General features: G+C 38.0%; 2 protein-coding genes across 3 annotated transcripts; one reads left to right on the top strand and one right to left on the bottom strand.

Moving 5' to 3' along the window:
* Positions 1-95,934: 95,934 nt before the first annotated feature.
* On the top strand, positions 95,935-167,888 carry LOC119533833 (phosphofructokinase, platelet). 2 transcript variants are annotated; one of them, XM_037835664.1, is made up of 22 exons: positions 95,935-96,588; positions 110,462-110,535; positions 120,023-120,100; positions 122,437-122,626; positions 124,034-124,199; positions 125,429-125,473; positions 125,703-125,811; positions 134,101-134,196; positions 135,707-135,799; positions 136,913-137,038; positions 138,776-138,840; positions 139,410-139,479; positions 139,838-139,984; positions 142,704-142,774; positions 147,688-147,775; positions 148,506-148,658; positions 159,020-159,184; positions 159,704-159,765; positions 160,234-160,345; positions 161,417-161,516; positions 166,939-167,041; positions 167,424-167,888. In XM_037835664.1, the coding sequence occupies exons 1-22, from the start codon at positions 96,483-96,485 to the stop codon at positions 167,578-167,580; spliced, it is 2,376 nt and encodes a 791-aa protein (XP_037691592.1). In that variant the 5' UTR covers positions 95,935-96,482; the 3' UTR covers positions 167,581-167,888. The 2 variants fall into 2 exon arrangements, with proteins under 2 accessions (XP_037691592.1, XP_037691594.1); XM_037835666.1 differs by lacking the exon at positions 95,935-96,588 and adding an exon at positions 119,634-119,693 and having other exon boundaries at positions 110,471-110,535.
* A 13,865-nt stretch (positions 167,889-181,753) lies between these two features.
* Positions 181,754-232,695, bottom strand: PITRM1 (pitrilysin metallopeptidase 1). Its single transcript, XM_037835663.1, has 27 exons — positions 232,606-232,695; positions 230,042-230,144; positions 222,262-222,368; positions 221,754-221,905; positions 221,022-221,136; positions 220,846-220,942; positions 219,450-219,610; positions 209,987-210,113; positions 209,622-209,710; positions 208,598-208,726; positions 205,507-205,620; positions 205,207-205,303; positions 204,481-204,615; positions 202,993-203,131; positions 195,174-195,290; positions 192,866-192,998; positions 191,328-191,448; positions 191,127-191,203; positions 190,621-190,786; positions 190,156-190,256; positions 188,605-188,725; positions 187,480-187,551; positions 186,842-186,954; positions 184,691-184,816; positions 183,467-183,612; positions 182,580-182,682; positions 181,754-182,442 (listed from the first exon to the last, which is right to left on the bottom strand). Exons 1-27 carry the CDS (start codon positions 232,641-232,643, stop codon positions 182,349-182,351), a joined length of 3,093 nt encoding a protein of 1,030 aa, XP_037691591.1. The 5' UTR covers positions 232,644-232,695; the 3' UTR covers positions 181,754-182,348.
* Positions 232,696-288,358: the final 55,663 nt, after the last annotated feature.

Genomic DNA, 288,358 nt, shown 5'->3' with positions numbered 1-288,358 from the left:
ATTGCTTTTTAGTCCGAAAGGTGCATGTGGAATGAGAATTGTTAAGAGATATTGACACCAATCCCAACCTCTTGGGGATTTGGGTCACAGATTGTTATTCATTTGGCAATGACTTGTGAAGTTGCTTGAGTCAGAGAAGAATTTTTCTTCTTTGTGATTCATCCCATGTGTTTCCAACCACTGAGTGCGACTCCTGAAGTGTTTTTAGCTTTAGAGTCTCTGCAGTGGAGGAAAATGACTTATGCACATGCCCCGATGCCTAGCTATCAGGCCTTCTGTTGGGCAAACAAGGCTCAACAAAAGGCTCCAGAGCAGAGGTTGTAGAGCAAAGCACTTAGGCTGTGCCATGGCTCAGCCCACTGGATGGGATGGATTCAGGAAAGGATCGTTTGAATTTTGTTAATAGGAAACAAGCTATATGAAATTAGCCTGTTCTAAAGGAACGTTTCGAGTTGCCCTGGCTCAAGAGATCACCACAAACCACAGCCATTAAAATAATGATGAACACACTTCGGTAGGAGGAGGCACTCAGATTGCACAAGCAACTTGGCTAAAATTCTGTCACGCATTTAAGTCTGAGTCTGCTCTACGAAATCCAGGACTCTTGGTTCCAGCTTGACTGATTTCCCCTTTCAGTCCATCATCTTGGACAATAATACATTAATTAAAACAATAACAAGACGCCACTATTAATTGAGTTCATTTTATGTGCATTATACACACATTATTTCATTCACCCTTCCCAAGAACTCTGTGAGGTAGGAATTCTTTTCACCAATTTATAGATGAGAAAATTGAGGCACAGAAAATTTAGTTAACCAACTCCTAAACACAGAACCTGACTTGAGTAAACTAATTCAGACTCAATTAATTTAGTATCACATTCATTGGAAGACGAGTTCAGTGAAATTATTGGGCTCATATTGAGTTAAACATTTTGCCATTCTTAATTGTGCCATCTTCATCCATCCCTTTTTCTGTTGTCTGAGTTATAGAACCCCCTCTTTATGGATTGAATTATGTCCTCCAGAAAGATATTTTGAAGTCCTAATCCCCAGTTGCTCAGAATATGACCTTATTTGGAAATAAGGTCATTACAGATGGAGTTAGGTGAGTTAAAATGAAATCATCCTCGAGTAGGGTGGAACCTTAATCCAATATGACTGATGTCTTTAAAAGGGGAAATTCAGACACAGACAGAGGCAGACACTGAATCATGCCACAAGCCAAAGAACACCACGGATTGCCAGCGAGCCACTGCCAGAACCCTGCAGACTTCAGGGGAAATGTGGCCCTGCTGACACCTCGATTTCAAACTTCTAGCCTCTAACTGCGAGACAATAATTTTTATTGTATAAAGCCCCACAATTCATGGTACGTTTTTATGACAGTCCTAGGAAACTAAGACACCCTCTAATAGTTGTCTTATGATAATCTTCATCATCACTGCTCCTAATAAATATTGAACAACTACTATGTTCCAGACATTGTGACATTTCCCATAAAATAGCTCATTTTATCCCTTTCATTAACACTGTAAGCTAAGCCTTATCCCCAGTTTTGCAGATGAGAAAATGGAAGCTTAGAAAAGTTAAGTCAGCTGCTTAAGCAAATGCTTTTAACTATAGAAGCAATTTTGTATAGTGGCTAAGAGCCTGAAATAAAACACTGACTTTAACCTTCCTAAATATGCAAACTTAAACAAGTTACTTAACTTCTCCAGGCCTCAGTTTCCTCATATGTTAAATGGGTAGAATAACAGTGCCTACCTCAAAAGCTTGTGTGGTTTACATGAGTTGCTATTTATCAAGACTAAGAACAGGAATTGTCACATAGTAAGCTGTGTACTGACTGTGTGAGTATTAGCTGTTATTATTATAATACATCATCTCAAGTTCTATCAATTCTTATGTCTTAGTTTCCCAACTGCTGAAACAAATACCATATGATGCACTGGCCTCAACCACAGGAATGTATCGGATCACTGTTTTGAAGCTAGGAGAAGTCCGAAATTGAGGTTCAGCAGGTGATACTTTCTCCCTGAAGCCTGCAGAGTCCTGGAGCTGGCTGCTGGGGATCCTTGGTCTTGGGCTTTTCTGTCACGTGGCAACACACGTGGCAATGTATTCTCCTTTCTCCTGACTTCTGGCTTCTTTCCCTGGCTTTTTTCTCTCTATATCTGAATCTCATTCTGCTTATACAGGACTCCAGTAATCCAGATTCAAGTCCAACCTGATTCCATTGGGCCATGCTTTAACTGAAGTAACAGCTTCAAGTGATCCCAATTACAGTGTGTCTGTACCTATCAGAATGCAGATCAAGACCAAAAACAGGTCCAAACTGGGGTGCACAATTCAATCTGCCACATCCTAGTTCTCCCCAGACCCTCCCTAAATGAGTCCCAGTCCTACTCCACCCCACCTGCATGCAGTAAGGTTGGCATGCTCCGTTCTGCCACCTGCTTGCTTTCCTTTGGCCTCTGGCTCTCCCGCACCTGCCTTGGTGTATGACATTTAAAGAACTGTGAGTGTTGGAAAATTGAGATACTGTTTAAATGTCCACCTTGTCTGTTTTTCCCTCTGACTGGTTTCACAGCTAAGATTTGATCTGCACTGTGCTCACCACCCTGTAAAAATGAGTCACATTGCATTAATAAACTTATAATCAAGAGTAACAATTCAAAATAAATTGTTATAAGAGTAAAATCTCTATGTTATCCCTTCCTTATTGCTAGGGCCTTAAATTGTACCAAAAGTCAAAACAAAAGGGAAGCACATTATTACAGATTTTTACAGGAATCTTTGCCAAGATGAAACATGCTTTTTAAATATTGACAGAAAGCTGGTTTAAATTTTTAAATACTTTTAGCATTCTTTGAAAGGGAATTGAAATATGGGAAAGAGGAGACTTAAGAGGAGAAAGGTCATTTGATCTTGTAACATAGGAAAAAATACTCCCAGATACTCTCATGTGTGTCTTCATCGTTCAGTCTTAAAATTGATTTGTGATAACTGGCTTGCTCTTTGGGAATGTAGACCATTCTTGAAAACCTTTTTTCCTACTACTTCACAGCCATAGTGCTGCTTTTCTTACTATTTTCTCTGGAGGTTCTTACTCTCATGTGGTTTTATTTTCTCTTTTGTCAAACATGATTTTTTATCTCCTTCTTTGAATCTCATCTGCATTTTCAAGGGTAAAGCCCTGTGTTGCAGAAAGACATATGGTTAGTTAAATGGGAATTAAGTTTTTTGATTTATAGGAAAATCCTGAATACAGTTAACACTTCCATTTCTGTAACAGTGATTGACCAGTATACAAACAGGGAAGTTCCCCTGCTGTCCTCATAATTCTGTGTTCATTTGTTCCCCATATTTGATTCTACTCGTCCCATCCTTTCCATTTCCAGATTATTATTTGAAGATTATTGGCAGAAGTGCACAAATAGATTGAAAATTATGGCTCTTTCTCTTTGATGAAGCCAATGCTTTAAAGAGGAACATGGGAAGTACTGAGAAGGGAGGAGGGTTCTCTTTTCTTTTTAATTTTCATTTTTAATTTTTTTTTGTTTGATTGCTTTGGGTTTTGGGTTTTGTTTTGTTTTGTTTAAGGTTTGGCTTCCCTGATTCAGTCTGACTGCAGGAGAAGCATTCATTTAAACAGGGACATTGACGTATGCTGCAGGCTCTCCTATCTTCCTTGTGTACAGATTTCCACAGACCAAGTGTCAGCAAAATCCAATAGAACATTTCCTTTAGGGTGCGCTCAGATGGCATTCCTCTTTTCTTTATTTGATTTGTTGGGCTTTTGGTCCATATGTCTTTCACCCTTCAGTGTTCCTACCAAGCTTTCTACTGTGGCAGCTTTATTTGTTTTTTACCTCAGGAGGTTTAGCTGTGCTCTCTTTTTTGTCTCAAAACAGTCTAATCGGCAGGAGCATAGAGGCATTATTCCCAGAAATGTTTATATTCCCTCCCCTCTGTGAAAAGTCATCCTACAGAACATGTTCTGCCAGCTCCTCTTCTTCCTCTTAGTGTCCATTAGCATTTCCTTCTTGTTGGCCTTCACTTGCTTATTTAACACCAATATTCCAGCCTGACAGTAATTCCCTTGGAGGAAAGTTAGTCCAAACCCTCTCTAGACTCCTAAATGAGGTGCAGGAAATGTAGGGCAAAGGTGAGAACTGCTTAGGTAAATGCTCCTTCTTTCAGGCTCTGTCTCATCCAATCTTGTTTCAACTACAACTTAGAGGTTAATAACTAATTCTTAAATCTGTATTTCTATCCCAGATCTTTTTCCTAAATCTCTGACTTGTACATCCAGTGTCTTAGAGTGTCTCCACAGGAACTTCAACTCACCATGTCACAAACTGTAAACATCATCCTCCCCAATAAACCACCCACTTTCATGCTCCCTGGCTCAGTAAGCAGTGCCCTCCGGGAGCCCAAGTCAAAACCTTGCAGTCATTCTTGATTTCTCCATTTCCCTCTCAGTTGCACATTTAATCAAATCACCAATCTGGTTTTTTCCTCTACCATGTACATATCTCACAGCCCTGTCCTTCTTCTTTACCCCCATTACCATTACCATTATTCAAGTCAGAAATTCAGCAATATCGTCTTAATGGTTTCCCCCAATATTCATCTTGTTCCATTCCATTCCAGTTTCAACAATGCATTTTTACATAATCTTTCTAAAATGCAAGTTCCCACATGCAACTGCAATGGGAATAAAATTTTGAAAACATCAGGATGGTGATTTTCATTTCCCACCCCCAAAACTACATTCTCCTTCAGCTCCTCCACCTTTTAAGACCAAAGCATGAAACTTATTGTTCAAGGAAGGAGTCTACATAAAAAACAAGATCTAGAATGGAAAATATGGAGCGTAGAGAATCTCCACTGAGCATAAGTAAGATATTTTAATTTGCTAAAGCTGACAAAATGCAATATACCAGAAATGGGTTGGCTTTTACAATGGGGATTTATTAACTTACAAGCTTACAGTTCTTAGGCTGTGAAAACATCCAAATCAAGGCATCAGTGGGAAGACACCTGGACTCTGGAGACAGGCTGCTGACATCCAGGGCACCTCTGTCACATGGGAAGGCACATGGCTGGTCTCTCCTTTCTCTCCCGGGTTTTGTTCTTCTGGCTTCAGTGGCTTCCTCTCTGAGCTCCTCATGTTTCTCTCTTTCAGCGTCTGTTTCGCTTAGCTTCTGTGTGTCCTTCTCTCTAAACTTCTCTCCAAACTTCTCTGGGCTTTTTGCTGCTTTTCATCCTCTTTTAAAGGATTCCAATAAGAGGATCAAGACCCACCTTGAATGGGATGAGTCACATAATGCAAAGGACCCACCCACGATAGGTCTACACCCACAGGAATGAATTAAAAGAACATAGTCTTTTCTGTTAAAACCATCACATAGGAAATAGAGAACCCTTTATTTTCTAAGATGAGGACCTGAAAGAGGAGTTCAGAAGACAAGAGATAGAGTTCTTGGCTTTCCTGTTTTCCCAATTTGGAGTCAAACCTTGAGGGAAGAAAGTGGAAGAGAAATCCACATTAGTGTAGGGGGTAGCTGAAAGCATGGAGACATTTTTACCACTTCCCATTTCAAACTCTGGAGATTGTCCCATACAGGATACCCTCAGGAGGAGAGAAATGGTGTTTGGGGATTATGCAGGAGAGAAAGGAGTGCAGATTTTCTAACCTTAACACCAGTGTCTTATGAAAGTGATCTAGATATCGAGAAAGTAGTAAGCATTAAAGCACAATGGACCCACCATAGGAAAGCTGTGGCAAGAGTCAAGTTGACTCCATATTAAATGTTGCAGAATAGATAGCCTAAGCTAAGAACCAATGGAGGATGTTGGAGAATGAATCATGTACCTCATTAATACATGTTCAAGTCTTGATCTGCATTCCTGTGGGTGTGAACCCACATAGTACTTTGGAAGATGTTATTTTTAGTTAAGGTGTAGCCGACTGAATCAGAGTAGGTCTTAATCCATATTACTGGAGGCCTTATGAAGAATAGAAACAGGAAGCCGTAAGTCAAAGAAGGCTATGGGAAGAAACCAGAAGTCAGGGGAAACTGGAAGAACAGACAAAAGGAGAGGACATCTCCATGTGATGGGAGTCAGAGATACAAGCCAGGGAATCCCAAGGATTACCAGAAGTGAGCAACAGAATGCTCCAGACTCTGGGAGGAAGCAAGCCTTGCCAATGTCTTGATTTTGGGCTTCTTCTAGCCTCAAAACCATAAACCAATAAATTCCTTTTGTTGAACAAAAACAAATCTGTGTTATTTATGATAGCAGCTCTAACAAAGGGACATCTTTGTGCAGGCCAGCCAGACTCCAAGGACAGGACAAGGATCTCCATTTGGTTACACCATCTTTGCTCATCACCATGAAACTATGTCAGATTTGTCCTCCATCCAGATGACATTTTGGACAAGGGTACTGTTACCTCACATGATGCACACAGAAGCCAATGCCATGACATCAGGATTTTGAGGAAAGAAAGAGCTTTAATGCAAAATTGAGTAGCATGAACACAGGAGCCACCACTCTGATCTGGATCCAACTCGGGGGAGTTGGAAGTGCTTAGAGTTTCTGTTAGACGAAACAAAGGGTGGTGCGGTTAGAGATATTGGCACATTGTGATTGGTTAGTAAACATTCAAATTGAAGATTATAAGTGGGATATTGCCATTGGCCATGTATACATTCAAATTAGGGATTATAAATTGGCCTGTCAAGCCTTTGAACTAATTGGGATAGACATTATCTGGCTGTAAAGGAGGAGCATGGGAAGCATCTGGCTATAGCACAGTTGTCAGTCATTTGATTAATACAGATAACTGTAGTAATGGAAGGAAATAACAAGTAAGGGAAGTAAGTTACAGCATGGTTTTCAGTTACAAATAACAATCATAATAACGAGTAAAAGAATAGAAATAAACTAAACAAACTAGCTATAAGTGAGGGCAAAGAAGATATTTGGTTACAGCAATGTTATAAATCCTTCAGTTAACATAGGTTAACAAACACAGTGACAAGTAAATGAAACAAGCTTAAAATAACAACTACAATTACAAGTAAAAACCACTGTAATCAGCGGTTACAGGAATAGGAATAAACCTCCAAGAAAAAAGAAAGACCACATTGAAACACATGTAGTTCAACTATAATGAAAAACAATGGATTGAGAAATTCATGATTGTTTCTACTTCTAAGTAGAAGGGGGGGAAGGGAATGAGATTGAAAAAGGGCACATAGAATATTTCGAAGATAAAAGTAGTATTCTATTTTTAAAATCCTGTTGGTGTAAATACAAGAGTTTATGGCACATTTATAACATTTTCCATCTTTTCTATTTAATTACAATGCTATTTTAAGAATTCTTCTAAGGCATCCTATGCCAAAAGAATAAAATCCAAATATCTTAACATGATTTTCAATGGTCTCCATGATCTGGTCACTCTAATCTCACCTCTGTTTGCTATTTCAACTTTAATCCCACTGCTCTGCATGCTAAAACTAGACCATAAGAAATTTATGTTATTTTCATGTTATTTCTCAATTGTAGGAATTCTTATATTCTGATTCCTCCTTATCAGTTACCTAATGCTGTTTAACAACTTGCCCCATGATTCAGCAAGTTAAAAGAGCAAATGTTATTATCTCATACTTTCTGTGGAATCTGGAAGCAGCTACCTGGGTGGTTCTGGTTCAAGATCTCTTGTGAGTTATAGCCATACTGCCATCCACATGAAGGCTCAACTGAAGGAGGTCCCACTTCCAAGCTCCCTCACGTGGCTGATCTTAGTTCCTCGCTAGCTAATGGCAGAAGACTTCAGCTCTGGACTCTCCAGTTGGACCTCTCCGTAGGACTACTTGAGATGGCAGGTGACATTCTCCAGAGTGAAGAATCCAAGAGAGAGAGAACTCAAGATGGAAACCACAATGTCTTTATAACTTAATCCCAGAACCAACAAATCATCCCTCCTGCCATATGCCATTGATCACACACGCTAGCCTTCATGGAATGTGGGAGGGAATTCCACAGGAGTGTGATTGTCAAGAAGCAGAGTTAGGCTTCTTACTACACCCTCCACCTAGAATATACTCCCTCCAATCTCAGTCCCCTTTTACCTGGCTAAATTCTACACACCCTTCCAGTTCCAAATTTAATAGCGTTTCCTTTTGAAAGCCATTCCTGACTGCCCCACCTGCTATACATTCCCATAGCACTGCCTACACTATGAAAACATCTGTTTACTTGTCTATTTCCCTCTGTGAGGAAAAGTGTTGGGTCTGCACTATTATATCAATAATGCATGACTGAGATCATCAGATATTAAAATCCTTCATTCTTCCAATCCTGAAGTTGATACTGAGCAACTACGGTTATCCGGAATTCCTGTGTTCTGTGGTTGCAAGCAACAGTAACCTACTACCTGAGGCAGAAAAGAGTGGAAAGGAGGAACTGCTGATGTAACATACTGTCAAAGGATAAGACCAAAGCACAATATCTGAGACATCAAGAGATAAAAAGATCTGAGATAGAAAGATAATTTTGAATTTGTTATCGTCAGAGTAAAGTTGAGGCATTCTGTTTAGTCTCAGTCTCCCTGAATAGAGCAGTGTTAATCTTATATAAGATTTGGGGGCAGTACGGAGTTCAAGAATTGGTGGACTCACAGGCATAAGGGGTTGACATCATCTGTAGAAGCTGGTTGTTCAGGTGAAGCTGCTGTTGATTGGTTGTTACCCAGGAGTATTGAAGCGAGTCTACTGAGAGAAAGAAGAAAAAAAGGGGGACAGAATGCTAACATATTGAACACTAGGTCCCGCCATACTGCCATCAGTAGCATGCTGGACTCCTCCAGTTGTGTGAGCCAAAAATATAAACAACAACAATAACAAAACTCCTGTTGATCTAGTTTAAAGTGTGCCTCTATAAATTTTCAACAAACAGCCGTTATGAACACAGTAGCAAAGCCTTCTTTATCTTTCCTAACTTCCTTCATCAGTGTATTTCTAATGATGACAGGCTAGGTTACATTTTACATCATCAAGAAATAATCAATTATGTGTATACTTAAGTTAATTCAAAACAAAATTTCTTATTGTGATGCTTTAAAATAAAATACTTATGAAGATTTCAATAGATTATGTAGAACCACTAGTATTTACTAAAAATATCTTTACATATTAATTGGTTTCTCTACCCTGAATAGTAAATATGCAACATAAACAACAGACTGTGTAACGTTATAAGTCAAAAGCTTTGCAATTTCAAGTCATTAAGAAAATACATAAACTTATAATTAACACTTAAAAAAATAGAGTATCATTTTTATTTGGAATTCCATTACCAAATTGGCCAGTCGAAAATATGTGCACATGTGCAATAGAGAAAGACAGAGGCAGACAAAGAGCTCAACAGACAGAGAGAGAGAGAGAGAAGATATGTGTTTTAATTTTCTGAATTACAATGAACATGAGATATTTGTCACAAAGAAAACATAATGTATACCGAGCAATAATATCAAACATAAAAACGAATGGACCAATAATGCTTTTTTAATCAGCATATCCACATACAACTTGTCCAAAACAAATCTCTGTTCAGAAGATAATTCCTTTTTTTTTATTTTTCTAAGGACTCAAAGAATGTTGTTAGATATTCTTTTCCACTGGCTTGCTGATTTCCCAGAAGAAATCAGAAACAATCTAAAGAGTGTAATCTCATTCTAGAAATTACATTTAAGAAAACACCACGGTTTATTTTGGATCACCAGTCCTCTGCCCTGACAGGGCAAGCTGTTTCCATATAAAATATGCTTTCTGCTGCTTTCTGAAATATATGTGGGCTCTGGTTCAAAAGCAATGCCTTGTGGCATAATAAGGGATTATTTCCTATGTTATTCAGGCTTGCTTTGCAGAATTGAAGGGACCATTAATAAATTTTCCATTTGCATTTGAGGCTCTTCGTGATTCCATTGCTCTCTAGCTTGTCAAAACTGCTATAGATACAGTGTATTGTTATGATGCTGGTAGCACAAAACATATCTATTACTGAACTGAAACAGGTCTCCCCTTCCTAAAATATACTGCCACCCATTCGAAGCTCTTAAGAGTCTATTTTGATTGATTTAGTATTTTATCATTTGCAAAAGATATACTTCTCTTTATGTTGTGAATTTTCTTATTAAACCTCTTGAGTGGGTTTTTTTTTAATTGAGATATAGTCACATACCATACAATCATCCATGGTGTACAATCAACTGTTCACAGTGCCATCATATAGTTGTGCATTTATCACCCCAATTAATTTTTGAACATTTTCCTTACATAAGAAAGAATAAAAATACAAATAAAAAATAAAAGCAAAAAAGAACACCCAAATCATCCCCCCATCCCACCCTATCTTTCTCCAGTCCCTGTCCCCATTTTTCTACTCATACATCCATACGCTGAACAAAAGGAGTGAGATCCACAAGGTTTTCACAGTCACACTGTCACCCCATGCAAGCTACATAGTTATACAATTGTTGCAGTTTGATAGTTTCAGGTATTTACTTCTAGTTACTCCGATACACTAAAACCTAAAAAGGGATATCTTTATAGAATGTAAGAATACCCACTAGAGTGAACTCTCGAATCCATTTGAAACCTCTCAGCCACTGCAACTTTATTTTGTTTCATTTCGTTTCGCCCTTTTGGTCAAGAAAATGTTCTCAATCCCACAATGCCAGGTCCAGGCTCATCCCTGGGAGTCATATCCTGTGTTGCCAGGGAGATTTACACCCCTGGGAGTCAGATCCCCCATAGGGGGGAGGTCAGCGAGTTCACCTGCCAAGTTGGCTTAGCTAGAGAGAGAGAGAGAGAGAGGGCCACATCTGAGCAACAAAGAGGCACTCAGGGGGAGGCTCTTAGGCACAGTTATATGCAGGTTTAATCTCTCCTCTGTAGTAACAAGCGTCATAAGAGCAAGCCCCAAGATAGAGGGCTCGGCATACCAAACCGACAGTCCTCAATATTTGCAAGAACATCAGCAACAACCCAGGTGGGGAAATCCAACATTTCTGCACTTTCCCTCAGCTCCCCTATGAGGCCCTGCATTTATATTTTATTCTCTGCCCAAATTACTCCGGGATGTATTCACTGTTTCACACTAACCTGTACAAACCTATTAGATCTCATTTTCTATTCAGATTTTCATGTAATTATGGTTTTCGAATAAACTGACCATACACGTTAAATTATTTAGTGTACTAAAAAAAATATAGATCCTGCACCAAACAAATATCTCCTATCTTGGTCTCACATGGAAACTGAAGCCTCAATACACAGTGAGTATCATCCTTTACTCTTTGGCCCGATTTGCCCTAGTCCTAACCAGATCTGCATCATTCATATCTCTAATTGAAGTCTGGACTCTTTCAGCTTTTTTAACAGTTACTGTATGTGACAATACTGACATTCATATCGGTCGAGCTCTAACTCTGAGTTTCAGGTGTTCTTGAGTGGGTTTTATGCCATAGTTAAAAAGTAGACCTTCTACGTGTTTCCTAAAAATAAAAATAGTGGTATGGAATATTTTTCTAGAGGCTTTTGTTTCATATACTTATAAGTTAAATATTTTCCTCTTTTCTGATTTGTCTCGGAGCTATGGAAGCACTTAGAACAGTGGTAGGTACTTGTTGATCACTTATTCTTTTTTTTTTTTTTTTAACAGTTATGATTTTTATTTCTTTCTTTGAATTTTGTTGTATCCTAGTTTTTGTTTAATAAACAATGTTTAATGTGATTGGAAAAGCCATATGGACCACACTCCCCTTTGTCCAGTGTATGGATGGATGGGTAGAAAATTGGTGGCAAAAAAAAGGCATCCAGTGTTCTTTTTTACTTTAATTGTTCTTTTCCACTTTAATTGTTATTCTTATTATTTTTGTGTAGGTGGTAATGAAAATGTTCAAAATTTAATTTTGGTGATGAATGCACAACTATATAATGGTACTGTGAACAATTGAATGTACACTTTGTATGATTGCATGGTATGTGGCTATATCTCAATAAAAATGAATTAAAAAATAAAAAAATAAACAATATTTATTCCCATGATAGTGCCATAGTTTTAAGTATAAAAAAATTAATTGTGAAAATATGCTATTCTCTCCCTAGTGGTTAACAATCTGGACTTTCTACCACAGAGTAATAGTAAAGTATTTCTCAAGAAATACCTTTTCTGTTACCCAGTCAAAAAATTAGAACATCACAAAGGAATACCAAAAATCTTGCTTAAAATTATGTGGCGTCTAAGGGGAAGGCAACACTCTGTTACAAACCTAACATGGATGCATTGGCCCTGGAATTTTTATCCTTGGAATCATGCCAAGCAATCTTCCTGGAAATTGGCCCCCAGATGATCAAATGTTGCATTATCAGCAATTCTCAATATAAGAAGTACTGTGGCATTTTCGAGGTGAAAGACAAGGGATATTCTGCTTTTCTTGTGTTGACAGGAGCTCCTTGGAAAACTTGTGGGATGAAATTTCCAGGTGAACTTCCATTAGACCAGGACCTGGACACTGAAGAAATGCTGCTGGCATCTGAGACAACCCTGTCACATGGGCAGGCAAATGGCAAGCATCTGCTGGTCCTTCTTTCCAGTAGTGGAGGTTCCTCCTTTCAGGTTCTGGCTTCGGTGGCTTCTTTAGCTTCTGTCGATCACTTATTCTTTAAATTCAGTTATTTAAAGAAATGTTACACAAACACCAAAAGGTAAATATATAAAACCAATGCTATAAAGACAATACTATTTAACCAGTATGAAAAGTTTTTATTATACTTTCTCAGTCCTATTTCCTTTTTCTTCATACACATTTACAATACAATGGATTATCTAGTGTCTTAAACCAACAAAGATGAGAAGAAACATCATTAGTAAAGAGGCTTTCCTAATATGGAAGCTTTTCTATTTCCTAACAGGTTATTTTCTGAAAGTCTCTTCAAAGGGCAATTCATTTGTAATCCTAAAGTGATAATAAGTAATTTAAGAGGGCAATCCCTAACACACTGACACTTAACAGGAATGTGAGATGGTTCAAAGTTTTATTAGTTGTTTAATTTTTGCTAATTTATTTTATCAGGTCCTGTCATCTATTTTAAGGCAATATCTCCCTACCTGCATGCCTCAAGACCATCTCCACAAGTGTCTCAAGGAACTCCTAAATAGCCAAGGAAGGGTTATTAACAGTATTCAGAGCCACTTTAATATGCATATTAAATAATCTTATTGTGTTTTTAAATTTTTGAATTAGTTGCTGACATTTGAGAAACAAGATACTTCATGTTTAAAAAAAGCATTATTTCCAATTGCTTGAGAAAAAATGGAAGATCTGTAAGAACTAAGGCTACTTTCCTGCATAACAACAAACTGCTAGTATCTGCCCCTTCCAATCAATGTGCTCTGTACAGCTGGCTAGAGTACCCAGCCTCCGTCTCACATCTAATGGTAATATGTAGCCATCCTCCCTCATTACATTACCTGCTGGTCCACATTTTGGCTGGAAATCCCTGCTTTGCATTTATGGACAAACTCACAATCTTCTTTTCATGGTTAATTTCATGTGTCAACTTGGCTAGGTTATGGGGTTCAGTTGTTTGGTCAAACAAGCACTGGTCTGATTGTTATTGTGAAGGTATTCCATAGATGGAGTTGCATCTACAGACAGTTAATTGCATCTATAAATAATTTGTTGCATCTACAACTGATTGCATCTACAATCAACAAAGGAGATTGCCTTCAAAGTGGGGAGTCTCCTCATCCAATCAGTTAGAGGCCTTAAAAGCCAGAACTGAGGATTTCAGAGATCAGAAAGAAGAATTTTTGCTTTAACTTCAATCAGCCAGCTTCCCCTGGGGTCTTGCCAAACTTCAGAATCACCTTCAATGGAGTTTTCCTGTTTGCAGCCTGCTACCCTATGACATTTGGACTTGCCAGCCCTCAGAGTATGTGAGCCAATCCTGCAAACAAACAAACAAACAAATCCTGTTGGTTCTGTTTCTCTGGAGAGCCTGACTAATATGCTTTTGAATCAACTTTGGCAAACCTTCCTTCTCTTCTAATAGTCTCACAGTGCTGATCCTGATCCTTCTTTTGTCAATTTTGTCAATCACTCTTTCCTTGCTTGTTGTCCATGGACCAAGCACTTTTCAGGGTCTGCATGATTTGCTCTTTATCCCTTAAAATTAGTTCTTCTTTTGACTATTCATCCCAGAAGCTCACATGTACCAACTGGTGGTTTTCCTTCCACTTAAAAAAATTATCTCTACCTTTATTTTCACATCTTTCTTCTAAACAATTGTCTTTCAGCCCCTTAATAAACATATTGTAGTTAATAATTCCCGAAATACCTCATAAAGAAATAAAATGACCATATGCTACCAGTAACAGCATTTGGTGATTTGGGGAGTTGAAGTGATTTTGTTCTGGATCAAGCATTGTTTGCATCTATAAAACTCATAAATTGGAAATCCACAGGTTGAAGAATGCATGATGTGTATCCTAATCACTTCTAACTTAGTGTAATCATTGGCATTAACCATGGGAATGTAGTAAGATTTATGATGATCTGGAAGATTTCGGTGACTGGAAGAAAGAAGTCAAGGCACTTTAGGAAGTTAAATTAAAGTAACAAATTTTAGATTACCTTTGGGAGAAATTTTACTTAGGAAGTTCTCCTTCTTGCAAAATGTCAAGTCTTGAAATTTCCAAAGGCATCATCCTGTGTGGAAAGACCACTCCACTGGGACCCAAGAACCCTCCACCCTAGATCTGCTCCCACCTGTCTCCCTGTATAATCCGCAGCAAATACCCCCAAATCTCCATTTTCCCAAGCTATCAAATTAAGGAAATGAACAATATCTATAATTATCTACCCATCTATGTTTCTATGACTGAAGTATAGCAATATCTGAAAGCTCTTTTGCTATGTGTATGAGAAAATATATGCTGCATTGATCTAACGTCAATTAAATATTTAAAAATGAAATGAAAGCATAAAGGTAATTTAAAATTGCTTTTGACATTAGGTTGCTTTTGAAGCTCTCCAGTGATGGGGGGTGGAAGCAGGATTGGGTGGAACTGAGAAGAGAAATTCTCCCTCCCAGACAAGCCTCTCTTCTTACTGACTCTCCACCATCTTTTTCGCTGTATCCTTCTTCATATTTTTGGAGAGTGCACCTTAGGCTTCACTGACTTCCAGAACATTCTCTCTCACATTCCCTCAGCCTCCCGCAAACACTTATTTGACCTAAAGCCCATTCCCTCAGGGCAGCATAACACATGCTGACTAATTAATCCTCAAGGATTACATGAAGAGAAATGAGAATAAAAGCAAGGAAAAATTGTAGCGATTATTTGGAGTGGGAAGAGTCATGTGAAAAAGGGATTTTCTGCCCTTTTCCATGGAAATCTGTATGCTACTATTCATTCTTTCCATAAAACTTCCCCTCTTGTTCAAAAACATTTTTATCTTTTCCACTTCCTTTTCATTTTGGGAACGATACTCACTTTTAGGATAGCATCTAGTTCATAACCTAGTCAAGGAAGCATTAGCATAGGGTTAAGACTACAAATTCTGGAATCAGACTGACTGGGGTTGGAACACCAACTTCCACCCTTACATGTCTGGGAGACCATGGCAGAATTATTTTATCTCTCTTTGCTTTGGTATCCTCAACTGTGAGATGGTAATGATAATAGTTTCCTTCTTGTAAGGTTAATGTAAGGAGTAAATGCATACATTAGAAAACTAATGTTACATTTTTCTGGTAATTGATGAGTTAACTTATTTAACTTCAGAAGGCACTGGACATGCTGCCAATAGTGGGTTTCAGACACGTGGTGGACACTTAGCAACAAAGAGATTTTTATGATGTCTTTGAGCCAGAGTCCTTGGCCCATTCTTTCTAAGCACAGAGTATGTCCAGATAACAGTTCTTTCCAGATTCAAAGAGCATCATCTCCCTGCATCCCATATCCAACAAAAAGCCAAATCCGAAATCTTGAACCCACTGCCATTAAAACTAGTGTTCCTGAGTACAAAAAGAATGCAACATTACTTAAAGCAAAATCCGTCCAGATTTGCAGTTGGATCAATGTGTGGTATATAGTCAGTAAAATCAGGCCAGTGAGCAAAGGCACAAGGCAGCTGGGAGGATGGACAGGGATCACTGCTTAGAAAAATCATGGGGAAGTAGGCTTCCACTGCATACCACAAGCCATTTATTTTTATCTTTATGTATTAAATGAGCCTTTATATTGTGTTCCCAATGTGCCAGGTGTTGTTTTACCCTCTACAAATACAAACATTTAATGCTCATAACAACGCTCTGAAGTAAGCCCTATTTTTATCCTCCTTTTATAGATGGGGAACTATGTTCTATTTACCTGAGATCAGGGGTGCAGGACCACGAAGATGATTTACCATTTATCCTCCATTGGCTTATGAACCAACTGCACACCCTTCTCTTTCATTCCTGTCCTCACTTGCAAATGCTATTGAAAATCTTCCAGCACTTACTTTTTAGCCCCCTGCAGTCCTCTGGCTTTTCTTTCTTTGTTCACATTCCTTCCATTTCATGGTTGAAATGTCCACTCTCTGGTGTTGTAGGATTTATCCTTCTCTGGGAAAACAAGCTTCTCTACACATGAGAGGAGGTCCCTGGGACTCACCTCCATGCTAAGGCAATTCAATCCAGAGTCAGCAATCAGTGTCTAACTTGCTGTTGGGGACTGAATCATGTACTCCACAAAAGACAAGTTCATGTCTTTATCTGCAATTCTGTAGATATGAAACCATTTGTGAATATATTATTAGTAAGGTGAGGCCAAGCTGAATCAGGGCAGGCCCTCATCTGATAGGGCGGAAGTCCTTACAAGTAAAGAAATTGAACATGTAAGTAGAAGTCAGTGGAAACCAGAGGAGCAATCACAGAAGAAAGAGAAAAAGATTGTCATGTGACAGAGGATTGCCAGACTCCCAGAAGATAGCGAGTCATCCCAATACCTTGATGTGGGGGCTTCCAGCCTCCAAAACCATGAGACAATGACTTCCTGTTATTTACACCAACCCACCACTGTGTGGTGTTTGTCATAGCAGCCCTGGCAAACTAAGACACTTGCTGTCTATAAGAGAGGCAAAGATGATACAACTAAATATCACCTGGTTCAGCTCTTTTAAACACCTGGGTTTGTGTCCCAAATGTGCCATTAAGTTATTTGGGACAGTCTTTCTGATGGATGCTCACAGGGCAACTTTATAGAAATTAGAACAAAACTGTCCCTCCCGCGGTGCAGTCACAGCCCTGAGCCAGTGTGCACAGCTTGGCAATTTGCAATCGGGAGCCCCTGAGCAGTCAGCAGTGACCTCCACAGCCATGTGCAGCCTGCCCATGGCTCGCTTTCCCCAGCGGTCAATTTAGTGGGTCATATGGGCTCATCTTCCGCTTGCCTCCAGCTCCTGAAGTCCAGGATTCTTCCTAGTCCCAAACTCTTGTTGTTATAGATTTTTCTGATCCTATCTCTGTTTTATATTCAGCTCATTTTTTATGAGCACTCCCTTTTCAGAGCATAAGCTTGAGCCTGTGAAGGATGTATGACTACTTACTGCTCAAATTAAAGTGGGCTGTCCCACCTTGGCTATATTTCCCTCTTGGTTGAACACATTCTTTCTAGATATCCCTTGTCATCAAAATTAAGGGAACAACTTCCTCCTTTTGCTCCAACAAAACTCCCTTTTCTAATAGCCCTGGTTTGTGGATAATAGTACACATCTAATTATAAGTGTTAGAGCAAGTTAATAATGAGGTGAAATTAAGTAGCTCTTCCAAGCAGTTTGCTCAGGAAATGTGAACAACATATGATTTTAAAACCATGATGTTATTGCCATTTTTATTTCTGTTGTTTTGTGGCTAGTGGAACCCAGTCCCGTTTCTTTGCAGTCAAGCCCTACAATTCTGTAATTCTTCCATCTTTGAACCTCTCTCATTATTCCTGATTTTCTCACATTGAAAATTCCTAGTTCCTATTCAGTCCATTTCACCAAATAAAAACTCTAGAAAATTAATGGACTCTGAAGGGTGTGCTACTTCTGTAGGACACATCAAAGTGTCTGATGTATGAACTGGAAATGCCTCTGCCTAGGATGCTTTAATTGCACACTATATAATAATCAGTGTAACAGCATAATCACCTTCTCGTAGTATTTGTTCCAGTGGCTGTGTTGCCTCCTGGTTCCTTTGGAGGAAAAAGCATGGGAACTTTATATGGAAACTATTGTATTTTGAAAATCTGAATGTCTCCGTTAAATCCAGTCAGAATGCCCCAATATGAAAATGAGATAGCATAGGAATGAAAAAAATCTCCCTATGTTTCCCATGTTCTATGGTATATTAACTAATTCTGCCAGTGAGGGATGAAACTATTTGACTGACCAACTGAAAATCTTCAAGTATGGTCAGATATTTCTATGACAACATCTTTGTTGCCAAATATACATGAAGTAATGAGGGAATAAAATTTTGCAAATGGTATATCTTACCCCATCCATATCTAGGAGGAAAAACTCACTCATATCTCACTCATGTTTGTGGAAATAATACTCTATTTCACATTCATGAATGGAGGAAGTAAAATATGGCAGTTAAAAGCATTGATTTCGGAGATGCACAGACCTAAGTATTTTTCCCAGCTTTCCCAGATGAGCTGGGTAGCCTCAGACAGGTGACTTCACATCCCCAAACTTGTTTATCCACCTTTAAAATGGGGAGAATCATGTGTTCCTGCTAGGCCACAATGAGGTTTATAAAATGCTTTATGCTATGCCTGGAATGTTGCTATGTTTCCAAATTGCCTTAATGTGCATTATTTAGTTCATATCACAACTCAGAGATAAATATAGCAGCGATTATTGTTGTTTTATAGATGAAAGCACAGAAGCACCCAATAAAGAAAAGCCCCAAAGTGACACAGCAAATAAATGAGCCTATTCTAGAACTCATATCTCCTGACTGTTAGTACAAATCTCTTTTCTCTACACTATGATGCATATTATGTGAAAGCCACCAACACATTTCCCCTTATAGAAAAAAAGTAAATTTTTTGCACAAAATGAAAAATCTTTATTAACTATTAACAAGGAGGAATGGAGAGAGTCCCTGCCTGTTGGCAGTTTACAATTTACTAAAGAGCTTAGTACAAGAACATAAATAGCTAGGATCCAAAGGAGAAGAACATGGCTAGGGCCACCAACGAGATGTGAAGTGCCCAAAGGAGCACAAAGAAATGAGACTTTGCATCTGTTTCAGTCATCAGGAAAGAAGACTTAGAAGGCATGGCCTTCGAAATGGTCCTCAAAGGAAAGTTTAAGAGTGAAGGGACAGCGTTCCATGTCAAGGTAAGCACCTCTGCATGGTCAGAGAGGTAGGAAAGGAATAAGGTATTTTCAAATATACCAATGAATCACATTTGACTGAAGAATAAAGTAGCAGGAATTGAAGTAGTAGAAGATAATTGGGGAGACAGAACAAGGTCATTTGAAGAGAGCCTTGATTCCACAAGTATCTGATAAGCACATATTTGCTAGGCACTGTACAAGTCTCTGGGACACCCACAGAATTAACACATCAATATCTGTCCCTGCAGAACTGAGAGTCTGGTGGCAGAATGAACATATTCATTATGGCAGCATAATGCGTTCAGAGTGCTAATTCAACACGCATAGAAGCTCAGGCGGGGTTGAGGAAGGATTCACAAAGAGATGTATTTGAGTTGGCCTTAAAGAATCAACAGGATTTTACTCGGTGGGGAAGACCAGGATTTCTGGACACAGGATGTTCTGAGAGCACGTGAGAAAAGGATCCTTCATTTGACATCTATTATGTGCCTCACACTCTGCTAGGTCCTTATGAGTCACATCATTTAATCTTCTGAAAAATACAAAAAGAGGATTATTTTTAAACAGATAATTCAACTCAGTCTCAGATTGGTTAAGTAATTTGCCAAGATTACACTGACAGGAAAGAACAAAGGCAGGATTCTGTTCCACCTGACCTAAGTCTCCCCATCTGCAAAATAGGATTGAGTATTTTTACTTTCCTCATATGGTTTTCATAAGGTTTGAGTAAGTCAGTACATGTAAAGTGCTTAGAATAGTTCCTGGCACATGGTTAAGAGCTATATGTGTCTGATAAGTAATTTAAAAAAACTCAAACTGACCCCAAACCACATGCTCTCTCTGCCATACTACGCTGTGAAAAAGTCCAGAGTTGTGAAATATCTTAACATGCTCACAGAACATGGGTTACCTGCTAGGATAAGGAAACCAAGTAGGGAAGATAAATTTTGTAATTCATTGTGGAAAGGCAATCACATGCCTTCCACTGGATAGAGAAAGAGGTTAAAGAAAGGTGCAAGTCTTTAAATTCTCATGCAACAAGAAGAACTGTGTATAGCTGCAGAGAGCAACTGAATCAGTTTTCTCTTTCTGAAGCCCCGGCAGTGGTATACGGCGGTAAACAAATGATCATTTTAAAAGACTTTGTATTTAAATTGTAATTCTTTAGTGTTTACATTTGCTTTCCTGGAAAAAAGAAAGGCTGCATTCTTCAAGCTCACTTAACATGGAGAAATAAACCATTGTCCCTCCAAAGATATTTGTGCTTCTGTTTGGTGTCTGCCTGGAGGTAGGCTGTAAGCCTCTCAAAGCTGCCAATATTTTTCCCCCATTATTCATTTGCATTTTCATTATTAGCACTTCACACAGAGCACAGCTTGAGGGGTCAGAGGCTGCGTGAGTGCCAGCCACTCTGCTAAGGACACTGGGGACTAATAAGCAAGAGCTCCTGCTACGGGTTACAAAGCATTATGCTTCCCTCTGGTGGCTTCTCAATTTCATGCAAGGCTGATGTGAAGCTGGTGCGGGATGAAATATTGTAAGAAAACCCATTCAAAGTTGTATTATTTCTGAAACACATTCGACAACAAGAAATCCAATAGACTGCATAATTCTGTATGATCCATAGCTTTTGCTTCTGAAGTGACTTGAAATAAAATGATTTAGGAAAGGCAATTGCTTTCTTTTTAAAGCTTTCTGCCATCGAGGAAGAAAGGGCAGTGTTTGCCTTCTTTCAGGTAGACATGGATGATGTCAATCAGATTGTAACCACTGATGCTACAAATGTCTCATTTATGTTGAATCGATGTGGTCCTGGAGGGTATGAAGTTGAAATTGTATTGTTAGCCAATGTGTATCTAGTGTGTGCCATATGCCAGCACTGCTTTAAACCCTTATGTCTGTTACTTCATTTAATGCTTTAAAAAGTTCTACAGGGTAGATAGTATTATTATCCCCATTTTGCAGACAGGTTAAGTAATGCTCTGTGTTATATAGCTAGCAGGTGGCAGTGCCAGAATTCAAGCCCAGGAAGTGGTCTCCAGGGTTTCTGCTCTTAACCACCTCACTGTGTTGCCTTGCAAGGTGGCAAGGAAGAATATAGAGGTGAATAAGGCAGGGCAATCAAAGATTCCACATTTCCATGTAGGAGAGCTTGTTTTATTTGAGTTTATATCTGTTACCAGATCTTACAATAGCCATAATAAACTCTTACACAAAGGCTCTTCAGAACCCAGGTTAATGCATGCAAAGCTACTTTAGAACTTTCTAGTTAATTAAAAATGTGTGCTCAATCCAGAGAGCAAAGTGCTGTGTGATATACCATGATGATTTTCAAAGCACAAATGGTCTAAACATTAATTGAACTGCACCTCTAATTTTATCCTTCTGGCTGATGTATTTAGCCCCTCTTCAGAGCTTATTCACCATCAAGCTGAAGGGGGAGGAAATACCTAACAGCAACTATTTACCGATGTTTCCAGTACCTGCCTATCCTTAAATACCTTAGTAGTTTGTGGACTTGTCTACCTTAGCAGCAACCCCAAGATTTGAGCTGCAGAATTGTAAACATACTAACAATATGCTTTATTATTATTTTCTTTTTGCTTTAAAAAACAAACAAAAAGCAAAAATAAAACAAAACAGAAAATTGAGCATTGGTTTTCAAAGTATCATCCAAGGACCAGAAGCAGTAGCAGAACCAGGGAACTCATTAGAAATGTAAATTCTTGGGCCTCACTCCAAGAATGAGAAGCCCTCAGGGTGGGGGCCAGCGATCCATGTTTGAACAAGCCTTAGGAGTGATTCAGATGCAGCTAAAGCCTGAGAAGTGCTATCCTGGAGATCAGATGGGATAGCTTGAAGCTGCATGTACCCCAGAAAAGTTATCCATTCCTGTAGGTGTGGACCCATTGTAAGTAAGATCTTTTGATGGATAGGATCCTCATTTAAGATGTGACTCACTTCAATCAGGGTGTGTCTTAATCCTCTTACTGGAGTCCTTCATAGGCAGATGAAATCCAGAGAAAGATGCAGAGAGAAAGACACAGAAGCTGAGAGAGAAAACCACAGAAACAGAGTGGGAGCCACTGAAGCCAGAAGCTGGAAGCAAGGAAACCTGGAAGAGAAGGGAGAGATCAGCAGACACCACCTCATGCCTTGCCATGTGACAGAGGAGTCCAGCATTGCCAGTGGCCTGTCTTCAGGAAGAAGGTGTCACCTTGATGATGCCCGGATTTGGACATTTTCATGGCCTCAAAACTGTAGGTTTGTAAACTTAAAAAATTCCCATTGTTAAAAGCCAGCCCATTTCTGGTAAATTGCATTTCAGCAGCCTAACAGACTAAAACCTCAGAGTACTGGAAGAAGCAGGCAAGTGAGACCTCTCAGTGGTGATGAGCAATTAGCAGCAACTCTGGGAGATGATAAAGACCCTGAAAAGAGCTGGGATGCTGAGTTAGAAGCTCTAGTCTTGGATCTGAGACAATGCTCAAAACTGAAGAAAAGCTTGGCAGGATCTCTAAACAGGCAGAAGTGAGAGACCCACCCACCCCCACCCCCAGCTGAACCCTCACTGCAACAGTGACACTGCTAGACATTATCCCTTTGAAACTCCATTTTCTTAAAGTTTTCTCTTCATATTCTCCTCATCAATCACTTTCTGCCTCTTTTAGCTCAGTAATGGAGCATTACTCTTAAAATTATCCTTTTATTCCATTTTCCTCTCTAGTTACTCTCCCTTCAAAATTTCATCCATCTCATTATATCAATTATCATCTAAAATGAGAAGTATAAGGACTTTAAACCTTAGCCTAATTCTCCAGCTCTCCCTTAAGATGCAATGCAACCTGACTTTCCTGCTGGCATTTTCACTTTAATTCATTAAATATTTTTGAGCATTGTGGCAGTGGCAGCTAGTTATTCCCAAATGCCTGTTTTTTTGATCCTTCTTTATAAATAGAATCATGATTTTTAGTTTGGTACCTTGCTACTCAGAATAAAAATTGCATTTTGCAGCCTCCTTCACAGGTTGGTGAGGCAAAGCAACTAAGTCTAAGTCAATGGGAGTCAAGTGAGCAGATGACTCAAGTGACAAGTTTCCTAGAACCTTTTTAAAAAGAGAGCCTATATACCCCTGCTCCATTTTCTTCAGCCTTTTCTCCTTCTTGTTGGCTGGAATGCAGATGTGAAAGCTAGATCTGCAGCAACCATCTTTGGACCCACGAGGTAACCATAGGAATGGAGGTTGAATACAGTAGAGCAGTAAGAGAGCAGGAGGCTGGGGCTACAGTACTCCTGGTTTGACTAACTCTAAAATTTGGGTTTTTTTGTTTGTTTTTTATAGACAAACCTAAAAGTAACTGATGGAATTTTTGGGTGTGTACAGGAAATATAATAATCAACAGGGTGGACACGGATCCTTCATTGAATTTATTGCCCAGCATGGATGATAAACAGTCAACATTACCAGTGTGAGGACTTTTACCAAAGAAGAAACAACATGCTGAGGATGTTGTGCCTGCAATTTGGGATAGAATAAATGAATAAAGTCTAATTTCATCATCCCCACATCTTGATGTGGAGTAAGGGAGATAAGACATAACACAAAAGTGTAAGTGAACCAATAACCTTGTAGTAACAGCCCAAGGCTTTGAAGAAATTGCCAATTCCAGGTTTAGATGAGGACAAGAAGGTGAGCCTGAATTTCTTGTCATCCATGACAGTGACAAGCTGTCAAAGATCACCAGGATCAAGTCAAAATGATGAAAAGGCCAATGTGGACAGATATGGGACAGTTTGAGCTTCAAAAATAAAAAAAGATCATTTCAAGTAATTGAAACCCATCAACTATGTTATACCATGGGTACATAGGATGTTAAATATAAAGTGATTGATCATCTTTGGAGGGTAATAGAGAACAAATCCATTACCTTAAAAACTAATAAATATAGGGAAAGAATCAAGCATTTATTGTATCAGTTGTACCCAATAGATAATAAAACAATAAATAAGGGAAATCACCTCTTTTTAAAATTATTCCAATTAATAAATAAGAAGGAAATGGTAAAACCCCTCAATGAATTGATTAATCCGGGGCTAGGCATTGAGCATCAATAGCTACTAACATCAATAAAAGAGAGTTAACCAAGCATTTTTGACTTTTGATGAAAGAACACAACACGGCCTATAGTCTTAACAAAGTGATTGAACCTGATTCTAATTCAGTTTCTGGATCTATCTGCCAATTTGCTGGAAATACCATGGACAAAGTAACACATTGAACTGCACCATGAGTAAGCAATCAGCAAAATCCAGATTGTGAGAAACTCCATAGCTCCAACAGTCCTAATTCTTCAACAATTTATAAGGAAAAGAAAGGGGTAGGGAGGAAACCTATAGATTAAGTAGAAACTTAAAGATACAGCAAGACTTCCAAAAAAGGTGAAGGGAAGCAAGTCTAAATTATAGCATCTAGAGATGCACATTTGGATGATTTCATTATTAAAGTAAACACACGCACAAGAAGTTGATTACTCTACATCAGGAGAGTGGTTATCTGTGGGGAAAAGAGGGAGCTGTGATTGAGACATGAATAGCAAAATTCTATTCCTTGACCTGGTTCTTAGATATAAGATTGCTTGCCTTAGAATAATTCATTAGCCCACACATTTGTTTTCTCTGATTTTCTGTAGTAATGCTTTATAATAAAATTATTTTTTTAGATATGGCAAGATCTATTCTGTCCAAAGCTCTCTGATTCATTGCATATCCCCCTAAAGTATACAACCTATCTGTACCTCAACATTTTCAGTTTGACTTTTCTTTTCCAAGGTGAGATATAACAATATTTTGTGGGCAATATCCATACCTGGGCTGGCATTTGCTTTCTTTTCCTCATAAAACGGGAACCATAAACAGCACTTGGTCTTAGACAAAATGTTTTCTGTTGTTTTATGAGTCATCATATTCAATCTTTGCTCTCTTTCACCTAAGAATTTTCTGTTTTTCTCATGGGGAGGAAGAAGTCTAGCTACAACAGTTGAAAGTTTATTTTGTAAGACCAATTAAGAGCAGATATCATTCCTTAACATAACTGGATTCTTGTATCTGCAATTTATGAGACTGCCTGCCATAGATTAGCCAGCCTCCCTGTTCCCAACCTTAGCCTTATTCAGTTTGTCACTTCATCCCTAAGTCTCCCTGTTCTGGTTTGCTAATGCTGCTGGAATGCAAAACACCAGAAATGGATCAGCTTTTATAAAGGAGGTTTATTTGGTTACAAAGTTACAGTCTTAAGGCCATAAAGTGTCCAAGGTAACACATCAGCAACTGGGTACCTTCACTGGAGGATGGCCAGTGTTGTCTGGAAAACCTCTGTTAGCTGGGAAGGCACGTGGCTGGCATCTGCTCCAAAGTTCTGGTTTCAAAATGGCTCTCTCCTAGGACATTCATCTCTAGGCTGCAGTTCCTCAAAAATGTCACTCTTAGTTGCTCTTGGGGTGTTTGTCCTCTCTTAGCTTCTCTGGAGCAAGAGTCTGCTTTCAATGGCCGTCTTCAACTCTCTGATCTGCAGCTACTCTCTCAGCTTCTGTGCATACTTCAAAGTGTCCCTCTTGGCTGTAGCAAGCTCACTCCTTCTGTCTGAGCTTATACAGTGTTCTAGTAAACTAATCAAGGCCCATGCTGAATGGGCAGAGCCACACTTCCATGGAAACTATCCAATCTGAGTTATCACCCACAGTTGAGTGGGGTGCAATTTCCATGGAAACAACCTAATCCAAACATTCCAACTTAATCCCCACTAATATGTCTGCCCCGATAAGATTGCATCAAAGAACATGGGTTTTTCTGGGGGACATAATATATACAAACTGGTACACTCCCCAACACCAGTCCTCAAAGTACCCATGTTCTCATTAAATTGTTGCCCTGGATTTGTGCTACTATTTCTTGTCTGGGTCTCCTTTCAAGCCCATATCCCCACACTGACACAGTCATCCTAATCACACTCTCACAAAAGAAATTTCAGTCCAATAAACCTGCCTCAGATCATAAATGCATGGAGAATGGAAAGAAGGAAACTGTAGTTGGTAGATGAACACAGTTTCTTTAACTTTTTTAATAAAATGGTACCACTATTTTGGGTAATGTTGCATGATGATTCCATGGCATATATCATCAGTGAAAGCTCATAGAATGCTAAAAAAAATTAATTGATAAACTAACATACAGTTTGGACTATAAGAGAGCTACAGTTAAAGTCATTTTTGTGAAGTACTTAACATTTTCATCTAAACCACTATGCCCAGTAATAATTATGCCTAGCAACAAAGCCAGACTAAGTCATTGCCAAATTTGACTACAACTGTAAACTCTGTGTTTATTACACAAAGAAACATGGGTATTTGCTGAAAACATTTTTTAAAAATAGAAGGAAATTTGCCTTCAAGTATTATAAGATGCAAAGGTAATTTTCTATATATGGCAAGTGGAGAAATTGAGGGACAGAGAGGCTTGAGTGACTTCCCAAAGTTCATGCAGGTCCTTGCCTTACAAATAGAACATTCACTCGGAGGTGAAGAACACATTAAAATAAAGTGAAATTGTATTTGCCAGCTTCTCATAGTTCATTCACATTCTGTTCTCTCAGTGGAACATTATGCTTCTGCAAGTTATAACCTGCGATGTTCCAATTTCTCTTTTGTTTCTCTGGTTCCATGATTTCATTTCCAATTCTCCCTGGCTCTATGAGAACTAAATTCTTTCCTTTTCCTGATTTTACTTTTTCCTCCTTAGGTGTAATGTTTCATTTCCCTAATGACACTTTGTGCTTTCTTATACTTTTTGCCCAAATGCTTTTGTCTTACAATCCACATTTGTTTTTTCGCTTCTGGGCAGAACATTTTTCATACCCCTATATACAATACCACACCTAGATGAAGATGCTCTATAAATACAAATTTGTTGTGCTTCCCTAACAAAATTATAAGTTTATATTTAAGTGGGGATTAAGAAAAGGACAAATCAAGCTCTGTATTAAATAGTTTCTTTAATGGCAGTGTGTCTTAGATTGCCAGAGCTGCTTTGACAAATACCACACAATGGGTTGGCCTGACAACAGGAATTTATTGGTTCACAGTTGGGAAAGCTAGAAATCCAAAAGCAGGATAGTGGCAGAGCTTGCTTTCTCCCTGAAGTCTGTTTTGTTCTGGTCCTGGCTTGCTGCAATCCTTGAGGTTCCTTGGATTGCATCTCGGCCTCCCATTACATGGTGGTCTCTGCTCCTTGTGTCTACCTTCTGGTTTTCTGCTGTCAGCATCTGACACCCTGTGGCTTTCTTTGACCCTGGATTCTGGTTTCTGCCCTGTATAAGGCCACCAGTAACATAGATTAAGACCCACCCTGATTCAATTGGCCACACCTTAACTAAAAATAACATCTTCAAAAAGCTATATTTACAAATTATTTCACACCCACAGGAATGTAGATTAAGAACATGCCTTTCGTTGGGGTGCATATGAAAACTACCACAGTCAACCCTCTAGACCATCAAAGGCATATTCTTCCCACATGCAAAATACAGTCATCCCATCACAATATCTCCAAAGCTGTAAGTCATTTCAGTACAAACTAGTAGTCCAAACTCTCATCAAAATCAGTTGTGGATATGGTCCATCTTGGGGCAAAATTCCTCTATGTATGGATCCTGAAACCTAGAAAACAAGTTATCTGCTTTTAAAATACAGTAGTGGAGGCGGGGCAAGATGGCAGACTGGTGAGCTGTATGTTTTAGTTACTCCTCCAGGAAAGTAGGTAAAAAGCCAGGAACTGCGTGGACTGGACACCACAGAGCAATCTGTCTTTGGGCATACTTCATACAACACTCATGAAAACGTGGAACTGCTGAGATCAGCGAAATCTGTAAGTTTTTGCGGCGAGGGGACCCGCGCCCCTCCCTGCCAGGCTCAGTCCTGGGGGAGGAGGGGCTGTCAGCTCCAGGAAGGAGAAGGGAGAATTGCAGTGGCTGCTCTCATCGGAAACTCATTCTACTGATTCAAACTCCAACCATAGATAGACTGAGGCCAGACACCAGAGACTCTGAGAGCAGCCAGCCCAGCAGAGAGGAGACGGGCATAGAAGGAAAACAACACGAGAAGCTCCAAAGTAAAAGCAGAGGATTTTTGGAGTTCTGGTGAACACAGAAAGGGGAAGGGCGGAGATCAGGCCTTGAGGCGCATATGCAAATCCCGAAGCAAGGCTGATCTCTCTGCCCAGGGCACCTTTCCTTAATGGCCCTGGTTGCTTTGTCTATTAGCATTTCAATAACCCATTAGATCTCTGAGGAGGGCCGTTTTTTGTTTTTTTTTTTTTTTTTAAATCCTTTTTGCTTTTTCTAAAACAATTACTCTAAGAAGCTCAATACAGAAAGCTTCAAAGACTTGCAATTTGGGCACGTCAAGTCAAGAGTCAAGAGCAGAAATAAGAGAGCTCTGAGACAAAAGGCAATAATCCAGTGGCTGAGAAAATTCACTAAACAACACAACTTCCCAAGAAAAGGGGGGTGTCCGCTCACAGCCACCATCCTGGTGGACAGGAAACACTCCTGCCCATCGCCAGCCCCATAGCCCAGAGCTGCCCCAGACAACCCAGTGTGACGGAAGTGCTTCAAATAACAGGCACACACCACAAAACTGGGCGTGGACATTAGCCTTCCCTGCAACCTCAGCTGAATGTCCCAGAGCTGGGAAGGGGGAGCAGTGTGAATTAACAGAGCCCCATTCAGCCATCATTTGAGCAGACTGGGAGCCTCCCAACACAGCCCAGCAGCCCAGAACTGCCCTGGGGGGACGGCACTCACCTGTGACATAGCACAGTCATCCCTCAACAGAGGACCCGGGGTGCACAGCCTGGAAGAGGGGCCCACTTGCAAGTCTCAGGAGCCATACGCCAATACCAAAGACTTGTGGGTCAGTGGCAGAGACAAACTGTGGCAGGACTGAACTGAAGGATTAGACTATTGCAGTAGCTTTAAAAACTCTAGGATCATCAGGGAGATTTGATTGTTAGGGCCACCCCCCCTCCCCGACTGCCCAGAAACACGCCCCACATACAGGGCAGGCAACACCAACTACACACGCAAGCTTGGGACACCAATTGGGCCCCACAAGACTCACTCCCCCACTCACCAAAAAGGCTAAGCAGGGGAGATCTGGCTTGTGGAGAACAGGTGGCTCGTGGACGCCACCTGCTGGTTATTTAGAGAAAGTGTACTCCACGAAGCTGTAGATCTGATAAATTAGAGATAAGGACTTCAACTGGTCTACAAACCCTAAAAGAACCCTATCAAGGACAGCAAATGCCACGAGGCCAAAAACAACAGAAAATTATAAAGCATATGAAAAAACCAGACGATATGGATAACCCAAGCCCAAGCACCCAAATCAAAAGACCAGAAGAGACACACCTAGAGCAGCTACTCAAAGAACTAAAGATGAACAATGAGACCCTAGTACGGGATATGAAGGAAATCAAGAAGACCCTAGAAGAGCATAAAGAAGACATTGCAAGACTAAATAAAAAAATGGATGATCTTATGGAAATTAAAGAAACTGTTGACCAAATTAAAAAGATTCTGGACACTCATAGTACAAGACTAGAGGAAGTTGAACAACGAATCAGTGACCTGGAAGATGACAGAATGGAAAATGAAAGCATAAAAGAAAGAATGGGGAAAAAAATTGAAAAACTCGAAATGGACCTCAGGGATATGATAGATAATATGAAGCGTCCGAATATAAGACTCATTGGTGTCCCAGAAGGGGAAGAAAAGGGTAAAGGTCTAGGAAGAGTATTCAAAGAAATTGTTGGGGAAAACTTCCCAAATCTTCTAAACAACATAAATACACAAATCATAAATGCTCAGCGAACTCCAAATAGAATAAATCCAAAAAAACCCACTCCGAGACATATACTGATCACACTGTCAAACATAGAAGAGAAGGAGCAAGTTCTGAAAGCAGCAAGAGAAAAGCAATTCACCACATACAAAGGAAACAGCATAAGACTAAGTAGTGACTACTCAGCAGCCACCATGGAGGCGAGAAGGCAATGGCACGATATATTTAAAATTCTGAGAGAGAGGAATTTCCAGCCAAGAATACTTTATCCAGCAAAGCTCTCCTTCAAATTTGAGGGAGAGCTTAAATTTTTCACAGACAAAGAAATGCTGAGAGAATTTGCTAACAAGAGACCTGCCCTACTGGAGATACTAAAGGGAGCCCTACAGACAGAGAAACAAAGACAGGACAGAGAGACTTGGAGAAAGGTTCAGTACTAAAGAGATTCGGTATGGGTACAATAAAGGATATTAATAGAGAGAGGGAAAAATATGGCAAACATAATCCAAAGGATAAGATGGCCGATTCAAGAAATGCCTTCACGGTTTTAACGTTGAATGTAAATGGATTAAACTCCCCAATTAAAAGATATAGATTCGCAGAATGGATCAAAAAAAATGAACCATCAATATGTTGCATACAAGAGACTCATCTTAGACACAGGGACACAAAGAAACTGAAAGTGAAAGGATGGAAAAAAATGTTTCATGCAAGCTACAGCCAAAAGAAAGCAGGTGTAGCAATATTAATCTCTGATAAAATAGACTTCAAATGCAGGGATGTTTTGAGAGACAAAGAAGGCCACTACATACTAATAAAAGGGGCAATTCAGCAAGAAGAAATAACAATCGTAAATGTCTATGCACCCAATCAAGGTGCCACAAAATACATGAGAGAAACATTGGCAAAACTAAAGGAAGCAATTGATGTTTCCACAATAATTGTGGGAGACTTCAACACATCACTCTCTCCTATAGATAGATCAACCAGACAGAAGACCAATAAGGAAATTGAAAACCTAAACAATCTGATAAATGAATTAGATTTAACAGACATCTACAGGACATTACATCCCAAATCACCAGGATACACATACTTTTCTAGTGCTCACGGAACTTTCTCCAGAATAGATCATATGCTGGGACATAAAACAAGCCTCAATAAATTTAAAAAGATTGAAATTATTCAAAGCACATTCTCTGACCACAATGGAATACAATTAGAAGTCAATAACCATCAGAGACTTAGAAAATTCACAAATACCTGGAGGTTAAACAACACACTCCTAAACAATCAGTGGGTTAAAGAAGAAATAGCAAGAGAAATTGCTAAATATATAGAGACGAATGAAAATGAGAACACAACATACCAAAACCTATGGGATGCAGCAAAAGCAGTGCTAAGGGGGAAATTTATAGCACTAAACGCATATATTAAAAAGGAAGAAAGAGCCAAAATCAAAGAACTAATGGATCAACTGAAGAAGCTAGAAAATGAACAGCAAACCAATCCTAAACCAAGTACAAGAAAAGAAATAACAAGGATTAAAGCAGAAATAAATGACATAGAGAACAAAAAAACAATAGAAAGGATAAATATCACCAAAAGTTGCTTCTTTGAGAAGATCAACAAGATTGACAAGCCCCTAGCTAGACTGACAAAATCAAAAAGAGAGAAGACCCATATAAACAAAATAATGAATGAAAAAGGTGACATAACTGCAGATCCTGAAGAAATTAAAAAAATTATAAGAGGACATTATGAACAACTGTATGGCAACAAACTGGATAATGTAGAAGAAATGGACAATTTCCTGGAAACATATGAACAACCTAGACTGACCAGAGAAGAAATAGAAGACCTCAACCAACCCATCACAAGCAAAGAGATCCAATCAGTCATCAAAAATCTTCCCACAAATAAATGCCCAGGGCCAGATGGCTTCACAGGGGAATTCTACCAAACTTTCCAGAAAGAACTGACACCAATCTTACTCAAACTCTTTCAAAACATTGAAAAAAATGGAACACTACCTAACTCATTTTATGAAGCTAACATCAATCTAATACCAAAACCAGGCAAAGATGCTACAAAAAAGGAAAACTACCGGCCAATCTCCCTAATGAATATAGATGCAAAAATCCTCAACAAAATACTTGCAAATCGAATCCAAAGACACATTAAAAAAATCATACACCATGACCAAGTGGGGTTCATTCCAGGCATGCAAGGATGGTTCAACATCAGAAAAACAATCAATGTATTACAACACATTAAAAACTCGAAAGGGAAAAATCAATTGATCATCTCAATAGATGCTGAAAAAGCATTTGACAAAATCCAACATCCCTTTTTGATAAAAACACTTCAAAAGGTAGGAATTGAAGGAAACTTCCTCAACATGATAAAGAGCATATATGAAAAACCCACAGCCAGCATAGTACTCAATGGTGAGAGACTGAAAGCCTTCCCTCTAAGATCAGGAACAAGACAAGGATGCCCGCTGTCACCACTGTTATTCAACATTGTGCTGGAAGTGCTAGCCAGGGCAATCCGGCAAGACAAAGAAATAAAAGGCATCCAAATTGGAAAAGAAGAAGTAAAACTGTCATTGTTTGCAGATGATATGATCTTATATCTAGAAAACCCTGAGAAATCGACGATACACCTACTAGAGCTAATAAACAAATTTAGCAAAGTAGCGGGATACAAGATTAATGCACGTAAGTCAGTAATGTTTCTATATGCTAGAAATGAACAAACTGAAGAGACACTCAAGAAAAAGATACCATTTTCAATAGCAACTAAAAAAATCAAGTACCTAGGAATAAACTTAACCAAAGATGTAAAAGACCTATACAAAGAAAACTACATAACTCTACTAAAAGAAATAGAAGGGGACCTTAAAAGATGGAAAAATATTCCATGTTCATGGATAGGAAGGCTAAATGTCATTAAGATGTCAATTCTACCCAAACTCATCTACAGATTCAATGCAATCCCAATCAAAATTCCAACAACCTACTTTGCAGACTTGGAAAAGCTAGTTATCAAATTTATTTGGAAAGGGAAGATGCCTCGAATTGCTAAAGACACTCTAAAAAAGAAAAACGAAGTGGGAGGACTTACACTCCCTGACTTTGAAGCTTATTATAAAGCCACAGTTGCCAAGACAGCATGGTACTGGCACAAAGATAGACATATAGATCAATGGAATCGAATTGAGAATTCAGAGATAGACCCTCAGATCTATGGCCGACTGATCTTTGATAAGGCCCCCAAAGTCACCGAACTGAGCCATAATGGTCTTTTCAACAAATGGGGCTGGGAGAGTTGGATATCCATATCCAAAAGAATGAAAGAGGACCCCTACCTCACCCCCTACACAAAAATTAACTCAAAATGGACCAAAGATCTCAATATAAAAGAAAGTACCATAAAACTCCTAGAAGATAATGTAGGAAAACATCTTCAAGACCTTGTATTAGGAGGCCACTTCCTAGACTTTACACCCAAAGCACAAGCAACAAAAGAGAAAATAGATAAATGGGAACTCCTCAAGCTTAGAAGTTTCTGCACCTCAAAGGAATTTCTCAAAAAGGTAAAGAGGCAGCCAACTCAATGGGAAAAAATTTTTGGAAACCATGTATCTGACAAAAGACTGATATCTTGCATATACAAAGAAATCCTACAACTCAATGACAATAGTACAGACAGCCCAATTATAAAATGGGCAAAAGATATGAAAAGACAGTTCTCTGAAGAGGAAATACAAATGACCAAGAAACACATGAAAAAATGTTCAGCTTCACTAGCTATTAGAGAGATGCAAATTAAGACCACAATGAGATACCATCTAACACCGGTTAGAATGGCTGCCATTAAACAAACAGGAAACTACAAATGCTGGAGGGGATGTGGAGAAATTGGAACTCTTATTCATTGTTGGTGGGACTGTATAATGGTTCAGCCACTCTGGAAGTCAGTCTGGCAGTTCCTTAGAAAACTAGATATAGAGCTACCATTCGATCCAGCGATTGCACTCCTCGGTATATACCCGGAAGATCGGAAAGCAGTGACACGAACAGATATCTGCACGCCAATGTTCATAGCAGCATTATTCACAATTGCCAAGAGATGGAAACAACCCAAATGTCCTTCAACAGATGAGTGGATAAATAAAATGTGGTATATACACACGATGGAATACTACGCGGCAGTAAGAAGGAACGATCTGGTGAAACATATGACAACATGGATGAACCTTGAAGACATAATGCTGAGCGAAATAAGCCAGGCACAAAAAGAGAAATATTATATGCTACCACTAATGTGAACTTTGAAAAATGTAAAACAAATGGTTTATAATGTAGAATGTAGGGGAACTAGCAGTAGAGAGCAATTAAGGAAGGGGGAACAATAATCCAGGAAGAACAGATAAGCTATTTAACGTTCTGGGGATGCCCAGAAATGACTATGGTCTGTTAATTTCTGATGGTTGTAGTAGGAACAAGTTCACTGAAATGTTGCTATATTATGTAACTTTCTTGGGGTAAAGTAGGAACATGTTGGAAGTTAAGCAGTTATCTTAGGTTAGTTGTCTTTTTCTTACTCCCTTGCTATGGTCTCTTTGAAATGCTCTTTTATTGTATGTTTGTTTTCTTTTTAACTTTTTTTTTCATACAGGTGATTTGAAAAAAGAAGGGAAATTTAAAAAAAAAAAAAAAAAAAAAAAAAAAAAAAAAATAAAAAACAAAAAAAAGGTAAAAAAAAAAAAAAAAAAAAAGATGTAGTGCCCCCTTGAGGAGCCTGTGGAGAATGCAGGGGTATTCGCCTACCCCACCTCCATGGTTGCTAACATGACCACAGACATAGGGGACTGGTGGTTTGATGGGTTGAGCCCTCTACCATAAGTTTTACCCTTGGGAAGACGGTTGCTGCAAAGGAGAGGCTAGGCCTCCCTGTATTTGTGCCTAAGAGTCTCCTCCTGAATGCCTCTTTGTTGCTCAGATGTGGCCCTCTCTCTCTGGCTAAGCCAACTTGAAAGGTGAAATCACTGCCCTCCCCCCTACGTGGGATCAGACACCCAGGGAGGTGAATCTCCCTGGCAGCGTGGAGTATGACTCCCGGGGAGGAGTGTAGACCTGGCACCGTGGGACGGAGAACATCTTCTTGACCAAAAGGGGGATGTGAAAGGAGATGGGGTAGGCTTCAGTGGCAGAGAGATTCCAGGGGGAGCCGAGGGGTCACTCTGGTGGGCACTCTTATGCACACTTTAGACAACCCTTTTTAGGTTCTAAAGAATTGGGGTAGCTGGTGGTGGATACCTGAAACTATCAAACTACAACCCAGAACCCATGAATCTCGAAGACAGTTGTATAAAAATGTAGCTTATGAGGGGTGACAATGGGATTGGGAAAGCCATAAGGACCAAACACCACTTTGTCTAGTTTATGGATGGATGTGTAGAAAAGTAGGGGAAGGAAACAAACAGACAAAGGTACCCAGTGTTCTTTTTTACTTCAATTGCTCTTTTTCACTCTAATTATTATTCTTGTTATTTTTGTGTGTGTGCTAATGAAGGTGTCAGGGATTGATTTAGGTGATGAATGTACAACTATGTAACGGTACTGTAAACAATCGAAAGTACAATTTGTTTTGTATGACTGCGTGGTATGTGAATATATCTCAATAAAATGATGATTAAAAAAAAAAAAAAAAAAAAAATACAGTAGTGAGACAGGCATATGATAGGTGTTCCCATTCCACAAGGGAGAAATCAGGGGGGAAAAAAACAGGGACCATGGTTCCCACACAAATTTAAAACTCAGCAGGGCAAACTCCATTAGTTTTCAAGGTCTGAGAGTCACCTGTGGATTGATGCTTTGTCCTCTGGGTCTGCTGCTGTCCCACCCTTTCCAGGTACTAGGGCAGGGGCCATGTCCCCCTGAACACTAAGACTTGGACCACCACCTCTCCAAACACTGGGTTGTTAACTGAACTTCCCTCTAACATTGAAGCAGGAAGCATGTCTCCAAGTGCCAGGGCAGAAGGCCAAATCCTTCTGTTCTGGTTTGCTAGAGCTGCCATTATGCAAAATACCAGAAATGGATTGGCTTTTATGAAGGCGATTTATTAGGTTACAAATTTACAGTTCTAAGGCCATAAATGTGTCCAAACTAAGGCATCAACAAGAGGAACCTTCACTGAAGAATGGCCAGTGGCATCTGGAAAACCTCTGTCAGCAGGGAAGGTACATGGGTGGCATCTGCTGGTCCTTTGCTCCCAGGTGTGTTTCAAAATGGCTTTCTCCAAAATGTCTCTGAGCTTCTGTCTCTCTTAGCTCCTCTCTCTCAGCTCCTGTGTGTCCTTGCTTCTTTCTCCCAGGGCATTTCTCTCTAAGCATCTGGGAGTCCTCTCTTAGCTTCTCTGGGGCAAACTCTGGGCTTCATCTCTTAGCTTAGCATCTCCAAACATCCTCTGTCTGTATCTCCAAGCATCTCCAAGTGTCAGCATCAGTGCCTTTGTTGGTTCCTGAGTTCTCTTAAGTACTCCAGTACTTAATCAAGACCCACCCTGAATGGGCAGGGTCCACACCTCCATGTAAATAACCCAATCAAAGGTTCCACCCTAATCAACAGACTAATATTGCATTAAAGAACATGGCTTTTGTGGGGGACATAATAGATTCAAACCAGCACACCCTCCAAGCACCAGAAATCTGCCCTACAAAAAGGCTTACATGGAAGCTATGCTCTCTTGGGCCAAGGAGATCTCCTGGGTCCAGACCTCTGCTTCCATGGTTCTGCCTTTGAAGTCATTTTTCCTTCATTCCATCCTGTCTCTGACCCCTCTGATAAAGACCGACAATGCATCTGCTCATACAAAATTCCCAAACAACTTGTTGGGTTTCTGTGTAGTTCAAGAAGGTCCAAACCACCAGACAAAATGATTTTCCACAGATCCTTCCTAGACAAATAATATTTCCAATCTTGACTTCCTCTGAGATGGCTGTCTGGACACAAGTCTTGTGCTTAATCTCTTCAGCAAACAGCTATTACTTCATTGTGCTTTATTCTCTGGGAATTCACTGCTTGGGAGCTTGGGGGGGGGGCGTGCCTCTTGTAGAGCCAGTTCTGGTCCTATTCTCAGGGCATGGTGTCTGGATGAGCTGAGAACTTTCCAAACCATCAGTTGCTAGTTCCCTTGTGCTTAACAGCTCAGTCCTCGGTTTATCCCTTTCCTCTCCATTTTACTATAAGCAGCAAGGAGAAACCTGGCTGTGGCCTCCACCTATTGTTTAAAAATCCAGCAAGTTCTGCTTTCTATCTGACATGAGAACAAAATTTTACCAGGTTCTTTACTACTTTTTAAAAGGATTGTCTTTCCTCCAGTTTCTAATAACACATTCATTATTTCTTTATGAGGTCCCCCAGAAGCTTCTTTCACATCCATATCTCTACCAACATTCTGAGCATGATAAATTAAGTACTGTCTAAGATGAAAGAAATTTTCTCTACAGCTCTCACTTATTTCTGAACCCTCACCAGAAATGCTTTTAATTTCCAAGTCTCTACCTACAGTCTCTTTAAAGCTATCTAGGCTTTTTCTACCAAGCACCACAAAATTCTTCCAGTCTCTACCCATTACCCAATCCAAAGCCACATCTACATTTTTAGGTATTTGTAATAGCAGCAGTCCACTTCTTAGCACCAAAAACTGTCTTATTTTGCCATTCTGCTATGGCAAATACCACACAATAGGTTGTCCTAACAGGAATTTATTGGATCACAGTTCAGAAGGCCAAAAGTCCAAGAACGAAGTAATGTCAGGGCCTGCTTTCTCTGTGACGTCTGTAGCCGCCATGCTTGGGCTTCCTTGGCTTGCATCTCTGTTTCCCATCATGTGGCAACCTCTCACTCCTTGTGACTATACACAAACAGACACACATTTACCTATCAATATGAATTAACCTTAAAAACCTTCAGAGAAAATATGTTGAACTGTAATCCAGTAGACTTGGTTCTTGATGATGATTGTGTAACTATATAGCTTTTATCATGTGACCGTGTGATTGTGAAAAACTTGTGACTGATGCCCCCTTTATCTTGTGGTTGGGCAGATGAATAATAAAATTAAGACAAAGAATATATAAATAATAGGGGAAGGGATAAGGGGTATGGGATGTTTTGGGTGTTCTTTTTTACTTTTTACTTTTTCTTTATTTTGGAGTAAGAAAATGTTCTAAAATCGATTGTGGTAATGAATGCACAACCATATGATGAAACTGTGAGCTAGATTATATACTTTGGATGGATTACATGATGTGTGAATATATCTCAATAAAATTGCATTTTTTTTTTAAAGCAATAGTTAAATAAACCTTCAGAGAAACCCAGAAGTGATCCTAGGGAACAGATCCTTAGGATTGGTCCTTGCAAAAGATTACTCACCAAACAAATGACAACAAGGACTCAACTGAGGGAGGCATAGTGGTAACCCTGGTTTCCCTAGCATTGCAGTTAAAGAGAATCCCACCTGTGTTGGATTGGGAAGAGATATAGGCAGAAGGAATGTACTAGCTTATGCAATATCTCTAGGGTTTGACAGATGTGGGGGCCTTGGTAACAATGATTACAGGAAAGATTCAGAGTAATTGATCTCTTGCCTAGAGAAGCTGTGTTGCATCTCTTTTGCTCTCTCTTTCCCCCATGGTCCAATATTCCTATCACCCTCATAGATGATAAGGAAAAGAGGAAGCCAATCTCAAGTTCATGTGTTTTCTTTTTACAGTACTTCCTCTACATTCTTATTTTCCTCTTTTCTTCCATCCTACCCCAGTTTACAAACTTTCTGTCTTTTCCATTACCTAGAGTTCCCATTGATTAGGCTTCTAACAGTCATATGGCCCTCATCACACCTTAAAGTGAAGCCATGGGGAGAACATTTACATGGGCTCAGCATAGCCAGATCTCCATAGTTCTACTCCCTTTCCCAATGCAGCCTATTATTCCTTTCCCCATCTGATTTTTTGTGGCTTGGGTCCACTTTCTGCTGCTTTGTTCCCCCTCTTCTCTTCTTTCTCCATCTCTCAGTCTTCTTTCCTTAACTACTTAAGACATCTCCTGCATCTCTCCCCCAGTGGCCATACCAACCGATTAGCTCTATTTGAATGAAGGGGAAGCTGATTCATACAACAATTTTATCAAGATCACAGCAGAGTTATTATCATCGTCCATATACACAGGAGAAAATAAGACATTAGAAGACACATAGAGAGTTGGTGGGAGTGCTGAATATCTAAAATGCTCTCTTATTTAAAAAATCCACAAAACTCTCACCAATAGGACAAAAAGATTTGCTAGACAGGTGTGGATTTCAACTAATCAACTGCATTTTAAATCAAATTAATTGGTAATTGACATTAGAATATAGATACAGCTTACAAATTTGGATAAATCCTCTACTCATGCTTATTTAAATGAAAAGAAGAGGGTTGATTTTTCTTTAGACATGACAGTAAAGCCAATTTATCATTAATTTTAAATCAAATGTTAAAGCCTTATTAGTTCAATATTATACGAAACTGGTCATTGTTGCCATCAATCTAATGTAAAAGCAGCATGCCTTAGCAAACCTGGATTCTATGTAAATTGCAGGAATATATTCAGAGACATTTATGGGAAGCTGCCATAATAAAGAAAGTTATTCTATCACTAAATGAAACCACATAAGCATAGAACTCTTCAATAATTTTAATAATCGTTAAAGAATACTAGTGTTTGGTCCAGCCCACTAGATATAAAAAGTGATTTCCTTTCCTAACAAGAGGACTGCTCTCCCTGTATTGACTCTTGGAAAACAGAAGTGAAAGCTTTATCCAAAGCAATGCACTTCTGAGAACAAGAGATAGTGTTCTTTTGTGGTATATACCCCTCTTAAGAATTCCACTTATTGTAATAACCATTAAAATCATAAATACACATTCTTATAATCCTAATTTTGTCACAAATTTTCACATTCAACATTGTTTCATTATAACCCAATATCACTTCTGGAGTTTTCTTATTCTTTTTCTCAGCAGGAATGAATAGATCCAGATCTATTGCCTGTCCTTTCCTTCTCTCTACCCAAATCCTAACCCACCTCAAGATCCATTTTCTCCACCAAATCTTCCCCGATCTGTGTTCACTCACAGCCCACCTTCACTACTGAATTCCTACCGTGTAATCACCTGTATTTCACAATATTAGCAATCGTCCATGTATTAATTCCTGTGCTTTCATGGGTCTTTTTCTTGCCTCTCCCAGCGATTCTAGATTCCCTGAAGCTAAGAACTGTCTCAAGACCATACCACAATTTTAACCATTTAGTAGATTTTCAAACAAAAGTATAGGTTGAAGTTAGAAATATTGTGATACAAATCTTTTATTTATCATTTATTGACCAAAATATTAATCCTTCTTCCATTTTCAATAAATTTTAACAAGGGATATGGCTTTCAAAGAGGAGAAGCTGAGGGGTAGACAGGCATAGTATGAAATATTATTATAAAAAGTGGAAAGGAAGATTCTATATCATCCGAATGATTATGTATAATATTTGCTTTTGATCTGCACCTTGCAGACAAAATATCTGATTAAGGATTGGACTTTTCACTTTTGAAGTAGCCTTATAAACAGTAATGGTGTGGTAGTTACTTATCTGCAACTTATATTTTGGATTCTTCTGGTCAAATGAAATGTAATTTTTTCTATTTCCTAAATAGTAGCTTTTTAGCTACTATGCTTGTTAGTATAGTTTTGTCATCAAGTAACAAAATTTCTGGGAAAATATTGGCTTAATCAATAAGGATGCAATTATTTCATATAACAAGATGTTCAGAAGCAAAGTGGTGCCAGAGTGGTTTAACTCAGTACTTTCCATAATTTCAATGTCCTGGATCAGTTCCTCTCAGAGTTTCTTGGCTTTTGGCTTATGATCATAAAATGGCTAACATAGCTCCAAACATCACATCCTCAAACAATATTTCCAAAGCAGGAAACGAGGCCAACATATCTCAAATGTTCCCTTTTTCCACGTAGGAAAACTTTTCCCAGCAGACTTCCCTCGGAGTTGGGTGTGTGCCCATCCCTAAAACAAAAGCTAACACAGGGAAACATACATAATATGATTGTCTTAGACTAATCATAATTCCATCCTTGGATCTGAGGAAGGGGCCCATTATCTTCAAGAACATTGATACTTCCTCATCATACTTGAGCAAGACCAAGCTTTAACAGAAAAAAAAAGGAGTTGCTGGGGGAGATTGATTTTGAACATGCAGCCAGCAATCCTGCTACAGATATCTTTAATCCAGCAGAAGTATCTATTACCTTTGCTGTAATCCACTTACAAGTGAAACATGCTAAGTGCCAAAAGCATCTAATCATCCACAGCTGAAAAGTGGCTAGAGAGGAGACAGTTCTATCATGAAGTAGAAACCGAGCTTTTGGCAACAGAGGTCCTGAAACTCATTAGCCTATGCACTGTTTATTTATTTTAAATCCTTCTCAAAACAATCCTCAAAACCGAGAAGCTGAACTTTCTCCTCTCCTAGTTGAGGATTCACACTGAGTGAACAACCCTCTGACTGTAGAAGAAGCCTGCGACTTATTTAACTTTGAAGAGTAGATTCAAATTTCAAAGAAATTTATGAACTCTTTAGGATTAAAGGGGCTCATGTGCACATTTTCAAGAATTAATAAACAGTTGTCTGCTTCAGTAATAAATTTCACAGTAATAGCAAGAACTACTCATCAGTCAACTATATTTCAATCATAGAGCCATGATTCAAATTTGACTCTATTACAAATCCCTATTTCTTAATTCACACAATGAAATTTGAAGTTTCCAGGGCAATTTACTTTAAATTATATAAAGTTCTTGGAGAATAACAGTTCTCATTGGTGTCCCTTCGAACTAAACAAAAGAGCCCACAACTTTTGCTTTCTGGTTCTCAGAGTTACGGTAAAAACCTTGTGGTTAAAGCCATAAAGAATGGGATGAAAGTGAAACAAGTTACAAAACTGTTCTACATCACATACATGGCCCTTCACTCTGAGAGAGATCCTGAATCCCTGATAATGTTCTCTATGAACATCTAAGTTCTTTAAGAAGAGAAAATTTCTGTTCTGAGTTTCTCCACCAATGTAATGTCATACTAGTTTACAGTCCAAGCTTACTGTATTAGTCAGGGTTCTCTAGGGAAACAGAATCAACAGGAGATATCTGTAAATATGAGATTTTGTAAAAGTATCTCACACAACTGTGGGGATGCATGAGTCCAAATTCCACAGGGCAGGCTGGAAGCTGGCAACTCTGATGAAGGTCTTCAATGAATACCCCAGGAGAGGCTGGCTGGCCGAAGTAGAGATGGAAATTCTCTCTTCTGACTGTTGAATTTATCACCTCTCATTTTAAATCTTAATTTATTGGATTAAATGTCTCTCATTTCAGAAGACACTCCCCTTAGTTGATTATAGATGTAATCAGCCATAGAAGCAATCAACTTAATGATGATTTAAGTCCATGAAATGTCCTTGCAGTAAGTTAGGCCAATGCTTGCTTGACTAGACAACTGGGCACTATCACCTGGCCAAGTTGACACAGGAACATAACCATCACATCTACTTTAGTCACCATTGTAATCCCAATGTATAATCCCAAAGTTTCATAAGAATTCAATAAACATTTGAAAGAATGTATTTAATATGTCTTCAACACTAACCCACTCAGAAATGACTTCAAAAAGGCATTCAATAATCCATTCACCAAATACGATTTCACACTACCAAGGGCCAAGTACTGGGCATACAAGAGTAAATAAGATAGTGATAGTACTTTCCTGCCTTCACGGATCTTATCCTCTAGGAACATTTAGGGGTAATGCAGAGTCTAAAATTCATTGCTTAAGTCCCTGAGACCTAATAGTGCTAGCTTCCTAAACTTTTAAGTTTCCTGAAACTATGACCAAGCAACACAATTATTTTTCAGTGACCACTAACTCAACTTCAATCTATGATTTGAAATTTCCTGGAAAGTGTTTCAGATAAATATTTCTCATAATAGCAGAAATGATTATCTACCAAATTAGCAAGTTGTCTTGTGCAATTTATGCAAATTGCCACTTGCTTTCAGGAACTTAAAGTATGATGTTGGCTTAATCTAAAAAATCACTTACTAACCCACACAAGACTGAGACTGAAAGAACCAATGTAGTCTCTTTACATATATTAAGATTCTATTATAACATTCCAAGTACTCACTTACAAATGAAATTCCAAGTTTCATTAAAAAAAATCCCTCCACAAAATCTTAAATGTGAATTATGAATGCTTGTATTTATTCAGTGACAAGTATGTAATCTTGAGCAAGTTCACTTTTCACACGTTTTTAAATTCAGTTTTATTGAGATATAGTCATATACTGTACATTCATCCATGGTGTACAATCAACTGTTCACAGTACCATCACATAGTTGTGCATTCATCACCCCAATCTATTCTTGAACAGTTTCCTTATACCAGAAAGAATCAGAACAAGAATAAAAAACAAAAATAAAAAAAAAAAACACCCAAATCACACCCCCCATCCCACCCCACCTTTCATTTAGTTTTTGTCCCCATTTATCTACTCATCCATCCATACACTGGACAAAGAGAGTGAGATCTACAAGGTTTTCACAATCACACTGTCACCCCTTGTAAGCTACATTGTCATACAATTATCTTCAAGAGTCAAGGCTACTGGGTTGGAGTTTGGTAGTTTCAGGTACTTACTTCTAGTTTTTCTAATACATTAAAACCTAAAAATTGTTATCTATATAGTGCATAAGAATGTCCACCAGAGTGACTTCTCAACTCCATTTGAATTCTCTCAGCCACTGAAGCTTGATTTCGTTTCATTTCGCATCCCCCTTTTGGTCAAGAAGATGTTCTCAATCCCACGATGCCAGGTCCAGATTCATCCCTGGGAGTCATATCCTAAGCTCCAGGGAGATTTACACCTTTGGGAGTCCAGTCCCATGTAGGGGAGAGGTCAGTGAGATCACCTGCCAAGGTGGCTTAGTTAGAGAGAGAGGGCCACATGTCAGCAACAAAGAGGCACACAGGGGGAGACTCAGGCAAAATTATAAGCAGGGTTAGCCTCTCCTTGCAGCAACAAGCTACATAGGGGCAAGCCCAAGACAGAGGGCTCAGCATGTCAAGCGGTCAGTCCCCAGTGTTTGTGAGAACATCAGCAACAATCCAGGTGAGGAAGTCCAACACCTCTGCATCCTCCCCCAGCTCCTCAGGGGGCCCCGAATATATATTTTTATTCTCCACCCAAATTACTTTGGGATGTGCTGCTATTTCTAACCTATATAGACCTACCATATCTCATTTCTTATTCAAAGTTCCGTGTTATTGTGGTGTTTGAACAAACTGACTATAGAAGATATATTGTTTAGAAAATATAGATCCTACACCAAATAAACATTTCTTCCCTTGGTCTCACATGGAAGTTGAAATTTTAACACACAGTCAGTTTCAACCTTTACCCTTTGGCCTGATTTGCCTTAGTCTTAACCAGATCTGCTTCATTCATATCTCTCATTGAAGTCTGGGCTCTTTTTCAGCTTTTTTCTTTTTTTAAACAGTTGCTGTATGCATTAATACTGACATTCATATCTGCTGAGGTCTAGCTCTGAGTTTCAGGTGTCACACAGATACCCAGTGTTCCAGAGACCAATCAGTTTATATACCAAGGGATCAACATCTCAGAGTTTGGAGATAGCCATTACAATTCAGGAATAAATTTTACTGTTGTAAGAGCTTACAATCCAGGGACCATTACAATAATCATTTCCCTGTTAGGCTGTGCTCTAAGACTCAATTCTGAGTTTACACATTGTAGTTAGTCCATATTGGTGAGGCAATATAGTGTTTGCCTTTGTTTCTGGCATACTTCACTCAAAATTCTATCTACAGTCTCATTCACCTCCTTGCATTTTCACACTTTTAAAGGAAGTTTCTGTATAAAAAATTCCTGAATAAAGACTCACAACACCATGTTTTCTCATTTCCTGTCTTTTATTCATGCTCTTTCATTCTCTTTCACTTACCAACTTTTAGTCCTTTTTTAAGATTCCACTTTGGTATCATGTCCTTCTTTTGCCCTCTTTCCTTTTCCTACCCCCATCAAGGCTTGGGTTCCATGGCTCTGTCTTTCCTGGTACTCAGTTCATCTCCCCCCTCATTTCTCTTCTACTGACCTTATATGTTGAATTGTGGTTATTGTTTTATGTCTGTCTCTTCTACAGGTGAATTTTGAGAAAGTAAGAATCAAATACTCATCTTTATATCTATGCTGCCAGGACAAGTCCTAAAACAGAACAGTCAATAATAAACTACGCTTGTTTAGGAATGAATAATATATGAAGGAATTTCAAGGATATCAAGTAGTTTTCAGAAGTAAGGTTTTACTTTTGCTTAAGCAGATATGCTGTGCATGCACACACACACACGCATTCAAGCGTGCACACCCACATCCTACCCGATTACAGGGTTATGAGCATTTCTTGGTATGAATTGTAAAATCCTTTTATGAAATTATAGTAAAATTGCATGGTAGATTTGTTTCCTTCAATATCCTTATGAGCAAAATTAAAAGTTATCAATCTCTTTCACTCTTTTATTCCTCAAAATGGTGAAAATTTTACTGGTCCATGAAATTCCAAAGTCAATAAATCCACTATTCTGGTGGAGTCTAGAGAGAACATTTAAAGTTTTGTTTTCCATGCTTAGTTATTTATGAACCTCATTCCAAAAACACATATTAAATTTGTGCAATGTGCCAGACACTATTCAAGGCGCTCATTAAAAACCAGTGGGAAAATAAATAAATATCCAGTGCTACTGGATGATTAAGTGCAGCAGGTAAAAAACGATCAAATTAATAACAAACTATGTCAAATGGTGATAAGGGCTGTCAGTAAAGAATAAAAGAGGTAATGGTGATGAGGGTATTTTACATAGGGAGTTCAGAGAGCATTTCTGATAACACTTAGGGAATTATCATTTAAAAGCTATAATAGATGTAAACATACCTACACTTATGCTTAAAATTGGGGGATAGGAAATCAGATGCAATACTAAAAGGTCCAGTTAAAATAAGTGCCAGTATAACTCAAAGAAAAGTGAAAGACTGCCAATTTTAGTTAATTTTGATTGGTATATGCAAATACTTCAATTTAAATATACTAATCAGCTACCTAAGAAAACCAACACATTTAGTGATCTAGCAATCACTATACTACAAACCAACTTCTAAGCCACATTTTTAGGGAAATCACAGACACCTGTTAAGCAGCCATGGCCCAGACCTCACCTACCCCCACCTCCTTCTCTGGGAAAGTCACAAACACATGCCCAGTGGCCATCCTCTTGCATTCCACTACCCCCACATCCTTTTCTATTGTGTGCCATTCCACAACCTGGGGGAGATGTTAAGTCTTATGAAAAGGCCCAGCTAGATCTTAAACCTGAAAACTGGGCAAACAGGCCCAGAAGTTTATCAGAACAGGAATTCTCAGTGACAGAGCCCCCTACTCTAAGGTAGGTGAAATCCACACTCTAACAGTATACACTGGTCTCTCTTCTCCAAGGCAAAGTGGGATGTGTGGAGCTGCCATCTACCAACCCTTTCCCAGAGCATTTTCCAACCACCCTGGGTGTTCTAGTTTGCTAATGCTGCCAGAATGCAAAATACCAGAGATGGATCGGCTTTTATAAAGGGGGTTTATTTGGTTACAAAGTTACAGTCTTAAGGCCATAAAGTGTCCAAGGCAAGTCATCAACAATTGGGTACCTTCATTGGAGGATGGCCAATGGTGTCCAGAAAACCTTTGTTAGCTGGGAAAGCACATGGCTGGCGTCTGCTCCAAGTTCTGGTTTCAAAATGGCTTTCTCCCAGGACGCTCCTCTCTAGGCTGCAGTTCCTCAAAAGTGTCACTCTTAGTTGCACTTGGGGTATTTGTCCTCTCTTAGCTTCTCCAGAGCAAGAGTCTGCTTTCAACGGCCATCTTCAAACTCTCGCTCATCTGCAGCTCCTGTGCTTTCTTCAAAGTGTCCCTCTTGGCTGCAGCTCCTCTTCAAAATGTCACTCACAGCTGCACTGAGTTCCCTCTGCCCGTCAGCTCATTTACATTTATATGGCTCCACTGATCAAGGCCCACCCTGAATGGGTGGAGCAACACCTCCATGGAAATTACTCATCAGAGTCATCACCCACAGCTGGGTGGGGCGCATTCCAGAGAAACACTCAAAGAATTACAATCTAATCAACACTGATAACGTCTGCCCACACAAGATTACATCAAAGATAATGGCATTTGGGGGACATAATACATTCAAACCGGCACACCCTGGAAAACTGGCCATGATGCGACTTCTTCCCCTGCTCTTTTGGACCCTTTGTGCTCCATATAGGAGATTTGCCCTATATGGACTCTTTTTTCTGTACAATTTCTGCTGTGTCCTGAACCTGTGTTTCCATGATGTACCCTTGTAGCAACTTGCTCCACACATGTCAGTTCTTCACCTGTGGGATAGACTACTACTGGCATGTTTAAGGAAAAGATAAGGGTTTTCTAGAGAGCATTTTCTTTTTCTCCTCAGAAAATACAGAATTTCCCCATCTTATTCCTGATTACCACTTAGATCTACACCCCTCCTTCAAAGAGAAAACAGAACTGACCCATGTATTTTACACATGCCATGGAGATATATTTTGGAGAAAAATATAATGTGCCATCTCCTCATATTCTTATGCATGTAACATTTCCATATGGTTTTGGACTTTTCATCCAGTAATTGGTATAAATTTTAAATTAAATGGTACACATATTGGGATTGTCAGAATTTAAAGGTTAATGCCTTAAAAAATTTGCTTGATCGTGCTCAACTGAGTACCAGCTCATAGTCTGTTCACTAATTGATTGTCCTTACAAAATATTACTTCCACAAATACAATATTATATTTAATATAAATAAATCATGAATATAAAGGCTTAAAATAAAATAATTTAGCCATGTATCCTTATAAATATTTATGCTCCCCTAAAATATATTCATGCAAATAATTGTGTCAATTTCTGTTAGAATACAATATCAAACATGCCATGCAAACTGAGAATAATTTTTGTAGACTGCACTTAGCAGTGTCCTAGCATCAAATACCTTAAATTTAATGTTTTATATGTTAACAGAATGCTACAGATAGTTGAATGCTGTCTATGAAAACAATAGGTGGTTTTAGACTTGGATTTGAAATAAGAAACAGTAATTGTGCTTTCTCTACCATCTAGAACAAAAGACATACTTTGACTGTAAAGAAAATAATCAACAAATTACCCATACGCCATACAACAGATTCAAGGAATGATAAGTAGAGATTTGTTTAATTCCATTTTTAAAAAATAGACCTTGATTGCTTTTAGTTCAATAGACCATCATCTGACTACAGTGAAATTTAAAGTAAGTTAAAAACTATCTCAAATATCCATTTGTGCCAGTTTGAGTGTATTGTGTCCCCCAAATGCCATTGTCTTTGTGGTCTTGTGTGGGGCAGACCTTTTTGGTGCTGGTTGGATTTGCTTGGAATGTGCCCCACCCAGCTGTGGGAGATGATTCTGATGAGATGTTCCCATGGAGGCGTGGCCCCACCCATTCGGGGTGGGCCTTGATCGGTGGAGCTATATAAATGAGCTGATTCAAAGAGAAAAAAGAGAGTGCAGCTGGGAGTGATGTTTTGAAGAGAAGCAAGCTTGCTAGAAAGGAACGTCCTGGGAGAAAGCCGTTTTGAGGCCGGAGCTTTGGAGCAGACGCCAGCTGCCTTCCTAGCTAACAGAGGTTTTCCGGACACCACTGGCCATCCTCCGGTGAAGGTACCCGATTGCTGAGGTGTTACCTTGGATGCTTTGTGGCCTTAAGACTGTAATTGTTTAGTGAAATAAACTCCCGTTTTATAAAAGCCTATCCATCTCTGGTGTTTTGCATTCTCCAGCATTAGCAAACTAAGACACCATTCATTAAAAATGACTGGGTAAAAGGTCATAAAAGAAATAAAAGGTTTGCACCTTCTTTAAACTCTTTTGTATATTATAGCTAGAGAAAGACGGTGAGACTCTTTCCATTTGGGAAATTGTCAAGCTCTCCCAGAGACCCAGAGACCCTTTTCTTGGTAGACAGTCTCTGAAACTTGATTCCTTGTGAAGGCATGTGTGAGTAGGGATGAAATTCTCAAGTGTTATTGTATTACGTGAAGAACTCATAAATAGGTTTGGGGATGCTCATTCAAAGGAAACTATTTCTCTAGGAATGCAAGATTATTCAGTATTTTGTTTCTAGAACCTAACATTGTTGGTAATCTTTCTTGAAACCTATTTTTTAAAATACCAGAAATAATTTTAATAAAAGAACAGAGAGGGAGGCTTTGTTGATGCTGCTAAATTTTCATAGGCTCCACATTGCAATTGCGTTACATTTAAATGGCTAAAACTCTAAACTGTTAGAAAGCCATCTGTATATTTCCCATTCGGCCAGATGTTTAAGGTTTACTAGGCTTTACCCTTATGTTAAAATATCAAATAATACTAGTGAATGAGAATTACCCATAATTCCAGTATTTTTAATAAATTAAAACCTAAGGGGTTGTTTTCAGCTGTGATATCACTATGCAATTCTTTACAAATATAAAAAAAAATGCTTCTTAGCTTAAAATGCCATCTATCGCTTCCCTTCCTTTATAGGCTTAATCATCAATACTAAATTCCAGAAAGAAATGGGAACACTTATCTTGCTGTCATTTACAATGACAATTTGAATTGCTGAATGCTTACCTAAATGGAATGTGATTTATACCTGAAAGCTAGTGACACAACTGAATAACCATTAAGCATCTAAAGCACTATGCTAAGTGACTATAAAAGATCAAGTCTATGACAGCCCCAACATTGAAAAGAAACTTAGAAACTAGTTTCAAACATGATATATGCCTATTAAATAGTAAGATATAGTATCCAAAAAGCAACACAAATGCTAATTTAATTCAGGAAAAGAAAAGATCATGCCAAATTGGAATAGCAAGTGAAAGCTTCACACATAAGAATTTTGCATTCTGAATCTGATCAATGCTAGAAAAGAAGAGATTAAAGTGCATTTGGGGGAGGAAAAGGAAATGTATTTTGGGGAGGTAGAGGGAAAAGATTCACTCACCATACTTCTTGCCCTAACCACACAGTGGAAGTGCCTGACACATAGAGTTGTTGCAATCTATATTTTATTGAGGCAGTTAGGATTTGAAAATCAAACACCTCATAGCTCAATTATTAGTATGCAAGGGAGATAAATTCCAAAAATAAAAATAAAAATAAAACGCTTGAATTTGGCCATTCTTTTTCATCATTTTAAACCTTACTATTATCATTTAATGAATTGTTATTAATAGCTACTACCAAAGTGCCTGTACAAAGACCAGGGACCACACTTGATATTTAATTCATTTTTTTCTAATTATCTTAATAGCCCTACAGGTTGGCCTATTTTTTTAATTTCATAAATAAAAAGACAACCAAAGGAAATTAGATATATTACTGAAGTTTACCTAGCTGGTAAGTGGCTGAGCTACATTTAAACCAGAGTCTGACTCCAAAGTCTAAGGTCTTTACCTGGAAAATTATTTTCTATTATATTTAAAAATATAAAATTGATTACATTTCAGGTCTCCAAGAAATAACAGCAGAGTGGGTGGGTAAGAGCCGAGCCCAGCCCATGGACCCAGACAGCTTGGATTTGCCACTTCCTGGTTGTGCAATTGTGAACAAGTCACCAAAGTGTCACTCAACTTCCTTATCTAGTAAATGGGAAAACTAATGGACTTTCATCACAGTGTTAGCAGAAGAATTATGTGGGTTGAAAAATTTTAAAGATCTTATAAAAGTGCCTGGCACACAGCACAACCCTTACCGAGAAACTATTTAATAACATAGGATCTCAATACAGAATACCACCCTCAAAGCTAGGTCCTAATACTGAGATATATTACCTGCCAGTACTAAGCTACTTTAATATATAATCCCCAAACTGACCGATATTGTTTTGAATTGCATCCTATTAGGGTCTGCATAGCATTTGTTGGAAGTAGTTTGTAAACATACCAAAGTGGGAGAGAGAATAGTTTGTGAAAGTAAGCTCATGAACTTGTTTTCATCTTTACATTGTTTTTACCTAGATAAAACCCCATCATAAGAGCATCCTTGGATCTCTTGTGAAAAGACACTTTAAGGGTATACATTTATTTTCTTCATCAAGTGACAATGACAATTTTTTAATAAAGAATCTCAATTATTTAAGGGTTAAATATACAAGATACCCTAATTTGACATAAGTGGAAGCTAAAAGATAGTTAAGAGTTATAGTTGGAAGTTCCTTTTTAAGACTGTATGATTTTAAAATAGCATTGTTACAAAAGAATTTGAGGAACCTGAAAGACACAAATGTGTCAAAATGATCCTGTTAGTCAGGAAAAATAGTGAAGATGAATACTTTACAATTGTTTCAGTTCAACACTGAATTACATTTTCTTACTATTATTTTAAAAAAAAACAAAACTCTGAAGCCAAGAACATGAGGTTTGAAGATATTGACATTCTCAACTTCCCCTTATAAAAAATTAAATAATGCAAAATGAATAAAGAGCGAAATTCCTAGTGGTCTTAATGGTAACATTGAATTCTGATCATTCCTTTAGCGATTACAGTGTTTGTTTCTAAGATTTGGGGTTTTTTCTTTTACATTTTTTTTTCTTTTTTTGGTTTTAACTCAAGTCATTGTTTTAGAAATCTTTTGTAGTCTTTCCCCTTCCCCCACCTTAAAATTTAATGTGCCAAATATTACTAAGAAACAGAAACTTCATGTTCAAAAGGAACGGTCAGCTCCAAAGGACATTCTTCACAATTCAATATCATCTTAAAGAGTTTGTTCAAATGGCTCAGAGTAATAATTAATTCATATCTCTCTAAAACAAATATTGCTTTCATCAGATCTGGAGGAACATTTAGGACCTTATGAAAAATAAGGTAGTGCGTTATGTACCACAACACCTTCACTCAGAAATCATTTCATAAAGACCAAACTCTTTAAGGGGGATCTTTCACCTGATATTTTATATTTCTGGTACCAGATTCTTCATTTTTGGACATCTACCTCATTGAAATTTTTACAATTATTTAAAATATTTGGAACTTCATGAAAATGAAAAAATGACAAATTATTTATAGCACTCAATAGAATATGACCTATAAAGGTATTTAGTGGATCAGACACTGTTCACTTCTCAATAAAGGACCAGTGATAACCTTTACGTAATAGTATTTCATGAACATTCTTTACTGGTCCAGACTACATCTTTATCTGGGTCCCACTTAATTCTGAGGCATTGTCTATACTGAGATGTCTACATCTCCTTTCAAGGTTTTTAATTCCAAAGTTCAGTCTTTTGCTTATAAGCATGTTCCAAGTAGAGCCTGTACGTTTAGTTAATTTATCCTAATCTGTGATTCTCTTTAATAAGTTCTAGAAAAATTTGAACATTCCTTATAGAGGAGCTATGCAGAGAAATGTATTCTCTCTGTGTTCCCTTTAGGGGATTTGTTTGCTTCTCTCTACCATGGCAGTGAGGGTGGGGTTTTAGGTTCACATTTAGCAGGAAATTACTTCTAACCTAGAAGAGGAACTGAAAATAAATCTTTCATTTGACTAGTGCCACGTCAGGTCCTATGTACCATATCTTTATTAGACGCACACACATACACACACACAGGTTCTACACAGGGACATCACTAACCATTTCAAGCTCAATACCATGTGGATGAAACATGATTATAAAACATCTAAAACTTCATGACTATATTTACATATTGGTAAACCAGATGTGTAATGGGAACCATTCCGTAGAGGCCTTTATGTGACATTATTACTTTAGCATTATAAAATTTCAACTTACAGCCTGATGGATAGCTACTTTTTTTTTTTTTTGTTTTTAACAGTGCACAACCTGTGATTGGGAAGTAGCCCACTTCACAACCAGAGAGGCTTTTCAGCAAATTTAAAATTTCCATTTATTATAATAAATTAATGGCCATTTATGTTAGTTCCTTTTAAAGGAAAATATTTTGTATGGCTATATTATCTTGTAAACAGTTAAGCAATAATAATAAGCCATTTTTTTTCTCAAAGCAAATACATTGCAACATAAGATATAGAGTTACATGGTTTTCAGCCTTAAAAATCTGTGTTTGACTTTAATAATATATAGTGTATCTATATTTTCACATGATACAAAATGTAATGCACACATTATCCTAGTCTAATTTGCACATATTTCCCTTATGGAAAAAAGAATACTTGTTGGAGAGAGAGGAACATATGAGCAGATACCCATAAGGAACTTCATAATTTCAGAGCCTCCAGGAATAAGTCTTCAAGCAGGAAGACGAAAATAAAATACTAGTGAAAGATGAATGCAAATGGTACAGAATTCCATAGCTAAGAAGATACAGGAGGAGAAAAACAGAAAAAAAGCAAATCAGAAAAATGAAAGTATTTCTTATAATTTGAAAGTCTAGAATCTTTTAGACTCTAAAACATTTACCTCAATTCATAATTAAGGTCAATACATCAGAAGCCGCAAATATCAAATGCTGAGAAATTTAAAAATTACATTTTCCATAACCAATTCACAAAAATAAAACAAGCATAGATAGGTCATGAATACAGGATTAGTAACCATATGTCTTCTGTTCAAAGAGAGCTAAATCTGAAATTATTGTTTATTTTTGAAGTTTTATTTATGAAAATTTAAATGCTGGGGAAAATTTTTTCTAGAATTGTCAGCTTATATCATCTGGCCTGGTATCTAGGGTCCAGGATAAAGCCTTTTGATGTGGGTTATAAGGTATCTCTCAGCTGGGGCTACATCTCACAAGCAGTGGCAATTTTTTCTTTCTGGTTGATATATAAAATAGTGGCATGTTATACAGTAGATGTGATTTAAGAGTCAATAAAATGTATTTTTACTGGTGTAACCCATACATGAACAAAGCCAATTGAGAAGAATGTGCTAAGTAAACTGAAACTGCAGCCAAATTTCCTCCAAAAGCTTTTATTGACTTAAGTTCAAACCATAGAATGACCCAGATAGATGAGAACAAACTGGAGGACTCACACAACCTTATTTCAAAACTTACTACTTTTGCTGTAACAATTAAAAAAAAAAAAAAAACCCACAAGAGAATGTGGTATTGGGAAGACTAGATACATAGATCAATGGTAGAGTACAGAAACTAACCTATACATACATGGCCAATTGATTTTTGACAGAGGTTCAAAAGCAATTTAATGGAAAAAGCCTAATTCTTACAAACAAATGGTGTTGAAGCAATGCAGCAAAGGTATGACATATGAAAAAAATAAGATGAAACTCAACACAGATCTCACACCATATAAAAAAATAATTCAAATAGATCATAGATCCAATAGTAAAATGTAAAACTGAAAAAAATGTCTAGAAGGAAACAGGAAAAAAATCTTTGTGAAATTGGTTGAGGCAAAAATATTGTAAATATAACACCAAAAACACAATCCAAAGATTGGGAGAAATTACTTGTAAAACATATATCTGACAAAGGACATGTATCTAGAATTTATAAAGAATTCTTATAACTCAATAATAAGAAAGTAATCAGTCCACTTAGAAAATGAGTAAAATATTTGAACAGACTCTTCACCAATAATGATGCAGATGGCAAATAAGGATGTGAAAAGTTACTGAACATAATGAGATGTGACTGCACATAACTAGGGGAGATAAAATAAAAAATGAAAACCAAACTGACCATACCAAGTATTGGTGAGAATGTAGAACAACTGAAACTCTCATACACTGTTGGTGGAAATGTAAAATGGTACAAACACTTTAGAAAACAACTTGGCAGTTTCTAAACATTTAAACATTCACCTACCGTACAACCCAGCCATTCCACTCCTAGTTACCCAAACCAAAAAAAATGATAGCACATTCCTACACACAGACTTGTACACTAATGTCCATCACAACTTATTTAAAATAACTAAAACCTAGAAACAATTTAAATACCCATCAGCAAGTGATTGGATAAACAAATTGTGGTATATTCATCCATGCAACGGAATACTACTCAGCAATAAAAAAGAACAAACTACTGATACGTACTACAATAAGGTTGAATCTCAAAATCATGATGGTGAAAAACAGACCAAAAAAAAAAAAAAGAGTACATAGTATATGATTCCATTTATATAATATTCTAGAAAATGCAAACAAATCTGTAGTGACAAAAAGATCAGTAGTTGTCTGGGGGTGGTGGGCTGGGGTTAAAGGAAAGAGAGCCCTGGGGGAAAGATTTTTGGGTGATAGATGGGTTCATAATCTGGCCTGTGGTGTTTTTCATCAGTGTCTACATATGTCGTAACTCATCTATCTTAATAAAGCTGTAAGAAAGAAAAAAGGAAGAGTGCCAACAAAACTGCAAAAAGTAAAACATTTTTTTCTATTTTGGCCTCAAAAACATAGAATAAGACTTTGGGATTTTATATTCATTCTAAAATACCAAGCTCAGAGGTGCTTCTTAAAATCTTGGTGCCCTAAAGAAGGATTAATTCCTAGAACTGGTTCAACTGTAACAAAAGTACCACACTAATGCAAAATATTAATAGGGAGAACTGTGTTGTAAGAAGGGGTTATATGGGGACTGTATACTTTCTGCATGATTTTTCTGTAAAGCTACAACTGCACTAATAAGAAGAAATTCTCAGAATTGGTTACAACTTGCTTTAAATCCCTACCGTGTATGAGAACGCACATTGTTCTGAAAGGGATAAAAAGTCAAGTTACTTATTGAATGGATATGTCTAAATACTTGGAGGTATGGAAAAGAAAATCACTGGGAAAATGTCAAAATATACTCGTTTGGGGAATTATTTATTCTCTTCTAATTATTTAATCAGGGAATCAGCATGTCGGTCAGGAAAGGTGCTTGTCTCTGCCATCTATGACATGTTTGGTAGGGACTGTGGAGCCACCGTGTGGTGAGCAAGAGAAGCACAGATATCAAAATATCTGCTAAGAGAAAGAAAAGAATAAAGATATTAAGGGTTATCGATGATGACATTGACGATGATGATATCTAAAGAAGATTATGGATCTTCCTTAAAATTTGGTTCAATTCTTAATCAATTACACAGAAGTGATTACAGTGCTTCCTAAATTGGCATATGCATAAGAATCACCTGAAGAATCTTAAAATGAAACTTGTGTTTTATTAGGTCTCAGGCAGAGCCTTAGATTCTGTATCTCAAACCCTCTCCCAAGCGATGCTGATACGTGGGTCCACAGACCATACTTGGAGTAGGAAAGTGTGAGTAAATGGACTGTGATGAGACACTGAAACAAATTCCACAGGGTTAGTTTTTAAAACGTTGATCTAAAACTAAAGAATAATAAAAGGTTGCATTGTATTATGCACACACACACACACCCGTTTTTCTGATTGCAATGAAAAATGTTTTCTTTGTCAAGCATGAAGACTTGAAGCTTAGTGAGGTGCTAAATTGTAGAGACTTTAATGTTCCTAGCTAATACCAGATAGGTCACAAGAAACAAAAGGTTATCAACATCCTTAAAATTAATGAAATCCCAAGTCAAAATTTCACTTCCTCAATATCTATTCATGGTAATTCTTGTTTCATTTTTTAAATTGGAAATTGTTTTCCAGATATATTTTTCTTTCTGAATTCCAAATTAGCTAGCTAGCTAGGGAATACAGCATAAAGAACGTATCTAGATTTCTCTTTAGTTCCCACATTATAAAAATTAAAATGTATACACAGTTCATTTAACATTTGTGGAAGATGTTTCATACTTGAGACAGTACGTGGGGAATGTGGCCCCTACTTGAGCATTATGCAGACAATTGTTAGTCCCTGTCCTCAGGAGGCTTGTAATTGTTGGAGGATAAATTCCATTTGAAATGCATGCCTTGTGTAGGAATTTAGCATTTTCCCTACAAATACAGATGGCATGCCCATCCTGCTCTTTGTCATAGAAAGTGGGACCTGAGAGATGAACATGGTCCCAATTGTAAAGAAATAACAAGGAGGCATCCTAGCAAAAATGAAAGAAAGAAAAAAAGAAGGGAGGGGAGAGAGAAGAGAAGGAAGAAGGGAGGATGAAGGATGAAACAGAGCTATCATTTCCTAAATCAGTAAGGCAGTTGCAAACTATTTTTAACAGCTTTGTTGAAATATAATTCAGTCAAACTATTTTTGCATACCATGAATTATACACAGACACACACACACACACACAAGTGAATCTTATTAGACTCACATACATGTGAAATGAAAGTTTCACAAAGCAATGGTTTCTCTTACTATATGTGATGCATTTGGGTCTTTTCTATTCTATTTCATTGCATTAAACAAAAAATGCTGGTCAACATCTACTAAATTGATTTCACCACCCAGTAAAACAAGGTTCTTACAGGTCATAGCTAACCTGACAGTCCCCTGAGTGCTTGCTTGTGAGAAGACGGAGGATAGTTTCAGCTCTTTGCAACTAAAGGCAGAGAGGCCAATGGCTATTTTAAGTGCTCTTCTCTCTCTCTCCCCCACCCTTTTCTTTGGAAGCTGCCAAATCAAGCCGAGACAGACCCTGAATGAGTCCCAGGGGTTAGAGGGATAGCTCTGGGTCAGCTCATCAGCACAGAGCCACCTTCCAATTCCATCTTTGGCCATAAAAGGAAGTTCAAGGCCAGACCCAGTTCGACTATGAAACTGACCAAACAGGGAGGAATCGGAGACTGAGAAGCTGGGCTCTCACTTCCAGCCAACATACTATTTGTGTTTAAAGCATATCCTTTGTGTTAAAAGTCACAGGTCTCCATTTAATGAACACTAAATGTTTGCATTCCTTTAAAAAAGAGGAAAGAATAAATCATAAAAGAATAGCAGAATCTAACCTCTTAGCACAGAAAAAGTTAAGAGCAGAGGTCTGCTCTGACTTCTCTGGGAGCTGCCAAGTGGGACATGACAAGTTCGACCTTTGCAGCAACTCACTGCCTGTTTGGAGAAGCAACATCTCCCCAGTGCAAGTAAGATCTCTCTTATTCATTAACTTGAACCCTTCAGTGGCTCCCTGCTGTTCTCACCATGAAGTCTAAGCTGTACACGTGTAAGGCCTTTGTGATCTGGCACCTGCCTAGCTGTGCATCATGCTCTCTTATCACCTGGCTGTCCCCGTCTCCCTTCTCAGGCCGTACACCCCTACCCATTCTGTCCATTACCCACCATCACTTCCATATAAAACCTTTCCTACTCCCCAGACACCCCATGCTCTCTCTAGGCCTCTGCCAAGAATATGCCCCTTCTTCCCTGTCCTCAGGCCACAGTTTAAACATCATCATTCCAAGAGGCCTCCTTTAATCCCATAGGACTCAATTTGACACCTCATACGTACTACCATAGGACCCAGTCACTCTTTTTACAAATTTTACCAGTATTCTCTATTCTGTTCTGTTCTGTTCTGTTCCGTTCCATTCTTTCCCCTGTGATTTGGTTTACTGGGCTGCTCAAGCAAATACCATGAAATGGTTCAGCTTACTCAATGAAAATTTATTCATGCATGGTTTGAGGCTGGGAAAAAGTCCAAATCAAGGCATTATCAAGGTGATGCTTTCTCCCCAAAGGCTGTGGCATTCTGGGGCTGGCTGCTGGTGATCATTGCTCCTTAGCTTGTCACATGGCAAGACACGTGGCAGCATATCCTGGTCTCTCCCTCCCCTTCCTGGTTCTGTTGATGTTCAGCTTCTTGCTTCTGTGGTTTTCTTTCTGTCTGGATTTCCTCTGCTTATAAAGGACTGCAGTAATAGGATTAAGACCCATCCTGACTTAGGTGGGTGGCCTCACCTTAACAAAAGTAACCTCATCAAAGAGTCCTACTTATAATGGGTCCCCACCCACAGGAATGGATTAGATTTATGAGCATATTTTTCTAGGGTACATACAGTTTTAAACCACCACAGTCCACCCTCTGGACCCCCAAAAGACATATTCTTTTTATACGCAAAATACATTCATTCCATCACAATATCCCAACTGTGGGTAATACCTTTGATTAGATTATTTCCATGGAGGTGTGCCCCACCCATTCAGCAAGGGTCTTGATTTAATCATTGGCATCTGTATATAAAAGCTCAGACAGGAGGAGCTCCTGTTGCAGCTTAGAGAGACATTTTGAAGACAGCCATTGAAAGCAGACTTTTGATGATGCTTTGGAGACATTAGCCCAGAGTTTGCCCAAGAAGATAAACCTAGAGACATTTTGGAAGATGCCATTTTGAAACACAACCTGGGAGCAAACAGATGCCAGTTACATGCCTTCCGAGCTAACAGAGGTTTTCCGGACACCAATGGCCTTTCTCTGGTGAAGGGACACTCATGTTTATGCCTTGGTTTGGACACTTTTATGGCTGTAGAACTGTAAATTTGTAACCAAATAAAACTCCTTTGTAAAAGCCAATCCATTGCTGGTATTTTGCATTAGTGGCAGCATTAGCAAACTGGAACAGGGGTCACAGTTCCTAAACATTTCCAAAACCCAGCAGAAGAAGCTCCATTATACTTGACGGTCTGAGAGTCATCTATAGAATGATGTTTTGTCCTCTGAGCCTACTGAAGTGGCAGCCCCACCCCTTCCAAGTGCTTGCACAATGGCCATGCTATCCCCAAACATTGATGTGAAGGGCCCACACTTTCTGAGTACTGGGGTGGCAGCCAGACTTTCCACAATCCCCAGGGCACAGGCCCCACCCTTTCCAAGCATCAAGGTGGTAGCACTCTTCCTGAACAATGGAGCAGAAGGACTTCCGTCTCGAGGGCTGGGGCAGACTTACCCTTTCCAGATGTGTGGGTGGGTCCACTCTCTTGGACCAAAAATCTTTCATCCAGACCTCAGTTTCCATGGTTCTGCCCTTGAAGGATTTTTCAATTTATCCCTTCTTTGTCCCTTTTAGCCCAGACTGGCAGTTCCATTCATACAAATCCCCCCAAAAAAAAAAGTCTTGGTTTTGCATGTAGTTCATAGGGATCCAATCCATCTGACAGAAGGGCTTTCCACAGATCCTTCCTGGATAACTGTATTTAAAATCCTGACTTCCGTGGAAATTTCTGACCTAGTCCCATGACCAGTAAACACTCACATGGAGACCTGCGCTACATAGGCTCAGAAGTTTCCAAACCATCGATTTCTGGTATCTTTGAACCCAAGAGTTCAGTTCTCAGCTCATCCCTTTTCTTTCTCATTCACTATAAGCTGCAAGGAGAAATCAGGCTGCACTTTCTACATTTAGCTTGGAAATCTCTTCAGCTAAATATCTAAGTTCATTGATTTCAAGTTTTGCTTTCCATCCAACATCAGAACTCAAATTCATCAAGTTCTCTACCACTTTAAAACAATGATTGCCTTTCCTCCAGTTTCCAATAACATGTTCATCATTTCTTTCTAAGATCTCACTGGAAGAACCTCTAGTACCATATTCTACCAACAGTCTCTTCAAAGCAATCTAGGTGCCTCACAATTATTCCAACCTCTACCCATTACCTAGTTCCAAAGCTATTTCCACATTTTTGGTATTTGCAATACCCCACTCTCCTGGTATCATATTTTTTTTTTTAGTTTTCTGGGCTGCTCAAACAAATACCATGAAATGAGTCATGTTAAACAATAGGAATTTATTGGTTCCCCATTTAAGGCTGGGGAAAAGTCCAAATGAAGACATCCTCAAGGCGATGCTTCCTTCCCGAAGACCTGCTGCTGGCAACTCTTTGCTCCTCTGCCACATTGCAAGGTGCATGACACCATCTCCTGGTCTCACCCTTTTCTGGGTTCCAGTGATGTTCAGCATTTGGCTTTCTCTCTGTGTCTGTATTTCACTCCCTTTATAAAGGACTCCAATAACAGGATTAAGACCCATCCTGAATGAAGTGAGCCACACCCTTACTGAAGTAACCTCATTAAAGTTCCTAATTACAATGAGTTCCCACCCACAGGAATGGATTAGATTTAAGAACATATTTTTCTGGGGTACATACAGCTCCAAACCACCAAGCGCTAAGCACCTGAAGGCAAGACGATTTAGACTGCTGTGGTCCCAGTGTTGACACCTAGTAGCCACTTACGCAAGAGAGATGTCATATATCAAAATACTTAACAGGAAAATTCATGAAGCAGTGGCCACAGCCAGGGAAAGGAATCCAGACACAAAGCTGACTCCTTCAAGCATGTCACTTGTCAGCCTCTATCCCAGAAAGCAGGCTAACAGCTTTGCCTTCATGTTATATATTTAATTTTGAAATCTAGGAATACAGTTGAAATTTATTTAATCTCATATTAGTGTATGTGTACATACATACTAAACCCCAACTGTTCTAGTTTGTTAATGCTGCCTTTTTGCAAAACATCAGAAACGGATTGGCTTTTATAAAAGGGGTTTATTTGGTTACACAGTTACAGTCTTAAGGCCATAAAGTGTCCAAGGTAACACATCAACAACCAGGTACCTTCACTGGAGGATGGCCAATGGCATCTGGAAAACCTCTGTTAGCTGGGAAGGCACGTGGCTGGCATCTGCTCCAAGTTCTGGTTTCAAAATGGCTTTCTCCAAGAACGTTCCTCTCTAGGCCACAGCTCCTCTTCAAGATGTCACTCTCAGTTGCTCTTCGGGCATTTGTCCTCTCTTAGCTTCTCCAGACCAAGAGTTTGCTTTCAACAGTCATCTTCAAACTGTCTCTTATCTGCAGCTCCTGTGCTTTCTTCAAAGTGTCCCTCTTGGCTCACTCCTTCTGTCTGAGCTTTTATAGTGTTCTAGTAAACTAATCAAGGCCCATGCTGAATGGGTGGGGCCACACCTCCATGGAGATTATCCAATGAAAGATCTCACCCCCAGTTGAGTGATCACATCTCCATGGAAACATCCAATCAAACGTCTCCAACCCAATCAACACCAATACATTTCCTGCCCATACAAGTCTGCATCAAAGATGATGGCATTTTGGGGGACATAATACGTCCAAACCAGCACATCTTCTATAGAGCTTGAGCTGAGCCTTCTGCTTTTTAAACAACTGAATCACAAGAGAGTTTGTAAACAAGGATATGAGCTCCAAAATAAGGTGGCTATCAAGACCCATGGATAACTGAGACAAACAGTTATGACAAGAATGAGAAGAATCAGAAAAATAATTAACTTTGAATGAGAATTACAGGAATTTGTAAACGCTATCTGGAATTGGCCATGTTCAGGAAGTATTTCCAGAACTACATTTCAATAGAAAGATATTTGAGCCCCATTGCTAATGTAATTGATGTATTTTCTGGAATGTTGACAGAACATAACTAACAAGATATGAAAACCAACTCTAATCCAAGGAGTGTTAAACAGAGAATAAAAAGAACAGCCAGAGGAGGCGGGGCAAGATGGCAGACTGGTGAGCTGTATGTTTTAGTTACTCCTCCAGGAAAGTAGGTAAAAAGCCAGGAACTGCGTGGACTGGACACCACAGAGCAATCTGTCTTTGGGCATACTTCATACAACACTCATGAAAACGTGGAACTGCTGAGATCACCGAAATCTGTAAGTTTTTGCGGCGAGGGGACCCGCGCCCCTCCCTGCCAGGCTCAGTCCCGGGGGAGGAGGGGCTGTCAGCTCCAGGAAGGAGAAGGGAGAATTGCAGTGGCTGCTCTCATCGGAAACTCATTCTACTGATTCAAACTCCAACCATAGATAGACTGAGGCCAGACACCAGAGACTCTGAGAGCAGCCAGCCCAGCAGAGAGGAGACGGGCATAGAAGGAAAACAACACGAGAAGCTCCAAAGTAAAAGCAGAGGATTTTTGGAGTTCTGGTGAACACAGAAAGGGGAAGGGCGGAGATCAGGCCTTGAGGCGCATATGCAAATCCCGAAGCAAGGCTGATCTCTCTGCCCAGGGCACCTTTCCTTAATGGCCCTGGTTGCTTTGTCTATTAGCATTTCAATAACCCATTAGATCTCTGAGGAGGGCCGTTTTTTTTTTTTTTTTTTTTTTTTTTTTTTAAATCCTTTTTGCTTTTTCTAAAACAATTACTCTAAGAAGCTCAATACAGAAAGCTTCAAAGAATTGAAATTTGGGCACGTCAAGTCAAGAGCAGAAATAAGAGAGCTCTGAGACAAAAGGCAATAATCCAGTGGCTGAGAAAATTCACTAAACAACACAACTTCCCAAGAAAAGGGGGGTGTCCGCTCACAGCCACCATCCTGGTGGACAGGAAACACTCCTGCCCATCGCCAGCCCCATAGCCCAGAGCTGCCCCAGACAACCCAGTGTGACGGAAGTGCTTCAAATAACAGGCACACACCACAAAACTGGGCGTGGACATTAGCCTTCCCTGCAACCTCAGCTGAATGTCCCAGAGCTGGGAAGGGGGAGCAGTGTGAATTAACAGAGCCCCATTCAGCCATCATTTGAGCAGACTGGGAGCCTCCCAACACAGCCCAGCAGCCCAGAACTGCCCTGGGGGGACGGCACTCACCTGTGACATAGCACAGTCATCCCTCAACAGAGGACCCGGGGTGCACAGCCTGGAAGAGGGGCCCACTTGCAAGTCTCAGGAGCCATACGCCAATACCAAAGACTTGTGGGTCAGTGGCAGAGACAAACTGTGGCAGGACTGAACTGAAGGATTAGACTATTGCAGTAGCTTTAAAACTCTAGGATCATCAGGGAGATTTGATTGTTAGGGCCACCCCCCCTCCCCGACTGCCCAGAAACACGCCCCACATACAGGGCAGGCAACACCAACTACACACGCAAGCTTGGGACACCAATTGGGCCCCACAAGACTCACTCCCCCACTCACCAAAAAGGCTAAGCAGGGGAGATCTGGCTTGTGGAGAACAGGTGGCTCGTGGACGCCACCTGCTGGTTAGTTAGAGAAAGTGTACTCCACGAAGCTGTAGATCTGATAAATTAGAGATAAGGACTTCAACTGGTCTACAAACCCTAAAAGAACCCTATCAAGGACAGCAAATGCCACGAGGCCAAAAACAACAGAAAATTATAAAGCATATGAAAAAACCAGACGATATGGATAACCCAAGCCCAAGCACCCAAATCAAAAGACCAGAAGAGACACACCTAGAGCAGCTACTCAAAGAACTAAAGATGAACAATGAGACCCTAGTACGGGATATGAAGGAAATCAAGAAGACCCTAGAAGAGCATAAAGAAGACATTGCAAGACTAAATAAAAAAATGGATGATCTTATGGAAATTAAAGAAACTGTTGACCAAATTAAAAAGATTCTGGACACTCATAGTACAAGACTAGAGGAAGTTGAACAACGAATCAGTGACCTGGAAGATGACAGAATGGAAAATGAAAGCATAAAAGAAAGAATGGGGAAAAAAATTGAAAAACTCGAAATGGACCTCAGGGATATGATAGATAATATGAAGCGTCCGAATATAAGACTCATTGGTGTCCCAGAAGGGGAAGAAAAGGGTAAAGGTCTAGGAAGAGTATTCAAAGAAATTGTTGGGGAAAACTTCCCAAATCTTCTAAACAACATAAATACACAAATCATAAATGCTCAGCGAACTCCAAATAGAATAAATCCAAAAAAACCCACTCCGAGACATATACTGATCACACTGTCAAACATAGAAGAGAAGGAGCAAGTTCTGAAAGCAGCAAGAGAAAAGCAATTCACCACATACAAAGGAAACAGCATAAGACTAAGTAGTGACTACTCAGCAGCCACCATGGAGGCGAGAAGGCAATGGCACGATATATTTAAAATTCTGAGAGAGAGGAATTTCCAGCCAAGAATACTTTATCCAGCAAAGCTCTCCTTCAAATTTGAGGGAGAGCTTAAATTTTTCACAGACAAAGAAATGCTGAGAGAATTTGCTAACAAGAGACCTGCCCTACTGGAGATACTAAAGGGAGCCCTACAGACAGAGAAACAAAGACAGGACAGAGAGACTTGGAGAAAGGTTCAGTACTAAAGAGATTCGGTATGGGTACAATAAAGGATATTAATAGAGAGAGGGAAAAATATGGCAAACATAATCCAAAGGATAAGATGGCCGATTCAAGAAATGCCTTCACGGTTTTAACGTTGAATGTAAATGGATTAAACTCCCCAATTAAAAGATATAGATTCGCAGAATGGATCAAAAAAAATGAACCATCAATATGTTGCATACAAGAGACTCATCTTAGACACAGGGACACAAAGAAACTGAAAGTGAAAGGATGGAAAAAAATATTTCATGCAAGCTACAGCCAAAAGAAAGCAGGTGTAGCAATATTAATCTCAGATAAAATAGACTTCAAATGCAGGGATGTTTTGAGAGACAAAGAAGGCCACTACATACTAATAAAAGGGGCAATTCAGCAAGAAGAAATAACAATCGTAAATGTCTATGCACCCAATCAAGGTGCCACAAAATACATGAGAGAAACATTGGCAAAACTAAAGGAAGCAATTGATGTTTCCACAATAATTGTGGGAGACTTCAACACATCACTCTCTCCTATAGATAGATCAACCAGACAGAAGACCAATAAGGAAATTGAAAACCTAAACAATCTGATAAATGAATTAGATTTAACAGACATCTACAGGACATTACATCCCAAATCACCAGGATACACATACTTTTCTAGTGCTCACGGAACTTTCTCCACAATAGATCATATGCTGGGACATAAAACAAGCCTCAATAAATTTAAAAAGATTGAAATCATTCAAAGCACATTCTCTGACCACAATGGAATACAATTAGAAGTCAATAACCATCAGAGACTTAGAAAATTCACAAATACCTGGAGGTTAAACAACACACTCCTAAACAATCAGTGGGTTAAAGAAGAAATAGCAAGAGAAATTGCTAAATATATAGAGACGAATGAAAATGAGAACACAACATACCAAAACCTATGGGATGCAGCAAAAGCAGTGCTAAGGGGGAAATTTATAGCACTAAACGCATATATTAAAAGGAAGAAAGAGCCAAAATCAAAGAACTAATGGATCAACTGAAGAAGCTAGAAAATGAACAGCAAACCAATCCTAAACCAAGTAGAAGAAAAGAAATAACAAGGATTAAAGCAGAAATAAATGACATAGAGAACAAAAAAACAATAGAAAGGATAAATATCACCAAAAGTTGGTTCTTTGAGAAGATCAACAAGATTGACAAGCCCCTAGCTAGACTGACAAAATCAAAAAGAGAGAAGACCCATATAAACAAAATAATGAATGAAAAAGGTGACATAACTGCAGATCCTGAAGAAATTAAAAAAATTATAAGAGGATATTATGAACAACTGTATGGCAACAAACTGGATAATGTAGAAGAAATGGACAATTTCCTGGAAACATATGAACAACCTAGACTGACCAGAGAAGAAATAGAAGACCTCAACCAACCCATCACAAGCAAAGAGATCCAATCAGTCATCAAAAATCTTCCCACAAATAAATGCCCAGGGCCAGATGGCTTCACAGGGGAATTCTACCAAACTTTCCAGAAAGAACTGACACCAATCTTACTCAAACTCTTTCAAAACATTGAAAAAAATGGAACACTACCTAACTCATTTTATGAAGCTAACATCAATCTAATACCAAAACCAGGCAAAGATGCTACAAAAAAGGAAAACTACCGGCCAATCTCCCTAATGAATATAGATGCAAAAATCCTCAACAAAATACTTGCAAATCGAATCCAAAGACACATTAAAAAAATCATACACCATGACCAAGTGGGGTTCATTCCAGGCATGCAAGGATGGTTCAACATCAGAAAAACAATCAATGTATTACAACACATTAAAAACTCGAAAGGGAAAAATCAATTGATCATCTCAATAGATGCTGAAAAAGCATTTGACAAAATCCAACATCCCTTTTTGATAAAAACACTTCAAAAGGTAGGAATTGAAGGAAACTTCCTCAACATGATAAAGAGCATATATGAAAAACCCACAGCCAGCATAGTACTCAATGGTGAGAGACTGAAAGCCTTCCCTCTAAGATCAGGAACAAGACAAGGATGCCCGCTGTCACCACTGTTATTCAACATTGTGCTGGAAGTGCTAGCCAGGGCAATCCGGCAAGACAAAGAAATAAAAGGCATCCAAATTGGAAAAGAAGAAGTAAAACTGTCATTGTTTGCAGATGATATGATCTTATATCTAGAAAACCCTGAGAAATCGACGATACACCTACTAGAGCTAATAAACAAATTTAGCAAAGTAGCGGGATACAAGATTAATGCACATAAGTCAGTAATGTTTCTATATGCTAGAAATAAACAAACTGAAGAGACACTCAAGAAAAAGATACCATTTTCAATAGCAACTAAAAAAATCAAGTACCTAGGAATCAACTTAACCAAAGATGTAAAAGACCTATACAAAGAAAACTACATAACTCTACTAAAAGAAATAGAAGGGGACCTTAAAAGATGGAAAAATATTCCATGTTCATGGATAGGAAGGCTAAATGTCATTAAGATGTCAATTCTACCCAAACTCATCTACAGATTCAATGCAATCCCAATCAAAATTCCAACAACCTACTTTGCAGACTTGGAAAAGCTAGTTATCAAATTTATTTGGAAAGGGAAGATGCCTCGAATTGCTAAAGACACTCTAAAAAAGAAAAACGAAGTGGGAGGACTTACACTCCCTGACTTTGAAGATTATTATAAAGCCACAGTTGCCAAGACAGCATGGTACTGGCACAAAGATAGACATATAGATCAATGGAATCGAATTGAGAATTCAGAGATAGACCCTCAGATCTATGGCCGACTGATCTTTGATAAGGCCCCCAAAGTCACCGAACTGAGCCATAATGGTCTTTTCAACAAATGGGGCTGGGAGAGTTGGATATCCATATCCAAAAGAATGAAAGAGGACCCCTACCTCACCCCCTACACAAAAATTAACTCAAAATGGACCAAAGATCTCAATATAAAAGAAAGTACCATAAAACTCCTAGAAGATAATGTAGGAAAACATCTTCAAGACCTTGTATTAGGAGGCCACTTCCTAGACTTTACACCCAAAGCACAAGCAACAAAAGAGAAAATAGATAAATGGGAACTCCTCAAGCTTAGAAGTTTCTGCACCTCAAAGGAATTTCTCAAAAAGGTAAAGAGGCAGCCAACTCAATGGGAAAAAATTTTTGGAAACCATGTATCTGACAAAAGACTGATATCTTGCATATACAAAGAAATCCTACAACTCAACGACAATAGTACAGACAGCCCAATTATAAAATGGGCAAAAGATATGAAAAGACAGTTCTCTGAAGAGGAAATACAAATGACCAAGAAACACATGAAAAAATGTTCAGCTTCACTAGCTATTAGAGAGATGCAAATTAAGACCACAATGAGATACCATCTAACACCGGTTAGAATGGCTGCCATTAAACAAACAGGAAACTACAAATGCTGGAGGGGATGTGGAGAAATTGGAACTCTTATTCATTGTTGGTGGGACTGTATAATGGTTCAGCCACTCTGGAAGTCAGTCTGGCAGTTCCTTAGAAAACTAGATATAGAGCTACCATTCGATCCAGCGATTGCACTCCTCGGTATATACCCGGAAGATCGGAAAGCAGTGACACGAACAGATATCTGCACGCCAATGTTCATAGCAGCATTATTCACAATTGCCAAGAGATGGAAACAACCCAAATGTCCTTCAACAGATGAGTGGATAAATAAAATGTGGTATATACACACGATGGAATACTACGCGGCAGTAAGAAGGAACGATCTGGTGAAACATATGACAACATGGATGAACCTTGAAGACATAATGCTGAGCGAAATAAGCCAGGCACAAAAAGAGAAATATTATATGCTACCACTAATGTGAACTTTGAAAAATGTAAAACAAATGGTTTCTAATGTAGAATGTAGGGGAACTAGCAGTAGAGAGCAATTAAGGAAGGGGGAACAATAATCCAGGAAGAACAGATAAGCTATTTAACGTTCTGGGGATGCCCAGAAATGACTATGGTCTGTTAATTTCTGATGGTTGTAGTAGGAACAAGTTCACTGAAATGTTGCTATATTATGTAACTTTCTTGGGGTAAAGTAGGAACATGTTGGAAGTTAAGCAGTTATCTTAGGTTAGTTGTCTTTTTCTTACTCCCTTGCTATGGTCTCTTTGAAATGCTCTTTTATTGTATGTTTGTTTTCTTTTTAACTTTTTTTTTCATACAGGTGATTTGAAAAAAGAAGGGAAAGTTAAAAAAAAAAAAAAAAAAAAAAGAAAAAAAAAAAAAAGAAAAAAGACAAACAAGGGGAAAAAAAAAAAAAAAAAAGATGTAGTGCCCCCTTGAGGAGCCTGTGGAGAATGCAGGGGTATTCGCCTACCCCACCTCCATGGTTGCTAACATGACCACAGACATAGGGGACTGGTGGTTTGATGGGTTGAGCCCTCTACCATAAGTTTTACCCTTGGGAAGACGGTTGCTGCAAAGGAGAGGCTAGGCCTCCCTGTATTTGTGCCTAAGAGTCTCCTCCTGAATGCCTCTTTGTTGCTCAGATGTGGCCCTCTCTCTCTGGCTAAGCCAACTTGAAAGGTGAAATCACTGCCCTCCCCCCTACGTGGGATCAGACACCCAGGGAAGTGAATCTCCCTGGCAACGTGGAATATGACTCCCAGGGAGGAATGTAGACCTGGCACCGTGGGACGGAGAACATCTTCTTGACCAAAAGGGGGATGTGAAAGGAAATGAAATAAGCTTCAGTGGCAGAGAGATTCCAAAAGGAGCCGAGAGGTCACTCTGGTGGGCACTCTTATGCACACTTTAGACAACCCTTTTTAGGTTCTAAAGAATTGGGGTAGCTGGTGGTGGATACCTGAAACTATCAAACTACAACCCAGAACCCATGAATCTCGAAGACAGTTGTATAAAAATGTAGCTTATGAGGGGTGACAATGGGATTGGGAAAGCCATAAGGACCAAACACCACTTTGTCTAGTTTATGGATGGATGTGTAGAAAAGTAGGGGAGGGAAACAGACAGACAAAGGTACCCAGTGTTCTTTTTTACTTCAATTGGTCTTTTTCACTCTAATTATTATTCTTGTTATTTTTGTGTGTGTGCTAATGAAGGTGTCAGGGATTGATTTAGGTGATGAATGTACAACTATGTAATGGTACTGTAAACAATCGAAAGTACAATTTGTTTTGTATGACTGCGTGGTATGTGAATATATCTCAATAAAATGATGATTTAAAAAAAAAAAAAAAAAATGCAAACATGAAAAAAAAAAAAAAAAAAAAAAGAACAGCCAGAGAATGGTCATATTCTAGAAAAAGAGCTGCAGTTTCAGAAAATCAGTGTCTCTCTATCAGTGTCCTCTATCTCTGTGTCTCTCTGTGAGTCACCATCCCTCTCTGTCTGTCTGTCTGTCTCTCTGTCTCTCTCGCTAACACCTTGGTAGAAAACCCAACAAAGACTATCAGTCCATATATGTACCAAACTGCCCACTGATCTGCACACTGGTTTCTGATAGTTCTACCCACCTAGGAAAGCCCACACTGCTGCTAAGAGGTCCTGTTGTGTGTCAAACCAGTACTCTGTATTTATAAATTAACTTCCTATGGATTTTATTTCTATGAATCAATCACTATAAAGAAAAATGTTTTTAATCTTAAAATCCTATTAGCCAAAATGTTGGCCCTTACAGAGAATCTTAGGATTTCCTTTTTTTTTGGGGGGGGGGGGAGGGGGGTGTGGAGGGTGGGGGGAGGGGTGTCCAGAAAGCTCAAAGCCAAATATAACACTCAAGGAGAGAAGTCATACTGACTGTAAGCATACTTGTATATTTGTTTCATCATCTAAAATTTCTACTTACCTTTGATTCACCTTACTTTATATGTGACCTCATTTTCTTTGTTGCCTGACAGAAAAGAAAAAAAATCTGAGAGTAAGACTGAAAAAGAAAGTTTCAGAACCCTCAACTAAGGTTAAATCTTGGAGCAAAAACAGAAGACACAGTGGCCAAGAAACTCAGAATAACGGAATCTTCTGAGTCACATACGCCTTCCCCTATTGGAGAGGAAACAAAGTTTTCTTATTTGTAGCCCTATTGACGAGTGAGCTTTTATAGCAAATGTGTTTTAGCCAAGGAAAGAGCAAGGTCAAATGAGGAAATGACATAAAACAGTGTTTATTCCATGCCCAGCCTCTTGGACTGGATTTGAGGCCCTTGGTTAGAGGAGTGAGGGCCAAAATCCAGCAGAAGCTCTTCACTGGAGAATCTGACAGCACGTTTGTACCAGCAGAGCCACTGCAGAGCACACCAGCCCCAGGAATGGGGGGCCCTCTCTCCCAGTCTCTGCAAGAGAATTTCTCTCCTTAATTTGTCTGACTATTGCTGGCATATTAGAGTTGTTGATTATTTTGAATATTGGCACTTAACTGAATTCACATTAATTCTAACAGTTCAGCAAATTATGTTAATATTTCTAAGTAAGCAATTACACTGTCTCCAGAATAATTTTGTCTTCCTTGCTAGTAATAATACTTCTTCAGTCTGTTTTCTGCCCTTCTTATTGGGTATAAGGTCAGCTCTTTTAATGTCAGAGGTGAGAATGGATGCTAGAAGAAGAATATACCAGTAAGAAACTATTACTTCTCCATAATCATAAAGTAAAATATAGATTCAAATAGTAAGACAACAGCAAGAAGATGTATAAGACAGATATTATAAGTAAAGCATTGGCAATAGCTTCCATTTTACACAGCAACAAAGATAAGATATACCAAAAATCTTTTCCAACAAAAATAGCTAAAATGTTGGATAAAACATTTTTAAAAATCTTTCTAAATGTACTATTAGACTGGCATTAAAAAGCAGAAATCTGCAAAATACAATAAAATAAATTGAAAAAGGATGGAACCAAAGCCAATTTTCTTTATGCTGAAAATTTGCTCTATTTTGTCAGCTGCATGAACATGGGACATTGGAAATACAACATATTGCCTATGCAAAATAAGAAGTCATAAACCAGAGAATTTAAAGGGCTGCATCTTCAGGTAAAAATGGGAGTAGGGGAGATCATCATACAGAAGGGAACAGTAAGGAAAAATACATATCCTGACACTGCAGCTGGTAGAAGGGAGAAATCATCAGGTCTTGAGAATTCACAACAAATAGTTCTCACAGCATTCTGAAGTTCAAATTCATGCTAACAGTGTAGTTCAAAAAGACCTTGCGCACCTGATTAAAATTGAAGTGGTATCAGGATGGTGATAACTTCACCTCTATCTCATTCAATCATAAATCCTCTCTGAAATAATGCAAACCAGTCCTCAAAAATCCCCCTATATAAAATTCTAATGGAACATAAGTACATGTTCAAAAAGCCACAGAACACAAGAAAGCAAAGTGCCATGGGTGAATCCAGCACCAAAAATAATCAGAAAATTGGCAAAAATAAAAAAGGTGGACAATATCAACCGTGGCAAAGATATGAAGCAACAAAATTTTTATCCATTGCTGTTACCACTGTAAAAACGAAATTGCATTTCATAGTAAGCTAAACATGTACAGGTCCTATAACCCAGCACTTACATTCTTAGGTATGCATTCATCCTAGTTTTCTGGCTGCTATGACAAACACCTCACAATGGTTTGGCTTTAGCAACAGGAATTCATTGTCTCATTGTTTCTGAAGCTAGAAGGCTTATTTCCTCCTGGGGTCTGTAGCATTCAGGCTGGCCAGCAACCCTTGGGGGTCCTTGGCTTTCTTGCTATGTGGCAATGTCCTCTCCTTTCTCTTCCGGATTCTGTGTCCTTCCAGCTACAGGCTCTTCCCTGAGCCTTTCTCTCTCTGAGGCCTCCAATAATAGGATTAAGACCCATCCTGATCCAGTTGGCTACACGTTAACTAAAAATGCATCTTCAAAAGGCCCAATTTACAATGGGTCCACACCTACAGGAATGGGATTAAGATTAAGAACATGCCTTTTTGGGGGGTACATAATTCAACCTACCACAATTCCCTAGAAAAAACTCTTGTACTCTTGTTTCAAGGGAAATGTAGAAGAATGTTCAAACAGTGGCCTCACTAATAGTAATAATCCAAAAAGTCATCCAAATACACACTGCTAAAAGGATAATTATGAATATATTCGTAACGAGGAATATTATATAGCAAAGAAAATGAATAATGACAGCTGTAAGCATCAACAATGAAAAATTACATTGAACAAAAGAAGTCAGCAAAGAATGCATAAATATTTCCTATACAGTTCAAAAAACAGGACAAAATATTACATTGCTTGAGAATACATACATAAACAGTATGTATACATAAAAGGTATAAAGGAAAACAAGAGAAAAATTGACACAGAAATTCCACCACTTAGTTCCAGGGAGACCAAAGTAATCAGTAAGGGCCTATTGTTCCCTTTTAAGATACTTGCCATATTTTGCTTCTTATGCTATATGATTTATAATTGTTATTAAACCATACATTTAAGCTTTATAAATTCTTTTTATTTTATAGTGCATTTCACAAATAAAAATAAAATGATAAATAATAAAATTAAAAATGAAAGAAGCAATTATATTTGATGAAATCAATGGGCGATTAAAAAATGCTCCAGAGTTTTCAAACATAAAGCAGGGGGGTCTAGACCACATTGGCCCTTATATTTATTTAAAATAAATGCCAAATTATATTTCATTGTATTCATCAGAAAAATAGGCATGTAGAAAGAAAGCAGAGTTCAGTTTTTAAAATAGTACTAAATGTGGATATAAACAATATTAGCAGAGAGTAAAACATGAATATATAACTTCAGACTTAGAAACTATGATTTGTTAACATTCATGAAATACTTTTCCAGTTTAAAAAGCAAGACTATCGATATAGATGTGGAGGGAGAGATAGAGATAAAAGATTTATTCACATTTGCGCATCAACAATGTGAGTGGATGCCTACATCTAAATGTGTCATTCATTCTATTGCAATCCCCACCCCAGCAAACCAATTTACATTTCATGAGCACTGCATGCTATTTTGCACTTCTTTGGCAGAGGTGTTTATGTGTCTTGCCACCTGGTGAACTTCTACTCTGCTACAAATATTGTTCATGTGGGGAAGTGCCTTCATCCCTTTCAGGGTTGGGGGTAGGGGCAAGGGGGAAGGAAGTGGGGTGAGGGTGGATGTTCATAGTCAACGCAGTCCCCCAGAGGAGAGGGCCTCAAATACATTTCACTTGTCATGTCGACAGGTTAACCTTTAAGCTGACCAAAACAATAAAAGCTCACTATTTTCAGTTGCCTTCAGTGTTCATGAAATCCTTTACAGAAGATGTCAGGGCTATGGAAAGTTCTTGACAATGTACAGAGGCATCTAGCTTTGATCACTCCTATCTTCATATTAAAACAGACATGACACACTCTCCCCAAAAATACATACATACATACATACATACATACATACATACATACATACCCTGATTCTAATAAGGAAAACTGAATAACTTCTTCCTCACTTACCCACTTATTTGCTTGAGAGAGATGGGAGGGGGACTTTTTTCATTCTTGTGATAAGTGAAGGGGTCATATTAGGCATTGCATTAGGATCCTTCCAATTAATAATGACCTTTGAGAGTGTAAGATTACATCAAGGAATGTTTAAAAGCACCAAATCCAGATTTCCTTTGCCCTACTTTGGTACACATGAAAAAGAAGGGAGAAGATTCCCTAATGAAGGCAGTGATTACTTTGCTACTGTCCAAATGTCTTTAAGTGTTGCAGTAGTGGACTCCTGTGTGCCCCAGGAAGCTCTCTACTCTCTTAACCTCAGTTTCTTTACATACTTCCAAAGAATCTGAGGTGTCATGGAATCTGAGAGTTGGGAAATTACAAGACATATGATATAATCCCATGACAACATGTAGAACTTAATGTCCTTAAACTACCCAGGATAGAGAACATTGTCACTCATGAGACAAGTCATGCATTTGTTGACTCCTAGGAATCTCAGAAAATGTTTCCTTCTTATCTGAGGACCCAACATTCTGAGGAGGAATCTCTATCTCCCATCAGCAACCATGCATTGCTCCTTTTACCTTTCTCTAGAGAAATGGTTGTCAAACATTTTAACCACACATGCCCATCATAAGAAAAAAAATTTGAGCCCCCATAAATATATGTACAATTATTTGTTAATAAATTTACATGAACTAGTGTACTAACCTATTTTGAACATTGTGAAAGAAACATGACTATGGAAATTAAGGTTCGAGATAAAACGTATAAATATAACTTTAAGTACTTTCTTTCCTCACTTTGGAGATCACTGCTCTATGTCTATAAAGAGTAAGAAAAGAGTAAGGAAATCCCACCAACTGTCATGCCTGCTCCTGGTAAGGTACACAATCTGATATCCATGAACTCCTGAAATTGTGGTAAAATTGTATTGTGTGTTTTTCTAAGGAGCAGGTCCGTAGCTCTCAAGGAGGAGGTCCTTAGCTTTCACGGAATTTCCAAACGATACTCTGACTCAAAAAACTATAGCTATAGATACTAGGACTTCACCTCACTGGGCATGGTTTAGAACAAACTTTCCCTTTCCTCAGTCTTCAGCTATAAAGCGACCTGTCTTCCAAAGGGGCACATTTTTCAGATGTGAACTGACCACTGCAAAAATAACATGGGATGCTGTGATGGTTAGTTTCATGTGTCAGCTTGGTCAGGTGATGGTGCCCAGTTGTCCGGTCAAGCAAGCCCTGGCCTATCTGTTGCTGCAAGGACATTCTGTGGACTTAAATCATCAGTACATTGATTGCAACTGTGGCAAATTACATCTGCAGTTGGACAAAGGGAGTATCTTCCATAGTGATAGACATTTAATCTAGGCTTTTAAAGGGGAGGTGATAGCTTCAGCCGTCAGAAGAGAGAACTTTCATCTCTACTTCAGCCAGCCGACCTCTCCTGGGGAATTCATCGAAGACCTTCATCAGAGCACCAGCTTGCAGCCTGCCCTGTGGAATTTGGACCCATGCATCCCCACAGTTGTGTGAAACACTTTTATAAAATTCCATACTATTGACAGATAACTCCTGTTGGTTCTGCCTCCCTAGAGAACCCTAATATAGATGCTAACCTCCATAACATAGCCTTCAAAGGCAATGCTTCCAATTGCCAAATGAAAACACTTTGTAATGATAAAGCACAAATATTTAATCCAGTCTTCTGAGTTAGATAAGCTGGATATTAATAATTTCTTTTACACAGATGAGAAAATTAAAAGACATAAAATCTATCAGTTTATTTAGTGTCAGACAGCCAGATTCAACCTTAGGTCTTGATACCAAAATCCTAGGCCTTTTCCACTTCCCATAGGTCATGTATTTCAGTTTGCTAAAGCTGCTGGAATACAATATACCAGAAATAATTGGCTTTTACAATGGGGATTTATTGACTTACAATTCACAGTTCTTAGACCATGAAAATGTCCAAATAAGGCATCAACAGGATGATACCTGGACTCTGAAGACAGGCCGCTGGCATCCAGGACCCCTCTGTCACATGGGAAGGCACATGGCTGGTGTCTGCTGGTCCTTTGCTCCCGGGTTTCATTGTCTTCAGCTCTTGTTCCAGTGGCTTCCTCTGTGGTCCTCTCTTAGCTCCTCCAGGACTTTGCTCTCTCAGCTACCTCCAGACTTCTCTGGGTGTTTCTCTCTCTAAACTCTCTCAGCTTTTTCTGCCTTTTATCCTCTCATAAAGGTTCCAGTAGAGAATTAAGACCCTCCTTGAATTGGGTGGATCACATCTCAAGTTGAAATGACCTAATCAAAGTCCCGCCCACAATAGGTCTGTACCCACAGGAATGGATTAAAAGAACACAGCATTTTCTGGAGTATATAACAGCTTCAAACCAGCACATCACATAATTAATTTTTTTGTGCCATAAAAAAAAGAAGATTGCACTTTTCACAACTAACAATCTACCAAATCAGAAATAAACAAGAACAGGAGAAATGAAAATCAAAATGGGCATCACTTAGTGTTGAGAGAATACTAGGATACTGTTCCTAACATGCTCAAATATCTGCTACTAAAGGCAAACTGAAGAAGCAACTACATACTTTGTCTCCAGTTGTCTACTATTTAACAAGCACATCCGCCAAGAAGAGATTAGAATTCCAGTTTGTGGTAAAGACCCTAAAATTGGAAGAGGGGCCAGGAGTGGCAAGGGTCATCTCTGGAGCAGGAAAGTGAAATGTTCTGGTTAAAAGCAAAAGCAGGTAAAGCCACTCGTTTGGGGAAAACACCTCAGAAGGGCTATCTGTCATCAGAGGGAGCCAGTCAGAGCCTGGAAGCAGAGTGTATCTGTTGACAAGATAAAAATTCCCAGGCAGTAAATGTGATGGGCACTGTGAAATAAGTAGATAAAAAATGGTAAGAAGTTTTCATTGAAACAGCCACAGAAGATTTTAGTTGAGAAGAATTCCATTTCAAGGTAGAAGGCAGGACTGAACCATGAGAAAGGCTGTTTCTGTGCATTTTAAGGATTGAATCGACATCTTCAGATAAGTCTGTTTGTATTCCATTTCTCCCCCCACATCATGTTGAGAACATCTTGAAATGGGCAGTGGTAGATTTCAGTTTCAATCTTCCATAAATAATTCCAAATGGCAATAAGGGATGTAGATGGAATAAGTAATAAAATTCTAGGCCTGAACAGTAATTTTCTCATTGAAGTGTGTCAAAAAGCCATCTTTCTACTGCAAGGACCAATCCACAACTATTACAGGACATGGCTTTGGCCATTCCCTGCCCCCTCAGCCTAAATGTCCTCCTAACCAATGACAAGGATGAATTATGTAGGCCTAAAAGTCCCTTTGAGCTCTCTGTGACTCTCTTGGAGGACACGTTTAGACAAGAGATTAGAACAAGTGTCTTATAATAAAAGTAGAAGGTATGTATCGGTTAAGATGAAGTTCAGCTGCATATAACAGGAAAGTCAAGATAATGGTGGCACAAACATACAAAGGTCTATTCTTTTACATAAGAGAAGTTTGAAGATGTGCAATCCTTACTGGTGTACTGGATCCACAAAGTTATCTGTCAAGCTTTTTTTACCTTTCTGTTCCCCTGTCTTTATTACCTTCTAGATCACCTCATGTTACAAGACAGTTACTTTTGTTCCTGCAATCATATCTATATTTTAAGCAGCAGAAAGGGGGAAAAGGGAGCCATGCCTAGTTGTCTGATTCCTTTTTTTAATACAATTTTATTGATGTATTTACACAACATACAATCATTCAAAGTACACAATCAGTTGCTCACAGCACTGTCATATAGTTGTGCATTCATTCATCACCACAACCAATCCCCGAACATTCTCATCACTCCAAAAAATAAAATGAGAATTAAAATAAAAAAATACATCCAAAACATCCCTCCCCCTCATTGTTCATCCACTTCTTTTTTAAATACAGCTTTATTGAGATATATTCACACACCCTACAGTCATCTGCCTGATTCCTTTTATTTTTATTTTTTTTTAAATCATCATTTTATTGAGATATATTCACATACCACGCAGTCATACAAAACAAGTTGTACTTTCGATTGTTTACAGTACCATTACATAGTTGTACATTCATCACCTAAATCAATCCCTGACACCTTCATTAGCACACACACAAAAATAACAAGAATAATAATTAGAGTGAAAAAGAGCAATTGAAGTAAAAAAGAACACTGGGTACCTTTGTTTGTTTCCTTCCCCTATTTTTCTACTCATCCATCCATAAACTAGACAAAGTGGAGTTTGGTCCTTATGGCTTTCCCAATCCCATTGTCACCCCTCATAAGCTACATTTTTATACAACTGTCTTCGAGATTCATGGGTTCTGGGTTGTAGTTTGATAGCTTCAGGTATCCACCACCAGCTACCCCAATTCTTTAGAACCTAAAAAGGGTTGTCTAAAGTGTGCGTAAGAGTGCCCACCAGAGTGATCTCTCGGCTCGTTTTGGAATCTCTCTGCCACTGAAGCTTATTTCATTTCCTTTCACATCCCCCTTTTGGTCAAGAAGATGTTCTCCGTCCCACGATGCCGGGTCTACATTCCTCCCCGGGAGTCATATTCCACGTTGCCAGGGAGATTCACTCCCCTGGGTGTCTGATCCCACGTAGGGGGGAGGGCAGTGATTTCACCTTTCAAGTTGGCTTAGCCAGAGAGAGAGGGCCACATCTGAGCAACAAAGAGGCATTCAGGAGGAGACTCTTAGGCACAAATATAGGGAGGCCTAGCCTCTCCTTTGCAGCAACCGTCTTCCCAAGGGTAAAACTTATGGTAGAGGGCTCAACCCATCAAACCACCAGTCCCCTATGTCTGTGGTCATGTTAGCAACCATGGAGGTGGGGTAGGCGAATACCCCTGCATTCTCCACAGGCTCCTCAAGGGGGCACTACATCTTTTTTTTTTTTTCCTTGTTTTTCTTTTCTTTTTTTTTTTTTAACTTTCTCTTCTTTTTTAAATCAACTGTATGAAAAAAAAGTTAAAAAGAAAACAAACATACAATAAAAGAACATTTCAAAGAGACCATAACAAGGGAGTAAGAAAAAGACAACTAACCTAAGATAACTGCTTAACTTCCAACATGTTCCTACTTTACCCCAAGAAAGTTACATAATATAGCAACATTTCTGTGAACTTGTTCTTACTATATCCATCAGAAATTAACAGACCATAGTCATTTCTGGGCATCCCCAGAACGTTAAATAGCTTATCTGTTCCTCTTGGATTATTGTTCCCCCTTCCTTAATTGCTCTCTACTGCCAGTTCCCCTACATTCTACATTATAAACCATTTGTTTTACATTTTTCAAAGTTCACATTAGTGGTAGCATATAATATTTCTCTTTTTGTGCTTGGCTTATTTCGCTCAGCATTATGTCTTCAAGGTTCATCCATGTTGTCATATGTTTCACCAGATCGTTCCTTCTTACTGCCGTGTAGTATTCCATCGTGTGTATATACCACATTTTATTTATCCACTCATCTGTTGAAGGACATTTGGGTTGTTTCCATCTCTTGGCAATTGTGAATAATGCTGCTATGAACATTGGCGTGCAGTTATCTGTTGGTGTCACTGCTTTCCGATCTTCCGGGTATATACCGAGAAGTGCAATCGCTGGATCGAATGGTAGCTCTATATCTAGTTTTCTAAGGAACTGCCAGACTGACTTCCAGAGTGGCTGAACCATTATACAGTCCCACCAACAATGAATAAGAGTTCCAATTTCTCCACATCCCCTCCAGCATTTGTAGTTTCCTGTTTGTTTAATGGCAGCCATTCTAACCGGTGTTAGGTGGTATCTCATTGTGGTCTTAATTTGCATCTCTCTAATAGCTAGTGAAGCTGAACATTTTTTCATGTGTTTCTTGGCCATTTGTATTTCCTCTTCAGAGAACTGTCTTTTCATATCTTTTGCCCATTTTATAATTGGGCTGTCTGTACTATTGTCATTGAGTTGTAGGATTTCTTTGTATATGCAAGATATCAGTCTTTTGTCAGATACATGGTTTCCAAAAATTTTTTCCCATTGAGTTGGCTGCCTCTTTACCTTTTTGAGAAATTCCTTTGAGGTGCAGAAACTTCTAAGCTTGAGGAGTTCCCATTTATCTATTTTCTCTTTTGTTGCTTGTGCTTTGGGTGTAAAGTCTAGGAAGTGGCCGCCTAATACAAGGTCTTGAAGATGTTTTCCTACATTATCTTCTAGGAGTTTTATGGTACTTTCTTTTATATTGAGATCTTTGGTCCATTTTGAGTTAATTTTTGTGTAGGGGGTGAGGTAGGGGTCCTCTTTCATTCTTTTGGATATGGATATCCAACTCTCCCAGTCCCATTTGTTGAAAAGACCATTATGGCTCAGTTCAGTGACTTTGGGGGCCTTATCAAAGATCACTCGGCCATAGATCTGAGGGTCTATCTCTGAATTCTCAATTCGATTCCATTGATCTATATGTCTATCTTTGTGCCAGTACCATGCTGTTTTGGCAACTGTGGCTTTATAATAAGCTTCAAAGTCAGGGAGTATAAGTCCTCCCACTTCGTTTTTCTTTTTTAGAGTGTCTTTAGCAATTCAAGGCATCTTCCCTTTCCAAATAAATTTGATAACTAGCTTTTCCAAGTCTGCAAAGTAGGTTGTTGGAATTTTGATTGGGATTGCATTGAATCTGTAGATGAGTTTGGGTAGAATTGACATCTTAATGACATTTAGCCTTCCTATCCATGAACATGGAATATTTTTCCATCTTTTAAGGTCCCCTTCTATTTCTTTTAGTAGAGTTATGTAGTTTTCTTTGTATAGGTCTTTTACATCTTTGGTTAAGTTGATTCCTAGGTACTTGATTTTTTTAGCTGCTATTGAAAATGGTATCTTTTTCTTGAGTGTCTCTTCAGTTTGTTCATTTCTAGCATATAGAAACATTACTGACTTATGTGCATTTATCTTGTATCCCGCTACTTTGCTAAATTTGTTTATTAGCTCTAGTAGGTGTATCGTTGATTTCTCAGGGTTTTCTAGATATAAGATCATATCGTCTGCAAACAATGACAGTTTTACTTCTTCTTTTCCAATTTCGATGCCTTTTATTTGTTTGTCTTGCCAGATTGCCCTGGCTAGCACTTCCAGCACAATGTTGAATAACAGTGGTGACAGCGGGCATCCTTTTCTTGTTCCTGATCTTAGAGGGAAGGCTTTCAGTCTCTCACCATTGAGTACTATGCTGGCTGTGGGTTTTTCATATATGCTCTTTATCATGTTGAGGAAGTTTCCTTCAATTCCTACCTTTTGAAGTGTTTTTATCAAAAAGGGATGTTGGATTTTGTCAAATGCTTTTTCAGCATCTATTGAGATGATCAATTGATTTTTCCCTTTTGACTTGTTAATGTGTTGTAATACATTGATTGTTTTTCTTATGTTGAACCATCCTTGCATGCCTGGAATGAACCCCACTTGGTCATGGTGTATGATTTTTTTAATGTGTCTTTGGATTCGATTTGCAAGTATTTTGTTGAGGATTTTTGCATCTATATTCATTAGGGAGATTGGCCGGTAGTTTTCCTTTTTTGTAGCATCTTTGCCTGGTTTTGGTATTAGGTTGATGTTAGCTTCATAAAATGAGTTAGGTAGTGTTCCATTTTTTTCAATGTTTTGAAAGAGTTTGAGTAAGATTGGTGTCAGTTCTTTCTGGAAAGTTTGGTAGAATTCCCCTGTGAAGCCATCTGGCCCTGGGCATTTATTTGTGGGAAGATGTTTGATGACTGATTGGATCTCTTTGCTTGTGATGGGCTGGTTGAGGTCTTCTGTTTCTTCTCTGGTCAGTCTAGGTTGTTGATATGTTTCCAGGAAATTGTCCATTTCTTCTACATTATCCAGTTTGTTGCCATACAGTTGTTCATAATATCCTCTTATAATTTTTTTAATTTCTTCAGGATCTGCAGTTATGTCACCTTTTTCATTCATTATTTTGTTTATATGGGTCTTCTCTCTTTTTGATTTTGTCAGTCTAGCTAGGGGCTTGTCAATCTTGTTGATCGTCTCAAAGAACCAACTTTTGGTGATATTTATCCTCTCTATTGTTTTTTTGTTCTCTATGTCATTTATTTCGGCTTTAATCCTTGTTATTTCTTTTCTTGTACTTGGTTTAGGATTGGTTTGCTGTTCATTTTCTAGCTTCTTCAGTTGATCCATTAGTTCTTTGATTTTGGCTCTTTCTTCCTTTTTAATATATGCGTTTAGTGCTATAAATTTCCCCCTTAGCACTGCTTTTGCTGCATCCCATAGGTTTTGGTATGTTGTGTTCTCATTTTCATTCGTCTCTATATATTTAGCAATTTCTCCTGCTATTTCTTCTTTAACCCACTGATTGTTTAGGAGTGTGTTGTTTAACCTCCAGGTATTTGTGAATTTTCTAAGTCTCTGATGGTTATTGACTTCTAATTGTATTCCATTGTGGTCAGAGAATGTGCTTTGAATAATTTCAATCTTTTTAAATTTATTGAGGCTTGTTTTATGTCCCAGCATATGATCTATTCTGGAGAAAGTTCCATGAGCACTAGAAAAGTATGTGTATCCTGGTGATTTGGGATGTAATGTCTTGTATATGTCTGTTAAATCTAATTCATTTATCAGATTGTTTAGGTTTTCAATTTCCTTATTGGTCTTCTGTCTGGTTAATCTATCTATAGGAGAGAGTGATGTGTTGAAGTCTCCCACAATTATTGTGGAAACATCAATTGCTTCCTTTAGTTTTGCCAGTGTTTCTCTCATGTATTTTGTGGCACCTTGATTGGGTGCATAGACATTTACGATTGTTATTTCTTCTTGCTGAATTGCCCCTTTTATTAGTATGTAGTGGCCTTCTTTGTCTCTCAAAACATCCCTGCATTTGAAGTCTATTTTATCTGAGATTAATATTGCTACACCTGCTTTCTTTTGGCTGTAGCTTGCATGAAACATTTTTTTCCATCCTTTCACTTTCAGTTTCTTTGTGTCCCTGTGTCTAAGATGAGTCTCTTGTATGCAACATATTGATGGTTCATTTTTTTTGATCCATTCTGCGAATCTATATCTTTTAATTGGGGAGTTTAATCCATTTACATTCAACGTTAAAACCGTGAAGGCATTTCTTGAATCGGCCATCTTATCCTTTGGTTTATGTTTGCCATATTTTTCCCTCTCTCTATTAATATCCTTTATTGTACCCATACCGAATCTCTTTAGTACTGAACCTTTCTCCAAGTCTCTCTGTCCTGTCTTTGTTTCTCTGTCTGTAGGGCTCCCTTTAGTATCTCCAGTAGGGCAGGTCTCTTGTTAGCAAATTCTCTCAGCATTTGTTTGTCTGTGAAAAATTTAAGCTCTCCCTCAAATTTGAAGGAGAGCTTTGCTGGATAAAGTATTCTTGGCTGGAAATTTTTCTCACTCAGAATTTTAAATATATCGTGCCACTGCCTTCTTGCCTCCATGGTGGCTGCTGAGTAGTCACTACTTAGTCTTATGCTATTTCCTTTGTATGTGGTGAATTGCTTTTCTCTTGCTGCTTTCAGAACTTGCTCCTTCTCTTCTGTGTTTGACAGTGTGATCAGTATATGTCTCGGAGTGGGTTTATTTGGATTTATTCTATTTGGAGTTCGCTGAGCATTTATGATTTGTGTATTTATGTTGTTTTGAAGATTTGGGAAGTTTTCCCCAATAATTTCTTTGAATACTCTTCCTAGACCTTTACCCTTTTCTTCCCCTTCTGGGACACCAATGAGTCTTATATTTGGACGTTTCATATTATCTATCATATCCCTGAGGTCCATTTCGATTTTTTCAATTTTTTTCCCCATTCTTTCTTTTATGCTTTCATTTTCCATTCTGTCATCTTCCAGGTCACTGATTCGTTGTTCAACTTCCTCTAGTCTTGTGCTATGAGTGTCCAGAATCTTTTTAATTTGGTCAACAGTTTCTTTAATTTCCATAAGATCATCCAGTTTTTTATTTAGTCTTGCAATGTCTTCTTTATGCTCTTCTAGAGTCTTCTTGATTTCCTTTATATCCCGTACTATGGTCTCATTGTTCATCTTTAGTTCTTTGAGTAGCTGCTGTAGGTGCTGTGTCTCTTCTGGTCTTTTGATTTGGGTGCTTGGGCTTGGGTTATCCATATCGTCTGTTTTTTTCATATGCTTTATAATTTTCTGTTGTTTTTGGCCTCGTGGCATTTGCTGAACTTGATAGGGTTCTTTTAGGGTTTGTAGACCTATTGAAGTCCTTATCTCTAATTTATCAGATCTACAGCTTCGTGGAGTACACTTTCTCTAACTAACCAGCAGGTGGTGTCCACGAACCACCTGTTCTCCACAAGCCAGTTCTCCCCTGCTTAGCCTTTTTGGTGAGTGGGGGAGTGAGTCTTGTGGGGCCCAATTGGTGTACCAAGCTTGCGTGTGTAGTTGGTGTTGCCTGCCCTGTATGTGGGGCGTGTTTCTGGGCAGTCGGGGAGGGGGGGTGGCCCTAACAATCAAATCTCCCTGATGATCCTAGAGTTTTAAAGCTGGTGCAATAGTCTAATCCTTCAGTTCAGTCCTGCCACAGTTTGTCTCTGCCACTGACCCACAAGTCTTTGGTATTGGCGTATGGCTCCTGAGACTTGCAAGTGGGCCCCTCTTCCAGGCCGTGCACCCCGGGTCCTCTGTTGAGGGATGACTGTGCTATGTCACAGGTGAGTGCCGTCCCCCCAGGGCAGTTCTGGGCTGCTGGGCTGTTTAGGGAGGCTCCCAGTCTGCTCAAATGATGGCTGAATGGGGCTTTGTTAATTCACACTGCTCCACCTTCCCAGCTCTGGGACAATCAGCTGAGGTTGCAGGGAAGGCTAATGTCCACGCCCAGTTTTGTGGTGTGTGCCTGTTATTTGAAGCACTTCTGTCACACTGGGTTGTCTGGGGCAGCTCTGGGCTATGGGGCTGGCGATGGGCAGGAGTGTTTCCTGTCCACCAGGATGGTGGCTGTGAGCGGACACCCCCCTTTTCTTGGGAAGTTATGGTGTTTAGTGAATTTTCTCAGCCACTGGATTATTGCCTTTTGTCTCAGAGCTCTCTTAGTTCTGCTCTTGACTTGACGTGCCCAAATTGCAATTCTTTGAAGCTTTCTGTATTGGGCTTCTTAGAGTAATTGTTTTAGAAAAAGAAAAAAGGATTTAAAAAAAAAAAAAAAAAAAAGAGGGCCCTCCTCAGAGATCTAATGGGTTATTGAAATGCTAATAGACAAAGCAACCAGGGCCATTAAGGAAAGGTCCACAGGGCAGAGAGATCAGCTTTTCTTCGGGATTTGCATATGCGCCTCAAGGCCTGAGCTCCGCCCTTCCCCTTTCTTTGTTCACCAGAACTCCAAAAATCCTCTGCTTTTATTTTGGAGTTTTTCGTGTTATTTTTTTTTTTTTTTTTCTATGTCTGTCTCATCTCTGCTGGGCTGGCAGCTCTCAGATTCTCTGGTGTCTGGTCTCAGTCTATCTATGGTTGGAGTATGGATCAGTAGAATGAGTTTCCGAGAAGGGCTACCACTGCAGTTCTCCCTTCTCCTTCCCGGAGCTGGCAGCCCCTCCTCCCACGGGACTGAGCCTGGCAGGGAGGGGCGCGGGTCCCCTGGCCGCAAAAACTTACAGATTTCGCTGATCTCAGCAGTTCGACATCTTCATGAGTGTTGTATGAAGCATGCCCAAAGACAGATTGCTCTGTGGTGTCCAGTCCACGCAGTTCCTGGCTTTTTACCTACTTTCCTGGAGGAGTAACTAAAACTTACAGCTCACCCGTCTGCCATCTTGCCCCGCCTCCTCCTGCCTGATTCCTTTTAAAGGAAACTTTCTGGAAGTCTTCCTCAACAACTTCACTTTTATCTTATGGACCAAATTAGTCACACAGCCACACCTATCTGCAAAGAAGGCTGGAATATGTTGTCTTTTTGCAGGGCTGATTTGGATAGTAGGGACTAGGGATATGGATGTTGAACTGTCTGTCTCTGCCACAGATGGCATTTTAGTTGAGCTTGAAGAATGAATGGAAAATGCAGGCCCAACATGGCAAATAACATTAGCAAGCCTCAGAGGTAGAAAAGCATGGTGAGAATTTAAGGAATATTAAGTTTTCTCCCTTGCCATTGCAAATTCTTCTCATCCCAAATTCCAGTGCATGTGAATTATTTCCATATTTTTTTTTCCGAATATGGAAGATTTATATTTCAATTAAATATAATCACAGGACATTTTTCTTCCTTATGGATCATTTGAAAAAGAGGTAATTTGGGGTTGGGAAGAGAAATATAAGACCAAGTAGGAGGTAGAGCAAATTTTCAAGTTCATACAACACAACACTGGAAGTTAAGAAAAAGGTTTCCTTGGTGTTGAAACAGTCCTTTTGTGCCTTTCATAAAGTTGAAAAACTGTGATACTTCAGCATGACTGCTTTTCCAGGAAATTATTGTGAACTGAGCTAAATCTTTAGAACCCTGATGCTGGGAAAGAGCTATCTTCTGCGGGGGACTAATAAAGGTTTCCTAAGTGTTTTTTTCATCTAGAAATCTCTGGGACCTAAGAAGCAGGAGTCAACAACCCTGGGTAATAAAAATTAAAATTGGATCAAACATTTGGATGGAAGGAAAAACTTTGAAATTCATGCCACAAAGCAAAACAAAATATAAGCTTCTCATTGCAGCTGTGAGTGAAAGGGATCTTAAAACCTTTATAATTAGCAAGACATGGTAAACAGAAATCAATTACACAGTATTCATTACTAGTAATATAACATGCACAGAATATATTTGATATTCTCTTTATCTATAGTCCACTATATTATTTTGCATTCTATTTTTGCTTGTCATAGTGCAGGTAAAAGTCCAACAAAAATGCAACGAAAGAGAAATTTTCAGGGAGGAGAGATTAGGAAACAGTTTTGCGTAGTTTAGAAAAATTGAGAACCAAGTAGAAGTGATTATTTTTAAAAGCATTTTAAAAATATTCGTTGGTTATTTAGAAAGTCAATTGGGAGCTTTTCAGGGAAAAGTTTAGAAAAGTTGTAGGAGAGAAAGCAGATTTTAGGGGAGTAAGTAAGAGTGAAAGGAAAATGTATAAAAAGAAGAATTGATGGTTTTAAAAATTCGGTGTGGTAATTGGAAGCAGAGAAATGGGATAGTACTTGAGTGAGGAGTAAAAGAACAAACTTAAAGAATCTTATAATCTTGCTTTCTTTCTCACTCTCTCTTAGAACAGGGAAACCAGAACTGGTTTGTAGGTTCTAAGAGGAATATTTAAGCAATGGGTTCTCTGAGAAGCAGATTCCAAGATGGGATGAAACATGCAAAGATTTTATTAGGGGAAACGCCCCTGAGAGTAAAGGGGAGCAAGCCTGGGCAGGCTGGGAGAGACCTCAGACCATAAGGTAAATGTGACCCCAAGTGAGACAGTATGAGGAGAAGGTTGGATGGAAGGTGTGGAAGTTTCCACAAGTTCATAAGAAGGCTCTCCAGCCAAAGACACCCATCAGGAGTCTTGTTTCTCCAGGACTTAGTGTCCATGCTGCACTCCACTATTGGCTGAGAGCAACCTACAAGCACCCTCACCTGCATGCAAAAAGATGAATGGCCTTTGGTTGATTACATTCTGTTTTTGTTTCCTAGACTGCTTAAAGAAGATACCATGAAACAGGTTGGCTTAAACAATGGGAATACTAGCTGACAATTTGAGGCTGAGAAAATTTCTGAGTCAAGGCATCATCAAGGCAATGCTTTCTCCCTGAAGATTGTGGCATTCTGGGGCTGACTGCCAGTGATCCTTGGCTCCTCTGCTATCTGGCAAGGGACATGGCCACACGTTCTGGTCTCTTCCTTCTGTTCTGGGTTCTATTTCAGCTTCTTGCTGTCTGTAGCATTTTCTTTCCATCTCTCTCTATCTCTTTCTGTATCTCTATCTCTCTATATATCTATCTCTATCTCTCTCTCTCTCCCCATGCCATTTATAAAGGATTCTAGTAATAGCATTAACACTCATCCTGACTGAGGTAGGTCACACCTTAACTGAAGTTGCCTCATCAAAAGATCCTACTTACAATGAGTTCATACCCACAAGAACAGATCTGATTTAAGGACATGTTTTTCTGGGGTACATATAGCCTCAAACCACCACCACTCCCTCCAGGTAGAGGTCTACCAGGCACATGGCCATTCTCATGGCTGCCACAAGAGGGAAATTGAAGGTGTGTTCAGGAGACAAGATTACTGATGCATCACTGTTCTAGAAAATCAGAAAAAGGACCAATGAAGAGTACAGTGAAGAGATCAGGTTAGGTATGAAGATATCTTTAAAAGGAAGGTAAGAGTGGGAGAGCAAACTACAGAGTATTTTAAAGGAAAGAGAAAAGTCATTTGGGTACCTCCTGGGTGGTGATCTTGACTAAGTTAACAAGGGGATTTTCTTGGTTATCTGCTGAGAATAGGGGATAAGAGTATTGTTGGGGTTTTAAGGAAACACAATTGCCAGTGATTGGAAGACAAGGCAAGGGGGGTGTGCCGGTTTAAAGCTGTTATGGACCCCAGAAGAGCCATGATCTTTTAATTCAATCTTTTGGGGTGAGACCTTTTGTTTAGATATTTTATGGAGATGTGACCCTTCCCAGTCAGGGTGGGTCTTAAATAGATAGCTGGAGTCCTTTAAAATTGCTCACAGAGAGAAGGAGCTCAGAGAAGCTGAGACATTGTTGAGAGAAGCTACGATATGTAATCCAGAGTTTGCCCCTGTGTTAGGGGCAAACATAGACCCAGATGCTTGGAAATGCAGACAGAAAGATATTTGGGGATCCTAAGCTAAGAGATGAAGCCCAGCATTTGCCCCAGAGAAGCTAAGAGAGGGCTTCAAGATGCTTAGATAGTAACACCCCAGGAGAACCAAGCAGAGAGCCGAGAGAAGCTAAGAGAGACAGAAGTCCAGAGACATTTTGGAGAGAGCCATTTTGAAACACATCCCAAGAGCAAAGGACCAGCAGATGCCAGCCACATGTCTTCCCAGCTAACAGAGGTATTCCGGACACCATCAGCCGTTCTACAGTGAGGTATCCTCTTGTTGATGCCTTAGTTTGGATGCTTTTATGGCCTTAGAACTGTGAATTTGTAACCTCATAAATCCCCTTTATAAAAGCCAATCCTTTTTTGGTATCTCGCATCACGGCAGCTTTAGCAAACCAGAACAGGGGAATAATTACCAAGGAGATGAAGAAACTTGTGCAATTAGAGTGTGAATTTATGACAGACTCAGTGAATAAGTCAGTCTCAGAGAAGATAATGGAAGCCTAATTTCCAGGACAGTTCTAAAAATTAAGTAAAGAAGTCCAGGTTACATTGGAAGGCAAAAGCTTACCTGGCTGTAGAAAAAGTTAAGGGATCCATTTGCATCAGTTCCTCAAATTACAATAGCCCTGAACTCTCATAGCTCAATTGCCGGAACTCAGCTTCCATTCTGAGGCCCCTTCCCCATCTAGTGCATATCAGTGGGTCACCAGGGCTGAGGGTGGTTTCAGTCATTCTCCCCCACCAGTTCACAGCATGGCAACCGGCCATCGCACTCCACTCCAGTGACCGCCTCTTTCCTTCAGTACTGCCGCTCTCCGCAGGTCCTTTGCTGCTACAAGACTGGCTTAGCTTCACCACTCTTCCCCAAGCACGGAAGCGCTCCTGTTAATACTGAATTCCCTGTGGCAGAACTGAAACTAGGTTGTACCTTTTCAGAAAGATATCCTAGATGTGAAAAAGTTCCTAGATGTGAGGTTTCTCTCAAACCTCAAAACAAGATGAGAGCAGAGGCATCTGCAAGGAGATGTTTCCAGCCACACTCCTGCCCTTGCTCCATGTGGTAACAGACAGCCTTTCCCGCTTCGCCCTCACTGGGAGAGCTCCTTACAGGTCTGCTCTCCTCAGAATCGAGCCCTGACTGCCATGGGGAACACGTACGGGAAGGACTTCCCACCAAACTACAGTGTAAAGCCTCCCAGGAGGCATCATCTCCAGCCTGAGTAGGAAGTGGAAATATTTCCTTCTCTGGGAATTAATTTCCTCCATTCCTTACTTGACCAATTCCCCAGGGAAGATGTGTGAATACTGATTTACATTTCCTTCATTTGCTTCATCTGTGACATTCCTTTATTTTCCCTCGCTTTCGAACTATTTCGAAAGCAGGATAGACCTGACGGTGAACATGTACTTTTAAGGCAATGTTTTTATCTACCTCATGCCCTTCCTGGTAACAACTCTTTTGCTTTTTATTTTTAATAGTAGTTATATTAGAAGTCTTTCAGTAACGTGTCACGGAAATCCAAATGAAACTTGCCTAAACAAAAGAGGAATTTATTGGCTTTTGTAATGCGGTAATCTCAGAGGAAAGAATTCTGCAGCAGAGGCTCAAAATATATCACCGGGTGCACTCTCTCTCTCCAGCTCTCACTCTCTTTTGCTTCATTATTCAAACAGGCTCTCTCCACCTGATGGATGAATGACCCAGAATCATGCTTCCCATTAGCTCAGGCAGAAAAGGCTCAGGGAAGTGGGGGCCTGGTTGGCCTGCCTTCATCTTACGACCTGACAAAGGAAACGCATCAGTTCTCTAATTGACCTGGCCAGGATCAGCTGCCAGGGAAGAGTGGCGCCCTGTGATTGGCAATCCCATCCGGACCACAGGCAACGAGGGAGGAGCAGTTCACCCAAGGGACAGTCAATTAGAGTAATTTAAGTGACAAAAAATGATCAGCACTTGGTCTATTGTAGTAGTATCTTAGAATTACTTAGAATTAAATGGATTCCATTTCTCCTCCCTTTCCTTGAGAGAACCACTCATTTATTCTTTCATTCATTTAACAAATATTCTGTGCTTAATATGTACTAGGCACTGTTCTAGGCATCGGGGATGCAGCCTGTGGCTAAACAGACCAAGATCCCTGAGTCTAGTCGGGGAAATTGTCAATAAACTAAATAATTAAGTAAAATGCATTATATGATAATAAGTTCTTTGGAGAAAAACCAGGGCAGAGGGTAGGAATATGTCTTAAAGTTGCAATTTTTAATAGGTTTATCTGGGAAGGCCTCATACTGAAGGTGATTTTCAATTAAAGAACTGAAGAAGGTTTGGGGTTGGGGTGGGTACATGTGAATATCATAGAGAAAAGTGTTTGGGGCAGAGGACACAGCAAGTTCTAAGGCCCTAAGAGTATATTGTGTCTGGACATAAGGAAGGGCAAGGAAGCCAGTGAGATCAGGGAAGAGTGAGCTGGGAGCAGTATGAGACAATGCAATGGGTGCTGAGGACCAGGTTATATAGGGCCCTGTAAGCCCTCGTGGTGATGGGGCTTTTACTCTGAGTGAAGTGGGAAGTTATTGGAGGGTTTTGAACAGAAGGTGAGACAGTTCTGGGTTATATTTTAATAGGATCCCTCTGTCTTCTTTATTGGGAATACACATAGATGAGGTGGAGAGAAGCAGGAAACCGGTTAGGAAGTCATTAGTATAATCCAGGTGAAAGAGAAGGTGCTTGGCCAGGCTGGTATACTGAATGTCATCAAAGTGGTCCAGAAAGCAGTGCCAGTAGGATTTCCTGATAGGTTTAGAGGTCAGCAATCAAGAATGAATCCAAGGTTTTGGTCTGAGCAGCTGAAAGGATAGAATTGCAAGCTAAGATGAAGATGACAGAAGAGGGGATGAGTGGGTGTGTTGTGGGTCAGGAGGAGACCTGAACTCAGCTTGGGTTATCATAAATTTCAGGTTCCTATTAGACCTCCACATGGTGAGGACATTGAGAATGTAAAGAGCCTTTCACCCTGATGGCTAAGAGGAGTTTGTCCATCAAGAATGCTCTAACCCACACGCGGCCAAGGAAAGCTTCCAGTGAGCCATACCACCCCCCTTCCCCCTTGGCTGTATCTAATCCTCCAGGTGAGTGAGTATTCTTTTAAGAATCTGGGAGATAAGGCCAGGAACAGAACTATTTTCGGGATATATCAGTGGCTCCATATTCCCTGCAGAAGTAAAGATGAAGGGCATTAGTCTACCACATCTGTTTCTAGTTCCCCTTGTACTAGGCAGCTTTCTAAAATGATTCCCAATGGTCCCTGCTTCCTAGTCCCTTATGTAATTCTCTACTCCTAATGGCTGGACCTAATGACCCACTTCTAACTAACAGAATCAGGCAAAAGTGATGGAATGTCTCTTCTGACATTAGGTTACAAAAGACGGTGAATTCTTCTCCTGGAATTCTTTCTCTCCCTGGCTCTTACCACATCTTTGCTCTGATGGAGAGGCCCACCTTGCAAGGACTGAGGGAAGCCTCTGGCCAAAAATCAGGAAAAGACTGCGACCCTCAGTCCAATAGCCCCAAGGAACTGAATTCTGCCAGCAACCATGTCGGGAGCTCAGGAGCAGATCCTTCCCCTTCTGCGATATGAAATGTCAGACGCTGTGGCAATACCTTGTTGCAGCCTTGTGAGAGATGGGGAAACAGAGGACCCAGGTACACCATGCTTGAATTCCTAGCCCATAAAGCCTATGATATAATAAATTTCTGTTGGTATAAACCACTAAGTTTTGGGGTAATTTCTTAGACAGAAGTAGAGAACTAGTACATGTGATGTTCTTCTGGATGTAAGCTATATAGTAATTATGGCATGCAATTTTCCACTCTTGAATTTAAGAATTATTTTCTAAGGCCAGAGTTAAAAAATAAACAAAAAAACTCCAGTTGAATGACTATTAAAATGCATGCCTTGCAAAAGGAGAGAGAGAGAGAGAGAGAGAGAGAGAGAGAGAGAGAGAGAGGGAGAGAGAGAGAGAGAGAACCTATGTCTTTCCATGTTAGTTGTAGCTTTATTAATACTCTGATAAACAGGGTAATGGGCCAGAGCACATAGGAGAATTTGGGGAAGAATGATCAATTAAATATCTGAAATACAACTCTTCATATACGGACTTAAGCTTTTATAAAAGGACATAGTATTAGAGATCAGACAACTCCAGATTTTCTTGTTTAACTTTTTTTTATTACAAAACCAATATGCCCTCATTGAAAGTAAGAAGACAACACTTTTTAACTAAGCAAAGAAGGGGAATAAAATTCTCTAAATTCGCGCACGCGCGCGCGCACACACACACACACACACACACAGGCTTACACCACTTCTAAGCCTGCTTTTTTTCACATATAAAAATATCCTGGACATATTTCCATGTCAATGGATATTAATCTTCATAATCTTAACAGTAATTGAAGATTATTCTATTGTATGTATTTATCATCAACTGTTATCATGTTTGGACTGTGAGGATGTATCTATCATTTTCTAAATTATAGACAATTTGATAGCACACAACCAATCTCTAGCTTTAAATGACAAAAGTATAAATTTTATAAGATAAAGGGCATTTTGATAAGGTAAAATTCAGTGTGCACCGATTTTTTAAAGTGAAAGTTGCTCTAGAAAGGGATGAAGGTATACCGCTCTGATGCTAATCGCAGGATACCGGAGCATGGGCTACAAAGACCTCTGCAGGCAAAGATCATGAGAGCCTGGCTTCAGCCATCCTGAGGCGAGGACAGTAAAGCCCAGCAGCTGAACCATCTTTAGAACCACTCAGAGTTCTATTCATCATTACTCAACTTACTCCAGCTTCAATCCTTTAAAGCAGTGGCGCTTAAAACTTGGCACTCATCAGAAAAACCTAGCTTGTTAAAAATACATATCCCTTGGATGCACACCCAGAAATTCAACTGCAGTGGTTTTGGGTGGAGCCTAGAAAAAAGCCCAAGTGATTCTGATGATCATCCAGATTGAGGAATAGATACACTAAATCCTGCAGAGGGGAGAGATCAGACCATCCAATGGTTACCTTGTCTATGACAAACATTATTTTTTTCTCTTTTATTTTTCACTGCTCTGGGTTTTAGAGAGATGAGCTGGAGGATGAGAGGTGGAGCTTTCATGAGGCAAGCACAAGCCCCAAACAGATTTTGTGAACTTCCATATTTTGTCTAGGGTTGGCCCTAAAGTAAACAGCTCATTCGTGCTGCTATTGCAGATTTCTCTCGCTTCATAGAACAAGCCTGCTCTTAGTCTCCTTTTTCATCTTTTATGCAGTCAACAAACATTTATTGAGTACATATCAGGCGCTGTGTCATCGATCCCTACTGGGGGGTGGGGGTGGGAATTTGTGAGAATCGTTTCTCTGGCTCACCACTGAAAAACAGCTGTGACCAGTTTGCCTCACTAGACTATGTTCTTTGAGCAGAGGAATACATCTCTATACTCATAGCACGTTAACTAGCACACAGACTAAGCTTATTAAAATTAAGCTAAGCTTGTTAATCAATCACCCAACATATTGGATATGAATATTTCAGCATTTGGAGTTTTCCTGTAGAGCTGTCAGAGAATACAGGATTAACAAGGGTTTCTTTAGGTAAATCACTAATGTCTTATCTTGCAGGCCAAGACTCTCTTACAGGAGCCCCCACCCCTTCTCACCCCTATATCCCCGCCCCATTGGGATTCTCCAGCCTTTGTAGGGCACCAGCTTAGACCTGGGCGTGAAGATGTCTCTAAGGATCGCTCCCCGTTGTCAACCCACGTTCAATTTCCTTCTCTTCAACAAGTGCGGAGCTGTGACAGCCAATGATGCGCCACAGCCCCAGTGGCGACAGGGGAAATGAAAGCTTCCTCATCGCCGAGCGAGCAACGCCCACGTTTTCCCTCCGACTTGAGAAGCGGCTCCCAGTTCCTTGCTCCGCGACCTCAGGCCGGGAGGTGAAATCTGGGGAAGCCAAGAGGAAGACACTAGGGAGCCCCACGGCCCGCGAACCTCCACCTTCCAGTTAGGGGTCCTGCAGGAAACGGGGCGCACGCCTCAGTTTGCCGTTGGGTTTCCTCCCAACCGTCGGAAGGGGCGCGAGCTCGCGGCAAGCCGTGGGGACCCGGAGCAGGACGTCCGCGGTGGTCGTCGAGCCCCTGCACGCCCCCACCTGCGGTCCCGTCCCGAACCTGCGGCGCGCCCGCCCTCCTCAGCCCGCCCCCGAGGGCAGGATTGGCCCAGACCCTCCCCGCGTCGCGATCGTTTGTGCGCGCCGCCGCCCATTGGCGCTCAGGGCCGAGCCCGGGAGGAGGCGGGCGGCCGCTTGGATCTAAAGGCGGCTGCAAAAGCTGCAGTGAGAGTTGGGACCTCGGCGGTTCCCGGAATAGGTGCCGGCGCCGCGTCCCGGCGGGATCGAGCTGCTGCGCCTCCTCTAGTGAGCCGGAGGTCTCTCGGCGCCCGCCACCCTCACCATGGAGCCCCCATCCACACCCCAGGGGTCCTTAAAGAAGTTCCTGGAACCTCGCTCCGGGGCCGGCAAAGCCATCGGAGTTCTGACCAGCGGCGGGGATGCCCAAGGTGAACAAATAAGTAAACGTCCCCTTCCCCCCCCCCGCCCCCCGCGTGAGGATGGAACCCAGGAAATGAGAGGCCGGAGATGAGGGCAGGGCGGGGAGGCTATAGCCAGAGCCGGGGAGGGGATGCAGCCCGGAGGGCGGAGGCTCTGGGAGGGGCGGCCCCGAGCTGGAGCCAAGGGCTGGGATGGGGGGGGGGGAGCGCCAGGGAAACAGCTCCCAACACCGACGACTAACGGTGATACCTATTGGGTGGACAGGAGCTGGCGGTGAAGCCTCAGGAGTCGCTGAGGCGGGTGGGGTAGGGGAGAGGCACTATGGAAGAACCAGTTATTTCTTTCTAGGGAGAATCAATTTTCCACCTTCACTTCTTAAAAATTGAGATAGGCGGTTGGGTCGCCTGAACTGCCCTCGGAGGTCATTCTACACCTGAATCCTATAACGAGAGCCAGGTAGTCCCTCCGCAATTTATATACAGCTCTTTGACGACCGCGGCAACTTCCGATGCCGCAACTTCCACCATCAGCTCTGTCTTTGCATCCTTCCGCACCTCCCCCCTACCCCGAAATGTAATAGAAAAGAAAGAGAGAAAGAGAGAGAGAGAGAGAGAAAATGATTTGCTCCCCAGCGGCTTCTCCTGCGGATTCGCATCCTCTCCGCGCGGGGAGGGGAGTGGACTGTCGTGCTGCATTGCAGGGGCCGCGGCGAGGGCTGGCTCTCCCGGGGGCGCGGTGGGGTCTGCACCCGGGTGTTACCCCCGGCGGCCTGAGATCACTTAGCGTTTCCACTGGGAGACTTTCTAAAAGGCTTTTCCCCGCCATCTCCTTCTCCTTCCGCCTCGTGACAAAACTGAAAAATTAAAATGAATCACCAGGCCCTCTCTTTCCCAGCCTCCCCTGGATAGGAAGGACTTCCCAGCCGCGGAGGCAGGAAACTAGGGAACTCCCGGGACGTCATCAGCGCTCGGGGTGCGGGCTTGGGCCGTGCTCAACGCGCCCCTTTCCCTGATTTCCGGAGGAATCGCCAAGTCCCCCGGCCAGCGGACCCATGGAACAAGAATATTTAACATTTTAAAAGGAGGGGTGACACAGCTGCGCCCACGGTTTTAGAACCCCGCTGTCGGACATGGAAGGACCCTCGGGTCCCACCCGCTCGTTTTGCACTTGGGGAAACTGAGATTCCCGGAGGATGTGATTTCCTGGTCCAGGGTGAGCCTCTAGTTAATGGCAGAGCCAACAACTGCAAAAAACCCAAGTCTACCATGCAGTTCACTCGTTCTCTTGCGGTCACTCCTTGCCCTAAAGATTGCTCAGGCTACAGAAGGATTCCCCGAGCAATTTTTTTTTTTCCTTCCTTGCCCCAGACGAATTGAGAAGGCTCTGATGGTCACATTTTTTGAGGCCATACACCGTGGAGGGATGTTCAGGAGATGGACTGTTCTTTTCCCATTCCAACCTCTCCTCAGTGCCCTTGCCTTTTCCCCATCCTTGCCCCGTGACCTTCCCTTTGCCCTTGAGAAAGGGCCGCGGCCCGCAGGCTGCATGCCTCGCGGTGGCGACAGGTTCTGGGTGCTGCGAGCCGCCGGCTCCTCCCCCGGCTGCGCGGTGTGCCTACGTGATGCCGGGCCAGTCGTCGCGGTGCCGCCTCCTCGTCCTCGTCCTCCACTCCCCACGCCCCGCTCCGCCCCGCCCCGCCACCCAGCGGTGATAGCGGTGATAGCGGTGATAGCGGGGTTCTCCCGCTTGTTCCCGGGGCCGGGGCTGACTCCAGGCACGCTGGGGAGGGTACGCCGTTTGGGCTCGCTCCCAAGTCCTCGCAGCATCCTCAAAAGAGAGCGCCAGAGGCCGGGGCCGAGAGTGGGAAGCTGTCTCTCGGGTGGTCCAGAGCAAGACGCCTTCATTCTATTAAAGGCTGCAATCCCTGAGCCAGTAATCTCCCCCCATCTAACACAGTTCCATCCAAGTGAAGCAGTGCTGGTCTCCTGTAGTATTCTAGTACTCTTCAGTGTAAACATTCCTGGTAGAGGGCTGGTTTCTTAGGGAAAGAAAATGCTGTGATAAAACGAAGGCCAGAGTTGGGAAAATAAGAGAGAAATAGGAGACATCTCATTATGCAAGTTATTTAGACAAAGGTCTTCGGATGTCTATGCGTGGGTGGGGTTGGGGTAGAATCGGGGGTTGGGACTGAAGGGTCACTCCTCTGTCAAAAGCTTATGCCTCCAAAGACATTGAGCTAGGACAAATTTGGAAGCTCCTTGAATGAATCTTTTCTTGGGTCCTCAAAGAGAGTAACATGTTGGCACAGGGAGAGGAATTGATCTCAAGCCACCAGGGTTTCAAATTCCAGGTTTCAAGGTTATTTTAGAGTTAAAGTCTATTGGGAAAAATATATATTTATGGGTCATATTTTTAAAATCTTTGTCTAAAAGTTTGGTAAAATACCTAGTAGTTCACGTACAGTCCTGGGAGATACGGTTTAATGGACGGAATCATCGTTTTCTTTTTTACTTATTCTGGTTCTGCCACTTGTGGGGGAGTTAAAACATACAGGTCAGTAAGTCAGAAAAGAATACATTGAAAACCAAAATTCTATCAGAATGTGGCTAGGCTGGTGCAGCCTCAAGGTAATGGGAGAGGACTGCTCTGAACAACAGGTGGCATCCAAAACCATATTCGTTTCCTAAGACTTGAAAGGGAAGTTTATTATCTCACAGTTCTGGAGCCTGGAAGTCTGAAAGCAAGGTGTTGGGAGGGCCATGCTCCCTTTGAAACGTGTTAGGAAGAGCTCTTCCTTGCCTCTTCCTAGTTTCTAGCTGGCAAATCCTTGGCATTCCTTGGCTTGCAGCTGCAGCACTTCCGTCTCTGCCTCTGTCATCACCTGGCAGTCCCTGTGCCTAGTTCTCTTAGTTGTCACATCTGGGCCATTCTCCTTCAGATAGGGCCAGGCCCATTGACTCTTTTTTTTCTTTTCTTTCTTTCTTTTTTTTTTTTAAGACTATGTGTCTTAGTTAGTGTTCTCTAGAGAAACAGAATCAACAGGAGATACCTATGAATATAAGATTTTATAAAAGTGTCTCACACGCAGCTATGGGTATGCAAATTCCGTAAAGCAGGCAGCAAACTGGCAGTTCCGATGAAGGTGTTTGATGAACTCTTCAGGAAATGCTTCGCTGGTTAGCCGAAGAAGTGAAGGTCCTCTATCTGCCTCACTTAAAAGTCTTCAACTGATTGTATTAAATCTAGCTGATTGAATTCTCTCGTTGTGGAAGATACGCCCCTCTTTGATATAATCAGTCACAGCTTCAGCCAATTGACTGATGATTTAATAAACCAGCCTTCTGGTTCATTAACCAGCCGCAAATGTCCTTGCAGGAACGGTTAGGCCAGTGCTTGCTTGACCAGACACCTGGGCACCATCACCTGGCCAAGTTGACACGTGAACCTAACCATCACGTTATGTAAACAGCCATTTCCTACTATGATATTATCTTGGACCTGTTTGTGTGGATACATTTCCTTCTGAGAAAATTCCCTTAAGATGTGTTCAGAGACTCTAGTTTTATGAGCAAAAGATGTACAGACATTTAGAATAGGTTATTCCTAGAGGTGTCTATTTTGACCCCCTTCTTTTACCATTTTCTCTTGATTCTAAATTATAGCATTACCTGATTTTCCCTGGGATAGAAGAATTTTGCTTGTGGCTAAAAGGAGAACCTAGTCAAGTCTCAATTTCAGGATAAATTTCTAATCCTAAATTAGAAACAATGAAGTTTCTAATTGTGAAATTATGGTAAAACTCCATGTGAAGATGAATTAGATGAATAGCTACTATCTACTGGGTACTAGGAGCTTTACCAGTTTTACGCTAGGCTTAGTTGCATTTCTCCAAGATGTGTATTTTTGTCTCCATTTTGGAGGTAGGGAAAAAGGTCCCATAAAGAGACAACTTAGTTCAGATCACGCAGCAAATGCATGGTAATGCCAGATTCCTTTCACAAAAATAGCAGGTGACTACAAGTTCTAGCTGTCGTCCTCCTTTCATGAGGTCATTTAGGTGAATTAAACCTTTACTAATTGACAGTACCCTTATTTTTTATACTCAGAGCAATATTTCTGAAGTATTAATGCCTCAAAATCAGAACTTTAGAAACAGTCAGAAATGAGACTTCCATCTTCCACAGGTGCCAAGTTAATTCTTCCATTCAAAAATATTTGTTGAACTACAGTCAGTGTCTTGCATTGGGTTCCTCGAGACCCCTCAAATGCAAAGAGAAATAGAGAACAATGGACCTCTTTCCTCAACCCACAGCTATTGGAGTCACTTACTATCCTGGAACTCTGTACAAAGTTATTTAATGGTACTTTTTGGTTAAAATTTTAATAATTTAGCAAAAATTTAGCATGGGAGACAGTGTTTAGAATTATAGCATTGACCCTGTGCACATTATGAAATCTAATTGCATCATTTTTTACAAATGCAAATATATGTGTGTGACATTCAGATGACCCATAAAAACTAGACATTTTGCCATCTTTCAGAAAAAATGTTTTTCCCACTCTTGATAAAAAAAAAAAGGAAAAGCTTTTGTTCCTGTACTCAAATCTTTTATCAGGGAGAATTATGGCTGCTTAAATTAGCTCTGTCAATGTGATAGGCAATAACACAGCAATTAAAATGATAAATTTGAAGATAAGGTACCAGCTTGTTAAGGGCAAAAATCAGGTCACAAAATTGTACATCTACTACAATTGCAATTATATTACAATGTGTATTGAATAAAGATCAGATGGCTATATGTTAAGAAAAGTTGTTACTTTTTGAGTCACCTTTTCCAAAAAAGCTTTGTATAGTGTTATATATTTTTTAAATCAAAAAATAATCTGCCTGGAGACTCCAATTTGTCCTCTCACCACCCTTAATTCTGTATTTCTTTATCACTGTATACTTAGTTTGTTCAGAATTACAGTAATTGTACCTGTCAGGATATAAGAAGCAACACAGCATCTGGCAAGAGCAGTGCACTGAGAATTAAAAGACTCATTTGGTTCTTGGTCCTTTGACAGGGTCAAAGATTTTTCATTTGCAAAATGAGGGGATCGGAGTTCATCAATCTCTGGCTTTTCTCCCCCTGTCCCTTCTTCCCTGCTTCTCCAGTCCCCCAACCCTCTTCTTCAGTGAAATTCTTCAGACTGAAATGGAATGTGTAAAAGAGATAAAAGCTGGTTTGCCCTGGGTCTCTCTAGAAGCCCCTCCCCCTAAGGGGCTCATTAGCCACTGAGTGTCTGTATGTGCATTTGCATCACTCGAGGTTCTGGTTTTGCCGATTCTGATTGTGTTGGTCTACAGTGAAGCCTGAGATTCTGCTCTTCTGCTTAACACACTCAGAGTACGCTGGTGCTGCTGGTACTTCTGGCACCAAATTTTGAGACACAAGCACAAGAGAATAATTTGAAAACCCAGGCAGGTCAGCTCCTCCCAGGTTTCTTCAAGACCTAGACCATCTCAGAAGTTTCACATGGATGTTTTCTGAACTTGACTGGGATTTTTGACTTAGAAGATTGATTAATGTAGGACCCCTTTATCTATCTATCTATCTATCTAGATCTAAAGGAGTATATATGAAAATGGTCTGATCAGAGTTTTCTTTAAAGAAGAAAAGGATTAAAAAGTGGTATATATTACCTTCATGCAGTTACTCCTTATATTTTTAGCTCTGTTTTATATTATTAGATATTATTTAATTATTCTACAGATTCTACAGATTAAAGAATCACCTATGTATCAAGTAATGCTTTAGGCAGAATAATAAAGCCCCTTCTCTCATGAAGCTCACAATATTGTGCTTTGGTAGAGGGAGGAGGACAAATAAACGTATATTATGTCAGGGGCTGATGAATGCCAAGAAGAAAGCCTTCAGGGGAAAAGAGTTTCTGTTTTATATAGCTGCTCAGGAAAGCCGCTGGTTAGGGACCTTTGACCTGACATCTGAGGGATGTGACACAGTGAGCCAGCAGGAAACAAAGCATAAAGGCCGGTGAGTAGGAACCTGTTTGGCTTCTAAGAGGAACTTCATTCAAGAAGTGTGGTGTGAATGGAAAGGGGTGAGGGACGGGTGAAAGTGGTGGGAAGTGAGAGGGAGGGGGGGGGGGGATTGTAGAGATTGTAAGGACTATGGATTTTACTTTCTGTGCCCTGGGAACCAACCTGGGGGTTATTGGTTACCTCTGATAAGAGTACTTTTGTGGAGTGGTGCAAAGAGAAGTTTGAGTAAGGTTCAAGAGAGAAAGAGGGGAGGAGGTGGAAACCTTGAGTTTATCTTAAGCAGGAGAGAGTTGGGCCATAGATGGAGGGGCTGTGTGTGTGTGTGTGTGTGTGTGTGTGTGTGTGTGTGTGTGTGTGTGTGTAGAGCTGGGGTAGATGACAGCACGGACATGTGCCCATAGAAACATCCATGGAGAGGAAATCAGTGATGCAGGGAGAATGGGCACTCGCAGAATTGAGGGACTTGATTAGAGCAGGGGTGGGATTATTCTATAAGTAGAGGATTTTGCCTGAGATTGGAGTTCTTCTTTTGCCACAGGCAGAAAGGCAGAGTATGCAAGTATTCAAAAATATTTTATTTAACCCAATATTTCATTACATGAACAATGTAAGTATTATTAAAGGGTTATTTACCCTCTCTCTTTTCCCCCCATACTAAGTCTTTGAAATCTAATGTGCATCTTATACAGAGCATTTCAATTTGGATAAGACCCTACGCTAGTGGCTCCCCTGATGGACAATGCATTTCTAGAGCAATGTATGGTACGAAACTGCTTCTACTTAACAGACCAGTATGTGAATGTTTATGTTAAAGTTTTGTATGGGGTGCATGGGACCACTAACAGTGGCATGCTGCTAGTCAAGATTTGCAATAGGCTTTCAAACACGTACAGTTCAGGCATGTTCCACCTTAGGGCCCTTTGCTTGGCTTTAGCTGCTTTCTTTGCCTGGAGTCTGCTTTTCCAAATGTCTACTTGGCTAATTTCCCTCACCTTCAATTCTTTTCTCACCTATCACTTTTCAAAAAGGCCTACTCTCAGCTCCGGATTTGTGATTCCCTCTCTGTACCATCTGCATATACAACCTCTCATTTTTTTCTGTAGCACTTATCATCATCTACTATTGGATATAATTTCCTTATTTTTTGCTATTTATCTATTGAACGCTACCAGGGCCAGGGTCTTTGTCCATTTTGTCAATGATGTATCCCAACAGCACCTGGTAAAGTATAAGCCCATAATTCATATGTATTCAATGAATGAATGAATGAAGAGCCCCTTACAGATTTATCTCAAGTTTGACACCAACCTTAACAAGAGACAACAGTATTTAGGATAGTGCGAGGCAAAGAGAAGCTCCCAGCTGGATTACTTTGATTCATAGGGATAACTTTGATTGACAAGATTTTCCTTAGAATTTTTTTCTCCATATCTAAATTGTTAAAGAGAAAGCTTTTCCACTATCAAAACTTTTCTATCATCTTAAATACAAACTCTGTACAATTTAAGCATTAACTTCCTATTCTTTTCCCCCACCCTTTTTCCTGGTAACCTATATTCTAGATATCAGTGAGATCTTACAATATTTTTCCTTTTGTGTCTAGCTTATTTCCTTTTTATAGCTGAATGATATTCCATTTTCTTTATCCATTCATCAGTTGATGGACACTTGGGTTGCTTCCATCTTTTGGCAATTGTGAATAATGCCACTATGAACATCGGTGTGCAAATATCTGTTCAAATCCCTGCTGTCAGTTCTTTTGGTATATACCCAGAAGTGGCATTGCCAGGCCATATGTTATACTTAACTCTCTGAGGAATCACCAAACTCTTTTCCACAGCAACTGCACCATTTTACATTCCCGAAAATGAGGGAGTGTCCTTATTTTCGTACATCCTCTCCAACACTTGTTTTTTTTGATAATAGCCATTCTAGTGGGTATGAAATGATATCTCATTGTAGTTTTGATTAGCAATTCCCTAATAGCTAATGATGTTGAACATTTTTTTAATGCTTTTGGACATTTATGTATTGTCTTTGGAGAAATGTATATTTAAGTCTTTTGCCCAGTTTCTACATGTTTTTTGTTTGTTTTAATGCAATTTTATTGAGATATATTCACATACCAGATAATCATCCAAAGTGTACAATCAGTGGTTCGAAGTATCATCATATAGTTGTGATTTTATCACCACTATCAATTTTTGAACATTTTCATTACTCCAAAAAATAAATAAATAAATAAGAACAAAAATAAAAATTAAAAAAGAACACCGAAACATCCCATACTCCTTATCCCTCCCTATTATTTATTTATTTTTTGTCTTGTTTTTCTTACTCCTGTGTCCATCCACTGGATAAAGGGGTGTCAGTTGCAAGGTTTTCCCAATTACACAGTCACACCCTAAGAGCTATATAGTTACACAGTCATCTTCAGGAATCAAAGCTACTGGATTACAGTTCAACAGTTTCAGGTATTTCCTTCTAGCTATTCCAATATACTAAAAACTACAAAGGGATGTCTATATAACTCATAAGAATAACCCCCAGAATGACCTCTCAACTCTATTTGAAATCTCTCAGCCACTGAAACTCTATTTTGTTTCATTTCTCTTCCACCTTTTGGTCCAGGATGGCTTTCTCAGTCCCATGATGCCAGGTCCAGGCTCATCCCTGGGAGTCATGTCCCACATTGCCAGGGAGACTTACACCCCTGGGAGTCATGTCCACATAATGAGGAGTTTTTCCCAGTTTTAAATTGGGTGGATTGTCTTTTTGTTTTTGAATTGAAGGATTTCTTCATATATTCTGGATTATTAAACCCTTATTTGATATGTAGTTTCCAAATATTTTCTTCCACTGTGTATGTTGTTTTACTTTCTTGATAAAATCCTCTGCACAAAAATTTAAAATCTTGATGAGGTCCCATTTATCTATTTTTGTTTCGTTGCTCATTCTTTGGGTGTAAAGTCTAAGAAACCATTGCCTAACACAAGGTACAGAAAATGCTTCCCTACGTTTTCTTCTAGGAGTATTATAGTTCTGGTTCTTATATTTAGGTTTTTGAACCATTTCAAATTGACTTTTGTGTATGGTGTGAGGTAGGGGCCAACCTTCATTCTTTTGCATATGAAATCCAGTTTTCCCCAGAACCATTTGTTCAAGGGACTGTTCTTTCCCAGTTGGGTGGTCTTCAAATCCCTGTCAAAAATCAGCCATAAGTGGAATCTCAATTTGATTCCATTCTTCTATATGTCTTTCCTTGTGCCAGTACCATGCTGTTTTGATTACTGTAGCTTTTTAATAAATTTTAAAATTGGGAAGTGTGAGTCCTCCAACTTCATTTTTCATTTGCAAGAAAGCTTTGGGTATTTGGAGGCCCCTTAACCTTCCATATAAATTTGATAAGTGGCTTTACCATTTCTGCAGACAGTGTTGGAATTTTGTTTGGGATTGCACTGAATCTGTAAATTGCTCTGGGTAGAATTGATATCTTAACAGTATTTAGTCTTCTGATCCATGAACATGGAATGCCCTTTCATTTATTTAGGTCTTCTTTGATTTGTTTTAGCAATGTTTTATAGCTTTCTGTGTACAAGTCCTTTATATCCTCAGTTAGATTTTTTTCCCAGAAATTTGATTCTATTAGTTGCTATTGTAAATGGAATGTTTTTTCTTGATTTCTTTAGATTGTTCATTACTAGTATATAGAAACACTAGTGAATTTTGGGTGTTTATCTTGTACTCCACCAACTTTGATGAATTCAGTTATTAGTTCTAGTAGTTTTGTTGTGGATTTTTCAGGATTTTCTCTGTGTGAGATCATGTTATTGGCAAATAGGGGAAGTTTACTACTTCTCTTCCAATTTGGAAAGTATGATAGAACTGAATTTCATTTTCTAACATATTCCAGCATTTTTGCTATAGTACAAATATGAAAACCGTATGAATTAAGGCAGAAAAGAGAGGAGTCGGACTTTTTTTTCAAAAAGAATTTAAATATTGAAATTAGTAAGTGAATTGCTATGAATACTGGAAAATATTCAGAAGACTTGGGAGAACACTATTAAAAATGATTAAGTTGGGGGATATATTATGCTTTCCAGGTACCATAGGAGATAAAAAGTTGAATCAAAATTATTTTACTAGAATCAGTGTATCCCTTGTTTCTTACACATTACTCCCAATTAAAATTTTATCAGAACAGAATCTCAGGAAGCATTTGGAAACTTGGAAAGTCCATCTCAAAGTAGCCAATAAATAAGGATTTACGGTATCTTTTCTTGCAGGGCCCTGCTATGGGCACAAAAGACCTCCTGACCTCAAGAAATAAGTTCATCTTTGTGACTCTCTTCACTGCATTATGATTTAGCAAGGACCTATTTTAGAATATATAATGTCAAGAAAGTAATTTAGTAATGTATGCTTGTTATTACACCTGAAGTAATTATCACATATTCCCCACAAAATTGCTTCATATATTTTTCAAAGGTTTATTTTCATTTCACATAACAATATTGTACATTCCCTGAGGACTGGGGTTTAGATTTTTCCAAATTTCAAATTCAAGGAAGATACCCCAAATTTTCCAAATTATGAATAATTTGGAATTACTTTCCAAATATTAAGACTCTTGCTTGTTAACAGGGTTGCAAGTTCCCATGGAAATAATTATGAAAGTTGTCTGGATTCCCAGTTCAGGCTACGAAAAAAAAACAAAAACAAAAACAAAAAAAAACCCCACCCCAACAACTTAACCTGACTATCCCTGTACTATTACTAAGAACATAGCTTGAGTACTGAGTGAAAGGCCCTGACCTACCATTCATTCCAAATGGATAGGTGGTTGAGCCCAAGGAGAGTCCTGAGCAAAATAATAAAACAGGCAGTGTTCAACCATTTGACTGTAAAACTTCAAGTTGAAAGGACCCATGTCTTAATCCTAGTCACTTGGCTTTTGTCTTCCAATGTCCTTCTTCCTTTTACCAAATATTCTTTGGACTGGTCTCTCTCAGAAAGCTTCAACCTGTGGGACCAGAATGAGGCAGCAGTTCTCTGTCGTGGCCGTACACTCAAGTCACATGGAGAGCTTTAGAGACAAAAAAAGAGGCTCCACTCCCAAGCAAATAAGAAGTGGGGGCCCAGTGGGCCTTTTATTGTTTAAAGTTTCTTGTGGTGATTTTAACACACTTAATAAGTTAAAAAAAAGTAAGTACTTAAGGCTAGGTTTCTATTCCAGCTCCACCATGTATTAATTTTGTTACCTTTGGCTAATCAGCTTATCCTCTCAGAATCTCAACTTTCTCCTCTCTCCAGGCTGAAATTACTACCTCCACAACCTTCCTGCGAGAATTCTCTGGGAGCTCAGGGCACCGTGGCTAGTATGCTATAAGTTCCCTCTGGTCTAGACCCCAATCAGAATGCTGTTAGCTCGTCAGCTACTGGTGCAGGGACTGAGAGCAACCTGGTTTAACCTTGTTACACTAACTTGCAAGTGAATAACAACCCTTTAATGCTGAGAGTGTGGTCCCCCATTGCCTGGGAACTTAGAAAGGCAAACCCGCAACCACACCCCAGCCCTACTGAATGAGAAGTTCTTGGGGAGAGCCCAGCAATCTGCCTTTTAATCAGACTCCCCAGGTGAAGGATACAGGTAACGGGAGAACTACTGCTTTAGAGTAATAATGCTGTTTTCCCCAGAGAATACTGGGTAACCCAGAAGAAGCATTGGTATAATTCAGGCCGTGAGGCTGGTGTAAAGATGTTCAGACATTGTGGGGCAGAGATCAGAGCTGGGGTATGTTTCCATTCTGCATAGGAACCTTCTGTGGGTCACCTCCTGTACCATGTCCTGCTTTTCACAGATTTTCCTTCCACTGTTTCTTATCCACTTACATTTTCTAAAGTTAGTATATATATGCATATGTTAATGTAATATATATTATGCCTTTATGAATGACCCCAAGGAAATGAGGTCTTCAGAAAGGAGGATGGGCAGCAAGGCGGAGCAAATTATGGTAAGTCAGGTATTAATTGTGCTTCTTTTTCACTTGGTGCCTATATTGCTTAAATATTTAGTGGTTAATTTATCAGGTATACTGACCATAGAATAAAGTCCTGGAATCATAGACTCTGTTAAGAGGGATTTTTAAAAAGCCTTCATTCATTCAGTTAAGACAAAAGTCAGTGCATGCATTCATTGAGCTGAAATGTTAGGAGAGCAAAGTTAAGTAAGACTTGTTCTCTGCTCTCAGATGTACAAAATGATTGGAGAGATGTAAGTGTAAGCAAAAAGGTGCAATAAAATCTCACAGGTGTGAGCACAATAAGGAAATTCTCTCCTGCCAGGAGGAAGGAGGAATGAGGCATCAGAAAATCTTCATGGAGAGTTCAGGAGCTGAGTAGCCAAGGTTAAGAAAGGGCATTCCTGTGGAGGAGCAGAGATCTGACGATATGAGTCCAGAGCAGCCCTTTGGGGGAACTGCAGGAAGTTCCAGCCAGACAGAGGGTGAGGGTCAAAGACGGGAGCATTCAAAAATGGGGCTGGGCTGGCAGGAAAAGACCTGAGCCATGGGGAAATCTGTTGTCTACTGAAAACTGTGATCAGGAGAGTGAAACTGTCATATTTGTCTTTTAGAAAGAGAAGGTGGATGTTAATAGAGAAACACCCCAAACATATTGTTGAGTGTAAAAATAAAAAGCAAATGTGAAACTACACATAGGACAAAAACAATACTAACCATAATAATACCGAATTTTCAACAGATACTTCCATGGCTCTTTCTGGAAAGGGAGAGGGTTGATCAGAAAGAAGGAAATGGGGTGTTATTAACTTCATCAGTATTTTTTTTAATAAGAGTGTGATTAATAATTTGTATAATAACAAAAGAGAAAAGGTTAATTGAACCATTCTGGCCATGGGGTGGATGTCTTCAAGACAACGGGATTCAGGGGAAAGTTAGGACAAGATTTCAGTTTTATGGGCAAGAGATATCTGGGGTATTAACAGTGTCTGGAGCGAGTGACAGAAAAGAAAGTTGTGCTATTTCTTTCACATAAAAAAAGTAGGAAAGAATGATCAGGGTAAAATCATTTATTACATCTGGAATTGGTGAGTTTGTTCTTGTGAGATGGCCACTAACTAATCAGCAAGTCATTACAATCTTTATGTAAATAACCAAGTGTGACTGTCTTTAAATTCTCTTAAGTCCTCTGGGAAAGTATGAAAAATGTCCTAGATTTAATTCGATTAGGTATCATTATAGTTTGCTGATAGTTTAATCTTCTATTAAATTTTTCTTCTAATAAAATTCCATGATTTTTTTGTATTTAAGGCCTTTGTCTAAATATATATTTTCTTTGCCCATGGTTGATGATGATGAAATATTCTGTTTGTTTTTTTACTCAGACCATTTGTCCTTTTCAGTATTATTTTCTTTGAATTTAGTAAATGTAAATAAATACTTAACTTCTATGTTGTTTTGCAATCGGATGTAGTTGCCTGCAAATTCGTATCAAATTGAGGTTACTGAGTATGTGTGCAGTTAGCTATTCTAAACTAAAAGTGGTACAGGCACTTCTACAATGATGTTTAGTGATTGATGAGCCCTCGAAACGCCAGACGCTGTGCTTTATAACTGTTGTTTTTCTTAACCCTTACACTAATCCTGGAGGTATGTTTTAGGCTCATCTGTCATTTTAGGAAATTGAGGCTTAAGAGAGGTTATGCAGTTTACTGAAGGACATGGTTATTTAACAGCAGAGCTGGTATTGCATCCTCCTTCAATTTAAACCCAAAGCCACTTGACTAACGGTTATTCCTGTTTCTTTCTCAGGTATGAATGCTGCTGTTCGCGCTGTAGTGCGCATGGGAATATACGTGGGAGCCAAAGTGTATTTTATCTATGAGGTCAGTTTTTGTTTTGCATTCATTCTTTCTCTGTCCCTCAGGAGTGAGTTCCTTGCTTCGCAGCCTGCACAGTGCTTTCACTACTGCCTTCTTTGCAGTAGCCTGCGAGGTGGATGCGTGATGCTAGACAAACTCAGATAGCTGAGCAGGAGAATCTGGGTCCTGCAGCCCAGGTTGTTTCACTCGACCAGATGAGCCTGGTTCTGGGGGAGTTTTACGCTGGAGTTTACAATCACTGGTCTAGACAATCACCTTTGGAGATTTATCTTAGGAAATGAAAGGTGTAGCGCAAAAATCCACTTTGATATCAATTTACCAGTTTTGATTTATAGGATTAAAGATCTCAAATAGGTTGCTCTTATTCCTGTAGAAGTGATATATTCATTTAAAATGCGGAATGAATTTGAATAAGTATTAAGGTAAATGGAGGGGAAACCGAGCTTATTTGAGCTCCACAACATTAATGTAAAACCCAAACCACCTCTCTAATACCTGTTTATGTGTTAAAGAGTTTGAAATAAAACAGCAGGGATGGCTCATTTTCTCCTATATTGTAGGCCCTTCCAATTTAGCAGTAAGTAGATTTGGGGGAAGGGTATCAGTATAGTTTGGACCACATCATTTATTTCAAAAACTATTAGGAAAATATAACTTATGTAATTTTTAAGTTTATAAAGCATAATAAAGCTTTAAAAATGGAAAGAAGAGAATATATTTCTAAAATCACTAATTCTTACAAAATCATTCTTAGTTTTTTAGTCTAATTCTTCTCAGTATAATATATGTAAAAGCCAATAAGGACATATGTACATAATCAAAATTATGGCAAAATAGATTTTACAGCTATATTTTTACCTGCCATTACATTATGAATATTTTCTGATTGCTACAGACTCCACAACTATGAACTTTGACGTCTATATGCTACTCCATCCAAATGAAGTCTCATCATTTACTTGACCATTTATTTACTCGACCATTCCCATAATCATTGGGCTATTACAGTGTTCAGCTATCGTAACATTGCAAGATCTATATTAATATTTCAAGCGTAGTTGATATTTTGCATCATTTCCTGGATCCCAAGTTTGGCATTACTGAGCTAAAAGGGTTGATCATCATAATGAATCTTGATGTATCTTGCCAAAGTGCTTTCTGAAAACATGTTCCAACTCCCGATCCCCCCAGCAGTTTGCAGAAGAAGCAGTGTCTCCAAATCCCCATCCATCATATGGGGGGCTGCGTTTATCTGACTACTGAGAGTTGAGCATATTCCCATGTTTCGTTTAAGTCATTTCCCCCTTGGTGAAATGGCTGTTTTTATTCATTGCTCATTCATCTTTATAACCATTTGCTGGAAAGATTTTTCTCCCCATGTTGGTTTCCTTTTTAAAATTGCAGTTATATGGCTTTTGTTTATATTTATCTAGTTTGGGTAATTTAAAAATGTTGTCTAACCAAGGCGTTTCCAGATTCTTATTTTGTCATTTTACCCTTGGCTCTTTTTTTTAAATCAAATTGCCCTTGAAGGTTTCTGTCCTTGGATCCTAGCCATCTGGGCCGATTGTCCTCTGTTCATTGACATGGAATGAGTACATTAGACTCAGTGATACACTTCACAATTTTTTGTTACCTCTTCCCCATCCTATTGACATTTTGAGTTTGCATACAGTTATCCAAAATATTCTCTCTCCTGGAATTACTTGCAGTGTTTTTCTGTATTGCTGAAGCATACTTGTTTTAGTTCCCTTCGCCTTTTTTTTTTGGGGGGGGGGGTGTGGGTGGGGGATGGGTGTGTGGTATACATGTGCCTTAGAACTTATGAGATAATGTCATTCCCTCACGTGATAGTGGATCCTAATAAGTGAACATGATTTTAAAGGTTTTTTTTTTAGGTTGGTGTACCCTCAGATAAGGTTTTTCTGTATAATTAATAAAGTGTTTTCAAATTCACTGAGGACTAATTTACTTAGACTTCTTGTTTCCAGATTGTTCCCCCAGGAATAGTGCCTTTTCATTTTAAGAGCTAACTGCAGTTCTTTTTATCCCTGATAACCAATATACTGTATACTGATTTGAAGTTGCTTCACAAGCAGTAACGTACTTGATCTTCACAATGCTGTGGAGGGTGGGGAGTGAAGGGAAGGAAGTTATTACAGTTATTTCATGGTTAAAGACACTGACTCATTGTAGCCAGCATACCTTCTCTATGGCACAAAGCTACTTATAATCTTTATCCTGCTTGGAGTGACTAGCTACATTTCACTGCAGAAATAGATTTGGTTATGGTGGGCGGCCTCAGACTCCACTAACAGTATTATTAAATAAAGTGTGCTATCACTGCCATATTGCTCCCCCCCCCCCCCCACAAAACTTTCTGAATTCTGGCATAGCTCTCCCTTGTAGGCATATTTTGGTAAGTGATTGTGGACCCATAGTGAGCACTCAAGTGACTAAGGATAAATAAGTGAAGCTTTCTGGTCCCATTTCCTCATCTGTATAATGAAAGTAATATTTGCCTATCTTGTCATTAGTGAAGGCACTTTGACAAGTTTGAACTCTCTCATAGTGCAAGGGAGCAGCACTCTTCTCTTGTTTGGTTTTCGGTGATACAGCAGTGTATGTGCCTCTTGACTACATTGTTTTCTGGCTCTGCTTAATTCATTTACTTATAGATGTTCTCAAAATTTATGGAAAATTAAATTTATCCTTTATTTTGTATGCTTTGGCATTATGCTTTTCTAGGCTAGGCTTTCTTAACCTCAGCACTATTGACATTTTGGGTGTATAATTCTTTGTTTGGGGAGTGGACTGTTGTACCCCCCCCCCACCCCCAGTCATGACAATCAGAAATGTTTCTAGACATGGGCAAATACTTCCTGGGGGGCAACATCACCCCAGTTGAAAACCACTATTCTGGACCCATTGGGCTTCAAATTTAGAAGACTTTTGTGTTTTTTGTTTGTTTGTTTTTAAGCAGCATTCAGTAATTTATTCAATATATGTGCTCATTTAGAGCACATATTGCTCTAATATATGTGCACATATATTGCACATATATAAGCTCATTTCTAGGCTTACCTGGAGATCTCCAGATCACCAACAGACCAAACCAGTTAAATACATTAGTATTAGTATTAGTTATTTAAATAAAGATTTTCTTTCTTTAGTAGAAAGTGTGTGAACAGTGTCTTAATCTGAAAACACTGGTATTTCTGCTGAAGGTCTGGCACTTTATTTGACTGTGCTATTCTGTCTGGCTTCTACTTGTTCTCATAAATCTAGGACAGACCCATGTGTGGTACATGCTGAGCCCTTAAGCTAAACTGTGAAGCAGAAGTGATGAAGGTTTGCAGGTTAACCCATTCTTTTCCACCTCGAGAATAAATGGTTGATTCGTGGGTTTTTTTGTTGTTGTTTTTTGTTGTTTTTGTTTTGTTTTGTTTTGCAAGGGTTTTGCCATTAAATCTATAAATGCCTCTAGATTTTTGGAGATGGTAATAGCAAGTATACCAAATGCGTTAAAAAAATAAATAAATAAAATAAAAGGTCCATGACCCAGATAGACTTCCCCTGGTATTTAGGTGGATTAAAAAAAAGTAGGATGGGGAGTGTCCTTAAGTTACCTTGATGCTGCCATCTACATATGTTTGTTTAATATCCTGTTAGTTGAAAGTTAAAAAAAAAACAAAAAAATACAAAAAACAAAAACTTTATTTCTATTATAGTTCTTTAAATATGACCTAAAGTTAAAAGTCTCATCACTGAAACTCTCTTAGCTGTTTGGGTACTGCTCCTGGGCAGTAATTTGTAAATCTTACCATAGCTCATTACTGTCATGTTGCACACATTGAGGAAAGGTTAGGGATACTTCTGATCACTTTCAGCAGCTAAACTTTATTATTAAAATGACACATTCTAAATGTGTTAGATAAGTTATGACTTCTTATAATAAACGAATACGGGTTAGTAGAACAAAATCAACAGTGACTACTCTTGTTTTTATAGCTTTTTTGCAGTGGTACCAGGTCAGCTTTCCTATTGCGTTGAGATACTTCCTGCTCTCTCCTGTCTGTCCCTGCTCTCCCTGGAGCTTTCTGTCAGCTTTCTTACTGCAACTTCAGGTTCAGAACTGTAGTTATAAGTAAAAATAAACCTTAGCTTTATTTGTTTCCAGCCCTGAGCATTAAATTTGACCCTATACACTAAACAAGTTTAATTTATCACTTAATAGCTTGGTGTCTTTTTTTCCCTTTTTCTATGAAACCCTCCATTTGCCATCAGTCACATTGTTTTTCTTCTCTGAAGTAATGAGCCATCTGCTTTCACAATTTTTATAAAGTGAAGGATGTTATGCTTGTGACTACATATAGCTTTTCTAATTGAAGGCAATTGGGGCCTTTCTACTCAGAAATGTCAGAGCTCCCCTCGCTATCCTGGAATTCTCTCTCTGACTCATATGATGTTTGAGGAAGGAAGTAGCTAACCTCTCTGGGCATTTTGTAATCTAGATAATGCCTGTATTCTGGGAATGCTGTAGACATTGTTGTCATTATTTGACAGACAAAGAGCAGGTTATAGTATCAGTGTTGCCTTTTTGGGAGGCATGTCTAAGTTTTGTTTCCCCTTTTCTCACCCCTCCTATCACTGGCTCTAGTCTCTCCTTAACCCCAACTTGTAAATTTCCCCAAGCAAGGTTTTCAATATCACATTGGTTTGTATCTCTTTAGGTTTTAAACATGACTATTTCTATGTTTTAATTTCTTTAAAGTCAAAACTACTTATCTAGTAAATGTCTGTCTAAGAATAGTAAGAGTGATGCTACAATGTATAGTTAAATATATTACTACACCGTTTTTCACGTTCACTACCAAATTCTGTCGGTCTGGCTCTTTTAGTAGCAAGCACGGACATCTAAGTTGGGTGACTTACTTAATGTCATTCACAAAAGGCAAGTGACTGAGGTCTTTCCCTGAGATCCCTGCCTCTTCATTGGAAAGTTGACCTGGAGACATCAGGATAATAAAAAGTAATTAGAGTAATGAGCCTCACCTTTATTGAAGGCTTATAATATGCCAGGCACACATGCTAAATTCTGTATCTGTGATCTATGATTTAATCTTCACATCCACTAACATCATGCTGGTCACTTCATATGAACTATTTATAGCTCATATTTTAGTTTTCAAATTGCATGAAGTTATAATTTCCCTTCCTTCACCTTTTTGTCTATTCCTCTGTTATCACAAGGAAGACTAAATAAGTCTCAATGGCAGACTTTTCAGTGAGATAACTGCCTATACTATAGACGTTTGGAACCTGTATCTGACTGTAGAGAAAGGTTTACTTATTCCTGCTTGTGGAATTTGGTTTTATATTTCACCTGGAATTGTGTATGGTTTCCTTTGGTTTAAAGAAATTTAATGATGCTAGAGGACTAAATAATCATGTTTCTGTGTTATTGGTTTTTCCAAACCACCATATGTAGCATTATATAGCGAGTTGTCTTGTCCTAACCTATTTTAGACATTTAAAGTTGACTGATTCTCACCAAGGACAAACTCTAAGGCTAATATGTAGGAATCGTCCATGAAGTCATTAAATCCGTGAGCTCATTGGAATTGGGTGACTCTTAGTTCTCTAGATTAGAACATTCCTTTAGAACGCGGTAGAAATGTACAGAGATCTGAGGGTGTACTGGGGAGGGGAAAAGTGTAACCTGAGGTTCTGCATATTAATTTCCTTTGCAAAAAAATTTATAATTCTTAAACTTTGAAAACCATCGATACAGAGAATCTTCTACCTGCCCCTTTCTCATGAATGCCTGGTTTTGAACGATGGCATTTACTAAATCTAAAACTTGAAAGCAACCCAGAAATGTAACATCTTGACCTCTCTTAAGTACAGTCTCTTGAGATCTATAAATGAAATTCTTTAATTCACTGAAAAAAAACTAGAAAAATCATATTTGTCTAGGAAACAGAAAATGTGTCTCTAGATACAGCATCTGTTTTTTAATGCATTAGCTACATCAATAGGAAATAGGTGACAACAATTATTTAGAAAACATGTTTCTAAATATGACAATTATTTAGAAAACATATTTTAAGTATGGAAGTAAGTCTTCCAGTGTATTGTTTTCACATGGTAGTTGCAATGTTTGTCTTCTGGACAGTTAATTTTTGACTGAAGAATTCAGGAAATCAGATTGGAAAAAAGCATTAGCAAGGTAAGAAGGTACATGGACCACATCCAACGTAAGCATTCCAAAAGAAAAGGCCTATTTTCCTATAACACAGGAACATGATTTCCCTCTGGGTGTTTAATTAAAAAAATACATATTCGCCTGAATGTCTCATGAGAAAAGCTGCCCACAGAGGCACTGATCCTTACTCTATTTAGAAAGTATTTAACAAATGCTGGAAAATGCCAGTCACAATGTCTCCTAAGCAATCATTTAAGAGGCTGTTCATGCTTATTTTGACATTGCTCAAAACAGTTTCAAATAAGTTAAAATGACTTCAGGGCCTATGGTACATCTTAGATATGCAAAAATTGCTGTTTGATGGAATATATGACACAGCCAGCTAAGAGTCTCTTTTTTATCCTTGGAATTAGGATGAACAAGACAGCTAACCTTATTTTGGGTCCAAAACTAAGGGTGGCTTTAAAGGTTTTATGGTTTGTTTTGTTCTCTTACATGAGTCATAACATTGCCTCTGAAGGCAATTTCCGAAAGGGTATGTTAGAAAACGTTTTGGGCTGTGGCTATTATATAAGTATTCAGCCTTCCGACAAGAAGACTCCATTAAAAAAAAATTCATCTGATTGTATAAATTATAATGTGTTTGGGTAAAATTAGTCTTCCTAATTGAGTAACATTTTCCTTGTTAGCAAAAGACAGCTTGACACTGCAGTTAGTAGTTATTTTTTAAATGTTGTCTGGGTTTAATGACTTTGCAAATTGGAGAATGAGTCATTTCCTAGCATCTTAGTACGTTTGTGCAATTAAAAACAGAGCTTTGAATGCAATAAGGATAAAATCATCCTTTTTTTGTTTTCTACTTGCTTTCTTTACCATATGTGTTTATGCTACACAAATATTTAATTTTGGAAAACATTTTCCTCTTCAAAATATGTGTTATGGCTTATAAAACAGTTTTCCATGTTCTATATGCAGAGGAATTTGTAAAAAAAAAAAAAAGTGTTTTTATTAAATCAGTTCTTAGAAATAATGAAAGGAAAGGCAATTTTCTATTCCCTGTATGGTCTATTAAGTAGTAAAATTTTATGTGGTGGTTGACCAAGGAGCAGTTTCTATGTTAGCAAATGTTCTAGGAATAATCAAAAAGTTGATACTGTCATGTATGCATAGCTGAATCTTAGTCCTGAGACTCTCTAAGGATCCTTTAGCAGCATCAGTTTCATCCTCTTGAACAATGAAGTGGGGGGAACTTGCACCTCCCCCCTTAATCTCTTTATTTACATAACAATTGAATAGTCAGAAATTATTGTAGTGGGTTATCTGTGCAGGGGGGTTAGTATGGCCTCTTTTTCTGTTTTGTCAAAGCCTTATGGTTAGAGCAACTGTACATCCTGATTTGCCTGGGACACTATTGGTTCATGCCTACTGTGCTGGCCTAATTAATAATATTTTTTCTCATTCTCGGAAGTGTGCAAATTTGGACAATAAAGCATTGTGACCCAAGGTAGGGTCTATTTCAGCACAGTGGCATAGGTTCTGAAATTTGCATCCAGGCCACACATCTGCTCCCTTGCTGTTTCCTTTCTTCCAAGCTTTAGAGGGTATCCTGGACAGTTTACCACACCCAGGAATCCAGGATTGCCATAACGCAGCTCGCTCAGTATCGTCCACACGTCTTAAGAATGGCACGTTGTGTTGTGCATCCAAAGTGAAGTGTAGTTCTTAACAGAAACTTGGGAGTTTGGAAGTAACTGAGATAATTAAAAATGCAGCCCTAAGGCTAGGTTTTCTATCTATATACTTATTTTTAATATTCTGTTGAAATAAGATTCCTCAGAGTCGCTGGGAATGAGGAGAGGGCAAGGCTTTGAGTTTGGTGCTGAAGCAGCAGGATACTATATGTTTGTGCCATCTCTACTTGTGCACACAGTTTACACACCAGGCAACAATATAAATAGTGCCCCTGATACACAGGGCCCTTTCCAGAGGGAAGTCTGGATGGAGTCACGTCCTTGTTTGTCATCCCTCCTACAGCAACAGCTGCACCCAGTTCTATATTTAAATGAATTCACTTAAAAATGTACAACCTGTCAGGTTTTGGGAATGAAATAAAAAGATAAAAGGGAACCTTAAAGAGAGACTGAGGTATGTTTAAGAAGAAATTCCATTGCATTGCCTTGAAGATAGTGGGCCAGTTACAGCAGGCCTTACACCAGTCCATTTTAAGGGCTGAAAGAAACTTGCATAAATATGTTGGCCTGGGGACTTGGGATCCCCAGATAAAGTTCAGAGAAACTAGTGGCAACATTAAAACTAACCCCTTCTTTACTTGTCTTTGTTCTATCCATTCTGGGCTATTTTTTCCTTTCCCATTTGTCATATGTATAACTTTAGAGTATACACACACAAAAAAAATACATAAATACATACACACATGTGTATGCATGAGGTGCCATACTCAATAGGCTGTTTTATCTTCAAAAACCTTTATTCTTTTCTTCTCAGATGTCACTAGATAAAGAATATGAAGCTATAATTATACTGTGTTACAATAAGCTTTTCTAAATGTTTAATAATAAACATAAGTGACTATTCGTTTTAAGGATAAGTGCCCTTTGAAGTGAATCACATACATAAAGATGCAAATGGCACAATTGTGTATTTTTTTATCTTGTACATTCTGTGAGAAAAAATTAAGGGTTGAAAATTCAATATCCTTGGGCTTCTAGGTAAAGTGTTATTGATATCCTAATTGACTGAAAGTCTTATCTCAGAATAGTAAAATTTCACTAATTAGAAAGCCAGGTCAACTGAATTATCAGCAAGTTATTCAGCTATGCTTTTTAAAAGTATATGCTTATATATATTGAAAGCTTTTATATATGCTTCCCAGATAAAGACCCTGACGACAGTGCTGTCATGAATGCAGTATAATTGACAACACTACCTGCATGTGAGTTCCTACTGCTTTACAACCAATTGAGGATAAATATATCCCTTTTCAATCTTGCAAAAACCATCAGGCAATAAGCAAACCATTTTATTACCTGTGGTACTCTTTGCACTAGCCTGGAATGAAATCCCCATTATTGGAGAATAAATTTAAGAGGTTTTTACCACAATTTATTGCTTTCAACTAGCAGCTTCATTGCACTTTATCTTCTAACTTCTGGACTCCTAAGAACTTAAATTCATTGTAATTTGTATTTCCGTCTTATATAATTTAAGTAATAATGTTAAAATTTAACCCTTTTAAAAAAGAAATTCCTTTTCTTCTACCAGGGTTACCAAGGGATGGTAGATGGCGGTTCCAATATTGTTGAAGCCTCGTGGGAAAGTGTCTCAAGCATTCTACAAGTGGTATGTGATTTGTTTCTATGTTATTTATTTCTCTAGGTAAGTAAATGACTCTGCTAATTTGAAACCTCTAATACTTATGCTTTAGTAATACTTAAAGCAGATTAATGGGCTAACGCATTATTGTTACTTGCTTGGAAAAGAAACACCTTAATTTGTCATTTAATTAAAAAAAAAAAAACAGCTTTACATGATGTCAACTCTAGAATCATCCTTGCAATAAAATTTATATGTTGTAGCTGGTGTTAATTTTGGTACTTCCAGCAGAATTTTGTGTTTTTTTTTCCACCAGATCAATGTTGAAGCTACATTGTTTTGTTGGTGCTGTGTGTTCAGTTGCAAATCTATGCCCTTTGGGTTTCCTGTGTGTCACTTAGCATTACCTATAACAAAATCTGGGACTGATGCACGCTGACAGCCTCTGAGGACTGTGGATTTAAGGGGAATACAGCATCCCCGTTCTGGTTTGGGTCAGACTGGGCTATTTCTTGGTGTGCACAAAAATGAGACAATTATCACTTCAGGCAAAACAGTTCCTTACTTTGCATTTAAAAGAAGCCCTCCCAGCATATTTTATGCTTAATCCTGGAATTTAGTGAAGTTTAGGGAAAACTCCAAATCAGCTGAGAAATAGAGATTATGTGGAAAGAGTGAGTTTCATAAAAGCTCTTTATGTGTGGTTCAATCTTTTGAAAAGAATGTTTTAATCTGACTTATTTTGAGTGCCTTTTAATAGAAAGAAATGGCAACACTTGCTCTGAATATGCTAGTGGGGTGTACTTTTTAATGCTCGTCACATTGAATTAAATTTTGCCCCAAATAGTAACAACTTTAAATCTGTATTTGGATCTCTTTTGATATGTTTTTCCTGTACCTTTCATCATTCCTGGAAAGCGGTGAAGGAAATCATGACAACTATCAGTAATTAGGTGAACAATATTTGCAGTCAGGATGGTACTAAATTCCAAAGAGTCAATCTGCATGTTAAAATAGTATCTATTCTGGTTTTGTACTTGTGATAGGAAATATACATCTGGTTGAAGTGTGTGTGTGTGTGTGTAAGTGTGTAAATGCAAGGTGCCTACTTCTTTGCAACGTCATTATTCATGGCTTCAATCCTGAGACTGTCCCCGTTATCTATTCCAGTTTGGTATTTATGGATTGCTGACTTAACTTCCGCTTGTTGTAAATCACGTGATCTTCCAGTGACTCTTTCTCACATCAAAGTTCAGAGGAAAAGCTTCTCTCTCCTTTGTACCCTGCATTCTCCAACCTAGCTTCCCCTTTGCTCTGCCAGGTTAGAATATCTGTCACAGTCATGCTCACTAGTGAAAAGAGTGCTGAGGAGATTTCAATTTAGCTGTAACTGGTTTCTATAATACTTTGACCCATGAAATGGTGGTAATTTTTATGTAAAACACATGTCCTTTTCTGGTGTGAAATAAGCATTCATAAATAGATATTAGTTATGCACATGGACTATTTGTATGTAGCTAAACAAATGCTATCACAGGGCTCTTTAGCACAACCTCTCACCACAGAGGTCTGTCTTCAACACAGAAATAACACCATTGATGAGGACCTTGCTTTATGAAATAAGCATGGACTTGAAGGCTTGAGTATGAATTGAAGTTTTACAAATGCACAATTTATTTAAAGGAATCCTTTTTTTTCTATATAAAACTAAGAATCATTAGTTTCTTTGAAAAATATTGTGTCAGAAATTATTTCTTTCTGCTCCAAGTTTAGCTGATCAAATTTAAGTTTTCTTTTTAAAAGGGTAGCATGGGGAAGATGTAGTACAAGAAGAAATCCTTTTGACTCCCAGATTATTATTCATATTGCCTGGAAATACAGTAAGCTCAGGCTAATAAAAGAAAAGCCTTGGTTACATGCGATGATTTGCTGGGCAAGTTGCTTCTCTAGCAAATCACGATGACCAATGATGGGTTGGGTCTTTGTCTTCAAGGCTTAACTGGTCCAGTTCACTCATTCTTGATCAAGTTTCTCCACAGACTTTCTGAATAATTTGTAATTTTGCAGACTCTTTTGTACTCTGTATATCTAGTAATGGCTGCAATTTTTTGTTTGTCTGTTTATATGTCCTGTTTGGCTACCACTGTGCATGATGTATGTGTTTTTTATCTATAGAATTCCCATATGGGACTACATTTGGGAAAAGCACACACTTTCATAGTTGGCCAATCAAAAGATTAAAATGAAGAAAACCTAATTTTGAAAGTCCTGGGTTTATAGTTCAGCATATGCATGTGCTAAGGTATCTAGCTTTCTGTCTAGTTGAAAGGTGATAAATAAACACAATTTTATTTCTTTTCTAGGGAGGGACAATTATTGGCAGTGCACGTTGCCAAGCGTTTCGCACTCGGGAAGGTCGCTTAAAAGCTGCTCATAACTTGGTCCAGCTCGGAATTACAAATCTGTGTGTGATTGGTGGGGATGGAAGTTTAACAGGGGCCAATATCTTCCGGAAAGAATGGAGTGGACTACTAGAAGAGTTGGCTGAAAATGGTACATTTCTGCTTTATAAAGCTGATGTTGTTCTAATAGATTTTGTGTTTTCTCCCAATTTTAGTTCCTATTAGTTCCTTGCCTTCAAGAGAGCTTTTGAGTTCATACATTTTTCTCTTTCAAATATAATAGAAGTATTTGTTGCTGTTGTTGCAGATTTCACCACCTCAAGACTTACATTTGTGCCCCAAATAATATCTATTTCTTCTTACTATATGCCAGTCATTGTTTTAATCCCTTACATAGGGAATTTTATGTAATCCTCACAACAGCTATTTGAATGGGTTTTTTTATATATATATATATATCCCCATTTCACAGATGAGGAGTCAAAGGCAGTAGCTGAAGCCACACAGCTGTAAGTGTGGGGTCAGGAGTCATGCAAGCAGCATACACGACTCTGCACTTGTAGCCATTATACTATATACTATATATTATACTCCAGCTGCACAATGTCTTTTCAGTCTTAAGTTGTTGCAAGAATTTACTTTAGATGACAGTTTTCTGTTGTTCTCCATCATACTTTATCACCTTTGAAACTTTTTAGAGAAGGATTTCTGAGACTTGTAAACATACTGTAGTTTTTATCTTAAAAAAAAATAGTAATTCAAACAATATAAATATGACCAGGGGAAGTACATCACTTGAACTACTAGCAACTTTATGAAAGGCTTAACCTTGAGGTAGAGCACTTGTCCCCTGATTTTGTAAACAATACTCAGAGAATGGAGACTGGCTATCAAATGGAAACCAACACGGGCCTACCAGGATTTTATTGTCCAACTTGTTCTGGTCTAACACAGGTTCATTGTGACACAGAGAGGAACGGTTATCCTATGTTACAGGCCTAAGCTTGCCTCCCCTCCGCTTTGACCATTCCCATTTCATTTATGTCAACCTGCCCCACCCAGGTCTGAAGTTTAGGTGAATGCTAACTTGATACCTATCAATTAACTAGCTTTTCCCATGATTCTATAAGAAATTAAATAAGATTATATAATATTCTTAAGTATTTGATTCTGTAGTTGTGACATTATCTTTATTCAGAAACATGTCATTCTCTGAAACCATTGCAGGCTAAAATTCAGATTTTATCCACAGACTACAACATGTGGATCCCTTTCTTTATTCCTTTTTTTTTTTCCTTCCTCTCTCTCTCTCTCTCTTTCTCTTGAAAATTAAGTGCTCTTGTCTGTGTCAAATAACAGCTCACATTGTGTAACTACTTCACTTTTGGTTTTCATTTCTTAAATATGCAGAATTATGTTGTATATCACTGCAAGAAAACAATAGAGAATTTAGAATAATTGTTTACACTTGGCCATTTTGTTTCAAATTTAATGGTGCACCTATAGAATTGGTGGCTGTTACTGGTTATAAAGGGTTTTGCTTTGTTTTTTAATGCAGGCAAGATTGATGCAGACGCCGTGAAGGAGTATTCTTACCTCAATGTTGTGGGGATGGTTGGCTCCATAGACAACGACTTCTGTGGGACAGACATGACGATCGGCACTGACTCTGCTTTGCACAGAATTATTGAAGTTGTTGATGCCATCATGACTACTGCCCAGAGGTAAAAGAACTTCAGAAACTCAGTGGGAAGTAGACATTTGGGCCAGTGAGGTACTAAGGCTTAGACATTAGTACTGGCCCATCTTCAAAGAGTCTAGAATGTTCCACAGATGGGCATTCTGGTACAAATCTTGTGATTTGTATGTTAGAAACTAGTGCAAAAAAATTGTGTCAGGCTTTTTTCATTTTTAATTATAAAAAAAGTTTTTTTCTGATTATAATGGGAAAATGTGTTTATTGGAGGTAATTTAGAAAATAAAAGAACAAAGCAATTGTTACTCAAAGTCTTCCCCAAAAGCCTTCTGAAGGAATAACAAAAATAAAGCTGTATGTAGATTTTGCCGTACTACTGGTGAGAGATGTGTGTAAGCATTTCTCTTATTGTTATAATTCTAGCCTATAGATTGACAAAAATATAGATAAAGCAATAAAATTTTAACAGAGGTGATATGGATTCATGACAAAATCATTACTATTAACTCTTTATATAGCACTCTAGAGTTTTTAAAACACTTTTATAAAACTCTGCAAAGTAGTAAATAGAACAGATATATCCTATTTTATGGATGAATAACTTGAGAAATGGAAAATTAAAAGCAAGGATCCAGATATTAAGGCCTCCTGATTTCTGGTTTTGTGTTTTTCCCCCTTTCTATAATGCTGCCTCATTGGGCTGTCTCAGTCCAATGCAGACGAACTTCTGCAGCTCCCCAAAATGCCTTTGGAAAACCATGTGATCTCTTCAGTGTTCAAAGGATTATTTATAGTAATTAGATTTTTCTTTTCCAAGGAAAGACCAGAGTTGTTAGACAGTAACTGGACTGACTTTCTGAAGTCATATCAGATGTTTGCTGTTGGATATATCCAGCCCATTGTAATTGACATGAGAAGTAGCTGACCTTGCCCAGTCTAGTCATTTCCTTAGAAAAAGCATAGAAAAATGTCCTAGAATTATTTATTGTGTCTTAGGGTAAGAATAAATATATATTATAAAATATCTAACTAGAAAGCACACTTACTGTTGAGGATCATTTGCTCACAATGGTTTGAAACAGCTTTCGTATAGCATTTGCTTTTGTATAAAATGGATCATTTAGGGGAAGTTCAGCAACCTGCCATAATTATGAAATAGAGTATCTGTCTAACTTGGCTGTAAAAGTGCTTTTCTCTTTGCTTTTTATGTTCATCACAATGTTAGTAAATGTATGCTGCCTTTTGTCTGTTTTCCAGCCACCAGAGGACATTTGTTCTTGAGGTTATGGGGAGACACTGTGGGTATGTATTTGTAGAGACTGTGCAGATGGAAAGTGACCTTAGCTGTCATCTCCTTCAGAGCCCTCCACTTTCAAATTCTGAATGAACACGTGGAAAGTTCACGGAGGAGCCAGGACTTGAACCTAAGTTTCCTGATGCATAATCCATTGTTACAGCTGCTGAAGTGTATTATTGAGCTTTAGGTGCCCAATGCCTCAGTTTATTGATACTCATTGTTATTTCCAAACAGGTATTTAGCCCTGGTTAGTGCCTTGGCCTGTGGGGCAGATTGGGTGTTTCTTCCTGAATATCCACCCAAAGAAGGTTGGGAGGAAGAGATGTGCCTTAAACTGTCAGAGGTAATTCATTCATCTTTTATTTCCATTTACCGTACATTGTGTTACAATATTGCTTTAATCATGATTTTTCATGGATTTTAGAATCTTAAGTTTGGACAGAGTTTTAAACAAGTGAAACCCTTCTGATTCTAAAATTATTTCAAGCTTGCAAAGACTAATGGAATAGAGAAACAGCTAAGACCTTTTTTTTTTTTTTTTTTCATTTGAAGTAGCAGTCATAGATTTGAGTGGTTATCATGTGATCATAGCTATTAAAAGAAATCAGATTTTGAGAGAAAATCAGTTTGAACAGATTTGTTTTCTTGACTCTTCAATCTCAATACTGCCCCCCCCCCCCAAAAAAAAAACACTTAGTGACTGTTCTGGTTTGCCAATGCTGCTATTATGCAAAACACCAGAAATGGATTGGCTTTTAAAAAAGGGGTTTATTTGGTTACACAGTTACAGTCTTAAGGCCATAAAGTGTCCAAGGTAATGCATCAACAATCGTGTACCTTCACTGGAAGATGGCCAATGGCATCCGGAAAACCTCTGTTAGCTGGGAAGGCACGTGGCTAGTGTCTGCTCCGGAGTTCTGGTTTCAAAATGGCTTTCTCCCAGGACATTCCTCTCTAGACTGCAGCTCCTCAAAAATGTCACTCTCAGTAGCTCTTGGGGCATTTTTCCTCTCTTATCTTCTCCAGAGCAGAAGTCTGCTTTCAAAGGCTGTCTCCAAAATGTCTGTGTAAGCTGCAGCTCCTCTCTCAGCTCCTGTGCATTCTTCAAAGTGTCCCTCTTGGCTGTAGCAAGCTCGCTCCTTCTGTCTGAGCTTATACAGTGCTCTAGGAAACTAATGAAGGCCCATGCTGAATGGGCAGGACCACACCTCCATGGAAATCATCCAATCAGAGTTATCACCTACAGTTGGGTGGGTCACATCTCCATGGAAATTCTCAAAGAATTACACTCTAATCAACACTAAAACAGCTGCCCACACAAGATTGCATCAAAGATAATGGCGTTCTGGGGGACCTAATACATCTAAACCAGCACAGTGACAAACATTGTAACATTTCTTTCAACTGTGTGACCTGTACTATTGGGCTTGCTTTCATGTTTGACCATTTGTTAATTCCTTTGAACCAGGACTTTTCCTTACTTCCATCTATTGTTTGTTGTATGTATGTATTTCATTCTGTGGGTAATTAGTGTAAGGCAAATTTAGTCTATGAAAGCTTATAATTAAGGCATAAGAAAATCTTATTTAAAACAAATAGTTAGCTTTCAGGACAAAAATCACAGTGTGTGGATTAATTTTTTTCCCCTTATTTCTATAACTGTTTTATCATTAATCTACAGGTAAATTATATAGGCATTATGGCATACAACTAATTTTAGTTTTATTCAGCAAATGTCCGAGCACTGTGCGTGACAAATGCCACATGTGCAATAAGACATGGTCATTGCTGTCAAGGTAATAGAGTAGAAGAAAAGAATTCAAAAAATTTATCAAATAAGCTTTGCTAACTTAAAAGCCTATTGATCAAAGCCCTACTTTATGCAGGGAAAAATCATCCATCGTTTTGAAGTTCAAACTGTTAGTTGAAAAATGTCAATAATTATGACAGAGGAGTAAAGTGCAAATATTATCATTGTTTTTTTCCCATTTTACCCATGGAGACATAGGCAACATTCCCAGCTACCCAGTTGGTATAGGGTTATAGATAGCAGATTCCATGAGACCATGGATTGGTACTTTTTCATGATTCCAAGGAATATCCATTTGATTAATATTCCACAGGACATTATCAAATCTGCCCTTTCCTTCAAGGAGCCATGATCTAACCCCTGGCCATCCTTCCACGTCCTTGTCTGTTATTTGCGTGGTCTACCATGATGGTTGTCGTAGGTCCAGGGGCAGCCACGCAGTAATGATAAAGCCAGCCCTCACTCCACGAAAGCATGTAACTGGGTGGAAAGAAAACTCTGTAGTAAGGTTATGGAATTTGGACATCCATTCAGCTTTTTAGGTACTGATTTTAGATTGGTAGATTATTTCTTTAACTGTATTGCTTTATCTACAAATCTCCTTGGGTTTTAGACTTTATAACTTCAGTATCAGATATGGCAAGGAATAAGAAAATATTAGCCCACCCCCACTTAAATGTTGGCAAAATTAGGGCTGATGATTAAAACTAACCTGTGTGTGGAAATGTTTGATATTCTTTATATCTATATTCTTGATTTACTGATCATTAATATAACACTACCAGAATTTTTCTAAATTTCATGCTGGTTAAACTGGCTTAGGAAATGAGGCCCCAGAGCATCCCTAAACCATATGTATTTGTACCACCTGAGACTGAGAACAACCTGCCTTAGGTGAGCTCGCTCTGGCTTCTCCTAGCGGTGTAGCTTTACTCACTATTAACCCTGAGATTCACTGGTCCAGCACTACCTATAAAAATTTCTATGAGGTTCTTTAATTTGGGACTTAATAAAATTATAAACACATTCATTGAGAATGACTAAATCCTCATCGTGGAAAGGTTGCTATGTTCATTTTAGTGTATAGTTAAGAGATTCTTGTAAACACATGTGCAACAGTGTAGTTATAGCAACCCCAAGTACTTGAACAGTGTGAGAATCTGGCTCTTAAGGTTCAGGTATAGCTCCCTAAAAAACTTTGTTCTAGGCTCTGTATTCTTTCCCACTTTCTTGTTTGTGTCCTATATTCCATACCTGTGTGTAATATGATGATAGTAGAGTCAGTTGGGGCTAATAATAATGGCAGAGAATTGTTCACCAACATGTATTAGTGGGTTGTTGGGGGCCTTTAGTGGGGGATGTGGTCTGAAGCTAGTTTGAAAACATAGTTTGCTGTTAGAGACTCAACTGGGAAAGTGCGTCCCCTGCACTCAATTCTGTCCTGTGGCCACTGTCAAACACCACAAAAGCACACCTCCACCTGCGGCTGATTGAGGGATTAAGGTATGTTTTTGTTTTGTTTGTTTTTTTTTAAGCAATTTTACTGAAATATATTCACATACCATGCAATCATTCAAATTATACAACAGTTGTTCACAGTATCATCATATATTGTATATTCATTACCACAATCGATTTTTGAACATTTTCATTACACCAAAAAATAAGAATAAAAATAAAAGTTAAAAAGAAACACACCCAAATATCCCATACCCATACTCCTTCACCCCACCTCCCATTATTCATTTACTTTTTGTCCCCATTTTTCTACTCATTTGTCCATACACTGGAAAAAGGGAGTGTGAGCCACAAGATTTTCATAATCTCACAGTCATACCATATAAGCTATATAGTTATATGATTGTCTTCAAGAATCAAGGATACTGGATTGCAGTTCAACAGTTTCAGATATTTCCTTCCAGCTATTCTAATAAACTAAAAACTAAAAAGGGATATCTATAAGAGTTACCTACAGAATCACCTCTCAACTCCATTTGAAATCTCCCAGCTACTGAAACTTCATTTTCTTACATTTCTCTTCCCGCTTTGGGACAAAAACACTTTCTCAGTCCCACAATACCAGGGCCAGGCTCATTCCTGGGAGTCATGTCCCATGTTGCCAAGGATATTTACACCCCTGGGAGTCATGTCACACATAGCGGGGAGGGAAGTGAGTTCACCTGCCAAGTTGACTTAAGGCTATTAAGGTTCAGGTATGGCTCCCTAGAAAGCTCTCTTCTGGGCTTTGTATTCTTTCCCACTTTCTGAGCAATAAGAGGTTCTCTGAGGGTGACTCAGGCACAATTATAAGTAGGCTTAGCCTCTCCTTTATAGTAACAAGCTTCATAAAGGCAAGCCCCAAGATCGAGGGCTTGGCCTACTAAACTGGTAGTCCCCAATGCTTACGAGAATATCAGGAATACCCCAGCTGGGAAGTTTAATTTTGCCACATTTTCCCCTAATCCCTCAAGGGGGTGTTGCATATATTTTTTATTCTCTGCCCAAATCACTCTGAGATGTATTGGAGCTTCATTCTAACCCCTACCAACCAACCAATCTCATTCCCTGTTTAAGGTTCCATATAATTATGGTGTTTGTGTAAACTGACCATACAAGTTAAATTGTATAGTATGCTACAGAAAATACAGATTTTGCACCAAATAAACATCTCTTCCTTGGTCCCACACAAAAGCCAAAGTTTTAAAACACAGGTAATATCGTTGTCTACCCTTTAGTCTGATCTACCCCAGTCTCAACCAAGTCCATTTTGTTTATGTCTCCATTCAAAGTCTGATCTCCTTTTCAGCCTCTTTAACAGTTTCTGCATGGGGCAGTGCCGACATTCAAAGCTGCCAACCTCTGGCTCTGAGGCTCAGGTGACACACAGACCCCCCAAAGCTCCAGGGACTGACCAGGTCACACACAAACAGCTCAGCATCTCAGAATTTAGAAATAACTGTTATAACTCATGAACAGATGTGACTGCTGTAAGAACTTACAATCTAGGAACCTTTACAATAAGCCTTCCCCTGATAACCCATGCTCCCAGATTAAATTCTCAAGAGTTCGCACATTATCGTTAGTCCATATTAGTGAGGCATTATAATGTTTGTCTTTTCATTTCTGATGTATTTCACTCAACATACTGTCCTCAAGTTCCATTCATCTAGTTGTATACCTCAACTTCATTCCTTCTTGCTGCCATTTAATATTCCATTATATGTATACACCACATTCACCATTTGGTTTATCAATCGATGTACTCTTAGGCCACCTCCATCCATTGCAAATTGAGAATACTGCCGCCACAGACACCAGTGTGCAAATGTCTACTCATGTCCCTGCTCTCAGTTCCTCCTAGTATACAGCCGATAACAGGGTTTCAGGACCATAATGGCAACCCCATACTTAGCTTCCTGTGGAGCCAACACATTGCCCTCCAGATGGGCTGCACCATTCTACTTCCCCCATCAACAGTGAATAGGTACTTCCCTTTCTCCACATTTTCTCTAGCACTCGTATCCCTTTGTTTAGTTTATAAACAGTTTTATTCATACCCCATGCAATCCATCTTAAGGAAATAATCAATGATTCCTGGTATAATCACATAGTTATGCATTAACTACCATGATCTGTATGAGGACATTTCCATTTCTTCCACAATGAAAGAGGAAGGGGAGAAAAATAATTAAGAAGAAAAAAAGAAAGAAGAAAAAAATAAAATTCAGTGAAAAGGTCATACAACACCACCACCACCAAGAATCCTGTACCACTCCCTTATATCCCCCTTGTATAGACTTTAGCATATTCCCTTTGTTACAATTAATGGAAGCATATTATCATGTTACTGTTAACTATAGACTCTAGTTTGCATTGATTGTAATTTCCCCCCATACCATCCAGTTTTTAACTCCTTGCAATATTGACATTCATTTGTTCTCCCTCATGTTAAAACATTCTTGTTAGTACACCTAATCACCATCATTGACCACTCTATATTTCACTAAATTATGCAATCCCAGTCTTTATCTTCTCTGTTTTCTTTCTGGTATCATACATGCCCCTAGCCTTCCTCTGTCACCCATACTCACACTCATTTGTTCAGAGTACTTACAATATTGTGTTGCCATCACACAATATTGTGCCATCTATTTCTGGATCTATACAGTCAATCCTGTTGAATATTCTGTACTCCTTCAGCATCAGATGCCTGATCTCTACGCTTTATCTCCTGATAACCTGTGTTCTCAACTTAAACTTTCAAGATTCGCTCATTAATGTTAGTTCATATTAGTGAGACCATACAGTATTTGTCCTTTTGTTTCTGGCTAATTTCACTTAATGTAATGTCTGCTGTCTACCATTTTGTCTTTTGGATTTTATATGTTGTATCTTATTTTATTTTTATTTTTTCTCTGTCTCTTTTTACCCTTACTGATAGTCTTCATTTCTACACTCTTCTCCAAACCTCTCTTTCCTGTCTTTTCCTATTTGCTGTAGTGCTCCCTTTAGTATTTCCTATAGAGCAGATATCTTGTTCACAAACTCTCTCAGTGACTGTTTGTCTGAGAATATTTTAAACTCCCCCTTATTTTTGAAAGACAGTTTTGCCAGATATAGAATTCTTGGTTGGCAGTTTTACTCTTTCAGTATCTTAAATATATTATACCACTGCCTTCTCAGCTCCATGCTTTCTACTGAGAAATCTGCACATAGTCTTATCGAGCTTCCCTTGTATGTGATGGATCGCTTTTCTCTTGTTTCTTTCAGAATTCCTTCTTTGTGTTTGACATTTGTAATCTGATTATTAAATGTCTTGGCATAGGTCTATTTGGATCTATTCTGTTTGGGGTACACTGTGTTTCTTGGATCTGTAATTTTACGTCTTTCAAAAGAGATGGGAAACTTTCAGTGGTCATTTCCTCCATTTTTGTTTCTGCCCCTTTTCTCTTCTCCTGGGACACCCATGACACATATATTCATGTGCTTCATGTTGTCATTCAGTTCCCTGAGACAGGGCTCATATTTCTCCATTCGTTTCCCTATTTGCTGTTTTGTGTGTAGGATTTCAGATATCCTGTCCTCCAGTTCATGAATCTTTTCTTCTTCCTCTTCAAATCTCCTGCTGTATGTCTCCATTGTGTTTTTCTTCTCTTCTGTTGTGCCTTTCATTCCTGTAAGTTCTGCCATTTGTTTTTTCAAGCTTCTGAATTCTTCCTTATGGTCACCCAGTGTCTTCTTTATATCCTTCATCTCTTTTGCCACATTTTCCTTCACCTCATTGATTTGATTCAGAAGATTTGCTTGAACATCTAATTTGTTGTTTTGGCTCCTGTATCTCATTTGAAGTGTAAGTTTGTTCCTTTGACTGGGCCATATCTTTGTTTTTCCTAGTATGATTTTTCATTTTCAGTTGTCTAAGCATCTGGTTTCCTTGATTACCTCAATCAGATTTTCCCAGACCAGACAGGCCCAGGTCTCAGGAGGAAGGTGTATTCAGTTTCAGGTTTCCCTGAGAGTGAGACCCAGAAGGTTGTCAGACTTTCCTGTGAGGCCTCTAGAGTCTATGCTTTTCCTATCCTGCCCAGCAGGTGGTGCTTGTCAACCTGCAGCTCCTTGCTGTTGTAAAGAGCCCCTTTCTCAGCCAGGGGCCGAGGGTTTCAGAAACCAAACTTAAGTTGTTTCTGGTTTATTTTTTGCCCTGGCCCTGGGATCTGAATTCTCTATGGGAGGGCAGCCACTTGAGCTGGGCCCCACCCCCATTTTCTTAGGGAAGATACACCCTTTGGGGAATTATCTCCTACACTTGAATTCCTCTTTTGTCTTTCTGACTCTCTTAACTCCACCCTTGCCTTGATCAATGCTGACAATTGAAAATGCCTGAAGCTTTCTCAAATGAGCTACTTAGAATGGGAGAAAAAAAAGGAAAAAGAAAGAAAGCCCCTTTTCAGAGCCAGTCCCCAGCCCCCCAGTTTTGCCGGGCAACCAGTGTTGGTACCTGGTTGTCTGCACCCCTATTCTTGGAACACAGCTATTTTCCAGTATTCTGAGCACAGCTGTCTCCAACAGCCTCTGTTTTTATTTGTTTATTATGATTTTTTCTGTCAGCCCTGCCTCTTCTCTTCTGATAGAGACCTCAGGGTTCCTTTCCTGCTTGCTCAGGGTTTATCTGTGCTTTTAGCTTGTATTCAGTTGTCCAAATTTGTTAATTAAAACTGCAGTTGGAGCTTGGTTGAGTTACTTTCCCTCTCTCCTAGTAGCCTGCTTCTTTTGTCCACAGGGAAGTGTTCCAACTCAGCCTGCCATGCCAGTGGGGGAGGGGTGCAAGCTCCACAGTTTGGGGAGCTTTACTTACAGTCCTATGCTGCGATCTCAGCCTTTCCACCCACTCCAGGCTGATGTACAATGTGTGCCAGTCACAGATGTCCCCCAACAGTTTTTCCAGGCTATTTACTAGTCGCTCTAGAGGACTAACTAAATTCCACACCTCTCTATGCCACCATCTTTGAGGGATTAAGTTTTGATCTGCTGTTTGTAATATCATGTAAGCTACGAATTATCCAAAGACCTTCGCCAGTTGCTCTGCAGCAGTGACACTCATGCCCTCCTTGCACTCATCCTTCTCCCCTCATCCATCTAGTTACCCCAAAGTACATTCATATTCTTATGAATCACTTCTTGTGAAGTTCAGTAAAGAATTCTCTTTGCAAAGTTCCAAAATAATTCTCATTTGGCTAATGCAATTTGGGACAAACAACCATAGTTTTGTTGTTGTTAAGAATGGTTTAGGTATTTGAGGATTTTATTTTCCTGTTTCCTTAGAACCGTGCCCGAAAGAAAAGGCTGAATATTATTATTGTGGCTGAAGGAGCAATTGATACCCAAAATAGACCTATTACTTCTGAGGAAGTCAAGGAAGTAAGTTCATACAGTTTATTACTCTTACTGTTACCCACCTGGAAGTTTGAGTTTAGAACATTGCATTATTATTTTTAAATATTAAATATTAATAAATATTAAATATTAATTAATATTAATAAATATTAAATATTAAATGGATATTAAATTTATTTTAAAATATTTCCATAATGAATCATAACTTTAATGGAATGAGAAACATACAACTCCAGACTTCTGCAGGGCAGGGCTTTTTGCCTTTAGTTGGTAGTTTTCCTAAAGGGTATGTGAGCTACGTCTTTCCACCACCACCCAAAATAGAGGAAATATGGTAGAATAGCCAGTTGTGTTCTTTGTAATAGAAAGTTCTAGCTCTTAAACATCTACGCTCTGAGAAAGAGTAGGATGAACCGCTTGGCTGCTGGATCCCAGGTTTCTCCATTTGTGGCAGTTGAAAACGATGACACCCTCCCTATTTTCCTTTATTTTGTCCTGGAGCCTTAGCTGAGCATAATCTTATCCACAAAGAAAGCCATTTTGTTGAAACTGAATCATTGCATTACTCACAGTCCTAAAAGGGGAACAGGCAATAGTAGTCTGTTGCTATAGGGCTCGTTCAGACGATGCACACTTGTCTTGACAGAACTCTTAACATTTTCTGGCCAAATCACTGTAATTACAGATAACTCAATACATTGAGGGACTAGACACTTGGGGAGCAGAACAGACTTTGGTTGAAGCTGCAAGTCGGGGCAGAGGCAGTCATTGCTTTGGCTGTGAAAGTTGGTTTCTTTATTTTGTTTAAGTATGCCAACAAAATAAGAAAAAAAAATCTATCTTATTCCAATAGCAGCTGTGCACATGAATATGGAAACATTGAAAGACATCTGTGAAAGGTATCTGCTAATATTACAGAAAGTAATCAGTAAAATCAAAGGAAAAGTTTCCTTTCGCATGTCACTGAAGTTGAGATTAAATCATAGAATATTAGAGCAAGAAAGGACCATAGAATTCATCGCATCTGATCCCATTGATTTGGTAGAGGAGTAAATTTGAGTTCTAGAGAAGTCACCTGGCTGGGGCTAACATGGGCCCAGAAATGATGCAGAACATCTTGATTTTATTGTTTTGTGCTACTCAAATCACACCTCTACAAATTTAAGGTGATTTAAGAGACTTTTTCATTTTAATAAAATATTAATGCTAGAAACACAAGCTATATAAATCGTTATTTTACATTTTTATAAAATGTTAATACTATAAATGCAAGCTATATAAATCTTCTTTTTTTCTTTTACTCATGTTCTTATGTCTGTTTGCTAGGTGGGACATGAAGAATTCATTTGTTAATAAAAGCATTATTTAAAACAGAAATTTCAGGAAGCAAATTTTAGAAATTATAATTTCTTCCATTTAGATCTGAAGAAAGTCTAGAAAATCCTGTTTTCAATACTCAGCACTTGTCAACATATATAATTTGAAATGCCTCCATTAGGGTTCTACATTTCCTAAGACAGATACTTTTCCATAGCTTGTAGTTAAGCAGCTGGGATATGACACTCGTGTGACGATACTGGGACATGTGCAGAGAGGAGGAACCCCTTCAGCTTTCGACAGGATTTTGGTGAGTGAATGTGTAAATCATCAAACATTTTCACTATGTCTCTATGAAAGAAGCATTTCTGGAAATTCAAAGAAACCAATCGACTACAAACACTGACCAGTATTTAATAAGCTATTGAGTAAAAAGTATCTATTTCTACAATTTCCAGGTACATCCCTGGAAATACTAATGGCCCATGTTTGTGTTTTAAATATCCTTTTGAGACCTGCTAGCATAGAACTATTTCTAGGCCTAAAATCACTCACACACTAGTAGACGCCACATAATGTGAAAAGTTCACATGACTACCATTGAGGATGATGGGGACTCCAGGATGAACAAAATCCAGAAAATGGAAAGGCAGTGTTCAAAGTGTTGGTTTCTAAAACCATACACAAAGGGAGAGCAGAAACCCAGAGTCCAAATCCTCAGGTTTTAAAAAATATTTCCTACTCTCCATATATCTCTCATCTTTTTCTCTAGACGCCATTTGGGCAGTTTTGTTGGAATTGTCACCTCTTTGTTAAAGAGAGGTGTGTTCCTGTTTGGAATGATGGAAATGTTTTGGTTATGGATGGTGATGATGGCAGCACAAAATGGTGAATGCAATTAACAGCATTGAAATATATACCTAAAGACAATTGAAAGGGGAAATGTTAGATTGTTTATATGGTAACAGAATAAAAAATTTTTTTTTAAATTAATGGAAATACACTCCACAAACAATGAACCCTAAGTTAAACCATGGACTCTCATTAATAGTATAATTATAAAAATGTACTATCATCAATTGCAACAAATGTAACAAATGTTCTACACCAATGCAAGATGTTGGTGGTGGGATGGTGTATAGGAATCCTGTATTTTATGCATGATTGTTCTATGAACCCACAACTTCTCTAGACTCTATGCAAATGAATAGAAAGTAAATTGCAACTAGAAGCATTTAGAACACCTTTGGAGCCCTACTGGACAAAGTGGTACAAAGGCTTATTCCTAGGATGCGTCTGTCCGTGTGGACACACCGGAGGTGCTCTCCTGTACCCACGGTGGTGCCTTCTGCTGCGATGGTAGAGAGTTCTGCCTTCATGAGAATGTTGTGCTGTCCTTGGTACTCATGAATTTCACTTCCAGGCCAGTCGCATGGGGGTGGAGGCTGTCATCGCCCTCCTGGAAGCCACCCCAGAGACCCCTGCTTGTGTTGTTTCCTTGAGCGGGAATCATGCTATGCGCCTGCCCCTGATGGAGTGCGTGCAGATGGTGAGTTCTGGAATGGAGCCGGTTGGCAGCTCCCACTCATTAACTGCAGTCAGGGAGCTGCGGGTGACGAGGTTTTTTTTTTTTTGTAAAACCTAGCCCATTTTAATTGTCACTTTTGTTTTTTCCTAAGCTACCATCTGTGTGACTTAATCATAACCTTCCCTAAAAATGTGTCTTGTCTGTCAAAAAATAAGAGTATTCTAAGAACCTCTGAGGATTTATATTATCAAGTCAAAGAAGAGCTAAGTGGTTCCTGTGTACTAAATGCTGTGGGGAACCAAAATATAAGAAAATATAAGAAAATTGTTGTCATAGAATTCTACAGGGGGTAAGCTGTGACTTTGTTAAATTTCCCCAAATTTTAGCCACTCACTTCCTGACCTTTATAATACACCCCAAGGACATTTAAATCTGTGATGGGTCAGTGAAATGGCCAATTCAGCTGATATTCTGAGATGTGCCCACTTCTTTTAGGCTATGAGAATGGCATGCAAATAGACTTAGAGAAAATGATTTCTAATTTTCCAATTATCTGTTCATTAGGTAGCTGTGGATTTGCATAATATATTTTGCATTTGTTTAGCATCTTATAATTCTCAGAGTTTTTTCATGACTCATTTTGTTTGGTCTTCCCACTGACTCTGAGATATATGGATTTTATACCATCTACAAAGAAGTAATTAAAACAAGGAGCTGGTTGAAAGTAAGCTTAGGAACATAATTCCCAAAAGCCTATGGAAGTGAATAAAGCATTTGTGTGGGTGGGTGTTGTTTGTATGTGAGTGTATGAGAGAAGTGGTGGGCTTAAAAGGATGAAATCTCAGAACTATGGTGCAGTACGTTTAATTTTTAGCATAGTTTTTGACCTATTATCTCTGTTAGTTTAGAAGCAAAAATGTGTTAGCTGTAAGTTGACTTGTCCTTGAGGAGGTCATCTAGAGATCTTGTTACTAAAGGCCGTAGTGAACCATTCATCAAGGACCACATTCTATTTGTCAGGTGTTGTCGTAAGAATGTTACATTTTTAATAACCATACCCAACATGAGAAATAGCGAGTGTTTTTTCTCATTTTCCAGTTGAGGAAATTTAGGTTCAGAAAGGTAAATAACTTGCCCAAGATCATACCTGGGAATAGACCCAAGGCAGATTCTAATTCTGGTGTGTTGTGCCCACATCCCAGCCCTTTGCCCCTGCCGATGCCAACCTGCCTCGCCTCCCAGAGCCTGCTCCGTCCAGGGCACCCAGCCAGGCAGCGGCTGCACTCGGGGCTTTGCTCCTGGCGAGGGTTTTTTTTTTTTTTTAATATTCCTCACTGGAATCAAATTGAGAATTCTTTGAAACCCTTGTCTGAGAAATCTGTTTACTTCCGGCTTTGTTCTCGTGGAGTGGAATCCTTAAGATTGCAAGACATGCTTAGCAATGCTTAACGTTTCCATTAGCATCAGGAGCCAGCTCATCCTTTTATATTAAAGCAAGTTTGAACTGGGGTGGGTGCTGGCAGCTTCTGCCTCACATCGGAGCAGCGAGATGCCTGTCGCCAACCACCTGGATCTGGGCAGAGCTGGCGACTGTTGGCCTAGACACTGCAATATTTAGGCCTGCTGAGGTCACTTTCTGAAGGGAACCAGCAATTGCAAAATGAAGTTGGTTCTGCCCCCCTCCACCACTGCCACCTTGTCATCCATGGGATGCACTAAACCTTAACGCTTTCTTTTTTTCATTATTTCTTTTTAAAGACCCAGGAGGTACAAAAGGCAATGGATGAAAGAAGGTTTCAAGCGGCTGTACAGCTTCGAGGAAGGTGAGTTGTTTTGAAGAAAAAGTCTGTTTTACTAGGAACATAGGTTACTCAGGCCTGGCCATTTAGAATGTACTTAAAAGTTGTGCTTATTCTATTCCAATATAAAAATTCAAAAAGTAAAACAGTAAGGAAGCTACTGTTTTTTGCAAACTGAAGGCCTAAATAGGTAGAGAATAATAGTTTTTTTAGTTGTTTTTCTCTTTTGGGGGGGCAGGGTTGTTCAGAACTTAATGAGATTAAGATATAAGACCATGTTGTTAGCACTTGGCAAAAGAAACACAAGAACCACACTGTTGTTTTCCCTTAGTCTGTCTCTGAACTAGATAGAAATATATAGCACTGAGGGTCCCTGTGGAGTGTCCTTGCAGAATACGCAGGAGTATTGTGTCCTCCATTTTCCTGTGACAGCCAATATATAAAACAAGCATTTGTGGCATATCTGCTTCTAATAAAATTGTTGTTTCTCGTGGCACCTTCTCCCCAGGGGAGTTCCTTGTTCTGTCCACTATTCTGAACTTCCATCCAAAAACAAAACAAAACAAAAACAAAAAAAAATCCTTTCATTTTAGGAACTTTGAGAGCAACCTGAACACCTACAAGCAGCTCTCCAGCAAGCTTCCCGATGACCAGATCGTAAAGGTGAGCGAGTGGTCAGCGCGGTGCAGCCGGGCTGCTTCCCCCGGGGCGCCCTCCGGGACGCTTCCATTCTCGCTCTTGCACGGCAGGCTCCTCTGCTCTCGCGTAGCTAACTCCGTCCCATAGTTTACATTTCCACTTAAATGACAACCCTTGAAAGGTTTTCCCTGACCTCCCTATCTGAACTCTTTCATCAGAGCTTTTCTCCTAATGTGAAATAACTTATTTTCAATTCTTTAATTTTCCATAATTTGCATTCCTGAGGACCAGTGTAGCCCCAGCGCTGGCTTCTGTGGAGCACCTGCCTGCTGTGAAGCACGTGGGTGTTTGGTGCAGTGACTCGCCTTCTCTTTCTTTGCAGAGCAACTGCAATGTGGCGATTATAAACGTGGGCGCCCCGGCGGCTGGAATGAACGCCGCCGTGCGCTCGGCGGTCCGGGTGGGGATATCCAACGGCCACAAAATGTTTGCGGTCTACGATAGCTTTGAGGGATTTTCTCAAGGCCATGTGAGTATCACATGAGACATGCCCGTGGTCTGGGTAAGTCTGTAGGCTGGCACCCTCATAAAATGAGGAAGTGACTCTTAACACCGTCTAGTTCTTCCACGATTCTGGGACATCATGAGGATGACTCCTTTTTAAGGGATAACTTTTGCATTAGAATCTTGACATAGGTTGTGTGCCAGGTCCTCAAATTAAACTCAGAGGGTAACGTCTTTTGGAGTGTTCTTGGAAGGCCGTACCGAATGGCAGAATCCCTGGAGTCTGAGGACCTGGGTTAGGATCCCAGACTGCTAATTGCCTGTGTGCCCTTGGGCAACTCATCCAACCTCTTCCTCTATTATATGAAATGAAAAAAAAAATTATGAGATTTTCATAGCAAGGCTGTTGTAAAGTTAGACGGCACTCCACAGGTACAGTGCCTAGTGTCAAAAATGCAGCAAGCACTCACTAAAATTTTCTTCATAAAAATAGTTAGCATTTCTTGAGTGCTTATTTAGTATGCATCATTCTATGGGATTTGCATATATTGACCCATTTAAATCTCACAATAAATCCAAGATATTATCCCCATTGTTCCAAATGAGGAAACTGGGGTGCAGGGACTTTAATTAACTTGACCAAGGATTAACTTGACCCAAGGTCACATGATCTAGGATTTTAAACACAATGGTCAGGCTACAAATTTTATATTCTTAACTAAGTGCTATACTAGTTGATATTATTTATTCACTCAATTATTTAGCAAATATTTGAGATCTCACTCTATGGAATTAAATTTGTGAGCCAAGAAGACAAAAATCTTTGACTCTGTGGAGCTTACATTTTAGAGAGAGAGATGATAATAAATAAAAGTAAAGCAGGTAAAATACATTGCTTGCTATAGATAGTGATAAATGCTAGAAAGACAAAGGAAGAGGGATAGGAAACGCCATAAGGGGTTTGCTTTAAGATTCTGAAGACATATACTATTGAGAAGGTGAATCATTTAAGATCTTACAGGTAATTGTAAGGAATTTGCTTTTTTTTCTGAGTCAGGAGGGTTTTGAGCAGGGGCATGGCAATACTGACATATTTTTGTAGGATTGCTCTGGTGTCAATAAAAGGCAGAAGCAGGATGCAGGGGGACTATTTGGGAGGATTTTTGCAATAATCTAGGTTAATCTAATTAATGGTGACATGGTCCCTGCTGGTAGCAGTGGAGATGGTGAGAAGTAACCAAAAAAGTCTGGATGTATTTGAAGGTAGAGCCACAATGACTTACTAACTAAATATGTGTAGATTTGAGAAAAGGAGTCAGGAACTACTCCATTTCTAACCTGAGCAAACGGAAAGGGCCGAGTTGCTGTTTATTGGGATGGGGAATATCTGAGAGCTGCTGGCTTGGGAGGAAGTTTCAGGAGCTTAGATTCAGAGGTGTTAAGTTTAAGACATCTATTAGACTTTCAAGTGGAGGTGTTAAGCAGTGGGATATTTTATTCTGTTCTTCAAGAGGTGTGGGCTAAATATGGAGATTTGGGAGGCGTCAGCATATTGGTATTTAAAGCTATGAAATGAGATGAGATCACCAAGGTGTGGTGAGTGTTGGTAGAAAAGAGAGGTGGCCCAAGGACTGAGCCCTGGGGCCTTCGGTAGGAAGACATAGAGGGAGAAGAGATGTTATTGCAGGAGGCTGAGACGGAGTGGACAGAGAGGTGACATTCCTGAGAACACCTGGGGAAACACTGGTCCAAGACCCCTCACTTTCAGTACTGACCAACTGAGGCTCAGCAAGGGGTAGAACCAAGGAGACCGGCCCAATTCTCTCATGAATGAATATTGCTTTCCCCAGTCTTCCTTGTTTGGGCTTTAAAAGATTAATTGGTATTAAACTATTCTTTGCTGGGTTTAAAGAAATATTAGTTTCAAAACTGATTTTATAAGGCTACAGCTTTCAACTTTGATATTTTCCAGGTATATTATTTTGGATTACTAAAACATATTTGCTTGGATGATGTCCTCCTTTTGATATGGGATGATATGTGTATTTAGATATTTTAGACATAGTTAATTCACCTGGAGATCTCATCACAGAATAGTAGTGACTCTAACATGTTAGTTAGCTTACCCAAGGTTACATGATTAGAAGTTGGTAGAGCTGGAGTTCGAGACTAGGGCTTCCAGATTGTGTGTCCCATGCTGTCTGATGCTCAGTCAGGAATTATGATTCCTACCATGTGCTAACAGTTACATACTTATCAGGCTTCATAGCTCAAGTAATATTGTTTTTATATGGTTATGTTTAATTTGGCCAGCCATTCATCTTTTTTTTTTTTTTTTTTTGGTTTTCAAGGAAAGGGGTTTTCTTTGAATCTTATATTAATTTTGAAAAGCTATCATTTTAATTTTCTTTTATTTTCCAGTGGCAGAATTTTGCCAAACAAATTATCCATTTAATATGTATGACTGGGGAGGTAATACCCAATCTCAGAATAAAATGCAAGGGTCTTCCTCTAGGCAATGAGAAGTGAGTTCCACTGGGTGTTCTTAATTAGTTGCTTAACCTTAAAAGTCAGTTTTTTGCTTTGACTCCTGCAGCACTGCTATGAAAACAGATTTATAACCCTTCACAAATCTTTACAGGAATGCACCCTATTTAAGGTACAGAAATCTGAGCTATTTAAAAAGCTTTCTAATTTCCTTTTCTTTTTTACTTTAGCTGTTTCTTTATGTGTTTGCACATTAGATTAAAGAAATCAGCTGGGGAGATGTTGGAGGCTGGACTGGCCAAGGAGGATCGATTCTTGGGACAAAACGGTAATTTCCAGATCGTGACTCTCTGAACTGATCTTAAGGAAGAAGGAAAAGGCATATTCTGTAAATGAATAGCTGAGTGTAGATGCTTTTAACTTCCAGTAAATGAATTTGTAGAGGAAGAGACTCAGGATCATTTATTCACCACCTCCCCCCACCCCACCCCCCACCTACCAGGGAGTTTCTGGTCAAGTTTGAGGGAGTGGAAGCTGATATGTCACATTTAAAGGTTCTCTGGCGATCAGCATAAAGGCTTCAAAAGAGATAACTTGTGAAATATTTTCTCCAGTGATTTCTTATTTCTATTTATTTGAAGATCAAAATGGTCAGGAAAAAAAAAATCTCTATCCAGACAATAAAAATAGGTGATATCATTGAGCTGTAGTAACCATGCTACTTAAAAAAATAATTAAAGCTTCACTGATATTTAGTTATTGTTGGCAGGAGCAGCAGAACTGAGTAGCACTGTTACTGGAGGCTATGATGGTTTTGCAGCCGTAGGAGTTACCTGGGTAATTCTAGTATAAAAATACATTTTTCTCAATTATAGTAAACTTGAGTTTTCCAGCAGAGTTGGAAATAGGATTTAATATTAAATCTAAATGGGGTATTCTTTTAATAGTTGATTATTTCAGGGATAAAAGTATTACTATCAGCCACTATTATATATTGCATTTTAATATGAAGGGAAATCATTTTTATGTAAATCTAATAAATGTTTGATTCCATGTAAAGCTTACTGCACTGAGGAAATGGGCTCAAATCTTGGTTCTACTTTGAAACCAAATCTCTTCCAAATGCTTGCAGAAAATTCTGAGAGCTTTGTTGAGTCCTCCAAAGCTGCTTGCTGCTGAGTCTCACCAAACATGTTTGGTGAAGCTATATTTAAAGGTAAACTTATCTATTCAGTATGTTTCCTGGACCCTCTTAGACTGATTGTGAAATCCCAAGTATAGTTTTTGCTTTATTAGTAGATGTGCGGCCATGCTCTTAAATTAGCTGGAGGCAATTAGGTTGCAGCTCTGGGACATTCTGAAATACTTTAAAAGCTTTAAATCAGAAGATTGGGAGGAATATTGTAACTTGCTTTGTTTACTTGTTGGCTGTAATTTGCTATGCCTGAATTTTTTGGTCCTACAACTTCTTATGTAATTCTAACAAAACTATAAACACTTTCTTTCCTCCAATCAGCATGAAGGAATGATTGGGGCAGTAGTTAGATGAGGAGTTAGGACAGGGCATTGCCAAAAATCCTTTATCTGGTATTCTACTTGTTAACCATGTCATCTGAAATAGGTGATGAAATGGGAGAAGAGTAGCAAGTATGAGTGGATGTGATTTAAACTGAGCTTGAATTGAATAATGTATAAGATATGTGAAGACTGTGAATTTCCATTTAAGTTATTTTTACAAATAACTAGAAGCTCATATGGTTAATTTTTTAAGGCAGTGGAAATGTTTTTAGGTCAAACTACTAGGGAGTTGAAATTTTTCTTCTAGTTTTTTTTTTTTTTTTTTAAATTAGCCTACTTGTTCTAGTTTGCTAATGCTGCCAGAATGCAAAACACCAGAGATGGATTGGCTTTTATAAAAGGGGGTTTATTTGGCTACACAGTCAACAGTCTTAAGGCCATAAAGTGTCCAAGGTAACACATCAGTAATCGGGTACCTTCACTGGAGGATGGCCAGTGGTGTCCGGAAAACCTCTGTTAGCTGGGAAGGCATGTGGCTGGCGTCTGCTCCAAAGTTCTGCTTTCAAAATGGCTTTCTCCCAGGCCATTCCTCTCTAGCAAGCTTGCTCCTCTTCAAAAGTCACTCACAGCTGTACTGAGTTCCTTCTGTTATGTCAGCTTGTTTATATGGCTCCACTGATGAACTTAAACCCACTCTGGATGGGTGGAGCAACACCTCCATGGAAGTTATCCCATCAGAGTCATCACCCACAGCTGGGTGGGGCGCATTCCATAGAAGCACTCAAAGAATTACAATCTGATCAACCCTGATAATGTCTGCCCATACAAGATTACATCAAAGATAATGGCGTTTGGGGGACATGATACATTCAAACTGTCACATTCCACCCCCTGGACCCCAAAATGACATTATCTTTCCATATACAAAATACATTTCATCCCACAACAATATCACAGAAACTTATATCATTTCAGTAACAAAAGTTAAGTACAAGATCCCATCAAAATCAATTACAGACGTGGTAGGTCCCAAGGCATAATTCTCCTTTAGCTTTGGATCTGTGAACTCTGAACAAGTTATATGTTTCCAATATACAAAGGAGGGACATTCATAGGATAAACATTCCCATTGCCATAAGGAGAAAGAGTAAGGAAAACAGGGTTAACAGGACCAAAACAGTTCCTAAAACCCGCAGGACAAACTCCATTAGATTTCAAAGTCTGAGAGTCATTTACAGAACGACGTTGCATCCTTGGGGCTTGAGAGAGTGGGAGTCTAACCCTTCCTAAGGGCCTTTGCGGCAGCCCTTTGCTCTCCAAACACTTGGGTGAGTGCTCCAACATATCCACACACTGGGGAGACCACCTTCTCGGCCCCACCCTCCTCAAACATCGGGGCAGCTCCCAGATTCCCTTCCATCTCCGGGGCACACGCTCAACCCCTTCAGAACAGTGTGGTGGCAGCCAGGCTCTCCCCAATTCCCTGGGAATGTGCTCCACCCTCTTTGGGGCTTGGGGAGGCAAAACTCTTCCAGAGCATCGAAGTGGAAAGCCCGCCCTCGACCTCCAGGGCAAACTCACCCTTTCCATGCGTGTGGGCTGCTCCACTCTCCCAGCCCGAGACCTCCTGACTCCAGACCTCAACCTCCATGGCTCTGTCTTTGAAGAAATTTTTCCTTCAGTTTGTTCCTTGTCTGTCTCCTCCAGTCCAGACTGGCTACGGCTCTGTCTGTAAAGATCTCACAAAAATTCTGTTGGCTTCGCATGAAGCATGCAGTGGTCAAAGCCATCAGACAATAGGACTTTCCACGAATCCTTTCTGGATAATTCCATCTCCAATCTTGGCTTGTACTGAAATGGAGGCTGGGTTCCATGTTTGGTTACATCCTCACATTGGGCTGTAGCTTCTGGGATTCCACCCCCTGGAAGCTCGTAATTTCCCAAGCCATCAGCTTCTGGTTTCTTTGAACCCAAGAGTTCAGTTCTAAGTTTATCTCTCTCTGCTCGCATTTTACTATAAGCTGCAAGAAGCAGCCAGGGTACATCCTCCACATGTAGTCTGGAGATCTCCTCAGCTAAGTATTCCAGGTTGTCACTTTAAAATTCTTCCTTCCATCTGACATCGGGACTCAATTTTGCCAAATTCTGTGCCACTTTAAAACAAGGATCGCCGTTCTTCCAGTTTGCAACAACACATTCATCATTTCTGCTCACGTCCTCATCAGAAGTATCTTTAGAGTCCATATTTCCATAAACAGTCTCTTTAAAGCAGTTTTGGCCTTTTCTATCAAGCTCCTCACAATTCTTCCAGAGTCTTCCCCTTATCCATTTGAAAAGCCGTTCCAACATGTTTGGTATTTGCAAACTCAGCAGCAAAAGCACCCCACTTCCCTGTTACCAAAATCTGTTGTAGTTTGCTAATGCTGCCAGAATGCAAAACACCAGAGATAGATTGGCTTTTATAAAAGGGGGGTTTATTTGGCTATGCAGTTAACAGTCTTAAGGCCATAAAGTGTCCAAGGTAACACATCAGCAATCGGGTACCTTCACTGGAGGATGGCCAGTGGTGTCCGGAAAACCTCTGTTAGCTGGGAAGGCACGTGGCTGGCATCTGCTCCAAAGTTCTGCTTTCAAAATGGCTTTCTCCCAGGCCATTCCTCTCTAGCAAGCTTGCTCCTCTTCAAAAGTCACTCACAGCTGTACTGAGTTCCTTCTGTTATGTCAGCTCATTTATATGGCTCCACTGATGAACTTAAACCCACTCTGGATGGGTGGAGCAACACCTCCATGGAAGTTATCCCATCAGAGTCATCACCCACAGCTGGGTGGGGCGCATTCCATAGAAGCACTCAAAGAATTACAATCTGATCAACCCTGATAACGTCTGCCCATACAAGATTACATCAAAGATAATGGTGTTTGAGGGACATAATACATTCAAACTCGCACACTACTTATTCTTTTTTTTTTTTTTTAATTAAATTCAGTTTTATTCAAATACATTCACACACCATACAATCATCCATGGTATACAATCCACTGTCCACAGTATGATAACATAGTTATGCATTCATCACCACAGTCTATCTCTTAACATTTTCCTTACATCAGAAAGAACCAGAACAGGAATAAAAAATGAAAGTGAAAAAAGAACACCCAGATCATCCCCCCACCCCACCCCATTTGTCCTTTAGTTTTTATCCCCATTTTTCTACTTATCCATACACTAGATAAAGGGGGTGTGATCCACAAGGTCTTCACAATCACACTGTCACCCCTTGTAATCTACATTATTATATAATTGTCTTCAGGAGTCCAGACTGCTGGGTTGGAGTTTGGTAGTTTCAGGTATTTACTTCTAGCTGTTCCGATATATTAAAACCTAAGATGTGTTATCTATATAGTGCATAAGAATGTCCACCAGAGTGACCTCTCAACTCCATTTGAAATCTAGTTTTCTTTTGAAAATACACTCTTCTGATATTTATTTCTGGCCTCTACTGCCTGTGTAACTATTTCCCAACATCATTACTGCCATCTGCACAATACTGTGGGGTGGCACGATGTCAAAGGCACAGATAATTCCTCTGCTCTGTAGTTCAATCACGAGATGGAGGGGAGACCCAAGTAAAGTTGCTTCTGTCAGGTTTGTTCACATGATGTCATCAGATTTGTGGAGCTTGTCAGTACCTGACCTCATCTCTTCTTGTAACTATTTTTTAGTGCACTACCTGGGAAGTATCTAGAGAAGATTGCTGAGCAGATGCGTATTCACAGTATCAACGCCCTGTTGATTATTGGCGGATTTGAGGTACATCACTGTTCCTCTGTTAACCTGCTAGCTAGTTAGTTTTGTAGGTATAGGTAATAACCCTGTGTTGGCTTCAAACAAGCTTGGTGCTTGTTTGCTTTTCTCTATGTGGGATTATAGATCTCCAGGCCCAGTTGGCCCTAAAGAATTGTGAGTGCAGCAGAATAAGAGTGGCAAGACCAGGTGTTTATCAGGATGCAGTAAAGCCACCCAATCAGGAAGTCAGAACTTGAAACCGTAACTCTGATTCATCTACTCAATGAGTTCTGATGTATTTCAAGTCTATAGAAATAATTCTATCTCTTGAATTTGAAGTCCATTGACTGTTTCAAGAGGAAGCCAGATTTTCATTAAATCATATACAACTATAATCTTTAATTTGCTCTATTCAATGAAGATCAGTCCTGCGATAACCTTCACATTTATTTTAAAGAAAATGTAAGAACCTTAAATAATCAGACTTAGCAATAAGAGATTTAGTATTGCTTGTAAATAGTAATGTCCTGTGTTATCCTTTGTGCTTAAAAATTTGCTTACTTTTGTCTGTGGTCTTAATGCGTTTTTATGTTGATTTTTTTAGTGGTTCCAGGGTATCCCAATATGTACTTGTGTGCTGTGGTAGCAGTGGCTCTCCCTGTGGCTCTCCCATGCGTTTTTCTTCCAGCAATGTCCCTTTGTCCCCCCTCCTCTTTCTGCCTCTCCCCCACAATTGCACACACTTGTCCGACAGGCCTACCTGGGACTGCTAGAACTGTCTGCTGCCCGAGAGAAGCATGAGGAGTTCTGTGTTCCCATGGTTATGGTTCCTGCTACTGTCTCCAACAATGTACCCGGTTCAGATTTCAGCATTGGTGCAGACACTGCTCTGAACACTATCACCGATGTAAGTCTGTGTGTGCCCAGCAAAGCAGACACCGGCTGCTGCTAACCCTGAGGATGGCTGTGCTGCTCTTTTATTTGCCAGTGAACTAGAAAGGGCCTTTTAGTGGTTGGTACACAAATTTCATGAATGAGGTTTTCTATTTGTTTTTTAAGAGAAAAAAATTATATATATATATATATATATATATAATATATATATATATATATATTTTTTTTTTTTTTTAAATTGCTTTGTTTATCAAATTAAAAAAACATTTCCAAACAAAATAAAGCAAAGCAATGGGAAAAACAAATACCCTGAAATAATTTCATTCCTTCCAATATACTCCTACCATAGCAAAAGAAAATTAATGAACCATAGTCACACCTGAGCATTCCAATATCAAGATCACCTTCAGTATCTTGTTTTTTTTAGAATGTTTTTAGCAATTCAACACAAAGAAATAATGTTCTTTTTTAGAATGTTTTTAACAATTCAAGGAGTCTTTCACTTCCAAATAAATTTGATAATCTGTATTTTAATGTCCCTTAGGCTCAGAAAATCTTTGCTCCAGTGCCCCCCCCTTTTTTTTTTACCACCTCTTTTCCAATGTCCCTGTGAGAAGGATGCTAAGAGTCACCATGACAGTGAGCATTTGTAGTTCAAGTAATAATAGGATCACAGTATTTTGTGATTGGGGTAATATTCTTTTTTTTTTTTTTTTTCCTCCGAGCTGCATTTGCTTCAAGACTAGCATCTTATTGTGGCAAATGCTGGGCCCAAGATGCGGTCTTAATATATGAGGCTAGAACTTGAGCTAATATTTTGTAATTTGATTCATTGACTTGAATCTGCCATTTGCATTTTTATGTTGTGGTTGTGGCCACAGCAACGTAATTTTACCCTTTGTATATTGGGAATGTTAAATTACACCTAAAACAATACTGATGCTATTTTAGCTTTTTTTGCTGAAAGGTCAAAATACACATAGAAACAAATTTTTATTATCTTCTTTGTAACTCACATTTGGTAATTCATATAGAAATATCAAAATTAATATCTAACACAAAGCGCATTTCTTTTTTTTTTTTAATTTGGTATCTGAAATTTTTCAGTAATTCTCAAGTTCTTGTGAATGGTTTTCAAGATACTTTTTATGAAGCCTTTGATATCAAACTTATTTCTAGTACTGGTAAATAAAAAATTAAAGCTTTTAAAATAAAATTCAAATGGTAAGTAATGCTTAATGCTTGTTTCTTGCTTTTCTGAACTTACTAAACTTTCCTGCAGTTTCTTTACTAATGAAACCTGTCTGGTGTTTCATATATTTGGTGGCACTGGAAGCTGTATTTGTTTACAATCACTAACCTCTTACTTAGTAGTTGCTTGTGCTTTCTTGATGAGTGTTGTTACTGCTTTTCACTGCTATGGCATTAATTCGGGCTTTTGATTGATTTGCAAATTGTGAATTTAAAGATAACTGTCTATGACATAACAAATTTCATCCTTTATTTTAATTGTTCTTTTATCTACATTAGCTAAACTTGAGCTGGCAGTATAAACAATTGGAACTTTTATTTTTTTCTCTAATGACATCCCATCACAGGGGGATGGGTGGAGGATTACAATATTGTTCATTTGCAGTTAATGAGAACTTTTGCAGATCCAGGCAAAGGTTGGTGGTGACTTAATCTCCTTGTGATATTTTGATAGGTACTTTCAGGCATGAAGAAAAGATTTGCCCACTTTATAACTTCCAAGCACCTCTGCTATAAAGAATGTTTTTTTTTCAGATTATAGATGTGTAATGCATGTGTACTGGAGAAAATTTGAAAACCAAAATATGTAGGAAGGAAGAAAACCAAATATTATCAATCCCACTTCCCCTTTACTTTCTTAGGAAGATTTTGTGGTTTATTATATGATTTTTAAAATTCAGTTTTTTATTACTTTGAGTTTCTCAAAGCTAGGTTAACCAATTATAACATTTGAGAAAGAAAAAGAGCAAGTAGGTATTGTATCACTCATGATTCTTCAGGCACAAATCTTACAGGGTAAGTAATATGTGTATGCGTTCTTAATTATCCTATTCTTTTTACAAGGATCTAAGGAATTTGATTGTCTTGGTGGTGACATAGTTCTAGTCTTATTGGAATGTCAAAAAATAAAATGCCTTTGGTAACTGAACTCATGTGGGTTGAGATAATTTAAATGGGAATTGTGATGGCCAGTACTGGATTCATTCACTAAGCAGATGTGGAATGAGAAAATAGATGAGTCCTTTTGTGTATTTTTCCAGTACAGGGACCTAAAATATGGCTGTGGTGTGTGGAAATCACTCCGTGTTTTCCCGAGATATATTCCTTAGAGCCTAAATGAAGTTGAATCCTTCTTGGTAGGTTTGGATTTGGGTCTGAACTGGGTTAGGCTGGCCTCAGGGAGTAGCATTAGCTCCAGGCAATGTGCTGAGAGGGAGGGGATTCTAGGAACATAAAAGTGAACCTTTCTCTCCCAGGGCCACTCCAGGTTCTTGGCAGCATGACACCAGGTTGTTCTGTGTTCATAGGTAAAAGAAGCCTCGACAGGGATTGTAGACAAATGAGGATTTTAATATCAGTTCATCTACCTTATTTAAGAGCTTTAAAACAGATGTCTCAAACAGGTCAGCCTATAGGGCACAGGTCAAAGGATCTTGGATCCAAGTGCTCTGTTTGTGATACGGTTACCTGCTTGGTCCATAAAAGCAGTTAGGGTTACAATCCCTGGACATTTCCAGTCCATTTTCTAGTCCTCACTGGTTCTTTTTGTTCAAACAGGTCAGTGGAGAGATTTTGCCCCCAGAGGGTATTTGCAATGTCTGGAAACATTTTTATTATCACAACAGGTGGCGGTGCCCCTGGCATCTCGTGGGTAGAGGCTGGGGATGCTGCTAAACATCTACAGTGCACAACAGCCCCTTGCAACAAAAAACAACCTGGCCCAAAATGTCAACAGTGCTGAATTTTTAGAAATCATACAATCATTTTATATAATTAAGCTTTTATGTTCTTTGAATATTTAATCACTGTCCTCATAAATTAGTCCCTCCTTGCCAGCATTTATACTCAGCTCACAGAAGTATCACTCAAAATATTTTTTGTGGAAGATGACTTTCTCAATATATGCATAATCATGGTTAACCGATCTTCTGAGTCAGAGCAAAATTTAATAAAACACCTCAGAACAGGTGTTTAGAAAATTCTCACAATATGGCTGTGAGACTTCTTAAATGAACTACCTTTCATTCCTCAAGAAAAAAAAAAATGGCTTTAGGTTTTAATGAATTGGAATAGTAGTAGTAAATACCTGAAACTATCAAACTACAACCCAGTAGCCCTGAATCTTGAAGACAATTGTATAACAATGTAGCTTATAAGGGGTGACAATGTGATTGTGAAAAACGTGTGGTTCATACTCCCTTTATCCAGTGTATGGATGGATGAGTAGAAAAATGGGGACAAAAACTAAAGGAAAAATAGGGTGGGAGGGGGGCAATGATTTGGGTGTTCTTTTTTTACTCTTATTTTTTTAATTCTTATTTTCACTTTTCCTAGTACAAAGAAAATGTTAAAAAAATAGATTGGGGTGATGAAAGAACAACTATATGATGGTAACGTGATCAACTGATGGTGTATTTTGGGTGACTGTATGGTGTGCGAATAAATCTTAATAAAAAAATTGGCACTTTAGTTTGTTCTAGTCAAAACCAGCTAAAATGTACTAAGTTAGATGCTGCAGTTGAGTGGCCATAAGAGTGTTAATAACCCTAAGTTAGGTTCATAAAAAAATTGAAAACCATAATCATTCCCTAAAATTCCATCCCTTCTCTTTTCTCTGTGTGGATAATGAAAATTTGCCAGGGTAGCTTAATGATGTTTAAAAGTATCGACCACTGGAGCCTAAAACAGGAGGACTAAGAGTCACTTTCCCGCAGGACCTAGAGACAAGACTTTTCTTTGTCCTCCAAGTTCTATACTTTTCTGAGAAGGGTATCCCCTAACCCTGAAGTTTCTATCACTCTTGGAGATTGAAGGAGGGAAAAAAAGAGGTGCGATGGAGAGGGAAAGCTAGCAACCATTTACAGCAGAAGAAACATCATTAGAGATTTCAAAATGGCATTAGAGAGCCCACCACTCCCTGGCCCCACGTTCACCCCTTCCATCTATTGCACGGGTTCCCCCTTGGCCTGCATGGGGCGCGCCAGTCTCTGGAGGTTAGCCAGCGCCTCCCTTTGCCGTCCAAAAAGAGCCTTCTCAACAAAGCAGCCTGTTTCCATACAAACTATTCTTGATTTATTCCAGAGCTGGAGTGTCCCACAATAAAATAAGCGAAAATCACTTTTTTAAAAAAGCAGTTAGGAAGCCATCCAACAGCAGTGCCAATGGATCCAAATCACACGTAGTGCCAGTGTGCGAGCCCAAATGGAAGTGATTCTGCAGTAAATTGGTGTGGTGCATGGAGTTGTGGGATGACCTGCCCCACTCAAAGCCTGGCATGAGGCCACATGTGCCCAGCTCTCGATGGCAGTGGTGATGCTCTCGTTTTTGGGGGTGATGGTGATGGATGTGTTGGGGAAGGACACACTACATATACTTAATCCCATAGATGCCCAATAGTGAATGACTAACCTCATGTTTCTACTGACCTTCATCCAGGTGAACTAACCTACTGCAGGTCCACAATCCCTTGTCCAAAATCCTTGGGGCCACACGTGTTTTAGAACTCAGAATGCTTGGGGTTGCAGAAAGGTTCCACAGAGCGGATGCCATATATCATATAACCCTTCCAGTGAGGTGTGGATCAGAATCCTTAATCCAGACATGAATATTTCTGCAGCAAAATGGGTGGATATTCACATTAAGTGGGATAAACAAAGACCATAAGTAGATCAATCTTGCCACCAAATGTTTTATAAGGAATCTTACCCTGTTAGAAGTTTTTTGGATTTAGGAATTGTGGGTAAGTGGACCTGGACCTGTAGTATACACCTGCTTTGGTTAACACTCTCAGGCAGATATCAGCTCTTTCCAAGTGCAAAGGAACAGCTTACCTTTTTGACATCAGCACAAAACAGTTTCACTTTGGAATTCCCAAAGCAATTAATTGGGTTCTTGCTAATCTATCCTGATTTTTTCTAAGAATTGCAAAGGGACATGCAAAGAAAACTTCCTAGAGAAGGGAAACAGATTCTCATAAAAGAGAGCAAATTGTTAAAGAGATCCTGGAGAGATGCAACCAATGCCAAAATTTTCCCGAGCAAACTGTCCTGGTAATTGCATGTCTTCAGTCTGGTATCTGTCTCCCAGCGGCAGATGATCCCTCCATGGCATCTTTGAGGTCGGTCATTTGAAATAGCTCTTACAGACGTTTGCTGTGGAACTCCAGCTTACCTTTAGAAAGGTACAAGATTGGCATTGTATTTAAACTTTTTAGTCCAATTGGCTTGCACCGCTTAAGGCTAAGATGCCCCCAAACAACAAAAAAAGACATTAAAAAAAAAAACCAAAAAAAAACCTTAGCTGTTTCATCTAAGGCTTAACCACATTGATGCCACCGGTTTTTCCTCTCCCTGCTCTCTGCTCTGCTGCCTGCCTGCTTTGCACTTCAGTCTCTCTCTGCTGCTTATTAACTTTCTCCTGTTCAGATGAGGGTTGCACCAATGTGACTCCAGTGCATTGTTGAAGCTTTCCCTGCTCCCTATACCTGAATGTTAATCGGAAATTTCCTTTTGCTATATTGACTCGCATGAAACAGAGAGCTTGCCACTGGAAAGTCAAGCCCCTCCCTCTCACATTCCTGGAACCACAGCCCAGATGCCCAGTGACTAATAGGTGAAATGCCAGGTATGCTTTGCTAATGACACATGTACTGCTGCCTTAGGCTTTTGAGGGTGCTCACGTGCTAGCTGAGGCAAGAAACAGCCATGAGGAGTTTTGCATTCCTATTTGCGCCCTGCCTGCTACCATTAGCAACAATGTCCCAGGCTCAGAAATAAGTATTGGTTGTGATACTGGCCTGAATGTACTTGCACAGGTAAGAGAACAATGTTTCCACTTGTTTTTCTGTTTTAACAATTTGTTTCTTCTGCCCTAAGAAGAATGCCAATCAGGTTGAGCTCTTAGGGTCTTTGCCCTCTGCCCCCATCTACAGAAATTAAAAAATGAAACCCCAATCAGTCTTCCATAATGTAGAAGCCAAATTTATTCTTACCTTTTTTTTTTTTCCTATCAGCTTGACTTTATATCACACTCTGAAAAAATAGTTTCCCCTAGCTTCTCTATTTAGGGAGAGCCTGTCTTTATTGACTAAAAACAAGGTGTTATAAGTGGTCCTTTGGATAATATTTCAATACTGCCTAAACAAAAAGCATAAGATGTTTCTCAGGTAAGCAGGTTGAATCATTTCTGATGAGGCCACTTCTCTTGCCTAATGTTGAAAGATGGCTACGTGATCTGTTAGAAAAAGATCATAAAGTGAGTCAGACAGTAGGCAGAGAAGGGTTTTAGACAATAGGTAAGCATAAACATTCCAAGAGAGCGCAGTATTGATCTGGACACAGGTATTTACCATATCCTACTTTGTGAAATGAAAAGCACTTTATGAGCTGAAAGAATACTCTTATTGGGAGGGCAGTTTTATCAACACCACATTTCGCTGAGTGTGACTGAGATAAACCTCTTGATTCAGCAGGTACTGGAGGTGGTGTTGACACACATATTCCAATAGGTGGTGACGAAAGCTTCTAATTGAGCCCTCCCTACCCCAGTTTTCTGGAAACAATGCCAGGGCCCCCTAGTCCTGAATATGCCAGCTGGTCTGTATGGTCCCCAAGTTGTACCTTTGAAACTGTGGTAGCTTCAAAGGTTTTTTGCCATGAGGAGTTGTCCTCACCCAAGAGGAAAAAGAAAGTGGAGCACTGTCAATGAGTCACTGTCTTGGCTTCTCCCAGATGGGCAGCTACAGGTCTGTTCTTTTAGATTTTTGCTCCAAGGTTTCCAGTGAAAAATCATAACACCTTTGGAGTTTCCATGGTTCAGCTTGGCACAAAACCTCAGGAAACATTAGTCTTATTCCAGGTTTTTCCTTCTTCTGAGTTCAATTATAAAGCAGGGAAAGGAGGGGAAAGCCTTCCACTTAGGTCTCAGAGTCTTGCATCTTTGCATTTTGTGTCTTAGCATTTTGACTTCTTAAACTGACAGATACATCTTAATAGCTCCCTCATTTTCTTAATCAAGTTTGCTGTCAGGAGGTAGAAGAACTAGGTCACTTAGGATTGATCTTCTAGTACTTCAGGGCAGTGCGATGGCGTAACATGGAAGGATCCCTAGGAGAGGTTGGCGTTAGCTCATTTGCAAGTTAGGTGGGTTCCCTTGGGCTCATCACTTGATGTTTCTGGAGTTCCATTTCTTTGCATGTGAAATATAGTCATGGACAGAGCAAGAAAATGGCCACCAGTTAATAATATTTGTGTTTCAGGCATTGTACTACGTCTGTCTTTTTTAAACACCTCTGCAAGGCGCCAATGACCTCTGCTTTACTGATGAGGAAATGAGTTTTGCTCCACTCCCAGCTAGTGGCCTGTAGCTTTGCTGCTGTCCCCTGTTGTGGTGTGGATGCCTTCTCTGATGGATTTCCTCCTGCATCGCTGCCCGGCCACTTCCGCAATCTGATCACCCATCTGGGTTTTAATAGAATGTCAGCTGTCGTTAATAGTTGTTACCTTAAAGCAATATCACAGCCATGCGAAAATTAGCCCACTAATTTATAAATGGAGCAGGATTGTCAGTGTTCCACTGGCTTTTTTTCTATCTTTTAACACTAAGAGTAAGCGGTAAGCTCCACCTTACCTTTTCACTCTTGGATTATATTTAAAAACAAAGAAACAAACAATATAGCAAAATTTTAGCTGTATTTGTAATGTAACTTGAGGTTTTTCCTGAACTGTGATTATTTCCAGAGATTTTCCTCTGAGGATCATCTGTAGGCCACTGGAGGTCATGAGCTTTTGACAGTGACATTCACTATGGTGGAAATGGATGGAGGACAGCTTGTATTTGCCCCAATAGTCCAGCCCTGCACGGCATTCCACACAATGTACCTGGCGCTGTCAGTGCTTCTGTGATGACCTTCCTCTCACTCTCTGCTAATTCTCCCTCCCCCTCCCACCCCAAAGCCAGGGAACCCTCCGCCCTGTGCCTCTATCATGAGACAAGGTTGTATTTGGGGCCGTAGCCTTTTCCTTATCAGTGCTGCTTTTAGAAATTGAAGAGACATTTCATACAACTGAAGTGATGCATTATTTTTAGAAAAAAATTCATTCGGATACAATCTAGGTAACGAAGAGAGATTATTTAGGGAAGGTATATTTAAGCATTAAGCAAAGGTTAACATTCCAACCCAGTTAGAATTGTTTTATACACAGTGACATACAGGGGGAAAAAAAAAAAAGAATGAAAGAAAAAGAAGGGGTGGGAGGAATTGAGAAAAGATATCAGAAATGGAAAGACTAAATTTGTGGCCTTTGGCTTACTCAGATTTTTTTTTCTTTAATCTTACTCTATTATGTAACTGGCTGTATGGATCAGTATTTAGATATGCAAATCAAATAATTACACAAATAATTGTAGAAAGATAAACTGTGGATTCCTATGAGAAAACACATAAAGCATTATAAGAACACATAATTTACTATATGTGTTTACTTCTACAGATCAGGTAAAGTTTTCCTGAAAAAATGACATGTAACTTTAGGTAACGGTTAATTAGCCAAAAAGCTGCTTGTATTAGTTTCTTGTAATGAAAACAAGATACCACAAACGTGGTGCCTTAAAACAGCACACACCCTCTTACAGTTTTGGAGGTCAGAGTCTGAAATGAGCTTCACTGGGCCAAATCAAGGTGTAGGGGGGCCATGCTCCCCTGGAGGTTCTGGGCATGGGGGTGGGGGGCAGGAATCTGTTTCTTTGCCTGTTCCATCTTCTAAAACTGCTCTTTTGCATCCTTTGGCTTGAGGTCAAGTGCAGCATCTTGCTTCAGTGTCTCGTTGCCTCTGCCTCTGTGTCAAATCTTCCTCTGCTTCCCTCTCATAAGGACACCTGTGAGTGCCTTTAGGGCCCACCTGGATAATCCCAAATAATTTCCCATCTCAAGGTCCTTTTACATAATCACATCTGCAAAGTTTCTTTAGCCACATAAGCTAACGTTCCCAGGTTCCAGGGATTAGAACCTGGATATTTTTGGAATCCATTATTCAGCCTGCTCCAGAGGCTAAAGAACATTCCAAGCAAAGGAAAGAGTATGTGGGAAGGCCCCATGGGGGAAGAGGGTATGGCACTTTCCAGAACTGAACATCAGCTGGAATGAGGGAAGGAGGAGCTGGTGTTTGGCAGTAATGCGGGGCCGGGAATCTATAGAAAGGGTTTGACGTTTATTTGAAGAAGAAGTTATTGAAGGGTTTGGAGCGAGGCAGTAAATAGATCCAATTTGTGTGTTTCAAAAATGACTCTTCATTGTTGTGGAAAACAGATCAGAGGGGTTCAAGAGTAGATGCCAGCTTGGAGGGTTTAGCAGCAGTCCCGAGAAAGAGAGCTAGGGTAGAAGAGTGGAAATACAATGGATGGATTTCTCCGCCCACCCCACCCCCCACCCCCCGCCCCAGAACTTGAGTCTTCAAGGAAGGATGATGGCAAGATGTTTCATTATGGAACCAGATATCTGTATGTTTAGAAAATTCCTTTGGATATCTTTGTCTAAGAAGCCACCATTAAGCATACCCTAAACATGGTGCAACAGTCATGAATAGCTTGAAGATTACCAAAACCCTAAAAACCTGAGGAGATTTTCTCAAGAAAACAAAATACAATGATTCTTGTTGAGTAAAGCTGGATAGTCGATACCCTCACAAATGTAGTTCACATTAGCTAACAGTTTCCACATCCTATGAAATCCACTTTAGCATGGAAGCATCCAAAAAAGCAAATGGAGCTACTTGGTTTAAGCAGTCATCTTTTCCCATTGCATTTTCTGGGTCTGCTCTGCTGGAGGTGCTCAGGAAGAATGCAGTGACAAAGCTCCCAATGTGGATAGCAATATAATAACTGATTATAACTATTAGGCTGATTTATATTAGTACAGAGTCAGGGGCAATATCTCTTTATCTGTATATCTAATGGTTCTAATGGCATGTTCAGTATAGAAGTTAGATGTGTGGCTCGTTGGGGGAAGTGGTGCTTTTGGTTAGTTCACAGTAGGAGCCCAGTGAGTTAGGAAATGAGGAAACACAGTTACCCAGCATCAATGAAGGTCCGGCATTGGAATGATTAATATCCATTATCTGTGATCAGACCTGTGACCGCATCAAACAGTCGGCCAGTGGGACCAAGCGCCGCGTGTTCATCATTGAGACAATGGGTGGCTATTGCGGGTACCTGGCCAACATGGGGGGACTCGCGGCTGGAGCCGACGCAGCTTATATATTTGAAGAGCCATTCGATATCAGGGAACTCCAGGTATGTAAACCAAACCAGACCTCTTGAGGGGTGGGAGGCAGCGTTTGACTTTAGATCTCACTATATACAGTTAGCTGATAGTTATTTTCCTCTGAGAACTCTGAGATAGAAAATACTGGCACAAAAATGTACCAAGGGGCAAACAGATAAATATGTAAGCATTAGGCAAGTGCACAGAATAAGTAGATTATTTTTTAGAAGGGAACCCTATTTTGGAAAGCATTTCTCATGGAAGTTGTGGTTTCCATTGATTCAATAAAGATACCCAGTAAAGTGGCTTCACTCTCTGCCATCATATGTATTGCATTATTTTGTCTTATCCTTCTCATTGCATTTATCACTACCTGATCTATTCTTATTTGACCTCACCCACTAAAATATAACCAATGAGAGCAGCTTCTTCCTCTGTCTTTATTCACTGCTATATTCCCAGCACTTAGATTGTGACAGTAATTGATACACTTTAGGCATTTAATAAAAGTGGATTGTCTGATTGATGAACAAAACACTCTTTCTTAGGCTAATGTGGAGCACCTGACAGAGAAAATGAAGACCACCATTCAGAGGGGTCTTGTGCTCAGGTAATGGAAAAATATTTCCAATCTTACTTTAATTTCAGACCTAGCTTCTTAGAATCCTTTATGATCTAAAAGTCTAATAAGCACTCATTTCTTTGCTACTGACTTTCATTTGCATTGCAAGAAAAAGTAGAGTAATTGTGCATCGTATTAAAAACTTGCATATATTTAAGAGTGTTTTTAGAAATTTTTCATTTTTGCTTTGAAGTCTGTTATTTTTTAAGCTAGCTCCAAACTGTTTCTTTAATTGAGCCACTAACCTTTAAAAGAAAGAAGAAAACATGTGGAGTCACAGAAAGGGGACAGAGGAACAGAGGGACAAGATGATTTCATGTCAGAAAGCAAGTGGCCTTTCAGCAGTAGTCTAGGGAGCCTGGCCCTACCAGGAAGTCAGCAGAAGATTTGAGCACAAAACATCGTCAGAAGCTCCATCCTTTGGTAATAAACGTGACTACTATCCATTCGTTTTAGAAATGAGAACTGCAGTGAAAATTATACCACTGACTTCATTTGCCAGCTTTATTCTGAAGAAGGAAAAGGCGTGTTTGATTGCAGGAAGAATGTGCTGGGGCATATGCAACAGGTAGGCGTTCTTTCTGCACTGGCATTCATTTGCGTGTAACCCACAGAAAATGAAACAGTTCTTCACATAACCTTTTTTAGATTGTTTAATTTTAGCCATTTTGGGAAAAAAAATGTGTATTTATAACTAAATCCAATAATGATTAATACAACACCTGAGCTATACTATGGATGCATTGAAAAGTCTTCATATATCACAAGGTTTAGGAATTCTTTGTGTTTTTGGTATTTGGATATATGGGCATTTTAGGGGAAATTGTCAGCTTTCTTGGACATAGTGATACCAGTCAACTGGAAAAACGTATTCAAATAAATACTTCATTAAATTAAATATTGGCATTTATAACTATTTATGTTGGAGTATCAGACAAATACTTAGATTCATACTAAGAATGATTTGGAAAGTATCTTAGAGATGATCTAAGGGTATACCCTCATGTTATGACTTATAAGTGTGCCAGGTAGAGGGGTTCTGGTAATAGCAGGTCTCTGGTTCCTCATTTGCAAGACTATGTCCTTTTCCTATTATCTCTCAATTCTTGTCTATTTTATGGAACTTTTAACCTATGGTCCATTAATTAATCTCAAAGGGTCTATGAATCATCTGAAATTATGATGAAATGGTGAGCAAATACATATTTTTTGTGAAAATAAGTTCCAGAGTGGATTCTTAAATAAAACTATTAGCCTAATACCCCCCAAAATAAGTTTAAGAATGCTTGATGTAAGATTCTAGAATAATGAGGTCATTTGTTGACTTGTCCAGTTGAATAAAATCTTCTGTATCTCAACAGAGGAAAAGCACTGTGATGCTTGTTCTAAGAGGCTGAGTTCAGGAAGCAGGCATCGTAGATTTTCAGTTTGTTTTGGTCCCAACTTTATAGGGGGAGATAGAAATAAGCACATATACAGACACAAGAATCACATTTACAAATGTGAATCTCTCAAAAATATCATGAGAATTTTGTTAAACAGTATAAATTTTAAAACCATTATGGTGGCTTTTTTGTTTTTAATAGTCAGAAGGCATTGTTGCATAACTAATATTTGATACAACTTTAACCATCAACAGGGTGGGGCACCTTCTCCTTTTGATCGAAATTTTGGAACAAAACTTTCTGCCAAAGCTATGGAGTGGATCACTACAAAACTGAAGGAGTCTCGGGCAAAAGGTACAAAGTTGAAGGAGGAGTTGAACTCATTGGTGAGATTGAAGCTGTCACCCTCAGTGAAAGTATCTGTATTACATGAAATAGGATATTTATTCCTCCTTTTTAAAAATACAGCATTGAGGTGCATTTAAAATCATTTTCTGCTTGCTAGTCTTTGGGTATTGCTATTTTTGACTTTCATTGTTATGAAATTATAAATATAATAAGAAAATGCTTTGTTCCTGCTTATGGGGGGCATTCAAATTATTTAGTAACTTTTATTCTTTGAATAGCTAGAAAATTGTCATGCATATATTGGGCTCTGTTAATAAGACAGTAAAATGTGATTTCTATTTGTTTTGTTTCTTTAACTATTGTGTAATACTTTCTTCAAACTGACTTTACTTGATCAAGATTTATTCCTTGAGTTATTCAATACTTTTTTAAAAGAAACAACAATATAGGATTGGGAGGAACCTAGTCTGTTTTCCTTCTTCTAGACCAAAGTGTGTCCTTCAATCGTATTTTACTCCCTCCCCACTAGAAGTAACCACAGAATTTTCTGATGATTATTCCCTTGCTTTCTTTTGGGGTTTTACTACCAATGATTAAATCTTCAAAGAATATATTATTTAGTTCAGTTTGTTTCTGTGCTTTATATGATTGGACGTATACCGACTGTATATAGATCTCCATCACTTTCTTTCATATAAAGTTAGGTTTTTGAGATGCATCCAGGTTGATGCATGCTGTGGGCTTCACTGCTTAATATCCCATTGCTTAATGCCAACCTGAAACATTCTAGGGACACTGACACCTGAATGTCTAAGATAAAACAATACTAGATAAAACAGTGCTGAGTGTCCCTACACCAGTGAGTGGAATTCCTGAGTCATAGCCTATGCACAGGTTCACCTTTACTAGTTTTTCAAACTGGTTTTACCAGTGACATGCTTATTTGCCTGCAGGGTCTGAGATTTCCTGCTGTTCCACATCTCCAACAACTGGTAGTGTCAGACTTTTAAATTACTGCCTACTTTGGTGGGTGTAAAATAGTCTCATTGTGACTTTAAAATGCTAAGTTCCCTAGGCAACGAGGGTAATGCAAGGTTTTGCATGTTTGTTTAAATTTTTCTTTCTTCTGTGAATTGTCTGTTCAAGTGTTTTGCCTATTTTTCTGTTCATTGATTACATTTATCTTTTTATTTTATAAGAATTTTTAATATTTTATGGTTATTTTATAGGAAGTTTTATATTTTATACTCAATTTTTTTATTCTGGGTATCTTGTCAATTGCACGTTGCAAATATTTTTATCCCATTTTGTGGCATAACTTCTCATTTTCTGTAAGGTGTCTTTTTTTTTTTTTAATTAAATTCAGTTTTATTGAGATATATTCACATACCATACAATCATCCATGGTGTACAATCAACCATTCACAGCACCATCGTACAGTTACGCGTCTATCACCCCAATCTATTTTTGAACATTTTCTTACACCAGAAAGAATCAGATTAAGAATAAAAAATAAAAGTAAAAAGGAACACCCAAATCATCCCACCCAATTTTTCATTTAGTTTTTGTCCCCATTTTTCTATTCATCCATCCATACACTGGATAAAGGAAGTGCGATCCACAAGGTTTTCACAATCACACTGTCACTTCTTGTAAGCTACATTGTTATACAATCATCTTCAAGAGTCAAGGCTACTGGATTGGGGTTTGATAGTTTCAGGTATTTACTTCCAGCTATTCCAATAAATCAAAACCTAAAAAGTGTTATCTATATAGTGCATAAGAATGTTCACCAGAGTGACCTTTCAACTCCATTTGAAGTCTCTCAGCCAGTGAAACTTTATTTCGTTTCATTTCACATCCCCCTTTTGGTGAAGATGTTCTCAATCCCACAATGCTGGGTCCAGATTCGTACCCAGGAGTCATATCCTGCATTGCCAGGAAGATTTACACCCCTGGGAGTCAGCTTCCATGTAGGGGGGAGGGCAGTAAGTTCATCTGCTGAGGTGGCTTAGTTAGAGAGAGAGAGGGCCACATCTGAGCAACAAAGAGGTCCTCAGGGGGAGACTCTTAGGCACAATTATAAGCAGGTTTAGCCTGTCCTTTGCAGTAATGAGTGTCATAAGGGCAAGTCCCAAGACAGAGGGCTCAGCATACCAAGCATACCAAGTCCTCAATGTTTGTGAGAACATCAGCAACAATCCAGGTGAGGAAGCCCAACACCTGTGAGGTGTCTTTTGTTGAAGTGTTTTAAATTTTAATGGAGTCAAATTTACCAACCTTTTCCTTTATGGCTTGAACTTTTCTGTATTAAGACATTCTTCTTTTACATTCCATTCTTTAATCCATTTGAATCAATAAGAAAGTTAAGGTCTAATCTCATTTTCTTTCATGTGGATAATCAATTATTTGGGTGCCATTTATTGAAAAATCCATTAGTTTTTCCACACAGCATTATAATCTCTGTCATATACCAGGTATCTATAAACTTATAGGCCTAATTCTGGGTTATTTGGCCCATTGGTCAGCTATCTATCTTTGCTAATATTCCACTGATTTATAAATACAGATAATTGGTAGGGCATGTCCTTATACCTTGTTTTTCTTACCATGTTGGTGTTTTTGGCCCTCTGGATTGTCATAGAAATATTAGAATCAAATTGTCAAGGTCCATCAAAAATTCTGTTGGGGTTTTTATTGGGAATGCACTTAATTAATAAATCTTTTGGGGAAGAATTGACATTTTTACAATATTGAACATTCCAACTCCTGAATATCATTTCTGTCTCCATATATTTAGATCTTTTATCTCTCTCTTTTATTAAAGCATTGTTTTTTTTTCCATAAAGATCTTGCATATCTTTTTAGATTTATTCCTAGGTTCTTGATTTTTTTTTTTTTTTTGAACTATCATTTTAATGTTATTTAAAGAAATTTTGTTGCTGGTATATAGAAATGCAGTTGATTTTTGTAAATTGATTTTGTAATCAGCAACTTTTATACATTCTTAATTCTAATAATTATTTGCAAATTCATTTTGTTTTACATACATTCATATCATCTGTATATGACCTTTATATTTTTCCTGTGATAATTTTTGTGAGTTTTTGTGCATTATTGCACTAACTAATCTCTCCAGTAAAATTCTGAGTAGATGTGATGGCGAAATCCTTGTCTTATTCTTTGCTTTAATGGGAAAAGGGAATGCATTCAATTTCATGATTGAGAATGATTTTTGCTATGGGTCTTTGATGTTCATTATTTCATAAGTATGTTTTTAATCATGAAAGGGTGTTGTATTCTATAAAATTTATGACCAAATGAGATGATCATTTAATTTTTCTCCATTAATCTGCTGATGTGATAAATTACAAATACAATAACTGATTTTCTCATGTTAAAGACTAGCCTTGAATTCTGGGGATAAACTCAACTTGGTCATATTGTATCATTGCTAGGTTCAGTTTGCAGTTATTTCATACAGGCTTTTTGCTTCAGTGATCATGAACATTAGCCAGTAATTTCCCCTCAAGTACTGGCCTTATAAGGAGTTGGGGTCAAGATTGTTCTAGCTTCAGATAAGTTGTGGGGTTTTCCCCTCTGAAATAGTTTGTGTTACGATTAGAGGTATTTTTGTTTGTTTGTTTTGTTTTTTGTAATGTTTGATAGAATTCACCTATAAAACCATCCATCTGAGTCTTGAGTTTTCCTTTTAGGAAGATATGACTACTGAATGAATTTCTTTAATGTTTATAGAAATTTTCATATTATTTTTCTTGAAACAGTTTCATAAGATAGATTTTTCTAGGAAATTTTCAATTCGTCTATATTTTCAAAAATTTGGCATAAAATTTTCAAAATATTCTCTTTTAATATCTGCAGCATTTCTAGTCCCCCATTTCTCTAGTCCCCCATTTCATTCCTGTTATTGGTTATTTGTGCCAATATCTTTATCTTAACCATCCCCTCATTTTTCTTGACTAATCATACCAGATATATGCCATTTTGTTAAGGCAAACCATATAAAATTTCCAATGTTTGATTTACAGAAAAAGCATTTAATCTACAAAAATGGTAATGCAAATAGTTTCAACTCATTTTTAGTCATTTCAAAGAGCTTACTTTTGGCTTTGATTCTTTCTACTAATAGTTTGTTTTTCTATATTAATTTCTGGTCTTATATTCCATTTTACTATTTAGGTTTATTTTCTTCTTTTCCCAATTTTTCTATGCATGCTTACTTATGTCATTGTCATTTCATTTGGTATGTGCATTTGATGCTACAAGTGTAGTGCTATTATGCACGTCAAAATATTTTCAAAAATTCTCTTATGACTTCTTTTTTGACTCAAGAGTTCCTTATATAAGCACATGATACTTGCTTAATGATAGCCTAGTATGTGGCCCGTTTTTGAAAAAGTTCTATGTATACATTTAAATTACTTTTCCACCACTGCCCTCTGTGACTTGTTGTCACCATACACCCCATTTCCTTCCTCCTCAACAGCTGCTTCTCAGTGCTGGGCCACCATTAGTCACTCCCGCCCACCCAGACACATCACTTACTGCTCCACAGAGGACAGATTGATGGTTGTGGGGGGTGGGGTGGGACAATTTTAAATGTTTTTCTATCTTTTTAGGTATTTTCAATTTCAGTAGGACAGTCAATCCAGAGAATTAGCTCTCTACATTACCTGGGTGTGTGTGTGTGTGGGGGGGGTCTTTATACTTTTTTTTTAATACCAGTGGAAATTTCGTTATATCTTGGCAACACTTAATAGGTGTCATGATTCTCACAAGCATAAGCTGCTGCTTCTTAATATCTAATTTACATCCTTCTGTCTGCACTTCAAACCAATTTTCTTCCAATAGTTAGTGAAATATTTGTTTACCATCAACTGTAGAAGGCTCCTCAAGAATCCCTTCTTGCGTGTGGTGGTATTACTGATACGCAGCATATACACAGCACCTCTAAAGAGCAAGTGTTTGAAAGGGAGGCTCCATCACAGCCCAGGCATTTACTCATCTTTGCCTCTGTTTTCCCTGAATCCTAGAAGGACTCGAGGGTGCCTAAGAGGTAACAGCTCTAAGAGAAAGCAGAGTTAAAGTAGGAAAGCTGTGGGAAAAATGTTCAGCAGATAGTATGTGCCAGAGGTTGTCACCTAGTGACTAAAAAATCACTGTTTTTCATATGTAATCTGCACCACCCTCATCAGACTTACCAAGAATGCTTGTTAAAAACAGGAATTCCTTGGTTTCCACCCCAGGGTGGTTATTAGAATCTGAATTCTTAATCACTCCAGCTGTCTTTGCTCCTTAAGGTTAGCAGATCTTCTCCCCTCACCTTTCCTTCTTTCACATGCTGTTTTATGTGTCTTTCGATTTGATGAATTATTAATTCTTGTCAATTTTTAAAAATATTTTTAGGAAAACGATTTGTAACTGATGACTCAGTTTGTCTGCTGGGAATTAGAAAAAGAAACCTTCTTTTTCAAAGTCTGGCAGAGTTAAGGAAAGAAACAGATTTTGAGTAAGTAAATAAAACATTTTAAGTCTAAATCTTAATGTTGATGGAAGAAATAATAAAAGGCATGGAGGATAGAGGGACACTACTATAATAATTATTTTAAGTAACTTATTCAAGTATTTTAAATAATGCATTGGCATTTTAGAAGATAATTTAAAAATGCTAGGTGAAAAGGCAGAATTTTAGAAATATAAAAATAATGATTTCTTTTGACCTAGAAAATTGCTTTATCATGTGGAATTTATTTAGCTGACTCCACAAATACCATCTTCTTTTTGACAGAGACTAGACTATTTATTGCTGGCCACGGGTGGTACAGGCAGTCAGAAGTTGTCTCCGAGGGACAAGCATATAAGAATTACTGCTGTTTTTTCTTCCTTAATAGGCACAGAATTCCCAAAGAACAGTGGTGGTTGAAACTGCGGCCTTTGATGAAAATTCTGGCTAAGTACAAAGCAAGCTATGATGTTTCTGATTCTGGTCAGCTCGAGCATGTGCATCACCACCGGGCTCAAGAAGAATCAGATACTACAGAGTTTTAAACAACCACGTATTTATCACAATTCCAGAGCTATACTGTACATCTAGCAGTGCTTTAAAACTTAATGTTTACTGTCCCTTTTTGTAACACTTAAGTTATTTAAGAGCACTGTTGACCAAGTATTGTTGACATTAGCATCAAATTAGAGAGCCCTAGTCACCAGTGTTCTTCAGATTCCCAATAAGATCCTAAGAAATAAGCCTTCACATTTATGGCACCCAGTTTAATGGGAGGTGTCTATCGTGTCTATTGTGTTGTGCTTTAAACTGTGTGTATCTAGTGGAATTAAACATTTGGCTAAAACTTCAACAATAGTACTTGGTTTCTTTTATTTTTTAAATCAGGTTTTTAAACCTCAGGATCTGTGAGTGTCTACTAAAGGTTTTCTCAGCAGCTTTGTGAGCAGATACTAGGAAAATATTTTTATAGGAATCACTGAGCTAGGCTACATGCCAAATAAAATGTCAGAAGAGGGGAGGAGACACAATGCTTTGACCAATAATAAGTATGACCTTATTAAACATTTAATTCCCCTTCAGTCCCATACTCACAATTATTTGGAGAAAAGATACTAGGTCAGGAAAACAGGATTTTGTAATTGATGCTATGATGTTCTAGTTTGCTATTGCTGTGGAATGCAAAACACCAGAGGTGGATTGGCTTTTATAAAAAGGGGGTTTATTTGGCTACACGGTTACCGTCTTAAGGCCATAAAGTGTCCAAGGTAACACATCAGTAATCAGGTACCTTCACTGGAGGATGGCCAATGGCGTCCGGAAAACCTCTGTTAGCTGGGAAGGCACGTGGCTGGCATCTTCTCCAAAGTTCTGGTTTCAAAAAAAAATGGCTTTCTCCCAGGACGTTCCTCTCTAGCAAGCTTGCTCCTCTTCAAAACGTCACTCACAGCTGCACTGAGTTCAGTCTCTTTGAGTCAGCATGTTTATATGGCTCCACTGATCAAGGCCCACCCTGAATGGGTGGGGCCATGCCTCCATGGAAATACCCCATCAGTTATCATCTACAGTTGGGTGGGGCGTATCTCCATGCAAACAACCTAATCCAAACATTCCAACTTAATCCCCACTATTATGTCTGCCCCACAAGATTGCATCAAAGAATATGGCTTTTTCTGGGGGACATAATACATTCAAACCGGCACATTCCACTCCCTGGACCCCAGAAAAACATATTCTTTCCAAATACAACATTCATCCCACGATACCACAGAAACTTAAATCATTTCAGTAACAATATTTAAGTACAAGATCCCATCAAAATCAAATATAGGCGTGGTCAGTCCTAAGGCATACTTTTCTTTTGGCTTTGGATCTGTGGACTTAGAACAAGTTATATGCTTCCAATATACAAAGGAGGGACATTCATAGGATAAACATTCCCATTGCCATAAGGAGAAAGAGTAAGGAAAACAGGGTTCACAGGACCAAAACAGTTCCTAAAACCTGCAGGACAAACTCCATTAGATTTCAAAGTCTGAGAGTCATTTATAGAACAAAGTTGCATCCTTGGGGCTTGAGAGAGCGGGAGCCTAACCCTTCCTAAGGGCCTTTTCAGCAGCCCTTTCTTCTCCAAACGCTTAGGTAAGTGCTCCAACATACCCACACACTGGGGAGACCACCTTCTCGGCCCCACCCTCCTCAAACATCGGGGCTGTTCCCGGATTCCCTTCCATCTCCGGGGCACACACTCAACCCCTTCAGAACAGTGTGGTGGCAGCCAGGCTCTCCCCAATTCCCTGGGAATGTGCTCCACCCTCTTTGGGACCTCGGGTGGCAAAACTCTTCCAGAGCATCAAGGTGGAAGGCCCACCCTCGACCTCCAGGGCAAACTCACCCTTTCCATGCATGTGGGCTGCTCCGCTCTCCCAACCCAAGGCCTCTTGACTCCAGACCTCAACCTCCATGGCTCTGTCTTTGAAGAAATTTTTCCTTCAGTTTGTTCCTTGTCTGTTGTCTCCAGCCCAGACTAGCAATGGCTCTGTCTGTAAAGATCTCGCAAAGATTCTGTTGGCTTCACATGAAGCATGCAGGGGTCAAAGCCATCAGACAATAGGACTTTCCACAAATCCTTTCTGGATAATTCCGTCTCCAATCTTGGCTTGTACTGAAATGGCGGCTGGGTTCCATGTTTGGTTACATCCTCACGTTGGGCTGTAGCTTCTGGGATTCCACACCCTGGAAGCTCATAATTTTCCAAGCCATCGGCTTCTGGTTTCTTTGAACCCAAGAGTTCAGTTCTAAGTTTATCTCTCTCCGCTCGCATTTTACTATAAGCTGCAAGAAGAAGCCAGGGTACATCCTCCACATGTAGTCTGGAGATCGCCTCAGCTAAGTATTCCAGGTTGTCACTTTCTAATTCTTCCTTCCATCTGACACCAGGACTCAATTTTGCCAAATTCTCTGCCACTTTAAAACAAGGATTGCCTTTCTTCCAGTTTGCAACAACACATTCATCATTTCTGCTCAAGTCCTCATCAGAAGTATCTTTAGAGTCCATATTACCATAAACAGTCTCTTTAAAGCAGTTTTGGCCTTTTCTATCAAGCTCCTCACAATTCTTCCCTTATCCCTTTGAAAAGCCGTTCCAACATGTTTGGTATTTGCAAACACAGCAGCAAAAGCATCCCACTTCTCTGGTACCAAAATCTGTTCTAGTTTGCTAATGCTGCGGAATGCAAAACACCAGAGATGGATTGGCTTTTATAAAAAGGGGGTTTATTTGGCTACACAGTTACAGTCTTAAGGCCATAAAGTGTCTAAGGTAACACATCAGTAATCGGGTACCTTCACTGGAGGATGGCCAATGGTGTCTGGAAAACCTCTGTTAGCTGGGAAGGCACGTGGCTGGCATCTTCTCCAAAGTTCTGGTTTCAAAAAAAAATGGCTTTCTCCCAGGACGTTCCTCTCTAGCAAGCTTGCTCCTCTTCAAAACGTCACTCGCAGCTGCACTGAGTTCAGTCTCTTTGAGTCAGCACGTTTATATGGCTCCACTAATCAAGGCCCACCCTGAATGGGTAGGGCCACGCCTCCATGGAAATATCCCATCAGTTATCATTTACAGTTGGGTGGGGCGTATCTCTATGCAAACAACCTAATCCAAATATTCCAACTTAATCCCCACTATTATGTCTGCTCCACAAGATTGCATCAAAGAATATGGCTTTTTCTGGGGGACATAATACATTCAAACTGGCACATATGACTACTGCCTCACCTTCTCCTAATTTTAACATTATACAATGTGAAGAATTTAAAAAATATGTGAACATATGCCTTAAGAATAATGGACTCTTATTTTTTATTTCAATCCTAGCTGCATATTAAAACCAGCAAGGGGGTTTTTAATTTGTTTGTTTGTTTGTTTTAACAATTTTATATTTATTAGAGAAGTGGAAGGTTTACAAAAAGATCAAGCAGAAAATATAGAATTTCCATAAACTCACCCATGATATGCAATTTTCCCTATTATTAACACTTTGTTACAAATGATGAAAGACTATTATTATAATTGTACTATTCACTATAGTCCATAATTTACATTAGAGTTCACCATTTATGTTGTATTGTGTGATGTTTGTTTTTTTTAATATTTAGTGTACTAACATTTTAATATATATATTCAACTTAAAATTTCCCGTTTAAGCCACCTTCAGATATATAAATCAGTGGTTGTGCTGGTTTGGAGCAGTTATGTACCCTAGAAAAAGTCATGTTCTTTTAACCCATCCTTGTGGGGGCAGACCTAGTGTGATTGGGACCTCTTGATTAGGATGTTTCAACTGAGCCATGACCCAGCCCATTCAAGGTGGGTCATAATCCTTACTGGAGCCCTTTATGAGAGAGCAGAGAGAGAGAAACTCCCAGAGAAGCTAGAAAGACCCACGGGAGCTGAGAGAGCCATCGAAATCAGAACCCAGGAGAGAAGGACCAGCAGATATCGCCTTGTGCCTTCCCATGTGACAGAGGAACCCTTGATGCCAGCAGCCTTTCTTTATAGAAGGTATTCTCTTGTTGATGCCTTAATTTGCACATTTTCATGGCCTTAGAATTGTAACTTGTAACTTAACAAATTCCCATTGTTAAAAGCCAACCTATTTTCTGGTATATTGCATTTTGGCAGCTTTAGCAAACCAAAACAGTGGTGTTAATTAAATTCAGTGTTGTGCTCCTATCACCACCATCCATTACCAAAATTTTTCCATCACCCCAAGAAGAAATACTATACCACCTGTTCCAGTTTGCTAATGCTGCCCTTTTGCAAAACACCAGAAATGGATTGGCTTTTATAAAGGGGGATTTATTTGGTTACAAAGTTACAGTTTTAAGGCCACAAAGTGTCCAAGGTAAGGCATCAACAAAGGGTATCTTCACTGGAGAAAGGCCATTGACACCAGGAAAACTTAGCTGGGAAGGCACTTGGCTGGTGTCTGCTTGCTCCCAGGTTGTGTTTCAAAATGGCATTCTCCAAAGTGTTGCTCTTGGGGCATTTTGTCCTCTCTTAGCTGCAACTGCTCTTCAAAAAGTCATTCTCAGTTGCTCTGAGGTCCTCTCTGTGAATTCCTTTATACAACTCCAGTGATCCAATTAACACCCACCCTGAAGGGGCAGGGTAACAGTTCCATGGAAATTATCCAATCAAACGTTTCACTCACAGTTGATTGAGTCACATCTCCAGGGAAACACTCAAAGGATTCCAGAATAAACAAAATTAATACATCTTCCCCCACAAGACTGCATCAAAGAATATGGCTTTTGGCAGGACATAATATATCCGAACTAGCTCACCAACTAAGCCTTAATTCACCATTCCCTACTCCTCCCTGGCCCTTGGCAACTTGTATTTTAGTTTCTGATTCTAGTTATTTCATACCAGTGAGATCATACAACATTTGTACTTCTTTTGGCTTATTTCACTCAACATTACGTCTTCAAGGTTTATCCACATTTTTGCAAGGATCGGAACTTCATTACATTTTAACATAAATACTATTCCATTGAATGTACATATCACATTTTGTTTATGCATTCATCTGTTGATGGATACTAGGGATGCTTCCATTTTTGAGCAACTGTGAATAATGCTGCTATGAACATTGGTGTGCAAATATCAGTTCAAGTCCCTACTTTCACATTTTTTGGGTATATACCTCAAAAAGGGATCACCAGGTCATATGGCAATTCTATACTTGACTTTCTCAGTAACTACCAATCTGCTTCCACAGTGGCTACATCATTTTACATTCTCACTGACAATGAACAAGAGTTTATATCTCTCCACATCCTCTCCAACACTTCTTATCCACGGTTTTTTTTTTCTTTTTGATTAGTAACAACTATACTGGGTGTGACATGTATTTCATTGTGGTTTTGATTTGCATTTCTCCTAATGGCTAATGATATTGAGCATCTTTTCATGTGCTTTTTGGCCATTTGTAATTCTTCTTTGAAGAGATGTCTATTCAAGTCTTCTGTCCAGTTTTTAATTTAAAAAAGATTTTTTTTTTTTTTTTTTTTTTGGGTTGTAGGAGTACTTTATATATTCTGGATTGTAAACCATTATCAGATATGTGCTTAGTTAATATCTTCTCTCATTGTGTAGGTAGTCGTGTTACTTTCATGATTAAGTCCTTTGCATAAAAGTTTTATATTTTGATGTGGTCCAATTTGTCTATTTTTCTTTTGTCACTTGTGCCTTGGGTATAAAGTCTAAGAAACCATTGCCTAACCCAAGGTATTGAAGATGCTTCCCTATGTTTTATCCTAGGAGTTTTATAGTGTTGGTTATTATATTTATAATGTACTTGGTCCATTTTAATTTTTGTATATTGTATGAGGCAGGGTTCCACCTTCATTATTCTGCATAAGGCTATCCAATTTTCCCTGCACCACCTGTTCGAAGAGATTATTCTTTCCCAATTGAGTGGAATTGGCACCCTTATCAAAAATCCATTGGCCATACATATGAAGGTTTATTTCTGAACTCTCAGATCAATTCCATTGGTCTGTATGTCCTTGTGCAAGTACCATGTTGTTTTGATTACTGCAGCTTTGTAGTAAGTTTTAAAACTGGGATGTGTCAGTCCTCCAAGTTCATTCTTATTTCAAGATGGTTTTGGCTATTTGGGGCCTGTGGTGGTTAGAAGCTATTATGTACCCTAGAAAAGGTTATGTTCTTTTAATCCATTCCTGTGGGTGCAGACCTATTGTAGGTTGAACTTTTGATTAGATTATTTCAATTGATAAGTGACCCACCTCATTCAAGGTGGGTCTTAATCCCCTTATTGGAGTCCTTTATAAGAGGATAAAACACCTGCAGAAGATAAGAGATGAAATTAAGAGAAGCTTACAGAAAAACACCTAGAGAAATTTAGAGAGAAAGCCACAGACACAGAAGCCAGACACAGAAGCAACAAAACCCAGGAGGGAAGACCAGCAGAAGTTGCCATATGCCTTGCTTTCTGACAAAGGTGTCCCGGATGCCTGCAGCCTGTCTTCAGAGTCCCGGTATTTCCTTTTGATGCCTTGAGTTGGATATTTTTATGGCCTAAGAACTGTAAATTGTAAGCTAATAAATCCCCATTGTAAAAGCCAACCCATTTCTGGTATATTGCATTTCATCACCTTTAGCAAACCAAAACAGGGCCCTTCCATATACCTTTGTTAATTGGCATTTCCAATTCTTCAAAGAAGGCTGTTGGATTTTTACTGGGATTGTGATGAATCTGTAAACTGCTTTGGGGAGCACTGATATCTTAACTAGAATGTAGCCATTCAATTCATTAACACAGAATGTCCTTCTATTTATTTAGGTCTTCTTTGATCTCTTTTAGCACTGTTCCGTAGTTTTCTATGTATAAGTCCTTTACATCCGTGGTTAAATTCATTCCTAGATATTTGATTCTTTTAGTTGATATTGTAAATGGAATTTGTTTTCTTCTTCAGATTCTTCATAACTAATGTTTAGTTACACTATTGATTTTTGTGTGTTGATCTTGTACCCCACCACTTTGCTGAATTTGGTTATTAATTCTAGTAGTTTTATTATGGATTTTGCAGTACTCTCCCTATATAGGATTGTTATTTGCATATAGGGAAAGTTTTACATTGTCCTTTCCAATTATGGGTGCCCTCTATTTCTTTTTCTTACCTAATTGTCCTAGCTAAAACTCCAGTATAATGTTGGATAACAGTGGTAATGGTGGGCATCTGTGTCTTGTGCATGATCTTAGAGGGAAAGCTTTTCAGTCTTTCACCACTAAATATGATGTTAGTTGAGGATTTTCCATTTATCATATTCAAAAAGTATCCTTCTACTCCTGGTTTTCGAAGGTCCTCCCCAACCTTCACCCCAAGTATTTTTATCAAGAAGGGTTCCTGGAATTTGACAAATGCCTTTTCTGCATCAATTTGGTGATCATGTGTGGTTTTCTCCCCCTTTGTTCTATTAATGTGGTGTATGACATTAATTGATATTCTTATGTTGAATGAACCTTGCATACCTGGGAAAAATCCCACTTCTTCATGGTATATAATCCATGTTAGTATTTGTTGAGGATATTTGCATCTTTATTCATAAGGGATATTGGTCTGTAATGCTCTTTCCTCATGGTATCTTTATCTGGGTTTGGTATTAGGGTGATGTTGACCTCACAAAATGATTCAGTGAATATTCCTTCCTCTTCAATTTACTGGAAGAGTTTGAGCAGGATTGGTGTTAATTCTTAGAATCATTAGTAAAATTCACCAGTGAAGCCATCTGGTCCTGGGCTTTTCTTGTTGGCAGGTTTTTGATTACTGATTCAATCTCTTTACTAGTTATTGCTCTGCTGAGATCTATTTCTTTCTGAGTCAGTGTACATAGTTTGTTTCTAGGAATTAGCTAATTTCATCTAGGTTTTATAATTAGTTGGTATACAGCTGTTCACAGTATCCTCTTATAAACCTTTTTATTTCTGTGGGGTTGGTAGTAATGCCCCCCCTCTTTGATTTCTGATTTTAGTTATTATTTGCATCCTCTTTCTCTGTGTGGTGATTTGGAGCTATGTATCCCCTGAAACCATATTCTTAAACTCAATCCCTTCCTGTCAGTTTGAACCCATTGTAAGTAGGACCTTTTGATGAGGTTACTTCAGTTAAGGTGTGACCCAACTCAATAAGGATGGATTTAATCCTGTTACTGGAACCCTTTAGAAGCAGAATGAAATTCTGACAGAGACAAAACCATGGGAAGCAAGAAGCTGAAGGTCAACAGAACCCAGAAGAGAAGAGGCCAGGGGAGGCCGCCATGTGCATTGCCATGTGACGGAGGTGCCTAGTACCAAGATCACTGGCATCTAGCCCCAGAACACCAGTCTTCAGGAAGAAAGCATTGCCTTGATTTGGACTTTTCCTAGCCTTGAAACAGTGAGCTAATAAATTCCCGTTGTTTAAATTAACCCATTGCATACTATTTGCTTTAGCAGCCAGAAAATTAAAATCTTCTTTATCTCTCAGTATACCTAAAGGTTTAATTTTATTGACTTTTCCAAGAACCAACTTTTGGTTTGATTCTATTCTCTATTTTAATTATCCCCACTTTAATCTTTATTTCCTTCCTTCTGCTCTTCTTGGGTTTAGTTTCCACTTCTTTTTCTAGATACTACAATTGTGAGGTCAGGTCTCTTATTTGTCTTCCTTTTGTTAACATAAGCATTTAGAGCCATAAATTTGCCTCTTGTCACTGCCTTTGCTATATTCCATAGGTTTTGGTATGCTGCATCTTCATTTTCATTTACCTCATGATATTTCCTAATTTCTCTCATGATTTCTTCTTTGACCCATTGGTTGTTTGAGTGGGTTAATTTCCACATATCTATGACTTTTCCAGTTCTCCCTCTGTTCTGGTATTGATTTCTAGTTTCATTCCATTGGGACTGGAGAAGATACATTATATGATTTCAATTTTTTTGAATTTGAGACTTGTTTTATGACTTAACATATGGTCTATCCTGCAGAATGACCCATATGCACTAGAGAATATGTATTCTGCTGCTGTGGGATGAAGTGTTCTATATATTTCTCTTATGTCTAGTTGGTTTATAGTGTCATTTAAATCTTACATTTTCATATTGATGTTCTATCTAGATGTTCTGTCCATTTTTAAAAGTGGTATACTGAAACCTCCTACTACTAATGTAAAAATATGTGTCCCTTCAAGTCTGTCAATAATTGCTTCATATATTTTGGGACTCTTCTGTTAGGAACAAATATATTTATAATCTTTAAGACTTTTTGTTGAAGTGATCCCTTTATCAGTACATAGCGGCCTTCTTTAGTCCTCCTAAGTTTTTTGATTTAAAGTCTACTTCGTTTGTTATTAGTATAGCTACCACAGCTCTCTTTTCATTACAATTTGCATGGGATATTTTTCCCATCCTTTCACTTTCAACTTACTTATGTCTTTGAATTTAAACTAAGTCTCTTGTAAACAGCATATATCTGGGACATGCCTTTTTTTTTTTTTTTTTTTTTTTTTTTTAACTTAATCCATTCTGCAATCTCTGCCTTTTGACTGGAACATTTAGGCCATTTACATTTCAAGTCAGTACTGATTATTCAGGGCTATCTTCTGCCATTTTCTTTGTAAATCTGATACATTTTATTTATTTATTTGCTCCTGAATTCTTTCATTAATGCCTGCTTTCATATTCTTTGATTTTTTTTTTTTTTTTTTTTTTTTTTTTATTGTACCCTTTTGAGTCCCTTCTCATTTCTTTCTGTAGACATTTTTTATGTATTTTCTTTGTGGTTACCCTGGGGCTTAAATTTAATATGCTACATCTATAAAAATCACATTTGGCTTGATACAAACTTAACCTCAGTAGCAGTTGTTCCTATACCCTTACTTTCTGTGCCAGTTTGAATACATTGTGTCCCCCAAATACCATTATCTTTGATGTAATCTTGTGTGGGCAGACGTTACCAGTTTTGATTAGATTTCTTTGAGTGTTTCTTTGGAGATGCGCCCCACCCAGCTGTGGGTGATAACTCTGATTGGATATTTCCATGGAGTTGTGGCCCCACCCATTTAGGGTGGGGCTGGGTCAGTGGAGCCATATAAATGAGCTGACAGGCAGAGGGAACCCAGTGCATCTGTGAGTGACATTCTGAAGAGGAGCTACAGCCAAGAGGGACACTTTGAAGACAGCACAGGAGCTGCAGATGAGAGAGTTTGAAGACGGCTGTTGAAAGCAGACTCTTGCTCTGGAGAAGGTGAGAGAGGACAAATACCCCAAGTGCAACTAAGAGTGACATTTTTGAGGAACTGCAGCCTAGAGAGGAACATCCTGGGAGAAAGCCATTTTGAAACCAGAACTTTGAAGCAGACGCCAGCCACGTGCCTTCCCAGCTAACAGAGGTTTTCCAGACACCATTGGCCATCCTCCAGTGAAGGTACCTGTTCTAGTTTGCTAATACTGCAGAATGCAAAACACCAGAGATGGATAGGCTTTTATAAAATGGGGGTTTATTTCACTACACAGTTACAGTCTTAAGGCCACAAAACATCCAAGGTAACACATCAGTAATCGGGTACACGTAGTCTGGAGATCTCCTCAGCTAAGTATTCCAGGTTGTTGCTTCCAAATTCTTCCTTCCATCTGACACCAGGACTCAATTTTGCCAAATTCTGTGCCACTTTAAAACAAGGATCGCCTTTCTTCCAGTTTACAACACATTCATCATTTCTGTTCAAGTCCTCATCAGAAGTATCTTTAGAGTCCATATTTCCACAAACAGTCTCTTTAAAGCAGTTTTGGCCTTTTTTATCAAGCTCCTCACAATTCTTCCAGAGTCTTCCCCTTATCCATTTGAAAAGCCGTTCCAACATGTTTGGTATTTGCAAACACAGCAGCAAAAGCACCCCACTTCCGGTACCAAAATCTGTTCTAGTTTGCTAATGCTGCAGAATGCAAAACACCAGAGATGGATAGGCTTTTATAAAATGGGGGTTTATTTCACTACACAGTTACAGTCTTAAGGCCACAAAACGTCCAAGGTAACACATCAGTAATCGGGTACCTTCACTGGAGATGGCCAATGGCGTCCGGAAAACCTCTCTTAGCTGGGAAGGCACATGGCTGGCGTCTGCTCCAAAGTTCTGGTTTCAAAATGGCTTTCTCCCGGGATGTTCCTCTCTAGCAAGCTTGCTCCTCTTAAAAATGTCACTCATAGCTGCACTCCGTTCAGTCTCTTTGAGTCAGCATGTTTTATATGGCTCCACTGATCAAGGCCCACCCTGAATGGGTGGGGTCACACTTCCATGGGAGTATCCCACCAAAGTCACCACCCACAGCTGGGTGGGGCACATTCCAAGCAAATCTAACCAGCACCAAAACGTCTGTCCCACAAGACCACAAAGATAATGGCATTCGGGGGACACAATACACTCAAACTGGCACAGTACCCGATTGCTGATGTGTTACCTTGGACACTTTATGGCCTTAAGACTGTAACTGTGTAACCAAATAAACCCCCTTTTATAAAAGCCAATCCTTTTCTGGTGTTTTGCATTCAAGCAGCATTAGCAAACTAGAACACTTTCCCCCACGATTTTGCTGTACTTGTTACAAATTATATTTTTATACACTGTATGTCCAAAACCAGATTTATCATTACTTTTTATGCATTTGCATTTTAAAACCTGTTAGAACTAAAAAAGTAGTTACAAACCAAAAAATACCATACAATAGTACTGTCATTTATAATTACCTATATGGTTATCTTTATCTTAGGTGTTTTATTTCTTTACGCTACTTTGATCCACAGTCCAGTGTCCTTTCCTTTCAGTCTGAAGAACCCCTTTAGCACTGCTTTTAGGAAAGATCCAGTGCTGCTGAACTCCCTTAGATTTTGTTTATCTGGGAATGTCAGTTCTAAAAGACGGTCTCACCAGATATAAATTTCTTGGTTAGCAGCTGTTATTTATTTTTTTCCAGCACTTTCAATATTTCATTCCACTGTCTTCTTGCCTCCATATTTTCTGCTGAGAAATTGAGACTTAATCTTACTGGGACTCTCTTGTACATAACACATGGGTTTTCTCTTGCAACTTTCAGAATGCTCTCCTTGTCTTTGGCATTTGACAGTTAACTATCATGTGTCTAGGCATGGTACTCTTTGAAATTATCCTGGTTGGCATTCACAGGGCTTCTTGAATGTGCAAATTCTTGTCTTTTTTTAAATTTGTTTTCTGCTGTTATTTCTAAGAATATTCCTTCTTCCCCTTACTGTCTTCTCCTTCTAGGACGGTCATAATGTGTATGTTGTTATGCTTGATGGTGTCCCACAGGTCTCTTAGACTCTGTTTGCTTTTTTAAAATTATTTTTTCTTTCTGTTCCTGAGCCTTAATCATTTCATCTCTCTTGTATTCAAGATCAGATTCTTCTGTCAGCCCAACTCTGGTGTTGAAACCCTCTAGGGAATTTTCCGTTCAGTTACTGTGTTCTCCAACTCCAGTAGTTCAGTTTGTTTCCTTTTTAGGATTTCAGTTTCTTTATCAACATTGTCATATTGTTGATTGATAAGTTTTCCTCATATCCTTTATCTTTTCTTCCTTTAGTATTTTCTTTTACCTCCTTAAGCATTTTGAGGACCATTTTTTAAGAAGTCTTTGTCCATTATGTCCAAAGTCTGGTCTTTGCCACTGATAGTTTTTGGATTTTCATCTTGTTCCTTTTGATGAGCCATCATTTCCTGTTTCTTTGTTTGTTAGGTAATATTTTGTTGCATACTGCATATTTTAATATTTTAAAGTGTTACCTCTGGGATTTAGTCCCTGAGTGGTCTGTTCCTTAAGTTCGTATCCAGCTAGTGATATGATAGAGATTTCCTTGAGTGCCAGGAACTAACAAAAATAATCAAAACCAAGCAAAAAATGCCTTTCATAGTCTTTGTAAATTGGCACTGCATTGGCTGGTGCTCTCCTATCAGGATCAGCCTGAGGTGAAGGTGAAGTGCAGGGTCCTGTCTGACTTTTCTGAGTCTGCATCTTGTCCTGGGCTTTCTGCTTTTTGTGGCCTTAGGAATCCCTTGGTTTACAGAAATTCAAATGCCCTTCTATTCCCTAAGAAATAGGCTTCCTCCCCCTCCAGCGTGCTCTATTGTATGACTTAAAGCAGGCTTTTAAGTGCCCCAGGCCACTTTGACTTAACCGTTTCTTCCACTGCTTTAGTTGCCTTCAAGCTACTTCTGTCTGCAGGTCAAGTTCTGGGAGAACAAGCCAGAGAGGAGTTTCCTGGTTCAGTCTTAGATTGGCTCCAACATACAGACACTCCAGTATGTGCTTAGGGGTACTCCTTCTGGAACAGGGCTAGAGACCCACAACAGGAGTGTAGGCTAGCTCCACAATGCTCTGGGGAATAGGTGTGGGAGGGGCAGCAGGGCACCACGAGGCTTCTCCTACCATTTTTAAAGCTGCATTTTCTTGATTTGGCATTGCCCAGTTACTGCAACCCTTTAACTGTTTTCTGGAGATTTGAGCAAGATGGGTCTGTCAATTTTTCCTAGTTGCTCAGATTCTGCGAGGGAGAAGCACCCTAGAGCGTCTTATGCAGTCATCTTGCTGGATCGGAAGCTACCAAAAGGGAGTTTTAAAAAAGAATTTCTGATACCCAGGTTCTTCTCCAGATCAATTAAAACAATATGTCTGGGAACAGACCTTGATTAAAGCTCTCCAGATAATTCTAACATGTCAGAGTTAGCAACCACTGTTTTAGATTTTGGCTATATCAAAATTGGAGACCAAGGGATTATATTCCAGTCTACATGTACAAAAAACAACAGATAGAAAAAAGTTAAATGATAGCCATAATTAATTAAAGGTAGTTAATAAGAACATAAACATAGTGGAATTTTCTATAGTTAAAAACATCTTTCCTTTTTTCACCAGTTTATATTCTTTCAGACCTAGTCTCCAAAAGGTAACATCTAACCATCTTTGTATCAGAAATGGAAGAAAAAAAATTTGCTTATCAAGAAGGTAAATGATCAAAAATAAGTTTTGCTCAGTAAATTTGGGGATGGGAAATAAAAAAAAAAAAAACAGCTAATATTGAGAAATTTTCTTTCTGTCTGAAAAATTTAAACTGTATAATACATGGGACAGATTCCTTCAATAAAGACAAAGTGATGGAAAGCTTATATTTATGCTTATTAATCCAAAACATACTTAGTTTTCTGACAATAGTAATGAAAACAGGAATTCCTCAGATTTTTATCGCTGCCAATAAAAGACTTTTCCAATTCCTTTGTGTGAGCACACATTTTCATAAATCAAGGTAAGGCTTTGGGATAGCTTTGTTCATTTGTTCATTTTATTCATTCATTTTAAAAATAAAGGTCCTAAATAATACTATTTTAGCAAAATATCATTTAAATAACTAAAATACAGGTAGGTCCAAGTTGCCTTTTGTTTTTAAAATTGTTGAAATAACATGTTCTAGGATTAGTAAGGTAAAATAAGTATTTATATTAAGTTTCATAGTTAAAATTTATGCATCTTTGGCATTTAATGCATGATTTTTTCAATGATACTTCTTCATGGTCACTGTTTTCCTTCTCTTTTAAGATGAAAGAGTTTTTCCCAGTCAAAACTTTTTGGCAAAGTTTTAAGAATGAGATATGAGCAAAATTTTCACACACAAAAAATTAACCTTTCAAATTTAGTTCTTAATTTTAAGAGTCCCCGCTTATGGCTAAAACACTTGTGAATGATTATCTTATGATCCATGATGGGTCTTTAGCAATTTTTGCATTCTCTGGTCCAAGAATAGCCAATCCATGTGTGCTCCTCCCAATGCCAAGGAACCTAAAGTTAAAAACATATGGTAAATTGTCACTATTTTCTACATTAAAAACTTGGAAAGGTCAATATAAAGTCTTCACACTGTTTCTGAATTTCATTTTCCCTCACTAAATATATTAAACCATAATATATATACTCACTTATTGCTCACATCGACAAGTTTGTCATGACTGACAGCTAAAAGTTGTTCCCTATGTGCCTGCTTCATCTCATCAGAGAGTCCATACAAGAAAGAGTCCATACCTAAAAGTTAAATCAAAGGTATAGCAGAATAGTTAGCGAGAGTGATCACAGCAGCCAAGTCTCGGGCTGATGTCTTGCTCAGGACATGAACACTGTTACATGGTCACTATAGGTATGTATTTCAACAAAAGGGAAATTCTTGCATGCCTTACAGAAATCAAACCATTAAACTTCACTTTCTCTTATTATGTCTTTATCCATCCTCAGAGCCTCACTGACTCATTACTGATGCCCACTTTTGAAGTAAGAATGAAGAATGAGTAATGGTCATTTAAGGGTGGTATTTTTTGAAAGAATTGACTTTGCAGAGTAATGTGGCCATCCTTGTGCATGTCAAGATGTTCTCCTTCAACCCTACCTAGTGAGTTATATTACCTTGGGAAAATCTTTTAACTTCTCTGGGCCTTAGATCATACATGCTCTAAAATTAATATGATTTGATTCTTTTAAATTGGTGAATATCATGACGGATGTTCTTGCTTGGATGCTTTTCCAAAATGAAAATAACATGAAGAAGCATATATTTTTAAGGTAAATATTTAGGTGGTCAAATATGGAAATCATATTAGAAAAAAAAAGGATAGGGAGATGGGGGAAAAAATGCTCACGTAGTTTAAGATAAGTAACTGAAATGATATAGGACCTGATTTTGGTTCATATGTCCGAAGAATCAAATCTTTCTCTACCTGGGAAAAATAACTCAGAAAACTCAGTTATGTGAAATTCTATCTGGTAATACAATGATCTATTTATTAAGTTTCTCTTTACTATTTAATTAAAATACCTTTGTCTGAAGGAGCGACAGGAGCATCTACAACTGAGAAAACTGAAAGTTTTGCTTCATCTATATCTTGCTGAGTGAATTTTCCAGATTTAGCCCAGTCAACAGCTTTCCCAAAAGAGTGGAGAGTTTCTATTGAATTTGGATCCCTAGACAATCCAAAGAGGTAAATATTCAAACATTTTACAATGAAAAAAACAAATCACAGTCATGTGTTGACTTAACAGTCCTTCAACATTTTCTTTTCATTAATGGCTCTATTCTCACATTTCATTGTCCAAAGAGCCCACTGACAAAATCAATTACTCTTTGTTGAAATTTAAATCCAACTATATAAACCATTTGCTATTTCTCCCTCTACCTAGATGCATGGTTTATCTGCCTAATTTAGTCACTAGATTATTTGAATATAGCTGTTTCCTTGTGATTTCAATAGGACAAGTCAGGTGGATAGAGGAAAATCAGAATTACAATGAAATTAAGGGAATTTATAGAAAGGTCAAGAAGAGGTTAAACACGTTTTACTCACTTTCCATAAGATATACCTCAAATAGTCTAGATATTATCTATAGGTGGACAAATTTCTGAGATACTTCACTTTCTCTAAATAAAAGCAGAGCTTCCATAGCCCTTTATTCATACTAATATAGCACCCATCATGTCTTATTGTAGAGATTGTGGCTAGGGCCCATTTGGTTTTCTATCCTTATTTAAAAGCACAGCATCTAGCACAAAGACATTCAGTATTACAGAATATGAAGCGGTCAGGAGCAGAGGAGATTTGCATCAGAGTGGCAATAAACAATTCTCTCTTTCATTAAAGTATTATAATACATAGTTTCAGGTAGTAGGTCCACAGAAAATTAAGAATTATTGTACATAAAAAAGTAATAGATTTGTGGCTATGACAACAGAACACTGTTCACATTAGGCCTCTACAATTAAAATTAGTGCAGAAAGTGCTCAGATTGTCTTCTAAACATACCAGTTAGCAAACATTAGAATTTATATAAGGTAAAATGTTTCCTGTTCTATACTGCTGTCCCTAAAACCCACCAAAAGAAGGCTTTTAAGTGCCAAAGAACTGGGAAAAAAACAGTGTAAACAAGTTTTCTTTTTTTAATGTTTCTTTTTCTAATATAAGATAACGACACTAATAATTATTAGAGCACAGGACCAGAAGTGAAATAGTTTATATATGTATATCCATATGGATGAAATACTCACCTATAAGAGTAAAGAGTGAATATTCCATTATGGCTGAGTTTTGCACCTCCACCATAAGCCCCACCTTTTTCTCGAATTTCAGTATGCAAGAATTTAGCAGTCATCAAACGTGCCAGGACCTTAAGACTGAAATTAATGATTTTAAAAATGCAAGTTAAAAACAATGTGGCTGAATTTATATACAAAATATAAAGTAACCCAAGGAAATGTCAAGAGTATAATTAAGTGAAAACAAAAATAAAATCAATTTGTAAAGGAACATATACATTGTGGTCCCATCATATTTTTTAATGAAAAGAAACAACAAAAACTAAGAAAAATGTGAAAAATAATTTTCAAACAATTGACTTGGAAATTTTTGGGAGGGGGAAGTTAGAGAGGTAGAGAGTGAATATAAAATCAAACATTTCTAATTGCTTAACATGCTATAATACATATGTACTATATGCATTTTAAAATCTGAAAAAAAAGGTAACTAATTTTGATTGCTATAGCAAATGTATGAATGATCATTTATTTAAATGCATCCTATCATAATATGGGGGAAAGAAAGGAAATGAATAAATCTTTGGATTGGTTTTTTATAGATGTCCTTCTCTAAGAAAAACATACTCCAATAAATTAAATTTCTGTTACTGAAACCTATTTTCCTGCTGACTTCCACTATGAATAGTAATATCTGGTCCTCTGGAAGAGAAAAGGATAGTTCTAGAAAGTATCTTGTATGGCAAAAGATAGAACACATTCCAACGTTCCTGGACAAGTAAGCAATGAGTGGGATAATGTTCAGCAAGAAAGATGCAGATTTGTTTGTTATACCCATGTTAAGCCCACAGGTCCCAACTTACCACCACTTGCTGACTGACCTTGTTCTAAAACAGATGAAGAGAATGAACTAGGCCAGATGACAACCTACATGAATGGGTGAATATAAGCATGTCCACAAAGACCATGATGGGAAAAGAAGCCATCCTATTCTCACTGGAATCAATTAGGAGAAACATGGGATACTAAGAATTACCAGGTTTCACTGAATGGTTTCATTTTTATTGGAATTATTCATCAGTTGGAAATTAATAGAAAGTCAGGAATGCCAAATCTTTGAGGTGAGGTATCTTGTGAAGAATAGTGTTTGTAGACTTGCCAACAGAATTTTTTATCTATGTATTTATTTTTCTTTAGAAATTTTTGTTTCTATGTTATGTAAGAAACACATGTTCACTGCTGAAAAATCATAATACAAAAGAGGGAAAAATTGATAATCCCATTACCCAGAGGTAACCACTTGTAATACTTGAGTGTTTTAAAACCTATATTTTTCTATTCAATAGCAGAAACACATTTATCACTATATATGTATCTATCTATCACAACATATGTATATATTTTTCAGTATATATATATATGTTTATCACTATTCTTGATGATACAGCAAAGTATTAATGTTTATTATCTACAGATATAGAAATTGATCAGCTGTGCCATATATTTTCTATATAGAAGCTTTTTCTTAATAGCAGCTTTATTTTTTGTCTATTTAGTTTCTGTGGAACTACCAGTAACTTTTCCTCAAACTCTCTGCCCAAACACAACACTCCTCTCTACATGGCTGAGCCCCAGCAGATGCATCTGACCTAGAGCTCCTGTTCTCCTCCGCCATTCTGGACTGGCTGCCCTCTAGGTTTATTGCATCAGGCCTTTCATAAGACTTCCCTCCTCTCTTCTCATGAGTTAGATTCCTATTTTGGGAGATTCCTATTTCTTAGTTTAATCCCTCACTTGGGTAAGGCGTAGCATCCAGTAGCTTCCTCAACCAGTGTACACAAGAAGTATGTTTTTGGAGACACTGCATGTCTGAAAATATATTTATCCTACTCTCACACTTTAATTCTTTAACTGATGGGTACAGAATTCCAAGTTAGAAATTACTTTCCTTTAGAATTTGAAAGTATTGATTTATTACCTTCTATTATCCAGTTCTAATATTAGAAGTCTAATACCATTGAGATTCTATAAATGATCTATTTTTTTGTCTCTGAAAACCTACAAAATATTTATCTATGATATTCTGAAATTTTTCAATGGTGTACCTGGATACAGCATGATTTAGGGATTTAGAACCACTATTTTACCTTTTCTTCCATTTCATACCTGGCATGATCTGGATGTGTATAAGGAACAGTTCTAACACATTCGCCAATATAATTCACTGGGAAGGGAAGTAGAAAATGTGTCTTCATCTGACAAGGTTTGAAAGTAGGGTCCTGAGGAATAAAGGCATACCATTCAGATCAAGCTGAATTAACAGAATATAATCCATAAATCTGAATTTATCATTTCCCGTGACAATAATTATGTACTCATATTTAAGAGCAAGGTACTGACAATTACATCATTCCATTCAATTTCTGACTTTTGGTGAATAAGTAGAAAAGGATCACATTGCTTAACTGAAGGTGAATTTACATTAATTCAACATTGTAATTTATATCAAAATAAAGGAAAACTGCAAAGTAATGAGACCATGTAGAGTAACAAATGTCTTCCTAAGCATGAGGAAATGCTTATCCAAAACAGGGCACTCAGTCAGCTTTATTCTAAAAAAAGGAAGGATTCAGGGCAGCAGTGATAAAAAGATGTAACTAACTAGCAATTCTAAGGACAGACATGGCCCGACTCTAGCAATGGTTAGGACAGAGAAAAATTCACAAGTAGAGAGCCTATAGACACACAGTTGTGAATGTACAAACTAGGTGTATTCTGAATTATACCGAATTGTATTAACTTACTGTGATTAACTTTCTTATGATTTGGGAACCATTAACATGTGTACTTCCACTAGATCCATTATGGGCAGGTTTCTGAAAATAAAATATTTCAAAGATAAATGAGAAAATTCCAAAACTCACTTGAAAAGAGAAAAGAAGGTACATTTTATAAAATTCACAGAGCTAACAAGAAGTGTTAGGGCATATTTATTTTAGTATTTAGAACAAATATTTAAATTTGTTAAAGGTTTTAAACAAATGGTATTTTCTTATAGATTTTTAGACGGTCAAGGCAAAGAAGTCCTTCCTGTACATTACAAAGGCAAATGTTTTAAGCCAATTTTTCTTTTGGACTTCTAGTCATAATATTGCCTCCAAAACAACAGGCTATGTAAAATGAATGTGCTGAAGTCAGAGGTAAGCACAAAGAAGTAGCAAGCCACCTTTTATGCTATCTCTATTCACAGGTAAAAGTGGTCAGTGAGACAGAATGGGAAGACAGGTAGAGACATCCATAAATGGAATAAGGGATGTATGAATATAAATAGAGAAGACATTAGAAATAATTCCTTTGCAAAATTTACATACTGTTAACATTCCTCAATAAGAAGTAAGGCTTTTCTACTGATACTGGTGTTAAAGAATTAGATTAAAATCCATATTATAAATTAATCAAATTGATTAGACTTTTACTTGATATAATTATTCTAGAGAAAAACCCATGAATTAACGAATGATGTTGAAAAGGGATTTTCTCAAATTTTGTGTCTTCTAAAACCTTACAAACGATAAGACAGAATTCATCAGATCATTGTTTTGGGCTATCCTTACACTATTTATCCCCAACCGAAGTTTGTTTTTCCCTATTAAGAGACTGTTCATTGTAAGGCACAAGTAATAAAAAGTGAGCTCAGGCTCTAATGCTTCACTACAGAGTATGAATTCACTTCCTAACTGGGTTAATACTGGGAAAATTAATTAATTCTCCTGTGCCTCAGTTCCATCATCTGTATGATGGAGATATTAGTTTCTATACATAGGATGGTTTCACTAACTAAATGACTTAATACACAATAAAATTTAGAACTGTACTTAATACGTGGTTAAGTGCTCAACTACTATTAGCTATATTATTATTATTGTTACCTCAATCACATGTGGACGGACAGGTTTTCGTTCTTTTTTACTTCGACCAAGGTTTTTAATGAAGTTTTCTACCACTTTTTCTGCCTGAGGCATCTGCTGAGGAGTAGCATTCACTGAACATCTGTTTAAACAATTATATATATATATATATATATATATATATATATATATATATATATATATATATATATATGTATGTATGTATAAAAACTATTATAAAAATAAGTGTTTTACTAATTCACTACATTTTTTATGGATAACAAAAATGAAAGTGAATAATAAACTTTTTTTGTACAAAATGCTCAAAAATGTTAAAAAGAAACAGTAGACTAATATGGAAAAAATATAGCCATCTTTCTTTTCTATAGTGCTTTCAAAAAGCCTTTCATGTATTTCAATCCATTACAGCTAATAAATAACATTTGCGATGCAAAGAGATGTTCTGATTCTGAATTCTGTGCTCCTCTGAAGGAAGAGAGAATAAGGAGACTTAAGATCTGCCAACAATGCCTTCAGACTCATACTATCAGAAGATTGATAATTTAATAAAATTACTCCCTAGAAGACACAGTGAAAATGTGAACTGGTTGTTAAAATAGAAAATTCTCTTACAAGTAGCCAAAAAATTATCAGGCTCTCAAAAACTACAGAATACCAGTAATACAATCAAACAAAAGTTGCTTAAAATACACAGTTTACTGATTAAAATATACGGTTTGTAGCCCTAAATTCTAATTTTATTTTAATTAATAGAAGGTACCATTACATTAATGCTAACTGTATTCCAGGCCCTATACCAACTGTTTAAAGATATCATTTCTTTTGATCCCAACAATAAACCTACAAGGAAGGAAACAGAAGATTCAAATAGTTAAGTTACCCAAGATCAATCAGCTGTAAGTATGAACCAAGAATTATGTTATGACCTGTGTCTGCCCATCTCTAAGGCTGCACCTTGATCACTATGCTCCACCACTTCTCACCCAAAAAATGTGTCCTGTAGAATCTGGTGATGATTTCACTGTTGAAAAGATGCCTAAAACAAACTGCTAACAATTTAAAAAATTTCATTCTCAATCACAAACCTGTGGGCCTAAGGCTAATTGTATAACTAAGCTACACACCATCATATAATCATTATTTTTTAACGTTAAACTGTGTGTTTTTACTCTGGTTTTCAGTGCACTAACTTTACTGGGTATCACTGATTCCTCATTTACAGAATATTTGCTATTTACTTTTGGATGTATTACAAATATTCGCAATAAAATTATTTTGCAGTTTTAGGATTAAATTTGCTTTCTCACCTTCTTACCCCAAACATTTAATAAACTTAAAATATTCTTTTTTCCCATAGAAAATGATTTCTTAATTATTAGTACATTGTAGGTCTAGAATCAATTCCATAGCCTCTACCTATGCAAGCATTCTTTTCTCCTGAAACTAACTTCACATAATTATAGCTTCGAGTGAAAATTATCTAAAAACTACACTTAATGAAATGGAATGAAACATAAGATCTTTCTTTAGAAACAAGTCAGGAAACTCTACCTCATATTATCACAGTTTAATAAATGCTTCTTGATATGTGGGAACTTTCTCAGGACTGGTTTGATATCCGTCATTTCTGCAATTCTCTTCATTAACCTCACCTAAATCAAAAGAATTACATATACATAGATATCACATGATTTAATAGACGCCACAGACAGACCTTTTTTGATACTAAACATCCTTGGTATCAAGAATGTAGTCTGAGCATGTGATGTGTTCTGTTTTGTGCTTGAATGTGTGTACGTAGTTGCTCAGCTTGGTGGAGGGGGTGGATTGGGGTGGAGAAGTGGTGGTAGAAAGAGGAAGCTAAATTTAAAAAAATTAAAATTTTCCCCATGAATTGGGGCAATTAGAAGGTCAGTCTTTCTGAGATATATATAATTTATTATCAAAGAATATTTTAACAACTTTGGAAGATCTGAATAAAACCAGTATAACAAATATTCCCTCAAAAAGTGTTACCTGATTCATTCCATTAAAGGTTTCTAGTAAGTCTCCAGCAGGTGTGAGGGTTCTGCTAGCTCTAATGGATGCATACAGATGGCCAGAATCTGGAATTCCATTTGATAGCTCTTGAGCACTCATTTTAACTAATACTTTGAAATGTTCTTCTTCCTCAAAGCATGGGCTATGGAAAAAGAGAAATGTAATAAATTCCTGGAGATCCATCCATATTCCCTTCTCCACTATGGAGGAATCAACACACACACACACACACACACACACACACACACACACACACACACACACACACCCTTCTCTATTACAGAAAATTAATACAGTAATACACTTTCAGACAATTTAAACATCCTTAGAAAATTTGACAAAGAGTCTAGAGGAATTATAAATAAAACTAGGTTATAAAAATCAACAACCAACAAATGAGTAAAATTTTCCACTTTTACAATGTTTCAGACTTAGATTTCTGATACAGCCTAAGAATTAACATCTTTTGCAAATAATGTTACTTGTTAAATATTTCACTCCACAAATGCATCATGTCTGGTAGATTTCGATCCAGGCAGAGAGATGAAAAAAGCACACCCTAAATCATGGAAAAAAAAAAAATACAAAAGAAGAAATTAATTATGAGGTAAATTTAAAAGAAAAAATTGATACTGGAGAAACAAACTTTTGACCATCATTGTGATCTAGAAATAAAATTTTACCTGTTCATACGCATCTAAATGAGAATCATCAGGGACCACGTGGGGAGAAACAGTCATTCCTCCTGTTTTTAGTTCTATTTGTTGAGCCTGTTCTCTATAGTCAAGAATGCCGCAGCCCATCCTATTTAATAACAAATAAATATTTCCTAAATTATCAAGGTTATCTTTACCACATTAGTTTTTACATTTTGCATTAACAGTTACAAGTTGCTTGAATTAATAACCACAGTTGTCACAAATCTTTTTACGCTTCAAAAATTATAAAACATGACAGCAGTTTTACATTAATTCAAGGAGACTGTTTACTTCCTCTCTCTACAAGGTGGAAACCAGTTTCTCTTATTTAGGGAATTCCTTTTAGAAGTCCACTGGACACTTAGGAAGCCAGTGTCTAAAACTAAAAATTAAAAATTAAAATGTGCTTCTTTTCCAGTCCTATGCTTTTCTTCTAAAACATTCTGACACATACTTTATTTGATCAAACATTTGGTATTCTTGGGGGGGGGGGGGTCTGAAGAATAAGCCTTTCGAGTTTTTAAGAAAAGCAGAAGTCACCTCAGCAAATTAACAGTGCTTTTTAAAGAAACATTCTAACCAATGTTCCTAATACAAGAAATAATTTAAGCCAAGCCGACAACTGTGAGGTTTTTCCAAAACTGCTATAACTATAAAAGGACAAGCAGAGGGAGCTGTATTGAAAAAAAAAAAAAAAAAAAAGACAGGGAACTTTCCAAGGTCAAGGACATTCTTCATCTGACCACATACTCGGCCAGGGTACTGAAGATCCCTCACTTATCTAGCTTTCTGTAATGTGAAAATATTTTTCTTTCCACAATATGAAGACTGCAAATTAAGTATTAAATTGGGAAACAGGTCCTATCTAGTTTGCTAAAATTGTTTAATTTCTCTTTATTTTTCCTGGAACATAAGAAAGGAAAGCCTACAGCTAAAATTATCTACCGTTTAGCCTGCCATCCTTGGGTATTTGAAATGGAGCAGAGTTCGGTAAGGGTTTTATGCCACTGTGTGTGACTTGTACATGTATTTTCAAATACATTCACAGGCATCTATTTTCAATGGGAAACAGTGATAATGACTACAAATTTAGCTTAGTGGAGTTACAAACTAAGGGAGGAGGGTACTACATAATCTTTCAAGATCTGCAGGTGTTCATTTTATAATTAATTACTTTTTGGATTAAAAACAATTTCTTTTTCAAAATCTTAAAAATAATACTTAGTCCTTGAGATAGATGTGTCTAGAAGTATTTCCTTAAATTCATAAATATCTTAATATAAAATAGTAAGAAAATGCAATTTTCATAAGAAAACAGATGCTAAATAAGCATATTGTAGAGTTTCTTATACACTGCAAAAATACTGTAAGTGCTGAAAACAAAGTGATACATTATAAAGTGATTACTATCAATGCAATAAAACAATATAAATATACATACAGAAAACATATATTAATAAAATGTGTACATATATATCTTAAATTTTATGTTTCCACGTCTTCACTCCACATGTCAGACTTACTTGGTAAGCACACTGCAGAAGAGAGGCACATAAGGTTTTAGCTCTTCAGGAAGTGTGTTTAAACTAGTAAAAGCTCTGAAATATACGATACCATTGGTTGGTTGGGCACAGTACTGAACAGGGATTTCTCCACCTATACAAACAAAAATAATTTAACTTTTTTATTATAATCAATAACATTTTAATCATTTTTAATATTTAAAAAATAAAGTTATTGCTTTCAAGGGTAGAGGTTTAAAATTTCTGGTAGCAAAGAAATATTATTCATTTGCTATAATTTATATAAATTTCTCTATTGAAGTTTTATTAGGGAAAAACCAAACTGTCTTAAATGTTAAAGTAATCTCTGAATTTTATAAAGAATTAGAACATAAGAATAGGTAATTCTGGTCCCTAATCCCTGATTTTTATAAAGAATTTGAACACAAGAATAAGTAATTCTGGTCCCTACTCACTTCTGCTTACCCTTATCAATCTTTGCTCAAACCCTCCTTTTTATCAGAATGGACTAATTAGCTCATTCCTATATTTTATCCCCACTATTTCATCCATCTTAAATGTCACTCATCACTTTTAGGTTCTCTAGATACTATGTCTCGTTACTTTTAGATACTAGTCTCATCACTTTTAGGTCCTCTAGATACTATGTTTTCAATAAAATTCTTCCTGATGATCCAATTCACAAAGCACTCAGCATATGATATTCTGTGTGCTATTCACATCCCATGTCCTCAGTGATATTTCTAAGTCTTTCAAGGGTATGTAGTTGTGTATTACATTTTTTATATCCCTAGCACAATGCCCTAAACAAGAAAAGGAACTAAAATATTTATGAATGACTGATTTATATTCACTAACTCTTTTAAAGAGTATGTAATGAGCTTCACCCATGAATAAATACTGTGGGGTGGGGGAATTTAGAGATATAGGGGATACTGACTTTCAAGAAGCCTAGTGTAGAAGAAAAGATTTCATTTACATGCACATACATACACATACAAATAAATCAAAGAACATAAACATGGTAAGTACTGTTAAAAAAAAAAAAAGGTAAGCTAGAGATGCTTCAAAAAAGACAAAGTAATGCTCAAATACAGTCTAAAATTCTATCCTAAATGGATATAAGTTAAAGCATAACATTGTAGTAAGGTTTTCCTCAGGATAGATAAATAAAATGTCACTTGTAAACTGAACGTCAACACCAATAGGGTAACACAATTCCAGAATTATGTCTCTCATACACTACCAACCAGAAGCCAAGGTAAAAGTCAGTACCTTTGAGAAATCAAAAACAGTGACAGACTTTAGGAGGTAGCACTAGGATGAGAGAGGATGATTATAATAGCAAACCTGAACTCTCCCTTTCTGTTCTTCAATACCTAAAAATTGTTAAATTTCTTTATTCTTCTACTTCCTATATTCTCTCTGTGCCGGTTTGAATGTATTGTGTCCCCCAAATGCCATTATCTTTGTGGTCTTGTAGGGCAGACGTTTTGGTGCCGGTTAGATTTGTTTGGAATGTGCCCCACCAAGCTGTGGGTGATGATTTTGATGAGATGTTCCCATGGAGGCACGGCCCCGCCCATGCGGGGTGGGCCTTGATCAGTGGAGCCTTGATCAGTGGAGCTGACTCAAAGAGAGGAAACTTAGTGCAGCTGTGAGTGATGTTTTGAGGAGGAGCAAGCTTGCTGGAGAGGAACGTCCTGGGAGAAAGCCATTTTGAGGCCAGAGCTTTGGAGCGGACGCCGGCTGCCTTCCTAGCTAGCAGAGGTTTTCCGGACAACATTGACCATCCTACAGTGAAGGTGCCCTATTGCTGATGTGTTGCCTTGGATGCTTTGTGGCCTTAAGACTGTAACTGTGTAGCGAAATAAACCCCCGTTTTATAAAAGCCTATCCATCTCTGGTGTTTTGCATTTTGCAGCATTAGCAAACTAGAACACTCTCCCATATATTTATAGCTGAATTAAAGAGTTAGTTTGGGCAAAAGAATCAAAGGTAGCCTATATCCTTTGATTTAATGCAACCACAGCATAATCAAATCCTTATCTAACTGAAGAAGTAGCAAATTACAAAGCCATAACAAATGCACTCCCAGGAAAACAAACATACGGCTCTTACCGAGTAGGAAAGTCTATCATCAATGAGTGTTAAAAACAATTTACAAGAAATGTGAAGAGAAACAACTATAAATTGATAGGGCCACTCATATTTCATGAAGAACATTCAAAACATGGTTTTACTCTTTGTGGATACTGACATTTAATTAAAAAAACAGCACTCATGAAAATCAGTTATTTCTATTGACCTGCCAATGCTACATCCAACTTAGTAAAAGGTATGGTAGGCTCAATATCCGCAATCTTTAATGCTGGTAGACAAGAGGCATCTTGAGGTTTACTTTGCTGATCCCGCAATTCTAAACCTAAAAAAAAGAAAGAGAAATGAACATGCAGGACTAAAATTAAAGAACTTACATAATTCATCTCCTTTCTATTTGTTTTTACATTAAAAACCAGCAAGCCCACACCAACTGTTGGTAGTATATAAGCGCTAAGGTTTATAAGGTATCTGCCATTTCCAAACTAGATTTAGAGGCATTAGTTATGTGTTCTGGTAGGTAGATCTTTTCCCAATTCTTATTCTTCAATTATTAAAAAAAAAAAAAAAAAAATTGCTTTAGAACAGCTGTTTGCTCAGCAGTTTCTCTCCCACCCACACTCAAAGTTTTATAATACAGACTGAACTGGTTTATGGAGTTTCCAAACCATTTCTTGCTGGCTTGAACTTTAAGACTTTTGCACGTGTTTTCTATTTCATTTCACTAATCTCAGCAAAATACATGAGTAATCACAGATATTTTACAAATTTATAGCAATGCTTGAGACACATTCTTCTGGGCGTGATTTTCTATTCATATAATTAGGGGGTACAAACTCCTTTTTCAAGAATTGTTCCACAGAATTATAGTCTAGGAGAGGAGAGAACCAAAAGTTTTATAGTATTTTTTAAGGATAGAAGTGAATGGTGTATTCATAAAAATACTTCATATTTTAAAATTATGTCAAACAAATATAAAAACATTATTTCACATGCATGACTGACAGAGGTTACTGTACTGAGTTATTTTAACTCAAACTCATGATAAAGAATACTCATAGTGTCCAATAAACTGACTTAAAAGGAAAAGTAGTAGTTTCCCCATTACCTAATCTTCCATTTCTACCCTTTTAAAGTTCCTATCAGAACTTGTTCCTTGACAAGTTATCATATAACTGTTTGCTTAGAGATGGGAACCCAAAGTACAAAATGACTATGGGACTTCATAGCACAGCAAGTGTCTCATGTAGTACCTCTACTCTCAATAGGTATCACTGTGTCCCATATTAAACTAAAAGATGAAACCATTCTCTACTTCCTAACTCTTCATATGCATACCTGGAACAGCTATTTCCATGACCAACAAACTTGGGTCCCTTGATATCTTGGTCTTAAATGAACAGACACTACTTAACACTGTGGCCCTCTTAAGGGGAGGCTATTTATTTTTCATAAGGCACATACCTCAGACAGAGTAGGGAGGAGATATTAGGGTCTTTTTCACTCTACTCTGCCACTTCCTAGCCACTCCTTCTCCAGGCTCATGTAAGAAACCTCTCTATTTGTTTTAAACACCAGCAATTCTCTTCATTCCTCTTCCTCATTGTCATTTACAAAACTCCTACATCATTCCTTTCACTGAAGCCTTTGGCGTTCCTCTCCCCATTCCAAATTCTGAGTGATTAATCATCCATGTAAATAACCCATCTAAGACCATGTGGCAAAAACACTAATAATACTTATCAAAGTGTAAAAAATCAAGGGTGCTTTTGCAATCTCTAGGGTACCACTGAAACAATAATTAGTTAGTAGACGGGAAAATGGAAGAAGAGTAAGATTTGATTAAACTACAAAGAGGCAAGAAATGAAAGCAAAAGTACATAAAACAGGTGGGTCAAAAGAAAATACATAGTTAATGTGATGAATATAAACCCAAATATATCAGTAAATTATATTAGCTATAGATGGACTTAATCTTTTCAATTAAAAGATTAAGATCAGACTTGATGGAAAAACAAAACCCAGTATGTGCTATTTAAGAGACACACCTTAACTATAAGGACACAAAAAGCCTCAGAAAAAAAAAAAAAAAAAGAAAAAAAGATAAACCATGAAAACACCGATGAAAAGAAAGCTGGTGTAGCTACAGTAATACAAATATTCCAAAAGCTGGAGGAAGAGGCGTTTCAAGAAGGTAAAAGCGGTTAATAGTGTCAAACACTAGAGAAGTCAAGCAAATTAAGGAACGAAGAGTATTCATTGGATTTAGTGACATGGAACTCATGAATGACCTTGGGAGAAAACAATTTCAAGGAAGCGATGGAAACAAAAATAAAACAAAATAAAAATAAGATAAAGAATGAAAGGGAAGGATAAAGAGAGCTAAGTTAGAAAATTCTCAAACATGTACTTGTGAAGAGATGGGAAAAAATGGAAGACTATTAAGACAGGTAAACACTGACTGGTGGGCAACATTGGAGATTGAACTAGAATTTAACACATTATTCTGTAATAACCCCAAATTATACTGTTATGTGGCTTCCTGGGGTAGCACTCAGCAGCCCAAATACAGGATAGCAAGAAAATGGCTGGATTGATTCCCAGGTTGGGGTTTTGCCAAGCAGATGTCAATGGAGCAATGGAGATAAAGGATGCCAGCCAGACTGAAGTAAGTAATGGAACTGAGATGAAAGACTGGGAAACAAAAAGGGTCAAGGTACTGTGGTGAGGTGTGGTGGGATAAAGGCTCTCCAACATTAGATGACTGAAGTCAGTGCATGGGATATTGAGCTTTCAGACAGAAAAGTTCCAAATGAAGAAAACAAAATCCAGGGTATAAAACTGTTAGAAGGCAATCTTTTCTAAAATGAGCTCAAATATCTACTTTTATAAAGGCTCTCTACAGCATTAAGCTCAAGCCTGTTAGACCTTCAACGCCTTCCTTTATCTGGTCTCTACCTTCCTAACCAACCTGAGTTTCCTGATTCCATGCCACTCAGAAGTTTCCAAATTCTTTGCTCTAGCCTGAAAAGCCTCTTCTTGCCCTCTCACCTATCTAATCTTACCAACAGTTCAAGATTTACCTTCTGTAGAACATCCTATAACTTCTATGACAACCCAATTGCTCCTTCTTTGAATGCACTCACAGTTAGTATAAAAAGGTCCAGCATTTTTCTGTTTTTTCTTTCACCAGATCACAAGCACCCTGATGGTAGGGACTATATTCCTTCACAGGGCTTTATACATTAAACAGACACCAAAATATTTGAGAATTACCTATAGTTTTTAATAAATTAAATAATTAACATTTTTAAATTGGTATTATCTACAGATCAGGCTTTAATTCACAGAGATTCCTAATACTTCAAGACTTACTGATCCGAAATAATCATTAAATGTACTAGCATTGTATCCTATTTTAAAGAAACTCTGCAGTGAATCTGTAAAGTAAAAACATACTTTTGTAATATGGATGACTACTAACATACTGGTTTAGACTGTAGTATACTGGGTTTTCTTAAAACAGAGCATACCTATAAGGCCCCACCATGAATATTTAATTACTTAGGGAACATACATTCTGTTCCTTAGGGCATGGAATTATATTGGGTACTTATAAATAGCTTTTGATAATGAGAGAGTGGAACTTGTCAACTGACATTCACAAAATAGAAGATTGTGTTTATTACAGTCATCACAATTAGCACATTAAATTTATGTAGAAGCTTAAATGAAGCTGTATGTCTAAGCAAGAATTAATTGATATAAAGAATAAGGTTACATGAGAGAGGAGCTAAGATGGCGGCATAGAGAGGAGTGGAAGCCAGTTAGTCCCCCTGGAACAATTCATAAACTACCGAAAAACTAGTAAATAACCTGGAATAACTGTGGGGAGACAAACGTGACTGTCCACTCATCATACACCAACCTGAATTGGGAGGAATGCCTGAGATCACAGCATAAAATCTGTAAGTAAAAACTGCCGACCCAAGCCAAGAACCAAGAGCCCCTCCTTCACAGAAGCCTCGCGGTGCTAGAGAGCAGCACTCTCCGAACAAGCTAGTGTACCTCAGCCCAGCTCCAACAGGGGTTTTAATGTTAACTGCTCAATACAGACTGTGAATCCCCAACAAGCAGATAGAGGCTTTTGGTAATGACTGACATGGGAGAGTCAGGGGACATATCTGTCTCAGGGCGGGGAGCCCACAGGATCGGTGCTATCTCTGGCCGATGGGTGAATCTGGGATCTTTCTTTCCCTTTCTCTCTCTCTCAACCTGGGCAGCTCAGAGGAGAAAGCCTCAGTGGTTTTCATCTCACAGCTCTTCACAGTAGAGAAAGCCTCAGCCATTTTAAAATCTCAGCACTCTGAGTCAGAGAAACAAAGAATCTATTTATATGCATATATATAAATATGGAGGGGGCATAGCTTCCCAAGAGGAAAGGGAGGGGCCCAGCTCTACTACCTGCCTTACCAGAACCAGACCCCAAAGCCTGGGGGAGGAGAGCCATGGGCCACACCCCCTTACAGGCTGACAGGCGCACCTGCTGGGCAGAAAAACACAGGGTATGTCAATCCTCTAAGAAAAGCCATCAAGGAAACTGGACACTGAATATTTCCTCCTTCTCTGACCTGAGCCTGTTCTCCTCTGGGAAAACCTGATTGGGGTAGCTCAGGAGGTCAAATGCCTAGCCAACAAAAAACTACAACCTACACTAGGAAAAACAAAGTTATGACACAGTCAAAGGAACAAAGTTACACTTCAACTGAGATACAGGAATTTAAACAACTAATGCTAAATCAATTCAAAAAGTTTAGAGAAGATATTGCAAAAGAGATAGAGGCTGTAAAGGAAACACTGGGCATATATATGGCAGAAATGAAAAGTTCAAAAAAACTACTAGTAGAATCTATGGAAATGAAAGGCACAACACAAGAGATGAAAGACACAATGGAAACATACAACAGCAGATCTCAAGAGGCAGAAGAAAACACTCAGGAACTGGAGAACAAAACACCTGAAAGCCTACACGCAAAGGAGCAGATGGAGAAAAGAATGAAAAAATATGAGCAACCTCTCCGGGAACTCAAGGACGAAACAAAGTACAATAATGTACGTATCATTGGTGTCCCAGAAGGAGAAGAGAAGGGAAATAGGGGCAGAGGCAATAATAGAGGAAATAATCAATGAAAATTTCCCATCTCTTATGAAAGACATAAAATTACGGATCCAAGAAGCGCAGTGTACTCCAAACAGAAGAGATCTGAATAGGCCTACGCCAAGACACTTAATAATCAGATTATCAAATGTCAAAGACAAAGAGAATCCTGAAAGCAGCAAGAGAAAAGCGATCCATCACATACAAAGGAAGCTTAATAAGACTATGTGCGGATCTCTCAGCAGAAACCATTGAGGCAAGAAGGAAGTGGTGTGATATATTTAAGATACTGAAAGAGAAAAACCACCAACCAAGAATCCTATATCCAGCAAAACTGTCCTTCAAATATGAGGGGGAGCACAAAATATTTTCCAACAAACAGACAATGAGAGACTCTGAACAAGACACCCGCCCTATAGGAAATACTAAAGGGAGCACTACAGAGTGATAGAAGACAGGAGTGAGAGGTTTGGAACACCTTTTTTCGGGGGAGATGGTAGCACAGCAAGGTATGTACACTGAACAAAGATAACTATGAATATGGTTGACAGAGGAGGGTTGGGAGCATGTGGGACACCAGAAGAAAGGAGGAAAGATAAAGACTGGGACTGTGTTAACTCGGTGAAATCTAGAGTATTCAACAATTGTGATAAAATGAACAAATATGTTCTTTCACAAGGGAGAACAAGCAAATGTCAACTTTGCAAGATGTTAAAAATGAGGCATTGCGGGAGGGATGCAATCAACATAAACTAGAGACTACAAGTAACAGAAAAAAAAAAAGAATAAGGTTACATATTAACATTAATTTTGACTTCAATTGATGTGTAACCTCAAACCTAGCATGATCAAAATGGAATTACTTATTTTCCACCTACAGTCAAGCCTGACAATCCCTCATGTAATCCCAGCCAGACTATCTTTTTGTATGTATTTGTGTGTGTGTATCCTACATATAAACTTTAACAGGCTTTATTGATGTATGATTTACATGCAATAAAATTTACAATTTAAAAGATATAATTCAATGAGTTTTCATAAATGTATAAAGTCATGTAATCGCCATAATCATGATATAAACATTTTCATCACTCCAAAAAGTTCACTTCTGTCCCTCTGCAGTCAATCCTCTGTCCCCACCTCCTGGCCTCTAGCAACTACTGATCTGATTAATGTCACTATAGTTTTGTCATTTCTAGGATTTCATATAAATGGACACGTTCAGTATGTATTCTTTTGGGCCTGCCTTGTCTCACTTACCATAGCACTTTTGAGATTCATCAGAGTTATAGAGTGTATCAGTATTTGGTTCCTTTCTATGGCTGAGTGTTATTTTATTATACAGATATACCATCATGTATTTTTCTATTTACCAGTTGATGGAGATTTAGGTTGTTTCAAGTATTATGGGAGCATATGTTTTCATTTCCATTGGATAAACGCCCCATGGTAGGATTACCAGTCTTCACGTTAAATATATGTTTAACAGTGTAAGAAATTATAAAACTGTTTTCCTAAGTGGTTGAGTGGTTGTACCACTATGCTTTTCCCTCAACAACCTGAGAGTTCTACTTGATTCACATCACTGACATTTGATACTGGCAGTATTTTTCTGTTTTTTAACTTTAGCCATTCTACTGGGTGTGTAATGGTATACATATTGTGGTTTTAATTTAAATTTCCCTAAGAAAACAATGAAATCATTTCCCATGTAAAAAATGATTTATGTGTGTTTATTTACTATTTATCTTCTTGGATGAAGTACCTGTTAAAATCTTTTGCCCATTATTTTCAATTGGGTTGTTTTCTCAGTTTTAAATTATTAAAGTTTTTAATATATTCCTGATACAAGTCCTTTATTAAATATGTATTGCAAATATTTTCTCTCAGAGGCCAAAGTATCTTTGAATGAGAATTAATTTTGATTTCTTCCTTTTCTTTTGTTCCCATATCCCTTTCCTTACTCCAGCTAAATCCATATGCCTTTACAAAGTCTCCCAAATCTGGACTTTCTCTTTATTCCTACCACAGACATCCTGGATTAGGTCTTCATGTCATGCTTAAGTTTCTAACTGCCTTCTGACAGTTTTCTCTATCCAATTTCTTTCATTTTCCTCAAAACTATCCCAACGACACTACCATTTGATAGCTCAAAGATGTGCCACAATTCCTCATAACTTAATAAATTAAGAAGACACTCACCAGATTTACAATCAAGGCCTTCCATAATCTAGACTCAATTTGGCCTCTTCATTCTTGTCTCAGTCTTTTCAAATCAACACTTTATTTCTTCCATATTCACGTATTCATCATCCTCTGAATGAGAGCTACACTGCCCAATTTTCACATCTTTACCAACGTCTACACTACACAGATACTAGCTTAAATTCTGTATTTCCTCAGTGAGCCTTGCCAATTCTATTTAGTTCACTCACTTGTCATCCTTTTGAACTCAGAGCTTACACTGTCTATGTTTCTCTTTCAGCAATTAATCATATATTGGGACAGGATATAAAATTAAAATAATGACACGGCATTATTACAGCACCTGGTAAATAGAAAGCATTCATAAAATTTATAAAATGAGTACATCTTATAAAGCTACTTCTTTTCAAATATTCCTGTCTTACCTCCTAACCTACAGTACAAAATTTCTGGGAGTATGGATCAAATCTTATGCTTGAATCTATCACTCATCAAATCAAATATGTAACTTTGTAGGTGCCCAATAAATATGTGTTGATTGAAATAATAATTGCCTTCAACACTATTAACTAACCAAAAAAGTTCACTGGGTTTGAGTGAAGACTGAGGTGTCATTTTACAAGGTTATCTTTTTAATTATCAACAACAAAATAAAACATCTAACCTTTTTTGTATATCTGTTGCTTGTCATTCAGGGAAAGAGAATTGATCTTTTGCATTAGTTTCTCTGTTTCCATTTGGGTTTGTTTCTCATAATACTTGTTATCTGGTTTCATTGATAAAATCAACTTATGCTGATTATTCTGCAACAAAAACAAAAAAGCCAAACTATAACAGGATTTTATTAAAGGCTAATGTATGGAACCAACCTTTGCCTGTAGCTCTTGGTTCTGTATTGCATTTACCCATTTTTTAAATGTTGATGATAAGAGAACTCACTTTGTAGAGTTGTTCTGGAGACTCACTTCATAGGATTATTTTGCATATTAAATTATATAAGCCATATAAAATTCTTAGAACAATACCTGGCATGTAGTAAGGTCAAAATTCATATATGCTATTATTATTATTGCTATTATGATTATCATTATTAATTTCACTATGTCTTAACCATAAATGTACAAATATGCAACATTTTCTTTACACTTTGGTTGGAAAGAAACTATTTTCACTTTTTAATACAATGTCTTTGGTTTTAGTTGAAACTGAAGATAACATGGATAAAACAACTATTTTTATGTAGACTTCATTGTATTATTAACTTCCGAAAGGTTGGAAACAATTACTCTATTTAGTGTTTTGTAAATTAAGAGGACAAAAATACATGTTGATCAAATGCAAAAAAAAAAAGATGTTAGGTAATTTAATGTGCGTCTCTAATTTATTTCATCAAGGGAAAAAACATACAAAATGCTCACTTATAAGACTACATAGAAAGGTGGGAGAATTAGTACAGCAAAAACTTTATGTAAAATAATTTATAATAACTTAGAGAAACTACAGGTCATGTCCTATGTCCAAAACAATGGCATTATTTAAAATAAGAGTTACCCTTAAATAAGTACAATAGTCTAATCCCACCAATAATATATTTTGTAAGTTCTGCCAGATAAATGCATTTATACCAGAGAAGATACAACCAGGTACAAATGCCTAGAAATCTAGGAATACAAATGAGTAAGCATAAAAAATTCTATCATAAAAATAATCAGAATGTTCACTATGCTTGCTCATATTTTGACATAATTCTTTTATTAACAAAATAGAACAAAAATATGTGAAAATGTTTTAATACTTACACATATACACATATATGTTCACATATAAAACACACACACATATAAATGTTTAAAATTAATACAAGTATTTAAATTTTTAATTAATAAACTGAGTCAACTATGATTGATTTACAAAAAAGAGATTATATTGCTAATATCCCTTTCATAGTTATAAAATTCAACTTCAAAATTATAGATATGAATTCCTAAATTTTCTTACCTTAAAATATTGCTTTACTTTTTCTTGCAAAAATTTTGGATTTTCCATAGTTATAAAATTGATTTACAAAACATAGATTATATTACTAATATCCCTTTCATAGTTATAAAATTCAACTTCAAAATTATAGAGATGAATTACTCAATTTTCTTACCTTAAAATATTGCTTTACTTTTTCTTGCAAAAATTTTGGATTTTCCATAAGGCACTGCCTGAATTGGGCCACAAGATTTCCTAACTTCAAGAGCTCCACAGGGTCTCCATCATGATTCCAGTAAGAAGCTATGTACTGGAATGAAGAATTTTTAATCCTCAATGCATATGAACTACAAACACTATATTACCTCACTAAACATAAAGGCATGATATTTTATTAAAATTTTAGTTTCTATATTTAGAGATAACACAGATGACTGTTTATAACAAAAATTAAGTCATTATTTCATTGGAAGAGTAGAAATTAAATTCATTTTAACCCTACTTTTATCTAATACAATGAAAAAGCATAGGCTTAACTTATATTTTTAGAAAATGTAATAACTACCAACAGATCATTAGCTATCATAAATGCCTATCCAGTTAAAATATTCTATGTAAATCAAATTCATATAAAAACATAAAATAGCAAAAAGCCAAATAAAGTAAGCTAATACAAAGACAATACACCATAAAAATAACTTTTAAAAACAAATTATTATAAAACAAAATTGAAAATTTAATTTATATTAGATTCAAAACAGTATACCTTTCTGAAAATAGAAATACTTAAATTTCTAATGAAAGGTACTATTGATATCAATCTACATTTTCAGTGCTGTCAAGAATCACTGGTTACAAAAGTCAAAAAAATCAAAAAGTTGGCAGCTGAGAAATCACATACTAAACTCAGGGTGAGTCCAAAGCTGGTAGACTGATGTTTCATTTGGATTTCAGTTTTATGAAGCAAAGCTTCAATTCGATCATTTTCAAAGCCTTTCCTAAAGAACAAAATTAAGAGTTGAGATATGAAATAAATAGAAATATAAGATAGCAGATACAGTGGTTAAAACTAAAGATAAACTAATATATCTTTTATTATATAAAAAGGCCCAAAAATTGAGAAGTAATCATGAATTAAGTATTTATAAAGTATTCATGAATTAAAAATAAGAGCATATCATTACAAAGAAGCCATACTTACTCAATTACTTCATCAACTGTTCTATCAATAATGTTTTTTACTGTTTCAAAATCTTTTTCTGCAATGCCTTGTAGGCCTACACTGAAGTAAGCCTCCCTTGTGCAGTCAGTATATCTAGAATACAAAAATAAAAATAATACATTAGATCCATACAACTCTTATCAAATGCACATAATATAGCTATACAGGCATACATCAGAGATATTGCAGGTTCCATTCCAGACCACTGCAACAGTGAATACTGTAATAAAGCAAGTCATGTGAATTTTTGGGGTTCCCAGTGCATAAAAAAGTTATTTTTATACTATATTGTGGTCCATCAAGTATACAATAGCATTATGTCTTTAAAAAAAAATGTATACACCTTAAACATACTCAATTGCTAAAAAAAATTGTAAACCATCATCTGAGCCTTCAGCAAGTCATAATCTTTTTGCTGGTGGAGGGTCTTGCTTCGATGTTGATTGCTGCTGATTGATCAGGGTGGTGGCTGCTGAAGGTTGGGGTGACCGTGGCAATTTCTTAAAATAAGACAACAATGAACTCTGATGCATCGATCGACTCTTCCTTTCATGAGAGATTTCTCTGTAGCATGTGATGCTGTAGAATTTCTTTCAAAATTTGAGTCAATCCTCTCAAACCCTGATGTGCCTTTATCAACTAAGTTTATGTAATATTCTAAATACTTTATTGTCATTTGAATAGTGTTCACAGCATCTTCACCAGAGTAAATTCTATTTCAAGAAACCATTTTCTTTGCTTATCTATAAGAAACAACTCCTCATCCATTGAAGTTTAATCATGAAATCACAACAATTCAGTCACATCTGTAGGCTCCACTTCTAATTCTAGTTCTCTTGCTATATTTCCACCACATCTGCAGTTCCTTCCTCCACTGAAGTCTTGAACCCCTCAAAATTATCCATGAGGGTTGGAATCAACTTCTTCCAAATTCCTGCTAATGTTGATATTTTGACCTCCTCCCATGAATCATGAATGTTCTTCATGGCATCTAGAATGGTGAATCTTTTGCAGAAGGTTTTCAATTTACTTTGCCCAGATCCATCAGAGGAATCACTATCTAGGCAGCTATAGCCTTATGAAATGTAATTCTTAAATGGTAAGACTTGAAAGTCAAAATGACTCCTTGATACATGGGATGCAGAACAGATGTTGTGTGAGCAGGCATGTAAACACTAATCTCACTGTACATCTCCATCTGAGCTCTTGGGTGACCAGGTGCATTGTCAATGAGCAATTATTTTGAAAGGAATCTTTTTCTGAGCAATAGGTATCAACAGTGGGCTTAAAATATTCAATAAACCCTTCTGTTAAATAGAAAAGTCATCCCAGCTTTCTTGTTCCATTTACAGATCACGGGCAGAGTAGATTTAGCATAATTCTGAAGGGCCTAGGATTTTCTGAATGGTAAATGAGCACTGGCTTCAACTTAAAGTCACCAGCTGCATTAGCCCCTAACAAGAGAGTCAACTTGTCCTTTGAAGCTTTTAAACCAGGCATTGACTTCTTCTCTTTAGCTATGAAAGTCCTAGACCACATCTTCTTCCATCTTAGCCGCCTTCATCTTAGCTAGATCTTCTGCATAACTTGTTGTAGCTTCTACATCAGCACTTGCTACTTCACCTTGTACTTCTGTTATGGAGAAGGCTTCTTTCCTTGAACCTCATGAACCAACCTTTGCTAGCTTTAAACTTTACTTCTGCAGCTTCCGCACCTCTCTCAGCCTTCATAGAACTGAAGAGAATTACGGACTTGCTCTGGATTAGGCTTTAGCTTAAAGGAATGTTGTGGCTGGTTTGCTCTTTTATCCAGACCACTAAAACTTTCTCCATATCAGCAATAAGGCCATTTCACTTTCTTATCATTCATGTTTTCACCAGAGTAGCATTTGTAATTTCCTTCAAGAACTTTTCCTTTGCATTCACAACTTGACTAACTGTTTGACAAGAGGCCTAGCTTTTGGCCCATTGTGGCTTTGGATGTGTCTTCCTTGCTAAGCTAAATCATTTCTAGCTTTTGATTTAAAGTGAGATTTGTGACTCTTTCTTTCACTTGAAAGCTGAGGCCACTGTAGGGTTATTAACTGGCCTAATTTCAATATTGTGTCTCAGGGAATAGGGAGGTCCAAGGAGAGGGAGGGAGACAGGGAATGGTTGGTCAGTGGAGCAGTCAGAACATATGCACTTATGATTAAACTCACCGTCTTATATGGACATAGTCTGTGGAACACCAAAACAATTACAATAATAACATCACAGATCACTGATCACAGATCACCAAAACAGATATAATAATGAAAATGTTTGAAATATTGTGAGAATTACCAAAATGTGACAGATACAAAGTGAGCACATGCTATTTTAAAAATGGCACCAACAGACTAGCCCAGCACAGTGTTGCCACAAATCTTCAATTTGTAAAAAATGCAATAGCTGCGAAGTGCAACAGAGTGAAGCACAATAAAACAAGGTATGACTGTATTTAAAGGTTAATACTCTACAAAACCAAACTTAGAACTTTAAACTTGCAAATCCTCTGTTAAAAAGCTACTTAAAGCACTGCTGTCAGATATTTGCTTTTCAGGTATAACTGATCACATTTAGATTTACAGTCTTTTAATATTTCTAAAAATCAATATAATTCAAACTTTACAATTATGACAAACTAAATTTAGAAAAAGAGAACTGCTGAGTTTTACAAAATTGTAAGATTTCAAAAATATTTAATTGATTCAACTTTCAAGACAGGTAGCAGTATAACACTCTGAGTTCTTAGAAATGTTATCTTTGTTTTTTATGCCTAATGTCCCCTTCAGGGCTATATAAAGAGCTTTTCCTAGAATCATAATCTAATCCAGAGTTCTTTATTTTGGGATGGGGGGTGGGGGTAAGGGCAGGATCCTACCAATGCATTGTTGTAGGACTTCTTGCTGCATCCCTGCCCTCCACCATGTCCATAGAAGCCCTCCCCGAGCTGTGACACAAAAACATCTCCAGGCATTGTCAAATGTCCCCTGGGGACAAAACCTCCCAACAGAGAATTACCGATCCAATCTAATAATAAAACTTACCCAACACTAGGAGAAAAGTCTGTACCAAGTCCAGATTCAATTAAGGCTTTGTAAAATGGAGAATTGGGTCCAGAAATCAAGAGTGAAGATAAAAGATTTAATGTGAAGGCTTCAAATGTATTAGTGATCCTTCATTTAAAGAAAAAAAAAATAAAAAGGGAAAAAAATAAAAGAAGAAAAAGCAAAAATTGTTAAATTGTTGGCCCTTATAAATGTCTTTAAAATCACTATTAAATTAACACTTTTATTTCCAAACAAGCTGAAGTTCTCCTAAAAATTCTTGCATTGCAACCTCTATTTTAATAAATGCAGGGACAAAAGAGAATAACTATTCTTTTGGCTTGCAAAGTTCTTACAAACTAGGATCTATTTTTGTGTGTGTGGGTGGGAAACCATAATGGTGATTTAATTGCATATCAAATGCAGCTAGTTTGCCAAGTACCTTCATATGTATTATTTCAATAATAACTACAATAATTATATCATTAACACTGTGAAAAAGAAATTGAAATGATGAGATCAAGTAATTTGCTCAAGGATGTATAGCTACTAATTGGCAGACAGGACATCAATTGAGCGAAGCAGAGTTAGTATCTTTCCTTTCCTAACTACCCCTTAAGGTATGCATTCTTAACATGGTGTCCATGAAATCTCTAAAATACAAAGTCTTCTATATTGTATATTTTTCTAAGGTCAGCATTCATACTACTCTTCACATGCTCAAGGGGAATCTATGACCCTGAAAATGTTAACAACTGCTATTCTAAGCCAGTCCCTTCTCTGTAAGGAATGAAACCTTTTAAAATACAATACAGAAGTAAAAATCACTTTTGTCAAGATGGCTTCCCAAACCATCTTAGATGTTGCTAAAAACTTTGTTGACATTTTACTCTCAATTCTTAAAACTGCTTGGCTCCTAAATCCTACCTATCCATGAATTTATACTTGATTCACTTCCTAACATTCTAACCTGGATATTTTCTTCTGTTTTCCAGCTATTACAGCTTTAACAACTCATACTTACTCTGGTAAGAGGAAGCTGACACTGAGAGTTGTTTGTTTAGAAGAATCTGTAGCAAATGAATCTGGGCCACAAGTTATTTGGTATTCCCTCTGTAAAATGATACATTTTACGTCAGCATAAAGTCTGAATGGTTTCTAAAAGCATAGATTATCTGGAGACATCAAATGTCCCAAAAGAGGTTTTTCACTAAATTATCTTTAAAAAATACAAACAACCATTCTTTAGGCTTGAAAAACTCTTACATACATTGTACAGCTCATAAGAGTATTTTTAAATCCTATTATTAATACGTAATTCAAGTCAATCGCAATATATTTAATAGGTATAATAAAAAGAATTGATTATTCTATGGACTCAGAACTTACAGGCTTACTCCAAGGCTTCTGAGCTGGCACTGTGGTACTTGTTTCAATTTTCTGAAATTTACTCAGTGCTTCTTCATGAATTTGTTTCAGATGCTGTTCTAACTGAAAATTACCATAAGTGAAGAATCTAAAAGTTTGAAAGAATGTTAGTTTAATTTAGTTTAAAAGATGAAAGATCAACAATGATGACTTTTTTTTTTCACAGAATGGAGGATGCACAGTATATGGCAATAATATTAACAAGCCAGTTTCCCTCTTGAAGTTAACTTTACAGAGAAATACAGTTTTTTCACTAAATTTAACCACAAACATTGTGGTTTTAATTTTAAAATAAAATAGGTTGGTGGTACAAACACATATGGTGCTGAAGAAATTAAATGTAAAACAGGCAAAAATTAATCTTTTATTTTAAACCTGTTACACTAAAGGTGTTACAAAATCCAAGTTATTTATTAAAACATTTACATGACTTTCATCATAGTAATAAATCCATGAGACTGACAACCAAAATAAGAAATTTCATAAATTCAATTTTAAGCTACAAATTTCAGAATTTAAATGTTTTTTATGACAACACATCCATTCAACCGGGGGGGGGGGGCACAATGACAGTGTTGATCTTTTCTCCATAATATAATGTTGTCTGAGCTATGTTAAGATTTGGTAAACAAGTGCCTTAAAGATTCTTTAAAAATTTTACATTCAAAGGTTTAGAAACAACAATAATTCAGTAACAATTAGCATCTCTAGCATTCAAACACTGGTCCCTAAATGCCATTCTCCACCAAGAACTCCTTAGAGAAACGATTAATTGAGTATTTGGAGGAGAAAATATGTAATATCTGTGTGTGTACGTGTATGTGCCAGAAGTCAAAAAAATTACTGAAAACTAATGAGACCCTTTCAGAAAGACACAAGAGGAACTTAAAGGATCTCCCAGTGGCCACTGCTGAGACAAATTGTTTATTAAAAAATAAATTAAAACATTCATTTGATCACAAAACCTCATATAAAAACATAATTCTTTTTTATAATTTATAAAAAATAAAATAAACCAAAGCAGCCTAAAAATAAACAAAAGCAAGAGACTCCTTTGTCATTATTGGAAGTAGCTACTGTACCATCTCTACCCATATTGGCTATTAAAGGAAAAGAAGCATTCATGCTGCTTTTCTCTTCAGAACTGTCTTTTGGGGTAACCCAAAAGTCTCAGTTGATGAGGGAAAGATTTTCTTTACAAAGTCCAGCTAATCAGTGTAGGAGAAATGAAAGAATTACAAAACTTTGCAAACTCTAATAAAATAATTTTCAGGCCAACTATCCTTGATGAATACAAAAATCATTAGTTGGCTGACTCAATATTCACAGGGTGCTAGACTATCAACTCACAAGAATACTTGAGGTTGTAGGGAGAAAAACAGAACTTTAAATGGAGGGATCAATCCATCGTCATCCAAAAATACTGATTATTTTAGCAACCATATCGTGCATAAACAGATAATTATATGTAACCTGATGTGATGCAATATGTAATACCCAGCATGACCCAAGAAGCCTTATTTTTTAAAATGCTTAACTTGACTCTAACCAAGCCATTAAATCTAATTTGTGTTCTCAGGAATTGCAGGAAATAAAGGAACATGTCAACTACTACTACAAAGAAGCAACTGGACAAATCCAGAAAATGAGAAATTCCAGAGGACATCTGACCAGATTTCTTCAAGTCAATGAAAAAAGGTAGTAGGCATTACACTAAAAGATTCTTAAGAGGCATAACTAAATGCAGTGTGTGGGCCATATTTGGTATCAAACAAAGATGATTTGGGGGACAAATGCAACAATTTGAATACGGAAAAGGTATTAATGATTTTAAGGAAGTAAATTTTTATTTTGTTAAATGTGAAAACAGTATCATCTTATGCAAGAAAATATTTTGGGGTCACAAACTCAAGATTTTAAAGCTAAAAACTATCACAATGAAAATCCCACAAGAATTGTGGGAAGTGGGTAAATAGGAAGTTGCAGGAATCAGTCCCTCCACCAAAACACAACTATAAAACACACAGGAACTGTCTGAATAAACTATTTCAAAAGTACAGAGTCCAGTAGAACACTGTACAGCAGACAGGATAGAGCGGCAGAAAGAGATTGATAAATTATGGTAAATACCAGTAAATAGGTCGCCCATTCCCCACATTCATGGCAGGCAGCAGTGGGGTTCAACCTATGGTGTTGCTTGCTTGTGCTAGAAAGGGACATAAAAATCTACTTCCCTAAGATCATGCAAGGAGGGGCACACACCAATTGCTGATCACTGCTTTTGATTAGCAACTTTGTATTGCTGGGGGCTGGCTTTAGGGTAGCCATTGTTCCAACCCACTCTGAACAGACGCTCTGGAGAATTAAAGATGGCGCACTCCCTCAGAGCTGCAGAGGACAGCTGAAGGGTTGCATGTTGCTGGGCAGGGGTCTAGTCAAGAAAGCACAGCTTTGAGCAGTGGAAGAAGCTCCTGATGCCCTTCATTCCCCCCACCTCCACCCCCACCCCCAGAAACCTTCCAGAGCAGTTTGGTGCCATTATTGCTACCTTTGGGGTCCCTGACCTTGCTCCAGTTGGGAAAGGAAGACTGATTTGGGAAACTGCTCTATGGCATGCACCACTCCCAGAATTTGCCCTCAAGGCAAAAAAGCAGCTTGAGACAATCAAAGCAGTTGAAGAAACAACTGAAGTAATTTGCCTAGGAAAAAGGCTTATCTGCTTTAAGATGTGCAGTGGAACACCCAGAAAAAAAAAATATACTGTTTCCTGGGAATGAAAACGGACCTTCAAATTCTTGTAAACAAGGGAACACCTATATTCACTAAATACAGGCCCAGAAAAGAGAGGGAGAACCCTGCAATTTGTATTCACTTTAGGCTAACCTTCCTAACAGAAGGGCTGATCTCCAATAGAGAGCAAAAGCCAACACAAAGCCAACTTACAAAGGGGTGAATGGCATTTTTCACTTGGGTTCGCTTAGCAGAAGACATTCAAGAAAACCTCTATCATATCACCAACTGATTATGAACTCAAGAAACAGACGTCTCAGGGAATAAATCCAAGAGCTAATGTTTTAAAATGTTAAAATGTACAGTGCACAACAAAAGAATACAAGACAAACAAAGAAACAAGAAATGGTGGCCCATCCAAAGGAAGAAATTAAAATCCAGAAAACATAAAAAAAAAAAAAAAAAGACCAGATTGTGGACATACTAGACCAAGTCTTTAAAAACAAAAACAAACAAACAAACAAAAAGTCTTCAATATTTTCAAGGAGATGAAGGAAAATACAGAGAAAGAACTGTAGGATATCAGGTAAACAGTCAATATGCTCATGGAAGTAAAGGAAAATACAAAGAAAGAACAAAGGATATCAGGGGAAAAAATGAATGAACAATATGAGAATCTCAATAAAGAGAAAGAAATTTTAAAAAGAAACCATAAAGAACTACAGGAGTGAAGACTACAATAACTGAAATGAAAAATTCCTAGGAGGGTTTCCACAGCAGATTGGAGCTGGCAGAAGAAAGTAGCAGCAAACTTGAAGATAAGACAATTGAAATCAGTCAGGTTGAGGAACAGAAAGAAAAAAGAATTATAAAAAGAAAAGATAAAAGCCTAAGAGACCTCTGGGACACCATCAAGCATACCAATACATGCATTACAAGAGTCCCCAAAAGGAGAAGAAAGAAATGGGCAGAAAGAATAGTCAAAGTAATAGTGAGAGAAAACTTCTCAAACTTAGCAAAATACATGAATATGCACATCCCAAAAGCCAGAGGACACCAAACAGGATATACTAGAAAAATACACCCTGTCACATACCGATCAAACAATCAAATTCAAAGGAAAAGTTCTGAATGTTGCAAGACAAAAGCAACATATTATGGACAAGGAAGTCACAATTTAAGTGTCAAATTCTCATCAGAAACCATGGAGGCACGAAGGCAGCAGACTGAAATAAAGTGGTGAAATAAAACAATCACCAACAAGAATTTTATATCCAGTGAGATTTTCTTTCACAAATGAGGGAACGATTAGGATATTCCCAGATAAACATAAGCTATGAGAGTTCATCACCAGCAGACCAGCCTCAACAGCAATACTTAAAGCGAGCTCATTAGACTGAAAGGAAAGGAAACTAGACAGTGGTTCAAAGCAGCATAAAGAAATAAAGGCTTCGGGAAAAGGTAACCATTTCGGTCAACATAAATGCAAGTACTATTGTATTGTAGTTTTTGGTATGTTACTCCACTTTTTACTACCTACAGGTGCTAAAATGCAAATGCATAAAAAGTAATGATAAATCTATGGTTTTAGACATACAATGCACAAAGATATAATTTGTAACAAGTACAATAGGTGGGGGGAAAGAGGGTATAGAAACATTGTGTATGTATGCTATTGAAGTCAAGTTGGGATCAAATCAGACATAATTGTTATAGACTTTTATATTAAATTTTAACCCCATGGTAACTGTAAGGAAAATATATGGAAAATATATTCAGAAAGAAAAGAGAGGTCTCAATATGGTACAACAAAAAATATCAAATAAATATGAAAGTAGGCATTAACAGAACAATTGAGTTGGACAAAAGAGGTATAAGATTAACAAACACTAAAAAGCAAAATGGTAGAAAAAAGTCTTGCATTATCACTAGTTACTTTAAATGTAAAAAGATGAAAAGTGCCAGTCAAAAGGCAAAGATTGGCAGAATAGATAAAAAAACAAAACCCAGTTATTTACTGTGTGCAAGAGACTCACCTTAAATTCAAAGATATAAGAAATGGAAAGCGAAAGGATGGAAAAAAATACACCATGCAAGCAGTAACGAAAAGAGAGCTGGGATAGCTATACTAATATCAGATAAAATAGACTTCAAGTCAAAAACTGATAAGATGGACATAAACGGTCATTGCATATTGGCAAAGGGGGTAAATTCAACAAGAAGACGTAACAATTTTAAATACATATAATCAGAGCCTCAAAATACATGAAGCAAATATTGACAGAACTGAAGGGAAAAATACACTGTTCTATATGAACAGTAGAAGACTTCAAAACACTACTTGCAATAACGTATAGGACATCTAGACAGAGGATCAATAATGAAGTAGAAGACTTCAACGATATTAAAACAAACTAGACCTAAACAGACATATATAGAACACCTCACCCAACAACAGAACACACTTTCTTCTTGAGTGCACATGGATCATTCTCCAGGATAGACCATATGTTGGGCCCCAAAACAAGTCTTAATAAATTCAAAAATATTGAAATCATACAGTGTATCTTCCAAAATCACATTGGATTGAAACTAGCAATAACAGAGGGAGAAATGGAAAATTCAAAATATGTAGATATTAAATAATGTATGCTAAACCAATGGGTTAAAGAGGAAGTAACAAGAGAAATTACAAAATACTGCAGGTGAGTGAAATGAAAATGTAAAACACCAAAACTTATGGGCTGCAGCAAACACAGTGCTGAGAGGGAAATTCATAACTCCAAATGCTTACATTAGAAAAGAAGAAGGATTTCAAATCAGACATCTAACCTCAAAACTGGAAGAACTAGAAAAAGAAGAGCAAACTTAACACAATCCAAGCAGTAGGAAGGAAATAACAAAAGATTAGCGCAGAGATTAATGAATAGAGAATAAAGAAAAAGGGAGAGCATCAGTAAACCCAAAATTTAGTTCTTTGAAAAGATCAATAACATTAACAAACTCTTAGCTAGACTGACAAAGAAAAAAAGGAGGACACAAATAACTAAAATTAGAAATAAAAAGGGGAAAATTACTACTGACCCCACTGAAAAAAGACAGTAAGAAGATACTATGAACAACTATATGCCAACTAATTAGAGAACCTAGATAAAATGGACAAATTCCTAGAAACATAAAAACCACCTACCTGTAGAGATACTGCAGAATGTCTCTACAAACCAGTAACTACTGAAAAGATTGAATCAGTAATCAAAAACCTTCGAACAAATTAAGCCCAGGACCACATAGCTTCACAGGGAAAAACTTTCACCAAACATTCCAAGAAGAATTAACATGAATCCTGCTCACACTCTTCCAAAAGACTGAAAAGGAGGGAATACTCCCTAATTCACTCTACAAGGCCAACATCACCTTTATACAAAAGCCAGATAAAGATACCGCAAGAAAAGAAAATTACACACCATTACCCTTATGAATATAGATGCAAATATCCTCAACAACATACTAGCAGCCAAATTCAACAGCACATTACAATAATTATATACCATGATCAAATGGAATTTATCCAGGTATGCAAAGGTGGTTCAACAAAAGAAAATCAATTACTGTAATATACGACATTAACAAAATGAAGGGAAAAAACGCATGACCATCTCAATTGATGCAGAAAAAGCATTCAAAAAAATCTAGCATGCCTTCTTGATAAAAACACTTAGAAAACTAGGAATAGATGGAAACTTCCTCAACATGATAAAACGTATACATGAAAAACCCACAGCTAACCTTTGACTTAATGGTAAAAGAGTAAGATCAGGAACAAGACAAGGATGCCCACTGTTACTCTGTTATTCAACACTGTATTGGAAATTTGAGCCAGCACAATTAGGGAAGAAAAAGAGATAAAAGGCACCCAAATTGAAAAGGAAGAGGTGAATCTTTCCCTATTTGCAGATGACATAACCCTATATATAGAAAATCCTGAAAAATCCACACAAAGCTCCTAAAGCTAATAATGAATTCAGCAAAGTGGGGAAGGGAGTGGGGTGGGGGAGAGTTGGGGGGGAACGACAAGATCAACAAACCAAAATCAGTGGTGTTTCTATATTCTAGTAATGAACAATTGGAAGAACTCAAGCTCAAAATTCCATTTACAATAGCAACTAAAAGACTCAACTAGCTCGGAATAAAAGGACTTGTATACAGGAAACTACAAAACATTGCTAGAAGAAATCAAAGAAGACCTAAATAAATGAAAGGACATTCTGTGCTCGTGGATTGGAAGTCTAACTATTGTTAAGACGTCAACTCTACCCAAAGTGATTTACAGCTTCAATGCAAGCCCAATGAAAATTCCAACAGCCTTCTTTGTAGAAACGGAAAAGCCAATCATAACATTTATATAGAAAGGTAAGAGGCCCCAGATAGTCCCAGCCATATTGAAAACGAAGAATGAAGTTGGAGGACTCACACTTACTGATTTATTTCAGAGCCACAGTATTCAAAACAGCATGGTATTGGCACAAGGGCAGAACAATGGAATCAAATTGAGAGTTCAGAGATCAATCTTCACATTTATGGCTGAATTTGACAAGAGGTCAAAGACCACTCAACTGGGAAGGAACAGCCTCTTCCAGACCTTGCCTTAGGCAATGGTTCTTTAGACTTTACATTCAAAGCACAAGCAATGAAAGAAAACATAAATGTGACCTCATTAAAATTAAAAACTTTTGTGCATCACACAGCTTTATCATGACATTAAAATGACAATCTACACAATGGGATAAAACATTCAGAAACCACAATTCCAATAAAAATTTAATATTCAGAATATATAAAGAAATCCTTCAACTTAACAAAGAAATCCTTCAACTTAACAACTAAAAGACAAACAACCCAACTAAAAGATGGGCAAAAGACTTGGACAGACATTTCTCCAAAGAAGAAAAACTGATGGCTAGAAAGCACATGAAAAGATGCTCAACATTATTAGCCATTAGGGAAATACAAATCAAACCAACAATGGGATACCATTCCACATCCAATAAAATAGCTACTATTAAAAAAATAGAGAATTACAAGTGTTGGACAGGGTGAGGAGAAATAGTAACACTCGTTCATTGCTTGTGGGAATGTAAAATGGTACAGCTACTATGGAAGACGTTTTGGCAGTTCTTCAGAAAGTACAGAATTACCTTTTGACCCAGCAATCCCACTTTAAGGGATACACCTAAAGGAACTGAAAGCAAGGACTCAAACAAATATTTGCACGCCAATGTTCATAGCAGCATTATTCACAATTGCCATAAGACAGAAGTGTCTATCAACCGACGAATGGTAAACAAAATGTGGTAGAACTCTCACAACAGAATATTATTTAGCCATAAAAAGGAATGAAATTCTGATATATGCAATAACATGGATGAACCTTAAGATATCATGCTGAGTGAAATAAACCAGACACAAATGACAAATATTGTTTGATCTCACTGATACGAAATAATTAGAATAAGCAAACACACAGAGTCAGAATCTGGAATATAGTTTACCAGGGGACAAGGTAGGAATAGGAAATAGGAAGTTAAGGAGTAAAATGTATAGAGTTTCTAATTGGGACAGTGGAAAAGTTTTAGTAATGGATGCTGGTGATGGTAGCACAATATTGTGAATCTAATTAACAGCACTGAATTACATATTTGAATGTGGTTAAGGGAAAATTTTAGGTTGTATATATGTTAAAATAAAAAACATCAACCATGTAACTGTACAACCCAAACAGTGAACCCTAAGTTAAGCCACGGACTATAGTACAATTATAAAAGCGTGCTTTCATCACTCATAACAAATTCACCACACCAATGCAAGATACATAATAAGGTGGTATATTGGAACCCTGTATTTTATGCATGATTTTTCTGTTAACCCACAACTTCTACTAAAAATAAGAAAACAAAAAACCTTCCCCCACAAGAAAGGCTATGATGATGTTTGTAATTTACTTCAAAATACTTTAGCAAAGAAAATACGATCATTATAGTTATGTTAAGTGTACGGGGATTCATTATTCTATTCTCTCTTCTGTATGCTTGAAAGTTCTCATAATTAAAATTGTGTAACTATTTACTTAAAATAACCTGTGAACAGGATTTTACATTAGTATTTAACTTGTTTATAAATATTATTATTATTTTATTATTAGTGATATATGAAACGTAATTTTTCAAAAAGTATCTAAGTTTAATAAATGCAGGTATCATTTACAGAATATTTCTATGTGCCAAATGCAGGGCTAAATGCTTTACACACATTATTTTAATTAATCCTATGAGGTAGATACCATTATCAGTGTTCCCATTGTACACATAATAAAGCTGAGCTATAGAAAGGTTAATGAGTACTAAGCTAGAGGTGGTATAATCAGGATTCTTTTCCAGGTGTGACTCTAAAGATAGTGCTTTTAACCACTGTACTCTACTGTCTAAGATTTATCATTGTCCAAATAAAATAAATTGAATGTCCAAATATATTAGATGGATAACATTCTTTTAAGCAAAGAATGTTATCTAAAATTACATATTCCTTAAGCAAATATTTCTTTGTTACATGTGAGTGAAACCATTTCATTTAGGGTAAGGAAATGTAAAATAATAAACTGTTAGCAATGCACCATTAAACTTTACAAGTGAAATATTACCTAGCATTACTCGGGTGATAATGAGTAGAGTGAAACTCTTTAAGCTGTTTCCACGTAAGATCTGGGATGCATAATGGATCACCACCGGAGATCACTGAGTAAGTATGGTCAGGAAGAAGTTTATTTTGAAGATGCTGTGAGAATATCTTCTCATTATCTGTCTTCAAATTTAAAATTAACAAAATAAATATATATAAATAAGTACAATACACAGCCATCATTACCTTACAATAGAGGAAATCAATTACATTCCGGAAGTTTACAACTATAACAACTTACAAATAAAACTGAACTGGACATTCAGGTAGATATTATTTAATATAAGCATTTGATTTACTCATAATCTAGGTCTGGGGCCCAGGGACTAGCACTCTCAGAAGAGAAAAAAAAATTTACTTTTCAATTTACACTCGATAATCAATAACTGTACAACTGAAGGTAATGAGAAGGACAAAGTGAAATAAGGATGTACCCAAATTGAATATTAAAGGGTAAGAAACAGGTCACCAACTAAAAGAGGTCACAGGCAAAGAACTAGGAAATAGGCCTGGTGTATACAAGTAACTCCAAGGGCTCCAGAAATACTAGCACAGACCAGGGGCAGGTCTTGAGTATCTTGAGGGGAAATGATGACAAAGGTAGAGGACAGCAATTCTCACGCATTTTAGACTCAGGACCCCTTTATACTCTTAAAAATGAAGGAGGTTCCCAAAGAGCTTTTGATTACATCGGCTTCTTGATTATATGGAAATATAGAAATATGTATCTGTGTGTGTGTATGTGTATCCTAATAACATATATTTTTCTGTATTAGAAATTAAAGCTGAGACCTTTTAAAAATATTATTCACTCATTAACTTACTAACCCATCATCACAAAGTAATGAATACTTTTCTCAAAAATATTTTTCATAGCAAAAATTTTTTTGAGAAGAGTGGCACTATTTTACATTTTTGCGAATCTCTTTATTGACTGGCTTAATAGAAGACAGCTGAATTCTCATATCTGCTTCTGTATACAATATGTTGTGTTACCACACATCAAGTTTAACGTAGCCTCTGAAAACTCCACTGTATACTTGGGTAGGAATAAAAATGAAACAGACGACGACATGTTAGCATTATTGTGAAAACAGCTTTCATCTCACAAACATCCTGCAGATCACACACCAGGGACGCCCAGGAAGTTTGGGAACCATCAGTAGAAAAGAGAGGATTTCAGAGTGAACAGAAGCACAGAGCACAGTCCCCCAGCTAATTCAAAGAGTGATATAAGATGAGAATATTAAATGAAATATTAGAATATCAACTATTTTCCAAACTGGTTTATATTTCAATATTTTATACAGCTAAAATAACAATTTACACACAACTATAAAAAAGGAGAAAAAACTTACAAATGCTCCCTTCATTTCATTAAAGACAACTCCTTTAAAGATCAAGGGTGTTTGGGGATCATTTGGATTCTCATGTTCTAGTCTCCAACCTTCTTGCCTAAATAATGATACATAATTTTAAGATCAGGGTAATTCTAATATTTAAAATCTAAATGAATTAACTAATCATTACATACCAGAAATCTAGTTCGCGCAGGCATGGAAAAAAGGCTGCATCCAAATACACTGAGAGAAGATTCTGAAAATCCTTGGGATTTTGTGTGGAAAACGGATATAGAGTATAGTCACTAGCTGGGTAAAAATGAAAGTAAGATTTTAAAGTACAACAAATTCCTTCAAAAAGTATTTACTTTCAAGTCTAATTTAAGCACAAACACCAATGGAACAAAAGATACCAATTCCATGCTATGATACATGACTTTGCCACTATCATATCTTTGCTTAGCCTTAAGTTTCAATTTTTCCAGACCCAATCCAGGGTTTGGCACTTAATGACCACTTAGTAAGAATTCCTTCAATAAACAAGTAACATAGTTAAGGTTCCTCTACAGATATTATTTCACATGCTTAGAAAGAGGGCCTGTTTCTATAAGAACATAAATTTAATTTGCTCTTTCAAGAAGATACACTTTGCTTTAACAGCATGTGTTTGTTCAGAGTATTCTGTCTTCTCCTACTTCCTAAAAGTAAAACTCAAACAACATCATCATCTATGTTAATAAAAATCCAACCACCGTATGGTTTTTCCAAAGGATTAAATTTCTAACATCTTTCATCCAGAGAGACTGGTAAATCTATTCTAGTCTATCTGGCGCCAAGCATCCTCTTTCTTCTTAGAAACTAACTGAATTCAAGAACATGAATTTTACATACCCAACAGTAATTATGGTTCAGGATATCAGTCTTACCTGTGAAGGCATTCATAAAAGTGGACAATGACCTATTCAGCATTTTGAAGAAAGGATCTCTACATGGATATTTCTGAGAACCACAAAGCACCGTATGCTCAAGAATATGAGGAACGCCAGTGCTATCCATTGGAGTGGTGCGAAACTGTACACTGGACAAAGAAAAACAAACGATGAGCAAAATGGGAAAATGGTAAGCTTAATACTGCATAATATAGTTCTCAAACATGTAATTACCTCAGATTACTGGAATTAATCATTTTACTATCAAAATCTTTCAACAAAATGCTTTGAGTATAAAGTATAAAGTCATGATTCAGACTGTAAAATTTTAAAGTACATAGCTGAGGATATAAATTCATGTAATCTTTTCCTTATATTTTCAGGATATTCCATCAACGAAAATAAAATAGTACTGAGATATCTTTAAATACTTAATGCATTATTTTAAATAGAGATATATTAAATAGAAACATTTCAAGAACATATTCATACAATGCACCCATACCTAAACAAATTATTTGTGTCTTCCCGTGCCAGATGCAAATATTGAGCACCTGTGTTGTCATGACTGAGCTTCACTGCAGTTAGGAATAGTTCAGGAATAGCTGTTACCTGAATTAAGAAGAAAAATGGGAACAACTAAACTTCGATGAAATGTTATTCAAAATGGTTATTTTAAATAATAAATTGAAATCATTGGTTTGTATGTCATAAATTAAACAACACTGGGAACCCAGCATTTTAGTGCTGAAATTCACATGAAAAACCATCTTGTCCAAATCCCTTATCTTACATATGAAGAAATTAAGGCCTGAAACTGATAATTACCTTTTTTTTTTTTGAGTAATTACTATATGCTAAATATTTTCTAAACATTTTGCATATATCCCTGTGAAGTAGGCAGTCTCATCCCCACTTACAGCTGAAAAAAAACTGAGGCTCAGAGAGATGAAATAATTTGCCTAAGATCATACAAATCAAGAATTCAAATCCTGGTCTATCTGTACTCTTCCCATGATACTACACTGCTTCCTAATAAAATAGCTCTCACTTTCTGAATATTTGCCATGTACTCTTGTTTTTACACGTATCTTCTCATTTGGTGCTCACACTGACCCTGCAGAAATATCAATGCTGGAATGGGCCACAGTAGTTGAAGGATGCTTCAACTTGTTTAAGATGCGTTCTCAATGGTAAGTAGTTATTCACAGTCACTCGATCCTAGTGAATCAGCATGCATACAGTAAACAACTCTGGAAGAATGGGAGGGGCCTGAAGAGTGTAAATACCCCTGTTGGGGATTGAATCATGTACCCCACAAAAGACATGTCCAGGTCTCAATCCACATTCCTGTGGGAGTGAACCCATTTTTAAATAGTATATTTGAGTAAGTTAAGTTAAGTTGTGGACTCATTTGTGAATAGGATGTTTGAAGATCCTATTTAGTTGTGGTGAAACCGAATCAGGGTAGGTCTTAATCTGTATTACTGGAGGATTTATAGAGAGAAGCCAGAAGTCAGAGAAAGCCACAGGAGGAGATCAAGAGTATCACCAGGAAGAAAGGAAGACTGTCATCACCAGAATGCTCCCCTCTCCAGGAAAAAGCACAGATGGCCTAACTGATACCTTGATTTTGGACTTAGAGCTCCAAATTGGGAACCAAAATAATTCTTGATGTTTAAGCCAAACCACAGAAAAATTACTGTTTGAAGAGCTATCCCAGACCCTGCTGAGAATCCTACTTTCAAAAATTTGAAAATTCTGAATATTAAAAGATGTCGTGCTGCAAGGAGTTCAATTAAGAGACTAGGGATCTACACTTATTTAAGGATCAGGAAATGGGAGAGGCTAAGCCTATTTCTCTCCCAGAAAAAACAACTATGGGTCAATCAGAAACTGGCCAAATGGTTTTGGGGCTCTGGAGATTGGTGGTGGTGGTGGTGGGGTCTCTGTAACACCCTGGAAAGTGTGGAACCAAGAGTAGGAGAAACTGTAAAGTGAGGGATCGTGAGAAACCCCCCACAGCCCCAGCTTCTGCCACCCATCCTCCACTCTCAGGTCAGGAAGCTTTGGGGTATCTGTTCCCTGGCGGGTGGGAGGCTGCAGACAGAGGGCCACGGAGGTATACTCCACAAAGAACAGGACAAGAAAGTCTAGCAGTGGTCCAGCTTTTGGACGGTGAATTTGGACTGCTGGAATCTGCAGTTTCAACCCACCTAGACTGGTGCTTCTATGCCATTGTTTAGAAACCACAGGGAGATAAGAGCCTGCCTTCTGAGGACTGAGGGGAATAGATTGCTGAAGAGTACCATCTTCTAGGAGGCGAGGAAAGCACACCTCCAGGAAGATGTTTAAAAGGCTTTTGGGTGAGGAGGGACATAATGCTGGGTAGGCTAGGGAAGCACACCCTTGGGGAGAGGTAGTAGCATCTTTTTAACATCTTTCTCTGACCCTCTTCCTGGGGCGCTGTGAAAGTGGTGTGTGCCCCCTTCATGGGTCCCTGGCCCAGCCCTGGTCGGGTAATACTGACAAACCAAGCGGCAAAGAAGAGCATTAACACAAATCCAAACAACAACAAAATCTTTGACAAGGGAGAATCCAACCTTCAGAATAAAGGCACCAAGATAATCAGATGGCCAGAAATCAGCAAAAATTACAAGCCATACCAAGAAACAGGAAGATACAGCCCAGTCAAACAAGCAAATCAAAAAGTGGGAGGAGATATCGAATTTGGAACAACTAATCCAAGATGTTCAAACAAATCTCCTAAGAGATGGCTAAAGAGATAAAGGCTATTAAGAAGACACTGAGCATAAAGAATTTGAAAGCATGCAAAGAAAAATAACAGATCTTATAAGAATGAAAGGCACACCAGATTAAATTAAAAATATAATAGAGGCACACAAGCAGATTTGAAGAGGCAGAAGAAAGGATCAGCTGGATCTCAGGGAACTGACTGACAACATGAAGCACATGAACATTTGCATAATGGCTATCCCAGAAAGAGTGGCCGAAAATTCCCAACTCTTATGAAAAACATGGATATCCATGTCCAAGAAATGCAATGTATCCCAAACCAAATAAATTCACATAGACCTACTCCAAGACACATACTAATCAGAATGTCAAATGTCAAAGATAAAAAGATAATTCTAATAGGAGCAAGAGAAAAGTGATTCATTACATACAAGGGATGCCTGATAAGACTCAGGGTCCATATCTCAGCAGAAACTATGAAGGCAAGAAGGCAGTGGTATGATACATTTAAGATACTGAAAGAGGAAAACTGCCAGTTAAGAATTCTCTATCTGGCAAAACTGACTTCTGAAAATGAGGGAGGGTTTAAGATATTCATAGATAAGCAAAAGCTGAGACAGTCTGTTAACAAGAGACCTATCCTACAAGAATACTAAAGAGAGTTCTGCAAGCTGAAAGGAAAAGACAGGAGAGAGACACTTAGAGGAGAATGTAGAAATAAAGAGAATCAATAAAGGTAACTAAGAGTAAAAAGAAAGACAAAAATAAAATATGAGATATAAAAACCAAAGGATAAAATGTTTGAGGCAAGCACTGCCTTGACAGTAATGACACTGAATGTCAATAAATTAAACTCCTCAATCAAAAGACAGAGACTAGCAGAATGGATAAAAAAAAATATGAGTCATCTATACACTTGTCTACAAAAGACTCACCTTAGATCCAAGGATACAGATAGGTTGAAAGTGAAAAGCTGGAAAAAGATATTCCACACAAACAATATCTAAAAAGAAGCTGGGGTAGCTATACTGATACCAGACAAAATAGACTTTAAATGCAAAGCTGTTATAAGAGACAAAGAATCACATTATATATTAATAAAAAGGGCAATACACCAAGAAGAAATAGTAGTCATAAATATATATGCCCCTAACTAGGATGCCCCAGAATACATCAGGCAAACACGAGCAAAACTGAAGGGAAAAATAGATGTATCTACATAATAGTTGGAGACTTCAATAAACCACTCATATCAATAGACAGAATATCCAGACAGAAGATCAATAAGAAAACAGAGAACTTGAATAATATGATAAATGAAATAGACCTAACAGAAATATGCAGAACAATGCATGCCAGAACAGCAGGATGCATTATTCTCAAGTGCTTATGAATCATTCTCCAGGACAGACCGCATACAGGTCACAAAACAGGTCTCAAAATATTTAAAAAGATTGAAATTATACAAATATACCAATTTCTCTGATCATAATGGAATGAAGCTGGAAATCAACAACAGGCAGAGGACTGGAAAAGGAGTAAATTTATGAGGTTAAACAACATACTCTGAAACAATCAATGGGTCAAAGAAGAAATTGCAAGATAAATCAGAAAATATCTTGAGATGAATGAAAAACAGAACAGAGCATATCAAAACTTATGGGATGCAGTGAAGGTAGTGTTGAGAGGGAAATTTATGGCCCTATATGCCTACATTACAAAGGAAGAAAGAGCTAAAATCAAAGACCTAACTACACACCTGGAGGAACTAGAAAAAGAATAGTGAACTAATCCCAAAGCAAGCAGAAGGAAAAAAATAACAAAGATTAGAGCATAAATAAATGAAACTGAGAACAAAAAGAAAACAGTAGAGAGAATCAACAGAACCACAAGTTGGTTCTTTGAGATCAACAAGTTGACAAGCCTTTAGCTAGACTGACAAAGAAAAAAAAGAGAAGATGAAAATAAACAAAATCAGAAATGGAAGGGGGAACAATACTACCAGTGCCACAGAAATTAAAAAGATCATAAGAGGATACTATTAACAACTGTATGCCAACAACCTAGACAACTTAGATGAAACAATTTTCTAGAAACACATGAACAACCTACACTGACACTACAAAAAACAGACCTCAACAAGCCAATCACAAGTAAACAGATTGAAACCTGCCAACAAAGAAAAGCCCAGGACCAGACAGATGGTTTCACAGGTGAATTTTACCAATCATTCCAAGAAGCATTAATACCAATCCTGCTCAAACTCCTCCAAAAAAAAAAAAAAAAAAAAAAAAAAAATTTGAAGAGGAGAGAAAGATTCCTAACTTATTCTATGAACCCATCACCCTAATAGCAAAGCAAGGAAAAGATACTACACGAAAGGAAAATTACAGACCAATCTCTCCAATCTGTCTAGTGAATACAGATGTCTAGGAACAAGACAAGGATGCCTACTGTCACCACTGTTATTCAACATTGTGCTAGAAGTTCTAGCTAGAACAATTAGGCAAGAAGCAAATAAAAGGCATCCAAATCAGAGTGGAAGAAGTGAACCTTTCACTATTTGCAGATATGATCCTATACCTAGAAAGTACCAAAAAATCTACAACAAAGCACTAGAGCTAATAAACAAGTTCAGCAAAGTGGTGAGATACAAGATCACGAAATCAGCAGAGTTCCTATACTCTAGTAATGACCAATCTGAGGAAGAAATCAGGAAAAAAATTCCATTTACAACAGCAACTAAAATTATCAGATATCTAGGAATAAATTTAACCAAGGATGTAAAAGACCTGTATTCAGAAAACTACAAAGCATTGCTAAAAGAATAAAAAAAGACCTAAATAAATGGAAGGACATTCCATGTTCATGGATTAGGAGACTAAATATTGTTAAGATGTCAATTTTATCCAAATTGATTTACGGATTCAATCCAATCCCAATTACAATTCCAACAGTCTACTTCATAGAATTGGAAAAGCCTATTTTCAAATATATTTGGATGGGTAAGGGGTCCCAAATAGCTAAAAACATCTTGGAAAAGGAAAATGAAGTTGGAGGACTCTCACTTCCTAACTTTTAAGCATATTACAATGCTATATGTTAAAAAACAAAAAACAAAACAAACAAACAAACAAAAAGCATGTTATTGGCATAAAGGTAGACATACAGACCAATGGAATCAAATTGAGAGTTCAGAAACTGACCTGCACATCTATGGTCAATTGATTTTTGAAAGACTGCCAAGTCCACCCAACTGGGACAGAGTAGTCTCTTCTCAGATGGTGCTGGGAGAAATGGATATCCACATCCAAAAGAATAAAAGAGGACCCCATCTCACACCTTATACAAAAATTAACTCAAAATGGATGAAAGAATCAAATATAAAAGTCAGAACCATAAAATTCCTAGAAGAAAATGTAGGAAGCGTCTTTAAGATATTATGGTAGGAGGTTCTTAGACCTTATACCCAAAGAACAAGCAACAAAAGAAAAAAATAAATGAAACCCCCTCCAAATTGAACACTTTGTGCTTCAAAGGACTTTTTCAAGAGGGTGAAAAGGCAGACTGCTTAATGGGAGAAAATATCTGGAAACCACACATCTGATAAGGTTTTACTATCCAGGATAAATAAAGATACCCTACAACTCAACAATGAAAACACAAACAACGAAATTAAAAAATGGACAAAATCACTGCCCTCCCCGCTACGTGGGATCAGACATCCAGGGGAGTGACTCTCCCTGGCAACGTGGAATATGACCCCCAAGGAGGAATCTAGACCCAGCATCATGGGATGGAGAACATCTTCTTGACCAAACGGGGGATGTAAAAGGAAATGAAATAAGCTTCAGTAGCAGAGAGATTCCAAAAGGAGCCAAGAGATCACTCTGGTGGGCACTCTTACGTACAATATAGACAACCCTTTATAGGTTCTAGCGAAGTGGAGTAGCTAGCAGTAAATACCTAAAACTATCAAACTACAACCCAGAACCCATGAATCTTGAAGACGATTGTATAAAAATGTAGCTTATGAGGGGTGACATTGTGATTGGGAAAGCCATATGGACCACACTCCCCTTTGTCTAGTTTATGGATAGATGAGTAGAAAAATGGGGGAAGGAAAAAAGAAACAAACGAACAAACAAAAAAAGGCACCCAGTGTTCTTTTTTACTTTGATTGCTCTTTTTCACTTTAATTTTTATTCTTGTTATTTCGTGTGTGTGGTAATGAAGGTGTCAGGGACTGATTTTGGTGATGAATGCACAACTATGTGGTGGTACTGTGAACAACCGAATGTACGCTTTGTTTTGTATGACTGCATGGTAGGTGAATATACCTCAATAAAACAAATAAAAAAAACTGGGCAAAAGACTTTAATAGACATTTTTCGAAAGAGGATATATAAATGGCTAAAAAGCATATGAAAAATTGTTCAACATCACTAGCTATTAGGGAAACACAAATCAAAACTACAATGAGATATTATTTCACATCCTCTAAAATGGCCACTAATAAAAAAACAGAAAACTACAAGTGCTGGAAAGAATGTGGAGAAAAAGGAACACTCATTCACTGCTGGTGGGAATGTAGAATGGTACAGTCGCTGTGGAGGATAATTTGGCAGTTCCTCAGGAAGCTAAATATAGAACTGCCATATGATCCAGCAATTCCGCTACAAGGTATATCCTCAGAACAAAAGGCAGGGACACAGATGTTTGCACACCAATGTTCATAGCAGCATTATTCACAATTGTCAAAAGATGGAAATAACCCAGGTGTCCATCAACCGATGGATAAACAAAATGTGGAATATACATAAGACAGAAAATTGTTCAGCCGTAAGAAATGAAGTCTTGATGCATGTGACAACATGGATGAACCTTGAGGATATTACATTGAGTGAAAGAAGTCAGACACAAAAGGACAAATATTGTATGACCTCACTAATACAAACTAAATATAAGTAGCAAACTCAGGGTGTTAATATCTAGAACAAAGGTCAACAAAAGATAGAATGAGGGCAGAGAATGGGAAGCTAAAGCTTGATCAGAATTTGTAATAAAGCTGATTGCAAATACTTGGAAATAGGGGTGATGGTAGCACATTATAGTGAGTGTAATTAACTGTGTGTATGATTATGGGTGAAAAGGAAAGTTGAGGGGTCATGTGTCACTAGAAGGAAAGCCAGAGAATGAAACATGGGACAGTATAACACAGTGAACCCTCTTGTGTGTTAAAATATTCTAGAATTGATGGTGGTGATGAAAGTACAACTCTGTGAAAATAGAAGACACTGATTATACACTTCAGATGGATGTATGCTATGTGAATTTATCTCAACAAAACTGCTTTAAAAAAATCAAACAAATTAAAAAAAATTAGGGAACCATTTTTTTTGCAAATCTGTTCAGTTGAGCACTTGATATATATATAATTGACTCTGAGGGAACTTACATTTCAGAAGAAGGTGCATCTCTTATTATAAATATAAACATATGAACAGCATATCAAAATGAACCAGTACCTGGTTTATAGTGAATCCGTGGATTTTTTCTCCCACTTTATATTGTAGAGCCCTCTCACAAGCTGTAGTACTCCTCCACCTCCATATCTTCTGGTTTACACAGCTACATTTAAGAAAAGTGAACAAAATTAGATGATTCGCAGGAAAATTGTATGATAAACGTAATTCAGCAACACAATGACAACATTGATAATGTTAATGTTGTGAGAAAGATATACCTTCCACATTCCAGAAAATTAATTCCCAGTAAACTTCTTTCAATTTTAACTGCCTATTATCTCAACTCAGCTAAATTTCTATAATATCAATAATTAAATGTTGAAAACCTTTTATTTGTACACATTTACAAAGAATCATAATGCAATTATAATACAAGATTTACCCTCAGTTGTATGAAAAACAGTTCTCATGTCTAAATGGCTTCTTTCTATCATAGTATTCTCACATACATTCACCATAATATGATAAACTCAAAATACCATCACATACCTACCAAATTGGTGAAAATTTAAAAGCCTAACATATCAAGTATTGCCAGGAACTCTCAAATATTGCTAGAGGGAGTGAAAATTGAAACAACACCTTGAAAAATCGTTTGGCATTATTAAAAAAACTGAAGATTAACAACTTCACCTCTACACATGTACATTCTTGAGAAACTTGTGTACCAGCACACACATACAAGAATGTTCCTAACAGCCCCAAACTCAACCAACCCAGATGTCCTTCTACAGAAGAACCAATAAATCGTGGACTATTCATTCAATAAAATAAAATAGGCAATAAAAATGAATGGATATGTCTTGGTTTGCCAGAAATGCTATGACAAATAACACACACGAGTTGGCTTAACAACAGGAATGTACTGGCTCATGGTTTGGGAGGCTAGAGGTTCAAAATCAAGGCATTGGCAAGGTCAGGCTTTCTCCGGGTCGTTAGCAATCTGGTAATTGGCAGACCTCCATCTCATGGCAATCTTTCTCCCCTCTCTGGCTTCTTCCTGCGGCTTCCTCTGACTTCTAACTTCTCTGACTGCATCAAAATTCCCTCTCATCTCCACTAACAGGCATTAAGGCCCACCCTGATTCAGTCTGGCCACAGCTAAATAGGATCTTTGAAGACCCTATTCACAAATGAGTCCACACTAGACCCACTTTATCATATTCAAAGATACTATGTACAAATAGATACACACGCACAGAATTGCAGAGTAAGACTTGAACTTGTCTTTTGTAGGGTACATGAGTCAATCCCTGACAGACTACAACAACATGGAACATAGATGTAGGTCACAACGTTGAATAATACCAGGAATACAAAGGAAACAAGTAGTATTATTCTATATATAAGTTCAAAAACAGGTAACACTGTATTGTAGGGATGTATATAGATGGAAAAGAATAAAGAAAAGCAAGAAAGTGATTTCTGCAAGTCAGGACAGTAATTACTTTCAGGAGAGAAGAGTGTGGGTTATGATCAGGAAGGGGCAATCTTAAGCTGAGTAATTGTGACAAAACTTTTTTAAAAAATAATTATTCTAATGAATATGGAGTTTCCATTTGGGGTGATGAAAATGTTCTATCAGTAGACAGTGGTGATGGTTGCACATTATGAATGTACTTAATGCCACTGAACTGTACTCTTTAAAATGATAAATTTTATGTTGTGTGCATATGATCACAGTAAAATAAATGAAAAAAAAAAAGAAAAAATAATTCTTTCCCATAATGTTCTGTGGGATTTTCCACATTAATATTATACCTCAGAAAAATATGTTTTTTAAAGAAGATATGTACAGAAAAAAATGACTAGTCATTGGCAATAATATGGAGATATGTCATAATCAACTATCATTCTCCTTTTTGATACAGGAACTTCTAGTATCAGGGTAAAGAAGGATTTTCAGCAGTTATCATCAAGCACACAGTCATGAAAAGAAAATGTTACATTTAAGATATATGAAAACTCAGACGCAATACTTCACTTCCCCCCATATACTTACTTGTAATCTATTACAAACACGAATAATCTGTCAAGTGACTTTTATTACACACATTAAAATCCACACCAATAATAAGCTTCACTTCAAAAGCTCCAGACAACCTCCACACAGGGCTATGCACTCTGGGGATCACTTGAAGTCCAACAAAGGAAAAGGGGCCAGGAAAGCTCCTTTGGGACTGAATCCCCATTTATCCCACAAAAACTTTTCCAGCAAAATCATACCCAACACTGATCACTGGCCAGGACATCCCTTCCTTTCTACTCAGTCAAGTGATGGCAGTGAAGCAAAGGATTACGCCGCATATTCCTTTGGGAAGGCAACTCTTGCCCACCGTCACTGCAGAGGTCTTCAGGGCTGGGGCCCAGGGAGCCCCCAGACCAGGGGACGAAGGAGGACCTGGGTTCCCCTCCCGCCGGCGACCCCAATCCCAGGGGCCTGTGCACCCGCTTGCACTGGCGAGGACCTTCTCGCGTCCTCTCCCTCCCCTCCGGCTCGAGCCGAGACCTCGGACTCACAGCGGGCGTCCCCAGGCCCCTCTCCCGTGACCCCACTTCCTCACCGGCCAGTCAGCCTCGGCAACCCGCTACAGCGCCACATGGTTGTGGTGGAAACAGGGCAAGAACTGGCTGCAGTGACAGCCACTTAGCCCCGACGTCGGAGCGCGGGAGGAGGGTCACGCAGCATCCTCGCCTCCCATTGGCCAGCACGGCAGAGCGATGCTCTCTCTAATAGGCTGACACGGAAAGGGTGGAGCCGAGGGGCGTGTCCAGATTGCTGGGGCCCACCCCCAGGCCCAGGAGCGGAGGGAGGAGCGGCCGGCGCGGGTCGCTCAGCGGGGCGGGGGTGGGGACTTCCGGCCGGGATGTGGTGGATCTGAGGCCTCTCTGACGGTGATTTGGGCTTTCATTTCTTACGAGGTTTCTGCGATTGCGTTTTAATCGTTTTTACACATTTCAAATGTCTTTAGGTCTTGAGCAAATGATGTAAGAAGAGTAAGTGAAAATCCAGCTGGAAGACTGATGTTAGGTTACTTAGCTTCCTCAGACTTCATTGCTTCATTTGTAACATCAGAAGACTGGACTAGATGATTTCTAAGGCCTTGATTCCACGATGTTATGTGTCACAAATTGTTCCCAGCAAACTATAGAACAGTTCAAAAAATACTTCCAGCGGTTTGTACAGCTTACTGCTTCTACCCACGTTTTACTCTGCCTCTCGGTGTCTAGAACAGCTTAATATATGTTTTCTTTGTTTTTAAAATTTCTGAAAGTATCTCTGTGACATTTTTTGAACTGGAGGGAGAGAGTTAAGGAGGGGCCAGTGCGTAAGTGGGATGGGCTGGGGCACTGTAGCTATGGGTTGAAAAAGGTATTTTTGGATTAACTACACCTAGAAAGCAACAAGCAGTGCGGGGGTGGGACGGCTTATTCAGGACCAAAGTCTGATCAGTTTCTCCGAGTTTTCACCTCCTCCCTTCACTCCTCTTCCTTCACCTTTCCTACTAATCTTCTCTCTACACATCTTCTCCCTCTCAATTCTTCCAGTATCTAAAGAAAGAATGCTAAGTTGACAACTTCAATTGGTCTGAACTTGTAAAGACTTTGGCAACAGTGTAGATGGAAAAACTGCTACAAAAAGCTACAAAATGTCTACAAAAAGTTCTCCATAAAGCAGAGGATGCTGTAATTAACCAAGTACCTCCTTATTGATGAACTCAACTGAAGAACAAACAAGAAAGAGGCTACTGATGTAAAAATGCCTTATGCATATATCTTTCTTATGGTGAGAATTTGTGTGATGTATATTAATGAGTCATCACAGCATATCTGTGATCTTGGGGGAGACAGTTGGGTATTATTAACCCTATTGTGCATGTGCAGGAAACTGAGGCACTGGAAGGTTATAGTATTTTGATCTCTCTGAAGAATAAATGCCATATAAATCCAGTAATTGCCATTTAGTAGTATATTCCCACAGAATACAACATCACTAATGATGACCTAAATACAAACAGACACCTACACACAAACACAAGCAAACACACAATAAGAACTTATAATTATTTTGAGCAACATTCAGCATAACTTTAACACATATGTAATCTCAATTTATAGTAATATACATCATTGCAAGGTAGAAATCAATATCCTATGCTACAGAAGAACATATCCTGTGTTATAGTGAAACTCATGATTTTAGTAAGATTAGCAAGTAAGCATTCATCAGCACAAATTGTAGCTGGGGCCTAGATGACCAAGTGAAAGAATACTGGAGTCATTCCAAGGACAAGAGTCTGGATTAAGCACTCTCAAGGAGAACCAAGAGGAAAGTGATTTTAAAAGACACTTAAAGACTCAACTGGATTTGTCAACTGACTGGTTATGGGAAAGCAACATGAGTAAGGAATTAAGAGGCAATCCAAAATTGTGAGGACCTGTCATATACTACAGAAATTCAATAATATTGAAAACTTGTAACAACAAAGACTTTGATTACAGTTACAAAAGCCAGATTTCAGAGGAAGAATATTTGTTAGAAGAAAAAAAGAATGGTTAGAAATGAATTGACTGGGGTTTTTTTTGTTTTTTGTTTTCAGTCAAGTTTTAAAGTTAAGGAGCCCTTAAGTTTAAGCTTTTTTGAAGTTAAAATGTAAAGATCTAATGGTGAAGGGATGCTGGCAGATGGAAAAAGGTGATGGAATATAGAGGTTCAAGGGTTCTCATGAGGTGGAAATAAAAGTGGGGGGTGGTTAACTCTAAATGAGTGTAACGATTCCTTTCAAGTTAGAAGAATGTATTAAAATGATGTATTTAAAGATGGGAATGTATTGACAGAAGGAAAATAAAATAATTCACAAATAATTCTGATTCCCTCTGCATGCTTTTGCTCACTAGTGCTAAACACAGTGCATGGCCCAATTAATACTTGCTGAATGAGTACATCTTTCCCTTAAGTAAGAGAGGTCATATGAGGGTTGGGAAGGGTTTGAGGGGTGGCTAGTGGAAGGGCTCTAGGGGAAGATTGGGGGCAGGGTCCAGTGTAGAGGGAAGAGGGAGAGAAAGAGCATATGAAGAAAAGGATGTTGGACAGAGCGACTGACAGATGAATGAAAAGAATACCAACCTGTCCTAAAGCTCGAGCTGTGATCTAAAAATATGACTTTGTAATATACCGCACTCCAGGGGCTGGGAATTCCCTCAATAGTAACACAAGCCATTGTGTATTGGAGACCTGAGAATGATATCTATATTCAAACACCTAATTTGCATTCATGGTGTTATATATAGTAGGGATCTGTCAATCACTTCATAGTCAAATCATTTCATTCAAGTGTAAAAATGACTGGTGTTATAATCAAAGAAGTATTACAAATCCTTGGGTACTATAGAGGTAATGTTAGCGATCATGAAATTGAATTAAGTCCTTGTTGACCAGATTTAATCCTGAACATGAAAATTCTTGTACTTTTCTTGCTGAGGAAAACACACACACACACACACACAAACACACACACATTTAAAGGCTGAAATAATTTGCCAAAGTGAACACAGCCTTGAGATTTATCCTACGCATCTAGGAAAACTCATTAATCCCTGCAACTTGGAAGGAAGTCAAGGTTCTTTTACCCTTGAAAGAAAAATATGAAGTGGTTCAACTGATCCAAGGATCACGTAATGTCATTGATATAACATTATGATCAAATGCTTTTGGAAATCCTGTATTTCAGAATCTGTTATACATAAACCACAAATCCATTATATAAAATTGGTAAAATTGGAAAGAGTCCTATATTTCTCAGAAAAGCAAGGCTTTGATCGTAGCATTCATTCATTTTTTTTTCAGTAAACAAATGTTCATTGTGTGCTGCCTATTTGCCAACCACAGAACATTACTACTGATTAGTCTGAATAAAATATTTCATCTTTCTGTTGAGAAAGTCCTGTATAAATGAACTCACCTGTAAAAAAGGAGAGAGAGGCCAGATTTTCTCAAAGGCTACTTTCAGCCCTAAAATGTCATCGTTTTATTATCTTAGGTCTTAATTGTGACAGTGATCACATCATTGACTTCAGCCTTCAGTTTTGTTATTTCTTTTTGGTCTGATTAAAAGAAGTCATTAAGAAATTCAAATTAACTTAGCTGATTTTTATTTCATTTCTGCTTCTTTGTATGTTTGCTGATATCTCTCCTTTTCATGTCAATCAGTTCTTCTCTTGAATTTAGTTTAACTTTGGGTGTTTTAAGGACTTGTTTTAGAAAATTTAAGATGTTTTTGGGATTCATCTTGACTAATACCCTCAATAATAATAATTTTTAAAATTTTACAAATTGATGCACATGTGCACAAGTGTGTCTATGAAAAAGGCCAGGCTAACTCATAATTAAAGAAAATGCACCTTAAAATAATAATGGAGCATTTTTTACCTATCAGATGTTACAGTTTGATACAAATTCCATGCTGGTGGGATTAGTGATGTTATGGCTATCAGGCATTTGCATACTCTAGGTACTATGTGGAGCTATATTTTTACCTTACAGAAAACACTTTGGCTCAATTTATACAAATTTTAAATGCATGCACATTTTCACTAAATGCATTTCATGAAATTTAGCCTACAGCTATATTCTTACAAGGGCATCATGATAAATAAATAACAATGTTTCCTGCAGCATTTTTTTTTGAGTACAACAAATCTGGAACAACATAGTCTATCAAGAGGAGTTTTCTTAAATAAAACATATCGCATTCATATAATTAAATACTATGCAAGATATTAGTAACAATGATATATTGCATTTTTATATATGTGTGTATAGATATATATATATATTACAAATTAGTAAATAAAAAAGAAAAAGCAGCAGGAAGAAACAAGCTTCAGCTCTTGCTTGGATGGGAAAAAAATACTCCCATCTGAGTGGAAAGAGTCAAAAGGAAAATGTAATTTGTGAACCTTACATAACACTTTAATCAACAACATTTAAGAAGACCTAAATAAATCACAAGACATTCTACATTCATAGATAGGAGACTCAGTGCAATAAAGATGTCAGTTCTCTCCAAAAAGGCAATGTAATTCCAGTAAAAATCCCAACAGATTTAGGATCACAAAATGATCCCCCAAACATGTGTAAGAGAAAAGATTAAAAAATAGTCAAAGCAATTTTGAATAAGGACAATATCGGAGATTTATTTTACCGTACACTAAGATGTCTAATTATTAAGACTTATTAATTCTTATAAAGCTGTAGCTATAAGACAGTGTGGTGTTGGCACAAGGAGAAGCAAAGAGGCTAATGGAATACTAGAGAAGTTCCAGGAACAGACAAGCTCCTACACACAGGAGACATTCATCTGTGTATGACTTGATCTATGACAGAATTAGATCACTGGAGAATGGATTCAATAAATATTGCTGGTAAAATTTGTAAATTGTATGTGGAAAAAATTGAATTGCTACCTCAAGTCACCATCCCCCTCTTCCAAGGCTATAGAGATATTATCTTATATTTCTTTTAAGTGTTTGAAAGTTTTGCTTTTCTCATTTAGACTTAAATACACATGGTTTGAGTTTGGTTTCTGCCTCCTATAATAGAAGTCCTTGAGATTAAAATGACCTCAGAGTCATTTTAGTGTTGGAGTTTTTGTTTTTTGTTTATGTTGTTTTTTTTTTTTTTTTTTTTTTTTTGAGGTTTCCACCCAAAAGTCATCCTTCTCATGAGTTTACTGATGCTTGAAGCACTTTTAATGAATGGGCTATCAATTATTTTTTATTCCAGATTGAGAAAAATGCTCACACTGAGTGAACTACTTTTATTAAATCATTTTCTAGAGCCAGTTTTGAAAGAGAAAAGAGAGCATGTATCTGAGGAAATGGATAAAGGCTGTCATCAGCAGGTGGAAAGGATAAGATGAGGAGGGAAAAAATAAAAGCTGGAAGCTCCAAAGAAAAACTATTTTTTTTTTTAAATCACTCAAATTTAATTATTTAATATATATTTCTTACTTTTTGATAATAGCTCAGAATACTACTAGCTTCATGGTAAATGACTTGGTACCTTGCATGACTAAACCACAGTTAACTCAGTTGGTTACATCACAGAACTAATGGGTTGAAGACTCTGTGCTTGACCCTTTATCTATTCTATGGCCATGGATTACATCCTTCATGTGACAGGCCATTTTACAATACTTCTAATCGGTTTTGAAGATGAGAGTATGGATGGGTTCATAATAATCATTCTTTGTTGAATAAATATTTATTGAGCTCCTAGTGTAGGCTGCTTTTGAGTCTGAATAAATGTTTTGGAATTAGCACTTCAGGCAGAGATCAAAGACATGGCCTCACTTTTATGAAACTCAGTCTAGCATAGGTTACAGAAAAATAAATGGAAAAATATTATGCAGCATAAGACATTGTATAATAGATAAATGCACGATTTGCTCTGGAAGGGTAGAGGCAAAGACGCTGTCACAAAATGATGGTTCAGGGAAGACTTCCTGGAGAAGGAAACAAATAAGAGTTTACTAAAATGCTGAGTAAATTACAGTGTAACATGTTTGTATTAGTTTCCTGTTGCTGCTGTAACTAATTACCACAAATTTAGTGGCTTAAAACAACACCAATTTATGATCTTACAGGGAGGTCAGAAGTCCAAAATGGGTTTCACTGGGCCAAAATCAAGGTATCAGCAGCCCGTGTTTCCTTGGAACGACCTGTTTCCCTGCCTTTTCCAGCTTCTGGAAGTTGCCTGCCTTTCTTGGCTCGTGGCTCCATTCCTCCATTATCAAAGCCAGCAAAGTCGAGTTTTCTGCTGATCCCCATCTTTCTAGTTCAGACTCTTCTGCCTTCCTCTTCCCCATTTAAGGACCCTTGTTATTACATTAAGCTTAGCTGTATTACCCAGGACTCCTTCCCTGTTTCAAGGTCACTTGATTAGCAGCCTTAATTCCTTCTGCAAACTTACTTTCTCCTTGCCATGTAGTATAACAAATTCACAAGTTCCAGGGAATAGGATGTGGACATATTTGGGGGGCATAATTCTGCCTACCATGATGTTCAAAGGAAGTCTTCCTACTTTATTACAAAATATCAGAACAACCTTTAAAAATAAAATATTTAATTGTTAAAATAAAATTAACATCTTAATTATCTGTTGTTGATATTTTGGAATAAAATTTTCATATTTATATTGCCCAAAAAGTGGTGGTTTATCGATATCCTTTCACACATTTTTTTACCCTCAGTCTTTTCCCCTGGGCTTCTTTCTTGAGATTCATTTAGTGGTCAGAATCATTATTTTACAGATGAAATACAAAGATTTTATTGCCTATTGTTGGTATTTTCAGTAAAACATTGTACAATATTTAGTTTACTTTTTTTTGAAGGAGGAATTTTAACATGTCAAAATAGAAAGAAGGGAATGAATATTTATAATTGAATTTTTAGACATCACTTTGAGGAGCTTTGAAACAAATATTTGTCAGTTATAGAATTAATAAATGGACACATATCAGAGGTTGGAGGAAGGAAAAGAATACCCATGATAATGTTTATGCACCATTTAATATGCATTATTGTTTATGGCAGTGAAATAAATATTCATTAGTGAAATGTCATTTTAGTGGAAATAAGCTAGAGGCAATAACATTTTTATACAACATAAAGCTCAATGGGGAAAAAGCTGTTTTTGTTACTTCTCAATCGATACTTCTTTAATTCAGAAAACATAGCGTCACTGAAGTAGGTCCATTTAGCACACCTTCCAACATACTAATCATTAAAATTACTCCCTTATTGATACTGCTGAAATACCCCTTCTTGCGGGAAAGAGTGTGGGTCTTTTGGGTAACGAGCCTGTGGGCCAGAACATGGTCTTGTTACCCCATCATGGTTAGTCCTAAGTGGGAAGAGGAAGAGGAGTCTTTATTGTCCTAGGGCTGCTGTAACAAAGTACCACCAACTGGGTGGCTTACAACAGAAATTTACTCTCTTACTATTTTAGAGGCTACAAGTCTGAAATCAAGGTGTTGGCAGGGCTGTGCTGCTTCCGAAGTTTCTGGGTAAGACTCCTTCCTTCCTAGCTTCCGGTGGCCCATGTTCTCCTTGGACCATGGCAGCCTAACTCCAATCTCTGCCTCTGTCTTCACATGGTCATCTTCTCCCTGCATCTCAGTCTCCACATGGCATTCTCTTCTCTTGTCTGCTCTGGGACCCCTCTTGTTCAAGGACACTGGTCATACTGATGAGGGCCCACCATAATTCAGAACGTACAGTTCTCATCTTGAATACATCTACAGACACCCTCCTTCCAAATAAGGGCACAATCACTGGTACCAGGCATTAGGACTTCAACATGTCATTTGGGAAGGTACAGTTCAACCCACAAAAAAGCCCTATTTCTAATGTAGGGATCTTCTGGGAGAGCCAAGTTTGAGATACAACTTTGGGGAGACCTATATTCAGATATCAAATAAAAAGGCATATGAACAGAAGGGTGAGAATTAAGATTCAGGAACTGGATTAGAGAAAAACAAGTCAGGAATAAAGCAAAGTGACTCCTGAGTGACTTCTGTAAACCAGATTTCAGTATTCATTCTTCAGGGTTTTTTTTGTTTTTTTTTTTTTTTTTTCCAGCAGGTATGTGAAATATAGGTAGGTTTTAGTACACAGAGTTGAAGTTGATACTCAGAATTCTGTACATTTTGAGTCCCAGGCATCTTTCTAAATCCATGTTCTTGTCTAATACCTTTTTAGAGAAATTAAGTGTTGAGATATCCATTATCATAATAATACATTTGAGGGCAAGGAATAGATAACCTGTGTAATCACAGTTTTAACAGATGAAGAGTTTTTCTTTTTACTGATTCTGACTTTCCAGTGGATCCATCTTTTGTGTCTGGCTTTTGTCTCCATGGTTGTAAGATGGCTGGCAACTGCTCTAAAAAGAGCAGACAGCTTAATTACAAGACCCAGACTACTATGTCCAGGAACAGACCCCAGAACATATGGATTTTTTCATATATGATGAAAGAAACAGTTTAAATCACTGGGGAAAGGATGATTATTCAACAAATGATGTTGAAATAATAGTTCAGTCCTCACCTATTCTTTATATCAATAAAGAGTCCAGAAAGATTAACAATTTTAATATAGAAATGAGCACAAAAAGTATAATAGAAAGCTGGGTAATTTAAAAAATAATTTTGGAAATATTTATAAATATGATATAAAAATCCAAAGACCATAAAGGAAAATATATTGATACATTCATTAATATAAAGTTTAAAAATGTATAGTAAACATATCATTAAAAAGTCAAGAAACAAACGAGGAAAAAATATTTGCAATCCTCACAACAAAAAATGATCTTAATATACAAAGAATTTTTATATATTTCTAATAAAAATATGCAATAATAAAAAATTGGTAAAGGATATAGTTAGTTCAAAAATAGTGTTACAAAAACCAATAAAGAAATGAAAAGGTCCTCAAATTCATGACTAAGGAAATAAAAATAAAAAATGGGATGCCATTTTTAGCCATTCAAATTGGCAAAGATTTAAATGTTTGGAATTTACTGGTGTCGAAAGTAACTATTCTCATATTAGCTAATTAATTAATTTATTTATTGCTGCAAATATTTTAGAGTGCTACTTGGCAATACTAAGCAAAAAGATAAAACAAGACACATTTCTTAAGACCAGCAATTTTATCTCTTAAAATTTATCATGTGCATATATTCACCAAAGACCACAACAAATATATGTACAGGGTAGTTGTAGATATGGATAAACATAAATGTCATCTAACATATTACTGTACATTAATGTAATGCAATATTATGCTAAAATAGCACATCATCCTTAACAATGTGATGGCTGGGTTAAACAATTTCAATTCTGAAATACAATCATGAGTTGATTCTATTTTCTCCAACCACTGCCTGCAGCCTTGTTCAATCATCCTTTCCTATCCCTTAGCCCCATCTTACTGAGAGGCCACAACTCTCCAGTCTCTTTCAGGTATTAAAATAGTACCTGCCAACTACACTTACTTGAGGCTATAATTTAAATCTTTTATCCTTCCCTCCCCAGAGCTTCAACCATGCTCCAAGGCATGAAAGGGTCCTCCTTGGTGAATGCTGATTCTCTCCTATGGGACTCTATGTATTCTCCTCTACAGGTACGAAATCTTGAGCAATCTCCACCAAGGAGCTTCTCCTCTCCCAACTCCCTGTCACAAGAGATGTGCTCTGGTGTAGTGATCTCTTCTCATCACTGTGCCTCATCTCTTTTTAGTGGATTCTAAGGAAACAGGCAAAACCCATTCAATATCCCGTTACACTAAAATCCATTTAATATTCCATTACACTATAAATGGGGCATGGTCATGCCTCAGTATCACAAGATGGCCAACCTAAAAATAGCACATTTTTATTTTAAAATATATGGATATAGATATAGAAATCATAGAAATTAAAAATAGCTGGAAGCATTAAAAGCTGTTAATGGTTACCTTTAGGGATTGGAAAGGGAGTGTGGGAAATAGACAATATTTACTTTGAATGTTACACTTTTCTGGGATTATTTTTTTCATGAGTATAAATTGTTTTAATAATAACAATAAATAAAACTATGTATAATTCCTATAGATATGCTTTGCAATTAGATTAAGCAGAGAAAATAAAAAAAAGTCCCAGGCCTCTCCGCAACACTTTTCTTATTTGAATTTAAAGTGTGCTGTTTGCCATTGTTGGTGGGAATGTAAAATGGTGTAGCTGCTGTGGAAACAGTTTGGCAATTCCTCAGAAAGTTGTTAGACTTATCATATGAACCAGCAATCCCACTCCTAGGTATACTAAAAGAGGTAAAAGCAGAGACTAGAACAGATATTTTCACACCCATGTTCATAGTGGCATTATTCACAATTTCCGAAAAGTGGAAACAACCCAAGTATCCATCAACAGACGTATGGAAAAACAAAATGTGATATATATATACAACGGAATATTATTTGACTGAAAAAAGGAGTAATGTTCTGATACATACCACAATATGGATGAACCTTGAAGACATCGTGTAGCATGAAATAGACCAGACACAAAATGACAAATACTGTATGATCTCACTTACATGAAATAAGTACAATATGCATATTCATAAAATCAGAAACTAGAATACAGTTTACCAGGGGCTGAATGGGGAGGGGAATGAAGAGTTAATGTTTAATTGATATGGAGTTTCTGTTTGGGGTGATGAAAAAGTTTTGGCAATGGATGGTGACGATGGAGGCATAACTTTTTGTATGTAATTAACACCACTGAATTGTATATTTGAAAAGGGAAAAAAAGGGAACCTTAGATTATATATGTTACCCCCCCCACAAACACGCATACATGCATACCCATAGAACTGTACAACACAAAAAGAGTGAACCCTAATGTAAACAATGGGCTAAAGTTAATAGCATAATTATAATAATATTGTTTCGTGAATTATAACAAAGGTACCACACTAAAGCCAAATGTTATTAAGAGGGAAACTGTGTGTGGGGGCAGGGGGCATATAGGAACTCTGTACTTTCTGCATGATGTTTCTGTAAGCCTACAACTGCTCTAATAAAAAGAGACTTTGGGTAATCCATTTTTTGAAGTTTCTGATGAAAAAAAAAAAAAAAAACTGTGCCACTCACAGCTTTTTGTTTTTCTACTTTAATTTTCTGGGGAAAGAACCAGTTTCATCCATTTGTTTGGGAGCCCCTTGAAGGCAGGGGCCATGTAGAATTGATATTCATGTCATATGCCTAGTGCCATTTCAAGCATGTAGAAAACACTTAGTCAGTGTTGCCCATTGTTGTTGCCTCTTTCTGCCAATCCCTGAAAAAGTCTATTTGAGCTATATTCAATTCCTCTCAATCTCTTCCCCTCTCCCTCTTTGTCCTTCTCCTCCCCTACCCTCACACAGTCTCTCATCTCTGTGACTTGTTTTTCATTGCAGCTTCCTTTAAGACAGAGACAAGGCTATGTGATGCATCTTTTCTATAAGATTCTTCATTTGACTCGCCCTCTACTACTTTTTGTAAAGAATGCATGAAAGATAATTTCCATAAAATTGCTTGGGATTATCCTTTGAATTCAGAGGAAAACATTGTAATCAATAGAGTTTTATAGTCAAGGAAGATGTGAGTTTGGACAAGTTCCACCACTTATGAGCTATTTTGCTTTCTGCGTGTTCTCTGAGTTCTTTAAATTTTAGTTTCCTGTAAAACAGAAATAATATTACCTGTCTTATAGAATATATAAATTATTTATCCCAGTGTCTTTTACATAGTAAGAACTGAGTAAATTGTACTTTAAGAGTTTTAAAGCCATGTTACCAATTATTATAATAGTCATTCTCAGTTTTATAACTTCCTTCTAACATGTATCTTAAAAGGTCTGCATCTTAATAAATAAAGGTGGCTTTAAAAGTACATGTAAACAGAACGCAACTGTTTATAATCTGTTGTTTCTTCACAGTATCAGTATATGATAAAAAGGTTTGTTCTCTTAGAAGTATTTAAATTTAAAATGAATATTTTAGCAATATTTTAACCAAAAGGATTACTGTAGAGTTTTCAGGACATATGATCAGCCCTTTAAACCATGTCACGTACAACTACTCTCATTTGTAAACTGAGAGCGGTCAATAATGATGGTTACTCATCTTACATGATTTTTCTAAAAAATGAAGGAGATAATGTTTTTTAAAGTGCTAAGTAAAATGATTCACAAGTAGCTCTTATAATAATAATTATTATTTATTACCATAATGTGATGGTTAAGTTGATGTGTCAACTTGGCCAGATGATGGTGCCCAGTTGTCTGGTCAAGCAAGCACTGGCCCATTGGTGCTGCGAGGACATTTCGTGGGCTTAAATCATCAATACGCTGATTGTATCTATGGCTGATTACATATGCAGTTGGCTAAGGGGAGTGTCTTCTTCAATGAGGAAGTTTAATTTAATTAGTTGAAGACTTTTAAGGGGGGAGATGATAGCTTTAGCTTCATCTCTACTTCTCTACTTCAGCCAGCCAGAGTTTCCTGGGGAATTCATCAAAGACCATTGGAGTGCCAGCTTGCAGCCTGCCCTATGGAATTTGGACTAGTGCATCCCAATAGTTGCATGAGACACTTTTATAAAATCTTATGCTATTTACAGATCTCTCCTGTTGGTTCTGTTTCCCTGGAGAACTCTGACTAATAAACATAAAAGGAGAGCAAAGCTGTTTGAAACCCATTTTGTTTGTCCTTTTCTTCCAGCGCTATGCAGTGGGCTTTTCCATAGGATGTTGTTTAATAGGATGCTATCGAAGGGTATGTTCAGAAAATTATCCAGGTTAAATGAACATTTTTCCCACTATTTCTTTTGGAATAAATATGCAGCCTATTGTGAGGAACTTCATTAAATTTCCATTAAATGAATCATGGTGCTCATTGTTGTACATTTATTTATTCATTTGTATTAGATAATGTAACCATAGAATTAGATATATCTCATTTAGATTTTTATCCATTTCAGCACAACTTATATATCAACCATTAAAACACTACTTCTAGTTTTTAAGGACATTTTGAGAATCCTAATTCTTAGAATAATATAAAAAGGAACATTAAACCTAGTAGAGAAAATATACATGTCATTAGTGAACCTATTTGAACTATCTTGGTTGTCATTATAAATGACTTGTACCAAGTAATTGGTGATTTGATTAATTGCCTTAAAATTTTCTAAATGAGTTTCAACTGAGTTCATTCGTTGCCTTGTAAAGATTTAGCCTCCAAATCAACATGCAGTAGGCTTATAGATAAAGCTACTTAATTAGAAAACCTGATTAGGATTCAATTGCTTGTCCGTGATCAATCACCATGTGGCTTAAGAAAGAAAGAAAACCATGTTCCAAAATTTTGATTGGTTTTCATTCACTAGATCTGGTCTTAAATGATATGAAATATAAATGTGTAAACTTCATAAAAGTCAACATAAAAAGTTAAACAGTGAACTCTTCCACTGCCTTAGCCATATTTTTAACATTGTAAAAGAGGTGTCCTAGATCTGTGCTACATAGTATGCCCATGATTAGTTTCCTCTGGTCTACAATGAGATAAGTTCAAAAATTGAGAGACTTTAAGGGAAATTAAAGTGCTGAAATTAAGAGTTTAAAAATTGTGAAACTGAAGAAATCGAGTGTTGAAATTGAGTTTAGAAGACTTGGAAACTTTATAGCATATTAACAGAAATGTTATTTCCTTAAATCCAATATTAAAAATGCAAGACTTCTATTTTTTTAATAAAGGTGAAATTCATATAACTTACAATTAATCATTTTAAAATGTACAGCTCAGTAGTATTTAGTATACATTTCAGTGGTATTCAGTGTATTTACAATGTTGTGCAACCACCAGCTCTCTTTAGTTTCAAAACTTTCATCACCCCATAAAAACACCCCTAACCATTTGCCATGCCCCTCATCTTCTGTTAATTTCTAGCTTGCTTTCTGTCTTTATGGATTTGCTGATTCTGAGAATATAATATGAAAGGAATCATCATGACATTTGTGTCTGGCTTCTTTCATTAGCATAATGCTTTGGAAGTTTACCCCAAGTTGTAACATGTATTAGTACTTCATTCCTTTTTACGGGTGAATAAATTTCCGTTCTATATATAGATCACAATTTTGTTTACATGCGTCAATGGGCATTTGGGTTATTTCTACTTTTTGGCTATTCTATTCCTAGTTTGCTGAGTGTTTTTTATCATGGAAGGGTGGGATTAGGAATTGAATCATGCCACCACCCAAAGGCAAGTTCATGACCCTCCCCTGGTCCTGTGGGTATGAACTCATTTCTGAATAGGAAATTTGAAGATGCTATTAGTTAAGGTGAGCCCAAACTGAATAAAAGTGAACCTAAATCCAATATGGCTGAAGACCCTAGAAGTAAAGGAAATTGGACACAGAATGGAAGACATATGAAGAGCAAGAAACAGAAGTCAATGGAACCAGAAGAGAAAGAAGACATCACCATGTGCATTGTCATGTGACAGAAAAGCCAAGAACCAAGGACTCTTGGCAGGCAGCCCCAGAATGCTATAGTCTTCAGGGAGAAAGCATTGCCTTGTTTACTCCTCTATTTTGAACTTTTCTTAGCCTCAAAACCATAAGCCAGTATTCCTGTTGTTTAGCCATTGTATGGCATTTGTTTTAGCAGCTGGGAAACTAAAACAGGTGTTTAAGTCTTTAAAATGCTTTTTCTGTGTCTATTAAGATGATCTGGTGGGTTTTTTCCCTTTGTTCTGTTAAAGTGTTATATTACATTGATTCATTTTCTTACATTGAATCATCTTTTAAATCCCACTTGAACATGTTGCATAATGCTTTTCATGTTCTCTTAGATTCAGGTTGCTAGTATTTTATTGAGAATTTTTGCATCTATATTCATAAAGGATATTGATCTGCAGTTTTTTTTCTTGTGGTGTCTCTTTGTTTTTAGTAGCCAAATAATGGCCTCATAGAATGTGTTAGGAAGTGTTCCCTACTCTTCTATTTTTTTTGAAGAGTTTGAATAGAATTGTTGTTAATTCTTCAAATCTTTTGTAGAATTCATTAGTGAATCCACTGGTCCTGGACTTTACTTTGTTAGGAAGTTTTTGAGTACTGATTCAGTCACTGCGTGTTGCACCAGTGGGGATTTTCTCTGTCTTCTTGAGTCAGTTTTGGTAACTTATGTTTCTAGGAATTTGTCCATTTCATCTAGTTTATCTAATTGTTGGTTTACAATTATTCATAGTATTCTCTTATAACCCTTTTTATGTCTATATGGTCAGTATTTCTATTCAACCAGTACTTTCATTTCTGATTTAAATTTTTTGCATCTTGTATCTTTCCTTTTTAGCCACTCTAGCTAAAGTTTGCCAATTTTTAAAATCTTTCCTAAGAACCAACTCTGATTTCACTGATTCTGTCTTGCCTTCCTATTCTCTATTTTGTTTATCTTTGTTCTAATTTTTATTATTTTCCTTATTTCCACTCATTTTGGGCTTAGTTTGTTGTTTTTTCTAGTTTCTTAAGGTATAAATTTAAGTTGATTTGAGATCTTTCTTTTTTTAATGTAAGAATTTACAGCTACAAATTTCTCTCTCAGTATTGCTTTTACAGCATTCCATAAGTTTTGGCACATTGTGTTTTTGTTTTCATTCAACTCAAAGTATTTTCTAATTTCCTTAGTGATGTCTTCTTTGATACAGTAGTTATTTAAGAGTCTGTTGTTACATTTACACCTATTTGTGAATTATCCAGTTTTCTTTCTGTCATTGATTTCTAGCTTCATTCCATTGTGCTCAGAGAAGATACTTCACATTATTGCAAAATTTTAAAATCTATTGATAATTGGTATATGACCTAACATATGGTTTATCTTGGAGAATATTCCCTGTGCACTTGGGAAGAATGCCAAAGCTCTACCCAAATGTTATTAGTTGTTTGTTATTAGCTGAACTGATCAGAAGACCTCTCCCAATAGGTTTTATTGGAAATCAAACAAAAACTAAGCCAGTAGAAAGTGAGAAAAATATGTAGCAGGGTATAGAGCAACTGAATTCTATTAAAAGTGAAGCACTATGGTCTCTACTTATGGTACTGTGCTGGTTTTGATGTTTTATGTCCCCCAAAACTCCATGTTCTTTGATGCAATCTTGTGGGGGCAGATGTATTAGTTGATTAAGTAGGAACCTTTTGCTTGTTTCCATGGAGATGTGACTAGTAACACCTTTGATTAAGGTGCGACCTGTTGATGGGATTGTTTCCATGGAGGTGTGGCCCTGCCCGTTGAGCTTGGGTCTTGATTAGTTCACTGGAGTACTATAGAAAGAGTTCACAAACAGAGGGACCTCAGAGCAACTGAGAGTGACATTTTGAAGAGGAGCCGCAGCTAAGAGAGGACAAAACACCCCAAGAGCAACATTTTGGAGAACACCATTTTGAAACACAACCTAGTAGCAAGCACATGCCAGCCAATGTGCCTTCCCAGCTAACAGAGGTTTTCCAGATGCCAATGGCCATCCTTCAGTGAAGGGACCCTATTGTTGATGCCTTACCTTGGACACTTTATGGCCTTAAGACTGTAACTGTGTAACCAAATAAACCCCTTTTATAAAAGCCAATCCATTTTTCGTGTTTTGCAAAAAAGGCAGCATTAGCAAACCAGAATAGGTAACTTAGAGCTACCTTGGATAGATAATACAGTTCATTTCATAAAAGCTGATCCGGTTATGTTTCCTTTTTTAAAAAAAATTCCTTGAGATTCAATCTCTTTATTGCCTCTCACCCATGCTTACAATGAACCCCTCCTTATTTGCTCTAGCTTGAGAGATTCTCTGTTCCTTGCAATTAACATAAGTAAATTGACCCAACTAATAAAAGTCAATGTTGAATCAATAAATGGCACATCGAGATTAAATTGCCCTCATTTTTAAAAAGAAGTTTTACAGGATTTTTGAAACAAAGACATTGCAAAATATTAATGTTTTCTACTTTTGTGTGCATTTTAAAACAAAATGTTTAGTCCAATGTTATTTTTAAAATGTATATTTTAAAAGACTATATTGATATTGATTATATATTACAACTTTCCTTATGTTAATATCATTCTATTTTATTATTAAGACTAAATATGATAGTCTATTTTGATCTCTTTTCTGAAAAGATATTTATGTCATGTTTCAATAATGAATAACATTTTATTATTGACAAAATAGCAGTTTATATAAAAATCTAATATAGGCAAACTAACATCAATAGATCTTTGATGGGAAATATTTTAACGAAAAATTTAATTAGGAAAAGTAGTCTCTTCATGTACCATAAATTGTTTAATTTCCTAAAAAAAGTAAAGCTGTGCCATAAATACCAGGTGTCTCACCTGTGATATCATAGGCAAACTGTTCTTTCCCAGATTTTTGGCAGGTATTTTAAGTCAATAGAGTGTTGGAAAGGTGGTATGAAACAAGGCCATGAACATAATTCTGATCTTGAATTATAGTTGGAAGGTGGTAGCAAAATCTACAAGCATTGGACAAGCCAGGACTCCTGGGTTAAACTGCATGCCCTTTTGTTACCCAGGTGTGTGGCTGTGGAAGATGCCGGGCTTTGGTTTCCTTTTCTGAAAATTAAGATGCTTAACCAAAACTCTAAGATCCCTTTCTGTTTTAAAATTCTGTTAATTTATGAATTAATTATACAGTAATGATTAAACTGGGGAGGAAAACCAATTTCAAAAAAAGTACTGAGAGTGATGTCATCAACATGGTGACATAAACAGCTACTGAAAACTTCATCTAGAGAGTCAATGAAAAAGAGGTCAATTTTGAATTGTTTGAAACTCTGGAGGAGGGTATAGACTGGAGAAGGACCATGCAAATGCCAAATGGAAGAAAGAGAGGAAATATCAGGTAGGAATCTTCTGCCCCAGAGCCAGTCCTCTCCCCTCCTCCTCACTTGGTCTCAGTTTGGGAAAGGCACAGAATCAGCAGATGGGACTCCACCCACCATAGACACAGAATACAAATTCTTTCTTAGCAGTGAGATATACCCCCACTATTTGAAGACATGGGGGACAGGGGAGAACATCTCCAAGCCCAGGTCAGAGAGGGACAAAGAGACCGAGAAAATGTGGACAGAGAATGGCTTCTAGCCCTGGGTCTGAAAACCCTTCCCTCACCCTAAAGGGAAGCAGCAGCCAGCAGCCATTTCCTTGCCTTGGGAATGGCTGGAGTACTGGGTAAGCCGAGGGAATACTTTGCTGCAGGTGGAGCCCCACATTGAGCCAGATTTTGGCTGGCAAAATGAGGGCATAGGAATCTCGCAGTTTCAGCTCACCTGTGTAGACACAGCCTATGCGTGGAGGCAAAGCAGCTTCTGAGATCAATTAAGTTACCAAACAGCACAATCTGTTAGACAGTCCAGAAGGTGCAAGGGAATTGACAAACTTTTAAAAAGATGCCCCAGACCCTTTCTTAGGACCACAGGAGTTGTTCTACATGCCCTGTATGGAAACCCAGCCATGTTTTGTCTGAGAAATACAGAAGAACCAATTGTTAAAGCAGTGCTCTAAAAGAAACCCAGATCTTGCTGGCTAGTGGAAAGCAGTTTTGTATTACCACACACATTGAACTTGCTGTGGTGCCCAGGGCCTACCTCCCATCCCTAGGCAGGCCATGGTGGGTGCCTGATTTTGGGGGGAAGACTGGGGGGCAGATCCATTCTGACAACTGGCCAATGAGAGAAATGAAGAAAAGATAGAGATTAAAGATAACCAATAAGAAAACCCTAGGCAAAAGAGAGAAAACAACCTCCAGAATAAATTAATCAAGAAAATCAGATGGCTAGAAAGCCAAAAATCATGAGCCGCACCAGGAAACACAAAGATATGGCCCAAAGGAACAAACTAACACCTCAACTAAGTTCAAGAGTTGAAACAACTAATTAAAGATGTTCAAACAAATCTTCTAAGTCAAACCAATGAGTTGAAAGAAAATGTGACAAAAGAGATGAAGGATATAAAGAAGATACTGGGTGACCATAAGGAAGAATCATAAACTTGAAAAAACAAATTGCAGAACTTATGGGAATGAAGGAACAATAGAAGAAATAAAAAACACAGTGGGGACATACAACAGCAGATTTGGAAAGGCAAAAGAAAGAATCAGTGAACTAGAAGACAGGACTTCTGAAATTCTACACAAAAGAAAAGATAGGGAAAAGAATGGAAAAATATGAGCAGGTTCTCAGGGAACTGAATGACAACATGAAGCACATGAATATATGTGTTTTGGTGTCTTAGAAGGAGAAGAGAACAAAAAAGGGGCAGTAAGAATAATAGAGGAAATAATCAATGAAAATTTCCCAACTCTTATGAAAGACATAAAATTACAAGTTCAAGAGGTGCAGTGTACCTCCAATAGAATTGATCCAAATAGATCTATTCCAAGACACTTACTAATCAGATTTTCAAATGTCAAAGACAAAGAGAGAATTCTGAAAGCAGCAGGAGAAAAGCAATCCATCACATACAAGGGAAGCTCAATAAGATTAAGTGAGGATCTCTCAGGAGAAACCATGGAGGTGAGAAGGCAGCGGTATGATATACTCAAGATTCTGAAAGAGAAAAACTACCAACCAAGAATCCTATATCTGGCAAAAGTAACCTTCAGAAATGAGGGAGAGTTTAAAATGTTTTCAGATAAACAGACACTGAAAGAGTTTGTGAACAGTAAACCTCCTCTATAAGAAATACTAAAGGGAATGCTATAGACAGATAGAAAAAACAGGAGAGAGAGTTTTGGAGAATAGTATAGAAATGAAGATATCAAAAGATAGAAAGAGGGTAGAGATCAAGCATTTGATGCTGAAGGATTACAGAATATTTAAGAGAACTGATTTTATAGATTCAGAAATGGAAAGCACAATACAGTGTGATGGTAGCACAATATTGTAAGTACACTGAACAAAGATGACTGTGAATACATCTGAAAGAGGAAGGTTGGGGGTATGTATGACACCAGAATGAAAGATAGAAGATAAAGGCTGGAACTGTATATCTTAGTGAAACCTAGAGTGGTCAATAATTGTGATTAAATGTACAAATATAAGAATGTTTTTACATGAGTGAGAAAAAATGACTGTCAAATTTTCAAGGTGTTGAAAATGGGATGGTATTAGGGAAGAATACAATCAATGCAAACCAGTGTCTATTGTTAACAGTAACACTGCAATATGCTTCCATTAATTGTGACAAAGGCAATATACCAAAGCTAAATATCTATAAAAGGGAGATATGAGCAAGAGGAGGTATGGGATTCTTGATGTTGGTACTGTTGGTACTGTACTTTTTATTGCATTGTATTGTATTTTTCTTTTATTTTTTTATTCATCATTTTTTTTAATTTTTTCTCCTCTTCCCCTTTCTTTGCAAAAGAAATGGAAACGTCCTCATATAGACTGTGGTGGTGAATGTACAACTATGTGAGTGTACCAGGAAAGGTGTTTTAAAACTTCAACTTCTGTGTGAGACAAAAGGAAGAGATATTTATTTGGTGCAAAATTCTATAACACACTATATAATTTAAATTGTTATTCAAACACCAATTTCATGGAACTTCGAATAGGGAGTGAGATCTGGTTGGCTTGTACAGGTTAGTGTGAAGTCCCAATACATCCCAGAGTAATTTGAGCAGAGAATAAAAATGTATTTGCAAAATCTCCTTGAGGGACTGGGGGAAAATGTGGAAATATTAAACTTCCCCACCTGGGGAATTACTATATTCTCACAAGCATTGGAAACTACCAATTTAGAAGACCAAGCCCTCGATCTTGGGGCTTGTCCTTATGAAGCTTGTTACTGCAAAGTAGAGGCTAAGCCTACTTATAATTGTGCCAAAGAGTCACCCCCAGAGAACCTCTTTTGTTGCTCAGATGTGGTCTCTCTCTCTAAACCAACTCCTCAGGCAAACTCATTGCCCTCCCCCACTACATGGGACATGACTCCTAGGGGTGTATATCTCCCTGGCAATGAGGGACATGACTCCTGGGGATGAGCCTGGACCCAACATCATGGGATTGAGAAAGACTTTTTGACCAAAATGGGGAAGAGAAATGAAACCAAATAAAATTTCAGTGGCTGAGAGTTTTCAAATGGAGTCGAGAGGACATTCTGGAGATTATTCACATGTGTTATATAGATATCCCCTTTCAGGTTTTAGTTTTTTTTTTTTTTGGAATAGCTAGAAGGAAATACCTGAAACCATTGAACTGCAACCCAGTAGCCTTGATTCCTAAAGATTATTGTATAACTATATTGCTTACACTGTGTGACCATGTGACTATGAAAACCTTGTGGCTCCCACTCCCTTTATCCAGTGTATGGACAGATGAGTAGAGAAATGGGGATAAAAAGTAAATGAATAATAGGGAGGGATGGGGGGCGATGCGATTTTTTTTAACTTTAATTTTTATCCCTATTCTTTTTTTTGCGGCAATGAAAATGTTCAAAAATTAACTGTGGTGGTGAATGCACAACTATATGATGATACTGGGAACAACTGATTGTATGCTTTGGATGATTGTTTGGTATGTGAATATGTCTCAGTAAAATTGAATTTAAAGAAAACAAGCACCACTTTTTTTCTTTGATACTTGCAAGCCTTGGCAGAAATAAGCCCCCATCCCTTCTACATCCCCCCACCACAATCTCTCTTATTGCAGTTTAAACCTGGTTTAATGTAAAAAATAACAAAAATTCAGCTGAGAGATGGACTTGTTGGCTAGACCACAGAGTTTCTCTGGCAGGATTTATATATTTTATAAATATATCTCATACATTTATATCTATGTATTTTTCAATATTTTAAAATCCTGACAAAGTTTTGTTCACCTATACCATATCCTTCCCTCCCTGACACAAGATAACCATTCCATTGCTTTACTTTTATATACTTTTATTGCATGTAATATATAGTGCAAAAACATATACCTCTATTATTTTAGTTGATTTTAAACTTATACAATGATAGCATGTGGCAGGTAAATTTGGGGGACTTGTTCTTTCCATTTATATCATTAAAATTTATTCATATGCTGGATGTCAGATTAGTAGTGGTATTATTGGGTCATATGAGTGTGAATTAAAAATATACCTATTAGATAGAATCAGTGAAATATAGTAGTTGAAGATTTTACTAATCATATACTAACATTTTAGCTTCAAGTAGTAACCCAGAAGCAGGGTTTAATTTAATGTAGTGACAATGAAATGAAATGAAAATAGTTTCTCTATATCCATGCCATCAATGAATTACCTCATTGTTTCCAGGTAGATCTCAGCTTCTTTTATAAAGGAGCAAAATAATGTATATTCTTTAGTCATTTTATTTCCTCTCACTGATAAAATCATTTTCTCCCTTAAAGGTTTGTATTCTCAAATCATTTAATATGATTTTTAGCAACAGTAAGAAAAGGATGTAGCCGCTAGATGGTGCTTGTTCATTCTTTTATAATTTCCTTGGCAAGGATTCTGCTTTTGGTTAAACATGTCCTTTACAGTGGTTTATTTGTTTTTATTGAAATTGCTTTTATGACAGCTATTCAAACTTACAAGCTCTTCATACTGCTTGATTTGCATTTTTAAAGATGTAAGTGATTCAAAGCAATTGTCGTTGTAAAGAAATGAAAAGTAGTGAGTTTAAAATGACTAAAACTTGCTTTACGGTTGTTCTTTTGCAATATATAAACAAATGCATAGAGCTGGAGTTTCAGGATAGAAAAAGTCCTGGACTTGGGTTCTGTAGTGGACATGTGTTGTTTTTGCCTTCACAACATGCAATGATTTCCCCTTGTCCCAAGTAGCACCTTAATTTTACAATGGGCAACCATCCAGCATCTCCCTCTCACTCCCCCCTGTACTCACACTCTGAGTTCATATGATTTAGGTGAACTTGATCCCATCTCTTTACTCTCGGGGATTGCAACATGACACAGGCTTGTGGATTAGAACATTTTATCCCTTTGGCTACAGTAAATGATTAAGGAATAAACAAATGATTCAAGCCAAGTAAACAAAAACTCATTCCTAGAATTTGTGTTGCAATTATTAGGAAAGATACTTTCATTCTTCATTTGGAGTGCTGAGAGGATAGATTATAAACCTACCTAAATGAAGCTAGCAGAGACCAAATTAGGATTTTGAGAAGGAGAGAAAATAATGACGTTTTCTGCCCTCCTGCGTTTAGCCTTGTGTGCAACTATGCCTATTTTGGATTTTTTCATTAGTAGATATAATCCCTCCCTGGTTTAAGCCAGTTTTAAGCCATTTTCTTGAACATGCAACCCAACATACTGAAGATACAAAGTCAAATACATACGCTTACATTCCAGTTTGACTTTCTAACTAATTTTGGACAAATCACTTTGTTATAGTAATAGTGCCCCTAATCACTTCATATTTTTGAGGCTGCTGGCATTTTCTGGGTAATAAAATAGGGACAACACTGGCAATTTCTTGGAGACTTTTTGGAAATGGTCTCCATCAACATCACAGGTGTAAAACATGTGACATCTCATTTCCAAAAGAGTAAGCATAATTTGACAAAGGTTTATTTAGGCAATGTTCCTTTCCAATACCCTAACAACTAATATTCCATAGAAAGCAGCAGAAACGTAGCAAGAGAAATTGGAGTAGAGAACCTAAAAATATGTCCTTACATGCAGATGAGTTTTTCTTCTGGGGTCTCATATTTTTTTTTATCTCATTAGCCCTTGATTTGCACCAGCTGATTGGCACCTAAAAGCCACCATCTGTTTTCCAATTTCTTGGTAATAGGAATCTTATTTTCAGCTGTAAAGGACATTCCAATATTTAGCATTGATAGAGAAAGCCTTATTACAATATATGAACAAAGCTACAAAATTTTCTTCTGAAATCAAAATAAACCAAAAATGCAAGAAAATCATGATGTTCAAAAACTATAGGCATTCTGTCCAGGGGAACAAATGGCAAGGAAATACAGGTCAAAAAAAGCTGACTATGTGCATTTGTCCTTAAACTGAGTGTCCGGTTGACCTCAATCCATTTCCATTTTAGCATTGTTCCTTTGAAGCTTCCCCAATGCACATGGCATTTGTGAGATTTAGCTTTATTTTCTATTAAATGGGGATAGAAATAACTACTTTAAAATTTACCAAAGATTTGTGAAAGTATCTGTTTCATCATGGGAATTTATTAAATCCTGGTTGATTGTGTATACAATCAATATTCACTTAAATTTGCTCATATACTTAAATTTTCATTGTTTCTAGTTCTTTCTTGCATCACTGAGCTTCCATCTGGAATTATCCTACTTCAGCCTGAAGAATTTCTTTTAGTATTTGCTTCACTGTGGATGCATTAAAGATAAAATCTTTCAGTTTTTGTTTTTATTCGTCTGAAAATATTTTTTTCCAATTTACATTCTTTTCAGGGAATTGATGGTGCCAGTTTTTTAAAAAACCTTTTTAAAATAATTTTATATTTTAAATAAAACATACAGAAAAGAGACCAAGTCATAAAAGTAGGTGTGGTAGTTTAGAGCTGTTAACATACCCCAGAAAAAGCCATGTTCTTTCAATCCATTCTGGTGGGTGCAGATCTGTTATAGGTGGGAACTTTTGGTTAGGTTATTTCAAGTGAGATGAGATCCACCCCATTCAAGTTGGGTCTTATCCTTTTACTAGAGCCCTGTATAAGAGGATAAGGGAGATGAAGTCAAGAGATGACATATACAGAAAAAGCCCCTGGAGGAGCTGAGAGATGAAGCCACTGAACTCAGAAGCTGGAAAGCAACGAAACCTGGAGAGAAGGGCCAACAGATGTGGGCCATGTGCCTTCCCATGTGACAGAGGTGTCCAAGATGCTGGCAGCCTTGCTTCAGAGAAGGTATTGTTGTCCTGTTGATGCCTTAATTTTGACATGTTCACAGCCTTAGAACAGTAAATTTGTCAGCTAATAGATCCCCATTGTAAAAGCCAACCATTTCTGGTATATTGCATTCTAGCAGCTTTAGCAAACCAAAACAGTAAAATTCAATGAGTTATAATAAAGTGAACACTTGTGTAGCTACCACAGAAGCAAGTAAAATATACACAATGTTGTTGAGAGGTTCTCTGAAGCCCCTCTCCAAATGGAAGCATACAACCTGATTTTAAGGTAATGATTTACTTGCTCTTTCCATGGTTTTAATACATAGCATGCATCTGTAAACACAATAACTCAGTTTTGACTGATTTAAACTTTGTGTTCATATATTATATATTCTTTTGTGTATGTCTTCTTTCACTCTAAATTATGTTTGTAAGAGCCATTCAAGTGTGAGAGTTGTATGTGGCTGTGTTGTATAGAATTTTGTTGTTTTATAGATTTCCATGTATGAATATATCACATTTTACGTATCATTCTATTGCAATGGGCATTTAGGATGTTTCTGGTCTGGGGCTATTATGATTAATGCTACTCTGAGCCGCTATGTATATGTTTCCTTTTTGCATGTGTGCATGCATTTTTGTTTGGTACATACCTAGGAATGGTATTTCTAGATCATAGGAAAAAACCTATCTTCTACTTAAGTAAGTAATACACAATTGAGTTCCTAAACTTATACTCCCACCAACATTGAATGAGAATTCCTTTTGTTCCACATCCTCATCAACACTTAGTGCTGTTTTTTACATTGTTTTGTGTTTTTTTTTTACTTATTTTTTGGAGTAGTTGTAGGTTTACAGAAAAATCGTGCAGAAAGTACAGAGTTCCCACATACCCCCTCACACACATGGGTTTCCCTATTATTAACATTTTTCTTGAATGAGATATAACTGGTGAACCAAGGTTATAATTATATTATTAACTAAAGTTTATATCAGGGTTCACTCTATGTTGTACAGTTCTATGGGTTTTTATATTAATTTTTATTGTGGAAATATACCAATAATATGAAATTTTCCATTTTAACCACTTTCAAGTATGTAATTCAGTGGTGTTAATTACATACACAATGTTGTGCTACGATCAACAGCATCCATTGCTAGAATTTTCCATCACCCCAGACAGAAACTCTATACCAGTTATATACATTAACTCCCCGTTCTCCACCCCACCCCTGCCCTGGTAATCTGTATTCTAATTTCTTGCTCTATGAATTTGCATATTATAATTATTTCATATAAATAAGATCATACAATATTTGTCCTTTAGTATTTGGCTTATTTCAGTGAACATGATGTTTTCAATGTCTGTCAGTGTTATAGCATTTATCAGAACTTTTTCTTTTTATGGTTGAATAACATTCTATTGTATGTATTTACTACATTTTTTTAATCCATTCAATCATTGATGGACATTTGGGTCATTTCTACTGTTTGACTATCATGAATAATGCTGCTATGAACTTTAGTGTGCAAATGTCTGCTGCTTTCACTTCTTTTGGGTATATATCTAGGAGTGGGATTGCTGGGTCACATGACAATTCTATACTTTACTTTCTGAGGAATTGCCAAACTTTTCCACAGTAGGTGCACCATTTTCCATTCCCACCAATGATACATGAGGTTCCTATTTCTCCACATCTTTGCTGACACTTGTTATTTTCATTTTTTAAATAATAGCCATTCTAGTGGGTATGAAATGGTATGACACTGTGGTTTTGATTTGCATTTCCCTCATGGCTAATGATGTTGAGTGTCTTTTCATGTGCTCATTGGCCATTTGTATATGTTCTTTGGATAAACCATTTCTGAAAGATAATTTTACTGGAAAAGGGAACTTTAAAAATAGCATGATTAATATGTTAATTTTTTTCCATTTCATAATAGTTTATTCCACCTCTGAATGATTCCTATGATTTTCAGTGCTTATAGTCAGCTGTCTGCCTTACTACTTTTAGTTGTTTGCCTAGCACCTAACTTAAATATTTAGCACATAGCAGGTCATTAATATCTGTTGTCTAATAATATGAGGACCAGTATGAGGACCGTATCATATCATGTACATTTAGCCCCTGTCAAGTCCTTTTATGACATCACATTTCTTAAGTCACTACTACAGTTAGGAATATTTAATTCTTAAAATGTAGCCCATGAAGATTGAAAATGGCCAACATCCAATGAAGAAAGCACTAATGATATTAAATACACATTTTGGGATTGGTGATCTCTATCTACTGCCTCCCAAAAAGAACATTAAGAGTAAATTGTTCCTTACATTAATGCCAGCTTTGTTGCTCCATTGACTAATCAGTAATACTTGGCTCATACACAAAGTTTTGCTAATTACAATAACTGAATTTTACATTGACTGTTGTTTAACCTTCCTGAAATCTTGGTAAACTGGGAGTAAAACAAAGAAGTAGAGCCATGAAGATTTCAGAATGTTGTATATGGAAACAGTAGACTTGCTAAAAAAAAAAAAAAAACTGAAATTTCCTCTTGTTAGCATTTCAGTCCTGAAATAGATCACCCATAAGTCTTTCTAGATACTGCCATTATTTTGTAAAGTTCTTATCAGGCAGCCATTTACTCCAGTGATGTACTGAGTGTAGTACAAGGTGAGTTAAATTGACAGATTGAGTTCTAGAGAGTAGAGAATAGAAAATAGACAACACTGACAAAGAACTACTAAGGACATACATTAAATATATATGCATCAATAGATGAATACAAATATAAGTTAAATCTTTTCAACATATTCAAGGAAAGTAACTAATGTTTTTAATGGGGTAGTGAAGAAAGTGATGAAATCCCAGGAGATTTAAAAATTATAAAAGGTAGAAACTTTGCAAAGTGAGGTGGTGTCATTCTAGGCACAAATTGCATTTGGAGGTAAATAAAAAAGGAAGTTTAAAAAAATTCTTACAGTTGGTTAAAGGAGCCAAATGAGAAGCAGAAAGGGACCAGACAAGTGAAATAGTCTGGGATCTTTTGCTGTAAGACCGTCTATGAAGAACTTTTTTTAATCCATTCTTGTGAGTGCAGACCTACTGTGGGTGGGAAAATTTGATTAGGTTATTCAATTGAGAAGTGATTCAGTCCATTCAAGGTGGGTCTTAATCCTTTACTGAAGTCCTTTATAAGAGGATAAAAAGCAGAGACATTTGGAGAGAAAACAGAGAGAGAAATGCCCAGAGAAGCAAGAAAAACCTGAAGGAGCTGAGAGTCATTGAAACCAGAACCCAAGAGAGAAGGACCAGCAGATGTTGACACGTGCCTTCCCATTTGATGAAGGAACCCCAGATGCCAGTAGCCTTTCTTCAGAGAAGATATCCTCTTGTTGATGCCTTAATTTGGACATTTTCATGGCCTTAGGATTCTAACTTGTAACTTACTAAATTCCCGTTGTTAAAAGCCAACCCATTTCTGGTATATTGCATTCCTGCTGCTTTAGCAAACAGAAACAAGTATCATAATAAAAATTTAAAAAGGCTTTAATAGGCTAACTATTAGATATGTTAAAGATTTACTCATTCAACTAGTATTTATTGTGTACCTACCAGGTACCAAGTACTATTCTGTGCTTGGTTACATCAGTGAACAAGTCAGATAAAGATGCCTGGCAATTACATTCTTATGGAGATTAAACAACAAAGTTAGTATACTTAAGTACAGAAGAAGCACTAGAAAACTCAAGTATCAGGAAATTGTTTAATCACCTATTATAAACTATAATTCTCCTGTAACCATAGGGCACTTTTGAACCTTCTAACTTTTGGCAACCATGAGAGATTAGGTGAAGAAATTTGAATGTGAGCTGAATCTAAGGAAAGAATCAAAGTTGTTAGTAGTATATGGGATCTAGCATGAGGACATTAAAAGGAAAACCATGGTGAAAAGACTGCATATCATTTGGTTGATCCTGTTTAATTTTCATGTACTGCTTCCGCTTGCTAAACCTGCTGAAATGTGACATGTTGGAAATGGGCTGGCTTTTACAAGGGGATTTATTAACTCAATTCACAGCCCTTAGGCCATGAAAATTTCCCAATTAAAGCATCAATAGAATGATACCCGGACTCTGAAGTCAGGCTGCTGGTATCCAGGACACCTCTGTCACATGGGAAGGCACATGGCTGGCTTCTGCTGGACGTTTGCTCCCAGGTTTCATTACTTTCAGCTTCTGGTTCAGTGGCTTCCTCTCTGAGTATCTGTGGGTCCTCTCTTAGCCTCTCTAGGGATTTTCCTCTCTGTGAGTTTCTCATGATTTTATCTCTCTTATCCTCTCGTAAAGGGCCCCAGTAAAAGGATTAAGATCCACCTTGAATTGGCTGGGTCACATCTCAGTTGAAATAACCTAACCAGAAGTTCCCACCCACAATAGGTCTGCACCCACAGATATGGATTAAAAGAACATGGCCTTTTCTGGGGAACATAGCTTCAAACATGCACACATGCTGTCTTTGAGAGAGTCTTCTTTAAAGCCTAGGATCTTCAAAATAATTTTCAAAGTAGATGAAAATCATAGGCTTGCTCTTCCTTCTACCTAGAACTATCTCTCCCAGATTAACACATGACTTCCTCCTTCAGAACTTTAATGTACCCTAACATGCAAGGCCAATCCTGATCAACCTTGATATATAAAACAACTCCTCAGCCCCAACCCCTTTCTTATTTATCCTGCTTAGTTTTCTCCATGGCACGGTAGTATCACCTGACGTATATTTATTTGTATTTATTTGCATCGTTGCATGTCTGTGTATATGGTTTTACGTAAATATATTTGTACATCTGTTTAACATCTGATTCCATCCATGAAGCAGATACTTTTGTTTGTTGCTGTATCACTGGGCCCTAGAAACTGTCTGACATATAGTAGTTTATAAACATTTGTTGCAGTGCCTATAATCCCTCTATAATCTCATGACCCAGAGATAACCCACTACTAATATTTGGTGTTTACACTTTCAGTTTTTTCCTATGCGCACTTTTATAAAGTTAAGGCCATACTTAATATTTGGATCAGAGACTTGTATTTTTCACATGATACTCCATGTGGCATTTCTATGCTTTTATATGTTCTTCTACATCATTGTTCTAGTTTGCTAATGCTGCAGAATGCAAAACACCAGAGATGGATAGGCTTTTATAAAATGGGGGTTTATTTCACTACACAGTTACTGTCTTAAGGCCACAAAACGTCCAAGGTAACACATCAGTAATCGGGTACCTTCACTGGAGATGGCCAATGGCGTCCGGAAAACCTCTGTTAGCTAGGAAGGCACATGGCTGGCATCTGCTCCAAAGTTCTGGTTTCAAAATGGCTTTCTCCTGGGATGTTCCTCTCTAGCAAGCTTGCTCCTCTTAAAAACGTCACTCATAGCTGCACTCCGTTCAGTCTCTTTGAGTCAGCATGTTTTATATGGCTCCACTGATCAAGGCCCACCCTGAATGGGTGGGGTCACACCTCCATGGGAGTATCCCACCAAAGTCACCACCCACAGCTGGGTGGGGCACATTCCAAGCAAATCTAACCATCACCAAAACGTCTGCCCCACAAGACCACAAAGATAATGGCATTTGGGGGACACAATACATTCAAACTGGCACATTCCACCCCCTGGACCCCAAAATGACATTATCTTTCCAAATACAAAATACATTCATTTCATCACAATATCACAAAAACTTAAACCATTTCAGTAACAAAAGTTAAGTACAAAATCCCATCAAAATCAAATATAGGCGTGGTCAGTCCTAAGGCATACTTTTCCTTTAGCTTGGATCTGTGGACTTAGAACAAGTTATATGCTTCCAATATACAAAGGAGGGACATTCATAGGATAAACATTTCCATTGCCATAAGGAGAAAGAGTAAGGAAAACAGGGTTAACAGGACCAAAACAGTTTCTAAAACCCGCAGGACAAGCTCCATTAGATTTCAAAGTCTGAGAGTCATTAACAGAATGACGTTGCATCCTTGGGGCTTGAGAGAGTGGGAGTCTAACCCTTCCTAAGGGCCTTTGCAGCAGCCCTTTCCTCTCCAAATGCTTGGGTGAGTGTTCCAACATATCCACACATTAGGGAGACCACCTTCTCGGCCCCACCCTCCTCAAACATCGGGGCAGCTCCTGGATTCCCTTCCATCTCCGGGGCACACGCTCAACCCCTTCAGAACAGTGTGGTGGCAGCCAGGCACTCCCCAATTCCCTGGGAATATGCTCCACCCTCTTTGGGGCTTGGGGTGGCAAAACTCCTCCAGAGCATCGAGGCAGAAAGCCCACCCTCGACTTCTGGGGCAAACTCACCCTTGCCATGCATGTGGGCTGCTCCACTCTCCCAGTCCAAGACCTCTTGACTCCAGACCTCAACCTCCATGGCTCTGTCTTTGAAGAAATTTTTCCTTCAGTTTGTTCCTTGTCTGTCTCCTCCAGTCCAGACTGGCAATGGCTCCGTCTATAAAGATCTCGCAAAAATTCTGTTGGCTTTGCATGAAGCATACAGGGGTCAAAGCCATCAGACAATAGGACTTTCCACAAATCCTTTCTGGATAATTCCATCTCCAATCTTGTCTTGTACTGAAATGGCGGCTGGGTTCCATGTTTGGTTACATCCTCACATTGGGCTGTAGCTTCTGGGATTCCACCCCCTGGAAGCTCATAATTTTCCAAGCCATCAGCTTCTGGTTTCTTTGAACCCAAGAGTTCAGTTCTAAGTTTATCTCTCTCTGCTCGCATTTTACTATAAGCTGCAAGGAGAAGCCAGGTTACGTCCTCCACACGTAGTCTGGAGATCTCCTCAGCTAAGTACTCCAGGTTGTCACTTTTAAATTCTTCCTTCCATCTGACACCAGGACTCAATTTTGCCAAATTCTCTGCCACTTTAAAACAAGGATCACCTTTCTTCCTGTTTACAACAACATATTCATCATTTCTGCTCAAGTCCTCATCAGAAGTATCTTTAGAGTCCATATTTCCACAAATAGTCTCTTTAAAGCAGTTTTGGCCTTTTCTATCAAGCTCCTCACAATTCTTCCAGAAACTCCCCATTATCCATTTAAAAAGCCGTTCCAACATGTTTGGTATTTGCAAACTCAGCAGCAAAAGCACCCCACTTCTCCGGTACCAAAATCTGTTCTAGTTTGCTAATGCTGCAGAATGCAAAACACCAGAGATGGATAGGCTTTTATAAAATGGAGGTTTATTTCACTACACAGTTACAGTCTTAAGGCCACAAAATGTCCAAGGTAACACATCAGTAATCGGGTACCTTCACTGGAGATGGCCAATGGCGTCCGGAAAACCTCTGTTAGCTAGGAAGGCACATGGCTGGCGTCTGCTCCAAAGTTCTGGTTTCAAAATGGCTTTCTCCCGGGATGTTCCTCTCTAGCAAGCTTGCTCTTCTTAAAAACGTCACTCATAGCTGCACTCTGTTCAGTCTCTTTGATTCAGCATGTTTTATATGTCTCCACTGATCAAGGCCCACCCTGAATGTGTGGGGTCACACCTCCATGGGAGTATCCCACCAAAGTCACCAGCCACAGCTGGGTGGGCACATTCCAAGCAAATCTAACCATCACCAAAACGTCTGCCCCACAAGACCACAAAGATAATGGCATTTGGGGGACACAATACATTCAAACCGGCACAATCATCATTTTTAATATCTGCATAATGTTTCATTCTGTAATCAATCTTTATCCCTTCACACCCTGCCCTGCCTTTCTGTCATCATCACTGTCAGGTCTCTTGAATTTATCTTTAGAGTATCTTCATCCAGAAGCTCCTACTATAACTTTGGATATTGAAAATAGCTCTAAATTTCTCTAGGAAGTTCCTATTGACTTTTCTAATACAAGACATATTTCCTTTGAGTAAAGGAATCCTCAAATTGCAATCACTTTGGGGGGGGGTGATATTATAACAAGGAATCACATAAGGATTGAACTTTCATAAGCGATTGAACTACACCTGCAGACAGAAATGATGCTTGAACTGCTTCAACCCCATCGCATTTTCTCCTTTAACTTGAAGGAGGCTGACAATGCCACTCGTGCAGTCTCAGGGCCGTGCTTTCTGTGGATGAGGAGAATTTAATTCATTTCTCAGTTCATTTCTCAGTTTGTAATGGGTAATTCATCTCAGGCACTTATGTGAATGTGAGATTGAATTTTTGTATTGAATGTTTTGGTGAATTATGAACTGTTTTACAAAATCAAATGTAGGAAACCTCTCATGGGAGATTGGTTTGGAGGAAAAATTATAAAGAGAATTGAATATTAGGTGATTAAAATTCAATACAGTTAGATTTTTAGTGCTTAAGGATTCCATATTAATGAAAACCATTTGGCAATTTCCATTTCCATGTTTTTTATCCTTATTACAATAGAAAATGGAGTCTCTAATAATACTTTCCCATTTTTATTAGCCTATTAATATTATTGTCTCAGCTATATTTCTTTTTTTTTTTTAAAGCAATCTGTTTAGTAAAAAAAAAACAGAACACCTCTTCTATTCAGATTCACGTAGATACATACTTATAGGTAGCATCCTTTCTAAACTGAACTTCCCTCGATGTGCAGACAGATTTGCAGATATTCACAGATTTTACTTTTTGGAAGCAAGAATCAACCATGTATCAAATGGTTTATTATTTTCTATAGCTAAAATAACCACATATTTTCTGTACGAAATGTAAGGACAGTTGTATGGCACTTGGTCTATCAATTTGACTGTTATTTAGTGAGGTTCTACTATTTGCAAGGTCCTGTCCAAGGTACTGTAGAGTTCCATGCACAAGGTAGGTTTTCCATAAATATTTTCATAAATATTTACTGATTGCTTATGTTAGCCTGTCTACATGACATCTTGTAGTAAGACCTATATTGCACCATTCCTATATATTTCCTGCCTTCCTGAAAGTAATGTTTGGTTCAGGAAAAGTTAGTGACAGAAAAAACACCACCACCACCACTACCCTTCCCCCCCGGCACACACACACATACCTGGAGATAACAGGCAAAAGAAATCAAGAAGCTAAGATAAACTCACTTGAAAAGAGATGCAAATTGTGGATTTAAGAAAACATTTGTTTAAAAAAAAAAAAAGTCCAAGACTGAGAATAGGATGTCCAAAGAAGGATGAAAAGTGATATTCAGTCAAAGGACTCAAAGGATGGTGTTCTAGTTTGCTAATGCGGCCAGGATGCAAAACACCAGAAACAGATTGGCTTTTATAAAGGGGGTTTATTTGGTTACAAAGTTACTGTCTTAAGGCCATAAAGTGTCCAAGGTAAGTCATCAACAATCAGGTTCCTTCACTGGAGGATGGCCAATGGTGTCTGGAAAACCTCTGTTAGCTGGGAAGGCACGTGGCTGGCATCTGCTCCCGAGTTCTGGTTTCAAAATGGCTTTCTCCCAGGATGTTCCTCTCTAGGCTGCAGTTCCTCAAAAATGTCACTCTTAGTTGCTCTTGGGGCATTTTTCCTCTCTTGGCTTCTCTGGAGCAAAAAGTCTGCTTTCAACAGCCATCTTCAAACTGTCTCTCATCTGCAGCTACTCTCTCAGCACCTGTGCATTCTTCAAAGTGTCCCTCTTGGCTGTAGCAAGTTTGCTCCTTCTGTCTGAGCTTATATAGTGCTCCAGTAAACTCATCAAGGCCCATACTGAATGGGCAGGGCACACTTCCATGGAATCTGTCCAATAAGAGTCATCACACACAGTTGGGTGGGATGCATTTCCATGGAAACAACCTAACCCAAATGTTCCAACTTAATCCCTACTAATATGTCTGTCCCCACAAAATTGTATCAAAGAACATGGCTTTTTCTGGGGACATAATATATACAAACCGGTACAGATAGTCTCTTCAGATGAATCAAATTCGTCTTTGTTATATATACTTTTAGTTGCTTTCTAATGCAATAAACTACCTAGATACTCTTATGTGACTTAATCATTATAGTTCTTTTAAACTCAAAAAGCCTGACTTAAGGGCCTTTTCTAATTTTTCTGATTGTATTAACTCATTACTACAAGGAGCAGAAGAGACAAGAAAAGATGGGGGGAAAGAAGACATGTAGGGTACTATTCAATGGAAGTTGTCAATGGATCTTTCCAAGGAGGAAAGTATCTATATCCTAATGCTAGTTGCTGCAGGATGACTAAAGGGACCAAAAGATCTGGGAGTAGTTCCATTACTTAGGTTTCTTTTGTAAAAAGCACAAATTATAATATTTATGAAGCCACAATGCCCACTGTTGACCATAATACCACTTTAGGATTCAATGGTGGATTCTATACAAACCAAAATAAATTGAAAAAAATCCAAACTCTCTATTTAATTTTTAAAACTCTATTAAAGGGATAAATAGTCTTCAGCAATATTTCTTTAAAATCTCTCCTTTCTGGATCTTTGGCATCTAATGTTCACACATAATGAAGCTGCTCATAAGCTCTTTTCTCAAAACAAAAACAAATCGCAGAAACAAAGCAAATAAACCCCAATTCCTGCTTGGGTGGAAATCTGGAAAGATAGGAACTTCTTGGGGGCTGGAGGTTAAAGGCAGAGGTGGGAAGAAAACTGAAGTGAAGCAAGTTAGAGCCCTTTTGATCATATAAAAGATGAATAAATATTGGGAATTTGTACATTAATAATTTTTATCCTGTACTTCCTCATTGGCCAGTATTTTTAGCCCCCAAAAGAGAAATATTAAAAATTTAAATGTGCCACCAGGGGACTTCTACCAGAAGTCTAGACTCTCCCCTTTCTATTTTCTTCTTTAACTGGAAGTCCTGGTAGATGTTTGTGTAGGGAGGGACCTCTGGACGCACAGACTGTTGCTGGGAATGGAGTGGCTTCTGAAGGAGTAAACCTGTTAGTATGAATCTTGAATATGGGACTCTAGGGGCAAGCAGACACTAAATGCTCCTCTTTGTCACTCTCACCACACTGGTTTGCCAAATCTTAGGAGTGAACTGAGTATAGCAATCAGATTCATGGGCCTCAGCCTCTAACAGAGTCTCTGGGATGGCTTTGGAGGATCAGGAGAGGAGGACTGGGGCAGCAAATTCTCTTCACCCACTGACAAGTCATGTTTAGGGCCTATTGTAAAGAAGAAGGGCCATATCTGCATCACTTCTCTCTTCCCTAGCCAGCCCTGGATTTCAAGATCAGAGCTTTATTAGTTGAGGTAGATACATGGGGCAGCGATTTGTAGAGATTAAGAGTGAGGGTTCTGGAGTAAACTGCTTAGATTTGAACCCTGGTTCTACCAGCTACAGGCTGTTGAACCTTAGCAAACCACTTTCCCCCTCTGTGATAGTTTCTTCATAGGTGGTTGTTTCCTCAGGGTTGTCATGAAGCTGAATGAGTAAATACATGTAAAGTTCCTGGCACAGAATAAGGATGCTATAAATGCTTGCTACTATTAATATTACCCTATTCCCTGCTAGTTTCTAGAGGAATCTGCTTCTCCCCTCTGCCCTAGATAAGTTCACCAAGTGCGAGTTTTCCTGTGGCCTCTCAGAACAGTTAGTCCAATTCTTGTTTATTATTTCCGGAATGTGAATTGCCCTGCATAAGCCCTACTTGGATGTATCTCAGCTTCGATTATTCATTCTATGTTGTTCTTGGCAGTTGTCACTTGGAAGTCATTATTCTAGTTGGATCTGGAAGGCAGATACAGATACTGCTCACCTGGCCACTGATATTGGTTAAAAATTCGGAACACATGAACCCAGTCCCTGCAGAAGCAGGCCAATGAACCAAAAACCAGTTTTGCTTAATGACTGATTTCTAGAATGGCCAGTTTGCCAAAATCAATTTGTTGGATATATTAATTTATCAGTCTCTTGTTTCTTTGAAACCAGTTTATCCAAAATCAGGCCAAAAGCTGAATCCATTATTCTTGGGTACTGAGGCTGCCTGGCATTGACATTTCACTTTCTAAGGTGCTGAGTACATAAACGACCCTCCCTGCCAGGCCTGGTAGATGGTCACAGGCTCTGAACTGTCTCCTTGTGATTTCCCAGTCACACTCAGTGATGGCTCCTACTCCCAACTCAGTGCCCCGAGGATTCGTTTCCCCAGTTTGGAAAATGTCTTAGTTTGCTAGAGCTGCTATGACAAATACGACACACTGGTCCAACTAAAACAGGAACTGATTGACCCATGGTTTCAGAGGCTAGAAATCCAAAATAAAGGTATCAGCAAGGCCATGCTTTCTCCTCAAAATCTGAAGTGTCCTGGGTGGGTGAGAGGGTGTTCCTGGGGATTCTTTGGCTTGCATCTCTGCCTCCTATCATTTGATGATCACCCTCTCCTTGTGTCTGCTCTTCTATTTCCCACTGATGTCTGGCTTCTTCCTGTGGCCTTCTCTGGATTCTGAATACAAATCCCGTCTCTTTATAAGGTCCTCAGTAATATGGATTAGGAGCCACCCCAATTTAATTTGGCCATACCACAACAAAGAATAACGTCTTCAAAAGGTCCTATTTATAATGGGTTCACACCCATAGGAATGTGGACCAAGATTAAGAACCATCTTTTGTTGGGGTGTGTTATTCAATCCCTGCTGGGAAGAAACTAACTTACTGTCCTGGGTCTAAAGCCTACCTGATTGTTCATTCCAGAATAGCTGCCTGGTCTTTGGTCTTGACTGGAAAGCGAGTGAGTTTTCAGATTAAGTCCCAGCATGTCTACCTCTGGTCTTCTCTCTCCTTTGAGACAGGGCTTTAATTTCTTCAGAAATCACATGTGCCCATTGGTCTAGAATAAAAACCAGTTTTCAGTTTGCCTGAGCTGCTATCACAAATACCACAAACTGGTTTTGGTTTAAAAAACAGGAAGTTATTGGCTCATGGTTTCAGAAGCCAGAAGTCTGAAATCAAGATATCGGCAAGTCTTGCTTTCTCCCCAAATTCCACAGCATTATTGGGCTGGTGGCCAATAATTTGACAATTCTTAGGATTCCTTGACTTTCCCATCATATGGTGATATCCTCTCTTTCTCTTCCAAGTTCCTACTGACTTCCAGTTTCTCCCTGTGATCTTCTCTTACACAGGCTTCTGGTTTCTTCTATTTATATGGCCTCCAGTAATGTGTATTAATGCCCACCCTGCTTCATTTGGCACACCTTAACTAAAAATAACATCTTCAAGAGGTTCAATTTACAGTGGGTTCACATCCACAGGAATGCAGATTAATTTAAAAACATGTCTAAATTTGGGTTCATATTTTAACCCATCACAGTAATTTTTCTAAGGAGGGTGTGATTATTGTTCTTGTTTTTATTTCAGCTCCCTATTCAATGTTCTCAATTCAGTGAACTCACATAATGTTATTTATGGTCTAATTCTACGGACACTAAATGTGAATTCCCTCCCCAAATATCCTCTGGTCTCTGAAATATTCTTTGAGTTTCTGATGGTGTTCTGGGTTCACTGTTGTCCACCAAAAATGCAGCATATTTATAATCATGGGGGAAAATTCATTCTTATCCAGACCAGTGGTGCATCCGAGCTCCAGTTGTGTACTGCACAGTGACACCCAATCCCAGACCCCCAGATGGCAGACATCTCTTGATGTGTTATCGTGCTAAATACTACCACCCCCAGAGTTGCAGACAGGAAGGAAAAAAGCAAGGAAGCCAGGAGAGAACCCTAGTCTGCCCCTTTCTTCCAAGGCTTCCTTTCGTTAGCCTCTCACCTTGAAAGCAGCTTTATTTTGGATCCTTTCATCTGGGTTTTACCAAGAAAATGGAAGTGTTGAGAGAAGGGAAGAATCAATGGTTGAGGGCACGGTGATTGGCTTTAGATGTCCATATCTTGGGGATACTCCTGGGTCCTTTATCACCAAGAATCCATTCATTCTGAAGGTGTTTTGTGGGCCTCCTGCAACAGAGATCTCCTGGGAGCCTTCCAGCTAAGGGACACTAGAGGGCAGCAGAGATCCAGGTGACCGGCTACTGACAAGGTTAACTGCAGGGAAATTCTCAGATAGGGATTTCTGTTGTTCTAACCTGGCTGTAACAATGCCAATGTGCGCTGATTCCTGCGATCAGGACCAAGGTCAATGCTAACCGCCGAATTACTTGAACAAGCAGCTGCAGGAATCACTCCTACCAAGCTTTGGAGCAACCTTTGCTCAGAATTTTCACTAGCATCTTTTCAAAAGTGTGGTAATTTAGGAGATATTCTTCTCTTTGGGGATTTCTAAAGAGTTGAGTCATTATGACTAACACAGCTTATCGAGGACAAAGAATTGTGTTTTGGTTCCACTGGCAAAAAGAAGAAACTAATAAAATGACTTTCAGAATTAGCTCATTTTCATGTCATTGTGACTGGGGCAAATTACATTGTGCCTTCGTACCACGGTATTAAATTGTTTAATTATATTTCACAGACTCTCTAAAATGAAGTGCTGTGAAAGGGATCTCATAAAACTGTCTCCAATTCTATATAACTCCCTGAGTAGTACTTAGGAATACTGTTTCCATTGTAAGTATATGCAGTAAAATAGTTATTTGAAAATGTGAAAATCCAACCAATTATGGATATACTGAGGTTACTGATATAATTTTAACTTTGTTTTCTTTGTAAGAGTACATTTCCTCATTTATTCTTTGGCATTTAAGCACATTCTAAAGTACAGGCAATACTCAAATATCTGGGAATGAAACAACCAGTTTTTCAGGTGAGCCATGCATAGGGCTAAGCTGGGATCCTCTGAGAAGGACTTATTTTATTGGTGGAAATCATTTAGAGGTGGTTGATTAGCACTGAAGGATTATCTCACCCACTAGACTGAAGAAGAATTTGCTTAGCCTGAGAAGAAACCTCAGTGAAGCTGGGTGGATACAGGGAGACAAACCCCCTTCCTTTTCTCCTTGGATTCCCCATCAAATCCCACTGAGCCTTGCCATATGCTCCCAGCAGAATGGAAACATTACTGTTGAGTATTGAGTCATGTCCCCCACAAAAGGCATGTTCAGGTCCCAACCCCTGGTCTTGTGGGTGTGAATCCATTTCAAATTGGACCTTTGTAGATATCACTAGTTAAGGTATGCCCAGCCTGAATGAGGGTGGGTCCTAATCCAACATGGATATAGAAGTCCTGATAAGCAAAGTAAATTGGACACAAAGAGAAGATGTCACAGGGAGCAACAAGAAGCCGGAAGTTAACAGAACCTGGAAGAGAAAGAAGATGCCACCATGTGCATGGCCATGAGATGAAAAAGCCAAGGAACGCCAAAGATTGCCAGCCAGGCAGAAGACACTTACCCAGGGAGGAAGCAAGATTTCTGTGCTGTGAAACCGTGAGTCAATAAATTCCTATTGATAAGCCAATCTATTGTATGATATTTGTTTTAGCAACCAGGAAACTAAAATTGATTGTATTTAGTTTTAATAGAAACCAGGACACCTTTCTCACTGGAATGCAAGTAATGCCATGGACAAAATAGAAGATGACCTTTTTGATTGCAATAGGGCAAAGTAAGGAACAAATAAAAATATGCTTCATCTGCTCAGGATGGCTGTAGAGGTTAGGTCAAGACCTGGCCAAGCAACATGCAGAGACCTTGCTATTGTGCTGAGCTGGAATGGGTATTAAGTTTAGAGGGCCAGTGAAGGGCAAGGCTGTGGTCCATTTGCCAGGTGGGCAGACAGTCCTCACCAAGGCAGGCTGGCCTGGAGATGGGAGCAGCGGTTTAGGTAGGGAGATTAGGAAGGGAGTACAGAGGGACAGACAGGCTGAGGCAAAGGGAAAATTGAAGCACTAGAGAAGATATCAGAGGCGGCAAATAGCCGGCATATCAGAGGGATATGCTGGGGATGTTTCCAGAAGACTGAGGACTCAGTTTGCTTATGGCACCTCCTGAGTTTCAAGAAACTCATTAAGTAAAAATATGTTGGGTTTTGTCACAGGGTGCATTCAGCTCTTCTTTGATGAAATGCCACTTTATAAGAGTAGACTGATAACTCTCATGGTCTATAGGGATGTTGTGTCTCTTGATTGTCAGGATTTATTGCTCTAAGATTCATCTCTTTGGTTAAAATCTTGTCACATCTAATCATTAACTGATGCTTGCAAATCTTGAAAAAAAATAATATATATACACCTATAAGTATGTATAATACTTAGTATGTGCCGGGTAGCATGCTCGAATTTGATCTGCAAATATGAATAAACCATTAATCCACCATAAAAGTTGTATTCCTTTGAGCTGAGGGATTGATGACACTCCTATTTTTCACAGCTCTAAATTGTCAAAACCAGGAAACCTCAGGGTCTGATAGTTACATGGCCTGTTTGGAGTCCCAGGTAGTTGGTATGGCATGGGGCTCTTGTAGCTTGATAACATATAAAATGTACCTGTTTGTGAAAAGTCAGAACTGACCGGACCATGGATAGTACCTGAGCCAAAGCTGGCCCAGAAGGCTATGTTCCTTACAGATGACTTTCACCTAGGGAGGGGCTTTTCTATTTATCATGTGTCCCTGTCTGTTGCAATTGCCAGTTTTCTTGTCTGTATTGCCCTCATTTGATTGAAAGTTCCTTCAAGGCAGAGGCAAGTCTTGTTTGTTCCCTTACTATATATTGTAATTGATGATTTCAACAAATCTTTGATAAAGAATGAGGTCAAGACATTCTGGTCATGATATCCAGAAGAGTGAGCAACTGGTTAGAGGTTCAGGGCCATAAAATTTTCATTTTGGCCTGGCACTAAAGGCTCACGGGAAGGCCAAGCAACAACACCTGACACCCCCAAGGACTGTAGCTAAATGAAGATGAGCTGTCCTGCTATCAAAGCCTGCAGCCATATAAACAAACAAACAAACAAACAAACAAAAAACAAAAACCCAGATTTGTGGTAAGCCATATCAAGTGGAGTTTGTTTAAATTAAGACATTGTAATTTAGGAATCTTCATTTTATTAGTGCCTAGCAGTTCCTTCACATTACAAAGTGGAACTGTCATTCTGAAAGGCTGATGGAGGAGGATTACATTTAAAATACTGACTTTGGAGACAGGGTGTGAGAGCAAACAAGACAATGGGCTACAGTCTCAAGATTTGGAGAAAAATATCCTCATTCCATTTGGTAATGGCAATGGTTTGAATGGACGACAGACACACGCAGACCCCATCTGACCACGTCAAAAGTGAATTTTAAGTACTCTGCTATGAAAATCATGTCTGCAGTTAACACCTTAGTACTTTTAGTTAATTTGTTGGATTTTGTGACATGACTTTCAGATCAGAGCTGGTGTCAATGGTAGTGGGACTAGGGGAGAGATGAAAGGGTAGGCGATGGGGAGGACAGAGCTCATGGGGGTATATAGGATCATAGACACATTCAAATAATCAAGAAAATCAAGCATCTAGTAGGGACAAGTATTCTGAAAGGGGAGATGGGTAGTTGTCAAATTTCAGCTTGATCTACTGCGCATGCTATAGCAAAGCAGGAAAAACCAAACTGTCTTAATAGATTTTTCCTCCTCTAAAACTTAAATAATACAAATGCAATTGATATGTTTTCAAAACACAATAAATCATTTACTTTCCATTCATTCAATAAATATTTATTTAGGGTGCCAGGTGGTGCTGTAGACACAAAAAAATTAGTTCTTGTTCTGGGAATAGCCTGTACTCCAGAAAGAACAGGGAAAGGCACATTTGTGAAAAAAAAAAAAGAAAAAAGATTAATAACTGAAAAACTGTTGTTGCTATATTAGAGATATGGGCAAAATACTATGAAAGCCCAGACACCTATGGAAAGAGTGAATAATAATGAATTCCACGGTTGTGCCTATAATTAAAATTCGGACAGTGATGGCAATAATTAGCTGCTCTTTCATTGGAAGCCAAATCTATATGCTTTTCCACATACTCAAGAGCGAGTTCATATTTAGAGAACTTCTGAGCAATAATTGTATGCTTCTGAACTATCCTGAATATATTCCTTACTGTAATTCTTAATTTAGCTATTATATGACAATGACAAGCATTCAATCCAATAAGTGAATAAAATATCTGATATGCAGGTGCATTTAAACCTACACATCACTTTTGAAAACATTTGCCAGGGAATCTGAAATTCAATAATGCTTTGGTCTTCAAAGGATTTGAAGTAAACAGCTCTGGTGACTATCTCAATATTTGCAGATAATTACATGTAATCCAAATGGAGATGACAGGTTGCAAAAGACCTGGGTAATACACATTTCAAAACTTCACGCAACACGCACAGCAGCCACGCTTTCTGTTTGCCAAAGACTCTCATCATCTGTCTCTCAGAAGTCTTTTGTTTTGTTTTTTTAATCTTCCTGAATTCTTGTCACTTAGGTAGACTCCATTGCCTGAAATGACTACTAAAAGTTCTGGAAACAATAAGATAAAAGAGCTAAATATCTCTTAGATTTCTCCCTTCCTAAACAATGTTCATTGTTCTGTGTGTCCCAAGTTAGGTCGGATAATGAGAACGTTTCTTTTATGTAATAATAACAGGGTATCTAGAAGCCTTTGACGGCAGTGAAAACCCTGAGTAGATACAACCAAGGAGAAAAAATAACAAAAATCAAGCATACTAACATAACAGTAATTAAAGAAGATAAGCACAAAGTGAAGAATGTTGCATTCAGTGTCAGCTTGACAAGATGATCCGAGAAGGCAGTGGATTATCTGTCTAATTTTCTTTCTGCTAATAAGTGATTTTTCCCTATCCTCCTAGCCCATAAGAAGAACATTAAAAAACCAAATGTAGCAAAATTAAAATAAGATCCTAGGGAGATGCTGAGATAGATACATTTTGTTGAGTTTTGTTAAAAACAAATATATGATTAACAGAAACTACAGGCTTAAAAACCCTTTCTTAAAAACAAAGTCCTAATTTCCATCAGTATCCAGGCAAGGAAGAATTGTGCTTGGATGTTATGGTCAACCTTTCTTAGATGAGGAGTACATTAGAAATCCCAGCTAGTTAATGATCTATTTTTTTTTTTCCCATGATCTTCTAGTCTCTCAACCTGAGTGTATCTTAAGGACATATATAGAAGAATTAAAACTGTGGTCATGAAGAAGATTTGCAGTAGAGAACACAGTAAATGTAGGCCTCTTCAGGCAAGTAGTGGAAAACAAACAGATGGGCTCTTTCCTGGGGATCCCAAAATGCTCCAGTGTATAGTAAATACCATGAGCCATACAGCACATACTGCAGCAACCACGGTCAATATTTCAACAATTGTATATTGCTCACGGGTGCACTTCTTAACATTGGGGTGGTTCTAGCACCTTCCAGACAATGCTGGGAATGAGGGAGAATTAGTGTGCAGCAATCCACTAACAAATTATTGTATTCTACTGTTACCCACCAAAAAATTCCCAAACAAGAATTCTCCTAAAGTTTTTGTGGGGGTTCAAAATTTATTTCTCAGCTTGTTTCAATACGGCAAGCTTAACAATTATTCAGGCTTCAGTGGACTTTGAACTGCCTAACATTATCTGCAAACTTTATGCGTGTGCATATTTCTGTGATTTTTCTGAGAAGAGTCAAATAGCTTTAACCACATTTTCTGTTGTCAGAAATCAGTGCTCTAAGGACTAACTATGGTATGTAATCCTCAACAGACAGGGGATTCTGGTATGAATTCCAGACAACAAGAGGAAACTTACCTTTCTGACAAAGTAGACTGTAGCCCCATTCCAGCCAAACCACAACAAGTAGAAAACCAGTAGTAGTAGAAATAGCAGCAGCAGCAAAGGTTTATTTTAGTTTCTGGACATGTTTGGAGAGGGACATGTTTGGGACATGTTTGGAGAGGGTAAGTATTTTCTCTAATTTAGATCCCTCCACTGAAAATCCTAGCACAGGGAGAAGACAGATGTTGATCAATTCTTTTCTGCTTTCAAGTCTGGGGTCATGGTTTATTGACAATATTATGAAAATGGAAGAGGAAACATTAGAACTCTTTAAAAAGAAAACAAAAAAGTCCCAGCCAAAGATTAAGGAGGATATTGGGAGGAGCTTGTTGAAGAAGGCAAATATTTTGGAAAAAAATATTTAATAAATCCCAAACCAATCATGAGTCCACATGAGTCAGATATGATTTAAAGGCTGGTTCTTTAAATTCCTTATTACACATGGGATTATGTGATTCACATATCATCTTTTTTTCTACCACTTTGGTCACGTTTTATCGTGGTATTTTATACACAGGTCCAGTCAAACTGGTTTGCTTTCTGCTGTGATGCTAAAGGAGCATAAAGAATGCCAGGGCAAGAGATCAGTTGACTGTTTAAACCAATGTTTATTACATTTCTTTTCTCTGTCCATTCCTAAATCCTAAACATCATCCGTAGCAATCTGTTGTGGAATAATCTTTCATAATCTTATACAAACACATATTTAAAACATTTGTATATCTATCTTGAATAATATCTGGGATAAGGAATATCACTACTTTTCTTTGGGTATAGAAAGGTATTCCCCCAATCCCCTTTTAAATCTAAAATCCCTCTTTCACCAGGTTGAGAATCCAATCAATTCAACACCTTCATTCAAATGCTTTCCCATCATTTATCTTTCTAGACTCTTATGTCCTAATCATAGTCTGTGGTCCTCTGCAAGCCTATCTATCCCCTTGGATGTTTCAGTTGTGCTCTTAGCCTCGTGCAGGTCTACTCTGCCTGTCCTGAGATGAAACCTGCAGATATACAGGTGATTTTCCAGGTAATCATTCCCTTAGTCCTACATAGAAGAAGAACATGTTTTGGGTTGTTATCACTTCCCCTCTCCTAATACTTTATGCCTGTCATTTTGTTGACAATTTTTTTTTGTACTGTGGTAGCACCATTTTGCTTTGGGGTTTGCTATAAAACACCACTCTTATACAAAAAACACTGCCAAGTTTTATAGTCAAGGATAGGTATGGCTTTTGAAGCCAACATTTTTCTCTCTTTTCCTCCTATTGTAACTACTCAAACCTTGCTCTCTTCATGAGTTCTGAAATTTGCATTGAGAAACATATTCCAAGGAATATGTTGTCATGGTTCTTAAACTGATCTTGCCACATGTGCATTCCTGTGTGAGTGTGTGTGTATACACACACACACACACATATACACATACGCACACATACATATGTTCTAATATTTTTAGTGTGAAATATATTCTTTCAAAATCAGTTCTCATCTTTTCATTGTTCATATTACTCCACTTAACAGGACTCAATCCCAATTTGAGGCTGGGTCTCTTTGCACTTACAAAACCTTCCAAACTCTCTTATCTGGTCAGGTAGGTCAATAAAACCAATAATAAAACCATCAATGAGGTCACTGCAATGCATCAAACTGGTTGCTACCCACTGAAAGCTTTCTTAAGTCCCTGAACATTTTTACTTAGGAACAACATTGTTGCTTTGCATAGCTATATTACCCATCATCTGAGAAATGGAAAGTTTAATGAGAGGAGCACTGATTTGTGAATCCAGAAACCTGGCTAGGAGTTCTGGTTCACATTTAAAAAGGGAGCCTGTATGGATAAGCTACGCTAACCCAGGGCATCTGACTCATGAAGTTGGCACGAAATTACCCTCAACGTCTCCTCACCACGCATATTCTACGATCTCATGACTCATCATGCCTTATCTTTATTGCCTCTGTTTTTTTAATATATATATATAATGAAAATCAAGTGGTCTCCGTGTCTCTATGATGTGCATCTGATGACCTTCCCACTCTGTCATGAATTAGCAATATTGGGTGGGTTTGTCACTGTAGCATCTATATCACAATGATGCCAGACCAAAGCAGTATCCGAGAAAAGCCACAGAAATGCCTGCAGATGATATTTGATTTTTCTGAAGCTATTTTCATCCAACTCTTGGGGAGCTGGATAGAGACTGAGTGATAATCTTGGGCTTAGATGCTCAAGGAGCAGGGGACCCATTTCTCTATGCACCTCACATGTTCAAGGTACGTTTCACCACAATGAGAGTTAAAAGTTTCCTCCATTAAAAGGAGCTATCATTTTGGTAGAATTAGTATTACACTTAAACCTTTTCCAGGAGCTTGGAAGTTTTACTTTTGGTGGGCTGGTCCTAGGTTTATCAAAAGATAGGGGAGAGGAGAGAAGCTTAGGCACAGCTCATTCAGAGTATGGATGGCACCTGCCCCCAATTCAAATTCAAGCAAGCCCTTGCAGGGTGTGGGACAACCCCCCAAGACTCATCCTAGGTGAACTTAGTAATCTTAGCTTTGTCTTTGAGGCAACTGTGCCCTCTTAAAAACTCACATACTTTCTAATGGTCATTCTCAAATTCCTTGTTACCCTTAGGGGGCGGCCCTCCCAATGCGGTGCTCCATGCTCACAAATATATCTGGATTCTCCGGTCTTATTTTCTTTGTCCTGAGAAATTAGTTTATATAAATATGTGACTTATCTCAGACACATGATTAACACAAATATTATTTATTAAGTGCAATGCATGCTAGGTCCCTGCGAAGCACGTTGTGTATGTTCTATTGTTTCTTTTAACAAGAATCTTGTTTTGCATAGTTTACTCCAAAGGAGAGTATTACACCGCGAAGGCCATAATTTTCAGGTCCTGTGAAAGGTTGGTGGAGGTTATTTTTATGCATAATTCAACAGATCTTTCATATATTATGTACAAAGTCTTAACTAGTCCTGTTCTTCAAACTATACATATACAGTGTAATAGGGTGAAACTAGGGTCTTCTTTACCCTCCCCCAAATGAGGCAGGGAAGGCACCAGAATAATAGGTGGTCAGCCAGTGGCATGCTGGATTCGCAGGGAAGCTGTTCATAAGAAGTGATAAAAGTTCTAGGAATAATTAATTTTATTTATGACAAATTAAGAAAATATGTAGTATTCCCCCTCTAGATTTCCAACATTATAAAAGAAAATCCCAATTACATTATGATTTTAAAATCAGAATATATAGCATATAAAGTAAATAAAGTTGAGAATCAAATTACTGCCTTCTAGAAACTCTTATGATGCATGTTTCTGAAAAGATAATAAAAAACAATCACTGGAAAAAATCTTTGATCTAAGATATGCCACTTTTTGGCCTCCAAAGTATATTATTTTCCTTTGATTATGTTAATTAAGGAAGATTGCCTTTAATAACATAAAATAGAGATATTTTGAGTCCCATTAACTTGTATTGCAAGCTTGCCTCAAGCACCAAGGAGAAAAATTACCCTAAGCTTTGCTTATGAAGAAGACTGTACCACCCCAATCCTCCAGATAGGTGTAGCATCTTCCTTTTATTAAAATACACTTTGGACAGTCTGTGCCACAGTGCTGTGGTTGCACTTACCTGAAGAGATATTAATATGGTACATGAAATTAAATAGAAAAAACTGCTTTTTTTAGTTAAGCAAAAAGGTTTATAAACAGTTAAAGCTAATTCTTGGTGCTATGTCCCCGTGAAAATTATCTCTTAGCCCCAAGTTTTTGCAGAACTGCTTATAAGAGTTTGCCCAACTTGTCTTCTGTCATACATTGCACAACTGTATTATTTTTGGCCTTTCTAATACATGCACAGCCTTAGATTCAAAACAGTGATACTGTTTGGGACGGGAAGTGCTAAAGTTGAGAGCTGGAGTTAGATGGACCTAGGCTCGATCATATCCACTGCTTATTTGTCAGGTGACTTTGGGTAGTTGTCTTGCCTTTGAAGTCAGCTCCCTCATCTGTAAAATGATTATCTCATAAGAGAATTGTGAGCCTTAAATGAGAGAATATGTGTTAAATACTTAGCTCAGTGCCAGGCACATAGTAAATGCTTAATAAATGGTAAGCATTACTATAATTCTAGATTTTTCCAAAATCACATGGAAAACATATGGTCAAGTTGGAAATAGAATTTAAGTGACTTGTACAGGTAATCAGCCTTAAGCAGGAAGAAAGAAAGCCTCCACGCCATAACCTCCTGTTAATCCTGAATCAAGTCAAGTTTCTCAGGATACCTAGTCTTGTTCCTTAAGGAGACATTTATGAAATAAATTTCAAGCTTACATACACAGCCTCATTTTAGTAGGTGAACAAGTTCTACGAACTCAAGAACAATTTTCTTTTTTTCTCTCTCTCTAATCTGTTTTCTTGTTTTGTGACTTATTTTTCTTTCCAAGTGATTTAATATATGCAAAGCATTTTTGTTTATTTAAAACAGAAGTGAACACAGCACATTTGTTAACAGGCATATTATCTGTAGGGTAGTTTATCCAACCAAATATTGCCTTGCAAATTGTTGCTAATATCTATTCTCCTTAGAGCTTTGTTTATTGAACATCTACCTGGGTTCTCACCACCATTTTCACTGAAGCTACCTAATAATAGCTGTGTTGACATCTGCAAGTTCTCTAGAAAACTTACAGGTCCAGAGAGTTTCTTTAAAAATCCTTAATAATTTTCCAACCATCTACTGTATGCTAGGCACTGAAAAAGACCTTGTAATACCAAAATGAAAAGCCTGTCTGGAGGGAATATCAAATATCCAATTAATGTTGAATAAAATACAATATTTGAACTATCTGTACTTTCATCTATTACAGTATAACAGAAAGAACAGAACATTTCAAATACTTTGGGAGAGTCCTCTTTCTATTTCTCTTTACTACTATTTCCTTACCCTTCTTCAAGTAAAAGTTAGTTGAGAAGCCATTTGAAACCCAAACATTGAATATACATGCCAGTCAGTACATCAACAAGTTGATAAGTGGTTCCCAAATGATTTTTTTGGTGAAACATGTGTGACATCGGGAAGCTGAAAACAGGGTTATAGTTCATAGTCAATCATGTGTACTTAGACTGCACCCCTTCCAGATCATTTGGAAGAAAATCCCCAGCATCATCTTCCTTTTAGAATCAAAGATGTCTAACTTGACTCATGGGTCTGGGGCAAAGCTGTGAAAAGCTGCTGGAAGTTCTGTGTGGGAAGCAAGTCCTGGTTGAGTGAGTTTTGGTGGTTCTGGAAGACTGCCAAAGGAAACTCCTAAACATGTCACCAATCTATGTCCTTCTGTTGCCATTATTAAGAAACTTATTATCTCTCTTGAAGACTAATGGAATAGCATCCCAATTAATCTGTCAACCTTCAGTTTTACAGTGCCTCTCCAGCATAGTGACTATTTGAACGCGTGAATCTGATCAAGCCTTCCACTTCCAAAACACGTTAACTCTCGCCAAGTCTTACAGGGGTGATATTTAGAATATTTAACAACTGGTGCAGTTCTGGCACTCACTAATCAGACCCACACTTGCTACATTGCTGGAGCAGTGTCTAGGAGGTCCCCTGATGGGCTGGGAATTTACCATTTAGTTTCTGGATTTCGGGCAGATGGGGATCCCGTGGAAGGAGGTCGGGATTTGATGAGCTGAGGGTTATTGTAGGGATATTGAGACAGCTGCTATCTATCAACTAATAAAAAATATTTCAGCATTTTAAAAAGTGGTCAGTTATTGCAGTAGGCGATGGCTGTCAGCTCTGACTTTACGACTCTTTGATTTACAACCTCTAACTACCTTCCCAGCCTTCAACTTTCCACTCAGCAACTCTAAACAGCTTGTAGTTCCCAATGCACATCACACCATTCCACTTCACAGTTTCTTTCTTTGAGCCTTCCCCATTCTACTTGCTTTGCCTTACGAACCCTCATGTGCCCTTTGCACTTCAACTCAGGCATCACCTGCTCGTCTTCCCTGATTGCCCTGAGCTGGGCAGATGCCACTCTTCTCTGTTCCATGCATGTACCTCTAGCACTGTACCATGGCATTATATTAGAATGCCTGTCCCTGGCCTTCCTCTTAAACTGTCTGCACATTCCTGGGTTTCATATATGCAGTGACCATGTTTTCTAAATCCAGAATGGGGACACTTTGTTCTGGAATATTAGCTGTGTCCCAGAAAATGAGGGACAGTCATTGCAAATGTTGCCCAGATCTCTAAATATTATTTATGCTCATTGCTATTTTGAAATCATATACCTATCAGTTCCAAGGCTAGATCTTTTAATTTAATGCATAAATAAAGAAGCACAAATATTGATCTCAAATGTTTTTTAAAATTTTGACAAATGTTTTTCAAGAATAACATTTCCTTTATTTTCTTATGTATTTTATCTTATTTATTTAAAGGTACTACTGAGAGAAAAGGTTCATAGGTTTCACTAGACTGTCAAAGAGATTTATGGCATAAAAATGATTACGAACATTTTAAGAGGATTAAAGAAGAGATAAAAGATAAATTTTGGGGTTGTCATGAATGGCACAAGATGAAGACTCAGATCTAATACTGGCACATAGTGAGTGCTCAACAAATGTTTCCTGAAAGATGAATGGATGCATGAATGCTGGTTTGAACCATTTTTTGGGTTCTGATGGCTGAGCCCTTTCGCTATCACCATAAAGAACTGCTGGTCACCCCCCATAAGACCTTTGGCCTCCAAGCATAAATGCTGCTGGAAAATATTTCTCCACAATTCTCTAGTATTTCTGCACATCTTGTGAGCAGTGGCACTGACTATCTTTGTTCTGGACTCTCTTCTCAAGGATGTTTATATAGTGAACAGCCTTAGGAGACAGAGTGTTCTGGTTTGCTAATGCTGCCATGTTATGCAAAATACCAGAAATCAATTGGCTTTTATAAAGGGGATTTATTAGGCTACAAATAACCTAAGTTCTAAGACCATAAAGTGTCCAGACTAAGATATCAACAAGAGGATACCTTCACTGAAGAATGGGAGATGGCGCCTGGAACACCTCTGTCTGCTGTGAAGTCATGTGGCCGGTGTCTGCTGGTCCTCTGCTCCTGGGTTGTGTTTCAAAATGGCTTTCTCCAGAATGTCTCTGGGCTTCTGTCTTCGCTCCTCTCTCTCAGCTCCTGGGTGTCCTTGCTTCTTTTTCCCAGGGATTTCTCTCTAAGCATCTGGGGGTCCTCTCTTGGTTTCTCCGGGACAAACTCTGGGCATCATCTTTTAGCTTAGCATCTCCAAGTACCCTTCTGTCTGCATCTCCAAGTGTCTCCAAGTGTCTCTGTCAGTTCCTGAGCTCTCTTAAGTATTGCAATGAACTAATCAAGACCCATGGTCCACATCTCCATGGAAATAATTTAATCAAAGGTCTCAACCACAGTTGGGCGATTGGGTGAGTCATATCTCCATGGAAACACTCAGTCAAAAGGTTCCACCCAACAAATATTGGATTAAAAGATCGTGGCTCTTCTGGGGTCCATAACAGTTTCAAACCAGTACAGAGAGATAGTGTTTCCCTCGGAGCAAAGGCCAGGCATTCTTACTGCCAATTATGAAAGATACAGGTTCCCTAAACTCATGGTTTCTCCTCTGTGATGCAAACCACTACACATGCAGGTGTCACCTGGCCTTCCTTGCATCACCCTGTGAGAACTGGGGCTTGAGGAATTGGCACAAAAAAAGCTGATCCTCCGGCTAGTGCAACCTCTGTGAGTAGTAAATTTAATGTTGTCTGACCCAGGAGTCTCATATATTCTGCCAGCATCTATGAAACTCTGGCAGGCTAACCTGCTACCTTGCCAGTAGGGTGAAATCTCCAACCCTTCACAGTTCTTGACAGTCACTGAAGCCAGCCTGGATCTGAGTGCATGCACTGAGTAGCTAATGTTTGAGGCCACTTGAATCCACCTCTGCTGTTTGTTACTCTCTGAAAGTCTAGAATGCATCTAAAATCAATGACTCTGCTGTGCCCTCTAGTGGTGACTCTGGATTAACCATCATGGGGACTTGCTTGACAACTTACTCAGAGCCTTCAGAATTTCTCTAGAAAAGAAAATCTAACCATCTAGGTTCTCTTTTGTTTTGCACATAGCAGAACGTTATACCTACTCAGTGTTACCTATCATAAACCACTGATTTCCTTAGACTTAGAATGGAATTCGTAGCTGCTTTCCCGAAGATGTTATACTGTAGAGATCGCTGTGTTTTTTTTTATTTGTTTGTTTGTTTTGTTTTTTAAATCTGTTAATATCCAGGTACGTTACGTGCCAGGAACAATTCTAAGCACTAGGTTGCATATATGAGACATAATTCTTGTGTTGGCAGTTTAATTTTGAGTTTTCATTTAGAGCATTTGGTAAAAAGTCCGAATGTATTATTTTTTTCTTTCTCCCATCTTGCCCTTCATCAATTCTCACTTATACAACAAAGTCATGATTCCAGACCACATGTCTCATTTTTAGTACAGAAAGGAAGACTGCAATCTCCATGGGTAGGATACAAGAACCTATATGCAAACCAAATTTGAGGACAGCTCTTGAGTGACACAGCAGTAAGGCCAGTTACTGCTCCCTTGACATGTTTTTGCTGTTATTTCAGATAAAGTTGGCTGTCAGATAAGTGGAAGTTGGTCAATTCCCCTCTCTAGCAGCAGCATGTTATTTGCAGCTCTTACACTGCTTTTACTTGCTTTGTAATTTTGTGTAGGAAAGGCCTTCCTAGTACTAACTCAGGTTCTATACAGATCCTTCAACTAGTAAGGAATTTTTAAGCTTAAAAATACAGTTGGAAACATAGTGACAACAAGAATGATTAATCCTATAACAGCATACTCATAGAGTTGAAAACTGGACAAAGAGTAAAGTACTTTAATTTCTCTGCCTGAAGTTCCCTGAGGATTTTTTTTTTTATTTTTACTTTTTCACACACTGTTGCTTTTATTTAACGAATCTAATCTTTTCAGTCAGTCATGTTCATCCATCTGCTTTAAATGGTGCCAAGCTTTTATTTAAACATTTCTCCTTTCAAAAGGTGTCTAGATTTAGAGTGATGAAACATTTCAGTGTGAAACTTTTAAATTCATATTTGTTTCTTCCTGCAAGAGTCCAGTGAAACCAAGCTTTACCAGGCTAAATATACAATAGAAACTGGGAAATCAAAGGGTTCAAATGATATACTAAAGGAGTAGGATATTCAGGCAAAACTCTTGAGTTTCATAGGCCTTTCCTTGAGTTCTCACATTCCTGTCAAATCCCAGCATCTTGGAACTCTTTCGTTCTTGGAAAGAAATTAAAGACAAAGGAGATCTGGAAACTCTTAGAGGTCAGTTTGTGAGCAGGTTGGAAAATTATCTCATGTTGACATTTTGATTTGGAAAGTATTACTTTACCAGTGTTCTGATCCCTTGTTAGTCTGTGGCAAAATGCCATAACCTATTTTCAAGGTTTCTCTAGAGGTTACTTAATAACTATACCCTTCTACTCGGGAAGGAACAATTACATACAGTAAGCTGCAAAGTAGTGGATTTATACCAAGCAGCTCTAAGGTACCCAGGAACAAAGAGCTTCAGGAAGGATGTAAGAATACTGCAATTCTCTCTTTGGCAGCTACACGCACACATATGCACACACACATGAACATATTCCATTTTTCAGTTCTCTCCATTAGCAATTAGTTTAACTAGTAATCTCAACTAAGGGAACCATAACTTAATTAAAATCTACATTGCGATGGCAGAAACAAATGTAGTCAGTTATTTTTTACATAATAATTCATATCATTTCTTATACTAATTATCCTTTAAATTGTGGTTTTAAAATACTATTGTATAGCTGAAGAATTATTCTGTGACTTGGGTGAACGTTATTCCTTCTCAGCTTATTCGCTTACATTTAGGAATATTGTTGATTCAGCTTTCTATTCAGGTGAATCTGTCAGAATATCAGCGCTACAGAAAAAGACACAAAGAACCACACTGCATTGCCTTCAGTTACTGAACAAATAAGTTAAAGAAAAGTTAGTGAAAATGAGGAAACATCAGGGAGAGCTCAAGTCCTATTTCTTAGCTGATGGCTTTAATTGTCTTGATAAAATGCCTTATACTTTGCATGTGCTCAGTTTGTTGTGGCTGTTGTTGTCTGTCTTAGAACATATGCAGGCTCTAGGCAAACATGGCAGGGAGGAAGCCAATGGCGAATCTCTGTGCACTTTAATGAGAACAGGAGAAAAGCAGCTGTTCACTCTTTGAGAGAACAGGAGAAAAGCAGCTGTCACTCTGACTACACACAGGAAGAATTTTCTATGTGCCTTTTATTGCTTTGTAGCCCATACATCCCCTGCCCCCATTAATTTAAAATCCAATTATGCATGAACATTTTCTTGGAAACAAAATGTCTTTCAAAAAGCCCCAGGCAAAGTGTGACGTGGGAAGAGTACCAACATAGCAGAGTTCAAGCTTTCCTTTGCTGATATAGTGGACATTTGCTGTTAGAGATGCACATATCTAACTTCCCTTCTTCTCGGTAGCAGGTCCCGAGTTCTTCATTTGGGATTCACCCCTTCTCTACACATCCCAGGGTGAAGCTGGTTTCAAACTCAGCTACAGGAGGTAAAAGCTAAATTAACTTGTAAGATAAGGGTGGGGGGAACAACTGAGATTGACAGTGGTCCGGAAGCCAAAGGAAAAGGAGACGAGAGCAACAAGATAGGGGATGGGACAGAGAAAAGACCCCAATCGGTGGCATAAAGGGGAAGAGGAGGGTTTGAAGAGACACATGGCTGAAAATTTCATGTAGTTTGCATGGAGTTTTCAGGGCACGTCTGCTCAGGATGCCAAACATTATTCACAAATGTGTTGGTGGCAATGGATTCTCCAGGAAATGCAAGGCAGTACAGAGTTTCTCATCAAAGCTGGCAGGGAAGAAGCCATATACAGCCATGACGCAGCCGTACTTGAGTGGCCTAATAAAGGAGATAGAAAATTGCCACA

This window comes from Choloepus didactylus, chromosome 5 (genome assembly GCF_015220235.1).
Source record: "Choloepus didactylus isolate mChoDid1 chromosome 5, mChoDid1.pri, whole genome shotgun sequence".
NCBI lineage: Eukaryota > Metazoa > Chordata > Mammalia > Pilosa > Megalonychidae > Choloepus > Choloepus didactylus.
This window is presented reverse-complemented; position numbering and strand designations above follow the sequence as displayed.

Bases quoted from the DNA above. Each gene is read 5' to 3' on its own strand.
- LOC119533833 (XM_037835664.1), top strand. From the start codon at position 96,483: ATGGAGCCCCCATCCACACCCCAGGGGTCCTTAAAGAAGTTCCTGGAA. The intron at 110,536-120,022 runs GTCAGTTTTTGT...TTCTTCTACCAG, and splicing joins AAGTGTATTTTATCTATGAG to GGTTACCAAGGGATGGTAGA. The intron at 147,776-148,505 runs GTACATCACTGT...CTTGTCCGACAG, and splicing joins TGATTATTGGCGGATTTGAG to GCCTACCTGGGACTGCTAGA.
- PITRM1 (XM_037835663.1), bottom strand. From the start codon at position 232,643: ATGTGGCGCTGTAGCGGGTTGCCGAGGCTGACTGGCCG. The intron at 219,611-220,845 runs GTAAGTTTTTTC...TTAAATTTGAAG, and splicing joins ATGAAATGAAGGGAGCATTT to ACAGATAATGAGAAGATATT. The intron at 191,204-191,327 runs GTAAAATTTTAT...TCCATGATTTAG, and splicing joins ATTTAGATGCGTATGAACAG to GGTGTGCTTTTTTCATCTCT.